The 288358-nt window shown below is 43.8% G+C and overlaps 2 protein-coding genes and 1 long non-coding RNA gene across 3 annotated transcripts in view; 1 reads left to right on the top strand and 2 right to left on the bottom strand.

The window, feature by feature from the left end:
* Positions 1–552: 552 nt before the first annotated feature.
* Positions 553–73729, bottom strand: ADIPOR1 (adiponectin receptor 1). The gene is made up of 8 exons (XM_088479425.1): positions 73571–73729; positions 61310–61529; positions 60818–60943; positions 37481–37652; positions 37136–37322; positions 35526–35713; positions 34742–34935; positions 553–3401 (listed from the first exon to the last, which is right to left on the bottom strand). The coding sequence occupies exons 2-8, from the start codon at positions 61445–61447 to the stop codon at positions 3273–3275; spliced, it is 1134 nt and encodes a 377-aa protein (XP_088335551.1). The 5' UTR covers positions 61448–61529; positions 73571–73729; the 3' UTR covers positions 553–3272.
* A 27340-nt stretch (positions 73730–101069) lies between these two features.
* On the bottom strand, positions 101070–209475 carry LOC148516895 (NADH-cytochrome b5 reductase 1-like). Its single transcript, XM_088479427.1, has 8 exons — positions 209365–209475; positions 206549–206621; positions 203136–203239; positions 192737–192866; positions 185466–185549; positions 127963–128048; positions 112150–112249; positions 101070–101242 (listed from the first exon to the last, which is right to left on the bottom strand). Exons 1-8 carry the CDS (start codon positions 209458–209460, stop codon positions 101070–101072), a joined length of 846 nt encoding a protein of 281 aa, XP_088335553.1. The 5' UTR covers positions 209461–209475.
* A 72710-nt stretch (positions 209476–282185) lies between these two features.
* The window catches only part of LOC148516896 (uncharacterized), a 40489-nt gene continuing 34316 nt past the window's right edge, over positions 282186–288358 (top strand). Inside the window, exon 1 of the long non-coding RNA XR_015879353.1 lies at positions 282186–282295. This is a non-coding gene — a long non-coding RNA (uncharacterized LOC148516896). The remainder of the gene's footprint in view (positions 282296–288358) is intronic.

The raw sequence follows: 288358 nt of genomic DNA on the forward strand, positions 1-288358 counted from the left end.
ACGGTAAGTTGTGCAAATAAGCAGAAATAGGGTTTCTGGGGAAATATATATTTTTTTTACTAGAACAAGGTTTTCTTTAGAACATCTGATGTTTTGGAATAAGTGGTTCAAAACAAATCCAGTTGGAATTATTATTGGCTGCCATTAATGTATACATGCTACAAAATCTAACACTATGTTGAAGGGCATTAGTGTTTAAAGAACAAAGTTAAAAAAGTGAGAGAGATACTTAGGTTACAGACAGTACAAGTTCATAGTGTGATTTGTTGAGCTTCCATAAATTAAACAAATCCAAAAACATGAGACCCTGCTCAGTATGAAAGTGTAAATTGCTGTGATTTGAAGCATTATCAAATCATTTAGTTATCTTGCATAATACAAATCGTATAATGGTACACGTAGTACATATTCTGTACAACATTCACATTTTGATTCGTAAAAGCTATAAACTGAAACAGTGCAACTTATTTTTTATAATTAAAATGTCATGTTAAAATCAAAAGCAATGTTTTCAGCAATTAAATAGTATATAAAAACATGACAAATTTAAACTTAATCAAGTACATTGGTCTCTTTATTTGAAAATATGACATCTCCCTACTGGGATTAAATATCTCCCATGACCCCTTACATATTAACACTGAGAAAAGGTAAAAAAAAAAAAAAAGTATGGAAGAAGAGTAAACAAAAACAAAAAAATCCATCTTTTGTACAAAATGAAATTAGAAAGCATTAAATTGATTGTAAAGAATGATTATTTACTGTTTGCATTTAAGTTCACAAAATGTCAAGAATTTCTCATTTTGGAGGAATGCTGGTGTAGTTTTGCTGCGGTATCTTATGTTTTAATACCAAGAGGTCTAAATTCTAAGATTAACAGCTGCTAAAAAATTCTTCATATGAACTGGGGGAATCTAGCAATTTTAAATTAGAAATAAAGCTTTTCAGAATACATTTAAAAATAAAATATTTAGAGGAGATCTATATTAGCAAGCTATTTTCGCACTAAAGCAGCATTCACTATTTTCCAAGAGAGCAAATGCATGAGCTTCATGCACTTTCCTCAAAGTTGAATGACACCAGAAATAATTACACGTTGTACGCGAAGGTGAACTGTACTTCGTTTGACGTAATTCAATTCAATTACTAATTCCTTATTATTCAGTGAAAGTTTGTTGCACATCCTTAGGCTGTTTTCATCAAAGCATTAGTTAATACGTGAAAAAAAAAATTAAAATGCATCAAAGCATGCTTTCTAGTGCACGAAGATGGACTTCATTCAGTTGAATTATGGGAAACATGCATGTCAACACATGAAAAGGATAGAAAATACTGTGTTAATAGCATTCAAATATTAGAATGCCACAGTGTGAACTACATCATGAAAAACTTTAGGAAAAAAACCCATTTGTAATGCACACCAAATCGTTCTGAAGGGGACCACACATGCAGTTCTGATTGGGTAGCAACAGTTATTGTACAAATTGTGTCTCCTTCCAGACCAAAATGAGTGAATCTTATTGGTTAGTAACATTCACTTAATTGAGGCCAATGAGAAGCAGAGAGATGGCAAAAGCAGTGTGATTCATCCACTCTGTGCAGCACCTGAATAGCTGTTGACAATTGTGCAAGATGACCAGATTGCACGGTGTGGCCACCTTCAGTAACGAACTGTTGGCAACAATGTATGCTGCAGAAAACTTATTGTTAGATTTCTTAATACAGTACTAAACTCTTCTTACTTCTGCTGGCCCTATATTTTTCTTCTTCAGATAGCATGTTGTCCACCAACAAAACGGTCTCCTTAGGTCACAGAGATTGGGCACCCTTGGGTGCCCCCCTACATTCATTTTTACTCATGGACACATATACCAAGTTAAAGTCACCCTTGCTTTCCACCTTTTGAAGGCCGCTAAATTGGCAGAACACATGTAATCATCATATCGCACAATACATTATGTCTACAGTTCTGAAAGAGGAGGAAAACTTGGGTATGTCAGGCAATGAATATACTTGAATTGAGGAAATAAACAAGCAAGTACACGTAAAAACTTGTGATGGCAGTATTTCTTGATAGAGAATGGATTATAGATTATTAAATAATAATGATGATGAGTAGAGCTATTTAAAATGGACATGTTTTATGCTGTGATATCAAGTGCATCTGATCGGGTTAATATCGTGACTGTGTACAGTATTACATATTGTAAAGAAGTGAATGTATTTACATTTTGTAAGTAGATTTGTAAAAATACAGAAATTTACCATGCTCTTTTGTGAGGTGCTTGACATACAGACATAAAGGAGGTGATGTTCCTTTGATTTCTTGATTTTGTCAACAAGAGACTAAACATTCTCTACAAAAGACTAATAAAATCCTTAGAACATTCTCAAGTGGGTTTCATTTCATTACTGGCCCAGAGACTGCTTAACTATAGGCTATGTAAGATGGCACCAATGACTTTTGCAGCAGAAAACATAGTAAGACACAATGTAAAAACAAAAAGATAATTAGTTTTCTTCTGTAATATGAAATCTAAATTAGCCCTGCATATTATTATTTTGATTACATTTGTTTTGTTAAGATGCTCTTCTTCTTTACTATGGTGGTGTTTATTAACACCTAAAGTAGCATCTGCAACTTATAACATCTTACTCTGCATAAGAAAAGATGAAGAGCACCATAACAAAACAATAAGCACATATTTTTTTTACCCTATGAAATAAATAGCAAACGCTTAATTATATTTCATTCCACACAACATTAAAATGTATAACAGACTGACCTCCATCAACCTTCCCGATATAAGACACACACATTATATATATATATATATTCTGACAGTGCTTTGCACATACTGCCCAGGCTCTTTAAGCCCAATGAACTTACTACTTCGACAGGATGCAATTTGTCAGAAAGTTCCGTTTACACCAGACTCCAGATCAATTTATAACAAATCACTGGAGTAATGAGGCAGAGACCTTGATATAAAACAGATGAATATAACTAATTTCCCTTCCTCTTATAACATAAGGCAATTAAAAAGGTTATGGTCAAATTACATCTTAGCTCATTTTAATCCTTTCACATCTTGTGCACGAAGAGCTCTTGTATTTCCTAAATGAAGAGGTAACAGTGACCATTGCCTTATAACAGAGGACTTCCGGGCATAATGTCTAAATACAACTGGGTAGCAAATCAGTTTAGTCCTCTAATACACCATCTTGTATATTGCCAGATGAAAAAGGGCAAGTCTAACTTTATCCAGACACTACAGTAGAGAATCATCTGTGCAACCACCCTCCAGCCCATAACGGAATTCTTGCAGGTTGGAAACGCCATAGAAGTGGATAAAAGCTGCTGCCACAACAAGGACGTGGAAGATCTGGTGGGATTGGAACTGGAACAAAAGAAAACAAAGAACAAGATCTTAATATCACAGAACAGAGCATAGTAGATTTTCAGAGACCGCAATGGAACATCTTGATTCAACCACATTTGTAATATACCTATGAAATTGTTCCAATAATAATATCAATAAATATATCCTAAAAGAATCTTTCTGCACAGCATTCAATAGCTTGCAAGTGTAGCAATACAAAGAGACATTGGTGAAACTAACATTATAATTATTTTTTTTTCAACAAAAAACTACGGTATGAGCTGAAGTAGTGGAGAGGAGGTCTTCTAAGGGTAAAAACGTATTCCTTCTAAGGCAGGGGTCAGAGAACTTTTTTACCTTTTACCCCAAAATATATTTAGATACGCTGATGTTACCCCCTTGATTTGAAAGGAAGGAAATAATATAGTAGTGCCCCCATATAATGCCCCTGTAGTAGTGCCCCCATAGCTTTGCCCCTGTAGTAGTGCCCCCATAGTTATGCCCCTGTAGTGCCGCTTGTACAAAAACCCAGAAAACCCACTTACCTTAATCCCCGCTCCTGCATCCGCCGCCGTCCTGTCCGCCCGGCTGCTCCTCGGAACTATGGGAGAGACGTCATGACGTCTCTCCCATAGTGCGCATGGAGAGAGCCGGAAGCTGGAGTTCAGAAGAGAAGCCCAGCCTCCGGCTAATGTGGCGCTGCAGGGAAGGAGCCGGGCGCCAGCCGGGAATAACATCTCAATGGGCGTCCGGCTTAGAGCCTCCCTGCGGCACAGCCGGGCATGCATATGAATCATTCTTTATTACAGAATGATTCATATGCATGCCCAGCTGTCCGTCCATTACCCCCAGGAATTAAATTTTTATCCCATGGGGGGTAATTTACCCCTGTTCCCCGACCACTGTTCTAAGGGTAAACATTTAGAAATAATTAAAATTAATGTGAATTTTTTTTTTATTATTTATTTATTTAATAGTTTCTTATATAGCGCAGCATATTCCGTTGCGCTTTACAATTGGAACATTAATAGAACAAAACTGGGTAATAACAGACAGATATATAGGTAGGAAGGCCCTGCTCGCAAGCTTACAATCTATAAAAATAACATAATAATAGACCAAAGAATAAAACTAATTGTATTACTTGTAATCCTATGTATATAGCATAGCTATTTGGGCATTGTACATTAGAGTGGCTTGAGGAGGCATCTAGAAAGTGCAATCAGGCACTGTCTCACCTGCAACCCTTTGACACAGTGGCCTCCACTCACCCACATCTCCAGGCCTACAGCAGACAAGGAGGTGGTGGATTGGTTTATTCCTTTCCCAACACTGTATATTAGAGATGTACAAACTGCTCCATCACTTAGGTTTACATGTTTTGAAGTATATCCTGTCTGGATTTCAAACCCTTCTCTATTTGTATTGCTATGATCTATGCTCCCCCTAGAACATTCAAAGCCCGATTCCCTCAGTTCCTATACTTTAACAGTTCCAACATTATGGGCGATTTCAACATCCCTCTTGATTATACACTTGCTTCTCGTGTTCCCAAACTACTCTCTAATCTTCTCTTTTAGCTTTCTCAGTGGACTAACTCTTCTACTTGTACATGTTTTTTTCTGGAATTTGCTTAGTTGTCAGTTTATTTTAACACTCCTTTGACTTGCTCTCACTATCACTTGCAAACTATCTTCCATAACCTTTGCACTCTGACTCTACCAGGCCTCCGCATACCTGCAAAATCTCAACTAATTGTAACCTACTTTTCACCACTCTGCATCAATTTCTCTCCCAAGTTTTAAATTTCCTTTTTCTGGCAGTCCAACATCTTAACCAACCCTAGCAGCAGCTCTTGATCAAGTGGCATCAGCTACTCATTCATCTCTGCGTCTACCACAATTTAAGCTTTGGTACATTAAGTAAATTATTCAGATCTATACTCTCTTGCAAAGTTCTGTGCCATATCCCAAGGCCCTCCAAGCTATTGGTGAGCCTTGTCTACACTCACCTCCTTTCCTCACAAACCCTCTATCGCCAGTTTTTTTTTGTTACAACACTCCACAGGGGCTGCAATGATATGATGGTCAATCATTGGTAAATCTAAAGGACATTACTTGCTTGTAATTCTCCTGAACCTCTTTGAGACTATAATCACTAAGGGGTCTATTTACTAAGCAGTGTTAGGAGACAGAGCGAAAAATGATAAGGTGCCAGCCAATCAGCTCCCAACTGTCATTTTTCAAACACAGCCTGTGAGATGGCAGTTGGGAGCTGATTGGCTGGCACTGTATCACTTTTCACCTCGTCTCCTAACACTGCTTAGTAAATAAACCTGTAAGTCTTTAAGACATTTCCTATATTGGTTCTCATCTTACTTATCAAACATTAGCGTTCATTCTCTACATCCACCTCCTCTCCACTTCTTCTATCAGTTGGTGCACTACAAGGATCAGTGCACTACAAGAGACAGGTATAGACATACAAACACACAAATGTTATAGCTCTTTTGCATTTTGTAATCGGGGAATGTGTCGGTATCCTTCAGTTAATGGCACAGTTGGCTGGTTTAAGCAAAATGCTTTTTTTATTTTTTTAAAAAGCCACTTTTTTTTATTATGCTGTGACAACACGCAAGGTGCCATGACTTCTTAACAAAAGCTAGGTCTTCTACGGTTCTCTAGTAAAACCACTTCACTTGGAAAACAAACTCCTATGGATCTCAGTACCATCTGTATGTGGATGATATCCAAATCTATCTATCCTCTTCAATTCCCCTAACATTTAAGTTGTCCCGCATTACTGAATTTTTGTCAATTCATCTTGGATGTCACCTCGGCTCCTCAAAATAAATCTTTCAAAAAATAAGAGAATATTCTCACCAGTCAACAGAAACTGCCTATCTGGTATCTCTATATTTATCAACAACATGAAAATGAAACTTTACACCTCAAGGTCACTGCCTAGATGTCATCCTTAACTCATAACTGTCCTTCTGTTCTTCACATCAAGTCTATATCTAAAACCTGCTACACACACCTAAGAAATATTTTCATAATTTGCCCCTCACAAAAGATTCTGAAAACTATTACTATTGCATGTCACTCCTTAAGAGTCTTATCCTAACCAAATCAATATTGAATGCAGATGCTAGATGAATTTTCCTTGCAAAACGTTGCTCTATTACTCTACTTTGTCAGTCCCTACATTGGTTGCATGTACTTTACCAGATCCAAAATAAAATACTTCTACTAACATATATGAAACCATTAAGACAACTGCACTCTTCCCTAGTCTCAAAATTAAAGTTCACACAAACTTACATTATATGTATTAACTCATATAGATTGCAAATCTGTATTATCAATTTAAATGATGTAAGAAATGAATATAAGTGCTGGAGGTAAAAGGCTACTATGTACTGTAAATTGATTAAAGACAAGAGACAGGTATAGACATACAAACACACAAATGTTATAGCTCTTTTGCATTTTGTAATCGGGGAATGTGTCGGTATCCTTCAGTTAATGGCACAGTTGGCTGGTTTAAGCCAAATGCTTTTTCTATTTTTTAAAAAAGCCACTTTTTTTAATTATGCTGTGACAACACGCAAGGTGCCATGACTTCTTAACAAAAGCCTAATATAAGGGAATCCCCCTGGCATTATTCCACATTCTTGTTGCTTGTGGTCTTCATTTGAGTAGCTGTACCAATACAGTAAGTTGACACACAAAAGAGAAATGGGTAATTCCATGCCAAATAATCACAAAAAAAGTAACTTTTCAACGCGACCATCTCAAATTTTCATGAAATTTGGTAGGATAGTAGACAGCATAAAGTAACTTTCATATGTCAAATTTTAGCCCTCAGTGATACATGGTGTTCATGCTTCAGGTTGGCAAACATGACAAATATTGTAAAATGTATGCTTGCAAGGTCAACTAAAACGAATCATAACTTTGCTTCTAATTGTGGTAGAACTTTCATGTTGGTCTTGTTTTGAAGCTAAGGGACCAGAGTTTTCATAAAAAATAGTTTTATATTTAAATATTGACTTCTACATTTCAAGGTCACATGATGTGACCTTTGACCTTGAATATCTAAAAAGTGTATATTTATGTACATAAAGTATGTTATACACTTAAATACAATCTTTCTTTGGTATAAGTTTCATTTTGGGAAGCCTTTGGGAACAGGAGGAAAAAAATAAAATAAAAATAATAATTACGGCAGTTCAACCCTTTTTGTACTAACCATGTAACTGGCAAGTTCAGACTTGTCTTGTAGTGTCTCTCTCTGTGTTCTAGGGATGGCCATCGGTGGTTTTCCATCGATTGTCACCATCGATGGCACCGTCAGGATAACCATCGACTGTACAACAACAATCTATGGTGAACCATCAATAGTTTGCACCACTTGATGGTCACCGCTGCTGTGTGTATGGCAAGCTGCAGGCTAATAAAAACACAGGGGGCGGGGCTTGGCGGATAGCCAAGGGGCGCGGCTAAGTTCTGTGTCATGAGTAGAAAAAAAACCATGGCCCAATTGATGCATACTGCGCATGCATCGCAGTGTGCGAACCGGCCACTGCGATCGGGATTGCACAGCGGCTACGCAGACCCATTGCAGAGTGATTGACAGGAAGTGCCGTTTGTGGGTGGTGACGTGGGGGGTGGTGACTGAACGCAGGCATGCCAGTGTGATTGAATGTCGCTGCAGAGGCGTGCATAAATTATCCACTGCGATAGCTTATGCAGCCTGAGGACTGATAGCGTGCGTGGAAGTTAGCAATTTCTGAGTAAGGTCAGGGCTTGTGCAAATGTGTGTGAGGCTGCGATGGTACTCTATTGTACTGAAGGTTTTGCAGTATTGCCAAACATTGTAAGGTGAGATTGTGATCACAATGAATTAGCATACTATCACAGTTGAACTGCGTGTGTAATCGCTATTGCATTAGCAGTTGCCTTCCTTGCTGAATCAGGCCCTAAGACAGTTTACCTAATACAGTTTATCAGTGAATAGTGGTAGTTTGATAAAGAGCGTGACAAATGGATAAAAAGTACATTAAGACTCAGTGCTGCAACCCATTTCATATTAAAGGAAACAGCAGCAGTAGAAAACAATTATCAGGCACAGGTTCCTCAGCCGGAATATGGAATATATGCTCTCTTATAACTTTTGCAATGTTTACAGCTTTCTTTTTGCAAGTTTTCTTCTTTCATTCTTTTCCTCTTGATATGTGATGCTCCCACACTGCTTCAACATTTTATTGACTGCAAAGCTGATACAGTCCTGCATGTTGCCACTTCTGTATCACTTTCTTCATCAATTGATGTGCTTGGTCCTTTCTCAGCAGTTATCACAAATCATTTGATCACTTTTGACACATGGCAGTATTTTAATCATCCATGGTAGCATCTTCCTCAATTGTTTTCATCTGCTGCTATGTCCTTTAATATCAAATGGGTTGTAGCGCTGAGCCCTAATGTACTACTTAAACATTTGTCATGCTTTAGGTCAAACTACTACTTTTCACTGATACACTGTATTAGATAAACCAGAGGTTCCCAAACGCGGTCCTCAAAGCACCCCTAAAGTTTGGGTTTTAGAGATATCCATGGTTGAGCACAGGTGGTTAAATCAAAATAACTGAGGCACTAATTAAGTCACCTGTGGTCAAGCATGGCAATCCTTAAAACCTGGACTGTTAGGGTGCCCTGAGGACTGTGTCTGGGAACCTTGGAGATAAACTGTCTTAGTCCCTTGTATCATACATGCCTACTCTCTTGAAATGGCTGGAAACCTCACGAAACAGGATGGTGCTCTTGTACCCCGGAAAAGCAGGCAAGTCTCCCGGCCGGCTGACCACCTCCCGCCCCGGACACCCTTGCAGCTCCCACCCAAACCCCTGCACACGCTGAATCGCATCCCCATGGCCCCACCCCCTGCTTCACAATGTCAGTCATTTCAGCATTGTGTAACGGTGGCGGGCCAAAATAACGCAATCACATAGTCACGCCCCCCCGTTCCGCTTCTAATGCCGGGTAATATTATTATTATTACCACCACCAGTTATTTATATAGCGCACACATATTCCGCAGCGCTTTACAGAGAATAGTTGGCCATTCACATCAGTCCCTGCCCCAGTGGAGCTTACAATCTATGTTCCCTATCACATGCTCACACACATACACATTAGGGTTAAATTTATGTTTTGGAGCCAATTAACCTACCAGTATATTTTTGGAGTGTGGGAGGAAACCGGAGTACCCTGAGGAAACCCACGCAAGCACAAGGAGAATATACAAACTCCACACAATTAGGCCCGTGGTGGGAATCAAACCCACGACCTCAGTGCTGTGAGGCAGTAACTCTAACCATTAAACCATCTGTGCTGTAATATCCCTAGCCTCGCCCCCTATGCTGACCTGGCTACCACCTCAAGGAGGCAAGCATGTCTTGTATAACTTAGTTTTCAAAGCAGAAGCTGCAGCCAGGCTGAGTGGTGCAAATAATTGATGGAAAAACCACCGATGGCCATCCCTAGAACACAGAGAGACACACTATGGGGTAAATTTACTAAGAAACGAGTTTGTTCGAGTTTTTCCGTTTTTAAACTCACTTTGCTTCACCAACATTCGGGTGAGTTTTCCCTTTAACAACTCGCAAATTTAATAAAAAGCGAGTTTAGGTGAAAGTGAGTTTTTCGATGGTGAAGCAGTTCGAGTTTTTTCCTCCAAATTGCGAGTTTAGAGTATGGATGAGTGGGTTTGGATTTCTGAAATCCGAACCCCCCCCCATACCGAGCTGGATCAGAGTCAGGTTCGAGTTTTCCCGCCTGACTCGGGTCTGAAATCGAGGCAAAACGTTATCATCCCGCTGTCGGATTCTCGCGGCTTTTGGATTCTATAAAAGGTCCCCGCGTCTGCGCCATTTTTCACTCTGGCTGTGGACAGTGAAGAGGGAGGGTGGGAGTTGTGCTGCGGTTGTCGTCCATAGGGGCTGTCTGGGCTGTGTTGTGCAGTGTCCCATAAAGGCTGTAGTTCTAAAGGGGTGCTGTAGTGTTGTCCAGGGGGTGCTCTGTCCATCAGGGGTGCTCCCCCTCAATTGCAAAAAAAATATGAGATATGGTAAGAACTTACCCTTGTTATCTCTATTTCTACGAAGTCCATAGGGTTCCACAGGATACCTTGGGGTATAGGTGTGACGTCAGTCGCAGGGCACCAAAGAGTTAAGCTTTCAGCCTCCCAGGATGCACTAGGTCCCCCTCCTATACCCCGCCCCCGAGCCAAGGCACCTCAGTTAGTTACCAAGCCATAGGCCGGAGGAGGAGAAGGAAGAGAGAGAACAAAGATCTGGACACATACAAGAATCACATTCTCACCAGAGGGAGACGGAAAACCGGTGACCAGAGCAAAGCCCATCTGCAGCACAGGTGCGACAGGGCGGGAGTCCTGTGGAACCCTATGGACTTCGTAGAAATAGAGATAACAAGGGTAAGTTCTTACCATATCTCATATTTTCTACTTCAGGGTCCATAGGGTATCCACAGGATACCTTGGGGATGTCCCAAAGCAGTATCCTTTAAGGGTGGGGACGCTCCTGTGCAGAAAGGAGAATCCGCCGCCCGAAGGAAGCATCCTGAGAGGCGAAGGTGCCAAACCTGTAATACCTCACGAAGGTATGGACAGAAGACCACGTAGCAGCCTTGCAGATCTGAACTGCCGAGGCACCACGTCGAGCTGCCCACGAAGGACCCACAGACCTAGTGGAATGAGCCTTCAGAGAAGGAGGGACCGGTAGGCCTTCATGAAGATAAGCTTCAGAAATAGCCATACGGATCCAGGCTGCCAAAGTTTGCTTTGAAGCAGGCCAACCCTTTTTACGGAAGCCAAAGAGGACAAACAAAGCGTCCGACTTCCTAAACGAAGAAGTGCGGTCAACATAAGTCCTTAAGGCCCGCACAACATCCAAAGAGGCCTCACCCACGGAAAGACCCGGTGAGTTAAAGGCCGGAACAACTATTTCCTCGTTAATATGAAACTGGGAAACAACTTTGGGAAGAAACTCGGGCCGAGTGCGGAGCACTGCCCTGTTCCCATAAAAAACCAAGAAAGGGGGTCTACAAGAAAGAGCCCCTAACTCAGAAACACGTCTGGCCGAAGCAATGGCCAGAAGGAAAACAGTCTTAGCTGTTAGCCATTTAAGATCCACTGAGCCCAGTGGTTCAAACGGCGGTCCTTGGAGAGCCCTCAGGACCACAGCCAAATCCCAAGGCGCCACAGGTGGAACAAAGGGCGGCTGAATGCGGAGAACACCCTGCATAAAGGTGCGCACATCCGGGATTGTAGCAATCCTACGGTGAAACCAGACAGATAGGGCCGAAACCTGTACCTTCAAAGAAGCAAGGCGAAGCCCATGATCTAGTCCCGCTTGCAGGAAGGCGAGAATCCGAGACAGACGAAACTCCCGCGGTGCATAACCTCTCGGTCGACACCACTGGAAGAACGTATGCCACACGCGATGGTATATCCTCGCGGAAGACGGTTTCCGAGCTCGTAACATGGTACGCACCACAGAGCTGGAAAACCCCCGGGACCTCAGCATGGCCGTCTCAACAGCCACGCCATCAAAGACAGCCGAGTTAGGTCCGGGTGAAGGCAAGGACCCTGAGACAGAAGGTCCGGTCGTAGCGGCAACCGCAGAGGAATGTCCACGGACAGACCCTGAAGGTCTGAGAACCAGTGCCGTCTGGGCCACGCGGGAGCTATCAACAGGAGCGTCCCTCCTTCCTGTTTGAATTTCCGGATTACCCGTGGAAGAAGGGAGACCGGAGGGAACAGGTATGCGAACCGGAACGTCCACCGGACGGACAGAGCATCCACCAGAGACGCCCCTTCGTCTCTTGTGCGAGACCCGTACACCGGCAACTTGTTGTTGTGCCGGGACGCCATGAGGTCGATTTCTGGAAGACCCCACCTGTCCACCAGTAGTTGAAAAACGTCCGGGTGCAGGGACCATTCCCCCGGATGAACGTCCTGGCGACTTAGAAAGTCCGCCTCCCAATTGAGCACTCCCGGGATGAAAACCGCTGATATGGCCGGAAGATTGCGCTCCGCCCAAACCAGGATCCGAGAGACCTCTACGAGAGCCGCCCGACTGCGAGTTCCTCCTTGCCTGTTTATGTAGGCCACGGTGGTAGCGTTGTCCGACTGGACCTGCACCGGGCGACCCTGGAGAAACCGCTGTGCCTGCTGGAGAGCATTGAAGACCGCACGGAGTTCCAAGATATTTATTGGAAGCTCCGCTTCTGTCGGCGTCCACCTGCCCTGGAACAAGTGTGGACCCGAAACTGCTCCCCAGCCCCGAAGACTGGCGTCCGTTGTCAACAGGACCCAATTTGGAACCCAGAACGGACGTCCCTTGTTGAGGTGGGTCGTCTGTAACCACCACGTAAGGGACAGGCGAACCTCCTGGGTGAGCACAATCGTCTGGGACTTCAGAGACTGAGTCAGCCCGTTCCACTTGGACAGGATCAGGTGCTGCAGAGGTCTGGAGTGAAACTGGGCGTATTCCACCATGTCGAACACCGACACCATGGAGCCCAGTAACCTCATCGCCGAGTGTAAGGACACCCGGCGGCTGAGCAGACAACTGCGCACCCTTGACTGTAAAGCAGAGATCTTGTCCTCCGTCACGAAGATCCTTTGCTGTCCCGAGTCCAATAAGGCTCCAAGATGCAGAATCCTCCGAGACGGGATTAGAGTGGACTTCTGCCAGTTGATTAGCCAGCCGTGCCGTTGCAGCAGTGCAATGGTCAGGTCCAAGTGGCGTAACAGGAGCTCTGGAGATCCTGCCACCAATAACAGGTCGTCCAAATACGGCAACATGCGGACTCCCTGCAGCCGCAGAGAAGCCGCCATGACCGCCATCACCTTGGTGAAAACACGTGGTGCTGTTGCCAGGCCAAAAGGTAACGCCCGAAACTGGAAGTGGTCGCTGCTGATTGCAAACCTGAGGAACTGTTGATGGCGCCAAAGAATAGGGACATGCAGGTAAGCGTCCTGTATGTCCAATGACACCAAGTAGTCCCCAGGTTCCAGCGCCAGAATGATGGACCGTAGGGTCTCCATCCGAAACTTCGGGACCCGCAAAGACTTGTTGAGTGCTTTGAGGTTGAGAATCGGACGATATGACCCATTGGGTTTCTGTACCAAAAATAGATTTGAATAGAAACCCTGGCCCCTCTGGGAGAATGGAACCGCCACTATAACTCCAGCCTGGAGCATAGTGTGCAATACCTTCCGCAGCTCCGTAGCCTTGTTCCGGTCTGATGGGAGACCCGTGGTGAAGAAGCGAGCCGGGGGTCTGTGCCGGAAGGAGAGGGCGTATCCGTGGGAAACCACCTCCAGAACCCAAGTGTCTGTCGTAGTAGTCGACCAACACTGGGCGAACTGTAGCAGGCGGCCTCCCACCCTGGGATCCCCCAAAGGGAGGCCCGGACCGTCAGGCCGCAGGCTTGCCATCTGGCTTGGGGGCCGGACGTCTGGTACTCCATGCCTGCTTCCGGGGCTTGACCGATTTCTTAGGGCCAGCCTGTCGAGGAAACGACTGTGGTTTGGGCCTGCCCTGGGCCCTAGATGACCGAAAGGACGATGGTCCCGAACCAGAAGGAGCAGCGGCCGACGGGAGACAGGCAGATTTGGCTGCCGCCAGCGTGGCCACAATCTTATCCAGATCCGGACCGAAGAGAACTTCTCCGGTAAACGGCAACGCTTCCAGACCTTTCTTGGAATCTGCGTCCGCCTTCCAGGATCGCAGCCACAAGGTGCGACGAGCAGCTACCGCTGCTGAAGAAATTCTAGACACCAGAGTACTAATGTCTAGAGCCGCCTCGTTGATGTAGGTGGCCGAATCACGGAGATTGCCAATCAACTCCGCCTGATCGGCCGGACAGTCGGATTCAAAAGAAGCCTCTAATGAATCCGCCCAGCGCTCCATCGCTCTGGCAACCCAGCAAATGGCCATAGCCGGCCGTGCTGCCCCCCCTGCAAGGGAATAAGCGGACTTCAGGCAGATTTCTACCTTGCGGTCCGTAGCATCCTTAAGGGAGGACATGGATGGCATCGGCAATGTGGCACTACGGACAAGACGGGTCACGTGAGAATCCACCTGTGGAGGGGATTCCCACTTCGCAAAATAATTATCCGCGAACGGATAAGCCACCGCCAGGCGTCTCTGCGGCTGGTATCTTTTGCCAGGTTGTTTCCACGCCTCCTCTAAATGGTCCACCAACTGACCCGAAAGAGGAAAGACTGTGGCATCGCCCTTCACATCTTTGAAAAAGGCATACTTAGATTTAGCCGCTGGGGGAACTTCGTCCTCAATCACCAAGGCTGTGCGGACCGCCCGAATAAGTCCAGGAATATATACTTTGGACTTAGCATCAGCGTCCTTAGTATGGAGAGGTTCCTGATCGTAAGGATCTAGAATCTCCCCATCATCAGACGTCCCTTCGTCATCCTCATAAGGAGCGGACAGAGACGCCACCGGCCTTTTATGAGACCGCATCACAGACTCCCCTTGCAACACATCCGACAAGTGCTGTACAGAACTCGTCAGGGAGTTAACCCACGCTGGCTCCTGAGAACCCGGGAGCGGGGAAATAGGGAGACTGTGGGGTACCACCAATTGTCGTGGGAACCCCTGCATGGGTGACGACACCACAGACTGCTGGGACAAACCCATCGGAGTAAACGCGGGCTGCGGAGCTAACTGGCCCACTAAAGCTGTTAACGCCTGAGCGAAACAAGCCCAGGGCGGCTCCTGTACCGGTGCTGTAACCGTAATAGGCCGCGCCATGGACAAACACTGCCGGCAAAGGCCCTCCGCGCTACCCTCCCCCTCCGCTAACGGTACTTTGCACGTGGTACACTGTAGCCTGAGGGGAAAATCACTTTCAGACATGATGGCACCACGTATGTGACCTCTCTCACCAATTAAGTATTAAATAGGCGAGAGACCACCCTGCAGCACCGCACCGCACCGCAAGGGCTTTAGCAGAAAGAACAGGGACAGTAATAAAGCTGACAGTTTAGAGAGAAAAGATTACAGGCAGCAGCGCTAGCACAGTCACATACAATGCAGAAAAATAACAATTCCTGCACTAACAGCGCTGATCACTCAACTACACAGACACAGGGCCTGGTAGGACACAGCGCTGCATACACAGACCTGACCACAGCGGAGGAGAGGTATGCGGGGGGACCCAGACCACGATGCTTCCTTCCAGCAGCGTTCACCATGCGTTCTGGAGAAGATGGCCGCCGAGGAGCAGAGAGGAGGCTGGCCTGGGGGAGGAGCGCTGCCACAGGACCAGTCGGCAGCATGCAGAGAGGGCTGTGTGCAGCGGGGGAGGCGCCGGCTGTGAGACAGGGAAGGCGCGCTCCCCTGGCATGCATTTAACCCCTGGGACGCCGCAGCGCTACCGCTCTGCTGCGGTCCGCTGTCCCAGGGGGTAGTGGAAGCGCAGGTTGGTCGCCTGGCTCCACGCTGCAGCCAGTCCCCAGGGAGCCCCCTGCCTGGGGACTTAGGACCATGTGATCAGCGGGGACCCACCGCGGGACCCCGCTGCTTACCTCTGTCCCCCTTGAATCCGGCCATGGTCCGGAGCATCTGGGGTCACCGCTAGCTGTGACCCCAGACGCCCACCAGCATCCCCGGATCAGTACCGGCGTTCTGGTACCGGCGGGGTGTAGGGAAGACAGCATGGACGTCAGGACTGACTGTCCATGCTGTTCATCCAGTTGTGCAGCCACAGCTGCATGAAGAATAAGCTTCAGGGGCTCTTCTAGCCCCCACTCCAACAGGTGCACCCGACTCCGGCCGGGCACCAAACTAAACTGAGGTGCCTTGGCTCGGGGGCGGGGTATAGGAGGGGGACCTAGTGCATCCTGGGAGGCTGAAAGCTTAACTCTTTGGTGCCCTGCGACTGACGTCACACCTATACCCCAAGGTATCCTGTGGATACCCTATGGACCCTGAAGTAGAAAACAATTTTTTTTTCCTGTTTGTGTGTGCTGTAGCCGCATGTGCATCAACAAAGTAGCAGCGCCAAGTGTGCGCCTGCGTCATAAGTAAAGGGCCGACTGGCTCGTCTGTTGAAGGGTGGTGTAACCCCCAAAGTGCGCTTCAAAAAAAATAAAAAAATATAGATTTTTCTGTGTTTGTGAATTGTGTGCACTGAAGCCGCACGTGCATCAACAAAGTAGCGCCAAGCGTGCGCCTGTGTCATAAGTAAAGGGCCGGCTGGCTCGTCTGTTGAAGGGTGGTGTAACCCCCAAAGAAAAAAAAAATCTTTTTCTGTATTTGTGTGCACCTTAGCCACACGTATATCAATATCACATAAATGGAGGACAAAAATTTTCAGATAAAAATAAAATAGGGAGAGTTCAAGAACCACTTCCTCCAAGTGCTGAGGCTGCTGCCACTAGTCATGACATAGACGATAAAATGCCATCAACGTCGTCTGTCAAGCCCGATGCCCAATGTCATAGTAGAGGGCATATAAAATCCCAAATGACAAAGTTCATGAAAATGACCTTAAAAAATAAATTTAAATCGTCTGAAGAGAAACGTAAACTTGCCAATATGGCATTTACGACACGGTGTGGCAAGGAATGGCTAAAGTCCTCCCCTATGTTCATGACTAGTGGTTCAGCTTCACATGACTATGGAAGCCATCCTCCCGCTAGTAAAATTAAACGAGTTAAGCTGGCAAAAGCACAGAAAAGAACTGTGCGTTCTAATTCTAAGATATCACAAATCCCTATAGAGAGTCCAAGAGTTGCGATGCCTGACCTTCCCAACACTAGACGGGAAGAGGTGGCTCCTTCCACCATTTGCACGCCCTCTGCAAGTGCTGGAAGGAGCACCCACAGTCCACTTGGTGATATTCAAATTGAAGATGTCACTGTTGAAGTACAACAGGATGAGGATATTGGTGTAACTGGCGCTGAGGAGGAAGTTGATGAGGAGGATTCTGATGGTGAGGTGGCTTGTTTAAATCAGGCTCCGGGGGAGACAGTTGTTGTCCGTGGGATGAAAAATCCCATCACGGTCATGCTTGGGCAGAAGACCAAACATTCCACCTCTTTGGTCTGGAAGTATTTCTATCCAAATCCGGACAACTGTCTTGCCATATGTAAAGGTGGAATACATAGGGGTATGGACGTTAACCACCTAGGAACATCCTCCCTTATACGTCACCTGCAGCGCGTTCATAAAAAGTTACTGTCAAGTTCAGAAACTGTGGCTAAAACCGTAAGCAGTCCAGGGACACCTAAATCCCTTTGTTCTGTTGTATCCAAGCGCCTGCAAACCACACCGTCAACTCCCTCCTTGTCAATTTCCTCCTCAGTCAGGATCGGAAGTAGTCCTGCAGGCCATGTCACTGGCATGACTGACTCTCCTATACGGGATTCCTCCGGAGGATCCTGCATTGCTACGCCTACTGCTGCCACTGCTGCTGGGAGTCGTTCATCAACCCAGAGAGGAAGTAGGAACACAACTACTTCTTTTACTAAGCAATTGACCCTCCAACAGTCCTTAGTGAGGAGGATGAAGTACGACAGCAGTCATCCTGTTGAAAAGCGGATAACTGAGGCCTTGACAGCTATGTTGGTGTTAGACGTGCGTCCAGTATCCGCCATTAGTGCAGTGGGATTTAGACAATTGATGGAGGTAGTGTGTCCACAGTACCAAATCCCATCTCGATTCCACTTCACTAGGCAGGAGATATCGAGAATGTACAGAGACGTCAGAAAAGTGTCCTCAGTGTTCTAAAAAATGCGGTTGTACCCAATTTCCACTTAACCACGGACATGTGGACAAGTGGAACAGGACTATATGACTGTGACAGCCCACTGGGTAGATGTATCGCCTTACGCAGCGTCACCAGTAGCAGTATCTCAGAAACGCCAGCTCGTTGTGTATCACTGGTTTCAGTAAGAGGCACACCGCCGACAACCTCTTAGAGAAACTGAGGGAAATCATTGCCCAATGGCTTACCCCACTTACAGGGGTATCCAATTTGGAGCGAAAAGTCCATGCTGGACTTTTCACTCCACATCGCTGATTTTCCTGGGATAAAGTATCGGGCGCGCGCCCGCTTTATCCCCGTATTCAATTAAAAAGCTACGAAAACGGGAGCCGGCGAAATAGGATCGGCGAAAAAAAAATGGGATTTACCTGGAATAAATTGTAAAGCTGTCAAAATATGGGGGATCACTATGGGTACCCCCGTTTTAGCCTGCAAATGAAAGTCGGGGTTTTAAATAGCCGCGGCAGGTTTTTTTTCCCCGACATTGAAGAAGTGATGCAGAAGAGCACTTAGGTTATTTTTCTCGTTTTTTTAAGTGGTCCCATCAAATTTGGGGTACATGAAAATGGGTACTAGCATATTTTTAGGTCCCTAAAGTAATTTTTTAAAAATTCTGTAAAAAGGCACCTGCCGCTAATAGCCTATTCTAGAAAACACCTGCCGAATACTTGCAGAATAGCCCTGAACCTATTTCCCTATTTTTAAACACTTTTTTCTATTTTTTTTTTGTTCACCCCAATTTTTTATTATTTTTTTTGGGGTGTCCCTTATTTTTTTTTACTTTTTTTGACAGTTTATTTTTAAATGACATTCCCAGGGTTGCAGGCTATTTTTTTTAAACCTAAACCCCAATTCTGCACTTTTTTTTCGCCACCTATTCAGTGGTGAAAAGTCTTGGAAATTGAATACGGGGATAATTAAAATCGGCGAAAATGACTTCATCGGCGATAATTTTTCATTGATTCCGAAACTTTTGCTCCAAATTGAATACCCCTGTTAGACTCTCCTAGGAATTTGTGATATCTGACAACGCCATCAATATTGTGCGGGCATTACATCTGGGCAAATTCCAGCATGTCCCATGTTTTGCTCACATAATAAATTTGGTGGTGCAGAATTTTCTGAAAAATGACAAGGACGTGCAGGAGACTCTTTGGGTGGCCCGAAATATTTCTGGCCACTTTCGCCATTCAGCGACTGCGTGCCGAAGACTGGAGCGTCAGCAAACACTCTTGAACCTGCCCTGCCATCACCTTAAGCAGGAGGTTGTGACACGTTGGAACCCAACCCTCTATGTGCTTCAGAGGATGGAGGGGCAGCAAAAGGCCATTCAAGCCTATACATCCACCTATGACATAGGCAAAGGAAGGGGTATGCACCTGACTCAAGCGCAGTGGAGAATGATATCCGTGTTGTGCAAGGTTCTCTAGCCCTTCAAACTTGCCACACGTGAAGTCAGTTCAGACATTGCCAGCTTGTGTCAGGTCATTCCCCTCATCAGGCTTTTGCAGAAGCAGCTGGAGAAAGTGAAGGAGGAGCTAAGACAAGGAGATTCCGCTTGGTATGTGGGCCTTGTGGATGAAGCCCTTCATTTCGCTTTGCCAGGATTCGAGGGTGGTCAATCTGTTGAAATCAGACCACTACATTTTGGCCACCGTGCTCGATCCTAGGTTTAAAGCCTACGTGGTGTCTGTCTTTCCTGGCGGACACAAGCCTGCAGAGGTGCAAAGACCTGCTGGTGAAACACTGTCAGCTGAAGCGGAACGTGACACGTCAACAGCTCCTTCTTCATTTTCTCCCGCAACTGGGGCTGCCAGGAAACAACTTAGGTATCATAAGCAACCCGCTGGCGGTGATGCAGGGCAGACAGGAACAAGTTTGGACATCTGGTCCGGACTGAAGGACCTGCCAACAATTTCTGACATGTCTACTGTCACTGCATATGATACTGTCACCATTGCCAGAATGGTGGAGAATTACATCGGTGACAGCATCCAAGTAGGCATGTCAGACAGTCCGTAGCCTGTACTGGCAGGAAAAAGAGGCAATTTTGTAGGACCCTGTACAAACTGGCTCTATTTTACCTAAGTTTCCCCCCCTGCAGTGTGTACTCCGAAAGAGTTTTTAGTGCAGCCGGGAACCTTGTCAGCAAAAGGCGTAGGAGGTTGCTTCCACAAAATGTGGAGAAGATGATGTTCATCAAAATGATTTATCAAGTCTTCCAGGAAGGCCAACCTCCAGAAAGTACAGAGGGACTGGTGGTAGTGGATTCCAGCGGGGACGAATTAATACTCTGTGAGGATGAGGACAACACTGAAGAGGGTGAGGAATCGGTGGATGAGGACAACATCTTGCCTCCGTAGAGCCAGTTTGTGCAGGGACAGATTAATTGCCAGCTATTTTTGTGGGGGCCCAAACGAACCAATCATTTCAGCCACAGTCGTGTGGCAGACCCTGGCGCTGAAATGATTGATTTGTTAAAGTGTGCATGTCCTGTTTATACAACATAAGGGTGGGTGGGAGGGCCCAAGGACAATTCCATCTTGCACCTCTTTTTTTTCTTTGCAGTATATACTCTTTGGGGCCTAGTTTTTCAAACTGTCATCCTTTCTGCCACTGCAGTGCCACTCCTAAATGGGCCACGTGTTTGTGCCGTCCACTTGTGTCGCTTAGCATAGTCATCCAGCTACCTCGGTGCAGCCTTTTTTCCTAAAAACAATATTGTGAGGTGTTCAGAATACGGCACATTCTACACGGTCAGTGTGAACTTCGTGGGCTGCCCACGAAGGTCACACTGACCGTGTAGAATGTGCCGTAACTAAGTCTGGCACCACGCAACTGGCCTGAGTGTATGCCTGTGAAATTGCCACACAAAGCCATCTTGTGAGAGTCTGTTTATTGGTTGGCCAGCCGCGCTTATGACAGCCATACAGCACAAAGAGAGAATCGGACTTCCTCAAGCTGTTGATGCGATCCACATAAATACGTAGCACACAAACAACATCCAGAGAAGCCTCACCTACAGAGAGACCTTAAGTCTGAAAAGCTGGGACCACAATTTCTTCATTTATATGAAAACATGATACTACTTTAGGAAGGTATATATTCCGGATGGAATATCAAAAAGGGGGAGCGGACAGAAAGCTGCCAAATCAGAGACCCTACGGGCCGAGGCGATAGAAAGAAGAAAAAAATAAGAGTTATGGTATAACATACCTTTGTTAACTCTTTTTCTTCGAGGTCCATGGGGTCCACAGCCATTACGGTGGGTATGAATCCCGGTCACCAAACAGTTAATACAAACGAGCTCTCTGCTCCCAGGATGCACCGGGTTTCCTCCTCATATACCCCACCTCCTGCCTCAGGTAGCCAGTTCGTTACCAAGCTCAAGCAGGCAGAGACAAACAAAGGGTAAAAAAGAAAAGACCCATACTTACGAGTCCAGACTCTCGATAAGAAACTACGGAAAACCTCCCCCAGAACTACAGGTGCGTCTGGGTGGGTGTCCTGTGGACCCCATGGACCTCAAAGAAAAAAAGGAGTTAACAAAGGTATGTTATACCATAACTCTTATTTTCTTCTTCGGGGTCCATGGGGTCCACAGCCATTAAGTTGGGGATATCCCAAGGCACTAACCCAACGGGCGGGGATGCTCCTGACTCTCGTAAGAGAGGAGAATCCTACGCCCGAAGGAGGCATCCTGAGAGGCAAAAGTATCAAAGGCATAAAATTTGACAAAGGTATGGATGGAAGACCATGTGGCTGCTTTACATAATTGCTCAGCATGAAGCACCTCGGCGGGCCGCCCATGATGGACCTACCGCCCTAGTAGAATGCGCCGTCACTGAATCCGGCACAGGCATACTAGCCTGTGTATAAGCCAATGAAATTGCCATGCGAATCCACCTGGCCAGTGTCTGTTTATTGGCTGGCCAGCCACGCTTATGACAACCATAAAGCACAAAAAGTGAATCGGACTTCCTCCATTTGCTTGTGCGTTTAACATAAATTCTCAACGCAAGGACCACATCCAGGGAAGCCTCACCTTCTGAGAGACTTGTGCCCTGAAATGCTGGAACTACTATTTCTTCATTAATATGAAATTTAGACACCACTTTCGGAAGGTAACCCTCCCTAGTACGTAGTACTGCTCTATCTTGATGAAATATCAAGAACGGCTCCCGGAAGGAAAGCGCAGCTAAATCCGACACTCTACGTGCAGATGCCATAGCAAGGAGGAATACAGTCTTTGCTGTTAGCCACTTGATGTCTATTGAATTTAAAGGCTCGAACGGAGGAGCCTGCAAAATCTTCAGAACTAGAGTCAAGTCCCACGGAACAACCGGGGAAACGAAGGGAGGCTGAATCCTCAACACCCCCTGAAAAAAGGTCTTTATATCCGGTCTCAGAGCAATTTTATGTTGGAACCAGACTGAAAGAGCTGACACCTGTACCCTTAGAGGCCAGGCGTAGCCCTTTTTCCAGACCGCTTTGAAGAAAATCCAGCACTCTGGATATCAGGAATTTATGTGGATCATACCCTTTCAGTTCACACCACTGAAAGAAAGTATGCCAAACCCTATAATATATACGGGCTGAGGATGGTTTCCGTGCCTTCAGCATCGTCCGTATAACAGACTCGGAAAACCCCTTTTCCCTCAAGACGGAGGCCTCAAGAGCCATGCCGTCAAAGATAGCCGATGAAGATCCGGGTACCGGCAGGGACCCTGTAGCAACAGATCCGGTCTCAATGGCAGAGGCCATGGAGTGTCTATGGAGAGAGACCGTAGATCTGTGAACCAGTGCCGTCTCGGCCACGCCGGAGCTATTAATATGACGGTGCTGCCCTCTTGTTTGATCTTTCTGACCACTCTGGGCAGAAGAGCAAACGGGGGAAACAGATATACCAGCTTGTAACGCCACTTTACTGTCAGTGTGTCTACAAACTCGGCTCTCGGATCTCTTGTCCAGGATCCGTACCTGGGAACCTTGTTGTTCCTTCTTGATGCCATCAGAAGACCCCACCTGTCCACAAGGTTCCGAAAAACCTGTGGATGTAGGGCCCATTCCCCTGCATTTATCTCTTGCCGACTGAGAAAATCGGCCTCCCAATTCAGGATTCCTGGAATGAACACGGCAGATATCGTGGGCAGATGAGTCTCTGCCCATACCAGGATTCTTGATACCTCTGCAAAGTCGACCCGACTCCTCGTGCCCCCTTGATGATTTAGGTAGGCGACCGCGGTGCGATTGTCCGACTGTATCTGCACCGACCTGCCCTTTAAGATTTCCTGAGCCTGCACTAAAGCTTGGAATATAGCTCTTAGTTCCAGGATATTTATCGGTAGCCAGCTTTCTGTCACTGACCACTTTCCTTGGAAAGTGTGTGACCCCGTCATCGCCCCCCAACCTTGAAGACTGGCGTCGGTTTGGACTAATGTCCAATCCGACACCCAAAAGGGGCGACCCTGCCTGAGATGCTTTGTCTGCAACCACCAGGTCAGGGACAACCGTACCTCTGGAGAGAGATGCAGCAGCTGGGACCTGATCGTGCGATGATCCTTGTTCAAGCGAGACAGAATGAATTGCTGCAGTGGTCTGGAGTGGAACTGAGCGTATTCCACCATCCTGAAGGTGGCCACCATCGACCCCAGGACCTGCATGGCTACTAGAACGGATATTTGCCTGTTGCAAAGCAATCTGCATATTCGTGATCTTCTCCTCCGGCAGATATATTCTCTGCACCACGGAGTCCAATCTCGCTCCCAAATGACACATCTGTTGTACCGGACAGGGTGACGACTTTTGCCAGTTTATGATCCAGCCGTGACTGTACAGACATGATACTGTCAGCCTCAAATGATCCTGTAACTGCTGTGGGGACTGCCCCAGCAACAGGAGGTCGTCCAAGTAGGCAAAATCCTGACGCCTTGGCGCCTGAGGCATGCCATCATCACTGCCATCACCTTGGTGAATACCCGAGGGGCTGTGGACAGGCCAAATGGCAGGGCCTGGAACTGAAAATGTTCCTCCCCTACCGCAAAACGAAGACATTTTTGATGAGCCTGTGTGATTGGGATGTGAAGGTAGGCATCTTGTATGTCTAGGGACACCATATAGTCCCCCTGTTCCATTGCCAACACAATCGATAGCAATGTTTCCATCCTGAACCCGGGGGCTCGAACAAATTTGTTGAGCTCTCTCAGATTTAGAATAGGCCGGTATGACCCATTCGGTTTCAGAACCAAGAACAGATTGGAGTAAAACCCCTCCTCGGAACTGGTTCTCTGGCACCGGAATCACTACTTCTGATGCTAGTAAGGCAAGAATAGCCTTCTGAAGGGCCAAAGCTCTTTCTGAACCCACCTGCGGGTTTACACAAAAGAACCTTTGAGGAGGAGTCCTCCAAAACGTCAGGGCGTACCCTCGGGAAACAACTCCCCGAACCCAGGCATCCTCCGTCGTGAGGTGCCAGGGCTCTGAGAACCGAAGCAGTCGGCCCCCCACCCTGGGCTTTTCTTTCTTTTTTCTATCCCCCAGGGGGAGGCCCATCCCATCAGGCCACTGGTTTATCCTGGACCCTAGATCCTGGACGTTTGTTCTGCCAGGGCTTCCTGGGTCCTGCCTTTCTTGGTGGAAATCTCGCTTAGGGCTGACCTTTGGCCTTGCCCTGCGGCCGAAACCCCCGAAAGGACGCCCCCCTCAATTTAGACGAGGTTGCTGATGGTAAACCTGCCGTCTTTGAGGCTGCCATGAAGGATACAATTTTGTCCAGTTCTGGACCAAAGAGCACACCTGTGAATGGAAGGAATTCTAGGGCCTTTTTGGACCCGACATCTGCCCTCCAATCTTTCAACCAGAGGATCCTACGTGCCACCACGGACTCTGAAACTTTAGAGGAAAGGATCCCTGCATCCAAGGCGGCATCACCCAAATAAGAGGCCCCTTCTCTAATAAAGGAGATCATATCCAGTTGCTCCTTAGAGGCATCTGGTAAAGACTCCGTTAGAGTTTTGGCCCACTCCTCAATAGCTCTTGCTACCCAGGCAGTGGCCATAGCTGGGCGGGTGGCCGTTCCTGCCAGCGAAAAAATTGATTTGAGACAAGACTCCAGTCTCCTATCCGTGGTTTCCTTCAGCGAAACTGCTGGGATTAGCAAAGTGGTACGTTTAATCAGCTGTGCCACATGCGCATCAACTGATGGTGGATTCTCCCACTTAGCACAGTCCTCTGCTGGAAAAGGATATAGAAGCGCCATTCTTTTAGAAGAATAGCTTATCTTATCCGGACGGACCCAGGCTTCCTCCATAAGTTCTGATAAATGTTCAGACTTTGGAAATTCTGCCTTAACCACTTTTTGGCGCTTGAACAGGGGGGCTTTCCTAAGTGGAAGATCCCCTTCCTTGATATTTAACACCGATTTTACAGCCCTTATCAGAAAAGGGACATCGGCTACTGGGAAATGATAATCACCCTCCTCGGAGCTAGACTCCTGCGAAAAGTCCTGTGCCTGTTCCTCCTTGGAGGAGGCACTCGAGTACTCATCCATGTAAGGCGGTACATGGCGCCTAGATTTAGGCTGCTTTGGCTTGACAGCCTGAGGCTGAAAAACCCCCGAGGATGGTGCCATAACCTTACCAGCACCAGGGTCCATCCAAGGCGGTAACATCATGGGCATAGGATGCATCTGCTGAGGCAAACCCCAAACCGGTGGTACCGAGGCAGCCAGCCGTTCCGCCACCTGAGCCATAACCTGAGAAAATGATGCCCAAGGAGGCTCAGGGCCTGAAACAGGCAAACTTAATTGGTGTGGTGGCTGTCTGAAACAGTTCCCACAAAGCCCATTTTGTAGAAAGTCCTGTGGGGACAAACCTGCCTTGCAGGCTACAGAGGATATCAGCAACAGGGCTCCCGCCACCTGACCCTCAGACTCCTTAGACATAACACTATGCCATTGGTTCTGAGTGTATATGTGCTGCTTTCTACTCTCAACCCACACACCTGTAGCAAGGGAAGCGGAGAGACAGTGACCGTATACAGGAATTACAGTTCTTTTACAGAAGAAACAGTATCCATAAACAACAATCACATGTCATGCATAAATACTCTGAGAGCCATATGCATATAAGCTCTCACTACCATAATCAGCCTCAGCTTAGGTAGGATACAGCCCTGTAAAAATCTAGACCAGCAGTAGGCAAGGTATACAGGGAGACTGCCCAGCGTCCCTCTTGTAGGAGCAGCGTTCAGAAAGCAACTGACATACACTCTGGCTGCCCTATATGGAGGCTGGGAGGAACAATCCACAATAAACTGTGCCAGAGGACTGAACTAGCGTGTGGATTGGGGGAGGGGCCGCCGGGGAACCGTACCTCCCCTATGCTGCTTGGACCTGCCCGGTAAACTGACCTGGCCGCCGCCACAAACCCCGGCTAGTCAGGAACATCAAATCCCGGCGGTCTAGGCTAGGAGAACAAGCCGTATGCCTCCTGACTGCAGCGCGCCTCCGGCCAGTCTCACCGCCGGAGGCCGGACCGCCACGTGGTCCCGGCGTCAGCGGCCACCGCGACCACCTGCTTACCTGCCATTCCCTTGATCCGGTTGCGGTCCAGGGCCAGAAAGCCCCTGCCGAATCCCCTGCCGAGGCTAGCGGTGCGGCGCCGGAGGAGGTAGTTGCAGCGCGTGGCCGGTGCGCCTCCAATCAGGCCGCGAGGCTGCTTCCAGGACAGCTCAGACCACCGCTGAGATAGAGAGTAAAACGTTCTTTTTTTTTTTTTGTACTCGTCTGCAGGACTGCTCCAGCAGTCCCACTGTCTATGTGGTGAACACACCAAACAGGAAGAACTGGCTACCTGAGGCAGGAGGTGGGGTATATGAGGAGGAAACCTGGGGCATCCTGGGAGCAGAGAGCTCGTTTGTATTAACTGTTTGGTGACCGGGATTCATACTCAACGTAATGGCTGTGGACCCCATGGACCCCAAAGAAGAAAACTGTCTTTGCTGTCAACCACTTAAGGTCTACTGATTTCAAGGGTTCAAAAGGGGGAGCCTGTAAAGCCCTGAGAACTAATGTCAAATCCCACGGGGCTACCAGGGGAACAATAGGCGGCTGAACCCTTAGAACACCCTGAAAAAATGTCCTTACATCAGGCAGCGGGGCAATCCTGCGCTGAAACCAGACCGAAAGAGCAGAAATCTGAACTCTCAGGGATGCCAGACTGAGACCCCGCTCTAAACCCGTCTGAAGAAAGGAAAGCATTCGAGAGACCCTAAACACCTTAGGGTCATATCTTCTTAGTTCACACCACTGAAAGAATGAGTGCCAAACCCTATAATAAATGTGGGCAGAGGAAGGTTTTTCGTGCCCTCAACATTGTCTGTATTACAGAATCAGACAACCCCTTTGACTTTAGGACGGAGGCCTCAAGAGCCATGCAGTCAAAGACAGACTAGGAAGATTCGGGTACAAGCAGGGACCCTGTACTAACAGTTCCTGCCTTAGAGGAAGAGGCCACACAGTGTCTATGGAGAGACTCTGTAGATCGGAAAACCAATGGCGTCTGGGCCAGGCGGGAGCTATCAGTATCACCATACTGCTTTCCTGCTTGACCTTCCTGATGACCATGGGAAGAAGAGCCAGAAAAAGATACAATAGACTGAAATTCCACCTTACTATAAAGTGTGTCTACGAATTCGGCCAACGGATCCCTGGTCCTGGACCCATACCTGGGCAACCGGTGGTTGTGCCTTGAGGCCATGAGGTCTATTTCTGGAAGACCCCATTTGTCCACCAGGCTCTGGAATACCTGTGGATGAAGAGCCCACTCTCCCGTGTTGATATCCTGCCGACTCAGGAAGTCCGCTTCCAAATTTAGGACCCCTGGTATGAACACGGCTGATATTTCTGGAAGGTGACACTCTGCCCAGACAAGAATCTTTGATACCTCTGCCATGGGCCCGCGACTCCGAGTGCCACCCTGGTGACATTGTCGGATTGTACTTGTACAGGTCTGCCCTGCAGTATTCCCTGAGCCTGCAGCAATGCTCTGAATACCGCTGTCAGTTCTAGGATATTTATGGACAGAAGACTCTCTGCCCTTGTCCATCTTCTTGAAAAGTGTGCTGACCTGTCACCGCCCCCCAGCCGTGAAGACTGGCATCGGTCGTGAGGTGTCCAATCTGGAATCCAAAATGGGCGACCCTGGTTGAGATGGCTTGTCTGCAACCACCACGACAGGGACAACCGCACCTCTGATGAGAAATGGATCATCTGAGAGCTTATTGATGGGTACTCCCCATTCCAGAGTAAGAGGATCAACTGCTGCAATGGTCGGGAGTGAAACTGGGCATGTTCCACCATGCTGAAGGTGGACACCATTGACCCCAGCACCAGCATTGCTGACTGTACAGACACCTGCCTGTTGTGAAGCAATTTGCGTATCCGCAACTGCAGGGCCGCAATCTTGTCCTCCTGCAGATATATTCCCTGTGCCAAGGAGTCCAGGCATGCCCCCACAAGTACCATCTGTTGCACTGGCAGAAGTGACTACTTCTTCCAATTTATGATCCAACCATGCCTGTGTAGACAGGAAACTGTCAACCCGAGATGATACTGCAACTCCTGTGGAGAATGCCCTAATAACAGGTGATCGTCTGACGCCCTGGCACCTGAGACATGCTATCATTACTGCTATCGCCTTGATAAACCAAACGGCAGTGCCTGGAGCTGGAAGTGATCCTACCCCACAGCAAACCGCAGAAACTACTGGTGGGATGGCGCAATTGGTATATGCAGATAAGCATCCTGGATATCTAGGGATTCCATGAAGTCCCCCGGTTCCATTGCCAACACAATTGATCCCAGTGTCTCCATACGAAAACTGGGCACCTGAATAAATGTGTTGAGTCCAATTACGTTTAAGATAGGCCGGTAGGACCCATTCGGTTTCTGAATCAGGAATAGGTTGGAATAATACCCCTTCCGTAACTGATTCCTTGGTACCTGGATTATCACGCCTGCCATTGACAGGGATTGTATAGCCTGCTGGAGTGCCAAGGCTTTTACTGAACCCACTGGCTGGGTTATGCAAAAGAACCTCCGGGGGTGACTTCTCCAGAATGTCAGTGCGTATCCTTGGGAGACCACTTCCCGAACCCAGGCATTTGTTGTCGTGAGATGCCAGGTGTCTGAAAACTGAAGAAGTCAGCCACCTACCCTAGGATCCCCCAGGGGGAGGCCCACCCCATCAGGCCACCGGCTTATCCTGGGACCTGGAAGCCGGACGTTTATTCTGCCGGGGTTTTTTAGATAGTGGTTTTCTGCTAGAGCTGGCTCTAGCTGAGGACTGACCTCTAACTTTCCCCTGCGGCCAAAAGGACAACCCTTTTGGTCTAGGAGCAGATGCTGAGGGTAGACCAGCCGTTTTAGAGGCTGCCACCATAGCCGCAATTTTGTCCAGCTCTGTGCCAAATAGAATGCCTCCCGCAAATGGAAAGGGATTCTAAGGCCTTCTTAGACCTTGAATCCACCTTCCAATCCCTTAACCACAGGGCACCACAACAGAGACAGCCAAGGTTCTAGAGGATAAATCCCGGCATGCCTCTCCCAAATAGGATGAAGCCTCCTTGACATAGGAGACAATCTCCAGCTGCTCTTTAGACATTTCTGGCAGGGATTCTGCCAAAGTCTTCATCCATTCTACGATGGCTTTAGCAACCCAAGCTGTAGCTGGGCGAGGGGCTGCACTTGAGAGTGAGAAGACTGCCTTAAGACAGGCTTCCAGCCTCCTATCCGTTGATTTTTTAAAAGAAGATGCAGACGGTATGGGCAATGTGGCACTCCTCACCAGATGCGCGTCCACCGATGGCGGAACTTCCCATTTAGTACACTGTTCGAAGGAAAAGTGTATAAAGCATCAACCTTTCTAGTAAGATGGAACTTTTTATTCCATGCTTCCCCCAAAAGCTCCGACAAGTGTTCCGATTTTGGAAACTCAGCCTTCATCACTCTGTGGCGCTTAAACACAGGTGCCTTTCTTTGCAGTGGTTCTTCCTCATCTATGCTTATCACAGCTTTGACTGCCCTAATTAAAAAAGGGACATCTGCAACTGGAAAATGATCCCCTTCCTCCCCCGAAAGAGAGTCCTGAGAAACATGCGCCTCCTCACCCTCATCAGAGGACGTATCGGAGTCTGTGGCTTGGCCTACATGTGAGGATGAACGCCCTCTGGTCTTTGGCTGCATGCCCTTATAAGAGCATATGCATTCTAAGCTCCTAGTCCACTACGAACAGCCTGAGGCCTAGTAGCATATAGAGCTCTGTATGACCAGTCACCGTGGAAGAGGCATACAGTGAGACTGACCGAACCTCCTGAGTGTACAGCCACCGAAAGCACCTGAGAGTGGTCTCTGGCGGACTCATCTAGTGGGAGGCTGGGAGGAGCAACCCAGACGTGGGAACCTAGAAGGGCCGGAGTGAGGGTTGGGGGAGGTGCCGCCGGGGAGAGCGAACCTCCCCTATGCTGTGTGGATCCACCCGGCTAACTGACATGGCCGCCGCCATTAGCTCCCCCCCCCGGCTGTCAGAAAACATTAAGTCCCGGTGGTCTAGTGTGGGACTACCCCGACTCCTCACTACAGCAGTCCCCCGGCCAGTCTCCATTGCCGGAGGAAGGTCCGCCACGTGGCTCTGGCGTCAGCGGCCACCGCAACCACACTTACCTGCATCCCCATGCATCCCGGTTGCAGTCCAGGGCCTTCTGCCCCTACCGAAATCACTTGCATTACAACAGTGTCGCGGCGCCGGCGGGGGTAGATGGAGCAGGCGACCCGCGCGTCTCCCATCAGACGCTCAGCTGATACACAGCACCCGCCACCTGCTCAAATGGAACAAAAAAAAACCCTTGTCTCTGGGACGGCACCAGCAGTCCCACTGTCAGTGCAGTGCCTTCTCGCACTAAATAGAACAACTGACTACATGTAGCCAGGGGCGGGGTATATGTGGGGAGGACCCAGGGCATCCTGGGAGCTGAGAGCTTATTTTAACTCTTTGGTGCCTGGATACATCCACATACCCCAACGTAATAGCTGTGGACCCCGGAACTACACATACCAGTAAACCTCCCCCGCATGCTGGTATTTGGAGAACCACAAATACCAGCATACGGGGAATTCGGGCCCGCTGACACTTGTAGTTCCACAACTAAAGCAATATGTAAATAAACACAACATACACCGTGAAAGTATAATTTTATTATAACATAAATGCACACTCACTATCGCACACTCACCTAGTATCCGAAGTATTCCATAGGGGCACCTGTAAAAAAAAATACATACTCACCTCTCCTATGCGTAGTTCACGTCCTCTTCTCCAAGTAAGTATCCAAAGGGTTAAAATAAAAACACGAGTGTACCCAAATCCAAGCAGACTGAGTAAAGGTGTGTGTGTACACATACCTTTACTCCGCGCAAATGACCGCGCAACACGTGTGCCCAGTCATTGAAGGAGCCGCCAGCCAATCAGCGGGCATCTCCGTCGGAGCAGCTCGCTGATTGGCTGAATGTGGTCAGCATGTCTCCCCATAGACTTCAATGGTGAGAAATCTCCATTGAAGTCTATGCTGGGACCCGCTACATTGTATCATTGATGTAACCGCAAGGTTAATTGTGTTTAACCTTGTGGTTACATGAATGATACAATGTTGGTTGTGGTTCTCCAAATACCAGCATGCGGGGGAGGCTTGCTGGTATGTGTAGTTCCACAACTAAACACAATATTTAACCATTGATTTTACACTACACACTAACACCATCAACCCGGTGGGGGCCTTAGGGTGCCGGGGATAGCCCCGACTATCAGCCTAGGACAGGGGTGCCCTGGAGAGGGGTACCCGTTTAATGGAGGGGTCCTCAACTTCCCAGGGATTCCTGGAATGGGCTGACTAGCGGTCAGGGCTGATGCTGCGGCTTGGGGGGGGGCGGTGAAAGGGTTTCCCTGGCTGTGGCATCAGTCCCACACTAGAAAGGCTCTGGAGCTGGTTTTAAATATACGGGGGACCTCACGCCATTATTTTTCTCCATATATTTAAAACCAGGTCTGGCCCTGCTGCCTGGATCTGGTTCTTAAATTATGTTGGAACTCTATTCATATTGTTCCCCATAATTTGGCTGGCAAGTCTGGGGCTGGTTATGCTTTAGGGGGGGGGGGGTCCCTATGTAATTTTTTTTTTAATAAAAACACTTTATATTAGGTATACAGGCAGAAACATACACAAATCACACTGATCTATGTATATTACTGGCAAACTCGCAGCTCAGGAGGTGGTCTATTTGAAGCTGGCATTTCACAGTGAGTTTGCTACAATCTCACACGAGATTGGAATCTCGATTCTTAGTAAATTTGTGAGCTGCTTCTTTTTCATCTAAAGTACTTCCTATTCTGGCCGATGGTGAGTTTTTTTCGAGTTTGCAAACTCACATGAGTTTTAACAGTGAAAAAAAAAGGACTCACTTCCAAACTCACTCGAGTTTGTCTTTAGTAAATTTGCGAGATGAAAAAAATTGCAAAACTCACACAAACTCGACTCTTAGTAAATTTACCCCTATAAGACAAGTCTGAAGTGAACTTGCCAGTTGCATGGTTAGTGCAAGAATGGTTGAACTGCAGTACTTAATATTTTTTTACTCCTGTTCCCAAAATGAAACGTATACCAAAGAGAGATTGCATGTAAGTGTATAACATACTATATGTATAAAAAATATTAGCTTCAAGACAAGACCAACATGAAAGTTCTACCAAAATTAGAAGCAAAGTTATGATTCGTTTTAGTTGACCATGCAAGCATAAATTTAGCATTTTTGTCATGTTTGCAACTCTGTAGCATGAACACCATGTATCACTGAGGGCTAAAATTTGTCATATGAAAGCTACTTTATGCAGTCTATCATCCTATCATATTTCTTGGTTTGGAGGTGCCCTGCCCCCAGATGTGTACCCCAAAGTGTTAGGGACTTGCCCCGACAAGAGGTGACCTGGACGGTGGTGGGCGGGCCCATATTTTTGGCCAAATATATGCTAACAACCTATTATATGATATTCAATTGTAATATATACTTGAGTCTTAGTACCCCTCTGATCTGGTCTACCCTCCCTATTTGGGTCATTCCATGCCAAATCATCACAGCTTCCAACCTGGCCGTCTCAGATTTTCAAGAAATGTGATAGGATGATAGACGGCATAAAGTAAAATTTTAGCCCTCAGTGATACACGGTGTTCATGCTACAGGGTTGCAAACATGACAAAAAATAGTTCATAGTTTAATCTCCAGCATGTTAATTTAAATTCAAAAGTTTCAGTCCTACTAAGATGAGTGGAAGGAAGAAATACTTAATCTGGCTCTATTTTGATGAAATAAAAAAATCCAAATAACTTTGTTATAAAGCGTTAAAACGTGGTTGATCAAGGTTTGTAATACATAGCAATATTTCACAGTATTACTATAATAAGCAGGATTACATTTTTTTTCATTAGAACATTAATGTAAAAAAAAAAAAAAAAAACAGATTTAAACCTGTCCCCCCCGCCCCCTCCCCAATCCTGGTTAATAGTATGCATGTGCTTACCCAATCCATGTCCTAAGAAGTGTCCGAACAGAATGCTGCCCACTGTTTTCTCCCTCCTTAGTCAGCTGAATAGGGGCTTATATCAGAGGTAACGGTGATTCCCGAAGAGCGTTGGATTATTCAGTGTAATACCGGGGGATTAGTGTAAGGTGGCCACAGAATAGTTAGAAATTATCCAACGTGTTACATCTGGACACGTCTTCAGACAAAACGCGTTGAACAAATTCTGACCCCTTTGCGCCCACCGTACACTGCCAGCCTCTGACACAAGCCCCTGATCAGTTGGCTAAGGAGGGAAAAAACAACGAGCCGTACACTTCTAGTGACAACGAGAGGGTAAGCACATATTTGCCATTAACTCAAGTGTACTGATTCATTACTTTACCACCAACCATCAGAAAAATGTCTGGCCAGGCTGTATTTATTACTGCCTACTTCCTATAGCAGCACAGGTAAATTGGGACAATGCTAAAAATAAATAAATAAAAAATATGGAGCCCTTCGCCGTCCATTAATAAAGCAGTGATAAAAATGTACCATTTCCTTTTACTGGCACTTTTTATTACTGCAGTATTACTACATTTCCAGTACACTGTCCATCCACTGGTAAAGATCAAATCTCAAATGAATTGATGCAGTCTGTACAAAAGAACATTCTAAAACAATTGCTTTATTTACAAGCAATTCATGAACTGATGACTGTAGAGATAGTAACAGAAAAGCTATAAATAATATATTTTTCCTGTTTATTATTATTTTTTTTTTTATTACAAATCTTTCCATCATTCTTCAGACTTTGTGTTTAATAAAAAATGGAATTTATAATTGAATTTGGTAACCTCATACATACCCAGATATCAAACTTGCCAGGAAAGAAACGCTCAGGAATGCGTGCCGCATACAGACCAGCTCCTGTTATATACATAACGGCCATAAGGAAGAACCAGCCCATCTGACCCACTGTAGTTGCTTTAACAAAGCCCTCTGCAATAGTGAAATGGAGAGTCGGGACAATTCCACTCAGACCCAGGCCTAGGAACACTCCTAGAATGACAAGAAAAACAGTTTGCTGTCCTAGATACAAACATATTTTTAGAAGTACATGTATTATGTACCAAAAACCCTAAAGAGACTTTTCACAAGACAGAGAGAGCGGTCTTTTAGATGCCAACCGAAGCAGTGTTTATCAGCTATCACAAAAATAGGTTAATACTTTTTTTATTTTTATTACTATTGAAAAATATATTCTTAATATTAAATATGCTACTGGCAGAGGTTTTCTCATTTGTAACAGCAGTTAGCATAAGACCAGGCTAGCCAATTTTCAAAGTGAAGCATGACATCAAGATTTTTTGGAGGGCAAATAGAGACAACTTCAAGTAAGATACATTTGCTCTCCATTATTAGTGAGGTTAGTCATACTTTAAATTGGAACATTTTTTCTTCATTAATTGGGTTGCCTTTCAGATGTAATGGACTAAAAGAGAGGTCAGTCTTTTTTTAAGCTCAAGAAATAACGCTCTTATATTATGGGGTTAACGTCATTGTGTATAGCACATTACGGTCTCTGTCAACGCTAAATTTCCATATTGGCACATTATCTGTGGAAATGTTCCGTTTGGTACCAAACTTACCTGCTCGTGTTGGTCTATGCTTTGGTGTGGCAAAGCGGTCCCACTGTGCTACAACAATTGCAGTGATGCCCAGTACACAGACTATGGACAGATATATGAGACGTGGCTGAGGAGAGCAGTAGAATGAGTAATACAGCCAGGGCACAAAGCTTCCCATGATCAGCAAGGCGATACCAGAGTAATCTAACCTGGAAATAACAAAACTGATAAATGTATCTGTATAGTAAATGAGGATCAACCCTCAAATGGCCTCCAAAACAATAGATTTAACTAAAGCAAGGGACACAAATCTGTAATTACATAGCAGGTATTTGGATGCAAGATAAATGTTACAAGCCTTAACAGCAAGTCTGACAATGCACTGGGACAGAGTGACCAGGTTTTTAACTAGCTTTTGGAAAAGTTAGGAGTAAGGCTGGAACAGTCACAATGCAATTTTGTCTGGAGGTTTCCATCGATCAAACTGCTGAGCTTGTTGTTTTTAAGTGTACCCCTTATATATGTGGAGCCAAAAATAGACACGAGTTTTGCAGATCACTGGTTCATAAGAGGGTCAGCCTAATTCCTTACCTTGCAGTCATGAAGTAAGAACTATATAGCTCTTTGATCTAGAGGAAGGAGGGAGACCATATAGTACAGTACCTGCTCCTCTGATCTAATGTGCTGTTAATATTGCATCATCCTATGTGAGAAGGTTACATAATGTGGAAGTGGACATATTGGATAAAAATGATGTTCACCTGGAGGTGTCTAGAGAATTGGTTAATGCTAAAACCTGAAGCTCATCGCTGTGTTCGGTGAGGCAGATGCAGCTTTATTGAAGAAGCATATTGCTTAACATAACTTATATATTACAAAACAAACAAACACAGAGTAAAAAAAAAAAAAACTTAACTAGTATTGATGCTACACAACACCCTAACATACAACCTGTTGCCAGTTCCTTGCTCAGATGGGACATACAATTTGGAATGGCCAACTGAACTTAGGGCCTGATTCAGCTTCAGACGGAATTGCAAAGATGCTCACAAGCAGCGTTGCATTTCCTTCTGTGCAGATATGGTAATTCAGCAGGAGGCAATACGTATCAGAGCTGCGTTATCCAACGTAGCATCAGATAATCTGCGGAACATCGGCCAGCTAAGGTGACCACTGGGATCACGCAGCCGGCCACCACAGATTAAAGGAATAAGCCAGGAATCCTCTGTCAGCCCACAGAGATCCTGGCCTCTTCCCTCCCCCCAAACGGCGGTGACACTCCTACGATTCGGGAAACGGAGGGCATCGCCGCCACCCTATCCGCCCACAAACAGCAGCAGACTATCAATCACTGACACTGCTGCCAGTCTCTGTGCAGGATCGTAAAACTGGTGACAAGTTCTTTAAGTCTGTGTTATTGCAGTGTGATGTGAAATATGCTCAAGACAAATATTACAAGCAAGATTCTAGAAACCTTTAGTAAATATTAATTTATACCACCTGGTAGAAGGTACAATTAAAAATAAAATAAATAAATGAAAATGCATATTAACATTTTTGGTATGCAAAAAATTCAATTACAATTTAAGTATTTCACTTATTACAGTAAATTTATTTATAAAAATACTTACTTTGAGAATGTGCGGGACACTTTCTCCGAGTGACAGTACACAGTGTGGAAGAGCCAGGAGAAGCTGAGACACAGTACAGCCCCCAGAAAGAACATTCCAAACACCACCTTCTCTTGTAAGGGAGCCATAAAGTACATGTTGGGTCTAAGCATAGTCAGAACTCCCAGGAAAAGGAACAGAACAAAACCTGGGTGTAGACATGGAATAGTTAAAAAATAGACAAAGAGAAAGGGAATGCAAAGCAAAGAGAAAGTCAAAAAGGAAATGAATGCAAAAGTGTAAAATGTGCTTAATAGCCCAATTCTGTTTCTATTAATCCATCATGACTATTATCCTCTCTTTTACCTAGTAAGTGAGTCCATATGTTTCCCGTCTCAGTGTGTATTCGGAAGATGCTCCTGAAGCAGGCTCGGAATGATGGCATTGGTGGACGATGTCCATGTAGAAGATAATCATTGTCCTTAAGCCAATCAGGCAGTACATCATATGGAATGACTCTCCATCGACCTTCCCACATCTTAAAGCGAAAAAACAAACAAACAAAAAAGACTCACATCAATAAAGTAGAGTTGGACTTGCTTGCCGTAACCTACAGGATCTTCGTTTTGATTGGTGGAGTAAAATTGCTCCTCTTCACATTTCTTTCCAAATAGTAATACTGCATTATATCATATTATATAATCACACACCATATTATATCTCCCTTCAGCTGTAAATATAGACTGCATGACGAGACAACATAACACAGCACCCTATAGCCAGATCATTTGCAAACCTATGAAAACCCATTTGGTCTGTGATTCTGTAATCATTAAGCTTTATTAACTACAATAAATTGATTATATATACACACACACACACACACACATATATATATATATATATATATATATATATATATATATATAGTAAGGCACGGCCACACTCGCATCAGCAATTACTTGAAATGTCCTGGGGTGTCACCCATGACGTCCACATAGGAAGTCCAAAAACATAGAAAAAATGAGGGGCACTCACCAGTGTTGCACGTATAAAAAATATCACATTTTATTCTTCACATAGTCCATAGGTAAGTAGATCTCAACGTTTCGGTCCCATCCGGACCATTTTCAAGAGATACAACAATGCAGCATCCACAGCAATATCCAACCAGTCCTTATGGGATCCAATGGTCCGGATGGGACCGAAACGTTGAGATCTACTTACCTATGGACTATGTGAGGAATAAAATGTTATATTTTTTATACGTGCAATACTGGTGAGTGCCCCTCATTCTTTATAATATATATATATGTGTGTAAATGTGTTTGTGTGTGTGTATGTATGTGTATATATATATACATACACATATATACACACACACAAACACATTTACACACACACAAATACAGCCACTCACACATATGCATAGATATACAGTGACTTGCAACAGTATGCAACACCCTAAAATGTTGACAACTTTGTCTGTGTTACAAATGACACACGGATTGTTCCAAACACTATTTTTATTGCGAACCATTAGGCAACACAACAGAAAACATTACATTTTCCACAGATTGGGGCGGGGGAATCTAATGCCGAAATCTCCCCCATTATGTGTAAAGTGACTGTGTACAGTGGAAAATGATTGTGTACAGTGATCGCAAAATACGGGCTACAGGAAGCTGGGGATCCAGTATTTAATACTGATCGGGGTCTGCCAATGGCCACGGCGTCTCCCCAGCCAATCGCCGTGCGGCGGCGCCTCCCAAGCCAAACGCCCCCGCCGCCTTAGTCCTGACACCTCCTCTTTCTCGCCAGCACGCTCTCCAGGCTCTGCACTCCGCAATGCATCCATTCCCGGCAGTGCTACCCGGGGAGAGTAACAAAAAAAAAAGGTGGGGAAGTCACCACAGATTGGGTAGCAGCAGAGAGGAGTGCGGTTCCCGCAGGCTGGGCAGGAGGCAGAGCATCAGAAGTTGAGGCAGATGGAGCAGGTCCATGATGAAGGATGGCAGCATCACATGCATAGAAGTCCGGTGGCGATTTCGCTGCAGCAGCTGTGTCAGTGGTGCTGGGATGCTTTTGCAGCATGTACTCCTTCAACCAGCTGAGCTCTCTGCACGCAGGAGGTGGGAAGGTGGACACTGCACGGGGCATAAGGGAGCTGCAGGTGGACAACAGTGACCCAGCCAAAGGCTCGCAGCAGAAGCAAAGGCGGTAACCACTGCCCCAGGTGCTATCTCTCCTGATCCCCTCCCTACCCCCAGCACTACCCCCTGTATTGCCTACCAGTCCTTGCCCCCCAGTACTGCCCTAGCTGCTATCTACCCTTATCCCCTCCTTACACCCAGTACTGCCTGTCCCTAACCTCTTTCTTGCCCCCAGTACTACCCTAGCTGCTATCTAACCTTACCCCCTCAATACACCCAGTACTGCCTGCCCCTAACCTTTCTTGCCCCCAGTACTGCCCTAGCTGCTATCTAACCTTACCCCCTCAATACACCCAGTACTGCCTGCCCCTAACCTCTTTCTTGCCCCCAGTACTGCCCTAGCTGCTATCTAACCTTACCCCCTCAATACACCCAGCACTGCCTGCCCCTAACCTCTTTCTTGCCCCCAGTACTGCCCAGCTATCATGACCACCTCCCTACCCCCAAGCACTGTCCCCAACACCCTCCTTGTCCCCCAGTAATTCCCTAGCTATCTACTCTTACCCCCTCCCTACGCCCAGCATTGCCTGCCCCTAAGCCCCCCTTGACCCCATAGTACTGTGCCAGCCGCTATCTACCCTTGCTCCGCCTCCCTACCACCAGTTCTGCCTGCCCCTAAACCCCCCCCAGTACTGCGCCAGCTGCTATCTACCCATGCCCCCTTCCTACCCCCAGCACTGCCTGCCCAGTCTCCTTCTTTCCCCCCAGCACTGTTGCAATTGCTGTCTGCCCTCACCCCCCATAATAAGTGATGGGACCCAGAAACAGTGGATTAGGACCCTAATTTTTCAAAATGAGAGGTCCCTGGGTCCCATAATTTTTCCAGTTTTTAAATTGGTATATAGACAGGCTTCTGCTGACTAGGGAGGTCATGGACAAAGTGCACTAGGCTGAAAGTTTGACCTTTGCCTAAAGATTATCTTATTGTGGAATACAAATCTGCTATTTTTCAAAGAAGATTGGATGAGTTACAAAATGTGTACATAAATTAGAGTCCTGCCAAGAGTAAAAGAGAGGCCTTATGCCCTGGCCACTCTACCATACCCCTAAAGGGATAAAAAGGTTGCTTAAGAGTGCCAGCCTCATACTGCTAAGAATCCTGCTTACCAGGCTGAAAGCTCCTTACTTCCAATAAGTACTGTCAAGAAGAGAAGGGAGAAAAGACCTTGTACTCCGGTCATGGGGCAAATAACTAAATTTGCCCCAGTGATCTTTTGTATTAGGGCTGGGTGAGTTGAGGTGCCTTTTCCACGCCATTACAACAGCAACTTGCTGCATGGCGGCTAAGTCAATTGACCTCTGGAGATGGAGACTTGAACACAGGGCCTGATTCAGCTTTGGGAAAAGAGTGAGAAAGCGCACGTAACTGTGAACCAAGATGAACCATGTTGCAATGCAAAGGGTGCAAATACAGACATTTTATTTTGCATGCAGGGTAAATACTGGCTGATTTTGCATGTAGCCCACAAATACGGCATAGCTTTATTTTTACACTGCAATTTAGATGTCAGTTTGGACACATCCCTCCCAAATCTAAATCTATCTGCACATTTTAAATCTGCCCCACCTGCAGTACAGCATGGTTTCACCAAGATGATCAGTTATGTGCTGGTTCTCACTCTATTCCCAAAGCTGAATTAGCCCACAGTTCCCAAGGGATGTAAAGGTTTAAAAGCAGGTTTCCACTCTTCTACCAGCCTCTGTCTTCAATAGTAATAGTGATCCTGGGCCAGAAACAGCTCCAGCAGTAACAATTTTGGGAACCAAACACTAATTGGAATTCTCATCATCCTGGAAATGATACAAGTGTCCCAATGTTTGCTGGCCATGCCTTATTAATGAGATCTTGCAGAGCCCAATGTATTCTGCATTTACACGGAAGGTCATTAAAAAGGGAATCCTGGAGAGAGAAATTAGCTGATATTTCATCAACCCCTTGTTAAATATGCTTGAAGAATAGATGTATGTTGTGAGAGTAAAATGACCTGCACTCTTCCTTTATTTCCCCTTACTCACTGCCAAGTGACCATTCAAGAGCCACAAGAAAGCCCAGGTAGGACGAGTTCGCACATAATCTATATCCATATTAATCAGTAACCTGGCTCTCTTTAGTTCCAGAGCAGCATATCAATCCCACATTGGAGCATAACGGTGCTTTCGGGAAATTAACTCTGCAAACTGGGGTGATGAATATAGTGCCTGATTCAGATTTGGGAATAAGGAAAGAAACAAGTAACTGTGCATCTTGGTAAAACCATGCTGCACTGCAGGTGGGTCAGATGTAAAATGTGCAGAGAGATTTAGATTTGGGAGGGGTGTGTCCAAACTGACATCTAAATTGCAGAGTAAATATAAAGCTGCCCAGCATTTGTGGGCTACATGCAAAAGCAGCCAGTACTTACCCTGCATGCAAAACAAATGTATGTATTTGCAACCCTTGCATTGCAACATGGTTTGTTCAGGTACACAGTTACTTGCAAATTCTTACTCTAATCCTAACTCTGAATCAGGCCCATAGTCCGCACAGAAAGATCCTGAGACAAAAGCTTGTCACACGATCCATATACAGAATGAGTCTAGCTGCTTATGAAGTACCTAGGTGTTAAAGCCGTGGTTCACTATGATACCAAAGATACCTTAGGGTTCAGGATCATGCAGACATATCAACAGTTTGATACAATGGCATCTTTATTATATGTCACTGCAGCAATACATTACACCAAAATCACATTAAATGGTAGTTTACACAATGGCCAGATTAATCACTACAACCCCAGTTCATGTCTTACGAACACAGCGTTCCTGGAAGGAGACAATATTTCACACTCCAGTGTTCGGACAGATAGGACTACTCTCTCCAAAATACAAATGAGAAAAGAATCTCCGCAATGTTCTGCAGAAGCCTTGTCCACATTGTAGAAACTGTAATAAGCAACAACCCCAAACCCCAGCCCTCCTCCTCTGGATCAACAAACTATTTCTCCCAAGAACAATTCTCTATTCTCATTTGAATTCCCACGTTATTACATGCCTGCCCTGAACTGATGCCTTATTATCATCTACCCTGCACGTTGCCCCTCTTTGCTAGCTACCCCCTCTGGTGTAGGGGCTATTGAGTCTACCTGCTCTCTTGGTGGAACAACAGTAACCAACCAATGTTAATAAAGGTGAGTGTGTATAGCAATAAAGCAGGGGTCAGGGAACTTTTTTAACTTTTACCCCAAAATATATTTAGATACGCCGATGTTACCCCCTTGATTTGAAAGGAAGGAAATCCTATAGTAGTGCCCCCATAGTTATGCCCCTGTAGCAGTGCCCCATAGTTATGCCCCTGTAGCAGTGCCCACATAGTTATGCCCCTGTAGTGTCGCTTGTACAAAAAAAACCACTTACCTTAATCCCCACTCCTGCTTCCGCCGCCGTCCTGTCCGCCCGGCTGCTCCTCATAACTATGGGAGAGACGTCATGACGCCTCTCCCATAGTGCGCATGGAGAGAGTCAGAAGCTGGAGTTCAGCCTCCAGCTAACGCGGCGCTGCAGGGAAGGAGCCGGGCGCCCGTCGGTAATAACATCTCAGCGGGCGTCCGGCTTAGAGCCTCCCGGCAGCGCCACGCTGTAGGTCACTGACGCCGGGTGCAGCGGGAGCGCTGCTGCACCCGGCGCCAGCGACCTCCATTCCTGGGGGTAATGGACGGACAGCCGGGCATGCAATGATTCATATGCATGCCCGGCTGTCCGTCCATTACCCCCAGCAATTTCAGTTTTACCCCAAATGGGATAATTTACCCCTGTTCCCCAACCACTGCAATAAAGTGTCCCTCTTCATGTTAAACCATTCCATGCTTTGTGTCCAGCTGATTAGAGCTTCGAAAAAATATTCTATCATATGTGCAAGTCGGCATTCGGTCTTCAGGTCTACAGTAAAAATGTAGACAAAGTTTAGGTCGCCCGAGTCTGAAGATCAACACACCAAGGGTCGACACACCAAAGGTCGACTAGTAAGAAGGTCGACACACAAATAGCCTTTTTTTTTATTTTTATGGTTAGGCACTTACCGAAGGGAGGGTTAGGCACTAGAAGGGACGGTGAGGGTCAGGTACCTACCCCGATGGTTAAGGTTAGGCACCTAGGGGAGGGTTAGGGTGAAGATTAGGGCTAGAAAAAAAACCCATGTGTCGACCATTTCTGTGTCTACCTAACGACCATCTTACTAGTCAACCTTTAGTATGTCGGCCTTCAGACCCTGTCGACCTATTGCCTGTCTAACTTGTATTGTCTACCTTTTTATTGTAGACCTAGTGATCCACACCCATGTAAATACTTTTCCTGTCAGAATTATGGATAAATCACCAGGCCACATTTAAGTATTACCATAAACAGGTTAATAGCACACACAAGTCATCACCATCACCACTAGCAGAGAGCGCGCATCTTACCCCCCCTACCCCCATACGTATTCAGTGCGGGAAAGGTACTCCCACACAAAAGTGCAGCACCCCGAAACCACAACACACCACCCCTTGGTCAATAAGAGCGCAGTTCTACCACCCATCTTCATAGGTTAATAGCACAGAAATTATACAGACAATATGCAGACTAGAGAATGAGCGGTTCAGTTTTAGCTTGGATCATCCCTCCAAGTTTGGATCTCAGAACAAGGCAAATGTAATCAATCAAAGCCATCTGTGCAGAAGGGGGCGGAGCAGTTGAAGTGACTCAACAAATGCTGGATCCAATTATCCACTGGTATATACAAATAACCAGTATTATATCAAACACCTGATCACAGACTGGTCCACACAACTGTACTATACAATCCCTTTCACAAGTACAATGTCAATACAGATTTTAACATTCATTGAAAGCGGGAACCGTGACACTGGTACCTATAAATCCCCATTGTTCATAATGCATTCCTACTCTTACTGATTTAAAAAAACAGATGGAGACCATACAAAACACAGTCCACCTGTCTTGGATGGTGGAAATAGACACATCCAATATCCCATGTATATGCATGAAGATACATATAGACGAAATAGTTTACTTAAGGTGCGTACACACGGACAGATATATTGTTACAATATGAACGATAATAAAAATGAAAAAAATATCGTTGAATGTTCAGTGAACGACCAACGATGCCCGTTCCCGCATGAACGATAACTATATCTATGATCGTCCATACATGCAGGCCAATATTGTCAACTTTGCATGTTCAGAGATGTGGCAGAATGACTCACTGAAAGACATCTTTGAAAGAGATCTTTCATGTCGTTGGTGGTACAGATCGTCCCGTGTGTATGCACCTTTAGTCTCATCTGCATATGGAATTGCAGAACAAATTAAATATATGGAGGGGGATGTAGTTATATGACAATCCCGACGCCGGAACGCCGGCTAAGGAGTTATGACAGGCGTCAAGATACCGACGCCGGAATACAGAACGCCACGGGCCAGATCAAGGTAAGTACGACCACCCATCCTGGGGGGGGGGTTAAGGGGTTAAGGCGACTTAGTGTTAGGCACCCTCCCATGGGGGTTAGGATTAGGCATTAACGGGGGGTGGTTGGGGTTAGGCACTAGGGGGGGGAAGGTTAGGGTTAGGCACCCCTAAAGGTGGGTTGGAGTACTTACCTCAGCCTGTCGGTCTCTCCTTGTCGGGATTTGAACCGTTGGCTAAACAGCCGGCGGTAATACAATTCCATTCCTATGCAGGAATTAATTTATAAGGCCAGGGTATGTTGCATTCTGATTAATGGGACATTGTCCCCATCCCAGTGCCCTGGAGAACATCACAAGAGCTCGAAAAATATCAGTTCCAAACTAGTGTTTGATAAACTAATGACTGTACTTACTTGTCCTTTACACTGCTTTTCTTTCCTATTACTGGCTCTGAGAGTACGGAGAAGGAAAGAAATAACAAGTAAAAGAAAACTGGTGCTCTTTTAAAGGGATGCAGTGTGGCAAAAACAAAAGAAAAAAAAAAAAGCAGTGCCACAGTGTTCTACCTTGTTATAGGTCTCAATCTGTTTATGCTGTGACCTGGAAGTGATGCTCTGCAAGTGCCAACACTGCACGAGGAGAAGTACCAAGAAGCCAGGCCTCGTGTCTGCTACTTTCCACAAATAACCACCTCAACGTGAACTGTTGCGGGAGTGTTGCGGAGGCCTTATTATGGCAAGCTTATCCAGGAAGATGGGTAAGCCAACATTATAATGAGAGCTATGATAAGAACTTACCTTTGTTAACTCTCTTTCTTCGAAGTCCATAGGGAGACCTTGGGGTATAGCTGGATCTGGATCCCGAGCACCACGCAGTTAAAAGCTTTGCTCCCAGGATGCACTGGAACCATCCTCCTCTATACCCCACCCCCGAGCCACAGGCACTCAGTTGAGTAGAGGAAAAAAAAAAGAGCGAAGGAAGACTGGAACACTCGAGAATCACACTCACAGAAAAGGAGACGGAAAACCGGTGACCGGTGACCAGTACTAGAGCTCATATGAAGCCAGGTGCGGCAGAGCGGGTGCCCTGTGGACCCTATGAACTTCGAAGAATGAGTTCTTACCATAACTCTCATTTTTTTCTTCAGGGTCCATAGGCTCAACAGGGAGACCTTGGGGATGTCCCAAAGCAGTCCTTTTAAGGGTGGGGACGCTCCTGTGCTGAGAGGAGAAAGCGGCGCCCAAAGGAAGCATCCTGAGAGGCGAAGATGTCAAATGCATAGAACCTCAGAAAGGTCTGCATGGAAGACCACGTGGCCGCCTTACAGAGCTGCACAGCCGAGGCACCATGGCGAGCTGCCCACAGACAGAGTAGAATGAGCTATAACAGAAGCCGGAACAGGCAGGCCTGCCCGTGTGTAAGCCTCTGAATAGTGATACGAAGTCATCTAACCAATGTTTGTTTGTTGACTGGCCATCCCTTCTTGTGAAAAACAAAGAGCACAAATAAGGAGTCCGATTTCCGAAGGGAACTGGTACGGTCCACATAAATAGGGAGAGCACGGACCACATCAAATGAGGCCTCACCTGCTGCGAGGTCTGGTGACTGAAAGGCCGGTACAATAATTTCCTGATTAAAATGGAAATTAGGAACCACCTTAGGGAAAAACGACAGGAGAGCGCCCCCAATTCTGAAAACCCTCCTGGCAGATGCAAGTGCCAGAAGAAAGAGTATTAGTCGTTAACCACTTAAGCTTCACCGCATCTAGTGGTTCAATAGGAGGGCCCTGGAGGGCCTGAAGAACTACCGCCAAATCCCAAGGCGCCACTGGGGTGACAAAGGGAGGTTGAATCCGGAGAACTCCCTGGAAAAAGGTGCGGATATCTGGGAGCGAAGCTATCCTTCGTTGCAATCACACAGACAGTGCACTTTAAACGAGGCCAGACGTAGTCCGAGGTCCAAACCAGATTGAAGGAATGCTAATATTCTGGAAATACTAAACACTTGAGGGTCGTAATCCCTAGTGCGACACCACTGAAAATATGTATGCCACACTCTGTGGTAGATCCTGAAACACCTGCAACTTGTGACAAAAGGCCATGAGGTCCACTAGGAGTTGAAACACCTCTTGGTGAAGAGACCATTTCCCTGGGTGCACGTCGTGACGGCTGAGGAAGTCTGCTTCCCAATTGAGGACTCCCGGAATGAACACTAATGAGATGGCCGGGAAGTGACACTCTGCCCAAGTCAGGATGCGTGACACTTCTGTCATTGCTGCCGGACGCAGAGTGCCTCCTTGATGGTTGATGTAAGCCAACGTGGTGGCATTGTCGGACTGAACCTGCACGGCTTTTCCATGAAGAACGTGTCTTGGCATGCTGAGGGCCCTGTACACAGCCCGAAGTTACAATATGTTGATTGGAAGGATTGCTTTGTCCCCTGTCCACCGGCCCCGAAACGAGCGCGGGACGGTCACCGCGCTCAACCCCGGAGACTGGTGGCCATTGTCAGAAGTACCCAGTCCAGGATCCAAAAGGGACGTCCCTTGGTGAGATGTAGCCACCAAGACAGAGACAGGCACCCCTCCGGAGAAAGCACCAGCGTCTGAGTCCTGATCCGGTGGGGTAATCCGTTACACTTGGATAGTATTAGCCCCTGCAGGGGCCTTGAATGGAACTGGGCATATTAAACCATGTTGAATGTGGACACCATGGATCCTAGAACCTGCATTGCTGAGTGTACAGACACCCGATGAGTGTGCAGGCAACTGCGTACCTGAAGTTGCAGAGAGGAGATCTTTTCCAGAGTTAGAAAAATCCTCTGCTGATGAGAATCCAGAAAGGTTGTCAAATTAATCATCCTCTGTGAGGGAATGAGGGAGGACTTTTTCCATTTGATCAGCCACCCGTGTACTTGTAGACAAGCGATCGTCAGGTGCAAGTGTTGCTGAAGTACGTCTGAAGAGCCTGCCAACAACAGGAGGTCGTCTGGGTACGGCAGGATTCGGATACCCTGACTCCGTAGGTGGGCTGCCATGACAGCCATAGTTTTGGTAAATAACCTTGGAGCCGAGGAAAGGCCAAAGGGCAGTGCTCGAAACTGGAAGTGTTGTTGCGGTATAGCAAACTGCAGATAATTCTGGTGGGAAGGCGTTATGGGGACATGTAGGTATGCATCCTGAATGTCCAGTGATACCATGTAATCCCCAGGTTCCATAGCCAGTATGATGGATCGTAAAGTTTCCATCCTGAACCTGGCCACCCTGAGGAACTTGTTCAGAGATTTGGGGTTGAGGATAGGTCGATGAGACCCATTCGCCTTTTGAACCAGAAACAAGAGTAGGAGTAGTAACCAGTCCAGCGCTGAGATAGTGGAACTGGAACAGTAACCCCTGCTTTCAGCAGGGGCACTATGGCTTCCTAAATCTGCAAGTCCTTGGTCTTGTCTAGAGGAGGGCTCGTGCAGAAAAACTGGTGGGGAGGTCTTTGACGACATGAAAGGGAATACCCCTGAGAGACCACATCTTTTACCCTAGTATCCTTGGTGGTGTGACACCAGTACTGGGCGAACTGAAGAAGTCGGCCTCCCACACTGGGATCCCCCAGAGGGAGGCCTGTCCCATCATACTGAGGGGTTATCCTCTGACTTGGAAGTAGGGCGTCTGGCGCTCCAGGATGTTTCTTAGGCTTGGAGGTCGACTTGGCCACTATTTGTCTAGGGAAAGATTGTCCTTTGGGCTTTCCTTGAGAACGAAAGGACCGAAAGGAAGAGGTTCTAGCCTTTGAAGGCACAGATGCAGATGGCAGAAAAGCTGACTTACATTTTGCCAGAGTGTCCACAAGTTTGTCCAAGACTGGGCCAAACAATATCTCCCCATTAAAAGGCAAGGCCTCCAGGCCCTTTTTGGAATCAGCATCCGCCCTCCATGAGCGTAACCACAAGGAGCAGCGAGCAGACTCTGGAGGTCTGTAAGCTGGCATCCAAAGCAGCCTCACCAACATAGGCGGATGCATCCCTCATGTGGCCTACTAGAGACCTTTGAGCCTTGGGGACACCTCGGGAAAGGAGTCCTCCAGCACATTTGCCCAGCTCTCAATGGCCTTGGCCACCCAAGAGATAGCCATGGACAGGGGCCACAGCTCTCTCTCTCGTAAATCGATTTCAGGCACGTCTCCACCTCCCTGTCTGTAGAATCCTTCAGAGAAGATATGGAAGCATAGGCAGAGTAGCACTCTTAATCAGGCGAGTAACATGAGAATCTACCGCAGGTGGTGATAAGGAAATATATAGACTTACAGAATTGGAAAAAAAGACACAGACATTCAGCGCTAGCATAAGTCACATACAATGCAGATAGAAATTACCTACTGCAACTTGGCACTACAATCAACTTACCAGATTCAGTGTCTGGGAAGGCTATAGTGCTGTATACACTAACCCCAGGAGAGAGGTATACAGGGGGACTGGTCCGCACGCTTGTCCAGCGAGATCTGCGATGCACCAGAGAAAATGGCCGCCGGAAACCTCAGAAGGGGCAGAGGGGAGCAGCTCCGCAATGCCACACCTTAGCGGAAAGGCACGCTGAGGTGAGGAGCCGCTAAATAGGGAAGGCTGCCTCCCCTGGCCAGCAATTAACCCCCGGGACGCTGGTTCCCGCTACCAGCTTCAAGTCCCTGGTTGTCTAGTGGACACTCAGGGTATGGGGAGCCTGCTACCACTGCCAGCACCTCCGGTCTGTCCATAGTAACCGGAGTTAAAGACTGCTTAAAACGTGGATCACTGCAAGCGGTGATCCGCTCTTACCTGTCCCCGTAGATCCGGCAGCAGTCCAGGGAGTCCGGCTAGCACAGACTCCGGGGTCCCGCCGAGATCCCCAGATCTGTTCTGGCATCGCGGCGCCAGCGGGGTAACAGAGCGGCAGCGCAGACGTCCTATGGACAGTCTGCTGCTGCCCGCTCTGAAGAGTAAAAGTAAATAAAACCATCAACTCATAAAATAAAATATATTTGGGGCTGCTAATCAGCCCCCCTGCGCAAATAGTGACCCGACTAAGGCCAGGCACCAACTAGAACTGAGGTGCCTGTGGCTCGGGGGCGGGGTATAGAGGAGGATAGTTCCAGTGAATCCTGGTAGCAAAGCTTTTTTTAACTGCGTGGTTCCCGGGATCCAAATCCAGCTATACCCCAAGGTCTCCCAGTGGAGTCTATGGACCCTGAAGAAGAAAATAAAATATCAAAGAACCGACAACACTACTGAAACAGTGCTAGCTAAGCTGAAAGAAAAATACACCAGGGGAAGGAGTCACACAATATATACTAATGCTCAAAAGCTTGGAATCACTAAAAAGTTTCATGGATTTTGAAAGAATTTACACTTTTTTTTTTCTTTTTCTTATCAAGGTACCATTAAATTGAGCTGAAAGTATACTAAATATGTCTTAACTCATTATTTTTATTTCATATAGCTGTTCTATTCATCAAACTTAACATTCAGCAAAGAATCCTCCACTTGCAGCAATTACAGACATAGACATTCTAGTTGTCAGTTTTCTGGGGAAACTTCTGTAGTGCTTTGTAGTGGTGCGACCTGCTTGTCGGATGTTTTTCTCTGATCTTATGATCAAGTTCTTCCCACAACAGCTCAATTGGGTTGAGATCTGGAAATTGTGCCTGCCAAGTACTTCATCTCCATACTTCTTCATCAAATAGTTTTTCCATACCTTAGGAGTAAACAAATGATCGTCCTGCTACAAGTGGAAATTAGCTCTAATCAAGCGCTGACCAGATGGCATGACATATTTATGTAGATGTATGTGGTTGTGACTGTTAGTCATAACATTCAGTCATGTTTACCCCTTTTTTTTGTATGTGGTAACCATTATACAGACTGTATTTCAACTATACTGATTTTGCATCAATGTTGTGTTATCTTTATGTATTCAGTATGATACATCATGCCTCCATTGAAAAATAAATAAATAATTAAAAAAAAAAAAGTTCTGGTTCATTCTTCCCTACACTCTGGGTAAACCTCCCACCTTACCAGCACCAGTGGCATAGCCATGGCAGGTTTCAGCAGTTCCAGCAGTTGAAAACCAGCACCTATGGCGGTCCCAGCAACCAGGGCAGTAACTAGTCGCAACGCAAGGGGTGCTGTCCGGTGACAGACTGTGAATTTTCCATTTTAAACTCACTTGAGGAGCGTCTGGTAGCAAGTCCCTCTTCTGCACGCTAGATAAAGGATCAAAGATCCGTTTCTGACATTCTCATTCCTTGTTTGGCTGCATCACAGGCATTTCTTCTCTGGTCGCTTCCCTACTGTCTCATCTCCTATCTGCCCATCTCTTCTCCTCCGCTGACCTTGTGCTCAGCCAGTGTTGTTGCTGCATGGTAATGTGCATAAATGACTGTGAATGCAGTGCCCGAAACCCTAAACTGGACTCATGCAGCAAGTGAAACCATGTGCGACTATAGATTGGCTTTCTCACAGTAATACAGAGAAATACGAGGAATGTACTGGATTACAACAGAAAATAATGTGTAAAAAGCATATTAAGGGCTCTATTGAAAAGGAATGGAGAAAGAGGCATGTAAATTGTTACCACTTTTCTTAGCAGTTCACTAGTAAAATTTTGTTGTAGGTAAATATTTTGTAAAGGTCTGGGCTTGTGAGGAGAAAAGAAGCCTACAGCAGGGCTTTTTTTGTCGTCTTTCACAAGTGCCGAAAGATGGCATAATATTTATCTTGCCCACTGCGCATACACATGCACCATAGGGTGCAGCAGGAAACCTAATATTCATGTGCATGTGAGAGCCAGAGGGTGTGATTGGAGCTGAGGGCACTGTGAGAGAACACAAATAACAGTCTATTACCGCTTTTCTCCAGTCCGGAAAGACAACGCTATCTTCATATGGTGCTATGTTTTTTACAACAGTTGTTTATTGCATAATTATTGTTTCTTCTTTATACTGCGCAAGTACCTGGACCATATTGTTAGCCATGGGGCTGGCACTTCCACACAGCGAAAAGCAAAACAGAGGAGATCTGGCAGTTTCTCCAATGTTTCTGGTATTTCTAAATAGTAGGAGCCGTCTGATGGGCCTTATGGGATACACCTTGGGAGCCTAGGTATCCTTGTTCGCTCTCCCTCATGTCAAAAGCTGGCTATTCCACTGACCAGCACTGAAATAGACCCACGCACTTAAGCTCGGTACACACTGATATTGGGCGATCAATTGATCGGCTATTATATCTGGTGCCCATCGGCCATTGTGTACCAGCGATATGTCTGTGAATGACGTAGTTCACAGACATATCGCGTTGGCTGTGCTGCATAGCCGATGGACAGATATATCCATCGACAAGTGTGTACAGTCGATTAGAGATCGCCCGTACACATGCAGCGACAGCCACGGGGATGGACAAGTTTCTTTTCTCTCTTTGCTCAGACGACTAAGGAGTTAACCCATTCATGTAAGGATGCTATGGTGTAAAAATAAAATTACAGTGTCGATGTTTCCCCAAAGTTAGTTTCTGATCACTTGTCCTGTTGCTGAATAGCCTGCAATACATTACCGTGTTTATGTCCAAAATATGTTTGTTGTTTTTATTACTACATTTGTGCAGTGAATTATTTAGTTAGCAATAACTTTCATCTGGATAAGTCAGAAAGTAACTAAAGACATTCTGTGTCAGATCTTAAAATAAACCTTATTTTCAAAAGTTAATGTAAACTTGATTTTAGTCTGTGGTTATTTTTTGACTAACCCTTTCACCTCTATACAGATGTGTCCTTACACCTTTGCTGCAGTTGCACCAAAAAGACCCTCTCGGCGTACCAGGCCCTGCGAGACTCTTCTAACGCTGAGCATCTTTTTTTGCCGAAAATGTGCCTAAGTTGCAATGTGATGCGACTAGGACGCACCAGCAGACTGTGCGATCAATTTTATATGTGACACTTGTATATCTGTGTGCGACTGGAGTCGCTGAATCTGTATACGTAGTGCTACAATGTAGCAGCCGCAGCTTTTTTCATTCCAGGTTCCATTGTGCTTTATAATCAGAGATATACAATTGTCGCATATCAAATATAGGGGTTTATTTATCAAGCAGTGAAAAACTTAGTGAAGCGGACCAGTGGAGAAGTTGCCCATGGCAACTAGTCCGCTCCTACCTATTATTTATAGACTGTACTTAATAAATGTTACTTCAAAGCTGATTGGTTGACATGGGCAACTTCTCCACAGGTCTGCTTCGCTAAGTTTTTCACTGCTTGATAAATTAACTCCATAATCAGCACAGTCAGCTGTTCTGTCCTAGTCACATCGCATTGCAACTTAAGACACAAAAAAAGACACCCGACGCTAGCAGAGTTGCATGGGACCTGGTGGCTCACTTACGCCAAAAGTCGCGTCGCATTGCATATGGAGCCAAGATGTATGAGGACACATCTGTATGTCATATACAGTGCCTTGCAAAAGTATTCACCCCCCTTTGCATTTTTCATGTTTTGTTGCCTCACAACCTGGAATTAAAATGGATTGTTTGAAGGTGTGCATCATTTCATTCACAGAACATGCCTACAACTGTGAAGTTGTGTGTTTTTTATATTGTGAATCAAACAACATTTAGGACAACATTACAGAAAACTCCAGCGTGCATAACTATTCACCACACTAAAATCAGTACTTTGTCGAGCCACCTTTTGCGCCAATTACAACTGCAAGTCGCTGTGGATAAGTCTCTATGAGCTTGCCACATCTTGCCCCTGGGATTTTTGCCCATTCCTCAAGGCAAAACTGCTCCAGCTCCTTCATGTTGGATGGTTTCCGCTTGTGAACAGCAATCTTCAAGTCTGACCACAGATTCTCAATTGGATTGAGATTTGGGCTTTGTATAGGCCATCCCAACACATTTAAATGTTTCCAGTTAAACCACTCGAGTGTTGCTTTAGCAGTACACTACCGTTCAAAAGTTTGGGGTCACTTAGAAATGTCCTTATTTATGAAAGAAAAGCACTGTTTTTTTCAATGAAGATAACATTAAATTAATCAGAAATACACTCTATACATTGTTAATGTGGTAAATGACTATATGTTTTTAAAGGAATACCTACATAGGTGTATAGAGGCCCATTTCCAGCAACCATCACTCCAGTGTTCTAATGGTACATTGTGTTTGCTAAGCGCGTTAGAAGACTAATGGATTATTAGAAAACCCTTGTGCAATTATGTTAGAACAGCTGAAAACGGGTTTGCTCGTTATAGAAGCTATAAAACTGGCCTTCCTTTTGAGCTAGTTGAGTATGTGGAGCATCACATTTGTGGGTTCGATTAGACTCTCCAAATGGCCAGAAAGAGAACTTTCAAGTGAAACTCGACAGTCTATTCTTGTTCTTAGAAATGAAGGCTATTCCATTTGAGAAATTGCCATGAAACTGAACATTTCCTACAACGGTGTGTACTACTCCCTTCAGAGAACAGCACAAACAGGCTCTAACCAGAGTAGAAAGAGAAGTGGGAGGCCCGATGCACAACTGTGCAAGAAGACAAGTACATTAGAGTCTCTAGTTTGAGAAATAGACGCCTCACAAGTCCTCAACTGGCAGCTTCATTAAATGGTACCCGCAAAACGCCAGTGTCAACGTCTACAGTGAAGAGGTGACTCCGGTATGCTGGCCTTCTAGGCAGATTGGCAAAGAAAAAGCCATATCTGAGACTGGCCAATAAAAGGAAAAGATTCATATGGGCAAAAGAACACAAATATTGGACAGAGGAAGATTGGAAAAAAGTGTTACGAATCGAAGTTGAGGTGTTTGGATCACACAGAAGAACATTTGTGAGACACAGAACAAGTGAAAAGATGCTGGAAGAGTGCCTGACGCCATCTGTCAAGCATGGTGGAGGTAATGAGATGGTCTGGGGCTGCTTTGGTGCTGGTAAAGAGGGAGATTTGTACAAGGTAAAAGGGATTTTGAATAAGGAAGGCTATCACTCCATTTTGCAATGCCATGCCATACCATACCCTGTGGACAGCGCTTGATTGGAGCCAATTTCCTCCTCCAACAGGACAATGACCCAAAGCACACCTCCAAATTATACAAGAACTATTTAAGGAAGAAGCAGGCAGCTGGTATTCTGCCTGTAATGGGGTGGCCAGCGCAGTCACCAGATCTCAATCCCATTGAGCTGTTGTGGGAGCAGCTTGACCGTATGGTACGCAAGAAGTGCCCATCAAGCAAAACCAACTTGTGGGAGGCGCTTCAGGAAGCGTGGGGTGAAATTTCTTCAGATTACCTCAACAAATTAACAGCTAGAATGCCAAAGGTCTGCAATGCTGTAATTGCTGCAAAAGGAGCATTCTTTGACATAAGAAAAGTTTGAAGGACAATGTGACAAAAAGGTAAAAAGCCAAGTGGGTGAATACTTTTGCAAGGCACTGTATACCAAGGTGGGTACTTTCATGACAAACCAACTTCTGTAAAGAAAATAGTACTTGCTGTCATGATTTAAGTAACTACTTCAGAAAATGGAATTTTGGTACCTACCGGTAAATCCTTTTCTCTGATTCCACAGGGGACACTGGAGGTTGCTTACGCTGGGGTATAGAGGCGTGGATAGCTGGAGCTGGCACTTTAAATAATTTAGAAGTGTGAAGCTCCTCCCCCTCTATGCCCCACCAGCCCTCAGTTTAGAAAATGAAGACCGAGATGAGATGGAGAACAAGCGGAGTAAAAGGGAGAGAAGAACACACAATGAAAACATACAACATACGGAACAAACCAAACAGGCAGGTTAAGAGCGCAGAGGTGGGCGTCCAGTGTCCCCTGTGGAATCAGAGAAAAGGATTTACCGGTAGGTACCAAAATCCATTTTCTCTTTCATCCACTAGGGGACAATGGAGGTTGCTTACGCTGGGGACGTCCCAAAGTTTTCCCCACGGGTGGGAGCGCTCTGCAGAACCTGTATAACAAGACGGCCAAAACGAGATGCTGAAGCAGCAAACTTATCAAATCTTTAAAAAAGATTTTCAAACATGTGAACAGAAGACCAAGTGGCCGCACTGCATAATTGTGACGTGGAGGCTCCCCTACCGGCCGCCCACGACGCACCCACAGAACGTGTGGCATGAGCCGAGAAGGACGAAGGATGCTAACGTCCAGCACTGATGAATAGTCAACCTATCCAACGTGCCAACGTCTGCTTAGAGTTGCCCAACACCTCCGAACAGCATCATAGGACAAAAAGCGACTGACTTACGGAGGGACGCTGTCCTTACAACATAAATGTGGAGAGCACTAACCACCCCCAAGGTATAAGAATCACCCGAGTTCTCCACCAACGACGGAACCACAATAAGCTGGTTGATATGGGAACTGACACAACCCTGGGAAGGAAGGCGGCTACCGTCCAGAGTTCCACCCTAACAGCATGAAACACAAGGTAAGGTGGCTTATAGGACAGAGCACCCAAGTCCGGAACTCTACGAGCCGAAGCTAGAGCCAGAAGGATGACCATCTCCCAGGACAAGTACTTAAGATCAACCGCTTCCAAATGTTCGAACAAGGGCGACTCAAGAAACAGAAGCACTAAGTTCAAATCCCAAGGAGCTACCGGATGTACAAAAGGAGGCTGCACACGCAAGACCCCCTGAAGAACCGTCTGCACCTCAGGAATGAGAGGCAATTAGCGTTGAAAGAAAATGGAAAGGGCAAAGACCTGCATCTTTAAAGTGCCAAGGCGAAAGCCATAATCCAATCCAGTCAGGACCAAAAATCCTAGATGGAAAACCCCGACATACGAGAACGCCAGATTCGATGATAATGCGCAGCCGAAACTGGCTTCCTGACGCGCAGCATGGTAGGAATAACAGAGTCTGGGATACCTCTACGTCTTAAGATATCGTTACAAGAGCCACCCCGTTAAACTGAGCTGCGCTAAGTTGGGGTGGACGAAAAGACCCTGCTGAAGAAGATCCGGCCGCAGAGGAAGGGCCCATGGGTCGTCTACCAATAGGGACCGAAGGTTCGAGAACCAACTTCTCCGAGGCCAGCCTGGAGCCACTAGACTGAAAGAGGCAGACTCGTGTTGTATTCTCTTGAGAAGACTATCAAGAAAAGGAATCGGAGGAAAAAAGGTAAACGAAGTCGTGGATCCATGGCACTGTCAGAGCGTCGACTGCCTCTGCCTGCGGATCCAGAGTTCTTGACACATATACTGGGAGCTGATGATTTAATCATGACTCCATGAGGTCCACCTGAGGACACCCCCCCCCCCGCGATGAATCAGTGCATAAAACACGTCTGAAGAAGTTTCCATTCCCTGGGATGGATGTCCTGGCGACTTAGGTAATCTACTTCCCAGTTGTCCACACCCGGGATGAATACAGATGACAGGATTACTGACTGATTTTCGGCCCACGGGAGAATCTGAGTTACTTCTCGCATGGCTATGCGACTTCAAGTCCCGCCCTGTCGGTTGATTTAAGTGACAGTCATCGCGTTGTCGGACTGAATTCTTACCGGACGAAACTTTAGAAACTCTGTTGCTTCTATAAGAGCATTGTAAATCGTTCTGAGTTCCAACAAATTTATGGGTCACTTTTGTTCCAGAGGGACCAACTACCCTGAAAGTGATACTTGAGGACTACTGCTCTCCATTCTCGAAGGCTGGCATCCGTTATTACGATAGTCCAATCCCGCCCTCCGAATCTTCGGGCCGCCAAAAGATTGTTGTATTGCGTCTACCAGAGGAGAGCCCCTCTGGTGACCAGGTTCAGACAGATCTGTGATGCAGAAGCAGATGAGATCCTGAGTCTTGTGACAGGAGGTCCGGTTGAAACACTCTGGAGTGGAACCGTCCAAACTGTAGTGCCTGGAAAGCAGCTACCATTTTTATTTTTTTTCCCCCCAAGAGACGCAGACAAAGAAGTAGGGACACCTTCTTCGGTCTGAGGACCAACTGAACTAACAACCGGATATCCCGGGTTTTGTCTATCAGAAGAGAAAAACCCTCTGATGCCGTATCCAAGATCATGCCCAGAAACAGGAGCTTCTGGGATGGATAGGGATGTGATTTCTTGAAGTTGATTATCCAACCGTGTTGGATTAAATTGTGATATGTCAGTAAGGTATGGTCTGAGAGAAGGGTTACCGATGAAGCCTTTAGTAATAGGTCGTCCAAATAAGGGAATATGTTCACTCCCAATGACCGAAGGAAAGCAATCATGACTGACATGAGTTTGTATAAATGCAGGGAGCCGAGGATAACCTGAACGGTAATGCTCGAGATAGGTAGTGATTCTGCAGTATAGCAAACTGCAGGAAAGCTTGATGCAGTTCCCAAATGGGAACATGGAGATAGGCATCCTTGATATCCAGGGATAAAAAGGAATTCCCCTGGTCTCACCCCTGACGGACTGCAGAGATTCCAATTCTGGAGCGATACATCCTCAGATACAGGTTTAAGGACCTGAGGTTTAAAATGGGTCTGACCGAACCAACTGGTTTGTGCACCACAAACATGTTAGAGTAGAAAAAAAAAACTCCATACCTCGTTGATGCTCCAGAACCAGAAGTAGAGATGACACTATTAGAGCCTGGATAGCCTCTTGTAGAACCCTGGCCTTGTCTGTAGGTAGTGAAGAGCCGAGGTGGATGGGGGACTCTGAAGTCTATTTGGTACCCCAGGTAAATTAGTCTGCCAATCCACGGTTTGAAATTTCTGCAAGCGGACTCCCACCGCAGCAGACCACAGGTGGGGCGGAAGACAGTCATGCCACCTGTTTTTCAGCTGGTTAAGGCTCCTGCAACAGTGTGTGGGCGACCTCTACCTCTGGCGCCTCTAGCTTGCGTGGGAGCACCTCTGGCTCTACCATGAAATTAAGGTGTAAGCTCTTCTGGGAGCCGGAGCAGTAGATGGGAGGAAAGAAGACTTACCCCCCGAGGCCAGGGATATCCAATTCCAGGCCAAAAGCATGTCACCAGTAAATGGTAAACCCTCCACCGCACGCTTGGACTCTGCGTCCGCTTGCCAAGCGCGCAACCAGAGAGGTCTGTGGCCCGAAATAGCATACGCAGATATCTCTAATTGAGCCCCCCGCTGCTTCTTAGTGTTGTCTCCCACTTACTATTCGAAGGGTCCTTTAACACTGTAATTCCCTGCACTGGAAGTGCTGTTCTTAGAGAGATGGGAGACAGACGCATCTACAGGAGGAGGTCTTTCCAACATGGATGATGCAAAAGGATGGCTTGACGGAACGTGGAATTTGGAACCGCTGTGAAAACGGAAAAACAGCCGAGCTCTTAGGTTGTTCTGAAATAATTCACACTCCTGGGATGCAGGAAACATAATTAAGGACATTTCTGACCGATATAAAATTAGAGATTCCACCCCGGCAGAGGCGGACTCTAACTCTTGAGGGGTACCGCCCCCCCCCTTCGGTATCCTCCGTGGCGATGAGTTCTTCTTCCGACTGGAGAGCAGTCGTTAAGAGTACGCTCTTGTGTCATCGTTGATAGGAAGTGGAGGGTGCAGACACCGCTGTACCCATAACCTGTACCAGGGTGTTTGGTTAACCCAGCCACCCAGGGAGGCTGAGCCTCAGCTAACAATGACCTTACATCTGACGTAACTCCTACCATGTCAGCGGCCCATGGAGGAGCCGATGAGTCAGTAATAGTCATATGAGGAACCATTGTTATACAAGCATCACATAACATGGACCCAGTAGCATGCGGCTTGGTCTGTACAGCTTTTGAGAAGCCTTGGTTCTGCTGGACATGGTACACACAGTCACCCAGCTTAAACAGAAAATACACAGAAATGACAAAGAAGGCTGGTTTGGGACACAGAGGAGAAGGTACCCCCTTCCCACAGATCAGATTCCCCTGCTCTTACACCCCAGTTACTTACTCTTTACCAGGGTTGTAGTCAGGTGATGTAAATGTCCTGCAGCACAGGGATGGCAGCAGAGGAATCCAGCCTTCTGTTTTCAGTGTAAATCACCTACAGTCCTTTGCACAGGATCCTGTAGTGGAAGCAGGAGCCATGACAGCTGCACATTACCTCTATGAGGGAGAGGTGCAGGTTGAGTGAAAAACGGCATACACGCTGTTCATAACAGCTCTCTGCCGTGCCTTTACAGAGAGAGAGAGCCCGCGCTATATAAGCTCCGCCGCTGCTTCAAGTCCCCAGGGCTCAAAAATGGCTTTTAGCTCCGTTAAACGGAGGAGCCAACACTTTTACAGTGCCCCCTGCTCCCGCAGTAAAGCTCTCAGCGGGGGGAGGAGAGCGGCCGCGGAAAGTGCGTGTGGGAGCAGCGACAGTGTTTGCCGTCTCCCACGTGTAATACCGCCGGCATACAGCGCCCCGCTGCCGCAGTGAAGGTCCTATGCTGCAGCCACTTACACGCGGCGCCCCCTTTACCAGTGGGGGCTGAATAGATATCAGCGCTGTAGCGCTAAGTACCTGGGTAGTGGACTGTTTAATAGCATTAGCCTGCTAAGTCACTTGGACTTAGCTAGAACCGCGATGTAGCGCAAGGTGGGGGGGGGGGGAGCAGCGGGGAATGCGCAGCCACATACTCACTGCGTTCCCCGGAGGGCTCTCTCAGCTTCAGCACTCTCTTCTTTCTCTTGTTGGAGAGGTGCTGTGGCGATAAGGAGCTGTCAGTGCACTCCTTCCTGCTTCTAACAAGTCAGGGCGCCGGGTACCCGGACCCCACCTTTAGAGAGGTGGCGAAGGGTACCCATCAAGTGTACAAGATGTAAAGAAAAAAATAAATCTAAATAAAAGATAAGTGTGTTGCTGGAACACAGCAGATTGTGACCAGCTCCATAGGGCACATTTTCTAAACTGAGGGCTGGTGGGGCATAGAGGGGGAGGAGCTTCACACTTCTAAATTATTTAAAGTGCCAGCTCCAGCTATCCACGCCTCTATACCCCAGCGTAAGCAACCTCCAGTGTCCCCTAGTGGATGAAAGAGAAAGAGTGATACGTGCAGTTATGAAGCAATGAAACAACAATGCAGAATGCAGACTGCTCACCTTATATACAAATTCTTCCATTTTCTCCATTGCATGATGTGCCTGTAGCGGTAGCGTCAGTATCCGGACCTCTTCCTCCTCCTCCTCTTCTTCCTGGCACCCCTTTGCTGCTTGGCTTTCATTTCCCTACAGCAGAAGCAGAGATACTGTATCATTTCATTACATGCTCTTGACAACTACAGTATGTTTCATACATATTTATCATGTACTTATAAAGCAAGAATGCTATATTATTTAGGTATATCTGTAAAAATAGTTTAATATGTTCTCCCTCGGTCTAGCTAAACAGAGAGATAATTCACATAAATATACTATTGTATAATTATACAAATAGATGTATGAAGAAACAAGGCAAGCTTTTTATCAACCAGAAAAAATAATAATGTCAGCTTCATAAGACTGCACAAAACATCACACACACACTTGTTAAGAAACCAAGTAAAATGTTGTCCCATATTCAGGTAAAATATACCAAAGCAACCTTATACTTACACAGCTTAAGGTTTGGCCCATTCTCTCTCTTCCTCCTTCTAGGAGTGGCCCCAGCTCTGTTAGCTCTAAATCCTCTGCATCTCCTCTGCCATTGCTGGGCAAACCACCCTCCTGACCTGAAGCTTTGCAAGTGGCCATAAGGCCTGTGTGTGGAGGGGTGGGGGGAGAAGATGGCTGTTTGGTAATTGGCTTCCCTGTGCTCTCCGGTAATAGATTTAACCTAAGGACATAAAACCAAATTAGCAGTGATTTTACTGTGATGTACATTAATGTCACTATAGGACTTACTACTTCAAACATAAAAGGCAATATTCATTGGCCACAAAGTTCATTTTTTACGAGGATTAAGTCTTAAGGTGCATACACACACACAACGATTTTTTGAACGATATAACTATAACAACGTCGTTATCGTTCAAAATCGTTCCGTTTCTGAGTTATAACGATGAACGATTATCGTTCATGCGCGTTCCCGTTTGTAGTTCATTCTGACTGACCAACTGAACGATTTTCATTAAGGGAAATTACAAATTTCGTTTGTAGTTCAAAAAATCGTTCATTACACTTTCAAAAAATCTGACAGAAAATCATTCATAACATTTTTGGTAACAATGTATGTATGCAGCTTTAATGTTCATTATATGGATAGCATGGTGTGTATTCATTATTAGTAGCATTATCTGCATATTGTAGAAGCAATTAATATAATACCCCCTATAAACAATGAGAGAAACAGCAGTTGGATGATACTTGGCTCCTGGTCAATCACTGCAGGTGATCAGTTAAACCTAGCACTGTAGAAGGCTAGTGAAGGCATTTTGGTAATTTCACGTGATTCACGTTACATTTCATGTTAATATTTAGAAGTTTAAATGCACCACACACAAAAATTAATCTGAAACTCAACATTTTAAAAATATGACAATAATATATGGGGTAGGCAGTCACAATTAATGCTTCGAAGCAGAAAAAAAATTTACACTTATTTATGGTTTATATGCGTGACTCATGTTACAACAGAATGGACATAGGAACTGAGGGGACTTGTATATTTATTAAACTTGCTCTGCTAATTAGTTTTACAATATGATTGTTATATTGCACACTTATAAGACCCTAAACTTTTGATTGACACACAAACAAAAAGCAATGTTAGAATCAATTTTGACATGTGAATTATGTTACATTCCTGTCCCCAGTCAAAGGGCTCTGATACAAAGTACTCAAACCTGTAGAATCCATGTGAATTAATCAATGAAAACCTGTTTATCTTCCTGATTAACTGTGAAGCTATATAAAATATTTAATCTGGTGATGATGGCCATTTCCAGTTGCTGCCAGCTTGCTTCACTATGCTCATTAAGGGCCTGATTCAGCAAGGAATGCAATTCTGCGTATACGCGCACACTGCAGTTGCTAATAACAGCGGTGCTATATAAATGTGTGCATTCACATTGCGTACGCAGCCTGACATAAGGACGCCCACTTCCCCTTACATCCGTTTAGTAGGGCAACATAGCAAAGCAATCGGTAACATCGGACCCATGCACAGTTAAGGAAGCCCAGACCACACTCAGGAATTGCTTACTTATGCGCACGCTATGAGTCCTCAGGCTGTGTCTGGTAGCGCAGTGGCTAATTTATGCACACCCATGCAACAGCGTTGAATCGGACAGGCACGCCTGCGTTCGCCCGAACACCCCCGTTACCACCCACAAATGGCACTTCCTGTCAATCACTCTGTAAACAGTCTGCGTACACAGTTCTGACTGGAGCGTCTGGCCAGCTGGACTAGAGTTCTCTTGTGTTCTTTGCTGAATCAAGACCAAAGTATTCACCATCTCTGATGTCCTTGATCTCACCTAGGTAACTCTTTCCATCATATGGAACATGAAACCAGTTACCAACCTTTACTACATAATCTAGTGTTCCCGCTAGACAGCAGACATGGCACTCCCGAAAAATGGACGTGGCAGGCCTGGGAGAGGGCGTGTCCTTGCCCAATTAGTCACACTTGGGGTCGTGCTGGGATTCCCCCAAGCTTTCCACTCACTGTGAATAGTAGCCGTGTGCATGCGCACAGCATCTGTTCACCGGCAGCGTTCGGTATCCGCAAGTTTTCCCACTAGCAGGACACTGTGGCCTGCAGGTGGGAAAGACACAGGGCAGGCTGCTTTAGCGGGGCGCAGCTAGGGCAGGGCACATTTTGTTACTTTAAAAATCGGGCATGGCACGGCTCCCCGCTAAAACAGCCTAGCAGGAACACTAATCAACTGAAGTTACTGTGACAGTAGAAGAAATTAAGTCTACAGACTTCATCAGTAGAAAGAAATGTAGTTGAAAATGTCTTGGCATCTGTTGTGATACAATTTAATTTTCATGTATTGTGTCCTATATTTCATGGAATTACCTATTTACAATTTTGCACATAAACACAAATCAGGCAGTTGACCACTGCATGATTAAGCTGCTCAAATGAGCAGAACCAGAAACTCGACCTAAGTGATGAACGATTGGATCACTGTCCAATTTAGCAGGATATGTGGTTACCCAAATTGGTTAGCAGCAATGGTAAATGACAGGTTGCTAGTGGGCCCAAATAGTATGATAGACTGATTACTTCATACACCTATAGATCATAGCCAAAGCGCTCGCTCTGAATCAGGGCCGTCCCTCCTACCTTTTGGAGCGGCCTCCACAGCTATAGCGAGCGGCCAAAATGATGGTCGCGATGGTCAAGACCATCGCGACCATCGGGCTTGCGACGAGACCCTTGCGGTAGGGTCTCGCTGCCGCAAGCCCTGGAATGCTTTTGGCTCTTTCAGAACCAAAAGCACTCCCACTGACATCACTAGTGATATCAGTGGGGCCGGCCCCAGACGGTAGGTGTTCCCATGGGAACGCCTCCATCTGGGCAGCCACGCCCCCAGCACGCCCATCAAAGGGGGCGTGCTGTCAATCACCATCGACAGCACACCCCCTTTGGTGCGAGACCCATAACGACGGCTTGGCCGTCGTTAATCGGGTCTCGCGCATGCGCACGACGGAGCCGCCTCTGTCGTGCGCATGCGCACTTGGGCAACATCGACCCGCTTGCGAGCGCTCAGCGCTCGCGAGCGGGTCTGAATCAGGCCCTGTGTTCTGTAGCATTCTCAATGATCTAGCTGAATCTAGCTCCCTGTTGAAAGCTCAGCTGTTACAATATGTTAGAGCTCATTTAGATAAATGTCTTATGCTGGGTATACACTAGACCACAGGTTCTCAAACTCGGTCCTCAGGACCCCAAACAGTGCATGTTTTCCAGGTCTCCTCACAGAATCACAAGTGAAATAATTAGCTCCATCTGTGGATTTTTTAAAATGTCAGTGAGTAATGAATACAACTGTGCACCTGCTAGGTGACCTGGAAAACATGGCCTGTGTGGGGTCCTGGCAAGTGTGTATGCACTTGCCGATGCCGGGTCCCACCACACACGACATCGGCACTGGGTACACATCGCTAAGTGTGTACCCAACCTTACACGAGATTGCTCACAGATTGTTCCAAACAAAATACACGAGCAAACCCTTCTGAAATCATTGATGCAACGCATCCTCAGTACACAGAGATAGTAGTCTAGTCCAGAGATTCTCAAACTCGGTCCTCAGGACCCCACACAGTTCACATTTTCCAGGTCACCCAGCAGGTGCACAGGTGTATTCATTACTCTCTGACACATTTTAAAAGATCCACAGGTGGAACTAATTATTTCACTTTTGATTATGTGAGACCTGGAAAATATGCAGTGTTGGGGGTCCTGAGGACCGAGTTTGAGAACCTGTGGTCTAGTCCATATTAAGAGCAAAATGCTGGATGAACCTAGCTCATGTCCATGTGAGCAAGAGGCATATGCAAGCAGTCACTAGCAACAAATGTTTCTGAAAGATAAAAGCGCACTGTAGTGCACTTAAGTGGGTACATATGTTTGCATTGTCCGATGGGTGAATGTTGGTGTTCCTTGCCATGAATAACCTTGGTTTGCACTAAGGATCTGATTCAGAGTTGTATGCTATTGCCCAATAGTTGCTTCTATGGATGGAGCTACTGCACAATATTCAAATACTGCAGGAGGTGTCTTGTGTAAATAGCAGCTGCATCTGAGGACGCAGCATCGGATCACTCTGTGTGACCATCGGTCATCTGAGTAACCTTCGGGTTACTCAGGGTAACCGGTGGTTTCATGCAGCTGAAGCCAGTGAAGCTGCGTACAAGGACGCAGCCACTGGCTTCGGCACGCCCAGAAAATGGGGCAGACACCCCCGTTTTTTTGGTCGCTGACTGACGGCCCCCCTAAACGCCCACATTTTGTCAATTAGGCTGCAGCGACTGTGCACTGTGAGCAAGCTTGCAGAAGATGTCTGCACATGCAAAGTACAGATCCTGCGCATGTGCACAACTTCTTCTAACATCAGAGTTGTATGTAAACAATTGGTTTGAATCAGGCTCTAAGTGCAAAGTTGAGATTTTGTGGGATGGGATTATTTAAATATGCTAGAGAGCACATTTAGAAACAATTTTCTAGTATTAGATATACAGTCATTTTGTCTATACAAAAGAGCTTGACTCCAGATGGTCAGAGGTGCCATGAATTATACCACTGGCCGTATTTTGTACTTTTCAGTTTTCTTGCTGTACTTTGAGCAATTTAATAACAAAATGAGTCAAACATACAAAATGGAAACACGTACATTGCACGCGGAAAGTATTCACAGTGCTTCACTTTTTCCACATTTTGTTACAGCCTTATTCCAAAATGGAATAAATTCATTTTTGTCCTCAAAATTCTACACACAATACCCCATAATGATAACGTGTAAAAAGTTTTTTTTTAAGATTTTTGCAAATTTAATTAAATAAAAAAAACTAAGAAATCACATGTACATAAGTATTCACAGCCTTTGCTCAATACTTTGTTGATGCACCTTTGGCAGCAATTACAGCCTCAAGTCTTTTTGAATATGATGCCACAAGCTTGGCACACCTATCTTTGGGCAGTTTCGCCCATTCCTCTTTGCAGCACCTCTCAAGCTCCATCAGGTTGGATGGGAAGCGTCGGTGCACAGCCATTTTCAGATCTCTCCAGAGATGTTCAATCGGATTCAAGCTGCATATAATTTTAATCAGCAGAAGCTGTTTGTGCTAGTTATTTGCATCATTGTGCAAATAAGACGCATTTGAAGGTAAAAAGACGCTCGGTGCTACTGAGTCACGCCATGGCGCGAGTAGAAAAGCTGTGTAACGTGCCAGGAGGCTAGATGTATGTGGACCCATCTGTAGAAGCAGATTTTTTTTTACAGACCTTTTTTCAAAGGCTGGAAAATGGGTGTGCTCCATAATAATGTGCTTGGTAAACTATTAAGAGCACTTTTACAAAACTCAAGGTAAAAAAAAAAAAAAAAAGTGTAGGTCTGGTTTTCTGTGCTTTAGCATTGAAGACACAAAAGCTGAAAATATTTTTAATGTTGATAAATAGGTTAAGATACATACTGTACAAATGTAGATGTTTAGTCAATTCAATAGTAAATATACATTGCCTAATGTACATTAAACTAGTGTTCCTAAACTCATGTCCTCCAGATGTCTAATTATTTTAAGAATCTCTGCCTCCCCATCAGCCAATGGTTACATTAGGTGCTTCTAAACAACCATATAATAATGAACTGTTTTATTCACACAGCTGTAAAATACAAAAACAAATCTAAAACACTACTTGTCTCTGAACAACTGTACCGCCCAAACACAAATGACTTACCTATTTTATATACCAGTCTTGATCAAATATCTATTTATACAAAACAATGATGGTTGCAAGAACAGAATCACTTTTATTTACTCACAATACAAAGGTTTTATATTACAAATAGATAATACAGTCAATTGAAGAAAGCTGTCTTAATTATGCCAAGAAGACCTTTAAACTAATAAGGCAGACAAATCAGGACTAACTGGAAAAATAACAGAAACGTTAAATCAATAATTTAAAAATAAAATAAAAAATATATATAAAGTATACACTCTTTCCAACTATTGCCTTGTCACGCCATAGATTTGCGACCTTCTCAGAAAATGATAATAATTACTATGTGTTGTGGTGGAAAAAAAAAAAGTAAATTTAGTAGTCATGTCGTGGTTACCCAGATGAGCTTTCTGTGACATGGTCACATCCCAAGCGACTGTGACTGCCTCCTCCATCCCCTGGCATTTTAAGAAGAAATTTTTCTGTACATGTGCAGAACTGACTTACTCCTGCTCGTCCGACCCCTTCCTGTGATGTAGTTGGCTCTGACCGCCAACATCACATGCCGAATTTGCGCCTGGGAATGGCAAATCAACGGCATTCTGGAGACAATGTGCTGGTAACACAAGAAATTTCAGTTCTCATCTAAGCACTATTATGCTGATCTCTACAAATTGAGATCAGCTGTAGCAGTGCGGTGGATGAGGTCATAATCCCGACCACTGAGATTACGGCGCTCAACACGGCGGCGCCGGAATCCTGAAGGTAAGTAGCGGGGTTAGGGTGAGAGCCAAAGGGGGGAGGGTAAGGTTTAGGGTGCGGGGAGGGGGAGGTTAGAATTAGGCATCAGGGAGGGAGGGTTAAGGTAGGAAGAAGGGGAGGGTTAGGATACCGACAGAGTCAGTATCCTAACCCTGTTGGTATGCCGGCGTCGAGAGTCTGACCGCCGGGATCCCGTGCGCCCATACCCAATCCGCTGGGGGAATGATCAGTATGTTCAGTAGTTACAGATGTGTCCTAATACATCCTTCCTACAGTTGTACTAAACAGCCTCTCTTGGCACGCCAGGTCCCATGTGACTGTTAGCGCAATGTGGTGCGATTAGGATGCACCAAAAAACTGTGCTGATTAATTCCATATTTGACACTTTTATACCTGAGTGCGACTGAGTCTGAATCTGTATACAAAACACTATGATGCAGCGACGATTTTTCCACGCCAAGTTATGTTGTTGTTCGCATACAAACTCAGTTGCACACAGATATAGAACTGTTGCGTATCATATGAATCAACACAGTCACATCGGCGAAGACACATTATCGGGGGGGGAAAAAGATGCCTGGCGCTAGCACAGTCACGCAGGACCTGGCGGCTCACTCATGCCACATGGTGTTTTGAGGCTAGCTGTATGGGTACACATTTGTACTTCTGACACACTCCATTGTGATTAATGCCACTTGAGTGCGCACCGTAGAGCAGCCAATCACTGCCAGCAGTGATTGGTTGGGGAGATGCTACCGGCGGTGACTGGCTGCTGCGGCGCACACACAGCATCCATTTACTGGCAGTCGCTATCATACACAGCTCCAGATAAAGCGGACTCATAACCAATTAGAGCAGGTTTCATTGGCAGCCGCTAACACATACAGCTCCTGACACAGCGAATTCACAGTCTGCATCATTTATTTCACCCGACCGGGATCAACTGTGGAGCAGACAGCAGGTGCTTTCAGTGAGGGTTCTATTATTCACAGAGTGATGAACGTTTCGGGGTTATAACTATGGTGTGCCGCAGACACACTTACAGTAATAAAACAACTTGGAGTGACCTGTTTGATGTTTCTCATTAATAAACCCATTGGTCTATCCTGTTTTATACATAGATTATGACCCTTATTAAATCCTACTCTGCCCTCCCACCCGTTACCCATGTCTGTACCCCTTCTGCTCTCCTGTGTACTCTGCCCTCCCACCTCTGTGCCCCGTTCCCATCTCCCCATGTTTGTACCACTACTGCTCTCCTGTCCCTCCTCTTACCTTCTCTCCATGTCTGTATTCCTTCTGCTCTTCTGTGTATTCTCTCCCCTCCCACCCACGCTCTTCTTACCATGTCATTCTCAGTGCAAAATATGTGCTATATCGCGTTTTTACGCGCTATATGCAGTGGGGCATAACTTGCGATGGGACCCAGAGACTGTGGCGTAGGATAGCGTTCCTGCTAGGCTGTTTTAGCGGGGTGCGGCGCCCTGCCCTCCTTCATGCCGTCTTCACCCGTGGGTCGAAGTGTCCCGCGGGTGGAGAAATGTGCGGTGACCCGGTCACCGCCGGAGAATAGACGCCGGGCGCATGCGCCCGGCATCTATTCTCACTGTCTGCAGCGCTTGGGGGCTGCCCGGCGTGTCTGCAAGTGCCGGGCACGCCCCCAAGTATGACGAAAAGGGGACGCGTCTTATAGACATGCCCCCTTTTCATGGCCACAACCCTTTTTCGGGCGCGCGCACTAAGTTGCCCTTTCTAGCTCCGGCACCCTGCCTGCCGCCGGAGCTGAAGAGAACACTATAGGACCTCAATTTTTGTAAAGTGAGGGGTCCCTGGGACCCACATTTTTTTCATTCACAGTGATCACTGGTGCTAGACAACCCCTAGGCCAAAGGTTATCAAACATAGTCCTCAAGGCACCTTAACAGTCCAGTTTAGAGGCTATCCATGCTTGACCACAGATGACTTGATTAGTACCTCAATCAATTTAACCACCTGTGCTCAAACATGGATATCTCTAAAACCTGAACTGTTAGCTTGCCTTGAGGACAGCGACTGGGAACCTCTGGTCTAGGCATACATATTACGTCACTAAAATTGTTAAATACATTTTTAAAAAGATGTTCTTGACTTAAATAATAATAACAACATTTAAAAAAATTATAACAGTTTTGAAAAAAAGAATCCACAGTTAAGTGGTTAAAAGGATGATTTTGATTAACAAAAAAATAAAAAAAAAAGATAGGCAAATCTAAGGGCTATTACTCTCTACTCATGCTCCTTAACCTTTCCACTGCCTTTGACCGTGGACCACTCTCTCCTTCCTGCAAGACATTCACTCTTTTGGTCTGCACAGCACTGCCCTCTCCTGAATGTCCTCCTACCTCTGACTGCTTTTTCTCTATATCTTCTCACGACTCCAACTCTGCCCCTCTTGAGCTACCTTTTTGTGTCCATCATTGATCTGTCCTTGGCCCACTGCTATTCTCCCTTTATACCATCTCTTTTGGCTTCCAGTATTAACCTTAAAATATTGAAGACTGAGCTTATTGCCTTCCCACTCTACCTAGTCTCTCACCTCCCTCATTTTCACTTTCTATTCATAAGATCACCATCTGTTCTAGTCTGAAAGTCTGCTGATTATTAATTATCCTCAACTCTGGTCGCCTCTTCAAAGCCCACATTTAGGCTCTATCCCTCTCTTGCAGCTTCCACCTTCAGAATATATACATGACCATTTCTCACCCTGAAGACAATTTAGAACCTCATCCACTCACTGGTCATCTCTCAACTGGACTATTGCAACTTCCTCTTATCTGGCCACCATGACTCCAGTCTTGCTCCACTTCAGTCCATCCTCAACGTTGCTACTCGGCTCATCTTCCTCTCCAACCAAACTGTTGCTGCTTCTTCTCTTCGCCAAGGCATAAACTGACTCTTTTCCCTTACAGAAACCAATTCAAACACCTCACACATCTATAAAAGCCCTCGCCTAATCCCCTCCCCACTACATTTGTAATTTCATCTCCCTCCACACTCCATTTGTCCCACTTTATTCCGCCAACCATTGCTGCTTTTCTTACCCAACTGATTACCCACATCTCAGTCCCACCTCCAGATTTTGCCCGTGCTACTCCCCACCACTGAAACACTTTCTCTATCTTTATAAAGACTTTTCACCTCTCTGCAAAACTTCAAACAGGCTATCAAAACCCACTTCTTTATTTGATTGCGACCAAAAACGCCAATCCGCAGATATCGATGATCGTCAATCTGTCTAGGAATCAGGGAAAATCAACATGTTAAAATCCCTAACTGGCCGATTTCGACCATGTTCGGGGCAGAGTCAAGATTTTCTAACATGTTGGATATCTCCCTCCCCTGTCAGAATGGGGAATTGCCCCAATACAAGCTAGATGTATTGGCCCCGTGTTCCTCACACTGACTAACCCCTCAGTGTCACCCATGTTTGTCTTGTTACGTATTGGAAACTAAACGTTTAATACCAGCAAGGCTTCAGTTCCTGCACGTGATATTATTTTCAAGTTGGTGAAAAGTCATTTCATTTAAAATTGTTAGTTTTGACTATAAATCTTTGTTTCAATTTTACAAAAATGAATAAAAGTATAAACATGTAATTAATCCTTTCAGTTTAGAAATAAATTAAATGCTGCATTTAAAACTTTCAAGAATTGTGCACTACTTACCATTACATAAAGTAAGTCAAATACGTAGATCTACTAAACAGCAGGTTTTCAAAGCTGCCGATTATTCCACTGCTGGATTTAAAACGGTAATAGCAATAAATGCAAAACATGCCTAATACAGCATTTAGCAATATTGGTGTTTTAAATTCTTTGGTCAAAGTTGCTGTTTAGTAAACATACCCAATGTTTCTACACACATGGGGAACTAAAAAAATAAATAAATAAGGGATCCGTATTGTGTGCCTGATTTAGAGCCACATGCAAAATGGCTGCGTCTGCAGACGCTTTGCATGCTTGAAAATAACCGAAAGTATTCGGAGCTGGCTACTCTGCTCCTAAACATTTTCTTGTGAGAGCAGCCATCATCACCATCCGCATCAGGTATATCCCTGGGCAAAAGATCATTCAGAAACTGCCACATCATTGTGTACACTCACCTCCGAATATCCCGCAATTCTGTCTACACACCCACGTCTGGAGATCCAGCTGACTATGAATAGCCCCGCAGATCTGCAAAGGTGCAAACTATTGCCTTGACGACCTCAGATGTAAGCACAGTGCAAAAAAATTGCAACTGCAGAAGCTTTGACTCCGGCCCTATACATTACGACTAGTTGAATTGTTCCGTTGGGCGCCATCTAGTGGCTGCCGGAGCGCAACATACTTGAATTCCATATAATATATATATGTATATACACACACAAATGTACAAAGTAAACGTACGAAAGAATTAAAAAAATAAATAAAATTGTATTAAATAACTAAGACAATATATTACTAAAAGTTAAGTGCCATGTATGTGCTTGTTATGTAAAATGTATACATATTTATATGCAGGGCTGCACATGGGTTTTATACAGGATGTGTACTGGATGCCGGTGCTTGGGATCCCGATGAGAATTCCAATGCCGGCATCCCGACCAGGTTAGAATGCTGATACCCTCAGTTAAGTAAGCCTAACCCAACCCCTAACCCTCCCCGCAGCCTAAACCTAACCTCCCCCTAACCCACCCCCAGGTGCAGGGGGGAGAAAAGTCCAGCCCGCGGGCCAAATAAGGCCTGCAAAATCATTTGATCTGGCCCTTCCAAGGCAGCTGCAGGCAGGACTCAAAACGATAAAGCTAGGAGCTTTTTTCTGCCAGCCTCATCTGGCTAGCAGAGTGGCTAGAATGGCACCCTGCAGCCAGAACCTATGCAACAGTAATGTCTGGAGCGTCCGAAGGATGCTTCAGACAGTCATACCGCTGCCCTTACATGATGTAATCACTGGCGATTGTGCCCGCCATGCGACATCACGTGGAAGGGGCATGGCCGGCACCAGACGCGCAAATTATTTTAGAAATATCAAATGTCCCTTGGCAGAAAAAAGGTTCCCCACCCCTGCCCTAGTACCTAACCCCAATACTTACCTTCGGGATTCCGGCGATCGGGATGCCGATATTCTGACAAGTGTCAGGATTCCAGCGTCCGCATTCTGACTGCCTAAATCCCAGCAGTTGGCAATCTGACCGCATCCCGATTTAGAAGTACTTACATTAAATTACTGATTTTAACGGTTAATCAAGTATGAAATAAGAACGAGTATCCTGCTTAGAGATCTTACAATCTAAAGTCTTTATACAAACATACATCTCCTTTCCCTCATACTTATAAATTTCAACATGCAGAAATGCATACAGGATGCTTTTAAAGGGTACATTTTCCACCCAAATGTAAACCACATTTACACATAATGTCATCATTTAAAAGCCACGATGTCATCCTTCATTTCCAAAATAATATATGCACGATGGATAAATGAAAACAGTCAGCAGCATAATATCATGCAAAGGCCCCGAGCAGGTCAGGTACCAGCCGCATACAGGGCGCAGACACACAGGGACAGACTAACAGCAGCAGCCCCACTCCTCTAACACACAGACCGCGTCTAAGGCATGCACTTGTCTGTCAGGCAGACACGGCAGCAGCCGTCACACCACACAATATGTAATAGATATTTAACAGACATATTTAGTTTACCTTAAGCTACTACGAAATTTCTCCGGAACACAACCACTGCCTAGGAAATGACAACATGATAATCGCAACGTCCGGCGTAAGACAGGAGGCGTCGCCCTCTCTACGCTTATGGGCTACAGCAGCTGCAGCAGACGCGTGGGGACGTAGTGCACACTGTGCCTTCCCTCTGTGCCAGGACACGCTTCCTGTATGCATATCACATAGCAGAGGCAATCTATGATGCTTTGCGCTATTACACAGTAAGATACTGCTGTACATGGAAGAAAAACATTGGGCTTATATGTAACATATAGGGGCATATTCCATTTGGGGCCGTATTCAATAAGTTTCGCACCCGCGATACTATTTCGCCTGCTGGACTTTTTGCCTATATCTTGTGTTTTGCAGGTGAAAAAGTATCGCGCGCAGCCCCGCTTATCCCCGTATTCAATTTGAATGGATGCGAAAACGGGACCCGGCGAAACTTAAACAGGTGAAATGTCCTGTTTGGGGAAATCAGCCTGACACCCCCCAAAAGATGCACTGACGTGGGGGATCACTATGGGTACCCCCGAATAGGCCTGCAGAAGGTATTTGGGGTACTTAAATGTTCTCAATAGGTTGTGATTAGTGTATTTGCATAAGTGGTGAAGAATAGCATTTAGCATTTTTTTTTTTTGGTGAAAATAACTACTCCCAGCAAATTTGGGGTACCTGAAAATGGGGGTTAGCATATTTAAAAGTTGCTAAAGTGAAGTTTTAAAAATCGTGAAAAATCCACCTGCAATTAAAACAACACATGGGGCGTACTTAGGGAACCCCCTGAGTCTATTTCGCTAGTTTAGAACTTGTCCCCCAACTTTGGTTTTTATTCGCCCCCAAAACGAAAGTACTTTTTTGGGGTGTCCTAAGGTACTTTTTAGATTTTTTTTTTTTTTTTTACACAGAATACCTTTGGGGGCCTGTCCAAGGGGTGCAGGGTGGTTTTTGGAAGTCTACACCCCAAAACCCCAATTCTGCACTTTGTACGCCACTTATTCATTGGTGATACTTTATCGCAGAGTCTAATGCATTTACTTTTCGCACCGATAAATTGAATACGGGGATACAGAGCATTTTCAACAAGCAGGTAAAACACCCATTTTATCTTTCAAATGCATAACTTTCCTGGGCTTGTTACTAAACACCCCAGGCTCCTTACAGAATACATGGCCCATTTTAAAACACCCTAAATTTAAAGGGGGAATAATGAAAATAAGGTTACACTGCAATTAATTTTTTCAGTTTATATAGACCACTTTATCATGAATTGTATTGTGCTCATAATTAGTTTGATTTACCTGATTCCTAGATAACATATCAAATATATTTATTTACATCTTTAAAAAGCAATATATTATATTATGATCTGGGCTGATTTCTTTAACCACTGAATCATCCATTTCTATACTATGTCACTATTTTAATATTTTTGTTATGATAAATGTCAATAACAAATCAAACATACACCTTTAAATAATAAATTAGTAAAGATTAGAATATATATTTTTTTAGGATTTGGCTCCATAGCACCCCAATATATTATTATTATAATTTATTTATATGGCGCCACAAGTTTTCCGCAGCGCCTTACAAAGTACATAAACAAATAGGTGACCAGTGACTTACAGTACAATACAATACAATGCAACATAAGGATATGGATAATATACATTGCTACATTAGTGACCATAACACCCACATAAGCAGCAGAGCATAAACAACAAGTGTTAGGTGCCCTAGTGGGGAGTAAGAAGTAGATGAAAGTAAAGTAGGGAGAAGCACAAGAGGATAGAGGGCCCTGCTCATGAGAGTTACATTCTAAAAGGGAGGGGCAGACAAACAGGTGTGACACAGATGGGGCAGATGGGGAGGAAGGAACATGTAGCAAGTTAGGATGAGAGCTGGAAGGCTTTAATGAAGTAGTGGGTCTTGAGAGCCCGTTTGAATGATTGTAGAGAGGTGGAGAGTCTGATGGGGAGAGGGAGAGAGTTCCAAATGTGGGCAGCAGCATCGGCAAAATCTTGGAGGCGGGAGTGGGAGGAAGTAATCAGTTGGTATAAAAGGCAGCGTGCATTAGTTGAGCGAAGAGGGCGGACAGGAGAATGAAGGGAGATGAGATCAGAGATGTAAATGGGAGAAGATTGGGTGAGGTCTTTGTAAGCGAGTGTGAGAACCTTGAATTGGGTTCTGAAAGGGAAGGGGAGCCAGTGGAGGGCTTGTAGGAGAGGGGAGGCAGATGTAGAGCATTTGGAGAGGAAGATGAGCCGAGCAGCAGCATTAAGGACAGACTGGAGAGGAGAGAGATGGGATATGGGGAAGCCAGGTAAGAGGAGGTTACAGTAGTCCAATTTGGAGATGACCAGCGAGTGTATGAAGGTTTTAGTAGCATCCTGGGTGAGATAAGGTCTGATCTTGGAAATATTTTTGAGATGGAAACAACAGGACTGCGAGAGGTTCTGGATATGTAGTATGAAGGAGAGGGGTGAGTCCAGGATAACTCCCAAGACAGCACACTATGGGGCTAGATGAGATAGTTGTGTCATCAATTGATAAAGAAATAATGGGAAGTGAGGTTATGTGGGAGGTTGGGAAGATGATCAGCTCAGTCTTGGACATGTTAAGTTTAAGAAATTGCTGGGACATCGAGGAAGAGATAGCAGAGATACAGTTGGAGATACCAGTCAGTAGAGAGGGGGAGAGATCAGGGGAGGAAAGGTAATCTGAGTGTCTTCAGCATATAGATGACAATGGAGGTCAAAAGAGCTAATGAGTTCACCTAGAGAGGACGTATAGAGGGAGAATGGGACAGGTCCAAGAACAGAACCTTGGGGAACACCTACTGTAAGAGGCTGTGGGGGGGAAGAGGAGTTATGAGAGGAAACAGAAGGATCATTCAGAGAGGTAGTAGAACAGCCAGGAGAGGGCAGTGTCACGTAGACCAAGGGAGTGAAGGATTTGCAGCAGGAGAGGGTGGTCCACAGTATCAAAAGCAGCAAAGAGGTCAAGGACAATGAGCAGAAAGTAGTGGCCCTTGGATTTGGCAGGAGGTCGTTGGTTACTTTTGTGAGGGCAGTTTCAGTGGAGTGGAGAGAACGGAAGCCAGACTGAAAAGGGTCAAGGAGGGAGTGGGAGGAAAGAAAAGTGGTAAGGTGGTTGTAGTCAATCCACTCAAGGAGTTTGGAGGCAAAAGGGAGGAGAGAGATGCTTCGGTAGTTAGAGAGAAGGTTAGGCTCAAGGGTAGGTTTTTTAAAAATGGGGGAGACAAGGGCATGCTTGAATGCAGAAGGGAGGAGAGATTAAGGAGGTGGGCAAGATGGGAACAGGCAGAAGGAGAGAGGTAGCAGAGGAGGCGGGAAGGGGATAGGGTCAGGAGGGGAGATGGAAGGGGGGGGACCAGATGTGGGCCATGACTTCCTCTCCAGATACAGGGTAGAAGGATGTCAGAGTCGGTAAAATGGATGGGGAGTGGTGATCCGGGAAAGGAGGAGGTGGAGAGCTGGGGGACTGGTTGTATGATGTCCTGACGTATGGAATCAATTTTTGATATAAAAGTAAGTAGCAGAGTCAAGGGCAGAGAGCGAGGAGGGGAGATGAGAAGAGGGTGGGCAGAGGAGGGAGTTGAAGGTGGTGAAGAGATGCTGGAGATTTGTGGACTGGGAGGAGATGAGGTTCTTGAAATATGACTTTTTAGAGAGAGAAAGGGCAGCACTGTAGGATGAGAGCATACATTTGAAATGGAGAAAATCTGCCTTAGAGCATGATCTTCTCCACTGTCGCTCGGCAGTTCGTGAACACTTTTGCAGGTATCTGGTGCATTTGGAGTGCCAAGGTTGAGGTGTGGATCTGCGAGGGTGAGTAGTGATCGCCAGAGCAACAAAGTCAAGTGCAGAAGTAAGGGAGGCATTGTATAGGGAAGCAGCTTGTTCAGGACAGGAGAGAGAGAGTATAGGGGAGAGACGTGAGTCAAGCAGGGAAGGAAAGGAAACGGTGTTGATAGCCTCAATGTTACGCTTAGTAATGGTAGCTTTAGGAGGTAGAGGAGGGGAAGGAGAGATGGATAGTTTGAAAAAAGAGAAGGTGATGGTCAGATACGGGGAATGGGGAATTGGAGTAATCAGAAATATCACAACAGTGATTGAAGACCAGATCAAGCGAATGCCCACTCACATGGGAGGGTGAGGAGCTTCATTGTGAGAGGCCAAATGAAGATGTGAAGGTGAGGAGTTTGGAGGCAGAGGATTCTGTGGGGATAACAATTGGAATATTGAAGTCACCTAGGATAATAGAGGGAAGGTCTGAGGAGGGAAAGGAAGCCAGGAAGCAAAGTTGTCAAGGAACTTGGAGGGAGGGCCAGGGGGACAGTAAATGACAGCTACTCTGAGGTGTACTGGTTGAAAGAGGCGTATAGCATGAACTTCAAATGTAGTGAATGTAAGGGATGGTTCTGAGGGTATGAGTTGGTATGAGTAACCGGGGCATAGAAGGATACCAACACCACCACCACCATCCCCAGGCCAGGGGATGTTGGAGAAGGTGAGCCCCCCAGAGGAGAGAGTTGCAGGAGAAGTGGTGTCAGAGGGTAAAATCCAGGTTTCAATAATGGCTAGGAGATTCAGGGAGTTGGAGATGAAAAGGTCATGGGTGGGGACCAGTTTATTACAGACTGATCTGGCATTCCAGAGGGCACAGGATAGAGGTACACAGTTTGTGGGAGAGATGTGAATGATATTATCAGGGTTGCTGTAGCATGGAGGTGAAATTAATTTGGGGGATCGAGATGAATAGAGTGTAGTGATCGTGCGGGCTCCAGTGCTAGCAGGGGAACATGTAGGAGGTGGGCAGGGAGGGGTAATAATGAGATGTGGATGGAGATGGGAAGATGTTACAGGGAGAGGAGATTAGGAGTAGAGATTAGCAGTGGGGTAGTAGGACCCTGGTGGGGTGTAAGAGAATGAAATTGGAGTAATGGGAGAAGAGGGGTCAGAAGTCTGACAGAGGAGGGGAGATAAGGGGAGGAGACCAGGGGGAAAGGATAAAGGTGGAAGCAAGGGACAAAACCAAAGATTACGTAGACACTGAGTGAAGGGAGGAGTTGAAGAAAACATGGTCATGTTCAGGTTGATGTAAATGTGGGAAGGAAAGGTTGAAAGTAGGAATGAAGAAAAAATGTAGGAGAAAAAGCAGATTTCCAGAAATGGAAGTAAAACTACAGTGAGGGAAAAAGTGTCTGCACAACAAATGTTTATTGAGCTTAATAAAACTGGAGATTTGATGGGAGCAGAAACTGAATATTAAAGTAGACAGTGGTAGTAGCTAGATGATGTTAGACTAGCAAAAGAGCCAAGTTAAAGAGACATTATTAGAGAATATAGAATCCTTTCCCTGTAAGCACTGAGCAGCAATGCAAGGAAGAAGACACTTGCTCATTAATAAGCCTTCTGGTCAAGCATGCTCCAGGAAACTGAGAAGCTACAAACACAATGAGACACCTGCTTGCATTTCTCCTTAACACTATAGTGCAGTGGTTCCCAAAGTAGGTGCCATGGGTTGATGGTCCAGTACTACCGTGTTTCCCCGATAATAAGACAGTGTTGGTTCCAAAAAACACCATAGGGCTTATTTTCGGGTAGGTCTTATTTTAACTAACATTGACAGCAGTGCCCCTTATGCAAGCCCCCCTGTAGCAGTGCCCCTTATGCAGGCCCCCTGTAGCAGTGCCCCTTATGCAGGCCCCCCCTGTAGCAGTGCCCCTTATGCAGGCCCCCCTGTAGCAGTGCCCCTTATGCAGGCCCCCCTGTAGCAGTGCCCCTTATGCAGGCCCCCCCAGTAGCAGTGCCCCTTATGTACGGTACTTACCTGAGTCGCCGCCGTCCGGGATGTCCCTCTCACTTGCGCGCTGACTGGATCTAACATGATCCAGCAGGCGCGGCCGCACAGGATCCTCAGCGCGCGGGTGACGTCATGACATTACCCGCGCACTGCATGACTGGGAACGCTGGTCTCTGCAGCGTTTCCAGCTCAAAAAGAGATTAAGGTAGGTCTTATTTTCGGGGTAGGGCTTATTTTAGACCGGGCTACAAAAGTAAGGGTAGGGCTTATTTTCAGGGTAGGTCTTATTATCGGGGAAACACGGTAGATGAAATTATGGTCACTGTGATAGGCAAAACCAGTGGCGGTGGCTGCCAAACGTAAAATACTGTATGCAGACGAACAGAGCGCAGTCCTCCTCTCTCTTTTTCTCACAGCCTACTTCTCTTGCAGCCCAGCTACACTGTACACCTCCTCTTTCGGCTCCACACGCCACTTCTCCATACCACATTGAACCTGTTGGCTGCTTCAATGCAAATTGTCTCAGCCTATGCTGAAGACTCCCCTTGCAACCCTTGCTTCCATAACTGCATTGAGAATTTGTACAGATGTGTACTCACACATCTAGCCTCCTTGCACGTTAAACATCCTTTCTAGGCGCGCTGTGGCGTGACTCAGCAACGCCAAGCGTCTTTTCATGCAACTTTTTACCTTCAAATGTGTCTAATTCATACAGCGATGCGAGCACAAGCAGCTTCTGCTGTTTAAAATTATATGCAGCATTCCCAGGGTCAGATTGGGAATTTAAAGTGGCCCTGGAAAAAAGGCCCAAAGTGGCCCTATGTGTGCGTGCCCAAAAAAAGTGGACGTAGGGGTGTGGCCTTATGTGAAATGCCCACAAGCCACTCCCCATTTCTGGCATGCTGGGGGCATGCCCACCGCTACAAGTGCTAATGGATATTCCCCCAGTTCCTCTCTGCAGTGAATAAGCACAGCAATCAAGTGAATGAGTTTTTCTTACCTACATGATTCCTCTACAACAGTGGTCCTCTGAAGAAATTGATCCTCCCTGGGCAGGCTGTATTCACTATTCATGCAGGTGAATCACATGGTCTGGAAGCCGTCTGTTTGTGTCGCAATAAAGCCAATGTCATCATCATGCAACAGAGGTTCAACCAGAAAATACATAATGTGACCGCCCCCACATATCCCAACTATAGTGTAGTGCAGAGTGATCTTACCCTGTCCAACGGCCTACTAAGATTCCAGCTCGGTTTCAGTAAGGTTGAGGCATAAAAGTATACTGGCTTGTATTTGAACAACAAAAGTGAATTTATTCACTAGATTACAATCTCCCTAAGGAACCAATTAACACAATGAAATAGCAGGTCAACAATTAAAGATACAGTACAATACACCCATGCAACTCATTACAGTAAATGTACACACAGGTCCCAGGGTAATTTTATTAGTCTGGAACACTGGATCGACTTTGCTCTCACCTTGAATGTGTTGAGGAAAGAGTTAGTGAATATTCGCCACACAACTTTTTCCTACAACACAGTAGCTGCAAAAGTAACACATGAAATCAATGTCCCTTTTGTGCACAGTCAATTATCCAATATTACTGCATGCAAGTAATTATCTTAGGATTGCGCAATGTGGTAAACGGTGCCCGAGTTTTTAGTTATAGTTACTAACGTTTGAACTTAGTAATAGTGCAAACTGTGAAATAGTCTCCTTTACTTTACTTACAGTGATAAGGTCACTGTGTCCTGACGCTTATTTAGTATTAGGGGTAACTTCAATTACAGATATTGCTGAAACTGAAGTCTATGGAGTTCTTGAAAAGGTTATTCACAAACTCTTTCCTAACTCTGCAGAGGGATTATTTATGTTGCGGTTACCTTATAATAGTTAACTAGATGCGATTATGATCAGCCATTTATGCATGCAGTTTATCTGATGTGATCTAGCTAGCCAGATAGGAACTTATCCTATAACCTGTATAATAAAGTCTCACAAATGATCTGGACCGCTGAACTGACTTCACTGTAGCTACAGGGGGTGATTACAGTCACTGAGACGGTTGTGTATTCCTCACTGTATAGTTCTAGACTTCCAGCAACTGATTATTTTCTAGCTCCTGCTCTCTATTTTTCCTGTGAGAGATTTTAGAGAAAAGGCTCAGCCTAATATAACTGATGCTGACAGGTTGAAGAAACTAAACTTAGGAGTCACTGTATATTTTTCATCTGAGTCTAATTCTCTCCCTAATGACAGGGCAAGTTCTAGCTGTACTAGTGTCTCTGGCACTGTACTAAAGTGCTTGGGTTGTAGGGATTTGTGATTGTGCTGAGGTGCAAGGATTTGCAGCTGACAGACCTGCTCCTCGGTTTGTTCCTTTTAGTACTTTGGACAGCGCTCTCTGTCTCACAACCCTCCCGGCTGTCAGTCACACTGAAGAGGGCAGGATTCTGGGTTGTCCCTATGATGCTGCTTCATGCCAGGCTCCGGACAGCTTCCTCACAGCTGCAGTCCCAGCGTTCACCTCACCACCGTGACGGCTTCCCTCCAAACGCGCTGGTAAGTCCCATCTCTCACTCCCCTCAGGCAGCTCCTACCCAGAGGCCCCCTCGGGTGCTCCCTTTATAGCAGGGGTCGCGTGCCGGACCGTTCCAGCCACTGGCCACCAATGTTTTCTGTATAGGGAAAGATTTCCCCTCTGCAGCAGCAGTTAACTTGATCTTGGCCGCGCGCCCACCTGCCAGTACAGTCCAGGGGGCAGGCTACTCCAATTACCCCTCTGTGATGGGGTAGTACTGTATATGAACTGCATAAGACAATTCTGTACATATATCGATTAACATTTTCTTAAACTAAGCGGTGTAAATATATGAATTGGCAAATAGAGCAACATACATATATATTTTCAATTACAAGCCCCTATACCATTAATGTTACTTGCAACAAAGCAAGTATTGAGATAAATTTAACACATACATATATTAAAGGGGATAGCAACCCTACAGGGGTACACAATAGTAACAGAAGTTTTGGGGCAGGGCAAAATGTGAGTTTCACTTATCAAGCAATTTTAAATATATTTGCTACCATTTGTATCAGTAATATGGTTTCATTAGAATTTTTGCCTTACTGAATATTACTGTCCTTCAGTCTTTTCTTCTAATAGTACCAGTGGTCCTACCATCATATTTGTGTGTTTCCAGCCAATCCCCCCTATGTGCTTCTCCAGCAGTATCCCCTGCGCCTCTCCAGCGCCATCCCCCTGCTTCTCCCCAGTGCCATCATCCTGCGTCTGCCCTGCGCCATCATCCTGCTTCTCCCCAGTGCCATCCTCCTGCCCTAGCACATAATAGCCCCCTCCCCAGATAGATCATCTCCCCTTAGCACTAAATAATTCCCCTCCCCCACAGACAGAAATCCATCTCCCCCTATCAGCCAGTGCAGCTTTGCAGGCAGCCTGTCAGGCTTTAAAAAAAATGTCCTGCATGCTGCAAAACATTTTTTTAAAGACAGACAGACCGGGTGCAGAAGGTGGTGACAGAGCCGGATTAAGACCCGACAGGGCCAAAGGTAAGATACATATTCGGGGCCTTCTATTAACGTGAAGACAGGAAATACATAGGGCAGTGTCAACACTGCATACATGGAAGCTAGGTTCCCGGCACCAGTATGCCGACAATATAAAAATGCGACTTTAACTATTTTAACGGTGTCAGTCACTACTATTTATTTATTATTTATTAACAGTTTCTTATATAGAAAGTGAGTGGCGCCCCTGTGCGACCGCACTTGTTGAACACCCCTAGAGCCAGCCCTGACAGTGTGTCCTTGCCCCCCCCCCTCTCCGCTGGGTCTTGCTGCACCTGCTGGCCATATGTACACAATGCGGGGGGGGGGCAGGGAGATGTACCGAACCTGTGCTGCTGCTGAACTTAACTTGCCTTTTCTACTAGTCCCGGAGCCTCTCATCTTCTAACAATATCAGCAGGACTCGGCACTGCTAACAGGTGGTCGGCAGGCCTTGAACGGGTGACTTGCTAAGGGGGATGGGGCCACAGCTGACAAGTGCTCCACACACCAATTGGCCCACCGGGAATCTTCCCGCTGTAGGTAACGGCCAATCCGCCTCTGAGCATGCCTATATTCTGTGAGCGACTGCGAGTGTATCTGCATGGAATGGCTTATATGTATGTCCTAGGTTCCTGTCATATGTGTTCTGAAACCCCCAGGAGAAGTCTGTTTGGGAAAGACAGACTAGAAATGTCGGCTTTAGAGAAAATCCGTTGGGTCCTGGGGGTGTGGATGTGAGGAGAGGGAGGGCTCCATCCACAGGCCACTCCAGGTTTTGGGCCTTTCAGCCTGGTAACAGGCTCTTTAGGGCTTGCAGCTGGAAATGGCTAATATAAGCTGGGTTTGTTTGGGGCTTAGGGTCTCACACCTGGGAGAACAGGCAGACTGGCCTATTCAGAGACACTTGGTTACTTTCCTTATAAGTACTGTGCACGTGTTTTGTTGATGGTGAGGGCAATAGACCCTACCATTATTATAGAGAGGGAATCTGCTGTGTAGCTAGTGCCCAGCCGGGCTAGGACTTATGTTTTGTTTATGTTTACATTCATTTGGCACAATAAAGACTGGTGCCGACCAGTTTGTATGAGAACCCCAGACTTGTATCCTGTTTCTACGGCTGCTGTGTGTGTAAAGAGGGAGTCCATCTACCCCAGGTGAGGGACCCCTACTCTGACACTGTCACACACTGTAACATAGCATTTTGCATGTAGATACATCCACAGAGGCACAGAAAGCAGGCATGCTGCATATCTTATTAATCAGCAGAAACTGATTTTGCTACCTATTCACACCATTGTGCGAATAATACTTATTTGAAGGTAAAAAGTTGCACGAAAAAGCGCTCTATGCTACCGAGCCACACGGGGCTCCCTCGTTATGTGTAGCGCGACTTGTAGCGCACGGAGGATACATGTATGTGTACACATCTGTAGTGTTAATTGTTTACTGTAGTGTGCTGGCTACTGTACTGTTCTGTTTTTACCTTGAACTGTCTGATTGTTTGCCCTATGTACACTTGTGGCACCTTATAAATAAAGTGTAATAAACCTGTCCCTCACCACATAACTGAACCAAGGATGACAGCTTAGCACAATTTTCTTAATTTAGTAATTTTTGCTGAATTTCGCAATAAATATATTTTGCCCTAGGGGTGTTATGTAAAAAATGTGGATACTCTAGAAAACCACTTCATTAGTGCGTACTTCACCCATTGTTTTTTTATAAGTGCAGTGTAGTGTGGACATAGGGGCCTATGTGTCAAAGCTGGGAGAGAGATAAAATTGTGAGTGATAAAGTACTAACCAATCAGCTTCCATTTTACATTTTGCAGGCAGTGTTTAAAAAATGATAGTTAGGAGCTGATTGGTTGCTACTTACAATGTTATCTCTCTTCCAGCTTTGATACATAGGCCCCATAATTTGATCAGATAGTGAAGTAGGAGTCTCCCACCTATTGAGGAGCAGCCCATAGTGAAGTTAGTCAGTATGCACTTTTTTCCTTCACCAAGCAGTGCATCAAATCACATCTTGGTTCTGCACCCTCATAGTTCTCTGCAGCATGCAGTGAGCAAAAGGAAGTATTCTGTCAGTTCACGTATAGTAAATAAAGGTAGGTGATCTCTTCCTGGTGCTTCTATATAGATGTAGAAAACCAATATTATTTGGCATAAAGGCCCTGATTCAGAGCCGCTCGCTCTGAATCAGGGCCGTCCCTGCTCCTTTTTGGAGCGGCCTCCTGACCGCTCGCATAGCTGTGGGTGACCACCCACAGCTATAGCGAGCGGCCAAAATGATGGTCGCGATGGTCAAGACCATCGCGACCATCGGGCTTGCGACGAGACCCTTGCGGTAGGGTCTCGCTGCCGCAAGCCCTGGAGTGCTTTTGGCTCTATCAGAACCAAAAGCACTCCCACTGACATCACTGGTGTCAGTGGGGCCGGGCCCAGACGGTAGGCGTTCCCATGGGAACGCCTCCGTCTGGGCAGCCACGCCCACCAAAGGGGCGTGCTGTCAATCACCATCGACAGCACGCCCCCTTTGGTGCGAGACCCATAACGACGGCTTGGCCGTCGTTATTCGGGTCTTGCGCATGCGCACGATGGAGCCGCCTCCGTTGTGCGCATGCGCACTTGGGCAACATCGACACAATTGTATATGTTGCAGTCCAAGATATATAGTCCTTCAATGGTCCGCTTTTAAATCTGGTGTCCACAAGAGAAAAGAGCAGTAGAAAAAAGCTTAGTGCAATATAAATATTTAAACACCTTCAAAAGTGCTCCTAAAAACTAGACTGTGAGAATTCCCTCTGTGCCATCAGATGCAGTAGTTAAACAGTTTGAGGTGTAGAATTCATCTTATAGTCAAATGCTTACTAGAAATTAGAAAATATCAGGCACTTCAAAAAATTAGTTTTTTCCTAGATGACACTCCTATGAGGGGAACGATATTCCAATTTTTCTCCAAAATGGCTTATAAACGATAATACCAGAAAAAAAAAGATAAACAGTATATAGAGCAAATTAACATTTTAAAATTTATTTGGGTCATATAAAACATGAATATAATCTTCTGTTCTGCCTAAATAGTGCCTATCGGATATAGATGTAATTCAGGCCCTTAAAAACAGCTTTTCTTACTAGATGGAAAACAGCCCAGGCTGGCAGGAGCAACTGGAGTGCCACACTTGAGATGACCAGGATAACACAGCTAAGAGGCACCGTCATGCCAACATGTTTCAACCCTCTGTGTCCTTCTCAAAGAATTTTCTGACAATTCTTTTTCTACCAGGTCTGCTGTATGTGTGTAGATCTGAGCTCTCAATCATCACACTGGACCAGAGAAAGCAGAGAGCAGCTGCCAGCAAGAAGAGATAGGAACCTTAATATGAGAAAGGTTATGAAGTAGGTACAGAGATTAAGGAAGCAACATATTTGCAGCAAGTTTGCTGCCAAATTTAAAGCTGCAATTAGTTATAAGGCAAAGCAAGCAATTTAAACACAGAAAGCTAAATTTTTTAGACTATTTATTTATTACCAGTTATTTATATAGCGCACACATATTCCGCAGCGCTTTACAGAGAATATTTGGCCATTCACATCTGTCCTGCCCCAGTGGAGCTTACAATCTCTATTCCCTACCACATGCTCACACACATACACACTTATGGTCAATTTTGAGGGGAGCCAATTAACCTGCCAGTATATTTTTGGAGTGTGGGAGGAAACTGGAGTACCCGGAGGAACCCCACGCAAGCACAGGGAGAATATACAAACTCCACACAGTTAGGGCCAGGGTAGGAATTGAACCCATGACCTTATTGCTGTGAGGCAGTAACGCTAACCATTACACCGTCTGTGCTGCCCATATCTCTATTAACAGTACAAAACAAACTAAAACAATGATTCAGAGATGGATGATATTTTTGCCGCGATCAGATGGATGTGCAAGTGGATGGTGTAACTTCATCGGTGGTTCCAAAAACACCACCAGGGCCGGACTGGCCATCGGGCACTTCTGGCAAATGTCAGAAGGGCCGATGGTCAAATGGGCATGTCCGGCTGAGCGCACGCTTACCCGGCACTGCAGCACCGCCTCCTGGGTGGCGCCATGTTTGTTTACTATGTGCCACGGCCATAATGATGTCATGACGCGGCGCGTCATGACATCATCTTGTGGCCGGCGGCTGTGTGTGAGTAACATTGGGGCAATCTGGGCGAGCGAGCGGCCACACGCTATTCAGCCAGCTCCCGTAAGCTGGCAACGTGCAGGGCTGCCCGGTGATATGTGCGGCCGCGTCATGACGTAGTGACGTCTTTACTCGGCCGCGTAATGATGTCATGACGTGGCCAGGTATGAGGATGCGCAGCGGGGGTGGGGCCCTTGGGTGATCTGGCTGGATGCCATTCTAACAGCTCCTGTGGTTATGAAAATGAAAAGCCTACTGCGGGCTGGGGCGGAAGTTAAGCAAAGCCTTCTTCAGAGACACCTGATGGATGCTATCTGCAGACACCGGCGCCGTACATTTAATGTACTAGTAATTTTAAAATATTATCCAGACCTGGTCTTATGTCTTAACAACACTGGAAATTGTTCATTTATATTTGCTCATTATACCTGATTGTGTTATTATTTTCAATTCACTTATGTTTTAGATCCTTCCTCTTATTGCTTTCTTCTCTCTGAAGATTATTTAGAAAAATGGAACATGTACATTTCAGGCAGATATAACTGCACTCCTATTTATATAAATTAACCCATTGTTATAGTGAAAATAGATTTGCTGGCCAAGAGGGTGGTCTCTGCAGGGGTGCAATATGTTCTCATGTTCTATGGGAGAAGCTGGAAGGGTAGGGGTTGTTTCTGGCTGAGTGCCGGCTGGGCATACAAATATGCATTATCTTGGTAATACAAGACTATTTAAGTAATCGGTATGCCTCCTGTCAAAATACCGACAGCGTCATCCCGATGGTTGGTATCCCAACAGGAGTTGGGTAAGTATACTTACCCTTCTCCCCCTAAAACCTCCCTTCTTGTACCCTAACCCTCCCCACCCCACACCCTAACCCTCCTCGTTAGTGCCTAAACCTAAGTTTCCCCCCTTTCTTGCCTAAACCTAACCCTCCCCTATTAGTACCTATCCCCCCAGAGGTTCCTAAACCTAACCACCTCCCCCCTCTAGTGCCTAAACCTAACCTCCCCCTCCCCGCACCCTAATCCTAACCCTCCCAGGTGCCTAACCCTACCCCTAGTGCCTAAGCCTAACTCCGCACCCTAACCCTCCCCTAACTGGAGATACTTACCTTCTTGATGCTAGCGGTGGGGATACTGCTGTTGGGATTTAGGCGCCGGTATTTAGACTGTCGGCATCCCACACGCCAGGATGCCAACTACATCCCATATGGATCATTGTGCCTTAAACCAAATGCAGGGAAATGGCAGTGATAATCCCATTTAAATTTATATATCTGATTTATTTTTTTTCTTTATATAACAGCTACATTATGGGGGTAAAGTGCAATCCGGGAGATTACTACTAGGGATGTGCGCCGGACTATTTTTGCCGGATTTGGTTCTAATTCGTGGTCTGGATTTGGATTTGCCAAACTGCGGTGACTAGCTTTGGATTTGGATGTGGATTTTTTACAAAAATTTACAAAAAAAGCTAAAATCACATAAATGGGGCTTTTTTCTTCCTAGAGTATTATTAACCTCAATAACATTAATTTACAGTCATTTTAGACCACCTCACAGCTTATAATATTGTTTTCGCCATTATTGGCAAAAGGCTGCAGTGAGCTGACTAGTTACTAAGCGACAGAGCAGCAGCACAGACACCACGGAGTCACAGTGCTTTTATTTTATACACAGAGGGCTAAGGCCCACAAAGTCATGGTGCTTGTATACACAGAGGGCTAAGGCCCATGGAGTCATTGTGCTTGTATACACAGTCGGCTTATGTCCAGTCACCAAGCCTGTATACACACAGTGGGCTTATGCCCAGTAAAGTCATGGAGCTTGTATACACACAGTGGGCTTATGCCCTATCACGGAGCTTGTATACACACAGTGGGCTTATGCCCAGTAAAGTCACGGAGCTTATATACACACAGTGGGCTTATGCCCTTTCACGGAGCATGTATACACACTGTGGGCTTATGCCCAGTAACGTCACGGAGCTTGTATACACACTGTGGGCTTATGCCCAGTCACTGAGCTTGTATACAGTTACACACAGTAGGCTAATGCCCAGTCACGGAGCTTATATACACACACAGTGGGTTTAGGCTTAATCACTCAGTACCGGAGCTTGTATACACACTGTGGGCTTAAGACCAGTAAGGCCACGGAGCTTGTATACACACTGTGGGCTTATGCCTTTTCACGGAGCCTGTATACACACAGTGGGCTAATGCCCAGTCACTGAGCTTGTATACACACAGTGGGCTTATGCCCAGTAAGGTCAGAGCTTGTATACACACTGTGGGCTTATGCCCTGTCACGGAGCTTGTATACACACAGTGGGCTTATGCCCAGTAAAGTCACGGAGCTTGTATACACACAGTGGGCTTATGCCCTTTCACGGAGCTTGTATATACTATGATAGGATCACTGGTAAAGTGGTCTGTGGCAGGTACATTTGTCCCAGATTCCTGTCTTTTGTGTTTTAAACCCCCAGGAGAAAGTCTGCAGTGTAGCAGGCTTGAGTTTCGGCTTTTTGAAAAGCCGGTTTGGGACCTGGGGGTTGTGGGTGAGAGGAGAGGGAGGGCTCCACCCACGGCCACTCCAGGTTTTGGTTCTCGCAGCCTGGTAACAGGATTGTTAGTTTTCCACCTGAGAGTGGCCAATATAAGCCTAGTTTGTTTAGGGCTGATTGTCTCACCTGAGAGAGCAGACAGGGAGTTTGCTCAGAGACACTTGGAAAACCTATCTGTGAGTACTGTGCTGTGCTTTGTTGCTGGCGAGGGCATTAGGCCCTGCCAGGTTCTGGTAGTGAGGGAACTACCTGTGAAGTTAGTGCCCCGACAGGGCTAGGATTTACGTTTATGTTTTCTTTGTGTTATTTCTGACATTGTACAATAAAGACTGGCGCTGACCAGCTTGTACTTGCATCCAGACTGGTGTGCTGCTTCCCTGCTGCTGTGTGTGTGTGTAAGGAAGGAGTCCTCTACCCAGGAGAGGGACCCCCTAACCTAACTGTGTCACAATATGGTGGAGAATGCAGGCACCCACACACACTGAAGTTGCAGCAAGAGGAAAACTTTCCGTTTAAAAATTAAAGGGACAGACACCCAATTTGTGAGTGTGGAAATAACGCTGTGTCCTTGGAGTCCCATAGAGGAGGCGTCAGCCAATGCTCAGAGAGGCAAGGTTCAGCTTCCAACCTACACCCCAGGACAAAATGGAGGACGTTATTAAGGCCTTGCTCCAAGCTACAGCAGCTCAGCAGGAATCTACCAGAGCTCAGCAGGAGACGAACAAACTTCAGCAGGAATCTACCTGGGCTCAGCAGGAATCCACCAGGGTGCAACTGTTGGCCTTGGAGACAGCCAAGAGGCAACAACAGGTCGCCATCGAGGAAACCCACCAGGCCTTAGCGGAAAACAGCCAGGCCATAAAAGAGGTGGTACAGCACCTGGTCGCCCAGCCCAGAGATGTTAATACGGGTCCTCCCACCACCACTCACTCCGTACGAGCCATTCACTTCCTCCAAAAGATGACTTTGGGTGATGATGTGGAGGCCTATCTCACCGCATTTGAAAGAACGGCCGAAAGGGAGAGTTGGCCCAAGGAGCAGTGGGCAAGTCTGGTGGCACCTTTTTTGTCTGGGGAGCCACAAAAGGCCTATTTCGACTTATGCCTGGCTGATGCCAAGGACTATAAAAAACTAAAACAGGAGATCCTAACTCGCTTGGGAGTCACCACCTTTGTTCGTGCCCAACGGGTCCACCGCTGGGAGTTCCATAAGGACAAGCCTCCACGTTCACAGATGCATGACCTCGTCCATCTGTCCTCAAAGTGGCTACAGCCTGAGACGCTGATGGGACCACAGATCGTGGAAAGGGTCGTGATGGACCGGTACCTGCGATCATTACCTGTGACTCTGAGCAAGTGGGTGAGCCATGCAGACCCTAAGTCCGTGGACCAGTTGGTCGAGCTGGTGGAGAGGTACGTGGCGGCTGAGGAGCTGATGAGTATGCCCCACCGATCCCCGATGGCGCACTGGCGAACTCCCAGAGACACTGGTAAGACTGTTCCAGGGGAGAAGGGTGCTGGGCGGTGGAATGTACCTAAGACTGAGGGTGTAGAACCTGGAGACAGGCCTGCCAGGCCGGGAAGGTTCTTGCCCCGTAAACGACTAGACATTAATATGACTCAGTGTTTCCGATGTGGTGGCTTCGGCCATATTGCCGCTAATTGTGCACTTACAACTGAACCTATTCAATGTGATACTGCTCATGTCTACTGCAGGGGTTCTTTCTTTGCACAGATAGCCTGTACGGCTGACTGGCAGGCTGAGACTGATAAGCACATGTGTGTACTCACTGTAGATGGCAACCGAGTAGAGGCATTGTTAGACTCTGGTAGCTTGGTGACACTTATAAAAGCTGAGCTGGTGAACCCCTTGAGGCATACAGGGAAAACTGTTGGTGTGACCTGCATACATGGGGATACTCGATATTATGTTATGGCCGAGGTGAACATCGAGACACCATGTGGCTCTGCTATAGTTTCTGTGGGTTTGGTGCATGGTCTGGTGTACGATGCAATATTGGGGAGAGACTTTGCTCACTTCTGGAAGTTGTGGGAAAGCCGTTTTGTTCCAGAGGTGAACAACCCCGATCCATTTGAGAAGGTTGTCGATGTAGTGGAGGAGGGAGTTTCTTCTGAGTCAGAGTTAGTCCCTTTTTCTACTATGATTGGCGAACTAGAGAATGCGGAACGTGATGGTGGCCCGCCAACTGATGTGCCTCCCATTGAGGTGGGAAGTGTTGTTGGGCCAGGTGATCGTCTGCCTGATTTAGAGGTCAGAAGAGAGGTCTTTGCCGTGGAGCAGTTGAATGACCCTACTTTGGTAAAAGCCAGGGAGAATGTAAAAGTAGTTGATGGTAAACCCATAGACCCTGATAGCCCTTTGTCCTATCCCCACATGGCAATGTGTCAGGATTTGTTATATCAGGTGACTAAGAAGGGGGAAGATGTTGTGGAACAACTAATAGTTCCCAAAGCCTACAGAAGAACAGTGTTGGATCTGGCCCATGGTCATATAACGGCAGGCCATCTAGGGGTAGAGAAAACCACTGAGCGAATAATGCAGAGGTTTTTCTGGCCCGGGCTTCATAAAGAGGTATCTGACTTTTGCGCATCCTGCCCTCAGTGTCAGTATCATGCTCCCAGGCCACATTTTAAGGGTCCACTAGTTCCATTGCCTATCATAGAGGTGCCGTTTGAAAGAATAGCGATGGATTTGGTTGGACCCTTAATGAAGTCTGCCAGGGGACACCAGTATATTCTGGTCATAATGGATTACGCTACCAGGTACTCGGAAGCGATCCCGTTGCGCAATACGTCAACCAAGACCATTGCCAGAGAGCTAGTTCATGTCTTTAGCAGGCTGGGTATACCTAAGGAGATACTAACTGACCAGGGTACACCGTTTATGTCCAAAGTCATGAAAGAGTTATGCCGCCTGTTCAAAATCGAACAGTTAAGAACTTTGGTTTATCACCCCCAAACTGATGGGCTGGTCGACGTTAAAACACATGCTTAGGAAAGTGGTCGACAAGGATGGTAGGGATTGGGACTACTTATTGCTGTATTTATTGTTGGCCATAAGAGAAGTTCCCCAGTCCTCCACCGGGTTTTCACCCTTCGACTTGTTGTATGGGAGACACCCAAGGGGGTTACTAGACATTGCCAAAGAGACATGGGAGGGGCAGTCTAGTCCTTACAAAACGGTGATTGAGTATGTTTCTCAAATGCAGGAGAGAATTGCTGTGGTAGTGCCGATAGTGAGAGAGCACCTGGAACAGGCTCAACAGGCACAGCAGAGGGTATACAACCGCAATGCTCGGTTACGCAGCTTTGCTCCTGGGGACAGAGTGTTAGTATTGGTTCCCACTGTGGAAAATAAACTTTTGGCTAAATGGCAAGGGCCCTTTGAAATCTTAGAAAGAGTGGGGCAGGTCAATTACAAAGTTTACCAGCCGGGGAAAAGAAAGCCGGAACAGATATACCATATAAATCTGTTAAAGCCCTGGAAAGATAGAACGGTACTGTCGGCCGTCCGAGACCCTCCAGTAAGTCCAGGGCCCTTAGTTCCCGAAGTGACAGTGGCAAAAACCCTGTCGGCAATTCAACAACAAGAGGTCAAGGAGTTTCTGATTAGAAATAGGGTGCTGTTCTCTGACGTACCTGGGAAAACCTCCGTCATTAAACATGACATCATCACTGACCCAGGGGTTAAAGTTAATCTAAAGCCCTATAGGTTACCAGAAGCACAAAGAGAATCGGTGTCGAAAGAAATTAAAAATATGCTAGAGTTAGGGGTTATTGAAGAATCACATAGTGAATGGTCAAGTCCCATTGAGTTGATTCCAAAGCCCGACGGGAGTGTGCGTTTCTGCAATGACTTCCGAAAGTTGAACAGCGTTTCAAAATTCGATGCCTACCCGATGCCAAGAGTGGATGAACTGATTGAGAGACTAGGGACGGCAAGGTATTTAACCACTCTTGACCTAACCAAAGGGTATTGGCAAGTACCGTTAACCGAGAGCGCCAAACAAAAGACAGCTTTTTCAGCGCCATCTTGTTTCAGTACAAGATGTTGCCCTTCGGGCTACATGGGGCATCGGCTACCTTCCAAAGAATGATGGACAGGATTCTAAGGCCCCATAGACGGTATGCGGCTGCTTATCTGGATGACGTGGTCGTTCATAGTCCTGATTGGCAGTCTCACTTACCCAGGGTACAAGCAGTGTTGGACTCCATCTATAAGGCAGGTTTGACAGCCAACCCAAAAAAGTGTTGTCTAGGCATGGAGGAAGTAAAATATCTGGGATACACCATTGGCAAAGGCCTATAAAGCCTCAGCTCAATAAAGTTGATGCCATACAAAACTGGCCACGGCCTCTGAATAAGAAGCAGGTGAGAGCCTTCTTGGGAATTACGGGGTACTACAGGAGGTTTATACCCAACTTTGCCACCATGACAGTCCCACTGACTGACCTGACCAAAGGCAAACAAAAAGTCATGGTAGAATGGAGTCCTGAGGCAGAGAAAGCTTTTCAGGAGTTGAAAGTAGCGTTGTGTTCCCAACCAGTCCTGATGACTCCTAATTTTGAAAGGGAATTCATAGTACAAACCGATGCATCAGAAGTAGGTATAGGAGCGGTCCTGTCCCAGAACAAGGAGGGTGAGGAACACCCTATTTTCTATCTTAGCAGAAAGTTGAATGTACATGAGAGAAACTATGCCACAGTGGAGAAGGAGGCGTTGGCCATAAAGTGGGCGTTAGAGGCTCTCAGGTACTACTTGGTCGGAAGAAAGTTCAAATTGATCACTGACCATGCCCCTCTGAAGTGGATGTCTGAAAATAAGGACAGTAATGCGAGAATTACAAGATGGTTCTTGGCGTTACAAACTTTTAAATTTTCAGTGGAGCACAGGCCAGGAAGCCAGCTGGCCAATGCTGACGCATTGTCAGGCGTTCATTGTTTGGGGGCTTCAGTTGTTCCGCCCCACAGGTCGAAACAAAGGGGGGGATATGTGCTAGGATCACTGGTAAAGTGGTCTGTGGCAGGTACATTTGTCCCAGATTCCTGTCTTTTGTGTTTTAAACCCCCAGGAGAAAGTCTGCAGTGTAGCAGGCTTGAGTTTCGGGTTTTTTGAAAAGCCGGTTTGGGACCTGGGGGTTGTGGGTGAGAGGAGAGGGAGGGCTCCACCCATGGCCACTCCAGGTTTTGGTTCTCGCAGCCTGGTAACAGGATTGTTAGTTTTCCACCTGAGAGTGGCCAATATAAGCCTAGTTTGTTTAGGGCTGATTGTCTCACCTGGGAGAGCAGACAGGGAGTTTGCTCAGAGACACTTGGAAAACCTATCTGTGAGTACTGTGCTGTACTTTGTTGCTGGCGAGGGCATTAGGCCCTGCCAGGTTCTTGTAGTGAGGGAACTACCTGTGAAGTTAGTGCCCCGACAGGGCTAGGATTTACGTTTATGTTTTCTTTGTGTTATTTCTGACATTGTACAATAAAGACTGGCGCCGACCAGCTTGTACTTGCATCCAGACTGGTGTGCTGCTTCCCTGCTGCTGTGTGTGTGTGTAAGGAAGGAGTCCTCTACCCAGGAGAGGGACCCCCTAACCTAACTTTGTCACAATACACAGTGGGCTAATGCCCAGTCACGAAGCTTGTATGCACACACAGTGGGTTTAGGCTTATGCCCAATCAGTAACGAAGCTTGTTTACAATAATTGTATATAAATTTGTTTGTAAAGCAAATAGCAGGAATAAATAGATAACTTGGGCAGGGCCGAAACTAAGATATCTGTCACCCGGTGCAAGGTAGCAATTTTGCGCCCCCTTCCTTCCCATACAAAGATTTTGTCCTTGCTCCTCCATAAGGCAGTGCACTACTCAGACATCACAATAATGCCCATTACACATTATGCCACACACTGTAATGCCTATTATCAAAGTGCCACTTACATATTTGCCCGACACCATTGTATGCCCCACAGTAAGGCTTCTAATTACTTTAAAATTACCTGCTCTTTGCCAGGGGGTTTCATGCTTGTTGCCAGGGGGATTCATGCTCATTGCCATGGGGTTACATGCTCGTTGCCAGGGGGTTTATGCTCATTGCCAGGGGGCTTATGCTCATTGCCAGGGGGTTCATGCTCATTGCCAGGGGATTTCATGCTCGTTGCCAGGGGGTTTCATGCTCATTGCCAGGGGGTTTCATGGGAGAAGACGCAGCTTTCAGCATCTTCTCCCGGCACTTGCACTGGCCTAACAGGCACTAGCATCTGTCTCCTCCTTGGCGATGGCCATTTTTGGATAGCCATTTTCTGACTCTCCATCCCCCAAGCCACCGTGAGTCATCCCTTTTTCACCCCCTGCATTCCGGCACCCAGTGCACGTGCACCTCTAGCCCCCCCCCTAGTTGCAGCCCTGACTTGGGTAAATTATTATTTTTTTTGTATTTTTTTGATAATGTGATACATAACCTAACACTGAGGCAGAGCTAGATTAAGACTTTTGGGGGCCTGGGGCACCTAAAACAGGGTAGTCTAAAATTAATCTGACTGAAGACCGCCTCAAAACCCCAATTATTCAGATGAATATTGGACTAATAAAATAATAAAACAAGGCAACAATCATAAAGCAGAAAGGTGCTCTACATATGCCCCTTTACAATTGATGCAGAGAAACCAGGAGGTGATTGCCAAGGTTACCAGGTGGTTCTTGGTGCTACAACCTTATCGGTTTACGGTAAAGCATAGGCTTGGGATTTTACACAAAAATGCAGACACACTGTCCCGGAAATTTGCGCTCCTCGCAAGATCCATGTCACCTGACTTGTCAATACTAGGGGGAGGGATATGTGACAATGGGGGCAGTATGCTGCAGAAAAATCAGGGGTATTTAGCTGTTAAGCTAAAAGACATGCATTTAGAGGACAGAAAATGTGTTTTACCTGTTTGAGTGATCCAGTTGCTCAATGTAATTAGCCAAACAGAGCAGTTGTGAAGAACTCCCTTAAAGGCGGGTATTCACTAATAGATATATAAACGAGAGCACAATTACGACATTCCAGTCGTGCTCTCGTTTGTTATCTAGTGATGTGCCTAGACTGAACGTTCACTCGTTCAGTCCAAGCACATCCCTCCATCCCCACACATGCTGAACCTGATGAGATCGTCAGGTTGACCAGCATGTACAGGCGAGGTCGGGTGACGGAAGCGACCAGCGGGCACTCGCATCGCTGGTCGCTTCCGACCAAAACATGCCCGATGCATGCACGATTTACAAGCGATTGCACGATTATCGTGCAATCACTTGTTAAAATCGCCTAATGGATACCCCCCTTAAGAAGGCAAGGTGGGAGTGTTGTTTGCCTGTCAATCTTGGAGGGGAGGAGGAGTGAGTGTAAGCTTTAAAAGACAACCTACATAAACCCATGCATCTAGCAGCACCAGTATCCCTGAGGAAGAGCATGATTGCTCAAAATGCATAGGACCTACTGAATGCTGCCAATAACTGTTTAGAGGCATTTATCTGTGTGACCGATGCTGGACAAGCTGGCCAGTGGCTAGAGAAAACGTTCTGTATTAGTTAGTGATTGGGCCAATTGGAAAGTCACTGTGTGAAACTGAGAGCACCAAAAATAGGACCATGGCCTCATGGGGAAGGGCCAGGGAAGAGATAGGGGATGCCAGGAGATGCTGGGGAAAAAAGAAGAGGAAGCTACAAGTGAGAACTATAATAAACCCGAAAATTTACCTGCCCGAACAGCGCCCCCTGCCCTGCGGTGCCCTGTGCTCTGGCACAGGTCGCACCACCCTAGTTACGGCCCTGCATTTGAGCATGAACTATGTAATGCTGACTGGTCTATGGTCATCCTTACCACAAGATTCTTGGAAGCAGACACTTTTACATTTCTTGATTTGTTTGTGTGGTGTTCTTAGATTTATTTATTTACTTATTTATTAACAGTAGTTTTAATAGTGCCATCATATTCTGTTGTGTTTTACAATTGGAAGCAAACAGTAATAAAACAAGAATAAGTAATAACAGACAAAGGTAACAGGGTCCTGCTTGCAAGCTTACAGTCTATAGGCAAAATAGGCATTCATACACATGGATAAGTGCTACCATTTAAATATTGGTCTAGCCAGGACAAGTTTCACAATATTTGGTCCCTATGGTATAGGATCAACAATGCGACCCTTCCTGGTCTCTCTTAATTACTTATTCTCTACCCTGGTGTTATGGTGCATACACACGGTCAGATTTGTCAGATGTGTCAGTTGAACGATTTTACAAAAGATTTGAACAATTTCTGATTGCATAAAAATGAATGGAATCATCCAAGTCTGACTGCAAACACATCAGATGTCAGATATCGTTATCTGACCATCGGGAACGCGCATCGTTCATCGTTCAAACATGTCAGATATGTCAGATTTTCCTTCAGGATTGAGCGATTTTTTAAATCGTTATCGTACAGATCTGAAGAAAAATCTGGCCGTGTGTATGCACCATTAGTCTTACATCTTTTCCATCAGCTGCCCCCCTCCCCTCTTTTTTTAATTTTTTTTCTCCCTTTTCCCGGCTCGCTTCTCTTCGCCTCCAACTCTTTTCCCACCCTCAATCCTCCATGCCCTGAATTTTTGTCCATTAACGTTTTTCTGACAGCTTTTGTAGCTCTCTTATTGATTTTTTAAATATATTTACATGATCAAAGTAACAATTTGATTACATTTTTACGATACCTGGAGTTTTTGGCTCCCACAACCAATATCCTGATACTTTATAGTATTAATGACTGCTTCTACTGTAGGCTTTGAGTTCATTGCACCTCATCTATTTTCATATATTCTGTCTATTGCTCTTTTGTTTTAGTACTTACTGTTTGTTTCTTTAGTGTTTTATTCTTTCTTTATTTCCGTTCCCTGTTCCCAAGCTCTCTTTATGCCGTGTTACTTTGGTCTACTTTAAAAAATGTGACTAAAACTAAAAATATAATAAGGAGTTAAAATATAACTAAACAAATGGAAAGAAAAGAAAAAAAAGAGATTTGAAGAATTTTATATGTACTTTTTTGTCACAAGCTGTAACATTTGTTTGTTTCCTTTTCCGCCCTTTGTTGACTCAGGCTGTGTACGTTTGTTCTTGTTTTATATTTCTGTATCTCACTTTTATAAAGATCTTAAATATTGGTATAGCCAGGTTGCAGAAGTTCTTGGTGAGTTTTTTGATCCTTTCACACAGAAATGTTGGCCTAGGGTATTGGGGATGTGCAAGTGAAGAAAGAGAAAATATGTAAAGTTATGTGTGGACTTTATAGAGGGGATGTAATTGGGTAGGATAGCTGATGGAGGTTATGTGGGTGATTCTGGACTTTGATAAGATTGTGAGTTTTCAGAGAACACTTAAAGGTTGGAGACTAGAGCAGTCTTATTGTGTGTGGGAGGGCATTCCACAGATTGGGTGAAGGCTGAAAAAAATTCTTGTATGTGTGAATGGGAGCAGGTAATGAGTGTGGGTGAGAGACGCAGATCTTGTGCGTAGCCAAGACGTCGAGATGGAAGATAATTTTAAATTGGTAAAAAGATGTATATGGGTGTAGTTTGGTTAATAGCCTTATGTGTAAGTAGAAGTATTTTATATTTCATTTAGTCAAATACAGGTAACCATGTAGGTACTGACATTGCGCAGCAGCAGACAATGAACGTTTTGCGAGTAAAATCAGCATTGTAGGTGCATTTAAAATGGATTGTTGGGGTAAAAGTCTGTTTTGGGGAAGACCAGTAAGGAGACTATTGCAATAATCAATGTGGTAGATAATAAGTGCACAAATAAGAGTTTTTGTAGTGTCTATACTGGCATATTATGGATATGGTTTTAGTGGTATGCAATGGAATTTGAAAAATGATTTTGCGGGGATCGGAGTTCAGAGTCAAGGATGACACCTAGGCAGCGAGCTTGAAGGGTAGGGTAGATTGGCGAGTTATCAACAGAAATAGAGATATCAGGTTAGAAGCTACTAATGGCCGGTAGAAATATTATTAGTTTTGTTTTAGAAAGATTAAGCTTAAGGTGGCAAGATGGCATTCAACATGAAATAGCAAAAAGACATTCAGTAACGTGGTTCAACATAGATAGTGACAAATCTGGAGAGGATGTGTGCATTTGAGTATCATTCACATACAGATGATACTGAAATCTGAAACGGCTGGCAAGTTTGCCGAGAGGCATGGTATAAATTGAGAAAAACAGGGGACCTAAGACTGAGTCTTGTGGTACTGCAACTGATAGAGTAAGTAAAGAGAAGGTAGATTCAGAGAAACGTACACTGAAAGAGCGATTTGATAAGTAGGATGAGAACCAGGATAGAATTGTGTCCTGAAGACCTAGAGATTGTAGTGTTTATATGAGAAGAGAGTGGTCAACAGTGTCAAATGCAGCAGAGAGATTCAGAAGAATAATAGACTTAGCAGTGGTCTCTGGAGTGTTGGAAATGAAATCCTGACTGACGTGGGACCAATAAATCTTTCTAGTCAGTGTGTGAGATGGGTATAGGCAAGTCTCTCAAGTAGCTTGGAGGGGCATGGCAGCCGAGACGAGACATGGGATAGTAATTTGAGAGAGTTAGGGTCTTTTTTCCGACCTCGGAATCACTAATTTCCCATAAGTTCGGGTGTGTTTCCAGTAAACCGAACCCGCACATCTCTAACAAGAATTACTGTGCAACTGTAGATCCATGGCCCTGTGTTTATATAATAGTTTCCACTAGTGAGACAAGGCAGTGTAATTAGTATACACTGAGCATAAGTCCATTCATTGGGCTTAAAAATATACATTTCTGCTCTGTAAGTGTGTACCCAAATGCGTCCATATTTAGATTTTGGTATATCTTTAATTTGGGAGCAGAACAGTTACGGCAAGTGTACATTATACATGTAAGTGTAAGTAGCACATACCTTAGCAATGTGACCCTATTAGACTTGGATGCATCTCCAGATACACTACTTAGGTGGCATAATGTGACTATATTATATCAGTAAATCATAAATGTATGTAGTTTTGAGATTTTACAGTATATGTTAAATGTCTTTTGGAAATTACAGTATATCTCATAAGGAACGGCATTGAATGTCTGTTAATGATGCTAAGTCAGAGACCCCTTTTGTGATTGATGATTCTAACATACATATTTTATATGCAATATCACCTACTTATCCTCTAAGAGGAGAAAACAGAAGACATCCAGCTGGACAGAGTTGCAGTAACTGGTTATGCAATGACAAGGTCAAAATAAAAATGAATATATAAAACAATATGTACAGTACTTAGTAAACAAAATACATATGTTCTTCATATCCTAAAAAATCCAGACTGGGTTTACAAGCCAGTGTTATCATAGCAGGAGGACCGCAGAGTAAAATGAGTATATCATCAGCAGGAGAAGGTAGATGTGCTTGGATCATCTTCGAATCAATATATCCTTGGCTGTATTCCCATTCTAAGCACCAGCAAAGAAACAGAGAAATGTTAGTAAACCAATAATTAGCAGAGGATTCCAAGCCCTGCTTGGCACTTTATATTTTTATCAAAATTAATATTCTATGGTTATCTATTGATTATAGCATGTCAAGTAAACTCATACTTACTGTCCTGACAGCCAAAGGATAACTTTTACCTTGCAGAGAACTCCACATGTTACTGTATGCCTTGCAGAATAACAAGGTGGGTTACCCACTGTATTTGTATGAAATAACCCATGTACAAACTTGCATATATACACATCATGCATTTATACGTGGGTACGTGCTTAATATACAGTATATCTGCCGTTGATATATACTGGAGTTATCAGCATTCTTTTGCGAATGCGTCCAAAATTCAAGCCTTATGGAGCATTTTCAGTTCATTTCAATTGACCATTTTTTAAAATAGGTTTTCCATTATGTATGCTGCATTCAGAAATCCCATGAAAATTAATGGACTATTGAAATATATGGGAGGATCAGACAGAGTGGCCGCCAGCTACAAATTCCATCTAAATCGGTGGGTCAGTGAGCATTAAGTTTCCCTGTTAGAGTGAAAATCAGCCCCAGGCTTGGCAGCCTGGATTAGTTCCCTTCTATTATCAGAGAAACCTGTAGCGTGGTGTCCTCCTGTCATAGTGTAACTATCAGGGTGTATATGAAAAGCCAGGGATCAATAAAATGTACCAATCTTTATTAAATATGCAAACACAAGAACTGATTAAGGTTGGAGTCCTTTGACGGGAGAGCTATATCAGAAAGAAGAAGCAGGTATGCTGTAGGAAAGCCTCTAAGACACAAAGGATACATGAGTACTAAGTAGGGATGTGCAGGCTCGGATAGGTTCGAGTTTGCACGTGGAGTTCGGATTTTTCCCTCCAAAAAAACGGAACTCAGAACGAGGCAAAACGTCATCTTACATGGACGAACATCATCATTCCTGGTCTTTTGTCCAGGAATGATGATGTTCGTCCATGTAAGATGACGTTTTGCCTCGTTCTGAGTTCCGTTTTTTTGGAGGGAAAAATCCGAACTCCACGTGCAAACTCGAACCTATCCGAGCCTGCACATCCCTAGTACTAAGGGGCTGATTCAGAGTCGCACGCTGTTGTGACCAGTTTAACGTCTTTTGCCATAGTCGCATCTTCGACTTTATGCTAATGCTAATATAAGCCCTTCTCCCAGTGTTCAAGCGTGTCTGAATGTGCAAGGACTGGGACACCAACTTGGTGACGCAACAATCCTGCTTGGTGCATCTTTAGATGCAGCCATCCTTGGCACAATCAAAACCTCCACCAGCCTTATGCTAGGTGCAGATTCTCAGTTAGAATATGGCCTCCAAAGCAAGCATCTGCGTCAACCAGGTATGTGACAAGCCCGTAAGACAGTGCATCTCCGTGCTTCTGAATAGTCACTGTAAAGGAATGCCCACCACATTTCCAATACATCTCTGAGGCCATTTGTCTTAATCGCTACTGCGCCTCTGTGTGACTTTTAGCGACTTTAATGCATATGATGCATATGCAGTTGGAAAACATCAACCATTTGTGCGAATATCGGCATTGTGTGTGACTCAGAATCAGGCCATAAGTCTTACAGACACAAAAACCATATGCAAATACTTGCAAACTTATAACAAAAGTTGGGATGGCTAATAGGCGGCCCTACATCAATCTTTTGGATTGATGCAGGATTGTAATGTCTGCATTTAATGCAGAAGATGATTGGTAAATTAAAATTGATCTTCTCTAAAAGCCTGATTCAGCAGAGGATGGAATTGCTAAGCCGCACACAGCAGCTTTATAATTCCGCCCTTGCTAAAATGCAAATGCAGCAGGAGGTGTCACTGTACGAAAAGTGGGACTGTCCCACTGAAATTGGGACTGTTGGAAGGTATGTTTATCCCCCCCTCAGCATAGCATTGAGTGAGGACACATCTGTATGACTTGATGTCTGATTATCCATCAACAGGGAAGAAGATGGCATAGGCTCTAAATCTTCTGCATATCCAGCATCGTTCTTGAAATCTTAAAAAGAAGGTAGCAGAGACGTTAAGTGGAGCAACAGCTGCTGCAGGCGAAGCAGAGCAAAAAAGTGGAAAGCGGAAACCCTGAAATCCCCAACCATGGAAAAAAATTACCCTGCAATAGAAACTACAGCAGCAGCATTGCCTCCAGCAGGACATGAAATAGTGCAAAGGAGCGATAACACTTGCCATTGATGACATGATCCACAACAGAACAACTGGATCAAAAGGGGGAGTTATGGATCCACAAGTAGCAGCTGAGCTGCTGTACCGCCTTGCATAGCAACCCAAGCAGCACTAGCAGGCATGTGACTGATACCCCTACTTGACCTTCCCATTGCTTTATTTGTTCTAGGAGCAAAGCTTGTAAAATAAATAAAGAGGGGATGACCCCTGCCTTGTAGCTGCAGAGTGTACAGGCTGGGCAATCACAGAGGGATTAGCCACCAGAATACAAAATTACACTAGCAGGATCAATTACAGCAGTGTAACCTGATAAGGATGAGCAACCTGTGATAATTCCCTACTGGTACTGGGTAGTCCCTTTGCAGTACCTGCACCTCAGTAGCAATGCCCCTGCACTATTTTGCAAGCCGACTATGCCCTCCCCCCCCCCCTGATCCTAGGAGTGGACCTTCTAAGATTGTGGGAAATCAATAGACAAAAGGAGGCTGATTGAGTGTGTGGCTTGTAATGTGCTTGTCACATCCAAAAAGTGAGCAAAGTGGCAGTCTCCCATGAAAAATGGGTATGCATCTTTTTCTTAGTTATGTTAATTATGTTCAAGTTATATTAAGTGACTAATATTAAATTATTTGCTCAAACACACTAGATAACCTTAAAAAGGTAAATCAATAGAATTTTACCTGCAGTCCAGTTGTCATGCCTTCAGCATCATTTACAATTGTTATATGTATTTAATTCCAGTTTAAGCTCCACCTAGTGGTCAGACTGATATCAGCCAGGTTTGGACTTTGTAGGTTTCCTTAGCTCAACATTGCCTACCCCCGATCGCCCCCTCCTGCTTCTCATACCCGGGCTTCTCCCGGGAAGTCTTGGTAAAAGTGGTGAAGAATGTCATAAAGCATTGTTTTTTGGAGCAAATTAGTAGCCCCATCAAATTTGGGGTGCTTCTAAATGGGTACTAGCATATTTTAATGTCTCTAAAGTGAAGTTTTTTGAAAAAGTTAAATTCCTCCGTCATACAAGCACCAGCAATCCCAAAACAACTTGGCCCCTTCTTAGAGCACCCGCTGAAGCTTGTTTCGTTTTTTAAGCTGTCCTCCCACGCGTTTTTGTGGTGTTCCTGTTTTTCTTTTGTTTTGGGGGGGTGTGTGAATTGTCCTTTGGGGGGTGTACCAAAGGTTCTGAGTGGTTTCCCAACATCTGCACCCTAAAATATAGATTTTACACTTTTTTTCACCCACTATTCTGTGGAGAAAAGTATCGCCAATTTCAGTGCATTGATTTTTCGCATAGGCGAAAGCGGACTGGAATAAAATATGGAGATACATTTTCAGGCAAAATTTTCGACAAAAACCATGCGAAAACAGCTTTTCACTCCGAATTGAATACGGCCCTAAGATTAAAATAAATATGCACAATTAAAACAGTATTATGGTGCATACACACAGTACGATTGTCAAAGATAATGATTTCGATGAACGATCTCCCTGGTGTGCTGGATGATCGATAACGGCCAACATCCCTATAGTAACCTTGGTTGATATCGACCAGGTTGGCCTGCATGCACGAGTGATGAACGATATCATTATCGTCCATACGTGCCTGCGCATCGCAGGTTGTTGGTGGGTTGGGAGGGGCCAAAACATGCACGATATGAACGATAACGATATGATCGATATCGTTATCGTTCATATCGAGCATTTCAATCATCCCTTGTGTACGCACCATTAGTTGCATCAGAAAGATTAAGAACATGTTTAAACTAGGGGTGAGCGGGTTCGGATTTCTGAAATCCGAACCCCCCCGAGCCCCCCCGATCCGAGTCCGATCCGAGTCAGGCTCGACTTTTCCCGCCTGACTCGGATCTGAAATCGAGGCAAAACGTCATCATCCCGCCTTCCGAGTCTCGCGGGTTTTGGATCCTATATAAGGTACCCGCGTCGGCGCCATTTTCTCACTCGGCTGTGGACAGTGAAGAGGGAGGGTGGGAGTTAGGGCTGTGTAGTGTAGTGTAGTGTAGTGTAGTGTAGTGCTGCTGTTGTCCACTACTTCAAAGTCCATAGGGGCTGGCTGTGTTGTGCTGTGCTGCTGTTGTTAATAGGGGCTGTGTCCACTACTTCAAAGTCCATAGGGGCTGGCTGGACTGTGTTGTGCAGTCAGTTCTCCATAGGGGCTGTGTCCACTCCAAAGTCCTGTGCAGTGTCCCAGTCCTAAAGGAGTGCTGTAGTGTTGTCCAGGGGGTGCTCTGTCCATCAGGGGTGCTCCCCCCAAGTGCTAAAAAAATAATATATTTTCTGTGTTTGTGAATTGTGTGCGCAGTAGCCGCACGTGCATCAACAAAGTAGTGCCAAGCGTGCGCCTGTGTCATAAGTAAAGGGCCGGCTGGCTTGACCGTTAAAGGGTGCTGTAACCCCCGAAAGTACACTCCAGTCCAAACCAAAAAAAAATTATTTTCTGTGTTTGTGAATTGTGTGCGCAGTAGCCGCACGTGCATCAACAAAGTAGTGCCAAGCGTGCGCCTGTGTCATAAGTAAAGGGCCGGCTGGCTTGACCGTTAAGGGTGCTGTAACCCCCGAAAGTACACTCCAGTCCAAACCAAAAAAAAAATTATTTTCTGTGTTTGTGAATTGTGTGCGCAGTAGCCGCACGTGCATCAACAAAGTAGTGCCAAGCGTGCGCCTGTGTCATAAGTAAAGGGCCGGCTGGCTTGACCGTTAAGGGTGCTGTAACCCCCGAAAGTACACTCCAGTCCAAACCAAAAAAAAAATTATTTTCTGTGTTTGTGAATTGTGTGCGCAGTAGCCGCACGTGCATCAACAAAGTAGTGCCAAGCGTGCACCTGTGTCATAAGTAAAGGGCCGGCTGGCTTGACCGTTAAGGGTGCTGTAACCCCCGAAAGTACACTCCAGTCCAAACCAAAAAAAAAATTATTTTCTGTGTTTGTGAATTGTGTGCGCAGTAGCCGCACGTGCATCAACAAAGTAGTGCCAAGCGTGCGCCTGTGTCTTAAGTAAAGGGCCGGCTGGCTTGACCGTTAAAGGGTGCTGTAACCCCCAAAGTACACTCCAGTCCAAACCAAAAAAAAAATTATTTTCTGTGTTTGTGAATTGTGTGCGCAGTAGCCGCACGTGCATCAACAAAGTAGTGCCAAGCGTGCACCTGTGTCATAAGTAAAGGGCCGGCTGGCTTGACCGTTAAGGGTGCTGTAACCCCCGAAAGTACACTCCAGTCCAAACCATAAAAAAAATTATTTTCTGTGTTTGTGAATTGTGTGCGCAGTAGCCGCACGTGCATCAACAAAGTAGTGCCAAGCGTGCGCCTGTGTCATAAGTAAAGGGCCGGCTGGCTTGACCGTTAAAGGGTGCTGTAACCCCCAAAGTACACTCCAGTCCAAACCAAAAAAAAAATTATTTTCTGTGTTTGTGAATTGTGTGCGCAGTAGCCGCACGTGCATCAACAAAGTAGTGCCAAGCGTGCGCCTGTGTCATAAGTAAAGGGCCGGCTGGCTTGACCGTTAAAGGGTGCTGTAACCCCCGAAAGTACACTCCAGTCCAAACCAAAAAAAAATTATTTTCTGTGTTTGTGAATTGTGTGCGCAGTAGCCGCACGTGCATCAACAAAGTAGTGCCAAGCGTGCGCCTGTGTCATAAGTAAAGGGCCGGCTGGCTTGACCGTTAAAGGGTGCTGTAACCCCCGAAAGTACACTCCAGTCCAAACCAAAAAAAAATTATTTTCTGTGTTTGTGAATTGTGTGCGCAGTAGCCGCACGTGCATCAACAAAGTAGTGCCAAGCGTGCGCCTGTGTCATAAGTTGAGGGCCGGCTGGCTTGACCGTTAAAGGGTGCTGTAACCCCCGAAAGTACACTCCAGTCCAAACCAAAAAAAAATTATTTTCTGTGTTTGTGAATTGTGTGCGCAGTAGCCGCACGTGCATCAACAAAGTAGTGCCAAGCGTGTGCCTGTGTAATAAGTAAAGGGCCGGCTGGCTTGACCGTTAAAGGGTGCTGTAACCCCCGAAAGTACACTCCAGTCCAAACCAAAAAAAAATTATTTTCTGTGTTTGTGAATTGTGTGCGCAGTAGCCGCACGTGCATCAACAAAGTAGTGCCAAGCGTGTGCCTGTGTAATAAGTAAAGGGCCGGCTGGCTTGACCGTTAAAGGGTGCTGTAACCCCCGAAAGTACACTCCAGTCCAAACCAAAAAAAAATTATTTTCTGTGTTTGTGAATTGTGTGCGCAGTAGCCGCACGTGCATCAACAAAGTAGTGCCAAGCGTGTGCCTGTGTAATAAGTAAAGGGCCGGCTGGCTTGACCGTTAAAGGGTGCTGTAACCCCCGAAAGTACACTCCAGTCCAAACCAAAAAAAAATTATTTTCTGTGTTTGTGAATTGTGTGCGCAGTAGCCGCACGTGCATCAACAAAGTAGTGCCAAGCGTGTGCCTGTGTAATAAGTAAAGGGCCGGCTGGCTTGACCGTTAAAGGGTGCTGTAACCCCCGAAAGTACACTCCAGTCCAAACCAAAAAAAAATTATTTTCTGTGTTTGTGAATTGTGTGCGCAGTAGCCGCACGTGCATCAACAAAGTAGTGCCAAGCGTGCGCCTGTGTCATAAGTAAAGGGCCGGCTGGCTTGACCGTTAAAGGGTGCTGTAACCCACAAAGTACACTCCAGTCCAAACCAAAAAAAAAATTATTTTCTGTGTTTAGCCGCACGTATATATCAAATCGATATAACATAAATGGAGGACCAAACTTTCTCCGATAAAAATAAAATAGAGAAAGATCAAGAACCACTTCCTCCTAGTGCTGAAGCTGCTGCCACTAGTCATGACATAGACGATAACATGCCATCAACGTCGTCTGCCAAGGCCGATGCCCAATGTCATAGTAGAGGGCACATACAATCCCAAATGGCAAAGTTCAGGAAAATGACCTTGAAAAAGACATTTAAATCAGCTGAAGAGAAACGTAAACTTGCCAATATGCCATTTACGACACGGAGTGGCAAGGAACGGCTAAGGTCGATCCCTAGTATGTTCATGACTAGTGGTTCAGCTTCACATGACGATGGAAGCCCTCCTCCCACTAAAAAAATCAAAAGAGTTAAGCTGGCAAAAGCACAGCGAAGAACTGTGCTTTCTAAGAAGATATCACAAATCCCCAAGGAGAGTCCAAGTGTGGTGGTGGTTGCGATGCCTGACCTTCCCAGCACTGGACGGGAAGAGGTGGCTCTTTCCACCATTTGCACGCCCCCTGCAAGTGCTGAAAGGAGCACCCACAGTCCACTTGCTGATATGCAAATTGAAGATGTCACTGTTGAAGTACAACAGGATGAGGATACTGGTGTAGCTGGCGCTGAGGAGGAAGTTGGCGAGGAGGATTCTGATGGTGATGTGGTTTGTTTAAATCAGGTTCCGGGGGAGACAGTTGTTGTCCGTGGGATGAAAAAGCCCATCACGGTCATGCCTGGGCAGAAGACCAAACATTCCACCTCTTTGGTCTGGCAATATTTCTATCCAAATCCGGACAACAACTGTCTTGCCATATGTACCATATGTAAAGGTGAAATAAGTAGGGGTAGGGACGTCAACCACCTAGGAACATCCTCCCTTATACGGCACCTGCAGCGCGTTCATAAAAAGTTACTGTCAAGTTCAGAAACTTTGGCTAAGACCGTAAGCAGTCCAGGGACACCTAAATCCCTTTGTTCTGTTGTATCCAAGCGCCTGCAAACCACACCGTCAACTCCCTCCTCGTCAATTTCCTCCTTAGTCAGGATCGGAAGTAGTCCTGCAGGCCATGTCACTGGCATGACTGACTCTCCTATCCGGGATTCCTCTGGAGGATCCTGCATTGCTACGCCTACTGCTGCCGCTGCTGCTGTTGCTGCTGCTGGGAGTCGTTCATCATCCCAGAGAGGAAGTAGGAACACCACTACTTTTACTAAACAATTGACCCTCCAACAGTCCTTAGCGAGGAGGATGAAGTACGACAGCAGTCATCCTGAAGCAAAATGTATAACTGAGGCCTTGACTGCTATGTTGGTGTTAGACGTGCGTCCGGTATCCGCCATTAGTGCAGTGGGATTTAGACAATTGATGGAGGTAGTGTGTCCCCGGTTCCAAATCCCGTCTAGATTCCACTTCACTAGGCAGGCGATACCGAGACTGTACAGAAACGTCAGAAAAAGTGTCCTCAGTGTCCTGAAAAATGCCGTTGTACACAATGTCCACTTAACCACGGACATGTGGACAAGTGGAACAGGGCAGACTAAGGACTATATGACTGTGACAGCCCACTGGGTAGATGTATCACCTTACGCAGCAACAGCAGCAGCGTCACCAGTAGCAGCATCTCAGAAATGCCAGCTCATTACAAGGCAGGCTACGCTGTGTATCACCGGTTTCAGTAAGAGGCACACCGCCGACAACCTCTTAGAGAAACTGAGGGAAATCATCGCCCAGTGGCTTACCCCACTTAGACTCTCCTGGGGATTTGTGATATCTGACAACGCCACCAATATTGTGCGGGCATTACATCTGGGCAAATTCCAGCATGTCCCATGTTTTGCTCACACAATAAACTTGGTGGTGCAGAATTTTCTGAAAAGCGACAGGGGCGTGCAGGAGACGCTTTGGGTGGCCCGAAAAATTTCTGGCCACTTTCGCCATTCAGCGACTGCGTGCCGAAGACTGGAGCGCCAGCAAACACTCTTGAACCTGCCCCGCCATCACCTGAAGCAAGAGGTTGTGACGCGGTGGAACTCAACCCTCTATATGCTTCAGAGGATGGAGGAGCAGCAAAAGGCCATACAAGCCTATACATCCACCTATGACATAGGCAAAGGAGGGGGTATGCACCTGACTCAAGCGCAGTGGAGAATGATTTCCGTGTTGTGCAAGGTTCTCCAGCCCTTCGAACTTGCCACACGTGAAGTCAGTTCAGACACTGCCAGCTTGAGTCAGGTCATTCCCCTCATCAGGCTTTTGCAGAAGCAGCTGGAGAAAGTGAAGGAGGAGCTAAGACGGAGCGATTCCGCTCGGCATGTGGGACTTGTGGATGAAGCCCTTCATTCGCTTTGCCAGGATTCCAGGGTGGTCAATCTGTTGAAATCAGACCACTACGTTTTGGCCACCATGCTCGATCCTAGGTTTAAAGCCTATGTGGTGTCTCTCTTTCCGGCCGACACAAGCCTGCAGAGGTGCAAAGACCTGCTGGTGAACACACTGTCAGCTGAAGCGGAACGTGACACGTCAACGGCTCCTTCTTCATTTTCTCCTGCAACTGGGGCTGCCAGGAAAAAACTTAGGTATCCTAAGCAACCCGCTGGCGGTGATGCAGGGCAGGCAGGACCAAGTTTGGACATCTGGTCCGGACTGAAGGACCTGGCAACAATTTCTGACATGTCTACTGTCACTGCATATGATACTGTCACCATTGACAGAATGGTGGAGGATTACATCGGTGACAGCATCCAAGTAGGCATGGCATACAGTCCATACCTGTACTGGCAGGAAAAAGAGGCAATTTGGAGGCCCCTGTACAAACTGGCTCTATTTTACCTGAGTTGCCCCCCCTCCAGTGTGTACTCCGAAAGAGTGTTTAGTGCAGCCGGGAACCTTGTCAGCGAAAGGCGTAGGAGGTTGCTTCCACAGAATGTGGAGAAGATGATGTTCATCAAAATGAATTATCAGCTCTTCCAGGGAGACCAGCCTCCAGAAGGTACAGAGGGACCTGTGGTGGTGGATTCAAGTGGGGACGAGTTAATACTTTGTGAGGATGAGGATGTACACACTGAAGAGGGTGAGGAATCGGTGGATGAGGAGGATGAGGATGACATCTTGCCTCCATAGAGCCAGTTTGTGCAGGGACACATTAATTGCCAGCTTGTTTTGTGGGGGCCCAAACGAACCAATCATTTCAGCCACAGTTGTGTGGCAGACCCTGGCGCTGAAATGATTGGTTTGTTAAAGTGTGCATGTCCTGTTTATACAACATAAGGGTGGGTGGGAGGGCCCAAGGACAATTCCATCTTGCACCTCTTTTTTTTCTTTGCATTATGTACAGTTTGGGGCCTAGTTTTTCAAACTGCCATCCTGTCTGCCACTGCAGTTTCACGCCTAGATGGGTCACGTGTTTGTGCCGCCCACTCGTGTCGCTTAGCATAGTCATCCAGCTACCTCGGTGCAACGTTTTGGACATAAAAACACTATTGTGAGGTGTGAGGTGTTCAGAATAGACTGGAAATGAGTGGAAATTAAGGTTATTGAGGTTACTAATAGCATAGGAGCAGAAAAACCTACAAATTCTGTGATTTTAGCTGTTTTTATGCTTTTTTAAAAAAAAATACAGATCCAAAACACAAAACCCAGAACCCAAAACACGGAAGGGTGGTTTTGGCAAAACCAATCCAGATCCAAAACACGAAGAAAGATCCAGATCCAAAACCAAAACACAAAACACGAAAAGTGGCCGGTGCACACCCCTAGTTTAAACCTACAAAGAAATTAATATAGTAATCAGGAAAAAATTACACCTTGTAGAAATTTTCGCCCTAATGATTATTAATTAACAGTAATTGTATACAAAAGGTTTAGGTTATTTTTGCTTCTTGTTTACACCTATTTGGATGAGACCTTTGCTGTGCATATCCTGTTGTAATCATTTGCTTACCTTCTGGAGAATTATCCACAGTATACCAGAGCTGGAACTGTTCTGAATGGGTCATCTTTAACTTCTCAAGCTCATCACGCAGGAGAATGTCATGTTCTGACTGAAAAGAGATATACATAGTTTGTTCACCTCTTATTTCACCTATTTTTTTTATCACAGATATATTTCATTTTATTTAAAATTGGCACTGCTAAATAGCCCATGAAATATTTTTTTTGCATCATTTATATAATGAAGGTGTAGTTATACTGTACTAAACATGTATTGCTATGTAGCTAACTCATATTTGCCTACTCTCCCGGAAGTTGCGAGAGGTTTCCCGAGTGGCCGGATCTCCCGCATCCCGCCCACTTCCTAGTGAAATGGGCAGAATGGAGGAGATAAAAATGGGAATTGCCAGTTTGTTTGGAGGGGACAGGGATGAAATGAAATGGAAGCGTGGGACCTAATGACATCAGTGCCTGGTCCCACCCCCCGAAGTAGCAAGCTGTATCTCCTCTACGGGCTTCTCCTGGAGTAGGTAAGTATGAGTTAACTAGATAACCACTGTCAGTTATGACGCAATTTTTTGGGAACAGCTGCACATTTAAGGAGGAATTCAATTGTTTTTTGAGGCGGCAATAATTAATGGGTACCCATTAATTATTGTGCTTGTCACTCCCAAAGTACCTTAGCTACATAAAGCAGCTAGACAGGTCTAAGTCCTGGTTAGGGCGCCCAAACGAACATTTACCACGACCATATTGGTGCCCAAACCACGGGCTTTTCGCACATTTCTGCTCACCACCACAGGAGGCTACGAGCAGAAATGTCATCGACGGCAGCTCTCGTGACCAAACGGAGCAACATTTCAATTGCTTTGTTGGGCGCACATTAGTTAAGGTGCCAAAAAAATATTTAATTCCCCCCCTAAGAATGGATTTCAGAGTCATATATAGTCACAATAAATAGACAATATTCCTGATTATATAATTAGCAGTTGGGCATTTTACTGAGAGGTGTCCAAATGGACAGAAGTATTCAAAACTGTACTCTGTATGGCCTGAGCATGAGCAATTCCAAGCAGAATTGTTATAACAAGGATAACATGCTGTAATGGAAATTAGACACAATATTTTTCAAGATTTAACCATTTCCAAAGCAACAAATATCCCCATTTCACATCTGACGCTACCTAAGCAAACCTAGGCTGATGCACAGGGCTACAAGGTTTAAGCTTTACTTGCCAACATTTATTTTCTTGCTGTTTTTTGCTTTGCTCCCAACTCAGAATCAGACGCTATAAATTAAGCTCACTTAAAACATTGAGTATATTATTTGTAAACGCGGCCCTAAAGGCTCCCCAACAGTTCAGGTTTTAGAGATATCCATGGTTGAGCACAGGTTACTTAATTAGTACCTCCGGCAATTTTATTTAACCACCTGTGCTCAACCATGGATATCTCTAAAGCTGAACTGTTGGGGAGCCTTAAGGACCGCGTTTAGGAACTTCTGATCTAGACCACAGCAATCTAGGGCCTGATTCTTAGTTGGATAGAGCGGATAGAGCGGTGATGTCAGGCACAGTGGAGCAATGTTTTTCATGTGAGTCACTCCACACATGCGTCCCAATTGTTAACGCACAGAGCCGCAGTATAGATTTAGACACATGTTATGACCATTATTTCAGAATCTGAAGACACTCAAAGTGAGCATCTCCATCCTTGCACATTCAAATGCATGGTACATACACTAGGAAAGGGCTTTGTAGTGGCATTAGCATAAAGTTGCAGGTGCAATTGCCGCAAAAAATGCAAACATTGGTGAAATACGGGTGAATATCGTCAGAATTATATAGCAATGAATTAAGAATCGCTGATAACAGAATATAGATGCAGTATTTCTTTTATCAGTAGCTTTTTAGTCTTTTTCATAGTCTTTTTCATATATAAGCAAATGACTGTCTACTTTGGCACTTTTTTGATTTGGTCACATTCTAACATCAGTATTTTTTTATGCAGTATTCACACTAATGAAACCTTTTTTATTTTTTTTAAGAAGGCTTTACATTTTCAGAGAATAGCATTAGCTTGCCTATTCCTAACGACATATCAAATAATATCTACCCAAACTGGGCAAAAAAGTGATACTGAAATTGTAAAAAACATATACTAAAAACAAATGTGTATTTTCTTGGTATCATCAAGAATGGGGACTGGTAAGTACAATGTACTCCAGTGCTGAGGATAAGTGGAGCTCATCCTTAGCACTTTTGAGGTGATATGTTTTTTCCTTGTTGTTTATGTGTTTTTTGTGGGGGGTTGACTGTACTGCTAACTGGTCAGGCAATTAACCACATGTAGCTGATGTGAATAATTAAGTACTTCTGCCAATTGGATTCTGGTTCCTGGGATTAATATTTAAATATACCAGTAGGATAGCTATATACTCTCTTTATTTCTCCTCCCTCGAAAGTCCACTCTATCTACTTTAATAGCCAATTCAACTTTGTGTTGCAGTCATCTATCACTTCATGGTTCAACCACCCACTTTGTAGATAAATTTGACACCTGGCTCCCTCACATCCACTTTTCTGTGCTTACCTCTCTTATGCTGGGTGATTTCAATAACCCACTGGACAATCTCATGAAAGTTGCTGTTTCTAAACTGCTCTCTCTCTCTCTCTCACCTAATCCAAAAAAACCCTTCCTACTCCAGTGGTGAATCACCTGTCCTAGGCTTCTCCCACCATTTTGATATTTCTGATTTTTAATAACTTATGTTCTTTCACTCTTAGTACCATCTGTTCTCCTTTGGCGTTTACTTTCTACCTTCACACATCCAAGGTTACACTCATGAAGTACAACCTTGTTTCTCTTGATCACTTCTCAATGGACAGCATCTTTTCTAATTCATCTCCTGCCTTGACCAAGGCGCCACACTTTAGAATTCTACCCATCCTTCGCTCTTAACTATGCTTACTGGTCCTCACTCTCAAAGTCTATCAATCTGCACCCCAACCTTTGCCTTAAAACTTACTTGCTAACTTCCTAATTACTACTGCAGAGCTGAACAGTACTGGAGCAAATTACCATTTACCATTCTGCCTTTGACTTGACTTTCACCTTGGCTTTGTCATGTCCATGCAGCAGTTAGAGAGCCATGATCTGCAATCTCCCAGCAGCAAAGTCCATACCAGCTTGCAGATGGTTCCCGGTGAAGACCCTTCTTGCCAGTAAGACACATGACACCTGCTTAGTCTATGCTGCTGTTTCTCTTCTTTTTTCTCTCCTTTCATACAGTATCTGCCTCCACCCTCTGCAACCTGCTCCACTAGCACCCAATCCCCCTCAAGATCCAGTTCAAACTCCTCCCCATCACATTTAAAGCTGTAAACTACTCCCCCTGCTTCCATAACCTTACCTCTGGCCTCCCACATTGCTCCTCATTCAAATTCCACCTCACCTCCACTTTTTCATAAGCAAATAACTTAAGGCTAGCTCAGGGAGGATAGAAACCTCCTGTGGAGCAGAAGGTTTCACGGTTACACTTGCCACCTAGTTGTACCCACCTCCTCTGGAACTCACTCACTTGTCTAGACAGAATCTCTGCTAGGCTCCCCAGCTTTAAATTAACCCTTAAAATGCATCATTCTATTACATTTTACCAGCACTCCCCATAACTTTCCTCTGATCTCATTTACCCATCCACCATGATTCCTTCCCAGTTCCTTATAGTACAGTATGTAAGCTCTAACTGGCAGAGCCCTCCTCCCTCTTGTTCTCCCCTTAATAGTATTAATTTCACCAGTGCTCTGCTCTCTTGTCAGTGACCCTGGCACTGTTTGCGTTCCCATATGTTGACCATATGTTGTTTACAGGTTCATTGAGTATTGATATGACTAATTGCCATCCAGCATGCATGAATAACCACCACTTGTTGCTTTAAGTTGCAGTGATTTGCCATCCATTGCTCATGTTAATTGTCTGTGCTGTTACAGTAATACTTTTACCTACAGTATGTACCTATGCTCTGGTTACCTGCTGTGTTTTGTACTTATGCTTGTTTACTCTGTTGTTTTGCAATGTTTCTATGCGTGCCCTTCGGTATGGCATTGCAGACACTTTTGTGGTGCCTTATAAATAAAAGATAATTATAATAATAATATCCATATCTTTGAAAATCATGACAAATTATGAATCACTACAGATAGATTATTCATAATGAGCTAGATGACTGCACTGCTTTGCGATTGCTTCAAATAGCAATACCACTACTTACTTGGAGGACAGTCCATGTCTGCTTAATCCTAGAACTGTCTGTTCCTGAAACAAAAGATGGGCTGCCCATCACTTGTCCTGTGGATTTCCACAAAAGTAGAGTTTCCCAAACTCCGCCATTACAGTCCAGGTTTTAAGACTATTCATGCTTGAGCACAGGTGACTTAATTAGTACCTCAGTCAATTTGATTTAACCATCTGGACTCAATCATGGATATCCTTAAAACCTGGACTGTAATGGCGGAGTTTGGGAATCTGCAATAATGGAATTGTTGATCATTTCATGTGATTGATTACTTGGAAGAACTCTCCACCCCAGCCTGCTCCCCACCGCTGCATCCGTACTACAGCCTGCCCCCCACCACTGCATCTCCTTACCCCAGCCTGCTCCCCACTGCTGCATCTGTACTACAGCCTGCCCCCCACCACTGCATCTCCTCACCCCAGCCTGCTCCCAGTTTACTTTCAACCTTGACACTCATCCAAGGTTACTCTCATCAAGTACAACCTTGTTTCTCTTGATCACTCCTCAATGGACAGCATCTTCTCTAATTCATCTCCTGCCTTGACCAAGGGGCCACATTTTAGAATTCTACCCATCCTCCCCAGCCTGCTCCCCATCACTGCATTCTCACCCAAGCCTGCCCCCCACTACTGCATCCCAACCCCAGCCTGCTCCCCACCACTGCATCCTCACTACAAACAGGTGGATAACACTTACATCTCTATACGTAGCTCACAGGTCCATCTGCATACCTGTACTGAACTTTGCCTACTCTTCGGTTGTAAGAGTAGAAGCTATTGAAATGCATACTGCACCTTTTATACTTGCATATGCATAGTTGCGGAGCATATGCAGTGAAAAACACAAGATACTATCTGCAAATAAGCATACGTTCAACTCAGCATCAACTACGTAGTCTGGCTAACAAGCTGGTTGGCTATATAGCTATATAGGCTATATAGCATACACATTGGGGCTTTAAGAATGACAGACATGCTTTAACCTTTCTCATAATCCTCAAGAAAAATGCATGCAGGTTCTTTGCATTAAAATACATGGTCAATTACTTCAGATGTGACTCATTATTGATCATTCCATTTAGAATTTGCAGGAAGGCATTGGTTTGCCTATTGCTACCTGGAATGCATTTTAGTAATACATTGTTTCACCCAGCATTGGCCCTATAAAAATCAAAGCTAAAATGGGCATGATTCCGTCTTGTTTGAGTGTGGCCATTCCATGTTGGGGCCTGTGAGGACATAACTGTAACCTAGCTGGCCCTTTGTATGGAAGATGATTGGGAGGGAGGCGGCATAGGCCCCTAAAGTAAGGACCGCTCTGCCTAAATAAGTTCATATAGGAAGTACGATACTAATGTATTATTTGCATTTTTAATAATTTTATCATTTTCCCATCCTGTTTCTGAAATGCAAATACTCCCTTTTTATATTAAGCAATGCAATTTAGGGGTCTATTTATCAGCAAATATTAGCGTGATAGCCCCTGTTTCAAGGGCTACCTGAATATATTAAGTATCCTCTCTATATATTTGGGTAGGGCTGTAGCAGATTTTGTAGCTATCTGCTGCAGTCCTCTTAGTTTTTGTGTCATTTTTAATGTTTTTACAGTGTGTGTGTACGTGCATATGTGTGTGTGTCCTTATACTAGCAATGTAGCAAAGCCCTTAAAATAATACTACATTTCACTGGTGAGACATTTCTTGAAGATTGGCTGGTGCAATTGTTTTCATGGCAATTTTCTGTAGAACAGGACCATCATCTTTCTTCCAGACCCCCACCTCCTGGAACCCCATCAATGACATTCATAGCTTGTCTTCTTTACAACAAAGAGAGGTATGATACTAGTTCAACTTCATGGTCCCGACAAGTTAGACAAACATTTGGTGTCCGTTTATATTGACTTTTCTCTCAATGTTCAAAAAAGTTGTTTCTTCAAGTTAAACAGAAACTTTGTAATCAACAATTTCAGTACACCATGTTTTTCTCATCTCTGGTGGTGGCAGATAGGACTACCCTCTTCTTTAAATACTTTGGGCTAAGCTGAGACATGGCTGGAGAGGTATCTGAGGCCACATCACTGATGTATCTACTGCTGGCCTTTTTCTTGGTTCTTGTTGACTTTACTTAGGGTGCATACACACCAGGACGATATCGGCACGATTAAGGTAATTGGAATGATGAATCGTGTAAATCGCACAATTGCGCGCTCCCACTGGTCGTATGCGACGTCTTATGATTGTCTGTGCTGCACAGACAATCATAAGATAACGCATACGCTAAGGTGCTGATCGCACAGTGTGTACGGACAACCGGACGATCAGACGATTTGTTGTCCAATTAATGCAATCTTGACGTCTTCATTTCCTCCCACAATTCTCTGCCTTCCCTGCATGGTGTCCGCTCACTGGAGGCCTGAAGACGCGATTTCTGTATTGTGCAGCCGGTGCAGCTCATACAACTGGTATGTGTGTGTGTGATTGATGCATGTATGTGTGTGCCTGTGTGGGACTGTATGTATGTATTGTGTGTCTGCATGAGTGTGTGTGATTGATGCATGTATGTGTGTGCCTGCGTGGGACTGTATGTATGTATGTGTGTGTGTCTGCATGAGTGTGTGAGTGATACATTACATGCATGTGTGTGTGATTGATGCATGCAGGGCCGCAACTAGGGGGGGGGCTAGAGGTGCACGTGCACCGGGTGGGTATTGCGGGGGGGTGAAAAATCTGACTCGGCCATCTAAAAATGGCCGCCGCCAAAGAGGAGACAAATGCTAGAGGTCCTTACTGGACCTCTAGTGTCTGTCTCCTCCTTGGCGGTGGCCATTTTTGGATGGCCGTTTTCAGCAGATTCCATTCGGACTAGCCATCCGCATGGACTCTGCTGAAAACGGCCATTGAAAAATGGCCACCGCCAAAGAAGAGACAGATGCTAGAGGTCCTACTGGACCTCTAGTGTCTGTTAGCAGAGCGCAATGCACACAGCGTTCCCGGAAGTGCCGGGAACGCTGGCGCTGCAGGGAGAGGATGCCAAGAGCTGCATCTTCTCCCTTCAAACCCCCCTGGAAACGAGCATAAACCCCATGGCAACGAGCATGTAACTCCTGGCAACGAGCATGAAACCCCTGGCAACGAGCATGGAACCCCTGGCAACGAGCATGGAACCCCTGGTAACAAGCATGAAATCCCCTGACAACAAGCATGAAACCCCCTGGCAATGAGCATAAACCCCATGGCAACGAGCATAAACCCCATGGCAACGAGCATAAACCCCTGGCAACGAGCATGAAACCCCTTGGCAACGAGCATGTAACCCCTGGTAACAAGCATAAATACCCTGACAATAAGCATGAAACCCCCTGGCAACAAGCATGTAACCCCTGGCAATGGGCATGAAACCCCATGGCAACGAGCATGAAACCCCATGGCAACGAGCATGTAACCCCTGGCAACGAGCATAAACCCCCTGGCAACGAGCATAAACCCCCTGGCAACGAGCAGGTAATTTTAAAGTAATTAGAAGCATTACTGGGGGCATAAAATGGTGTCGGGCAAATATGTAAGTGGCACTTTGGTAATAGGCATTGCAGTGTGTGGCATAATGTGTAATGGGCATTATGATGTGTGGAATAATGTAAGTCACTATACCAGGGATGTCTGAGTAGTGCACTGCCTTATCGAGGAGCAAGGACAAAATCCAGGTACGGGAAGGGAGGGGGCGCAAAATTGCTGCCTTGCACTGGGTGACAGATATCCTAGTTTCGGCCCTAATGCATGTATGTGTGTGCCTGCGTGGGACTGTATGTATGTATGTGTGTGTAGTTTTTAATTTTTTTTTAATCCCTTATTTAAAGGTCCAAATGTCTTTGGAGAAAGATGTCTTTGGAGAAAGATGCTGATTTTGTCAAAGAATTTATTCAAAGGTATTGTGACAATGAATGCCTTTGGAAAATACGGTCCAAAGATTACTGTAATAAAGAGAAGTGAGCCAGTGCTATTCAGAGTTTGATAGCCATTTCCAAGCCGTACCATAGTGAAGCAGATCCCAAATGGGTAAAACAGAAAATTCTAAATTTTAAAACCGTTTTCTTAAAAGAACACAAAAAAAGTTTAACAACAAAAAGATCTGGGGCTGGTACTGATGACATCTATATACCTACATTATGGTATTTTAATTTGATGAAATTTACCCTGGATCAAGGGGAACAAAGAACATCGCTCAACTCAATTGACCTGATAGAAAGGGACGAGGAAGAGGATTTGGAAAATAGCGGCATGGAGATGGTAAGTAAAAAAACTGGGAAACAGGAATACAACATTTTATTTGCAAAAAAAAGTTGTACATTTATATTTCAATAATAAACTCCTCTTGCCATTGCACAGCCCCCACACCATTGAAGTATGTCATGTAGTCCTCCCGTGTCTGCTTTGCATGAACATTGAGTGTTTGCAGACTTGAAAGTCCCAGTGATGTCCACCTGTCCTCCACTTCTGGTTGATCCAATTGATCAGGTATAAATGTTCTATTGGGCCTTTCCTGTTGGCATTTAGCGCGTAGTAGGTTGTGCAACACACAGCATGCCATGACAACCCAGTCGATCTTGTCGACCCTCAAATTAATTGGACCATGGAAAATGCTGAATTTATTGCTTAGAATTCCAAATGCACTCTCAACAATGCGGCAAGCTCTTGATAGTCTATAATTATAAATTTGCCTCTCTTTGGTAAGTGCCCTTTGGGGGTATGGTTTCATAACATTCTCGTGGAGACTGAATGCCTCATCAGCCACAAATACAAATGGTACTCCATGTTTATTTTGTTCACACGAGGGTATGTTTAAAATATTTGACATTAGTTTTTCATAAAATGATGTCTACTGAAAGGAGCCACCGTCAGAACAACGACCATTCTTACCAATGTCGACATAAATAAACTGATAACTAGCATTGACCACAGCCATCAGTACAATGCTAAAGAAGCCTTTATAGTTATAAAAATAAGAGCCGCTGTTGGGAGGTGGTGTTATTCTGATGTGCTTGCCATCAATGGCTCCTCCACAACTGGGGAAATTCCAGCGTGCATCAAATTCTTCCCCAATAGCTTTCCACTCCTCCATAGATGTGGGTAACTGTAATAAAAAATATAGATATCAATGATTTTAATTAATTACAAGTCAATTTCATGCCATATATGTAAACAAATAATCATGTAATATTTAATTTTCCTTTCCAGCCATCTGCTTTATCGACACCACCTGAGGATGCCTTGGAGTTGTCACAAGAAAGTGGGGTGTCAAGCGTCAATGTAGAAAGTGACACAGTCAGAATGGTGGAGCCTATACCACCACGGCGACGAAAGAAGGTTGCTCAGACTGAATCTTCACAGCAGCACGACAACGTGCAGATAACACGTGAAGTGCTGACAGCAGCAAAAAATGTTCTTCAAAACCCCCTTGATGAGTGGGATGCTTTTGGAACATCAATGGCCTTTAAAATGCGTCGCTTGACAGATGATCAGCGTTCCCACGCAGAGCGCATTATTTTTGATGTTTTTAGGATCGGGTTAGCTGGTCAATTAACGCAAAATTCAAACCTACAAGCACGGCCTGAGCATACATTTATGCCACTGTTGCCTCAGCCACAATCACATCCCCCCAAACCCATTTTTCAGTCACACCACAATTATGGTGGAGAGAGCAGCAATACACATAGGGCCTCTACTCCCTTACATTGCGCTGTTTATAATGGTATGCTATATGGGTCACAGGATGACATCATGGTCAGTCCAATTTTCAGCATATGTGATTTTCTTTCAGCTTTACAGCCCCATGCTGTTTTTCCCTGTTTAACGGTTTTGTTTATATAATGTCGGGGCAAATGCTGGTTCACTTAATTTTTGCCTTCCCAATTGTTGTGCTGAGGCAGGCAAGTTATTTATATTGCTTTAATTTTTTTATATTGTTATTTGGATATATAAGTATGTTTATACTATGTGGGACATAATGTCCTTTATTTACATTTTTCTAAATTAAAAAATGTGGAGCACTTCGGAGCGCAAAGGTTAAAACGATTATGCTGCATTGTTACACATATTGCAGAGTTTGAAATAAATGTATAAAAAACAGCAAAAAAATGGTCCTTATTTTTACTTACCTTGAGGTATTGCTGTTTCAACACATGTATGATGGCTTTACACGTCTCTGGGATGATAATCCCTAAAGCTTGCGGAGATATTAGCGATCCAAACTTTAGATCCTGCAAGGACCTGCCTGTAGCCAGGAAACGTAGGGTTACCACCAGTCTCTCCTCAGCAGTGATGGCCTTGCAGAACTTGGTGTCTTGCTTCTCAATATATGGAGTGACCATAGCAAGCAGCTCGTCAAAGGTGTCATCATCCATCCTCATAAAATTCCTGAAGTCATCGGGATTGTTCTCCCGAATTTCAGAGAGCAAAGGCATATGAGACATGGAGTCTCTCTGCAGCAACCACTCCTTGGTCCAGCAGGCCCTCTCCACTCTCCTCCTCTTGCGAGCCTTCTGGATATCAGGGAGTGATGCCACAATAACAGCATAGGCAGCCACAGCTTGATAGCGATAACTATCCATACTTTATGCACCAAATAATCACTTTGTAGAACAAAGTAGAGCAGTAAACAATGAAGAGCTTTCAGCAGGATAACCTAACCTCAGCAAATACAGAGCAATACTGCAAAGCTAAAATGGCGTTTTTCCTATTTCCTTTTTTACAGGACAGCCCACTGTACACTGTACAGCCCATTATTCTAATTTCCAGGGATCCTGTGGACGGTTGTTCTAGTGTGTATGGTAGCAACGATAAATCGCATTCGATTTGACGATTCAACAAATCGTCAAATCTTATGCGAAATTGGATAGTGTGTACGCTCAATTTAGGAAGTTCTGCCTTCAAGGGAAATTGGATAGGAAATCGGAACGATTACAAATCGTTCAGGTGTGTACCCTGCCTAAGCCTCAACTGCTTTTCTTAGTTACTGTGTTATATTGTATTTTGTTTAATTCTGTGATTTTATGGTGTGTTGTTGTTTTTTTCTATGTAATGTTATTTGGGGAATTTTGTTTCTATTGTGATCACAACTCCATTTCCTATAAGAGGGCCTTGCTAGTAAAAGCTTAAGTTTATTTGCCTTTCACCTTTATGGTTTATGTGTCTGCTGACATCGCATGGGTGAAGTGGTAGTGTTGCGGCTTGTACTGTTGCTGCTGCGTTGTCCTGGGCTGTTAGCAGTCATCTGTTCATCTACAGATGTGTCCACATAAATCTATCCTCAATACATCATGCAGCATGACATGCCTGGTTTGAGTGATCCGCCAGGTCCAGTGCAAGTCTGCTTGAGTTGGGTGTCTTTTTTTTTTTAATGAAAATGCATCTTAGGGGTATATTTACTAAACTGCGGGTTTTAGAACTGGAGTTGTTGCCTATTGCAAACAATCAGGTTCTATTTATCATTTATCTAGCACCTTCTAGGAGATAATAACTAGAATCTGGTTGCTATGGGCAACATCTCCACTTCTAAAAAACTGCACATTAGTAAATATACCCCTTAGTAGCAATACAAGGTGATTAGGATGCACCAGGAGAGTGTGCTGATTAATTTGATATGTGACACTCTTATATCTGTGTGCGACTGAATCTGTTTATGAAGCACAACGGAACTTAGCATACAAAAAAGCCACTGTGTCATAGGACTTCGTATGCTGATTCAGAGATTCAGTCGCTCACAGATATACAAGTGTCATATGTCACATTAATCAGCACAGTCTCCTGGTGCATCCTAATTGCATTGCGACTTAGACACATTTGACTGAACTCTGTAATGTCGGATGCCTCACATGAATGAGCTGAGGGCACTGGTGGTGCCTTTGATGCCACCAATGCTTTTGATTCTGTTAAGTGGGTGGTACCTTTGGAAAGTCTTGCAAAAGTTTGGTTTGGGCCCCCGTTTCACTGCTTGGGTTCATCTCTTCTACTTCCAGCGGCCCGGGTGTCCATAAATCGTTATGTTACTTCCCCTTTCACTCTGGGTCAAGGCATTCGACAGGACTGCCCATACTCTCCAGTGCTGCATTGGCCATTGAGTCTTTGGCATGTCTGACCACTGTAGATCCTGGTATTCGGGACATTCAAGCTGGTAGTATTGTTGACATAATAGCCCTTATTTTGGATGAAATGCTTCTGTTTCTGGTCAATGCACAAGGCTCGATGGAGTGACTTATGCGGGCTATTGAGGAATTTGGTGTGTTCTTGGGACTCATGATCAATTGATCTAAATCTAATATATTCTCCCACCTGACTCCCCTGTCCTTCACTGCCCTTTGCATTGGACCCTCTCCTTTAGATACTTTGGTGTCCATCTTTACCATCCCCGTAGATTTAGTGGCCCGTAATGTTATGCCTGAAACTATTTATTTGAAATATACATGTTTGTAAAGAACTTCTGCTCACCATTACGGGTCATATTAAGTTGTTTAAAATGGTTAACCAGCCTAAATACTTTCCTCTCCTATTTTGATCCCTAGGAGAAAAAAAATCTGCCATTGATTCTATCCTTTCTATGGGGTAACAAGAGACCGAGTATTGCATTACATGCTTTTAAAAATCTAAATTTTCTGTGGCCTTGCCCTTTCTAATTTGAAACTTTACTACATGGCTTCTCAACTAGCGCATATGGTTCATTGGCTGGACAATTGTTCTGAATTGACCTTGAAGGGGTTCCTTGTAGGGCAGCTGGGGTCTCCCTTATCTTCATGTCAGGTCTTGCTCTCTATATGCCTGGCAGGTGGTCAAGCTCCATTGTTGCATAAAGTCTTAGAGGGGTATTCAATATGAAAGGTTAACTTCCCTGGCGAAGTTAATGTTTCATATCGGAGTTTTTTTCTGCATAAAGGTATGGTGCGCGCTCCCGCTTATCCCCGTATTCAATATCAAATTAACGAAAACGGGAAACTCCGAAGTTGGATTTGCGTAAAGTTAGAAAATTTTCCTTAAAATAATTGTAAGACCCCCCTAAAGTTGTAAAAACATGGGGGAACACTATGGATACCCACGTTTTAGCCTTTAATTGAAAGTCGGAGATTTAAATAGCCGCAGCAGGTGCTTTTTTCCCGACATTGAAGAAGTGATGCAGAAGAGCACTTAGGTTATTTTTTTCATTTTTTTAAGTGGTCCCATCAAATTTGGGGTACATAAAAATGGGTACTAGCATAGTTTGATGTTCCTAAAGTAAGTTTTTAAAAATTCTGTATTTGTGCACCTGCCGCTATAATTCTATTCTAGAAAACACCTGCCGCATCCTTGCAGAATAGCCCTGAACCTATTTCCCTATTGTTTAACAATTTTTTCCCAGTTCCCAGTTTTTTTTTTGCACCCCAATTTTTAAATACATTTTTTGGGGTGTCCCTATTTTTTTTTAAAACTTTTTTTGACACAGTTCTTTTTTAAATGTCAATCTCAGGGGTGCAGGATATTTTTTTTAAGCCTGCACCCCTAAACCCCAATTCTGTACTTTTTTTCGACACCTATTCAATGGTGAAAAGTTATCACCGTTTTTTATCAAAGACTTTTCAAAACTGCGATAAGTCTTTGAAATTGAATACGGTGTAAAACTAAAACAAGTGATATTAACGCAAAAACGTAAAAAAGTGCGATATTACCGCAAAAAACGATGTTATCGCACCCATATTGAATACCCCTATTAGTGGTTTGGCATTTTGCTCATGATTTATTTGGGGGAGAGGGTCAGCAGCTGAATGTTCCCCTCTAGTTCTATAGCAATTTTTATAAGCTGGGCATGCTCGGCTCAGAGAACTTTTTGCTTTCCTATGGTGTCTATAAACTTTTCAAAATGGTGTTTTAAATTCTTTTGAGCAATTACGATAGGGCATTTGGTCTTCCTCACTCTGCCTTCTATAGATATCTCCAGTTCTCCCACTTTGTACATGCCCAGTTCATTAATGGCCCTCGCCTGGTGTCTCCTTTATCTCTTAAGACTACACTTCTTAAACTGCCCCTTAGAAAAGTGATTTCTTATCTTTATTGTGACCTTAATTCCTGTTATATGATGGATTATCTAGTTTCCTTTAAGTATAAGTGGGAGGTTGATTTAGGTCCTCTCTAGGATAACCACTAGATTCAGATCCTGTGATCTCTCAGGTAAATATCCCTGTGTGTCCAATTTCAATAGATTAATTATTTTATTCTTCGTATATCCTACTGCACCCTTGCTACTCTTGCCAGGATAAGTGCTCATGCTTCCACTAATTGCTCTAAATGCCAGGCTCTGGGGTGTGATTTTTGGCATTTGCTTTGGACCTGCCCTGGGGTTCAACATTTTTGGCTAAGGTTTGGTGTGATATCAGATGTACTGTCCCAGTATTGCCACCTGCTTGCACATGGCTTTGCCTATATGGGTTAGATGTTGAAGAGGTTTTTTTTTTAACACCACTATTTCATACTTGCCTACCTTGAAAGTTCTCTTCCTGAGAGAAGCCCGGGTAAGAGAAGCAGGAGGGTGGCAATGGGGGCAGGGCCTGATGAGTTGCGTCATTAAGCCCGCCCCCTCATGGTAAAATTGCCGCGTTTGGCTAGAATTTAAATAGGGCCCAGGCCAAATGACGTGATTCATGCAGAATTGCGTCATTAAGCCCCGCTCCCTACAAGGAGACCCGCGATCGGTGCAGAAATTCTCCTCATTCTGCCCACTTCACTAGGAAGTGGGCAGAATGCGGGAGAAACGCCTACCCTTCCGGGTGTGTGGGGGGGGTTACCTGAAAAATCGGGAGCCTCCCGTGAAAACCAGGAGGGTAGGCATGTATGCACTATTTATAGATATGTCATGGGCCTGTACACCCTTAGTAAGGTTGTTATTGCCCAATCCTGGTATGCTACAGCTCCTGATATTTATAAATGATGGGCACTTGTTAATGACACTATAGATCATGAGTTTTATGTGCATAACAGTAGGAATACTTTACAGAAATGTCATAAACTTTGGGATAGATGGTCTCAGTCCCCACTGGGTCTCTGGAGGTCTACTCACAGGACTCCCCTGTAGTTGTAGTATCCTTATTCTTTTTTTCTCTTTTGTTTGATTTGATACCCCCACATGCTGTGTTTGTGCTTACCAGTTTATTGTGTTTTATATTTATAATTACTGTGTTCCTTGTACTGTTTGGGCTGGCACATTTCTTTGCAATTCCTGTGCTTGTTGTAATTTATGATCTTACTGTGTACTCTGTCGGCATATATAATACTTTGTCCTTTTTTGTTTTGTTTTTTTACTCTTTTGTTACTTGTTTTCTTTCTTTTTTTGTTACTCTTTTATAAAAACAATAAAAACTTTTTTTTTGTTTAAAGTATAGCTGCATAGAAAGTATACAAATAAGACTTAGGTAATAATCCAATTTACTCTCTTGGAGATTATATAGTATATTTTGAGAGCTGAATGAGTTTGTGAGAGCGTTAGAGATAGTATAGTAACTGATGTTCACACTCACCTTATTGGCAAATAGTAAGAAACATTTTGTTTCATCTTCTGAGTCTTTTAGTATGGTTTTGATTACCTGTAGCATTGGGGTCAGACCTGAGAAAACAAAGTCTGAAAGTTAATACATATACCATTTTGAAGTGATGTGTATTCAATATTTACAAAGAGCTCTCCATGCACATCACATAACACCCAGGATTTTACCATTGCATCTGCACTCTCTACCCGGCATGTCCGGAGGTCCATACCTACTATCTGCTCTTATAAAATGCCTTTAAGAACTAAGGGCCTGATTCAGAGATGGACACTAATCCCATTGTGACGGCGATTCCATATGAAACAAACTTGTGAAAATATGCTAATGACTCAGCCGCTGTCTCCTACACTGAGACACCCATCGCCGGCATCTGATATCCACTGCTCATGGACAAAACCAGGAACATTTGGAAATGTTGCTCTCCTAAGAAGCCAGGACCTCTGCAGCTGCAAACTAATTCACAGAGCCTCTAGAGCAAGCCCAGAAAACAGTCCCGACACGCTGGCATCTTTCTAACCACCCTGCATTACCTCCCCAAATGCTGACTACCTGTCACTCACTTTGTGAAGAATTCCTCTCTGTGACTACCATCTCTATCCAGTGAGGCGTGTGCAAAGTGCAGTTTTGAGGCATGCGCAGTGGCAATAAAATCATTCTACTGCGTCCAACATCTACATTGTGTCCATCTCTGAATAAGGCCTAGGCGTGTAGGGAGGTGGAAAAATCTCAGAGATGCATTTATTCAAAATTGTAAATGGCAGATCAAAATCTCCTACCAGTCCTCTCATTAAACTTTTATATTTTTCCCCTTAAATGTTAATTTCTTCTAACTTAAATAAATCATCAATGAGGGCACTAATGTGTGCTAATTCAATGTGAATGTAAGGAAGGGTGTTTATAGGGAAGAGGAAAAGGTTCAACACTTTCAAAATATTGGGTTTGATCCTGTGTAGCATGGCCTACTCCCATGCATTCTGGGAAATCTTACAGTTAGAAGATATTTTCAATGTACAGTATACAGAATTGCTGTTTTTATTATTCTGTTTTAAAAGCATAAAACTTAAGCATAACTGACTGTACTTACATACAACTGCACAATACACAGATATGTCAGCACATATGTAACATTTACTGTTAGATTCATATTGTTTCTTCTGTATTCATAGTTCTACATGCAATCAAGCTATTTTTTTTGGAAGTATGAATATTAATGGGTATTAGAGATGTGCAACGACCCTGGTTGTCACGACCAGGGTTTCTCGGCATGGTGGTCGACGGGTAATACCTGTGAGGTCACTGTGGTGGGGGTGCCTGGCGGTGGCGCTGGTGCTTGGCGAGGGGCATTCGCTGTGTGTGGGTTCTGTGCGGGCACATTGTCACTCTGGCTGATGAGGCCTGGCGGTGCTTCCGTTACGCTCGGCATGGGCGCCGCCATCTTGCCTCCGGCCATGTGATACAGTTGTTCAATCCTGGTGGGTCATGTGCTCTTTCCAGCCAGTCATGGCGTGTCACTTGGTATTTAGGAAGGTCCAGAGCCTTCCTTCTTTGCCAGTGCAACGTGTTTCTCAGCAGCAGCTGAGAAGGAGTATCTGAGCTCGTTACCTGCCTCCTTGGAAACGCTACCTAGCCTGTTTACCTAGCCTGCTCCAACCGCTGGACTTTCCCTGCACCCTCCATTTACCTTCCCCCTGCCTGAGTACCTGAGTTTGCTGTAACCTTGCACCTTGCCTCCACTTATACTCTGCTGGACTCACTTTAGCCTGCAAATTCACGTCAGCCTGCAAATTCACTTCAGCCTGCAATTCATTTCAGCCTCACCACAACTGCATACTGGACTGTTCCTGCCTGTCACTATCTGGACATTCTCCCATTTGCTTCACTACAGTTCTCAAGTGCACTTCAGTGCTATACCTGGACTATTTCTTTTGCCATATCCATGTCTACTAAGTCACTCATTAAAAGTTCCACATTTTCATTTAAATCTGCTTCTGTGTCTGCTCCTGTCACCACCCCAGGTCCACAACAAACCAGAACCTCACACTGGTGTTTTGGTTCTACTTTGTTTTTGTTTTACCAAAAATTGCCCTCACGTGTTTTTTATTCCATATTTTTTGTTTCAAAAATGTATAAAAGCAACTAAAATTACATAATGTGGGCTTGTTTTTGTCCCTACAGTATTATTAACCTCAAAAACTTCAATCATGGCACATCTAGGAAACAGAGTGTCACTGCAGTGGCAGACAGGATGGCAGTTTAATATAAACTATATGATACTATGGAATGTTTTCATTAATCAAGAACTAGATCAGAGGCCCAAGGGCAGTACTGGGAAATGGATTTGGAGTATGTAGTGGAAGAGGGATTGATTGAGTAAATGATTGATTGATTAATCATTATTTTATTATTGCTATAAAAAACAAATCATAGAAGTACAAAATGATATTAAAAAAAATGCAACCACAATGGATAAAAGTGGTGCATTGATTGATTTATTGAATAATTATCTTATACTAACAAATATTGGAAGGCTGACCTGCTAGCCATACTACCCCCTCCCCCTTAATTGGGTAACACACCACTGTAGTACATTTATGAGGTGCACCAGAGAGTTTGAGAATGAGAGATAATGCCATGGCCGGATTAACAAGGGGGCGACAGGGGCGGTCGTCCCTGGGCCCCCACACATGAAGGGCCCCCACACCCCATTGGGGTTAAAATGGGCCAGAGGAGACAGAACCAGTTCCGCCTCCTCCGGCAAGCTAACCCCCGGCACCGCAGGGAGGCTCCATTTGCCAGGTGCCCGCTGAGATTGTAACCAGCTGGCGCCCAGCTCCTCCCCCACAGCAGTAGCCGGAGACTGGAGCTCACTCGTGAGCTCCGGCTTCAGGCTCATGTAGTGCACTATGGGAGAGATGTCATGACGTCTCTCCCATGGTGTAGAGGAGCAGCCGAGCAGATTGGACGGCAGCGCACGCAGGAGCGGGGCTTAAGGTAAGTATTAGCTTTTTTTCTTTTTTTTGTGCAAGTGGCTTTTCTTCTGGGGCATTACTCGGGGGAGGGCATTACTACTGAGGACATTACTCGGGGGGGTGGGTATAACTACTGGTTGCATTACTCGGGGGGGGGGGCATTACTCAGGGGGCACTACTGAGCATTACTTTTGGGGCACAAATACAGGGGCATTAGTACCGGGGGCATTTATACAGAGAGTACTGCTATAGGGGGCATTACTACTGGGGCCAATAACCGAGGGCATGACTACTGGGGCATTACTACAGGGGTATTACTACTGGGTGCATTTATACAGGGGGCATTACTATTGTGCACACACAGTGGGCATGACTACTGGGGGCATTACTATTGGGGCACAACTACAGAGGTATTACTACTGGGGGCATTTACAGTATACAGGGGGCATTATTATTGGGGACACTACCACAGGGGGCACCACTCCTGGGGGCACTACTACTACTGTTTCCCCCGGCCACACAAGAAGGAGCCACCACTGCTCTTTTAGTACATTGGTTTTTATGAAATAAGTGTCACTGCAACCTTATCAACATTTTATTTATTTATTGCCAGTTATTTATGTAGCGCACACATATTCTGCAGCACTTTACACAGAATATTTAGCCATTCACATTAGTCCCTGCTCCAATGTAGCTTACAATCTATATTCCCTACAACATGCAAACACCTATACACACTAACGTACATTTTTTTGGAGAACCATCAGGGCTGGATTATAGGGTGGGTGACGGGTGGTCGTCCTGGGGCCCCCACACATAGGGGACCCCCACTCTGTCCTCGGCACCATCACCAAGCTGAAATGTTTTTTATTTTATTTTTTAACGAAGCCGCAGCCCCGCGATTAAGCCCCGTCCCCTGCATTGGTTCCGCCTACCTATTCTGCTGCTGGTCTGCTGCCACTGAAGTAAGCAGCAGTAATGTATATATCCAATATATATATGTACATAATGTATGTATCTGTGTATGTGTATATATATAGATATATATATATATATATATATATCTATATAAAATATATAGACACACAACAGGCAGGCAGCCCGATGTATTCTTGCTGTGTGTGTGTATATGTATGTATTTATATATATATATATGTGTGTGTTAAAATATATACATACATATACACATATGTGTATATATATATATGAATGTGTGTATGTAAAAGTTTGTGTGTGTATATATATATCGAAATATGAGAAAGGGCGCTAATAATATATAATCTGAAAAATTAATTAATCTCAGTCTATTTTTGGTGAGTCAATCTTTTAGTAGAGGAGGATACGTTGATGACCCAGATATCGTGTTTGTCCTCTCTGAAAAAGTATAATTCCACGCTGTAACTTCTGTCTGGAAGAAATTTTTTCCGTGGATGACCTTTTGCTAAAATGAACCCTCGCACCAAGGGAAGAACACCCAAAATATAATAAATCAACCATTCATATGAACATGAGTATATTTATTCCAATAGAAATTCTTTTCTAAAAAATTTTTTTACAGGATATTCATCATTACATCAACAATGAAACACAGTTTTTTGTTTAACAAATATTTTTTATATATAAAAAAGGGGTTTCCCCACCTTTATACCTCTTTGGTTCACCAATTTTGGGGACCCAAACACAAACGTGCCCAAAAAACAGTACCCAACGCGTTTCGCCCTAAAAAGGGCTTCCTCAGGGGTAGTTTTAACACTATATTGTAATAATAAAAATGGGTGTTAGACATAATAGTGCGAGGTAACTATAATAGATTTAAATAATTTCTAAAAGCGAACATACCATAGGTATAATGCCTCACCAAACAGGTAAATGCTCTGAGATCCAGACTCCCAATATTCTAGAATTCAAGACCTTTAAAAGGTCTATACAGAGCCTATAATTTAATAAAAACAGTTTCTCAGGCCTGTATTAATTGAAAGGACAGTACAATTTTGTCTAATTTATCAGATACTCACAAAAAGGACTAGTTTCTCTGGATAGAAGATACTAATTTTTGATAGTATATCTATGGGACCATATATTCACCAGATAGATACCTAAAGATAAGCCAGTAATGAATTGTGAGCAACTTTTTTTCTTGTAGGGTAATATAGATATCATTATTCCCTTGTGATCATTTAGTGAAAACATATGAATAACTTTTCTCTTATATATTAACAGGCAATATGAATAACGTTGTTCTCTTATATTTACTTAATGAAGAATATATAGATATACAAAGAACTCTTTCTCCACTCAAATAGTGTATGTGACATTACTCGCTTTGTATATTCCCAGTATATAGTTTATAATTAGGTGATTACAACCCTTACCCCAAAATGGGTTATATATATATCGTTAGTCTAAGTTGTAAGTGCATTGTCTACAAACGTTCACAACATGGTTAGATATAAGCATTTAAAGATCAGTATTTCCAACATTTATAACATAATATACAACATACATACAATTATCATAATCGCAAACATTGTGAAGGAGCAACTGTGGCCTTACCTGGACCTGTGAATTCAGTCCTGACAGTGGTTTTTGATCACATGGTGGATATAGTGCAAGACTTCCTATTTATTCACCTGGACTTAATGACCTCACTTCCTCCAGTGATTAATTCCCAGTGACATTAAATCTAATAAGGTGCTTTATTACCTATAATGAGTGATGTTATTTTAAGTTCCTTACCTTAGTTATCATGTGCGCTATATGTTTTCTCTTATTAGATTACTTATTTCAATACTATAAAGTTTATATTAGCCTAATTTGGTATGTTTACCCATCAGGCCTTCCGTGCGTGTCAGCCGCTTTTTTATGATTGGCGGCGTGTGTTCCAAGGGGGCTGTTCACGTGGCCACTAGTCTATGATCATGTTCTCTTGGCACTTGATCACGTGAACACTGCTCCGTGATCAGGTGGTCTATCTCGTGTGTTTAACGCTACTGCGTCATAGAGCTTAGTCACGTGATCGCTATCAGGTAGTCCGCGATCAGGTGATCCATCTTATGTGTTTAGCATGCTGCTGCATCATAGAGCTAAAAAGCTCTACATGAATTATAGGGGAAAGATAGAAATTCTCCGTCTGCGGCCATTTTGTGTATGATATAATCATCTTAAGATAATCAAATTCCCCAAGGCTTTATATTAACTATTAATTTTAAAAAAAGTATTTTCTTCAATATTGATACATACAGAAAAATTCTCTGTTGAATCATTATTAAATTAATCTATTATTGAAAAACTGAATCTTATAACGGCGGCCATTTTGTTGGAGATATTATTATTGTTATTATTGCAACGTGTGTCATGAAAAACATATTTTCATAACACACACTATATATGCATATATGCTTCTTTTTATATACTATTGATCTTATCTAAAGGGAAGAACCATATAGCATTATTATTAGATTAGGTCCTAATAAATGAGCTAATAAAAAATAGTGATTATTTAAATATATAAAGATAAAAATCTCTTTATAATATTCCTATATGACTTAATATTAACTTTATTTCATACCAAAAATTAAATGATCCTCATTGTGTCTCTATTACATATCCTATGTGTTAATATTAGTGCTTCACAATTCATTCATTAGTGCCTTTTGATTCTTCACAATGCTTATTGATTTTACAATATTTACACCATTTAAATCCAAAAAATATTTTACATAACCATATTTCATATTTTAACATTAATATATTATATAGTAACAATACTCAGAGTTAGGTATCATTTAATTATTAATTTTTAATTTTTAATTTGACAAGGGTCTGTTGTTCTCCTCATCATGACACCATTAGTGTATTTTTCTCAACCTCAGCGAGTGTCTGAATTGTTCTAGCCTATTTTTTGAAAACATTGTGTTTCCAAACTAATGGTTATTATATTTTTTATTTATTTATTTATTGTTCAGATAAACGCAACCACATCAATATTTTCGTTTAGACCCTTGGGGTACAATGCATCTAGAGTGTATATCCAAAAGGATTCCCTTCTGGATAACACTAATTCTCTACTTCCTCCTCTTATGTTTGCCCGGACGTGTTCTAGGGCTGTAAAAGTTAAACCTTTTGTGTTTGAATGATGCATAGGTAAACTATGTGTTAGAACCTTATTACGGATATTCCGCAAATGCTCTTGAATGTGGATTTTTAGAGGTCTTTTTGTTTTTCCCACGTATAGTTTCCCACAACTACATGTAATTTTATATATTACAAATATGGTCTCACAAGTAATGACATCTCTGATGGTATATTTTGGATTAGTATTAGTTGTATTACAGGAATTTTTCTCCATAAATTTACAACATATACATTTTCCACATGGGAAACATCCTGTTCTTTTTGTAAGGAAATTGTTATCTTTATCCCTTTCTTTTTCTACTTTTTTTAGTCTACTTGGTGCTATTAGGATATTTTTAATTTTGTGGTTCTCTCTATTATACTGGGTAATAAAGGGTCTAGCTTGTAGCTTTGTTTCTTTATTTTGATCTTTTTTTTCCCGTAAGAGAGTGAAAAAAAGATCAAAATAAAGAAACAAAGCTACAAGCTAGACCCTTTATTACCCATAAAAATATCCTCAAACGCCATTGGACTATATTATTAAAAGACCCTATATTAGGTCCTGTACTTCCTCCAGAACCAAAAATATGAAAAGTCTAATAGCACCAAGTAGACTAAAAAAAGTAGAAAAAGAAACGGATAAAGATAACAATTTCCTTACATAAAAAACAGGATATTTGCGGAATATCCGTAATAAGGTTCTAACACATAGTTTACCTAGACATTATAAAGAAATGCATCATTCAAACACAAAAGGTTTAACTTTTACAGCCCTAGAACACGTCCGGGCAAACATAAGAGGAGGAAGTAGAGAATTAGTGTTATCCAGAAGGGAATCCTTTTGGATATACACTCTAGATGCATTGTACCCCAAGGGTCTAAATGAAAATATTGATGTGGTTGCGTTTATCTGAACAATAAATAAATAAATAAAAAATATAATAACTATTAGTTTGGAAACACACTGTTTTCAAAAAATAGGCTAGAACAATTCAGACACTCGCTGAGGTTGAGAAAAATACACTAACGGTGTCATGATGAGGAGAACAACAGACCCTTGTCAAATTAAAAATTAATAATTAAATGATACCTAACTCTGAGTATTGTTACTATATAATATATTAATGTTAAAATATGAAATATGGTTATGTAAAATATTTTTTGGATTCAAATGGTGTAAATATTGTAAAATCCATAAGCATTGTGAAGAATCAAAAGGCACTAACAAATGAATTGTGAAGCACTAATATTAACACATAGGATATGTAATAGAGACACAATGAGGATCATTTAATTTTTGGTATGAAATAAAGTTAATATTAAGTCATATAGGAATATTATAAAGAGATTTTTATCTTTATATATTTAAATAATCACTATTTTTTTATTAGCTCATTTATTAGGACCTAATCTAATAATAATGCTATATGGTTCTTCCCTTTAGATAAGATCAATAGTATATAAAAAGAAGCATATATGCATATATAGTGTGTGTTATGAAAATATGTTTTTCATGACACACGTTGCAATAATAACAATAATAATATCTCCAACAAAATGGCCGCCGTTATAAGATTCAGTTTTTCAATAATAGATTAATTTAATAATGATGCAACAGAGAATTTTTCTGTATGTATCAATATTGAAGAAAATACTTTTTTTTAAATTAATAGTTAATATAAAGCCTTGGGGAATTTGATTATCTTAAGATGATTATATCATACACAAAATGGCCGCAGACGGAGAATTTCTATCTTTCCCCTATAATTCATGTAGAGCTTTTTAGCTCTATGATGCAGCAGCGTGCTAAACACATAAGATGGATCACCTGATTGCGGACTACCTGATAGCGATCACGTGACTAAGCTCTATGACGTAGTAGCGTTAAACACACGAGATAGACCACCTGATCATGGAGCAGTGTTCACGTGATCAAGTGCCAAGAGAACATGATCATAGACTAGCGGCCACGTGATCAGCCCCCTTGGAACACACGCCGCCAATCATAAAAAAGCGGCTGACACGCTCGGAAGGCCTGATGGGTAAACATACCAAATTAGGCTAATATAAACTTTATAGTATTGAAATAAGTAATCTAATAAGGGAAAACATATAGCGCACATGATAACTAAGGTAAGGAACTTAAAATAACATCACTCATTATAGGTAATAAAGCACCTTATTAGATTTAATGTCACTGGGAATTAATCTCCCGCGACATGGACAAAGCACACAGTAACAAAGATACCTCTCATTCGAGTGACAATCTTAATCAGGGTGAAAGACAAGCACTTAAGGTGATAAATCAATGGGACAATGTAATTATCAAACCCTCAGATAAAGGGGGTAACATAGTCCTTTGGCCAAAGGATATGCATTTAAAGGAAGCATATAGGCAATTATATGATAAAACCTGCTATAAACAAATGATTTTCAATCCCACAGAACTATATAATTTACTATATCATAAACTTGTCAATGATGTTTTCACAAAAGGCGTCATTACCAAACAAGAACACGCCTTTTTAATTGTGGACAAACCTAAAACACCCACTTTTTACATGCTACCCAAAGTGCATAAAAACATTCACAACCCTCCAGGACGACCAATTGTCTCGGGAATTGGGGGACTATCTGAACAAGCCAGTATCTTTTTAGACCAACACTTACGACATCACGTCGATACCTTACCATCCTATGTCCAAGATACTAGGGATGTCCTCAAAAAGATACATGATGTACAACTTGAAGAAAACCAATTATTGGTCACTTTAGATGTGGAATCTTTGTACACGAGTATCCAACATGACATCGGCATCTCAGCAATTCGATATTTCCTACAGATGGAGGGGATGGACGAGTTTAAAAAGTTCTTACTGGATTTATTGGAGTTCATCCTTTACAAAAATTTCTTTACATTTGATGACAAATTCTTCCTCCAAATCCGAGGAACGGCGATGGATGCAGCATGTGCACCGACATATGCCAACCTGTTCCTCGGTTGGTGGGAGAGGGAAATTGTCTTCAAAGAGTCGAATGAACGATTTACCAGCCATATAACCACCTGGCTAAGATATATTGATGATATCTTTATGATATGGCAGGGAGATGTGAACGACCTACTTACCTTTATCCAGGAGTTGAACAAAAACTCAATAAATTTGAAACTTACATATACCTTTAGCAGAGATAATGCTACCTTTCTTGATCTTCACCTCTTTACTAATGAGAATGGATACCTACAAACAGAACTATTCAGAAAAGAAACAGCTACGAATAGTCTTCTTCATTGCAATAGTGCTCACTTTCCGCCTACTATCAAAAACTTACCTAAGGGTGAGTTTCTGAGACTCAGAAGAAATTGCACAATTGATGAGACCTTTCTGCGCAAAAGTCAAGATCTTTCTGAACGCCTCCTAAGCAGAGGTTATAGTAGGAAAATGATTAAGAGTGCCCAATACCAGGCTCTCAAAACGGATAGACAGACCCTGATCTTCTCCAACAACAAATCTAGTGAAACAAAAAACCAAGTACGTTTCATTACAAATTACTGTAATGAGTGGCGAGAATTGCAGGAAATCGTCACACGACATTGGCATGTCTTACTCATGGATGATGATCTGAGAAATTCTCTGGAGAGTAAACCCACCTTTAGCTGGCGAAGATCCCCAAATCTCAGGGATAGACTGGTAAAGAGCCATTTTGTAGGAAATCCCAGAAGGCAGATGAAATTAAAAGGTACTTACCCATGTGGTAAGTGTAAAGCCTGTGGCTATATCACCAAAAAAGATAACGTTATCGATAGATATGGCCAGACTATCATGCTAACACAATTTATCAACTGTGATGCTATGGGGGTTATATACTGCTTGGAGTGCAGTTGCAACCTTAGGTACATAGGCATGACAAGTCGCATCTTTAAACAGAGAATCTTAGAACACGTGGGGAATATCAAAAATGCAAGAAGCGACCTCACTAAAATGAAGAAACTGACATCTGTCGCCAGACACTTCTTAAAATACCACAATGGAACAACACAAGATCTGAAAGCCTTTGGGCTAGAACATATTAGATTGGGCATAAGAGGTGGAAACCTGACAAAAATATTACTACAGAGGGAAAGCAACTGGACCTTTAGACTCAATACTGTGAGCCCTAATGGACTCAATGAAATGATCAACTACAGTATCTTTCTCTGAGAGGTCTTTTTTCATTAAAACTTATGTCATGTCTGACTAATTTTTATATGCAAGCAGCAATGGACGATCATTGGAAGCTTAACTCCAACACAGACATCATTTTAGTATTTTAGTGACCAATTCTTAAACTTGATATTTCACATATTTCTTAATATATATATTTTTATATATTTTTTTACATTTTTTTACACTTTTTTCTCTCCCACCATCTCCACATACACTTATTCTCTATGTATAAATACATATCTCAGCATTATTATTGAATACTCATTACCCCACACTGTTTTCATTTGGCTTCTCATTTGTTTATCTTAGCCATGTTCTCATCACTTTGATGTTTCATCAATTTTATAACCTTAATTCCTGATTACTCTATACATCCAACATATCCTTTTGGTATTTACCTTATACTTCATGTCAACTTATGTCAAGGTATTTCTGCACACAATCTGTATTCACATTTGTATACACTTTTCTAGAATATATCACTGTCGTCACATCACCATTCATATTCATATATTTATTAATTATTTATTATCTACTCATTATTATTATTATTATTATTGTTATTATTGTTGTTATTATTATTATTATTATTGTTAATATTTTTATATATTTTTTTATTATCTTTATATTTATATATTTTTTATTTTATTTTTTTTATATATATATATATTTTTTTTATATTTATATTTTTATATTTATTTTGGTATCATTCTCTTTATTCTAATCACTTTATACACACTTATTTATATCTACTATTTATATATCTGTATGTTTGGTATTAGCATTTTTGCATAACTATTTTTGCTGCAAGACAGACACTTCAGCTACTAGTCAGGTTTTCCACCTTAGCCTGTTAGCCTGATCATTATGAGCTTCATCTAACCCAAACACTCCCCCCTCCTATGACTCACTCCCTCCTGTTGCTGTGGACCAATAGAGGGACCAATAGTGTGGACCAATAGAGGGAGTTAACACTTGGACCTATTGACAAGGGTATTGCATCTGCAACACACAGCAGCTGCTCTTCCATTGGTCATAATGCAGGTTAAAGATCACCTGTGTATCACAGTCCACATGCATCTGACTGAGGAAGTGACATTTTCTTTATTCTAATCACTTTATACACACTTATTTATATCTACTATTTATATATCTGTATGTTTGGTATTAGCATTTTTGCATAACTATTTTTGCTGCAAGACAGACACTTCAGCTACTAGTCAGATTTTCCACCTTAGCCTGTTAGCCTGATCATTATGAGCTTCATCTAACCCAAACACTCCCCCCTCCTATGACTCACTCCCTCCTGTTGCTGTAGACCAATAGAGGGAGTTAACACTTGGACCTATTGACAAGGGTATTGCATCTGCAACACACAGCAGCTGCTCTCCCATTGGTCATAACGCAGGTAAAAGATCACCTGTGTATCACAGTCCACATGCATCTGACTGAGGAAGTGACATTTTCTTTATTCTAATCACTTTATACACACTTATTTATATCTACTATTTATATATCTGTATGGTTGGTATTAGCATTTTTGCATAACTAGTTTTGCTGCAAGACAGACACTTTAGCTACTAGTCAGGTTTTCCACCTTAGCCTGTTAGCCTGATCATTATGAGCTTCATCTAACCCAAACACTCCCCCCTCCTATGACTCACTCCCTCCTGTTGCTGTGGACCAATAGAGGGAGTTAACACTTGGACCTATTGACAAGGGTATTGCATCTGCAACACACAACACCTGCTCTCCCATTGGTCACAACGCAGGTTAAAGATCACCTGTGTATCACAGTCCACATGCATCTGACTGAGGAAGCGACAGTGAAACGCGCGTCTCAGACCCGCGAATCCGGCTGTGTACAGGCGGGATTCGTCATGGCAGCATACTGACAGGCTCTTCTAGTGGCAGATTTTCTATACTACACACCGGCTCCCTGGAGGTGAGCGCTCAGGTACTTTTCATACTACACTTTCTTTAGCGCACTGAGTGGCTTTATTTAACAGAGACAAGTTTGTGACCCTGCAATACCTTTAGGGCAACAGAGCTCCACTTGTCCTGTACTAGCCATAGTGCAGCTACCCTCATACTCTTTCTTCCTATCACTGCATATGCGATCTGGGTTTCCCACCACTCACCACTACCTTTGGTATATGACTGGCAGCAGCACAGATCGCAAACCTATGCTGTGTTATTTCATTACGATAACTATTGTCTCTATGAGTACTCTCATTGGGGTGCGCCTATTAGAGGTTCCTGCAATGTTTACACCAGGACCTTCTTTTTAACGCAGTCCAACAGCAGATACTCATTGTACTTATTCCCTACCCTGGGAGTACCTTTATAGTACGCTCACATGCCATTCAATGGTTATACAATGGCATGCAGCAGCTGCTATTTTGTAAACTCCACATAAAGGAGTAGCTTTACTTTTTCCTATAACCTTACTGTCTACAAGTACCTGGGTGGCATCACAGACGACCTACGTGTGATCTGCCTCTCATTACAACCTGTGATTTACTTATATTCATTTTGATATTTGCAGGATCAGCTATTATTTCATCTGACCCCCTTATCATTGTATTTCTCTGATTACTGTTCAGTGTTATTGTGCTGTGATATCTCATGTAACCTATATTGAATATTGTATGGTTATTATCACATTCTTTTCTAGAAGATTTGCTTGTATGCTTCTGCCGTAATTCTGATTAGCCATTGTGCTATGACGACATTATGAGGTCATTGAACTAGTATATGTTTTATATAGGTCTCAATATTGTATGAGACAGAGAATTATAGACCTATTTGTAATATTTCACTTAGCTTCACATAATTGTGATAAGTATTGTATTATATGTTGTCTTATGTTCTATGTATGTTCGTGTTCTGCTTGTGATAATTAATAGCTGTTATTCCAACAGTAATGCCAATAAGTAACAGGCTCAGACTTGTTTTTGGTATTTTAAAATATATCTAATAAAAGTTATTTTTTATATATTATTCTTATTATAACGTTTACATTCGAGTGCCCCCAACAAGAGAGTTTTCTTCTTCTTCCCCATACTACGTTTATCTATACTCTCATGGGGAGCACCTCCACACTTTATAATATTTTTGCTTGACACCTATACTAGGGTTTGATATTTATAATTGTGGATTTTCATTATTCTTTTGACTAATTATATCCAATATAATATATCCTGTGCTCAAACTATATCCCCCTATTCCCCCCTTCCCTGGTCATTTATAGTATTGAAATAAGTAATCTAATAAGGGAAAACATATAGCGCACATGATAACTAAGGTAAGGAACTTAAAATAACATCACTCATTATAGGTAATAAAGCACCTTATTAGATTTAATGTCACTGGGAATTAATCACTGGAGGAAGTGAGGTCATTAAGTCCAGGTGAATAAATAGGAAGTCTTGCACTATATCCACCATGTGCTCAAAACCACTGTCAGGACTGAATTCACAGGTCCAGGTAAGGCCACAGTTGCTCCTTCACAATGTTTGCGATTATGATAATTGTATGTATGTTGTATATTATGTTATAAATGTTGGAAATACTGATCTTTAAATGCTTATATCTAACCATGTTGTGAACGTTTGTAGAGAATGCACTTACAACTTAGACTAACGATTTATATATAACCCATTTTGGGGTAAGGGTTGTAATCACCTAATTATAAACTATATACTGGGAATATACAAAGCGAGTAATGTCACATACACTATTTGAGTGGAGAAAGAGTTCTTTGTATATCTATATATTCTTCATTAAGTAAATATAAGAGAACAACGTTATTCATATTGCCTGTTAATATATAAGATAAAAGTTATTCATATGTTTTCACTAAATGATCACAAGGGAATAATGATATCTATATTACCCTACAAGAAAAAAAGTTGCTCACAAATCGTTACTGGCTTATCTTTAGGTATCTATCTGGTGAATATATGGTCCCATAGATATACTATCAAAAATTAGTATCTTCTTATCCAGAGAAACTAGTCCTTTTTGTGAGTATCTGATAAATTAGACAAAATTGTACTGTACTTTCAATTAATACAGGCCTGAGAAACTGTTTTTATTAAATTATAGGCTCTGTATTGACCTTTTAAGGTCTTGAATTCTAGAATATTGGGAGTCTGGATCTCAGAGCATTTACCTGTTTGGTGAGGCATTATACCTATGGTATGTTCGCTTTTAGAAATTATTTAAATCTATTATAGTTACCTCGCACTATTATGTCTAACACCCATTTTTATTATTACAATATAGTGTTAAAGCTACCCCTGAGGAAACCCTTTTTAGGGCGAAACGCGTTGGGTACTGTTTTTTGGGCACGTTTGTGTTTGGGTCCCCAAAATTGATGAACCAAAGAGTATAAAGGTGGGGAAACCCATTTTTTATATATAAAAAATATTTGTTAAACAAAATACTGTGTTTCATTGTTGATGTAATGATGAATATCCTGTAAAAAAATTTTTTAGAAAAAGATTTTATATTGGAATAAATATACTCATGTTCATATGAATGGTTGATTTATTATATTTTGGGTGTTCTTCCCTTGGTGCGAGGGTTCATTTTTAGCAAAAGGTCATCCACGGAAAAAATTTCTTCCAGACAGAAGTTACAGCGTGGAATTATACTTTTTCAGAGAGGACAATCACGATATCTGGGTCATCAGCGTATCCTCCTCTACTAAAAGATTGAATCACCAAAAATAGACTGAGATTAATTAATTTTTTCAGATTATATATTATTAGCGCCCTTTCTCATATTTTCGGTGTGTCTTTTTTTAATCCTTCTAACAGGGGATTTTGTGAAGGGAGCAGCTTGTAAACATATCTAAATACTGATATTGAAACACTTGTATCTAATTTCCATACATTGCATTGTTAAAGCGCAAGTTGAAGGTATTGTCTCTGTATATATATATATATATATATATATATATATACATACACACATACATACTGTACATGATAAACATTTACCGATAGGGTCCCCCACACATTTGTTGCCCAGGGGCCCCCACAGTCCTTAATCTGGCCCTGGGAGCCATTTAACCTACCAGTATATTTTTGCACAAAATACAGCTGTTTGTTTCACATGGTTAAGCCGTTAAATGGTTAACAGGTGATAATTACTATATCCCTTGTGCAATATCTATATTGTGGCTTGTGATTGGCTCTTTGTAGATTTTGGACATGGTTGTAAACATATTGAGATGTTGATGGCAGTACGTAACCAGCTATATCATTAGCTTGGTATGGTGAGTCATGGTTAGGATATGCACATGTGCAGAAGGCACTGCAAATGCACAGAGCAGGGTTGGCACTGACCATCGGTGGTCGATATCCACCCCTAGATAAAAGGCTGTACGAAACAGCTCCAGTGCTCTGGCAAGAGAGAGGGGGTACCTCAGTGAAATCTTGTAGTAGATGGTATCGCATACTAGTATTCTTTTGAAGTAGTTTTTCTGTAAAAAAGTGTACCTGTCAGTTTAAGACAATGGGCTCTATTTACTACAATCCGCATATTGAATGCAGATTGTAGTGTGATATTACAGAGTGAATTCGAGTGAATTCTACAAATCCCTTACAGGGACAGAGCTTTCGATAAAGCTCTGTCCCTGCAAATCCCCTTCGGAGCCTTATCACGGTATTTTCGCAAAAAATACCATGATCAATTGCCCGCGCATGCACCGACCGATCGCCGCTGCTACCCCATGGCGCTAAGCCACGCCCCCGGCGCTAAGCCCTGCCCCCGCAATCACGGACCCCCCCGCGACCCCCCCCTCCCTTAATACAACTTACCTGCATGCTCCGGGCGTCCGGTGATGTTCTCCATTCCTCCGGTTAGGTGATCTCCCATACTGCACTGAGGCCCAATCACCTGATGACCGGGCCGCAGTGCACTATGGGAGACCAGCTGACCAAAGGGGAGTCATCACCGGACCCCCGATCACCGGTCCCAGGAGTCAAATAAGTAAATTTTTTTTTTTCAATTTTTTTTTTCAATTTTTACAGTAATCAGCTTGCGGTCTGTTTAGACCACACAGCTGATCACAGGGACCGACTCCCGGCTCTGCTCTCCCCATTAGAGCAGGGCAGGAGGCCGGTAACCGGGGGAGACCTTGGATAACGCCACCTCCAGGTGGCGTTATTATCACAGGGCTTTCCCCGGTATTTTTTCACATTTTATTTTTAGTAACTCTGGTCTGATCACATTTCCCATTACAATTATGGGAAATGCGATCTGCTTTACTAAAAATAAGTGATACTTAGGGGTTGGAGTAGAATTTTACGAATTCTACTCCAATTGCCCTGTAATAACTATAGGTGATACTAAAATAATGTGAAAAGGGTGTGAAAACACCCTTTTTCACATTATTTTAGTAAAAATAATGTTGATAAATAGAGCCCAATAAGCCTGATGCAGAGCTAGGAGCAAATCCAAAAAAGTGTAAAAAAAAGAGGATCAATTTGCACCATGGCAGAACCGTGTTGCACTGCAGATGGACTAACTGTAAAAACATGCAGATAGATGTAAAGTGGTGGATGTGTCCTAACTTAATTGTTAATTTCAGTGTAATCTATGTGATCGCATAGTGTGTTCGCCCGATCTTGTGTGCCAAAGAGTCCTTTATCGCATTGTCCCATCGCTTCATCATACATCACATCGTGCAGTGTGTATGGATGGTGTGGTGTATCATTCCATCGCATTGTCCCATTGACTGGGTACACAATCGCTTAGTGTGTACTCAGCTTTAAAACAAAGCTGACCAGTATTTGTTCACTACATGCAAAGCAGCCAATATTTTCTCTTCATGTAAAAAAGTAAATATATTTGCACCTCTCTAACTCCACCAGACCAGGGGGTAAATTTACTAAAGTTCTATTTATTTTTTTGTGTGATTTGACATCCGATTTTCATTCGATCTTGCATTTGGATATTTACTAAAGGCAAAATCGAATGTAAAACCGAATTTTACTCAAATCCCACTCAAAATCGAACATCGTAAAAATATTGGTACTTTTACATAGACCAACACACAAATTATTTACCTTATCTTTACCTTATTTATTATTATTCGATTTGAAATTGAACACAAACTCGAACTTCAAATCCCCAAATGAATAGACCTGCTTCATGCTTTCGATTTTAGCATGAGCAGGTCGGATTGAGATAGATGCATGTATCTTACTGTAAAATGCTTAGAAAGAGTTAAATAAAGAAAAAAATTACGTGGGGTTCCCCCCTAAAACAGAACCCTGTACTTCGCACAACCAGCACTGGGCTCTGATCCTGTCCTGGTTCTGGAATTACAGGGAAAAAAATGCGTAGGGTTCCCCTGTAATCTCCAGAACCAGCACCAGAGCCTGTCTAGCGGGGGGCTGATGCCACAGCTAGGGGAGTCCTTTCACCGGGCCCCCCAGCCGAAGCATCAACCCTGACCGCTAGTCAGCCCAGGCCAGGGATCCCTGGAGAGTTGGAAACCCCCCCAATATAGGGGTCACCCTCTCCAGGGCACCCTTGGCCTAGACTGATAGCCACCCCTGGATGGTGGGTGGCGGGTTGATAGTGTAGGTGTAGTGTAAAAAAATAAGAGTTTAAACATTGTCTTTACAGTAGAACTGCAGGTCCCAGCAAGCCTCCCCCGCATGTTGGAGAACCACAAGTAAATAAACGCAATACACACACACTGTGAGAGTAAAGTTTTAACACATATCTGAGCGTTCATTGGTTGAGAGAGATCAACATCCGCCTCTCTCAGCCAATAACCGTCTCCCTCCATTGAAGTCAATGGTGGGAACCGCAGAATAAACTTTAGTTACCCTGCGCCCCTCCATTGACTTCAATGGAGGGAGCCATTAATTGGCTGAGAGAGTCAGCCAATGAATGCTCAGATATGACTCTACAAAGGGTAGAGCTGCATCTGAGCTCTCCATTCGGAGGTAGCAACCATTGTGGTTGTTGCCTAGTACGTGGTTCGTGTTCATTCATATTATTTTACGAAGACCATGGATGCCTACAGGGAGAAGGGGACCACTCCAGGTAATGTAGGTATGTGTGAATGTGTATGTATGTATTAAAACTTTACTATCACGGTGTGTGTGTATTGTGTTTATTTAAACATTTCTTTACAGGTGAACTACAGGTACCAGCGGGCCCTTAATGCCCCGCATGCTGGTACTTGTGGTTCTCCATGTACCAGCATGCGGGGGAGGCTTGCTGGGACCTGCAGTTCTACTGTAAAGACAATGTTTGTACTCTTATTTTTTTACACTACACCTACACTATCAACCTGCCACCCACAGCAAGGGGGTGGCAGGTTGATAGCTATCGGCCTAAGCCAGGGGTGCCCTGGTGAGGGGGACCCCTTTATTGGGGGGGTCCCCAACTCCCCAGAGAGCCCTGGCCTGGGCTGACTAGCGTTCAGGGCTGATGCTTTGGCTGGGGGGTCTGGTGAAAGGGCTCCCCTGGCTGTGGCATCAGTCGCCCTGCTAGAAAGGGTCTGGTGCTGGTTCTGGAGACTACAGGGGAACCCTATGTATTTTTTCCCCTATAATTCCAGAACCAGGACAGGATCAGAGACCAGTGCTGGTTGTGCTAAGTACAGGGGGAACCCTATGCAATTTTTTCCCTGTACTTACACAACCAGGACTGGCTATGAAAAGTACGGGACTGGTTCTGTTTTAGGGGGGACCCCCACGTAATTTTTTACAATTTTTTAACTCTTTCTAAGCTTTTTACAGTAATATACATGTATGCATCTCGCTGATGTATGCATGTATCTGTGTGAAAACGAACTGCTCATGCTGAAAATGAAAGCATGAAGCAGTTCTATGCAGTTGGGGCTTTGAAGTTCGTTTTGAAGTGGGATTTGCTGTTTGAGTTGTACATGAATATGCCAAATCGAACAGCAAATTACTGTTCCAAACCGAACCAAATTGAGTTGATTTAGAAAATGCATCTAAAATCCAATTTTAGTAAATGTGGGATTTGTAGAGGGATTTGTACTTTCGATTTGATGCAATTTGAGGTGAGCTAAATCGAACATCAAAACGAAAGTAAAATCAAACTTTGATAAATATACCCCCGGGCCTAGTGGAGAATTTTTAATTGGCAAGAAAACCTATTGCAACTACATTAGAGGATTCCAGAAACTAGCTACAACTTATGCCATTGTGGTTAAGTGTTCATTTCACATGATCATTTATTATAACAATATCCAGAACTTTGGTGGTGATTGTGAGTCAGACGCTTCTCAAACAGATGCATCTCCCTATTTAGGAGATGTGTATGCATGCATTGGAAAGGATAAAGGCAAATTTCAATTAGTCACATGAAGGTATAAAGCATGTTAAAAATTCCAATTAGAATATCTATGAGATTCACACAACAAACATCATATCTGCACAAACAAAAAGTGTGAACAAGAACTGCCATGGTGTAAATGCAAATAACTAATAAGCAGTCTCCTGAAATCAGGTTCAATTGTTCAGAAACTGATAAGGAGACTGAGAACCTGATTCAGAGCCGGATGCTCTGACCAGAGCGCTCGCTCTGAATCAGGGCCGTCCTATTTAAATGTGGAGCGGCCTTTTGGACGCTCGCATAGCTGTGGGTTACCATCGGGCTTGCGATGAGACCCTGCGGTAGGGTCTCGTGGCCGCAAGCCCTGGAGTGATTTTGGCTCTATCAGAGCCAAAATCACTCCCACTGACATCACTAGTGATGTCAGTGGGGCCGGACCCAGACGGTAGGCGTCACCATCGACAGCACGCCCCCTTTGGTGCAAGACCCGGAGCGACAGCTTGACTGTCGCTGTCCGGGTCTCGCGCATGCGCACGACGGAGCTCCCTCTGTCATGCGCATGCACATTGGGGTAACATCGACCTGCTTGCGAGAGTTCTGCGCTCGCGAGCGGGTCTGAATGAGACCCTGAGTGCCTAATTCAGCATGTGCAGAACGGGTCTGCGAGCTCGCACGTAAACTGTCAGCAGACTGTCAGTGGTTGACAGTCTGTTGCCGTTTGGGGGTGGTGATGCCCTCAGTTTCCCGAAACGGAGGCATGTTGCCGCTGTTGCGGTGGAGGGAAGAAGCCAGGATCTCCGTCGGCTGAGAGCGATTTTCTGGCCTCTTCCTCTAAACTGCGGCGGCCAGCTGCGGGAACCCATGGGTCACCTCAGCCGGCCGGTGGTACGCAGATTACCCGATGCTGCGTTGGACAACGCAGCTCGAATGAGTAATACACAGAAGGCGTGATGCCTCCTGCTGCATTACCATATCTGCAAGGATTGCAATTGCAAAACTGCCACGCTTTGCAATTACGTTCCATGCAATTGCAAAACTGCCACGCTTTGCAATTACGTTCCATGCAAAATAAGGCCCTAAGCTTCAATGGACAACATATGAAACGTTAATTAAAATTTATTGGACCTTATTAAAATAAAAATATAGACTAAGCTTTACAATTTTATTACCCTCAAAAAACATAACACACATTGGGTCTGATTCACTAGGGATCGCAATATAGCGTACGCACGCAGTTCAACTGCGATGCCAAGCCAATTCACTAAGATCGTAATGCAAACTCAGCACTACATAAGGACACCCACTTTACCATACACACATCCGTAATACTTAGCAGAGTAGCGAAACCATCGGTACAATTGAGTAACATCGCAGTCTCACGCACACTTACACAAGCCCTGACCTTACTCAGAAATTGCTAACAGTCACACATGCTATGAGATCTCACACTCCGAATGGCATCACAGTGGGCAGTTTATGCACGAACGCACTGGCACACCTGCGTTTACCCGACTAACCCCCAGTCACCACACACAAACGGCACTTCCTGTCAATCACTCTGCGCTGGGTCTACGTAGCCTCTGCGATTGCAGTCCCGATCGCAGTAGCCGTTCGCGCACGTGCACTGTGATGCATGCGCAGAACGCAACAATCGTCCGATTGCATGCGTATTAGCAACTGTGATTCAAGCTGAATCAGGCCCATAGTTACAGAGAATGAATGAAAACTACCTACCAAATGATAACTTGTTACAGTGGTGCAAATGACAAATATATTTTGTAACGCTTACCAACCAATTAGAGATATTGGGACTTATTCTGAGTTGGGAGTACAGTAAAAAAGAGCAGGTTACTGCATCTTGGCAAACCCATTCTGCACTGTAGGTGGGGCAGATGTAAATTGTGCAGAGAAATCTACACTTGGGAAGGGTGTGTCCAAACTCCAATCTAAATTGCGGTAAAAAAATAATACTGTCCAGCATTTGTGGGGTGCATGCAAACGCAGCCATTGTTTACCCTAAAATAAAAAAAATGTATTTGCATTGCAACATGGTTTGTTACTTGCGCTTTTTTTGCTTTACTTTCAACTCAGAATCAGGTTCTATTATAGCAGTGATCTGTAAAATGAAAATTAAAATAATGAAAGTTATAAAAACTTACTACATTCTGTGAGGTTTCTTCACCATGTTAAATTCTGTAATGGCGATTTATTAACATAGTGTAAAATGCAAAGGTGCATTAACCAATTTAATTGAATCCGAGATACAATGTGGTCAACCAAATATAAGTTAAATTAATAAAAGCAAATGTCTGATTATTTGCTGTGAGTTATTTCACTCTGCACAATTTTAGTAAATAACCATGAATGTAAAATAATCTATTAAATAAGCTCCAGAATGTTGGAGAGCTAGTTGTAGCTGTTGTAACACAGATCTAAACAAAAGTCAAAATAGTTATTTATAATGTACAAATACAGTAAATTGTACATTTTCACAGTATAGTCTGATAGGCCATTTCATATATAGGGCCTGATTCCGAGATTTACGCAATTCCGATATTTACACAGTGTAATTGCGCATGCACAAATGGCGCACTGTAGTGCGATCACGATTACACAGAAGATTATCTCGCAAAGTGAGACAGGTAGTCAGCATCTGGGGAGGTAACAAGGGGGGGTGTGGCTAGACAAAAGCAGGCTGACTCGAGGAGAGCTCCCATGTTGCGAAGGTGATTGCAATGATCGTTTAGACTCAATTTATGGGCGTGCATAAATTAGCCGTTGCAATCTCCTTCGCAGCATGAGAGCCCTCTGCGTGTCAGAGTAGTCACAGTGTTTGAGACAGGCAGTGGCGTAACTATAAATTTTGCTCCCCCCTGCCAAAAAAAATTCTGACGCCCCCCCCATGCAGGGCCCCAGGTAGTGGTCCCCCTATGCAGTGCCCCTTACATAATGCCCTCAGTAGTAGACCCACTTATATAGTTCCCCAGTCCTAACCCCCCAGCAGTGCCCCCAGTAGTAGTCCCTCCCAGCAGAGCCTCCAGTAGTAGTCCTCCCCCAGCAATGCCCCCAGTAGTAGTCCCCCACCAGTAATCCTCACCTATGCATTGCCCCCAGCAGTAATCCCCACCTATGCAGTGCCCTCAGTTGTGGTCCCACCAGTGCAATGCCCCCAGTAGTGGTCCCACCAGTGCAGTGCCCCCAGTAGTAGCCCCCCCAGCAATGCCTTCAGTAGTAGTCCCCCCCAGAAATGCCTCCAGTAGTAGTCCCCCCACAGTAACACCCCCAGTAATAGCCCCCCCAGCAGTGCCCCCAGTAGTAGTCCCACCCCAGCAGTCCCACCCAGAAGTGCCCCCAGTAGTAGACCCCGCAGCAGTGCCCCTAGTATTAATCCCCCTCTATGCAGTGTCCCCCAGTAGTGGTCCCACCAGTGTGCAGTGCTCCTAGTAGTATTCCCAGCAGTGCCCTTAGTAGTAGTCCCCCCCAGCAGTGCCCTTAGTAGTAGTCCCCCCCAGCAGTGCCCTTAGTGGTAGTCCTCCCTCCCAGCACTGCCCTTAGTAGTAGTAGTCCCCCCAGCAGTACCCTTAGTAGTAGTCCTCCCCCCCAGCACTGCCCTTAGTAGTAGTAGTAGTCCCCCCTAGTGCCCTTAGTGGTAGTAGTCCATCCTCCCCCCCAGCAGTGCCCTTAGTGGTAGTAGTCCCCCCCCAGTGCCCTTAGCAGTAGTCTCCCCCCCAGTGCCCTTAGTAGTAGTCCATCCTCCCCCCCAGCAGTGCCCTTAGTGGTAGTCCCCCCAGCAGTGCCCCCCGCCAGGCCAGAAACACACACACACACAAAGAAAATAAAACTCCGCTTACCTTGATCCCCACTCCAGCATGCTCCTCCGTGCAGCGTCCTCCCGGGCTGGCCCGCTCTGCATGATGGGAGAAACGTCATGACGTCCGTCCCATCACACACTGCAGGAGCCGGAAGCCCGGCTCCCGCAGTGGGCGCAGCAGCCGATGAGAGTCTGACAGACTCTCATCGGCTGCTAAAACAAACACACAGCTGCCGACGCCGGCGGCTGTGTGTTTGTTGCTAGTAATGTAGTGCGGACGGCACTTATGTGCCGTCCACACTACCGCCCTGCCTGGGTGACTAACAGATGCTAGAGGTCCAGTAGGATCTCTAGCATATGTCTCCTCCTAGGCGGCGGCCATTTTGGGAGGGCTGTTTTCTGCAGATTTCATGCGGACGGCCTGTCCGCATGGAATCTGCAGGCAGCCTCCTCGCCCAACAAGCCTCCATGCCCCCAAGCCACCGCGGGGGCTGCGGGGGCTGTTGTTACGCCACTGGAGACAGGTCAGCCTTGACTTGTATGCTGCGTGGCTGCCCGATCTGTTTCAATGTTACCAATGTTTATGCTGTTGTACGTCGTCGGACGGATATGAGAAGGAAGCAGTAGGCGTCCCTATACTCAGCTAAGCTTTGGATGGCATTAGCATATTTCAGCTACTACGATCTGTAAGAGATTACAGTTGTGAATGGAATTAGCGTAAATCTCGGAATCAGAAAGGCAAAACACTACAGGGATTGTCAAAAGCACTAGTAGTGGACCTTGCTTAACTGGCAGCAAAGACATTTCATTTATGATAGTGTTGAAACTTGCCCACTCCCATGTGCATGTGAGCAATCTTGGGCAGAATAAAACACAACCATGTTCTTTGAATGTTCTTTTATACAGAGGCACATGCAGTGATTATGCATTTCTACAACTCCTGTCCTAAACCTTCTGGCATGACAGAGAACATTTCCTAAACCTTTGCTCCAAACATCACTCAATCCGCTACCTGTAGTAGAAATGAATTTTCAGCACATGTTGATGCAACTGTAAAATTAGTTAGTGGCAGTGATCTGTTTTAGTGGATATTGTAGTCTATGCCACTCATTATCTGGAGGTAGTGCCTTTAAGGATATGGCTTTACACATTGTCACAAAAGTTAGTTCTTTTGTTTGTATCCTTGTGGGTAGCCACAACCATACATAACTATATTTAAAAGTAGGGATGAGCGGGTTCGGTTCCCTGAGAACCGAACCCACCTGAACTTCGGGGATCCGGGGCGATCCGAGCCCAAGCTCCCAAACCTCGAGATCTGCTGTCGGATCTCGAGGTTTTGCCTCGAGCGGCCATTTTAAAAAAAATGCCTTTGCCTTTAATGGGCAAAGTGCTGATTGGCTGACAGAGCCGTCTGTCACGGCTCTCAGCCAATCAGCATTATGGTGCTCATTTGCATGTAGCACGGACTCGTGAGATCCGTGCTACATGCATCTGTGTGACTGACAGTGACACAGAGCACAGATGGGTCAGTGAGACCCATCTGTGCTGCTGTGTATTTCAATGACACAGATGCACGCACGGACCAGGAGATCCGTGCTACTTGCATCTGTGTCATTGACACAGAGGACTGACGGGTCCGTGAGACCCGTCTGTGCTGCTGTGGTAAAAAAAAAAAAAAAAACCTGTGTAAAAAAAGAAAATAATGGCGTGCCCCCCCCCCAAAAAAGAGCAACCAGCCCCGGGCATTAGTGACCCAGTGCTGGGTGTGCTTAAATACAGGGGACAAACGACGTAGGGGTCCCCTGTACTTAAGCACAACCAGCACCGGGCTAGTCAGAACCAGCGCTGGTTGCCAAAATACGGGGGACAAACGACGTAGGGGGTCCCCCGTATTCTGCGCAACCAGCTCTGGGCTCTGATCCGGTCCTGGTTCTGGAAATACAGGGGAAAAAAATTAGTAGGGTTCCCCTGTATGTTCCAGAACCAGCACTGGACTTTTTCCAGCGGGGGGCTGATGCCACAGCCAGGGGAGCCCTTTCACCGGGCCCCCCAGCCGCAGCATCAGCCCTGACCGCTGGTCAGCCCAGGCTGGGGATCCCTGGAGAGCTGGGGACCCCCCCAATAAAGGGGTCACCCTCTCCAGGGCACCCCAGACCCAGGCTGATAGCCCGGGGCTATCCCCGCCACCCCTGGTGGCGGTGGGTGGCGGGTTGATTGTGTGGTGTGGTGTAAATAAAGAATATCAAACATTGTCTTTACAAGTAGAACTGCAAGTCCCAGCAAGCCTGCCCCGCATGCTGGTACTTGGAGAACCACAAGTACCAGCATGCAGGGCATTAAGGGCCCACTAGTACCTGTAGTTCACCTGTAAAAATTGTTTTAAAAAAAACACAGGACACACACACCGTGACAGTATAAGTTTATTAAACATACACACACACACACACACACACACACACACACACACACACGTACACATACTCACCTATGTAACCTGTAGCATCGGTCCACTTGTCCGGTAAAGTATCCATAGGGGACCTGTGAAAAAAAACATACTCACCATCTCCTATGCGAGGTTCTGTCCTCTTTGTTCCAAAGTAGGCATCCCCAGACTTGGCAAAAAAAAAAAACGAAAACGCGATCCACGAACTTAGTACCGTTCTATAGAACGGTACTTCCCGAATGAGAGCTTAGCGGCGGGGTATCACCATGGAAACTTTAATAACCTTGCGGCTCCCACCATTGACTACAATGGAGGGAGCCGTTCATTGGCTGAGAGACGGGAGATGACCTCTCTCAGCCAATGAATGCTTAGCAGCGGGGTTTCCATGGTGATACCCCGCCGCTAAGCTCTCATTCGGGAAGTACCGTTCTATAGAACGGTACTAAGTTCGTGGATCGAGTTTTCGTTTTTTTTTTTTGCCAAGTCCGGGGATGCTTACTTTGGAACGAAGAGGACAGAACCTCGCATAGGAGATGGTGAGTATGTTTTTTTTCACAGGTCCCCTATGGATACTTTACCGGACAAGTGGACCGATGCTACAGGTTACATAGGTGAGTATGTGTACATGTTTGTGTGTGTGTGTATGTATGTTTAATAAACTTATACTGTCACGGTGTGTGTGTCCTGTGTTTTTTTAAACATTTTTTTTACAGGTGAACTACAGGTACTAGTGGGCCCTTAATGCCCTGCATGCTGGTACTTGTGGTTCTCCAAGTACCAGCATGCGGGGCAGGCTAGCTGGGACTTGCAGTTCTACTTGTAAAGACAATGTTTGATATTCTTTATTTACACCACACCACACAATCAACCCGCCACCCATCGCCACCAGGGGTGGTGGGGATAGCCCCGGGCTATCAGCCTGGGCCTGGGGTGCCCTGGAGAGGGTGACCCCTTTATTGGGGGGGTCCCCAGCTCTCCAGGGATCCCCGGCCTGGGCTGACTAGCGGTCAGGGCTGATGCTGCGGCTGGGGGGCCCGGTGAAAGGGCTCCCCTGGCTGTGGCATCAGCCCCCCGCTAGAAAAAGTCCAGTGCTGGTTCTGGAACATACAGGGGAACCCTACTAATTTTTTTCCCCTGTATTTCCAGAACCAGGACCGGATCAGAGCCCAGAGCTGGTTGCGCAGAATACGGGGGACCCCTACGTCGTTTGTCCCCCGTATTTTGGCAACCAGCGCTGGTTCTGACTAGCCCGGTGCTGGTTGTGCTTAAGTACAGGGGACCCCTACGTCGCTTGTCCCCTGTATTTAAGCACACCCAGCACTGGGTTAATAATGCCCGGGCTGGTTGCTCTTTTTTGGGGGGGTGCACGCCATTTTTTTCTTTTTTTACACAGGTTTTTTTTTTTTTTTTTTTACCACTGCAGCACAGACGGGTCTCACGGACCTGTCATTGCTCTGTGCCAATCACACAGATGCATGTAGCATGGATCTACCGGGTTCGTGCTACATGCAAATGGGCACCATAACGCTGATTGGCTTCCTGTCTGCCACTGCAGTGCCACTCCTAGATGGGCCACGTGTTTGTGCCGCCCACTTGTGTTGCTTAGCATAGTCATCCAGCTACCTTGGTGCAACCTTTTGGCCTAAAAACAATATTGTGAGGTGTGAGGTGTTCAGAATAGAGTGGAAATGAGTGGAAATTAATGTTATTGGGGTTATTAATAGCGTAGGAACAAAAAAAGGCCCATTTTATGTGATTTTAGCGTTTTTTTTAATTTTTTAAGAAAAAATCCATATCCAAAACACAAAACCCAGAACCCAAAACACGGAAGGGTGGTTTTGGCAAAACCAATCCAGATCCAAAACACGAAGAAAGATCCAGATCCAAAACCAAAACACAAAACACGAAAAGTGGCCGGTGCACACCCCTATTTAAAAGTAGCCTGGTACTTGTAGAATGTTTTACTGCACACTAAAAAAAATAGGAATAGGAGAAACTTTTGACTTATTTGCACTTCAGTCCCATTGAGTTATTGCATGTGAGATGAACAATAGAGAAAAAGAGCAGACACCCTATGAAATTAAGTTTGCTCTAAAAGTTCAGCAAAGTTTAAAGGATTCCAGTAGCAGCAAACCTATAATAGAGAGGCAATATCTAATTTTAATTTGGGAACCTAATATTAGTTTTAGTTCCCACATGGCAAACATTTTGCACACTGGCAGTAAACATACAAAATCACAATGGGCCTGATTCAAAGATGCACGCAATGCCCATCTCGCTGCTGCAACTCTGTAATGCAGGAGACTTGAAAAAATATGCTAATGACTAAACCGCTGCCTTGTGCATAGAGACACCCACCTCCGGCGTCTCACATCCGGCACTTATATACAAAAGCAAAAACATCATAAATATATAAGTTGTATATTGAACTTCTGAGCTAGCCTATGCTATCTAAGAATGAGTGTCCCACCAAGCCACACTACTATTAGCTGGTGTTGAAGGGACAGTGGTAAGATGCATGTCTCTCTGTTGAGCAAGATCAGCATGGTGAGAAGGAACCACAATGTATATTTCACTCTCCTATATTATAAAGTAAATCTGAAATTACCAAAAAGGAGAGAGAGAGACAAAATTATAGATTTAAGCTGGGTACACATTGTGCCGACACAGCGATCGATCAGGTAAGCTATACAGACTTACAGATTGGCAGCTCAATGTGTGTTCTGTGTCATCACAACTGTGCAGGAATTTGAATTTCCCCGCCCAGTTGAGCTGTCAGTCCCAGCGGTCCCTGCAGCAAGTGTACAGGTGGTCAGTCAACCGCCCGTACACACAGCCAGTTGCGCCAATATATCTGCAGATATATCGACCATCTGTTGTGCTGCAGAGCAGATGCGATATGTCTAAGAATGATGTAATTCAGACATATCAGGGATACACACTTGCCAACATGCTTGCGATATATATCGCCCAGGGTATACCTAGCTTTAGATACAATTGTGGAGTGTGAGTCAATAGTCATGTCAAATTGTGCTGGTTCCAAGGGCAGATATGACCATCACTGTGCTGCAGAATGATGCAGCTGCATCAGTTATTACCCCATATGACTGCAAATGCCAGTTTTAGGGGTAGCCGTGCTGTGCACGGATAATATGTCTAAGACTGAGCTGATCATCTTCCTACCCTCCCTCATAACCTCAATTCCCACAATTATCAATTGATGGCACAACTATCTCCTCAGCCGCAAAGTGCGCTGTCTTGGAGTTATCCTGGACTCTTCCCTTTCCTTCAAACAACACATTCAGCACCTCTCACAGTACTGCCGTTTCCATTTATAAAATATTTCCAAGATCAGACCCCTTCTCATCTAGGATGCTACTAAAACTCTTATCCACTCACTTGTCATCTCCAGATTGGAGTACTGTAACCTCCTCCTACAGTATCTGGCATTCCTTACTCCCACCTCCAATCCAATCTGTCCTCGATGGTGCTGCTCGGCTCATCTTCCTCTCCAAATGTTTTACATCTGCCTCCCCTCTCCTTCAAGCCTTCCACTGGCTCCCTTTCCCATTCAAAGCCCAGTTCATGGTTCTTACACTCACTCACTTACAAAGCCCTCACACATTCCTCTCCTATTTATATCTCCCTTCACACTCCCATCTTCCCTCTTCACTCAACAAATGCACTTTACCTCTCCTGCCAACTGATTACTTCCCACCTCCAAGATTTTGACCGTGCTACTCGCTACATCTGGAACTCTCTCCCTATTCCCATCAGACTCTCCACCTCTCTACAAATCTTCAAACGGGCTCTCAAGACCAACTACTTCATCAAGTCTTCCAGCTCTCAACGTTACCCGCTGCTACTTGCTCCTTCCCTGTCTACCCCATCTGTGTCACACCTTTTTGCCCCACCCCTTTAGAATGTAAGCTCACATGAGCATGGCCCTCTACCCTCTTGTGCTCCATACTTATACTGTCATCTAATCCTCACTCGGGCACCTAACACCTGGTAGCTTACGGCCTGTTGCTTATTTGAGTGTTATGATCACTAATTGAATTGTATTATACTGTAAGTCACTTGTTTGTTCACTTATTTGTCTATGTACTTTGTAAGGTGCTGCAGAACACTTGTTGTGCCATGTAAGTAAAGGATAATAATAATGGTGGCACTTGTAGTTCTCAATGCACCCAATGCCACCAGGGATGGAGGGAAAAGCCCCAGGCTTCATCCCAACCCTGCGGTATCCTGTATCCATTTTTGGGGTCCCCTCTTTCAGAGATATCCCTGGGCTGGGTTGAGTAGTTTGGGGCTGGGTAATGCTTTGGCAGGGGGCTAAATCTTGGCTAAAGTTCAGGAAACTTTGTGGGTTACCTGTCAGTCTCCAAGGAAGTGCTGTATATAAAGCTGCTTCTGCATCTGGTGGATCGGGAATTCAGATTTTTTATTTTTTTTTGCCAAGCCCCAGGATGCTTCTTGGACCAACCAGTACCAGGCAGTAGGTAAGTATGTAGTGTGAATGCGGGTGAGTGAATGTGTAATAAAGTATTAAACCTTCAGTGTCCATGTCATGTCTTTTTTTATATTTTCTTCACAGTGGGGGTACAGGTGCCAGCGGCCTGCTGGCACTTATGGCTCTACAGATGCAGCATAGTAGGCTTGCTAGGACTTGTAGTCCCACTGTGAAGAACAATATCAGTACTATATTTACTGATACTCATGCCCACACCGCCACCACCAGCATTGCAGGTTAGAGTGGTTGATCCTCCGAAGATGGGACCCCCTTTTTATTTTTGGGGTCCCCACTTTTTGAGGATTGCCAGCCCTGGGCTGTCCAGTTTGGGGCTGGAGAATGCTTTGTTGGTTATAGAAAAATAGGGGAAATCCCACATCGGTTTTTACACTGATTTTTCCAGTACCAGAATGGGCTCAGAGGTCCATGGCTGGTTATGCATTTGTGGAGTGGAGGACCCCACACTGTTATTTTTTCAAATTTTTTAACAATTAAACATATAGCACACAGAAGTCTGCAAAGATCACACTGATCTGTGCAATGCTTCTGCACACAACGCTGCTCACAGGCAGGTTCATTCATTTCAGCCAAATGATCAGTAGATTTTGAGTTTAGTAGTATATTTAAACATAAAATCATTGGGAAGGAGGCATTAAGATAAAAATATATTTATCAAAACAAACAACTATCACTTTAAAGTTTGGTGTGGGATTTTTCGTTGTGTTGATACTGTTACATACTGTACCTGACATGACAACATTGCTCACTGAAAGTATATGTCTCACCCAAGATCTTTCCAAACTACTCCCTTACTGCCACCAAAAATAGAACTTGTTGACAGGTATAAAGTTGCATAATACATTTCAGAAAGACAGGTTTGTAATATATGTGTTGTATATGCAATGTTTGTGAGTAATTGATCTGCTTATGGTATATTTGTACACACTTTGAAACATTATTTTTTTCTATACCACAGTTTTTTATGCTACTCAAATGTAAACAAAACTTTGGGGTAAATTTACAAATGGTCAATTTTGGTGTTTTCGGTAATTTTTTCCTCTGTTTTGCAATCTGACTATTAACTAAAGCTAAAATCAATGGAAAAAACAACCAAATCACCGACTTTAGAACATTGGACTAACTATTGATTATTTTACATATACAAGTATACAAACCACAGATTTCGCAAAACGACCAAACACTGGGCCTGATTCATTACAGATCGCTGTTGTGATCGCAGCTGCGATTACACACAGTCTCACTGTGAAGATATGCTAATGATTGCAATCACAATGCCATCGCAGGCTAACATAAGGACACCCACTTTACCTTACACAGATCCATAATACTTAGCAAGTCTGCGAAAAAATCGGTAACGTCGAGTACAATTGCAGCCTCATGTACACTTGCACAAGCTCTGACCTTATTCAGGAATTGCTATCCTCATCGCATGCAGTGAAAGCCCAAGCTGCGTATGGCATCACAGTTGCTAATTTATGCATGCCCCTTCAACAGCGTTCAAACGCACTGGCGCGCCTGCTTTTCTACGACCCCCCACCGTCACCACCCCCAAGCGGTAACTTCCTGTCAATCACTCTGCAATGGGTCTGCGCGCACGCGCACAGCGATGCTTCCACAGAACACAACAATCGCCCAATTGCATACGTAATCACACTTGTGATCAGCAATTAATAAGGCCCACTGATCATAAAGCAATGGCAAACCCTTCCAGACAATAGACCTGCCTTTGACAGGGTGAAGCACTGTGTAGGTTTAATTTACTTAAAATGTTTATAAATGGTTAGAATCAGAGAAAATAGGGGGGCAAAATGGCATAGGTCTTCCTCTATTTTTCAATAACCAGCATTAGGCTGAACTAGTTTAGAGCAGACGCTAAAGTAGGAGGACACACAGCGTGACATAATGGCATGAATGTTAAGTTCACCCCTTAGTGGTTTCCTTACAGTTGCTTTTCGGCTCCTGCTGTAAATGAAATGCACATATGCTCCTCAATACCTTTGTTGGGTCACCTCCGGCACCACTGGCATTGATTAAGACAGATGTCGGTAAGCAAACAAACAAGTTGATACATACTTGCCCACTTTTTTCCCTCCATCCCGGAAGAAGCCCGGGGAGGAGAAGCAGGTGGGTTTGCGAAGGGGAGGGGGTGCCCTGACGGTTTCCATCAGTAAATGATGCAATTCATGAAGAATCACATCATTAAGCCCGCCCCTTACACGGGGACCCTCGATCACCGTGGAAATTATCCCCATTCTGCCCACTTCACTGGGAAGTGGACAGAATGTGGGAGAAATGCCCACTCTACCGGGGGTGCAGGGGGGTTACCCGAAAAATTGTGAGCCTCCCGCGACTTCTGGGAGAGTAGGCATGTATGGTTTAATAACATCTGCAACACATAGCGCTGCCACAGGCAGCGTGAAAAAGATACATATAGCTAGCGCAGGCAGCAGAGAAAATTAAATTGTACATATCAAGAATCGGTATGTATATGAATTTTCTCTGCTTTTAGGGTATTTCACCCCTTTTTTCCTGATAGTACATAGACCCCTAAGTCTAAAAGCAAATGAAGCTTGCACAGATCATAGTTATATGTGCAGATTGGTGGTGGGCTTGCTGGTATAGGGGTTTTAATCCATCCAATGGGTAACGACATCAGATTTTAAATGGCCATCAAAACACATAGATCTTTAGTATATTTACCCCTTAGGGTAATCATTATTTAGCATCTTCTAGAAGATAATAGCTAGAATCTGATTGGTTGCTATGGGCAACATCTCCACTTCTAAAAACTCGCACTTTAGTAAATATTCCCCTCAGCCTCCATTTGAAATGGTGCAAATAAGTTAAGCATCTATCAATTTCCATGAAGGATTCTATTTATAATAAGGAGACCTCCTTAATTAAGAAGTGTCCGTGCTTCCCCAAACAAAGCATGGAATAGCCAATTTAAGAAGAATTGTGGTGGTACATGTAGTGCTGAAATTCACTTATCAGAATTATCATCTCAGAGTGATAATGGAAGACGGTAAAGGAGTTAAAATATTTTATAATTTTTTTCCTGAAATTAGGACCAATAAAAATATTAGAAATGTGCGGTTCGGTTCTGGGTTACGAGATGAAAAAATCTGGGGCTCTGCTCTTCCCGCCATGTTCAGATCTCAAAACAAGGCAAAACGTCATCTTCCTGGTGTCGGATCTTATGTGTCTTGGATTGTATTGTATGATAAAGTCCCTCCTTTGTGATCACACTGGAGACTAGAGGGAGAGGGTGTGAGGACTGGGCTGCAGTACTGGATAAACACCAATAAGTGGAGTGGACAGGAAATTCCTATATAGGAGCAACTTATTCCAGTATATAGGTGCACTTTCTGCAGTTTTCTGTGTGGTTTGCACGCATTCCCCACAACTTGTGATATAGTCGGGGTAGGGGGTCCCTCTCCTGGGGTAGATGGACAGCTCCTTACACACAGCTGCCAGGAAACAGCACTCCAGTCGTGGATTTTTGTACAAGCTGGTCGGTGCCAGTTTTTATTGTGCAATATCAAAAATCAAAGAAACAAAACATAAAATAAACCCTAGCCTGGCTGGGCACTAACGAGACAGTAAGTTCCCTCACTAACAGAACACTAAATAAATCTCCATCCACAGTACCTTCTGGTTTGTAGCCAACAGTGTCTCAGAGCAAGCTAACCTGCAGGCCTGCTCTCTCAGGTATGAGACACTCAGCCCTAACTAAACCCAGCATAAATCAGTCATTTCCAGGTGCGAGCTCTAATGAGCCTGCTACCAGGCTGAAAGGCCCAACACCTGGAGTGGCCTGTGGATGGAACCCTCCCTCTCTTCTCACATCTACACCCCCAGGAGCCATTCCGGCTTTTCACAGAAGCCGACATTTCTAGTCTGCTTTGTTCAACAGACTTCTCCTGGGGGTTTTAAAAGACATAAGACAGGAATCTGGGACAGATATAGAAGCCATTCCACACTTCTCCAGTGCTTTTATCACATATCCCCCCCCTTTATTTCAACCTGTGGGGCGGAACAACTGCAGCCCCCAAACAATGGACACATGACAACGCATCTGCATTGGCCAGCTGGCTTCCTGGCCTGTGTTCTACTGTAAATTTAAAGGTTTGTAATGCCAAGAACCACCTCGTTATTCTTGCATTGCTGTCTTTGTTTTCTGACATCCACTTCAAAGGGGCATGGTCAGTGATCAATCTGCACGTCCTTCCCACCAAGTTGTACCTGAGAGTTTCTAACGCCCACTTTACGGCCAACGCTTCTTTCACGACCATAGCATAGTTTCTCTCATGTACATTTAATTTCTGGCTCAAGAAAAAAAATTGGGTGTTCTTCACCCTCTTTGCTTTGGGACAGGATCGCTCCTATGCCTACATCTGACGCATCAGCTTGTACAACAAACTATCTGTCAAAATCAGGGGTCATCAGAACTGGTTGGGTACATAATGCTATTTTTAACTCCTGGAAAGCCTTCTCTGCTTCAGGACTCCATTCCACCATGACTTTCTGTTTGCCTTTGGTAAGGTCAGTCATTGGGACGGCAATGGTGGCAAAATTGGGTATAAACCTCCTATAATACCCAGTGATCCCTAAGAAGGCTCTCACCTGCTTCTTATTCAGGGGTTGTGGCCAATTTTGTATTGCCTTAATCTTATTGAGCTGTGGCTTTATCAAACCTCTGCCAATGGTGTACCCAAGATACTTTACTTCTTCCATCCCTAGACAACACTTTTTTGGGTTGACTGTCAAACCTGCCTTATAGATGGAGTCCAACACTGCTTGTACTCTGGGCGAGTGAGACTGCCAATCAGGACTATGAATGACCACATCATCTAGATAAGCAGCAGCATACTGTCTATGGGGCCTTCATCTTTTGAAAGGTAGCTGGTGCCCCATGTAACCCAAAGGGCAACATCTTGTATTGAAACAACTCCTCTGGTGCAGAAAGCTGTCTTTTCTTAGGCGTTCTCAGTTAACGGCACTTGCCAATACCCTTTGGTTAAGTCAAGAGTAGTTAAATATCTGTCTGTCCCCAGCCTTTCAATTAGTTCATCCACCCTAGGCATAGGGTAGGCATCGAGTTTTGACACACTGTTCAATTTCTGGAAGTGATTGCAGAATCGCATACTCCCGTCAGGCTTTGGAATGAGCACAATGGGACTTGACCACTCGCTATGCAATTCTTCAAATACACCCAATTCCAACATTTTTTAAATTTCTTTAGATACTGATTCTCTTTGGGCTTCTGGTAACCTATAGGGCTTAATCTTAACCCCTGGGTCAGTGATTATGTCATGTTTAATGACTGTGGTTTTCCCCGGTATATCTCAAAATAAAACCCTATTTCTGATAAGAAATTCCTTAACTTCCTGCTGTTGAACTGCCGACAGGGTTGTAGCTACTGTCACTTCGGGAACCAAGGGCCCTGGGTTTACTGGAGGGGCAGGGACGGCTGACAGAGCTGCTCTATCCTTCCAGGGTTTTATAAGATTTACATGGTATATCTGTTCTGGCTTTCTTTTCCCAGGCTGGTAAACTTTAGAATTAACCTCCCCCACTTTTTCTAGAATTTCAAAGGGTCCTTGCCACTTAGCCAGAAGTTTATTTTCTACTGTGGGGACCAACGCCAACACTCTGTCCCCAGGAGCAAAGATGCGTAACTGAGCATTGCGGTTGTACACCCTCTGCTGTGCCTGTTGGGCCGTGCCAAGTGCTCTCTCACTATCGGCACCACAGCAGCAATTCTTTCCTGCATTTGGGAAACATGCTCAATAACAGTTCTATACGGACTGGACTGCCACTCCCATATCTCTTTGGCAATGTCTAGTAATCCCCTTGGGTGTCTCCCATACAACAAATCGAAAGATGAAAACCTGGTGGAGGATTGGGGAACCTCTCTTATGGCCAACAACAAATAAGGCAATAAGTAATCCCAATCTCTACCATCTTTGTCCACTACTTTTCTAAGCATGTGTTTTAAAGTTTTGTTAAACCTCTCCACTAACCCATTGGTTTGGGGGTGATACACAGAAATTCTTAACTGATCAATTTTAAACAGGCGGCATAACTCTTTCATGATTTTTGACATAAATGGGGTACCTTGGTCAGTCAGTATTTTCTTAGGTATTCCCAACCTGCTAAAGACATGGACTAATTCTCTAGTAATGGTCTTTGTTAACTTATTGCGCAATGGTATCGCTTCCAGGTACCTGGTAGCGTAATCCATTATCACCAGATTATATTGATGACCCTGGGCAAACTTCATTACCGGTCCAACCAAATCCATAGCTATTCTTTCAAATGGAACCTCAATAATAGGTAATGGGACAAGTGGACTTTTAAAATGCGGCTTTGGTGCATGATATTGACATTCGGGCAGGATGCACAATAGCCAGAAACCTCTTTATGGACCTGGGCCTGGGCCAGAAAAACCTCTGTAAAATTTGCTCAGTGGTTTTTTTCTACCCCTAGGTGACCTGCAGTTATGTGACCATGAGCCAGGTCTAACAATGTTCTTCTATATGCCTTTGGAACTATTAACTGTTCCACAACATCTTCCCTTTTCTTAGTCACCTAATACAAAAAATCCTGGTGTACACATGCCATGTGAGGATATGACAACTGACTATCAGGGTCTATGGATTTACCATCAATCACTTTTACATTTTCCCTGGCTTTTACCAGAGTAGGGTCATTTAACTGCTCCATGGCAAAGATCTCTTTTCTGACTTCAAGATCAGGCAGATGATCAACTGGCTCCATAACACTTCCCATCTCAGTAGGAGGCACATCACTTGGTGAGCCACCATCATTCTCAGCACTCTCTGGTTCGCTAATCATGCTAGAGAAGGGGAACACCTCAGACTGAAGAAACTCCCTCTGCTACTGCATCAGTAACCTCCTCAGATGGGTCAGGGTTATTTACTTCTGTAACAAATCGGCTTTCCCACAACTTCCAGAAGTGAGCAAAGTCTCTCCCCAATATTGCATCATACATCAAGCCATGCACCAAACCCACAGAGACTATCGCGGAACCACATTGTGTTTCTATGTACACCTCTGCAGTAACATAATAGCGAGTATCCCCATGTATGCAGGTCACACCAACCAACCAACCACACCAGTTTTTTCCTTATGCTTCAAGGGGTTCACCAGTTCAGCTTTCACAAGCATAACCAGGCTACCAGAATCTAACAGAGCCTCTACTTGGTTGCCTTCTACAGTAACTATACACATTTTCTTATCTGTCTCAGCATGTCGGTCAGCAGTACAGACTGGCTGTGCAAAGAAAGACATTCTGCGATTGATGTAAGCAGTATCACATTGCATAAGTTCAGAGGTGAGTGAACAGCAATATGGCCCAAACCACCACATCGGAAACATTGAATCATAATATTATCAAGTCTGTTACGGGGTAGGAACCTTCCTGGCCTGGTTGGCCTATCTCCAGGTTTCAAACCCACAGTCTTAAGTACATTCCATCGCCCAGCACCCTTCTCCCCTGGAACAATCTTACCAGTGATCACGGGAGATCGCCGTTGTGGAATCGGGGCTCGGTGGGGCACACTCAACAGTTCCTCAGCCGCCACATACCTCTCCACCAGTTCAACCAATTGGTCTGCTGTGTTAGGTTCTGCATTGCTCACCCACTTGCGCAGAGTTGCAGGTAGAGACCACAGATATCAATCCATAATGACCCTTTCCATGATCTGTGGTCCCGTTAGAGTCTCTGGCTGCAGCCATTTTGTGGTAAGATGAATGAAGTCATGCATTTGCGAGCATGGAGGCTTGTCTGTTTGGAACTCCCAGCGGTGGACTCGTTGGGCATGAACAAATACTGTGACTCCCAATCGAGTTAAGATTTCATGTGTCAATTTAACATAGTCTTTTGCATTAGCCAGGCACAAGTCATAGTATGCTTTCTGTGGTTCTCCAGATAGGAAGAGTGCCACAAGACTTGCCCACTGCTCTTTAGGCCAACTCACTCTTTCTGTAGTTCTTTCAAAGGCTATAAGATACGCTACCACATCATCATTCTGGGTCATCTTTTGCAGGAAGTGACTGGCCCATACGGTGTGAGTGTGAGTTGGAAGAGTAGGGGAAGCATCTCCAGACCGGACTACTAGCTGTTGTACCACCTCTCTTAAGGCTTGACAGGTTTCCTCTATGTGACTTGTTGTTTCCTCTGGGTGGTCTCCAAGGCCAATAATTGCACATTGGTGGATTCCTGCTGAGCTCTGGTGGATTCCTGCTGAGCTCTGGTGGATTCCTGCTGAGCTCTGGTAGTTTCCTGCTGAGCTCTGGTAGTTTCCTGCTGAGCTCTCGTAGCTTCTTGCTGAGCCCTGGTAGCTTCCTGCAGAACTTTGTTAGCTTGGAGCAAGGCATTAACAATGTCCTCCATGTTGTCTTTAGGTGTAGGTTGGAAGTGGAATTTTGCTTCTCTAGGCATCTACCAATGACACCTTTGTGGATTCCAACAAACATAGGTTGACATCCAAACAACAAATTGGTGTCTGTCTCTTTAAATTTTCAATGTAAAACTTTTCCTCTTGCTGCAGTTTTCTGTGTGGTTTGCCCACTTTCCCCACAACTTGTGATATAGTCGGGGTAGGGGGTCCCTCTCCTGGGGTAGATGGACACCTCCTTACACACAGCAGCCACGAAACAGCACACCAGTCCAGGGATTTTGTGCAAGCTGGTCGGAACCAGTTTTATTGTGCAATATAAACAGCAAAATAAACAAAACATGAAAATAAATCCTAGCCCGTCTGGGCACTAACTAGACAGGTTATTCCCTCTCTACAAATGGCAGGGCCTACTGCCTTACCACAAATACAAACACAGCACTTCCAAATAACACAGTGTCTCTGAACAAACCTCAGTGTCTGTTCTCCCCCAGGGTATGTGAGACACTCAACCAAAACCTTAACACAGCTAAATGAACCACTTGCAGTTGCAACTACTAATCGGTCTGCTCTCAGACTGAAAGGCCCAACACCTGAAATGGCCTGTGGATGGAGCCCTCCCTCTCTTCTCACAGCCACACCCCCAGGACCCTTTATCTGGATTTTAGCAAAAGCTGACACTTCTGGTCTGTTTGGCATAACACTCTTTTCCTGTTTTTTTTTTTAACACAGATGAAAGGAATCTGGGACACACATATATGCCATCCCAGACTTCTCCAGTGTTTCTATCACAATATATATATATATATATATATATATTAGGGATGTGCAGGCTCGGTTCTACTCGGTTCCGTTCGTTTTTTTTAACCGAATCTTATTGGCTATCCAAAACTCATGACAGCTGATACCCAATAAGATTCGGTAAAAAAATCCGAACGGAACCGAGTAGAACCGAGCCTGCACATCCCTAATATATATACAGTTCCAATGGCGGCACTCAGCGGTCTGATTTTCCGGCGATAAAGAAAAAGCACACCAGTGCTGTTAGGCAACATTCGGGCTTTAATAGCCCATCGTCAGGCTATAAAACATACTTACGTATATATATATATTAGGAATACAGTTGAGATCCCAAGGCCAGCATCGCATCCCGACGGTAAGTATTGGGGTTAGGGGGAGGGTTAAGAGTAGGGTTAGGCACTAGGGGGAGCATTAGGGTTAGGGGTAAAGTTAGGATACTTATCGACAGGTGTCAGTTTCCTACCCTGTCAGAATGCCGCCGTTGGGATTCAGACTGCCGGGACCCTGAGTACCAGCATCCCATCCCATACCCTACCCGTACTGTGGGCTGGCTGCAGGACTATAAGGCACAAAAAAAAGCAATAGGAGTGGACTGCAGCACTGTTTTTGCACTGTTTGTTGCCGACTGGGGCATTTTTTTATAAAAATTAAAAAAACTTTTAACATCATTATACTAGGAGTGCTGTGAGGCAGTTTATTGCATGTACAGGTACTGTTAAAAAATGTAATATAGGGGGGCGTGGCTTGCATGCGGAATGGTGAGGATGCGCTACTACAGCTGAAGCCGGGGACTAAAGTTTGGGATCGGACCCTGCAGGCCTCCACCAGAAGTTCCGGAAGGCACCTAACCTGCCTGTACTGCTGCCGCTGTGAGGGGACTGGCTCTCAACCTAGTTGGGTTACAGTACCTGACTCCCCCCAAACCGTCACCTCCGCTTTCAGGTACTTCTTCACCACTGCTGCACCCACAGCCGCCATCTTTGCTTTCAGCTCCCGGCTCCCCTGTTCTTCACAATACTCCTCGTGGGGTCTCATACCGTATAGTGGGGTGGTGAGCGATCTGATGACTGGTCTAAGGTCTCTGCTTTGCCTCTAACTCACCCCTATTTCTAACTCACCCCTATTAATGGTGGCCACTACTGTGAGGCACAGTATTATAACAGGCACCATCCTGCACTACCCTCCCTGATGTAAGGAGCCTTTATACGAATACTGCACCTTTACTACTGCTGCTTTACTGTTGAGCACTATTATTTGGAGTAGTTATCTCTAACCAGAATGCACTGAATCATCAGCAGCCTCTTGGGTATACATTGTTATTTTGGAATTCAAATTACTAGCTCTGCTGGCGCTTTATATATTTTATAGCATATCTATCACCGTAATGTAGATATACTCCTACATTGGCTTCTCATTTTCTGTTGCATCGCTGACCCCCAGTGGATCTTCTACGCTAATACAGAGACTATGTGAACTGAAATACATTATGTCTGCATGTTAAAGCTGGCTCTGACGCCCCCTCTACCCCAACTAAAAATGTTGCTTTAATTGCTTCGTTTTAATGTAACCACTATTTGAGGTCCTACCACTATCTCTATTTACACAAGAACTTTTCAAATTGTATCTCCTTTCCATCATTTCACTATGGCTCCGAAAAAAATGAAGGCATCCAAATCTGCTCCACCTGTCCATTTCTTTGGTACTTCTGCTAATTCCAGTAAAGGTCAACTTCAACAGTTATCACCTGAAACCGCTACAATTTCTAATACTTCATCTAAGGACCAGTACTCTATTCCTAAGAATGACTTTTACTAATTCTTACAAATACATCACTGGGTGTTATCCAATACCTCTCAGACACAACCTCTCTCTTCTCCTCCCCATATATATTGTCTATACTTAACTCTCCATGTCCCCATCAGAAGATAAAAAGCTTTTAAGACAAACTAAGTGGGAGGCAGAAACTTTTCTAACAGATGAGGATTGGATTTTGGTATTCTCAAATATCTTTAAAATGTACAAATGTCTGAAACACACTGAAATGTTTAAATTAATACACAGTATTTACCATACTCCAGATAAATTACACAAATATGGCCTTTCACCTCTAAATTCTGGTGGAGAAATTGTGGATCTGAAGGCACACTTGTACATATTTTCTGGTCTTGCCCTATAATTAGTTTCCTTTGGACAGATGTTTTATTCAGATATTAATTACTCAGATCACTTCTGAGGTTTTACCTCAACTTCCAAAAATTGCTCTGTTACATTATTTTCCTCTATCAGTACAAACACTTAACAAATATGTTATTGGACATATTTTTATAGCTACAAGAGTGGCCTTAGCACAATATTTTAAAAGATCTGATCCTCCTCTTCTATCAAAAATAAGGTCTACTGTCCAGAGGAGTTTTGAAATGGAAAAATTTGGGTTTAAATATTCCACTTCTACTACATCCCCACTGATTTAATGGCGTCCATGGTCTGATTTTCGACTACTGTTCTCTTTACTTAATTTCTCCTGGTAACATTTTAATTTTTTTCCTGTTGAGCAAATGTTTATTTTTGCATAAATTTAAATGTGTTTTAGTAGGTATGTGCACTTATACCTTTTAGTACTTTCATCTCTTTTTTTCCCCCTCCCCTATTGCTTTTCCTCTCCCTTCCATTACTTGTATACTCTTTTAATTTTATATATATTTTTTTGTTTTGTATTTTAAATTGTACGGCAGATTGTGGAACTATTTTGTTATATATTTATGTTTACTGTAATGTCTGATCTGTAATGTTAAATTTTCTCTTAAATAATAATAAAAACTAATTGAGTTAAAAAAATGTAATATAAAACTTGTGTGTTAAAAAATATATAATTATTAGGGTACAACCCAGTTTATACTAGGGGCACTGTGAGGCAGTTTGTTGTGTATTAAGAGCATTCAGTCACAGTTAAACATTTTTACAATAAAACTTTTATGTTAAAAGGTCATTGCTACCCTTATACTAGTAGCACTGTTAGGCAGTTTCTTGTGTGTTAAGGCACAGTTAAAAATGTTTACAATATAACGTGTATTAAAATATTAAGGTGCTGTGAGTCGATATGGATCAGTAGATAGTAGAGCATGAGCACAAACTCAGTACTAGTGCTATGGCTGCTGCCAGCAGTCATGATAGTACTTCAATATCTACTAACATGGTCCAGCGGAAATAAAGGGCATCTGAAATCTAAACAATATTTCACAATCTGAAAGAAAACATCACATCTAATAATAAAGAAAATAATTACTGCTGAAATACTTAAAATTGGCAGCATTCCATACACCACATGCAGTGGCAAGGAAAGGCTCAGGACATGGCCTTTCTCTGCAAGTGGTCCTGCTACTAATGATTCATGCACTAGAATGCCCATTGTGAAAGCTGGGGCCAAATTCAGTCAGGCATCTTCTGAAACCTCACAGTCTACATGTGTCACATTTAAAACAGGCAAATCAGTTCACCAAAACAAAATTAAGGCTGATGAACAAACTGTTAACAAACTTCACAAATATGTGGGGATGAGCAGCAGTAGACGTAAAGATGGTGACTTAGAATTTGAGGATGCTACAGTGGAAGTGGAAATGGATGAGGGGGATATTTGTGCATCGGACACTAATGAGGATGACGAGGATGTTGTTTGTGTAATAGTAAGTCACCCACTAGTGGCAACAGTTCTTGGTCATTGTCATGCCTGGGCATAAGGCCAAAAAGCCACCTCTTTTGTGTGGAATTATTTTTACCCATATCCTGATATTGGTCAAGCCATCTGTACTGCTTGTGAAGCGAAAGTAAGTAGAGGTAGGGACGTTAACCATCTTCGAAGCTCCTCCAGGTTACTTCATTTGCAGCAAGTTCATACAAATTATTTGAGAATATTTAAAAAATCCTGTAAAACAATAACAACTGCAAGCAGTCCAGCATTAGCTGCCAGCAGCATGGATAGATCCCAGCACATGCAATCTCCACCGCCAACACCTTCATCATCAATCACCTCGTTAATGATTGGAGGTAGTTCTCCTGCATCCAATTTGTGAAAGCTAACTGACTCCTCCCCTATCCAAAATTCCCCAGAAAAATTCTTGTGCGCTAGGGCTGCTGCTGGGGGTGAATCTTTATCCCAGAAAGGGAGCATGAAAAGTAGTTTCAAACATCAATTGACTGTGAAACAATCATTTGCAAGAGGAATAAAGTATGAAAGCAGTCATCCAGTTGCACAGCGCATCACTGAATGTTAGCATTATATCTGTGTCCAATAGCCACCATCAATGCATGTGGTTTTAAACAGTTAATTGAGGTCTGTGTCCCCTCTTACAAAATTCCATCTCAAGAACAGCTATTCCTTGCCTGTACCAGGACGTTAATAAAACTAGTTATTGGGCTAGAAAATGCCATTGTACACACTATCCACTTAACCACAGATATATGGACAAACGGAACTGGTCAAATGATATACAGTATTGCATGACTGTGACAGCCCACTGTGTGGGTGTACCACCTTCACTAGCAGTGCTATCTAACACACAATGCCAGCTCATTCACAAGCAGGCTTCTCTCTGTTTCACTAAAAGTGTCAACCTGTTACAAAAACTCAGATATATCATGACATACTGGTGTCAACTTGTTAGAAAAACTCAGAGATATAGCAAAATGGCTTTCCCTGCTAGGACTCTGCTTAGGATTTATCATTTCCCATAACTCATGTAACATTGTGAGAGCATTACAACTGGGTGAATTTGAACACATCCCAAATTTTGCCCACGCAATAAACTTGGTGGTTCAAAATATTTTAAAAAATGAAAGGGGTGTGCAGGAGATGCGGTCTGTGACCAGGAACATATCTGGACATTTATGGCATTCAGCAACCACATGTAGAAGATTGCAGTATTTGCAAGAACAATTCAATTTGCCATGCCACCAACAGAAGCAAGAGGTAGTGACCAGGTAGAATTCCACCTTTTATGTGATTTAGCGAATGGAGGCACAGCAACAAGCCATCCAAACCTACACAAGAAGCCATGACATTGGGAGAGGAGGGGTAATGTACCTTAGTCCAGCACACTGGAGAATACTGTCTGTTTTAAGCAAGCTACTGAAACCCTTTGAATTGGTAACTAATGAAGTGAGTTCAGACACTGCAGCTTGAGTCAGGTGATTTCCTTAATAAATAAAACTACTGACAAAGCAGCTAAAGAAACTGAAAGAGGAGATGAAACATAGTGATTCTGCTAAGTATTGTGAACTTGTAGATCCACTTCCTTAGTCGCTTCACTAGGACCAAAGGGTTGTCAAGAACTTGCAATTAGATCACTACATTTTGGCAACCATGCTTGACCTTAGGTATTAGTCGTACATAATGTCTTTCTTTCCAACTGACGCAGATCTTAAGAGATGCAAGTTGTCAGCTGAAATGGCACATGACATGATGACGTCTTCTGCTTCTGTTTCTCCTGCTACTGCCAGGAAAAAATGTACTTTTTCAAGAGAACTGCTGGGGGTGAGGATGATAAGTCAACTCAGTGCACCAAAGTGAAACACCATTTTGACGTCTGGTCAGGCTTAAAAGTATTACCCACAATTATTGACACATTTACCATGATTCAATCTGGTACACTAAACATCATTAGGATGGAGGATTATTTTAATAACAATGTACAAATTAGCATGTCACTCAGTCAATTTTATTACTGGATAGAAAAAAAAGATAATTTAGAGCCCCTTGTACAATATAGCTTTGTTGTAAACTGCCCACTGTACCCTATTGTAAGCTGCCCACCCTCCAGGATAGTGGTAACCTTGTTAGCGATTGGTGTTGAAGGCTACTTCCTCAAAATATGGAAACACTCATGTTCATAAAAATTAACTACAGGAAGACCTTAGCTGTCACAAAGTACAGAGACTTCTGTAATGGTGAATTCCAATTGGGATAAGCTAATATTGTGTGATGATGATGTTAACACTAATATGGATGAGGATGATAATGATGTTATCTTGTCACTGTAGAGATCATTAACAAGACTGTTAGCTGCCTTAAGCCTATTGGTAGCTTGTTTTGTGGTGGCCCAAACAAACCAAGCACTTCAGCCACAAAAGTGGCATCCCTGTCACTGAAGTGCTTGGTTTGTTAACTGTGCATGTCCTTTTAATATACAACATATAAGGCCCAAGGAAAATTCAATCTTGCACCACTTTTCTTTTCATTATTAACTGGATTTTTTGGAGGCATTGGTGATGGTCTTTTTTGCACAGACAAACTATTTTATTGGTTATTGCTATACTACATTAGTAATTTGCAACAAATTTTTAACCAGAATTAATGTGGTGTCTCAAAAAAAAAATAATGTAAGGTATTATAAAACATATTTACTTTAACATTATTGAGTAATATGAACATGGTAAGATTAATTGTATTCTTTTATGGCCTTTTCTCAGTTGCTGCAAAACAATCAATGTATCAATCAATCAATAAAAATCAATCAATCTTTTACCTCTCTTCCACTACATAGTCAGACATACTCCCGACATACTCCACCTCCATTTCCATGTACAATGCAGCATCGGATAATCTGCGAGAACATCGGCCGGCTATGTGACCCATAGGGTCATGCAAGCCTGCCACCGCAGATGAGAGAAAGAGGCTAGGAAATCTCCATCAGCCTACAAAGATCCTGGCCTCTTCCCTTGCCCCCAACAGACATGTGCAGTACGAGTCAGGCACCTGTGCAGATTCCCGACCATCGAGAAATGTGCATTCACTGCTGAATCAGGCCCTTTGTGTAAAATGGTGAAGTAAAAGAAGAGCTCAATGATTGTACAGGGCCCCATGTAGAACTGGACACATTTTACACAAAAAACACAGATATAAAGTGATTGACCCTGAGTCATATGCAATGCCAATGTTCACGTAGTTGGGGTGACCTTTTGCAACTATGCATTGTGATAACTTCTGAAAACTCATATGGTGCATACAGTACACAGTTTATGCACAAAGACTATGTTGCAATCGGGACAAATGGTATCAGAAATGTTGTGGAAAATGATGAGTGTTCCTGGAAGGTGGCTAGAAATGAATGCATAAAATGTCCATTCAGTAGCATGTTATGAGAGTGTCGCAGGCATGTCCATTCAAGCGGCAGCGGCATTCCTGTCCTCAGGCATAGGATCACATACTCAAATGGAGAAATTGCACGTACCATAGGGCTGGTGTAAGTTTCGATGGTGCGACCAATGGCGAGGAATAAGTATGCACCAATCAGTATTAAAGCGTGCATGGGTGCTAAAAGTGGGTGTATCAGTCTTTCCACAATCGGCGTACAAATGTACACAGTTGAAAAAAATCGCTTAACTACGAGAACATCTGCATTGTGTGCGATTCAGGTCCTTTATGTCTGTGTTTTTGTGTAAAATGTGTCCAATTCTACATGAGGCCCTGTACAATCATTTCTTTTACTTCACCATTCCACACACAAAATTTAGCAATTTGTTATTCGTACGCAATCCGAACACAACATAGTTCACGTATTTCATTATTTGCAACTGCGCATGAGTGAAAAATGTGAAAATGTCCTACGGTACATGCGTTACCGAGAGTGAATGCACAAAGGGACAGACTGTATCAGAAGTGAGGCAAAAAAGTGATGAGCTGTGACTGGAAGGTGGTTATAAATGCACACAAAAATGGTTGTTCAGTAGGCATGCTATGGGAGTGTCCCAGGCATGTCAATGCAAGTGGAAGGCATAGGAGACCATACTCAGGTAGAGAAACTGCACCTGCCATAGGGCTAGTGCAAGTTTGGATGGAGCAACCGACAGTGGCATATAATGATGTTCCAATCAGTATTACAGCATACATGCATGTTTACAGTGGGCACCTCACACCTTGCACAGCCCAGCGAACATATGTGCACAAGGTAAGGAGTTTATAGCAACATTTGCATAAAATCATAGACAGGCGACTGCCACTAGATGCTGCTGCGTGTGCTTTTGTCTGTACTCAGAATCAGCCCTTAATATTAAATGATACAGGTGGAAGGACAACATTTCATGGACAAATGTGGAGTGAGGTGAATATCTAGCTGAACAGCTTTTAAATTCCATATGCAGTGGGCTTGCCAAAATATGCTAATGACTTAGCTGATGTCTTGTGCACTGAGATACCCATGTCTGTGCCCACCACTTATGTGCAAAAGAAGAAACATCGGTTGAACTTCTGAATGGTTCGCAAAGACGCACTAGAGCAAGCCCAGAAAATGGTCCCGACATATCTACGTTTTTCAAACCACCCCCCATTACCTCACCCAAATGCTGACTACCTACTGTATCACTCACTTTGTGAATAAATATCACATATCATCTGGTGTATCCTATATACAAATTTTCTTTGATAGTTATGCCTGCTGAGGACTTGCATTTGCGCTATCGACTAAATATCCATAATTCCTAATACAGTGAGAGCCCTACATTCTGTTTCAAATGGTACTGAAAGGTAAGATTTAGGGGGAGAATCATGCTAGAAATTTAAGAGAAATGACTGCATGTTTCTTAGGGTTTTAAGTACAAAACCTTTCAACGTGAGTTAAATTCTTTAATTTAATCAGGGATTTAATTAACACTTTCATCTGTATGTAGCCCCATTACTCTCCTGACCCATAGTGTCTCCTTCTGGGAGTGACCTGAGCCTGCATGATGCAAAAATAGGTGAAGCAAGTGACGAGACAGACCTGGAGGGAAATGGAGGAGCAGAGCCTTCGAAAGGGACTGGTTTGGTACCAAACGAAGGCGGAAGAGTAAACAAAGCAGAGCCAGGAGGCTGACTGGGCATTTCAGGTCAGTCCTGCATGGGCGTGTGGCTGCCAGAACAACCACTTAAGAGCTGAGAGACAGGGAAGTGACTCCTTGTTGCAGCTGGAAAGTGGGCTGCAGTGAGAGGTGTGAGGAACATTAGCTGTGCACAGAGCGGTGTGGAGCTGACGTTGACCCCTTGGGAGAGCCAGGCCAGTATCCACAAAGTTAGGCATTTTTAAGCTAGCCTGAACCAAGAGGGAGACTCTGAGTCTGAGTGAAAGTCATAGAGGGTATCTTCAAGCAAGAAATCGGTGACTACAGTATATCCTGTGTTTGAGTTCAGCATAGATAAATGACATTCTCAAATTTGCATACAGTATACATTGTGATTTACCATTGCGAATTGTGGACAGTATAAGAGGAATTATTATCGATTGCCAAGTATTTTCTCTAAAGACAGAAGTCTTTATCATTATATTGTACAGCAAAGTAAGAAAGATTATCAAGATTACTTGTGTTAGAGCTCAAACGTGCTAGACAGAGGCATCACCGGGTCTGGTGACACCCGGGGGGCACTCCATATCCCCCTCATGTGACGGAGCCACGTGCACCCCCAAAAAGGGGCAGGGCCTAACATAAAGGGGCGTGGCCTCACGGAAAATCCCTCCGGGGGCTTGCCCAGCATCACCGGTGATGCTGGGCTGCCCCCTGAGGCTAGTGCCTGCATTGTCTGCTCCTCCTCTGTGATAAGAGCCAAGTGCTGCAGGAGAATGTCACACTGCAGCATCTGGCTCCTGTCACTGGGGAGGAGCTGGCATTTTGGTGTCACCCCCTCTGAGGATGGCCCACACCCCCATAGTGGCACCACTGGTGCTAGATATAGTTCTGAGAGACATTATTTCACAAAAGCCTGCATTTACTATCCATCATTGCATACGCAACTCCCATGATACCCACCGACAGATCAAAAAAGGTTACTTGACTTTTCTCATATATTTAATTCTGCATATCTGTGAGTGCAAATGTGTATGTGACGGTGTTTATCATTGTGTCTTGGTGTTCTTTGTGAGATAAAGAGGCTTGGGCTGATTTGTTGGAGCACAGTTCAAATAATTAACATGTTTCTAGTAGTCTTTTCCTGTAGAAATTGTATTGTGGTTGATGGTGTTAAAGGATCTAATTAGAGTGGAGCGTATTGAAATATCTGTGATATTTCTTCGATCTTGTATTTTTGTCTATATTCTTTCATATTTTACCTTCTATATGTGCATTATCCTTATTTGTAATTCTATGCCATCTATCAGTTTAATTGATGATCCATGTTCATAAGTTCATATTTTGTTTTCTTTAACAATAGTTTCAATTGGTAGTGGTTTCTAATATTGTTATAAAAGCAACCAATCAGCTTCTAAATGTTATTTCATAGCCTGTGCTAGATTAATGACAGAAGCTGATTGGCTGCTTTGTGAAACTTTTCCACTTTATCACTCTCAAAGGTTTGCTACTTCTCCCCCCATATATTAGAAGGGACAATGGTTGCCTTTGTCTAAGGCCATTACTCAGGTTGGACAAAGGTGAACTAAGTTAATTGGTCAAGGCTATTATAGTAAAGTGTTTAGATATCTCATAAATATTTGCTGCAAAATCTAACATTTCTCAAAGTTTTAATTATGAATGAATGGGATTGCCTGTTACTCTAAGTGGTGACTTAACCACTTGCCTGGTACGGTCGTATTAGATACGACCGCACCAGGCTGGGCTTTCCCTGACACGGTCGTATCTGATACAACCAGTCAGAAATGGCCACTAGGCGGCTATGGGAAGCTAATCTTCCCACTGCTGCCTATATCAGAGGGACCTTCTGGTCCCACTACACCCGCGGCTCCCCCTCCTGTGTTTCCTGATCACTGCTGGCCACAGTGATCGGGCACCGTCGGCAGCCCTCCTCCCATAGAAGCAGCAGTGCTGCTGCTGTTACCCGATCACTGTGGCCAGCAGTGATCGGGCAGCCATCCACCCCCTTCAGTAAAAGGCAGTAGCGGCGGCTCTGGTAGCCGCCGCTGCTATCTATCCGGGCCGCCAGCGGGACACCCTCCCGCTGCGGCTCCGGAACTACAGTGATCACATAGTGACCACTGTGTGGGTGAAGGAGCAGCGGCGGCGGCTCTGGTTGCCGCCGCCGCTGCTCTGTATCCGGGCCGCCAGCGGGAGACGGAGCGCTGCGGCTCCGGCTCTACAGTGATCACCACTGTGTAGGAGCGCAGCAGCTCTGGTAGCCGCCGCCGCTGCTCTGTATCTGGGCCGCCAGCGGGAGATGCTCCCGCTGTGGCTCCGGCTCTACAGTGTAAGAGCGCAGCAGCAGCGGCTCTGGTAGCCGCGACTGCTGCCATGTTCCCCCGGCCTCAGCTCCGCCTCCCCATCCCCATGTGCCCGATCACTGCTGGCCACAGTGATCGGGCAATAAATAATAAAACAATTCTAATATTATATATATGTATATGTATATATATATATATATATATAGATATATATATATATATATAAATATATATATGTATATATACGTATGTATATATATATATATATATATACACATACACACGTATGTATATATGTATATATATATATACGTATGTATATACTTATATATACGTATGTATATATATATATATATATATATATACGTATGTGTATATATATATATATGTGTATATGTATATATATGTATATATATATATATGTGTGTGTGTGTATATATATATATATGTACACGTATGTGGAAATATATAGGTATATATATATATGTATGTATATATATATATATACACACATATATATACTGTGTGTATATATATATATATATATATAAATATATATATATGTATATATATATATAATGTTTGATATATACATATATATATATATATATATAATATATATATATCGATCGATGGATATCGCAGAGCCTCTGATTAGGGTTGGCAACTGACCATCGATGGTTTGCAAACCATCGATGGTCTGACTGAAACAAGTGGTTTGCCATTGTGGGTGGCCATCAATGTTGCACCATCGATGGCAAACCTCCATCGATGTTTAGGAAACATCGGCAGTTGTGGTGTGCACAGATCTCCTCGACCAATCGCAAAACAATTGATGGCTTCTAACGATGGTTGAACCATCGATGGTACAGCCGTCAATGGCCTTCACTACAGTATAATATAAAAATTGCTATTTTTATGGTATACTGTGTTTTAAAAAAAAAATTTTTTTCAAATAAAATAGCGATGGATAAGTTTAAAATTATGTTCGTGACCTAATTCAATCATAAAAGAAACCGTCAATTTTGGAGCGGTTTTGGAAAAAGAATTTGTCAGTTAAGTGGTTAAGAAGATAAGGTTTATTGTTCTCTTAAAGTAAATTTACTAAGATGGGAGTTCTATTAAGAAGTGATGTTGCCCATAGCAACTAATCAGATTCCAGGTATTATCTTCTAGAAGGTGCTAGATAAATGAGAAGTAGAATCTGATTGGTTGCTATGGGCAATATCACTTCTTAAATAGAACTCCCATCTTAGTAAATTTACCCCTTAGTGTTAACAAAGATTAGTTTAGTGGGGAAAAGCCTACAGTGCTTGCTCCAGATCAATCAATTGAGTCATGCGGTTATGCAATCTGAGGTTCTACTCTATTTTTACAGTATTTAGGAATGTTAAGAGGGGGTTCCAGATTTACCCTCTGCAGGGGCCTGCAATTGCAGGGAAAATGTAACCACACCCGCTGCAATGCCTCTATCATCCCTCCCAAAGCATGCACCACCACAATGTTTACAATGAGTTGGCATTCCTTGCACCTACTAGCGGCCATATACCCTCATTCATGATCGAAGCTAGTTTATAGAGCTCACCTGCAGTTAAATAACGACTTAACAAAGCAGCCAGCGCATACTTGCCAACATTTTTTGAGCCCCTCCCAGGAGTGTCCCAATGCGACGGTGAAGGAAGGACATGGTGCCTGGTGAATGCGTCATCGTGGTCTCGTGTGGTGCTATTCATAGCCACGATTTACATAATTTTAAAGAAGAGGCATGTCTATGTATCATTGGGACACCACCTCCCGCTGTTCATAGCCGCAATTTGCTCCATTTTACTGCGATTGGTGGTGCAAAGATGACAAGATTCAATGAGGACAGCATCATCCAACCCCAGGGCCACCCACTTCAGTCTGGAAACTGGTAGGCCCCCTTTTCTGAGAGAATTGGCCAAGTACGGGTCAGTTCTTATTTTACCTTTTGGAATTTTTTTCACCTTCAATCAAGAAACAGTATACAATAACACATTTAAAAAAGATACATGCTCAGTACAATTACATCAGCAGTCTTTGCAAGAATGACATTATTTATTTATTTATTAAAAGTTTCTTATATAGCGCAGCATATTCCATTGCACTTTACAATTTCAAACAACATTAATAGAACAAGACTGGGTTGTTAGAGATAGACATAAAGGTAAGAGGGCCCTGCTCACAAGCTGAAATATATTCTGTTACCTGTTGCAGCAGGGGCATATTAAGAGAAGAGTGGGCCCGTATGCAGTCTCCCCATCCGGGACCCCCTCCTCTCTCTCCCGTGGCTATCAGCACGTTGAGCGCAGCGCCGCAGCAGTGGACTCTGGGCACTAGAGTCTACTGCGCATGCGCAAAACGCGGGGAAAATGGCAACGATTTGTACAGTGCTGATACCGCCGACTCCGGAGAGGTAAGTATTAAAAAGATGGGTGCAGGGTGTGTGGTGTAAGCCCCCCTGGACCCAGGGTCCCGTGTGCCCCGCACACCTTGCATCCATTATAGATACGCCCCTTTGTTGCAGAGTAAAGATCAGTGGCAAGGATTTCTAGAGGGGGGTTTCCAAATGCTTGATTTTAGAGTGAGTGTGGCCAGTCCATGAAGATTGTAGAATTTGCACTTAACCAGCTTTAATATGCATCATACGATCACAGTAAGCCATTAAATGCGGCAGTATGGCCATCCTGCCTGAGCTGAATGCTTTTATTTTAGATGTGGGCACCATTCCAGAGTATTAGAGCAAGTCTGGGAGTCTGGAAGCAGCAGAATAACCTAGCACTGCCCTGGACATATACAGTCAGGTCCATAAATATTGGGACATTGACAGAATTTTCATATTTTGGCCTCTATTCACCACCACAATGGCTTTGAAATGAAACAAACAAGATGTGATTTAACTGCAGACTTTCAGATTTAATTTGAGGGTAATTACATCCAAATCAGGTGAACGGTGTAGGAATTACAACGGTTTCTATATGTGCCTCCCACTTTTTAAGGGGCCAAAAGTAATGGGACAAACTAAACAATCCTAAATCTATCTTTCACTTTTTAATACTTTGTTGCAAATCCTTTGCAGGCAATTACATCCTGAAGTCTGGAACGCATAGACATCACCAGGGATGGGTTTCATCCCTGGTGATGCTCTGCCAGGCCTCTACTGCAAATGTCTTCAGTTCCTACTTGTTCTTGGGGCATTTTCCCTTCAGTATTGTCTTCATCAAGTGAAATGCATGCTCAATCGGATTCAGGTCAGGGGATTGACTTGGCCATTGCATAACATTCCACTTTTTAGCCTTCAAAAACTCTTTGGTTGCTTTTGCAGTATGCTTCGGGTCATTGTCCATCTGCACTGTGAAGCGCCGTCCAATGAGTTCCGAAGCATTTGACTGAATATGAGCATATAATATTGCCCGAAACACTAATTCATTCTGCTGCTCTTGTCAGCAGTCACATCATCAATAAATACAAGGGAACCAGTTCCATTGGCAGCCATACATGCCCACGCCATGACACTACCACCACCATGCTTCACTGATGAGGTGGTATGTTTTGGATCATGAGCAGTTCCTTTCCTTCTCCGTACTCTTCTCTTTCCATCACTCTGTACAAGTTGATCTTTGTCTCATCTGTCCATAGGATGTTGTTCCAAAACTGTAATGGCTTTTTTAGATTTTGTTTGGCAAACTCTAATCTGGTCTTCCTATTTTTGTGGCTCACCAATGATTTGCATCTTGTGGTGAACCCTCTATATTCACTCTTGTGAAGTTTTCTCTTGATTGTTGACTTTGACACATATACATCTACCTCCTGGAGAGTGTTCTTGATTTGGCCAACTGTTGTGAAGGGGTTTTTCTTCACCAGGGAAATAATTCTTTTGTCATCCACCACAGTTGTTTTCCGTGGTCTTCCGGGTCTTTTGGTGTTGCTGAGCTCTCCGGTGCATTCTTTCTTTTTAAGAATGTTTCAAACAGTTGATTTGGCCACACCTAATGTTTTTGCTATCTCTCTGATGGGTTTGTTTTGATTTTTCAACCTAATGATGGCTTGCTTCACTGATAGTGACAGCTCTTTGGATCTCATATTGAGAGTCGACAGCAACTGATTCCAAATGCAAATGTCACACCTAGAATCAACTCCAGACCTTTTACCTGCTTAACTGATAATGAAATAACGAGGGAATAGCCCATACCTGTCCATGAAATAGCTTTTGAGTTGATAGTCCCATTACTTTTGGCCCCTTAAAAAGTGGGAGGCACATATTGAAACCGTTGTAATTCCTACACCGTTCACCCGATTTGGATGTAATTACCCTCAAATTAAATCTGAAACTCTGCAGTTAAAGTACATCTTGTTTGTTTCATTTCAAAACCATTGTGGTGGTGAATAGAGGCCAAAATCTGAAAATCTTGTCAATGTCCCAATATTTATGGACCTGACTGTATGTACATATTGGGCTCTAGAGCAGCAACTCCCTAACAGTGAATGTTTTCCAGATCTCCTAGTTGATGCACAGGTTATTTATTACTGGCTGTTACATGTTAAAAGATCCACAGGTAGTGCTAATTATTTAATTTGTGATACCGAGAATAACATGCAGCACTTGTAAAATGCTATTATATTACTATTTCTATTGTGGTCATGGTGTGGGCTGGGGAAGGGGGTTTCCAGGCAGACGGAAACCCCCTCTGCGTTTGCCTATGAAGATGATGCTTACTGATGGTGCTACAATGTGTGGAAGTAGTGGAATTATGCTGTGTCTGTTTACTGTCATTTTCCACAACAAGTTGGTGCCTCAAAAAGTCCACAATTTTTGTTATTAGAAATAAAGACATTCTGGGCCTTTTGAATATCACAAAGTGATAGAATCGTATGCATGGTGTGATACTTTTTATGGGCATTTTGTGGAAAGCAGGCGTATTCAAACATGCACTGCCGCTCACACAGGAGGCTATACTCAGACTGAGAGACTGCACCTGCCACAGGGTGTGTCTTAAAATTCCACTGTACTAAGATGCTGCAAGTGTGCGCCTCAATTGTTTGACCATTGGACGTGTCATTAGTATAAAGATACATGCATCTGTGGCAAAAGATGATGCTGCGGCCATTCCTGGGTCCACCTCAGAATCAGGCCCTAGATTTTGACATAGCATAATTCTAGTGCCAGGGCCAGATTAAGGCTTGCGGGGGCCCCAGGGCAGCTAAATTGTGAGGGCCCTCTTCAAGCCACACAGAGCCTAAACCTCCCCAGCCAAATGGAACCTACAGCTATATTCCCGCCACTGATTACTTACCATCTTGACCTCCCAGCAAAGTTGCTCACTAGTCCCCTCATCAGCATCACGGATGTGATGTGTCATGTCATGTGACGCTGATGAGGGGACTCGGGAGTCGCTCTGCACTGTATTCAGCAGTACTGACTGTGCTGCTGCATACAGTCAGTGTTGCTGGGACAGCTGAGCCTCCATCCGGGAACAGGTGCTACTGGACACCTGTTCTTGGCAAGGTCACACCTACCCTGTGTGTGAGCCCTAGGGCAACTGCCCCTGTAACTCCTCCCTTAATCAGGCCCTGGATCGTGCTGAAATGACCCAATAATTACTTTTGAAAATCCACAATATCTTTACTCAGTTGTTTGAGTAAGTATGATTTAATTTATCATTTATCTCATATGTACATGTATCTTACCTGTTCCTCCTGCTATCATTCCCACCTGCCGGACACATTTTCTCATGGCTGGGGATCTCTTATTTGGTTGAATAGAAAACTGACCTAATAAAATAAGATCAACAAAATCAAACACTATTTTAAAAATGTTAATTGAATTTTGTGTTTCAAGCAGTTTTCACTATACTTTAAACTTCACCTTGAATAAAACCAAAATATGTATAATTTACGCTACCCATCACATTTTATAACACCCCCATCATTCCAGTTTTTATTGAAATTTATGAATGCTAATGTCTCAATGTATTCAATTATTTTGATTAACAAATTTTGATCAAAATTTTTTACTCATAAAAGTGGCCGCTTTTTACAGTTATAACCAATGAAAGCATGTACTCTACAATGGAGATATTGTTCAGTACGTTCTTCCTAACACTGGGCCTAATTCATATACCCAATGTTTTCATTTCTGTACATGCGCAGAAGTCGCATTAAGAATGTCCTGATCTGATTCTGCGATGTCGCTCATAGTGGCCCAATGGTAAAGCTTGATTGACATGCTGCTAGAGTTTGGGGCAGCGATGGGGTGTTGACAGGAAGTGTTACAGAAAACAGGGACATGTCAGCCCAGTTTTCTGGGTGTGCTAAAGCCAGTGACCTCATCTGTCACGAACAGCTGGTCCCCCTATACCTCAATCCGAAACCGCTGGTTGTGGTTGATTGTCACGTCAGCACATACAGTAAATAGCACCCTTCAACTGACACCATCAGGGAATTAGAAGAAGTAGTCCTTAGACTCTACTCTAGACAATTATTAAGTTTCAAATAATAAATTCACACGTATATATGTATGTAACATAGCAATTTTACAGGCGTATTGGTACTTGGAAAGAACATCAGAAAACACACTAATATTAAGGGTTTTAATCTGAGTACAAAATTACTCCAGTGCGCCAAATAGAAAAAATTATCAAAGAAAGGACACAGATTAATATGCAAAATAAATTGAAGAAATGGAAAGGAATAAAAACAGAACAATTCACTGTCTTACAGTATAAAAAATAAGGCAGTAATATATTTTTATTGAAAGTCTCTTTTAAACAATTTTCATCGATTTAAAATAGCGGAAAATTGTTCAAAATCGATCAACATCAATGTTGTGTATCTGGGGCTAAGTCACACATTTACTAACAGGCAATTTTTTTTATTTTTTTTAAGTATTACTTAATGTGTGATTTAGCCCCCACCCTCTTGTTAACTCTCTCAAGGGTCTATTTACTAAGCAGTGTTAGAAGACAGAGTGAAAAGTGATAAGAAAGTGATAAGGTGCCAGCCAATCAGCTCCCACTGTAATTTTTCAAACACAGCCTGTGAGATGACAGTTGGGAGCTGATTGGCTGGCACCTTATCACTATCTTATCACTTTTCACTCTATCTCCTAACACTGCTTAGTAAATAGACCCCTCAGTGACAAATGTTAATGAATTCTGTGACTCACACACATTCTTCTGTAAGGATGACACAGGGCAATTTTTTCAAATTTTTGCAGAGCTACCCAAAGTGTCCCACAGCTGTCCGCACAAGAGATAGGATGCAGCTATATCAAAATACCACAAATCTTGTTAATCTGGACATAGATGGCTATCTGCTCTCTTTCTCGCCTGGCCAGCTTCAATGGGCTCTGTGGTTGTAAACCTCATTCTATCCACCAGTCCCTCTACAGTACAGACCCAGGTCAGTTACAGGGTAGCGTACCTGCCATCCTTTTTGATACATGTCCCAGGTCCATTTACACAATCAACACACATAGGTAAATAGAACATAGTTGCTTTACACATACAAAGTTCATAGAATATAATTTCTGGTGTTTACTTCTGGGCCTAACCGGACATTCTGAGTAAACTTTCTCAGATGTCCAATGGTCACGCAGTTGATCTGATTCTGCATCTTCAGACACAGCAGCAGCAAATCACAGAAGCCAGCAGTGGGTGGCTTTTAATTTAGGACACTTCCTGCAACTTTTACATATTATAATACTGTCACAAGCTGCCGCACTGCGAATACTGTGCAAGGCAAACTCCGGGCGAACGTTCGCTGAATCTCTGCCTACCTCCTGTCCATCATTCTGGGATTAGTCCGGATTTTCTCCTACATCTATATCCTGCTAGTGCGAATGCTGCTCCGATGCCGATAGAGTTTTTGTGTTTCTGGTTCTGGCATTGTCTCCAGTCATTCAGTCATGCTCCAGTACTCCTGTCCACTGTGTATTGTTATTCTGCCATTTGTGTCATCCAGGCGGCACAGTTTGCATATCATCTACCTGCCGTTTGTGTCATCTAGACAGCACGGTCCGCATATCTGTCCTTTGCCATTCGTGTCATCCAGGCGGCATAGGCAGTACTCCTTGTCAAGAGTACATAGCCCAGCGTGCGCTGCTTGTGTCAACCCGGCGGCACAGGCTGCACTACAGTGTCAGCTGCTGGTGTCAACCCGGCGGCACAGGCCGCATTACTGCATCAGCTGCTTGTGTCAACCCGACAACACATGCCGCACTACAGCGTCAGCTGCTTGTGTTAACTCAGCGGCAGAGGCCGCACTACAGCTTCAGCTGCTTGTCACAACCTGGTGGCACAGGCCGCACTACAGTGTCCTCAGTACGCAATCTTGGGTACCAACTCCAGTGTCTTCATTACAGCACTTATCTTCATCTACAACATCGTGCCAAGTTACTTCATCCCTCAAGGGTGCTGCATGGCCCAAAGGCCGCTTCACATCCTATGGCCCACCGGCCACAGCAAGCCAAGGCATACCAGCCCTCAAGGCTGATGCACGGCCCAAAGGCTGCTTCATATTGTACGGCCCACCAGCCACAGCTACCCAAGGCATACCAGCCCTCAAGGCTGCTGCATGACCCAAAGGCCACTTTATATCCTTCGGCCCACCAGCCACAGCAATCCAAGGCATACCAGCCCTCAAGGCTACTGCACGGCCCAAAGGCCGCTTCATATCCTATGGCCCACCGGCCACTGCTAGCCAAGGCATACCAGCCCTCAAAGCTGCTGCACGGCCCACAGGCCGCATCTCATCTTATGGCCCACAGGCCCATCAAGCCAAGTTACTTTAGCTCTCAAAGCTACTTCATGGCTGCATCTAGCCAAGACGTAACAGCCCCCAAGGCTGTTGTAGGACTATACCCTAAAGAGTCATGCCCATGAAATACAGCCACTGCGTACAACAATGCAGGGGTGGTGCTGTGTCCATCACTGAGTCAGGCACACTGTTGCAGAAGATCTCACAAGTGTTACACTTGTAAGTTGCTTTACTTTCACGCTTCTGTCCAGTTCACACCAAACCAGCTTTATGGTATTTATGTCTGTAGACTGTGTTGACGATTCTGTGATTAGAAACCTACTGTCATGTTCTTTAGCACTAAGGTAGTGCTGACATAGCCTGGTGGTTTTGGGGCATTGCCTTGCTATAGGGGTATTGCCTTTTCCAACTAAACCGGTTGGCACTGCATGGTGCTGCATAATGTTGTGGTAGCCCATTTGGTTCAAGTTTGTCTGGATCCAATGAAAGAGCCCCATACCATCATGCTTCCTCATCCATGTTTGACAGTTGGTGTCACAGGAACTTATTTGATAAGCTTCTTGGTGTGCTTTACCCAAAATTTAAAAGGGCAATGCTTTTATTAGCAAAGCATGGGGTGTTTTGCTATTGTAAGCATTGTCCTTTTAAGTTTTGGGCTTAAACAAACTGTAAAGCATCACTTTTTCATGCCATTGCTTAGTAAATACACTGCAGTTGACCTTCTAACCCTGTTGACTTTTTAACCCTGTCAACCTATTGACTATCAAACTTCTGGTGTCAACCTACTGACTGTCTAACTTCTTAATGTGGACATATAAATCCACACCCTCTTCAAACACAGTATAAGTAAATAAGCTATGCTAGATGCATAGTGAAAAACAATGAACACCAGAGCCTCCTGGAGAAATGTAAATGATTACAGAGCTGAGCACCAGCAACTTCATCAAATTATTTTAAATAAAAGATGAGTCCCAAGGTAACAGTTATCATTGCAATTATGTTAGGTGGTATACTCCAAAGAGGTGATTATTGTACAAAACGGGTTGGATATGGGAAACCGGCATCTGGATTTTGACCGCTGGGACCTCGATGCGATTAGGATATAGACACCTGTCGGTAGGTATCCTAACCCTTCCCACACCCTGAACCTATCCTATGCCCTAGTACTTAGCCCTCCCTAGTGCCTACCTCTAACCTCCATGTTCCCCCTTTATTTACCTTCCAGTGCTGGCATCCCATGTGCCGGGATTGTGACTACATCTCGTACAAAACAACCTATCATTCATTTATAAGATTGTAAAGTAACATTTAGGATCATACATAGAATTGAAAAAAATCCAGCCAAGTGTCAGGACTGGGGATTCAGACTGCTCTATACTTGCTCACTGATGGTACGGGAGGTTTGCAATAAAGATAGTTGTATATAAGTCCTCCTCATAGATGGAATAAGCAGCACGGCAATATATATGGGTGTTATCAGATAGCAAGGACTGAGAGTAGAATTTATGGTAGATACTGGATTGGAACCGGATTGGATCCTGACTTAAGGATACACTGGTTTTAAAGTGAGACCAGACTTGGAGAATACACTTGTACTGTAGTGAGACTTGAAGAATATACTGGAGTTGACATGGAATCAGACTTGAAGAATATACTGGAGCCGGAGTAGTCAGAGAGATTAGCACAACTAGCATGGGATCTACAGTAGAAGCAGAGCATTTGTCAGCGACAAAGTTCAGACACTGAATGCTGTGAGAATCGAGACTTTATACCCTGTGCATCTCGGGATTGGCTGTTGCCGTCAGGTGGCCGCCAACCTGGATACCCATTGGAGAATTAGCGGTCAGCTGACAAGAATCAACATGGCGGCGCCCAATGTCCGGGGCTTGTGGGAATGCTGCCGGAACTCCGAGCCCCCTGAGACTACCAGCAAACTGAAGATTCTCCAGAGACACACCTAGCCGCTCGTGATGTCAGTAGTGAGCTTCCTGCTCTATTAGAGCAGGAAGCTCACTGGGGCTTGCGGCAGACAAGACCCTATCACAAGGGTCTCGTCACAAGCCCAATGGTTGCGACCATCACGACCAGAACCTGGGTGCTCGCAAAAGCTGTGGGAGGTCTCCCACAGCTTAGCAAGCGGCCAGGAGGCCGGCTAAAAAATTAAAAGTGGCCGCCCTCATTCAGAGCAAGCTCTCGCTTTTTGCGAGCGGCTCTGAATTAGGTCCTAAGTACCAACACAGTGACACAGCTATCCCAGACCAATAATCACCAATTACTATCCTTTGTAGGTAAAATTGCAGAGGAAAGTTACAGATGTGTCCTCATACACCTAGCCTCAGTACGCCATGTGCAGCGAGACGCCTGGCATGAGTGAGCCACCATGTCCCATGTAACTCTGCTTGCACTGAGCATCTTTTTTGCCTCTTTTCAGTCAAAAATGCATCTTAGTCGCAATGTAATGTGACTGTCGCACCAGGAGTAAACACTGATTGATGTGAAACAATTGCATTTCAGTGTGTGACTGAGCCTGTAAATGAAGCACAATGGAACTTGGCATATATTTAATGTTCTGGCCGCTGCATTGCAGCACATCGTATACAGATTTATATTTTGTTGCACACAGATATACAGGTGTCACATATTAATCAGCACAGTCTCCAACTGAGTTACACATTTGGCGTGCCAAGAGGGACTATTTACCTCGACTTGAGCAACAGTGTATGAGGACACATCTGTATGTACAGTATGTCTTCAAGACTCCAGTGGCATGGTAAGGTCTTCTAAGCATATAACGTGATCATGCTCTCACTTGCCCATTATTCAGACTGTGATGCACTATATATGAGGGAATACTGCTCAAAATCAATTCTTCAAAGAACTAAAAGCAGAATTCTATTTACCACTTAAGACAGGGCCGCAACTAGGGTGTGGGGGGGTGGGCTGGAGATGCACGTGCACTGGGTGTGCCGTTGCACCCGCCGCCAGTGTCCTCCAGACTGGCACCGCAGGATGCTTCAAGCTGGACGCCCGCTGAGATTTTATTACCAGCTGGTGCCTGGCTCCTTCCCTGCAGCGCTGAGGTAGCCGGAGGCTGGAGTTCTCTCCTGAACTCCAGCTTCCAGCTCTCCCCACGGGCACTATAGGAGAGATGTCAGGAGATCTCTCCCATAGTTCCAAGGTGGGGTTTAAGGAAAGTATTGTTTTTTTTTTGTGTAACCGGCACTACAGGGGCATTACAATGGGGGCACTACCAGAGGGGCATTACTATGGGGGCATTACTATATGGGCACTACTACAGGGGCATTACTATGGGGGCATTGCCATATGGGCACTACTACAGGGGCATTACTATGGGGGCATTACTACATGGGCACTACTACATGGGCATTACCTCAGGGGGCATTACTGTAGGTGCACTGCTGAAGGGGGCATTACTATAGGGGCACTGCTGAAGGGGGCATTACTATGGGGGAATTATCAGGGGGGCCCCCAAAATTACTGTCTTGCCCAGGGTGACAAAAATCCTAGTTTCGGCCCTGCTTAAGAAAATGGAGGGCTGAAGAAGCCCAAGAGTTCATAAGCACACAGGTTGTGGATGAGGTATGGCATATATGGGGTATCCGCAGGTTTGTTTAACTGAGTTGCTGTTTTGGAAACATGCCTTGCTAACTGCCTGCCCTTTCTATTCTGATGTATTTTGTGGTCATCTCTAGCTTCTAAGGTCACAACTGGTGTTTTCCAACCGATGCCCTTAGCCCCTTTTGCAAATTTTGGGAATTTATGCCTGCCCCCACCTTGCTGTCATGCTGCCCAATCTGGGGGCCCACGTGTATGTGAGTGCACCTGGAAATGGTATCCATTCCACTGTTGATGTGTGTGCCTAACTAGTTTTCCCTTTTCGGTGTGTGTGGGTCCTCAGCCAGTACATAAGACTCAGCTATGCTGAGCAGCAAAAAGAACTAACATTAGATTGATATCCTTACAGTGTCCTCAAAATAACTGAAAGAGAAATACCATTGTATTAACCTATATTGGCTCTAATTACAAAGTACATGCTCTCTGTCTTTCTCTTAAATATGAGAGCCCCAGAATAGGCCTCTATACATTAGTTAACAAAGCTAGAACTTATTTTCCCCAATAAATAGTTCAATGAATTATTTCGTTTTTACATACAAATGTCATATAGTGTAAAAATACGATACCTTTTCCTTCATATACAAGAAGCCCTTTGGGTCCTTGGAATTCAATGGTATCTCCTACAGAGAGACTGTCCAGGTACTGAGACATTTTGCCACCTTCTGGAAAGTCTGGATATTGGTCTTTAAAATAAATCTTTAAAACAGGAAGAACATGCTGGATATGTTAATCCATATCTACTTGCGACATACTGCATTACTCAAATGTAAATTATACAGATATTTGAAGTAGCAGTTGATTTCCATGACCATACAAGGGCACAGCCAGTGATGTTATTGAGAATGCTCAACTGATATGTTTTTAATAGTTTAATATATATTTTATTGACTACTAAAAATCCACTTTCTACATTAAACAATTTTAAATATCCCCATCATTTAGAGGTACTAATGTAAAGTGAATACAGACTCCCATAATTTTTCTTGCCCCATTAAAAAACTGAATGGTAGGGTGAGTATCCCTTAGCCGAAATGCTTAGTGACATAAGTTTTGGTTTTCAGTTTTTTGTTCCCCCGGATAATGGCACAATTTGCATATACATAATAAGATATATTGGGGATAGGACCGAAGTCTAAACTCGAACTTTATTTGTTTCACATACACTTTATTCATATAGCCTGAAGGTAATTTTATACAATATTATTAAGAATTTTATGCATGAAACTAAGGGGTAAATTTACTAAGTTTCATGTTGGACCCAATTTGTGGCTCTTCCCCGCAATCCTGGAGTGGTAGGTACGGGGGTAATAATGTGTTAAATAGTATTAAACTATTGTATTTTACAGTGGAAGTACAGCTGCCAGCATACCTGCCCTTTGGCACTTGTGGAACTACAAGTGCAAGCAGGTGGCATCAGTGATCATTTAACATCGTTATTTGGACTCATTGCTTTCCTGAGCAAATTAAACTTTTCCCTTCAAAAATGCAGAAATTTGTAGCTCCTCTATTGAAAATTAAGTAAAATGTTATATACTCTAAATGCCCCCCTTACTTGTACATAAAAAAAAATAGTGGTGCAATCCCTGCGTTCCTCTGCTAGGATATATGTATGAAAGAGTAGCTTATATGATTTAACCCATAAATTAATGGGTTAAATTACGTGTTACTGAGAATAAACATGAGATTAAAGACCTGATTCTGAGTCGCAGTCAGAAGCACATACAGCAGCATTTATTGGCGGTCGTCCATGTGCGTCATTATGCAAATGCCTCTATGAACTCCTTCCCTTGTGTACATCCATGCAACCAAATCTAAAAGAACTGAGACGTCTAGATTTAGCATCCGTACATGCTGTGATACTGCTTAGTATGTCATTATATTGTATGTCACTATCGTTCGCATCATAAAACTTGCACCAGTCCTATGGCAGGTGCAATTTCTTTATTTATTAGAGGGGCAAGCGCTCTCTAGATTGTGGTTTCGTTAACTCAGCTGCTGGATCTATATAGGGTACCCTGTCCCTATTTCTTGGAGATTGATAAAGAGGTTAGAAGATCCGCGCTAGTTGTGTGTGCAGTGTGTGTATTGATTATGATTGTGGATATAAATGTAGACCCCACAAAGTGTTAATTTACTTTATTAAACTGATAGGACGGATGGTGTTAATTTTTGGAGTCACAGTGCTCCTTATGCAGTTAATTGCACTTTAATGGATTACTAGATTATTGTTCTTGGATTGCTCCAAGGTTGAATAATACCCTGACCGGGATTTTGTCTTTAAATCAGACGTACCCTAACCGGGTGAATTAATAAGGTTTATGGATTCCCTGACCGGGTAAAAGTATATACGGGTCAGCTGTGGTCCAGTTAACTACTGTTACTGCTTAAAATTAGATATAGGATGAAGAAAAATTATTCCAAATAGGAAGTGTGGGGATATGGTGTTGCTGGGGGCTTGTATTTGCGTAGTCGCTGTTCATTCATTCAAAATTACAGCTTTGATTTTGTTATCTACGTTCAGACCTCGGGGTTTGAATGTCTTTAGGGTGAAAATCCATTTGAGTTCATTGCGATTAAGTGTCTTCTCAAAGTCTCCTCCCCTCCAGTTCCTTTCAATCAAGTCGATCCCTATGAATTTCATACCCTGTGGGTTCTGGTTATGTTTCTCCTTAAAGTGAAATGAGAGGTTGTGTGTATCTAGCCCTTTTCTAATGTTGCGTCTGTGTTCTGATATTCTCACTTTAAGTGTACGGATAGTTCGGCCTACATATTGCAGACCACATGGGCATTGGATGAGATATATTACCCCTGTATTATTACAACTTATGTGGTGTTTGATCTTATACGTTAGACTGGTGGATGCGGATTGGAATTGCTCTACCTTCTTGGTGGTAACTGCACTGCTCTTGCAATTCGAGCAGGTGCCACAGTAATAGAATCCTTCCTTCAGGGTGCTTTGGTGTAATGTAGTCTGGATGGATCTGTTTCCTGTTCGTGTATGGTTTTTTACTAGTTTTTGTTTAAGGTCTTGAGCTTTTCTATATATCATTCTAGGGTGATCTGGTAGGATATCTGCTAGGGTTTCATCCTCCATTAATACGTGCCAATGTTTGTTCAGTATCTTCCTTAGTTTATTTGTGTCTTTATTGTACTTGGTGATGAAAGCTGTTTTAAACTGCGTATTGTCTCCTTTGTCTCTCTCCTTGTATTGGAGTAGTTGGCTTCTATCCTTTTCCCTCACTGTCTGGTGTGCTTCATCCACCAGTTTACTGTTATACTGTTTGTCTAAGAATTCCTCTCTCATCCTCTGACTTTGGGTATCATAATTCTCTAATGTGGTGCAATTCCTTTTTATCCTAGTGAATTGGCCCATGGGTATGCTTTGGAGCCAGTTCGGGTGGTGCCCACTGCTAGAAAGGATGTAGCTGTTTACATCTATAGGTTTGAGATAGGTTTTGGTGTATAACTGGTTGTTTTCGATGTATATGGAGATGTCCAAGAAATTGACCTGTACCTTACTGTAGTTTGTCGTGAATTTAAGATTAAAATTGTTATTATTGATGTGCTCTAGAAACTTTTTTAAGTCCTGTTCTTCCCCTTTCCATATGAAAATGACGTCGTCAATGAACCTCCTCCAGAGGACTAGGTTTGTGCCAAAATCATGCCCAGACCAGATGTTGCGGTCCTCCCATTGTCTCATAAATAGATTGGCATAGCTTGGCACAAACCTAGTCCCCATTGCAGTACCTGTCACTTGGCGGAAGTATTCTCCTCCAAACCAAAAATAGTTGTGTTTCAATATGAATCTTATGGATTGTATGATAAATTGGGCTTGTTGTTGTTGCATTGTGTCATCTTGCACCAAATAGTTATGTATTGCTTCCATACCTTGTTCATGGTCTATGACTGTGTACAAGGACGTCACGTCACTAGTACACAGCCATAGATCATTCTCCCACTGTACCTGTTCAAGTGTTCTTAATATATCAGTGGTGTCCCTTATATATGATTTATGTTTCTTCACGTGAGGTTGCAAGAAGGTGTCTACATATCTTGACAAATTGGGGGTTATTGAGTCTATCCCCGAAATTATGGGGCAACCTGGAGGGTGTGTAGTGTCTTTGTGCACTTTTGGCAAGTAATAGAACACCGGTATCACCGGGTGTTGAATATCTAGATACTCGTGTTCTTTTTTATTTAGGATCCCTTGTTGTAAGCCTTCTTCTAGTAAACGTCTTAGGGTTTTTTGGTATGTTGCTGTGGGGTCTTTTGGCAACCTTTCATACGTAGTGTTGTCCCCTAACATTCTGTTGGATTCTGCATTATAGTCTGTGGTATTGAGTATGACTATGTTCCCCCCTTTGTCCGCTGGCTTAATTATGATATTCTTATTCTGACTTAATTCCTCCAGTGCTACCCTCTCGACTATGCAAATACAAGCCTGCAGAATATACAATTAACACCAATTACCACAGACTATGACCCAGAAAATCAAAATCAAAATAGATAATAAAAATATGTAATTTGAATAAAGTAACAAATAAATAGTTTTTTTCACCACATACAAGTTAAGGGTAGTTAAATCCAAAATGGGTTAAGCACTAAGAAGATTGTCTTATTAAATAGACTACTGATCAGATCACAGAAATTAAGAGACTGGCAAAACAGAGTCTTTTTTTCCCTTAACCAGTATGGCTTTATTAAACAGACTACTGATCAGATCACAGGAAATAAGAGACTGGCAAAGTAGAGTCTTTTTCCCTCAACCAACATGGCCACCATTGTAACACAGTCAGGGATTCCGGATGTGAGAACTATGGTACAATACCACAACAAAGATGGCGCCAGGACATTCAATCCCTATAAATAGACACCACTAACAAGAAGAAGTTTATTCAACTCCCTGAGGAAGGCCAAGCGGCCGATACGCATCGGAGCCTATACACCACATAACCAGGAAACCCCTATCACCCTCGCAAGTCTCCTCGCCCCAGCGAGTCGAGCGACCGGCTCCAGGAGCGTGAAAACCAAGGTCCGCGCAATCTCGCGAGAGCGCGGCACCTCGGAAGGAACGCGACGGACCGGTGAGCAGGATAACATCCAGTCTCCTCGCTCCGGCGAGTGGAGCGACCGGATCCCGAAGCGTGAGGACGAGGGACCGCGCAATCTAGCGAGAGCGCGGGACTTTGGAGGAACGCAACGGACCGGTGAGTACAACCATCCAGAGCATAGCAGACAGAGGGACGCCGGCGAGGACGCCGAGGACAGAAGACCATCCTTTCGCTTACCAGGAGGTGAGCGCTACACTGGGTAAGTTGTGCACCTGGCAGGACACGGGATGCTGCTCCATCAGACACAGCCCCCAGCAACACCATATCCCCACACTTCCTATTTGGAATAATTTTTCTTCATCCTATATCTAATTTTAAGCAGTAACAGTAGTTAACTGGACCACAGCTGACCCGTATATACTTTTACCTGGTCAGGGAATCCATAAACCTTATTAATTCACCCGGTTAGGGTACGTCTGATTTAAAGACAAAATCCCGGTCAGGGTATTATTCAACCTTGGAACAATCCAAGAACAATAATCTAGTAATCCATTAAAGTGCAATTAACTGCATAAGGAGCACTGTGACTCCAAAAATTAACACCATCCGTCCTATCAGTTTAATAAAGTAAATTAACACTTTGTGGGGTCTACATTTATATCCACAATCATAATCAATACACACACTGCACACACAACTAGCGCGGATCTTCTAACCTCTTTATCAGGTGCAATTTCTTTGTCTGACTAGTGTCTCCTATGCCTGGGCCTGTGTATCGACACGCGAAAGACACTCCCATAACACACCCGTAGAATGGACTATTTTGCATTAATTTCTAGCCACTGCTCTGGAACACCCATGACTTTACCACAACATTTCTGAGACCATCTGTCTCAATCACAGCAGTGCCTATGCGCGTACAATCTATGTAACACATGCACCATAGGACTTTTAAGAAATGTTCGCACAAGTTTAGTTGCAAAAACATTGCGTGCCGATTGCGCCGGGGCCCGCTGTGGTGCAGGGGCCCATGGCCGCCTGCATCCAGCAGTGCCGCTGCCCGCCTACCTGGTCGGAACCCATTAACTAAATGACGTCACGTGCGCTGTGTCATAAAAAGGGGCCGGGCTGCTGGAGTAAGAGGATCGAGAGGAGCCGCAGAGGAGAAATAAGGTAAGTTGCGGTGGCATGGAGGGGGTAAAAGAGGCTGACATACACATGCTGGGGAGGGAAACAGGCTGACACACACGCTGGGGGGGGGAGAGGCTGACACACGCTGGGGCTGGGGGTAAGAGGCTGACACGCTGGGGGGGGAAGAGGCTGACAAGCTGGGGCTGGGGGTAAGAGGCTGACAAGTTGGGGCTGGGGGGTAAAGGCTGACACACGCTGTGGGGGGGGGAGAGGCTGACAAGCTGGGGCTGGGGTGGGAAAGAGGCTGACACACGCTGTGGGGGGGTGGAAGAGGCTGACAAGCTGGGGCTGGGGGGGAAAGAGGCTGACACACGCTGTGGGGGAGGGAAAGAGGCTGACACGCTGTGGGGGGGAAAGAGGCTGACACACGCTGTGGGGGGGAAAAGAGGCTGACACGCTGTGGGGGGAATGAGGCTGACACACACTGTGGGGGGGAAAGAGGCTGACACACACTGTGGGGGGGAAAGAGGCTGACACACTGGGGTTAGGACACACACTGGCAGGAGAACGAGGCTGACACACTGGGGCTGGACAGACTGGATTTATTGACCGGGGGAGCAGTGAGGGGTGGTGAAAAAACAAGGCTGGGCAGCAGGACAGACACTGTATTTAGTTACTGGGGGCGGTGAATAAATGTTGGGGTGCCAGGAATTGGCGGGGTGGGGGGGGGGCCAAAGCATATTCTTGCACCTGGGCCACCACTCTCTAGTTCCGCCACTGGCTGTGTGAACTGAGACCCGAAGCTATTTTTACTGCATATGGGATCACAGTCGTAGACTGAGACATGCCCTGAAGTGGTCGCAACACGTCTGCATTTGAGTCACCACCCCTTTATTGCTGCCCACAAATGTTCTCTGACTGTCAATCACTTTGTGATTAAATCCTCATTGTGAGTGACAACAGTAATGAAATCTGACGCATGCACAGATCACGATAATTGCTCAACTGCCTAATCATCGACATCGTATCCATCTCTGAATCAGGACCTGTGTATGGCTCTGGATGGGGCCCTAAGTATTACTCTTCTCCTTTGTGTCCCAAAATCTGCTGAGTTTTGCTCTGCAACATTTTTTTTTAAAGCAGAGTTGATTTGTATTTAATAAACAATTATTACAAAAAAGAAGCACTGTGGCTATATGTATATTAGTACATAGAACCATTGGGGCTGATTCTGAGTCTCACACAAGTCTCAATGCACGTGGATCTCAGATTTCAGCATACTGAACAGGTGGCAAATAAATAAATTGGCTTCTGTGCATGCACCAGATCAGGTATCTGCACATGGACTGAGATTACTCGTGCGTAAGGACTAATCCGTAAGCTGACGGACCACACTACTGCAGACAGAGATGGAACCTCTCTTTTAGCTGGATCTTTTGCTTCCAGTATGGGGCTGGTTTGACTCCAGACACCAATGATGACGGCAGCAGCAGCAATGCAAGAAGCCTGTCCCGGCTTCCACATGCAGGCACATGTATGTTTACTATACAAAGTCGAATTCTCATGTTACCATAATGTAGTAAGTAGGCATCCGCAGCCAGTGGCGTTGAGAGGGGGGGGGTGTGGGTACTAATTACCCGGGCCCGGGCTTGCTGGAGGGCCCGGCGTGGGCCTGGGTCGGCACCACTCCCCCCCTCTTACATCACAGCAGCCCAGCACATGCTGCTAAGAAGCAGCCACAGCAGGCTACTATGCCTGTGGGGGGAGCGATCAAGCCAATCGTGCCCCCCACTGGTATTCGATGGGCTGAGGGGGCTCACTGCGCCCCCTTCACGAGTTTTAACATAAGGGGGTGTGGCCACACCTCCCATGGTTAGGCCACGCCCCTCTTTACTTGGGCTCTTGGCAGGCCTGTCCTCAGCCAGGCAGAAAAGTGTCCGCAGATGCTTTCAACTCACAATCAGCCCCATTGTCTGTATCATGTCCTGAAGTTCTCTACAACTTGTGAAATGTAGTAGACTACTAGTTGTTTGCACAGGTATGTGTACAGTACTTGTGTTCTAAAGACAAATATAGCTTTCATGTATCTACTGAAAACTGGTCCCTTCACTTTCATTTATATTGTAATTAAATCATAAAAGTAAGAGGTGGTTGTGTCCAAAGTGGAAGCAGACAGTATTATAGTGTCTAAAGATGCTCACAGTCAGTGTCTCAGCACTTGCACAGTCAGACACACACTTGTACACCAGGGGAAGGGCTGATACTAGTATTAGCATAAAGTCACAGATGCAACTAAGGCAAAAAACACTAAACCAGTGGCCGCAGCATGCGACTCTGAATCGGCGCCTTTCATCGCATAAAGAATATTCACAAACAGACCTAAACATGAGGTTTATTATGAGACTTAATTGTCATCTTTATCTATAAAAGTTAGTACATTATTATTAATTATTACATTAAGTATTTATTTATTAACAGTTTCTTATATAGCGCAACATATTCCGTTGCGCTTTACAATTGGAAACATTAATAGAACATACGCACTGTCTATATGCACTGTTTGCACACATATAGGCTCATTCTGAGTTGGGAGCAAAGCAAAAAAAAGCAAATAATGTTGCACCTGGACAAGCATTTTTGTTTTTGCATGGTGGATAAATACGGCCTGCTATTGAATGTAGCCCTCAAATGCTGGACAGTTTTACAGTATTTCTACACTGCAATTTAGATTTAAGCTCAGACACACCCCTCTTATATCTAAAGCTGGGTACACACTAGATGATGTGTGTACCCAGCGACGGCAGATACGACTGGATGATATATCGGGCGGTCCGTACAAATTGCATGATCTGGTGTATAACCGCCCGATGTGTCATTCCCCCGCCGCATCCAGAAGCATGGTGTCTCTCACTGCAGGCCAACCTAAAGATGCAATGAATGACACAAAGGAGCGTGCAATAGTGCGTACTCACTGGACAATGTGGACGATTTGTTGTTCTGTTTTGTCAGAAATTGGCAAATCTTCCAATATATAGTCTAATGTATACCCAGGTTAGGGAACATAGGGCCTGATTCAGCAAGAATCGCAACTGCGATTACGCACGTAATCGGGCGATTGTTGCATAGTGCGCAGGCATACGCACCGCAGTGCTTGTGCGCGAACACTCCACTGTGATCGGGTCTGCAGAGGCTACACAGACCCATCGCAGAGTGATTGACAGGAAATACCTTTGGGTTGGTGATGGCAAAACGCAGGCGTGCCAGTTGCAGGGGCGTGCATAAATTAGCCACTGTGATGCCATATGAAGCTTGTGTACTCACTGCGTGTGATGAGGTTAGCAATTCATGAGTAAGGTCAGAGCTTGTGCAAGTGTGCATGAGGCTGCAATTGTACTCAGTGTTACCGATGGTTTCACAGTCTTGCTACAGGTACTATTACAGATGTGTGTAGGGTAAGGTGCGAGTCCTTATGTTGTGCAGCATAGCGATCGCAGAGGATTAGCATATCTTCGCAGTGAGACTGCGTGCGTAATCGCAATCGTAGGTGCTATCCGTACTGAAGCAGGGCCATATCCAATTGCAAGTGAAGTTTTGAAAAACCTGGAGGCTTTTTTTTCTCAGCCCCCAAGCAGGTGCAAAGTCAGGGAAAATCACTGTTTCAAGTTAAAAAATGTTCATCAGAACCCCTTGGATCCCCCCCATAACTAATTAGGCAATTGAAAGTTTTCAAGAAGCTTAATGAGTCCAATTATAACATGTCATTGTTTGTATTCAAAATAAAAAAATGTCCTCAAATTACCACAAATTTTTTCGTTGGTTTACACACCTCAAATTTAGTTAAACTATTTATTTAAATTAAATATAATTGTTTTTTATTATGTTTTTTTGAACAGGCCTAAAATTTTTTGGGATTTTTCATTTTACTCATTTGCAATTAAGTGAAAAAAGTTAGATTTTTTTATCATATTGTTACTTTTAAAAAAAGCAAAAATCAGCCATTTGCAGCATATTTAATTATCAAAATATTTTTCTTTGGGACAGTAATAAACTGATTACTGTTACCCATTTTTTTTGGGTGGGGTGGAGGGGTGATACAAAGCATTTTTTAAATTACACATGGGTTTTTGTGGAAAAAAATTACCATGGCCATCTTGTTTTATATGGATACCATGGGTATCAGGAGCATACATCATACTTACAGACTTTCTGGCTGTCCCCTCCGAGAGGGGACAGGCAGATCGGTGCAGCAGGGGGTGTGGTGGCAGAGTAAGTGGATGGTGTGGGGGCATGGTGGCACAATTGCGTAATCGATTCTGATCAGTCAATTGCACATTCACTTCTGAAGCTACTGTAATTATTTTGATTATTTTTTGCATTGTTTTAGAAAGTTTTTTTCTTAATTTGTATCTGATGAGAGTTCTACTTGTTGTATTCAAGAGTTTTACAGTATGTTTACTTATTTAAATCTGTTAGTGACTGTGTATTTTTGTTATCAAAACAAATGTTTGATAGCAAAAACATGGATATAAGTGTATCTGATGTATGTATGTATGTATGTATTTATGTATGTATGTATGTATGTATGTATGTATGATATCCATCTCGCCCAGACGCTACTGGTGCAGATCTGCATTCATATTGCCATTATATAACTTTGCAAGAGCACTTAAGTAAGGTTTTCTGATATCCATTTGGATGTAAATGCCTTTAAACTCAGCATTAGCCCCAAATTATTTACAGGACTTCTTATATTAAAGTGACCTGTAATTACATGTGACATTACCTTTACTATCAGATCAACATAGCCCTTATCATCACAAGAAATGGGTGTGTACGGTCTAACCACAAGATTGTCATTGACTCTAGCTGAAAGGTAGACATAGTTACCTAAAAAGAGAAAGGTACATTTAGCAGAAGTTATAAAGATATTACCAATTTAAAATTTGTAGCTTGGTCTCTTGATTTTTAGCCCCAAAATACATTTAAAACAATAAATAAGTATTGTACCCCAAACATTAAGAACGGCAGCTGCTAAATGTTATCTTCAATAATGATTGCATGTCTGTGAGTTTGTAACATTTATAACAGCCTGTCACTGTAAGACCAACTTGTTTGGTCACAATATGGAGATTATCTAAGCTTAGAATATCAAATAGCAAATGATTTTCATCTGTAACTCTTTTAAAATGTAATTGTGTAATTGAGATAATAGTTGAGAAGCTATTCAGTAAGAAACAGGCATGTTTTATTTTAGATGTGTTGTATGCTTTATTTCTTTCTTTAAATTTTTGGGGAAATTGACTAGTTGTGTACCAGCCCTTTAAAAAAATGGGTTTGTAAATCCCTTATAAAGCTTCATGCCAAAGTACATTACATTACAGCTACATCTCATCTATTCTATTCTATAAGGTGTGGAGTTAAATTTCCTGGATTCAAGGAAATCTGGGGCTTGGTGATTGGTTCCCCCACCCCTGAGGAGGCAGCCACCAGATGCATTTGGTATATCCGAACAGTGGGTATGGAAGGACGATATCAAATGTGAAGTGTGAACCTCAGTGGAAGATTCCCATTAACATTTTTCCAGCTCACAACTTTTCCATTTTACAAGATAGTAAATAGTCCATGGGAAAGTCCTGAATCTAGATGGTCCTCCATGACATGATGTACTTTAAATGCTCAACCGCTCAACCGTACATGGAGGTAAAGATAGTGTCATGCCCCTTTGACTAAAGCAATAATAAAGTCCATTGAGATGGAAACCATGGCCCTTAAAGAAATCATTAGACAAAACATTGTCTGCAAGTGTTGGACACAAGTAAGACAAGAGCCACATACTGCTGAACATTTTGTTTCATAGAGGGCCACCAGCAGTGTGCAGCTGGATTTGTTCAAGTGTTTTATGATCCCCCAAATCTTTTACTGCATGACATTGTAAATGAATGTATCTTGTAATGTATGTAACTTTGTAATGTATCTTTTTGGAGGGCAGAAATTGGATTACAAATCTGGATGTATAAATTAAGCAAACATTTAGTAGTGTACCTTTTTTAAGAGCATAGACATTCAACATCCCTCACCTGTGGCCATTTTTTCTCAATGTTTTAAAGTTCTGTGTGGCAGCTTCAAATTGTTAGGAGAGGGCATCACCCTTTCCATTTCTAGAACCAGATTGATAAATAACATGAAAGTTGAAGTTGGCAATGAACATCCAGGTTGTCTAGAGATTTAGATCTTAATAATCAATGGTTAACTTTAATATCATAGCTGCATTCTACTGGCAGAAGAGAAAAAGGCACAGGGTCGTAGGATCAATTTGTCTTCTCTTTGATGAGACAGGATTGCACCATGGACATATCTGATGAATCTGCTACCAAAATGAATGGTTGCTGTGGATCGTGATATATCATGATGTATGATAAGGTGAAAGCCATTTTAAATTTAATGAAGGCTTCCTGGGTTTCTGATTTTCATTGGAAGGATGTGAAACCAGCCAACAGCAGAAATGATGATGTCCTGAAGAGGTTATGGAAGATAAAGTTATGTGTAATGAGTAGATGTAAAGCTCACTGTTTTATTAGTCCAATACAAACAGAGTACATTGAAAGCTATGACATAGCTAAGGCAATTAGAAAATATGGAGAGCTGACCAGAGCCAGACGGAGCTATTACTAATGGCAACTATAAGTTTGGACCAAAAGTGAAGAGAGTTTCATTGGCAGTTTTCGAAGAACATGGAAATTCCTTTTGCTGAAGGGATTAGATTAGATATTGCACGAATACTTCAAAGTAGAGCTAACTAGACCTGATACTTTATAGGTTTTGTCCAGTATAGAGACATAACATTTGGTTTTAGCTGCAGCAAAAATCAGATTACAAAATTTTAAATGGGAGAGGGCATTAGATTAAGCAGAAAGGATCCCTTATTAATAGCTGAAAGCTCATGTCACCCTGACCTTCTGAATATATTGTAAAGAACACTCACCTGTAGGAAATGATTGGCGATTCCGCAATACATCATAACATCATCTGCAACTCTCTATGGGGTAGATGTACTAAGCCTTGGAGAAAGATAAAGTGGAGAGAGATAAAGTACCAACCAATCAGCTCCTAACTGTCAATTTACAGCTGTGTTGACAGAAGCTAATTGGTTAGTACTTTATCTTTCTCCACTTTATCTCTCTCTAAAGCTGGGTACACACTTTTCGATGTGTACCCAGCCCGATGATTCATGTGGTGGGATCTGGCAGGGGTACTGGCATCAGCAAAGTGCATCCACACTTGTCAACGCTGGCAGTGACAGAGAAACATCGGGGGCCATGCTGCCGAATGCATGCAGGTCTGACGGGCGATGTCACTGACGATGCACGAGAGAGCGCATCGTCAGCGACACAGCGGGTACTCACTGGCCGATGTGCCTGATATGATGTGATGTCCGATCTGCCAGATTGGACAACATATCGTCTGGTGTGTACCTGGCATAAGGTGTGTACCTGGCATAAGGCTTAGTACATCTCCCCTTATATCAGAAATAGCACCCCAAACACCAGTTTATTATTCTAACAGATTATTTTTCATGCATTCTTTGGAGGGTGAAATACTGTATGATGATGTGTGTCAAAGCAAATGGCATATGGATGATGTTGATCTCATTGTTTCCTGCGCTTCGCTGTGATAGAACTTCAATGGTAATATTTCTTTGTACTAATTTGTCAAAGTTTTCTGGTGGGTTCAGTCACAACAATTCATTTTTAATATTTTTAATATCATCTTCATATGGCAAAAACACTGATGAAGCTGGTAATGTCAAGCTGCTGCATTCCATTCAGTCCACCCAACAACAAAATGTGGTCACTTAATCAATCACTAAATAATTATGTAAATGGTAAATCTGGCAGCAGAGCAGCAACCTATAGAGGCTGCATTTGCGGATGAAAATGGAGGGACAGCAGCAGATATTGGTAATATATGCTGTGATCCCTAAATAGCACATCTGGAGGATACTTAATATTTCCCACAAATATGTAATGATAAATATGCTCCAAAGGATGAAGGGAATGTTAACTATTTACTTGTTGTAGTTAAGCATGCCAGACATGTGCTAATTACCATCCAACTATATGACTATATTAATCCAGTATGTGTTTCATAACAAATGTCAAATGATCTATGAATGAGTGAAACATATCACATTCTCACCCGGTGGAAGTCCAAGGGTATCATTTGCAGCTGGAAGAGCAAAGCGAAATCTTCGTGTATTGTGATTTATAACCTGTGATACAAATGATAATCAGTCCACATACAATGTATTCTTGAATATATTGCCACACCAAAGATACAATATAATAATCTAATTATCAGTGTATGGGTAGGTTCCTGGAGAGGTTTGACAATATAATATACAGACCAGAGTTACTCTGTTGTTCTTCTGAGAAAAGAAATTCTTGGCCAACATGGCTATAGTTGTATATCTGGTGGTGCTCCTCTGAGCTTAATCGTATACTATGTGTAACAAAGAAAAATAAACTCTCTGTGGGGGCACTCTTCACTGAAAGTTAAAATTTCACTTTTAATATTATCAGAATAAAATAACAGCACAAGATCATCTTCAAAAACTAATCAAAACTTGAAACATAACAAATGTAATTCATGCAATTGTCAATGGGGCTCATTCAGCATTGCACTCCCAATTATCGGTGGAAGACCCATGTGCAAGACCCATTCTGTGAGTGAGTAGAATGGGTCCTTTGTAATCTCATGCAGCCCCTTCTATGGCTTTGTCTGATTGGCAGGCAGAGGCATTTTAGGGGCGTGTGGGGGCGACCAGCGTTCCGGGAAATAGGGGCGTTTCTACCCCATTTTCTGAAAGTGGCAATGCCAGGTACTGCGTCATTGGATGCAGTTTCCTGGCTTCGCAAGCCAGCCAGCCTGAGTATTCTGAGGCTTACCCAGCTGGCTGGCGGCCCAGTGCTGTCCTCCACCGCGACTTGGTCGCAGTGCTGGGAATCACAAATTCAGCAGGGGGTGACTTACACCTCCTGCATTTGCATATTAGCAATGACGGAATTGCAAAGCTGCCTGCATGCAGCTTTGCAATTCCGTCCGAAGCTGAATCACCCCTAATGTATGCAAAATTCATACAAAAAACTTTTGCACAGAGAGACATTTTGAAAGTTTATGGTAAAGAGTACCATGATATGGGTGAAATAGAGCAGATATGTTGTATCTAGAATGTATCTAGAAAGCATATTACATGTTTGCAGGACCATCTCAGGCTTGGCAAAAAGCTAAAGATGGATTGGATTAATCTTTTAGATTAATGGTATGATCTAGAGACCCCAGAAGCATTGTGAGGTGCCTTGTCATTCTGCAATATTCTTGCTCCTCAATTCTATTATAGAAGTATCAGGGTGTGGTGCAGCACAAACAATGCAACCCATGGTCATCAGCTTCATCGTCTGATCTTATGTACAGCATGTAAGATCAGTCAATGCTGATGATGATCCCATGCAGCGCTATATGGGGGAGGGCTGCATATCGAGTGGTCAGGCACCGGAGCGTGTATGGACCACCTGATATGTCGGCAGCCGGGTTGTGTGTCGGATCGCTGGGTACACGTATTGTTTAGTGTGTACCCAACTGTAGAAATTGCTATCCTCGTTGCACGCAGTAAGTACTCAAGCTGCATATGCAATCGCACTGGCTAATTTATGCACGCCCATGCAATGGCGTTCAAACGGACAGACATGCCTGCATTTCTCTGACCACTCCCCCGTAACCACCCCCAAACACTCACTGCCTGTCAATCACTCTGTGATGGCTCTCCATGGTCTGTGTGATAATGCGATCACAGTTGTGCCTTTGCGCACTGCGATGCATTCGCAGTGCTCAACAATCGACCGTCTGCGTATGCTATAGCAATAGTGATCCTTAATGATCTGGCTCTATGTTTTATGAAACCTATACATACATGTTCCCTTTGTGGATATCCACTATATATTACACTGAGGATTGAAGTATTACATAATACAGTATAATGTTTAAAAAGGAAATTAATGAACTTCTTTATAACCAAGGTAACATGTGAACTATGTAACCAGATACATCTTCGCTTGTTTGATATGTTTGTTAAACAACAGTTACTTTACTGTTTAACACATCAATTTTTTTGTTTGTAGTGACATTTTGTAACAAAGAGAGCTTTATTTTGGTAGCATTTTATTTGTAATAGTATATGTAAATTATAAGAAAATAGTTAAAAAACAAAACATTTTTTTATGATTTTATTTCTTAAACAATTAATGCACCACTAGACTATCCTTGAATGTGTTCCTCAATTTCTATAATTCGGGGAGAGTTAAAGAGGCAACAAATATGTTTGTATTTTTATAAATGTATTTGAAGTTTGTACATTTAATTTTATTATTTCATTATTGTATACAGTATGTGCTTCATAAGGGTAGAATAGACCATGGGGGACATAAAATAAAGTAAAATCTAATAGCTATACCAGGAATAGTTACAGCTGCATCATTTTTTTTTTAAATTTACTATGAGAATTATTCTGCATCTAAGAACCTCTTCCCCTGCACAGGGCCCCCTGTCACTCGTGATCTATTGAAAAATTATTCCAATTAAATAAGTACCGCACTAGAGAATGTATAATATGCTTATAAATTGGATAAGAATGTACAAAAATAAACAGTAGTGGGAGATTAATGCAATGGTATAACATTCACAATGCTTTGTTGGGGACATTTAAAAGTTGGTAATTTGTAGGCAAGAATACAATGGGCTGTTTTCTTAATTAACTTGTCATGTTATACAAAAGTGAAGCCAAGTAAAGATTAAACCTATTTTGTTTAAACGCAATTGAAAAAAGGCAGGGCTGAAAGATGAAACGTCACTATTGCCACCTGCAGTCGCATAGAGCCTCAGAGACTGAATTACAGATAGCAAAGCACTCTGTGGAAAATGAACAGTCTCAGAAATGCCTCTACAGTAAAACTACTTACTGACTTTCGAATGAGTCGTAATCTATATTTTTTGCTTGGATCTTGCAAAACCACACATTTCCGTTTTTTGCTGATGATATAATTTCCAGCGGCCATGCCAAATACAGTTAATAGGACCATGCCAATGGCAAGGAATGCCCCCTTGATCTGAAAAAAGCCACAAGACACAAGTTCATTTAGCACTAATGTAATATTGAAAATATAGTAAACTGCATTAGAAGGTAACTGAAATGTAAGGTGATTTGAACATTGTGTAGTACAATTTATTATAATTATTCACTGCCACACCTATCCTAAGGAATAAAGAAAAGGTTATTTCCTATAATAAAAAGTGGTGCATGATAGAATTGACCTTGGGACCTCCCACCCACCCTCATGTTGTATACTAGCTGGGATACCTGGCATTGCCCGGGATGAAGACTGGACCCTGAAGTACACCTGCAGCCTTTATTTGTTTACATTGTCCTTCCCTATAACCCCATCCCTTTGATCCTGAGAAGGACCCCACTGTTTGCTAACATACAAACAGTGGCGTAACCAACAAGGATGCATGGGGTGTGGCTGCTATGGTGCCCGAGCTGCCTCTGTGGCCCACTACTCTCCCTGCACCCAGTTATGCACACAAGGTGAGCCGGTCCAGTCAGGGCCACCGAGGGGGGCCTGGGTGGCAGCGGTGTGTATTTGGTGCAGGCCTGCCAGCTGATTACAGCTGGTGCACCGGCAGACAGACATGGAGAGACAGCACCGTTGTTTGCGAGGCAGTCAAAACTCACAGACCAGAAGCCAATCAAAGGTGGTGGCTCCTGATTGGCTGCAAGTCTGCAGGCTCCCATTGATTCAAATTGTTCCACCGCTGTCTGTCCATGTCTGCCGCTGTCTGTCCATGTGCACCAGCTGTAATTAGCTGGTGGCCCAGTGCCAAATCCATACCTGCTTGCTACTGATGGCACACAGGGGCAGGCGAGAGGCTGCTAGAGGGACACAGGTAGATGAATTGCTGGGGGGGCATAATATGTAAGGGGCATTACTATGTGGCATAATGTTATAAGGGGCATGTGGTATAATGTTATAAGGGCACTACTACTATGTGGCATAATCTGAAAAGAGCATTACTGTCAGGATCAATGTGTAAGGGGCCTTACTGTGTGGCATAATGTATAAGGGACACTACTACTTTATGGCATAATGTTTATAAGGGGTTCTACTGTGTGGCATAACCTGAATGGGCTCTGTGTGGCATAACATGAATGGGCTCTGTGTGTGGCAAATGTATGTTTTTTTACCTCTGTGAGGTCCTTTTAAGATCTTGCTATATGGCCCGAAAGTTCTAGTTATGCCCTTGCATGCAAACACAGAGGGCTGACTAATATATATGGTCACTTTAAAAACTAGCTCTAGATTTAATATGAACTTGCATGAGTCATAAAGTTTGACACTTGCTCAGACTATGAGGTTAAAAGGATACTTTTGTAGCTTTCACACAGGTTTTTGGCAGACTGCCAATTTCCTCTTGAGCCAGTCCCAGAACCTGTGTGATTTAAGAGTGTCCAATTTTTAGGGATTGTGTGACAGTGTGTGGCCCTTACAAGGCAGAAACCTAATCCTGGTCAAACTACACCACCCTGCCCAATTTGCTGGAGCTAGTTCCAAAACTTTGGCCGTGCATAAAGGATGAACAGACAGACAGACATGCTTTCTCACTTATTATATAGATTAAAAAAGACATGCACAGTTTAACAAACCAAGCACTTCAGTGACAGAGACTACCACAGTTGTGGATGAAGTGCTTCATTTGTTTGGACCCCCACAAAACCAAGCTACCAATGGACTTAAGGCAGCTAACAGTGTTATTAATCATTGTTACAGGTGGAAGATGTCATTATCATTGTCATCATCACCCTCATCACTGTTAAAATCATTATCACACAATATTAGTGCATCCCCAATGGAATCCATTATTACATAAGTCTCTGTACTTTGTTATAATTGGCGGCAAAGGCATTACTCATATAATTTGTAGCTCATAAGTAAATCAAAACTAGTTTGTACAAAGGGGTCCAATTATGTTTTTTTCCTCCCAGTATTCAAGGGGACTTTGTGACATGCTAATTTGTTCATTATCATTAATGTATTTCTCCACCATTCTGTTGATGTTTACTGTATCAGATAGAGTCACAGTAGAGGTGTCAATAACTGTGGGTAATTCTTTGGTGTCTGACCAGATGTCATAATGTTTCACTCTGGTATGCTGAGTTGACTCATCTTCATCACCAGTGGGTCAGTTTTTTCCTGGCAGCAGCATTTGCAGTAGAAACTGAAGCAGGAGCTGTTGTCATTTCATGTGCCACTTAAGATGACAACTTGCTTGCAAGGAGCTTTTAGCATCTCTTAAGATCTGTGTCAGTTGGAAAGAAAATACAATACATATGACTTAAACCTAGAAGTAAGAATGATTGCCAAAATGTACTGATCCATTTGCATGATGTTGCAAACTCTTGGTCCTGGCAAAGCAAACAAATAATTTGATTTACAAGTCCAAAATACTTAGTGAAATCGCTTAGTTTCATCTACTCCTTCATATTGTTTTGCTGCTTTTCCAGTATTTCAATTAAGGTTATGACCTGGCTCAGACAGGCAGTGTCTGAACTCATTTCTTTGGTTACAATTTCAAATGGTTTCAGTAGCTTGCATAAAATTGAGAGTATTCTCCACTGTGCTGGACTAAGGTAACATTCCACCCTATCCCTATATAATGGCTTAATATATAGGCTTAGATGGCTTGTTGTTGTTCTTCCAGTTGCTGAAGAATATACAGGGTGAAATTCCACCTGGTTACTACCTCTTGCTACAGTTAGTGGCATGGCAAATGGAAATGTTCTTGCAGCTGCTGTAATCTACTGCATGTGGTTGCTGAATTAAAAAATGGGCAGAAATTTTACAGGTCATAGCTATCATCTCCTGCACTATGCTGTAATTTTTTAGGAAATTTGGAACCACCAAGTTTATTGTGTGCGCAAAACATGGTACGTGTTGAAATTCACCCACTCATAATGCTTGTACAATGTTACTTGAGTTATCAGTAATGACAAATCTTGAGGGAAGTCTTAGCAGGGTAAACCATTTTGCTATCACATCCCTACGTTTTTCAAACATATTGGCACTAGTATGCGTTTTAGTTAGACCAGTCATACAGAGAGTAGCCTGTCTTTGAATGAGCTGGTGTTGTGTGTTAGATACTGTTGCTGCTGAAGGCAATACATCCACATAGTGGGCTGTCACAGTCATGTAATCTTTAGCAGGGCCGAAACTAGGATGTCTGTCACCTGGTGCAAGGCAGTAATTTTGCGCCCCCTCCTTTCCCGTACCTGGATTTTGTCCTTGCACCTCCATAAGGCAGTGCACTAGTCAGACGTCCCTGGTATAGTGACTTACATTATTCCACATGCCATAATGCCCATTACATATTATGCCACACACTGTAAAGCCCATTACCAAAGTGCCACTTACATATTTGCCCGAAACCATTTTATGCCCCACAGTAAGGCTTCTAATTACTTTAAAATGACCTGCTCATTGTCAGGGGTGTTATGCTCATTACCATGGGTTTCATGCTTGTTGCCAGGGGGTTTCATGCTCGTTGCCAGGGGGTTTCATGCTCATTGCCAGGGGGTTTATGCTCATTGCCAGGGAGTTCCATGCTCATTGCCAGGAGGTTTCTGCTCATTGCCATGGGGTTTCATGCTCATTGCCAGGGGGTTTCATGCTCATTGCCAGGGGGTTACATGCTCATTGCCAGGAGGTTTCATGTTCATTGCCAGGGGGTTACATGCTCATTGCCAGGGGGTTTTATGCTAATTGCCAAGGGGTTTCTGCTCATTGCCAGGGGGTTACATGCTCATTGCCAGGGGTTTCACAGGAGAAGATGCAGCTTTCTGCATCTTCTCCTGGCAGCACCAGCGCTCCTGGTACTTCTGGGAACGCTATGTGCATTGCGTTGGCCTAACAGACACTAGAGGTAGAGTAGGACTTCTAGCATCTGTCTCTTCCTTGGCGGTGGCCATTTTTGGAGAGCTGTTTCAGCAGAGCCCATGCGGATGGCTAGTCCACATGGAATCTGCAGCCCCCAAGTCACTGTGCACTACAAGACTGCGTGGGGTGTGCAGGGGCTAAGTCAGCCCTTTTTCACCCCCTACATTCTGGCATGTGCACCTCTAGAACCCCCTAGTTACGGCCCTGTCTTTAATTTGAATAGTACTGCTTGTCCACATATCTGTAGTTTAGTGGATAGTCAGTACAATGGCATTTTCTAGATATAACGGGATGGCAGTTATCATACTTGGTTTCTCTTGCAAATGATTGATACACAATAAATTGTTGTTTAAAAACTACTAGTCTTCTTGGTCCTCTTATGTGATTAAAATTCAACCCAAGCAGCAGCAGTCCTAGTGATCAATGATTTTTTTATGTGAATTGTGGATTGCATTTGGGGAGTCAGTTTGCCACTGCAAATTGGATGCAGGACTACCTCCAATGGTTTATGAGGAGTCTGATGATGAAGGTGTTAGTGGTGGAGATTGCACGTGCTGGGATCTTTCCATGCTTCTGGCAGCTAATGCTGGACTGCTTGTTACTATTTTACATGGTTTTCCAGATTTTGCAAAATTATTTGCATGGACCCTGCTGCAAATAATGGAGCAGGGAGGAGGTGCCTTTGGCCTCACAAAAATGCCTTGCCAAATATTGTCAGGAATTTGTGTAAAAATTATTTTACACAGAAAAGGTGGCTTTTTTTGGTCTTATGCCTAAGCATAACAATTTTCTTCTTCTCATCATTGGCAAAAACTGCTGGCACTGGTTGCTTGACACAAACTACATAATACTCCTGAACTTTATCAGCTTGATCTTGTCCAACACATTCATTTTCAACATCCTTATTTTTGTCAGCATCACAAATATCTTCCTCATCCTGTTACACTTCCACAGTAGCATCCTCAATGTATATGTCATCATCATCATCATTACTTTTACAACTACTTATCCTCACATTTGCTAAGGGTGCAGAAATGGTGGAAGGAGGCTTCTCTAAGATTACTGTGTCAGAAATGTCAGATACCCATACAGCACTCGGGACACCCTTAGATTCTTCACAGGGCTCTGTGAAGTTTGCAAACACACAGTTTGTTCATTAGGCTTAGTTTTTTATTTTGGCATCGATTTGCCTATTTTAAGGGTGACACATCTAGATCCCCAGCAAGAATGTGTTGCATGTGAGGTTACAGAAGATGCCTGACTGTGTTTGGCTGTGGCTTTCACAATAGGTATTCTTGTGCATGAATCAGCAGTAGCAGGAAAGGCCAGGGTGTGAACCTTTTCCTTGCAACTGCATGTGGTGTATGACATGTTGGCAATTTTTTTTGCCAGTAACTTTTCCCTTCATACTGTATTTAGAGGCGTTGTCTTCTTTAGGATTGTGAAATACTGTTTAGATTTGAGGTACTCTTTCTTAAATCTTCTTTCCCCTTGACCTCCTTAAATAGATGTTATAGAAGTAATATGACTGCCAACATCTAGTACTAGGTTGCTCCTGCTCTTCTCTTGACTAATTCATGTTACATTAGATTATATTTTTTACACCAAGGGCTAAAAATTAAAAGGCCTTGTTTTAACTGAATTATAATAAAAGCCATGGCATTTTTTTTTGTTTTTTTTAACAAAAAAATGCCTTCTTTCTATTTATTTATTTTTTGAGTGCAACTATCAGGAAAACATCTACATACCTACTAAACACAGTAATATATGCAGCCTTTAGGAAACACACACTTACGAAAAAATTCTGTTTTTATTAATTATAATAAAATAATTGAAAATATATTTTTTTAACAATTGTAAAAAAAGATCTTATTTTATTGCAATCATTATTTTTTAACTAGCTGTTGCCAATGGCTTTGCCCACGATGAAGTCGATTCTGCCAACACTTTTTTATTTGAGGTGTTATAGTTGTATTGCTTTGCATGAGGGCCCTGTCACAGGAGTAGCCAACGTGACCAGCAGTGCTATACAGAGTGGTGGCAGTGCCTGCTCACACCACTCACACCAATGCCCAGTGCAACCTGTGACCAAGAGTCTTCAAAATGAATCATGTTGGACATCTTGACATTATTAAAATGAAATCTTTGGCTAGTAGTTTTGTTTGGTGACCAGTACTTGACCAAAAGCTGGTTCTATTGACTGAGGAATGATCTGGGTGCCAACAAGTATAAGCTATGCCTAAACAGCACCACTACACATAGGAATAGCCTACTACCCTATGGCAATGATTGCACATAACCATTACCTTCCTATTTATAAGGTCTACCTTTCTGGTGGTCATTCTCCATTGTCCAAAGTATTTACCATGGCTTCCAAAACTTCTTTCCACATCACATAGGTGTTGACAAACCTTTTTGCCACAAAAGGAGTACAAGAGCAACTGGTCAGTTCACAACTAAAGGAGTTTCAGATATTCTTGAAGAGAAATTATATTTAACAGATTACATCTGTCCAATATCAAATGGCTATAAGGTGTTTGGCAGTGGAGAAGCCGAGAGTTAAGTAATCTACTGCTGGGATCAGGGCTTGGAGAGTGCAGGGGGAGGGATTGTAATAACATCAGTATTTGAGCCATCTTTTATCAACACCAATTGGTTAAAAAATATACCCCCGGATTAATCTTTGATGACTACTGAGCCTGGCCTATGCTTATTGGGTTACTTATTGGACTCACTACCTGCTCTATCACTATATTTCCCATTTAGCATGACAGAGGCTATATTCTTATATGTAGAGATAAGACATAGTTGTGTTTTGGTTTTGCAAGAGAGAATGAAAACCAGACTGAAATGGGTCAAGCAGGGAGTGGGAGGAAAGAAAGGTGGTAACGCAGTTGTATTCAATCTGCTCAAGGAGTTTGAAGGCAAAGGGGAGAAGAGAGGGGGTGGTAATTAGAGAGAGTGTGAGGATCAAGGGTGGGTCTTTTAATAGTGGGGGAGTCCATGACATGCTTGAATGCAGAGTGAACAGTTCCTGATGAGAGGAAGGGATTGAAGAGATTGGCAAAATGGGAACAGGCATTAGGAGAATGGGAAGGGATAGGATTAAGGGGGGTTGTGGATGGGGAGAAAGACCAGATTAGGGCCATGACTTAATCTCCAGATACTGGGGAGAATGAAGTCAGAGTTGACAAAATACATTGGAAGGATGGGGATAGGCAGGCTGGGGAAGAAGCGGAAGGGGTGGTGAAGGTCTGGTGTGATGTGATGTCCTGATGTATGGATTAAATTTCAGATGTAAAATATGTGGTGAAATCAAGGGCAGAGAATGAGGAGTGGGTGCAAGGAGTGGTTGGGAACAAAAGAGGGAATTGAAAGTGGCAAAGAGACAACAGGGGTTAAAAGGATAAGGAGGATATAAGGGTCTTGAAATAAGACTGTTTAGAGAAAGACCAAGCGATGAAGTGAGGATAAGGACTGTAGAGGCAGAGGCGTCAGTGAGGGCATCAAAAGGGATATTGAACTCACATAAGATGAGGGAGGGAAGGTCTGAAGAGAGGGAGTAGGGGAACCAGGAAGCAAAGTTGTCAAGGAGGGCTACATGAAGGTGAACAGATTGGAAGAGGTGAATAACATGAATCTCAAATGTATAGTATGAAAGGGATGGTTCTGAGGGTATTAGTTGTTAGGAGTAACCAGAAGATAGAAAGACCCCAACTCCACCACCATGGTGCCCCCTTTGGTGGTGGGTATGAGAGAACTTGAGGCCCCCAGAGGATAGTGCAGTTGGAGAAGTTGTGTCTAAGAGTGACACAGGATAATGTGATGACAAGAAAGTTTATTACAGGCAGATCTGTCACTCCAGAGGGCACAGGAGAGAGGGACTAAGTTAATGGGAGAGATGTGAATGAGATTATCTGGGTTGCTTTAGCATGGAGGTGAGATTGATTTGAAGGACTGAGAAAAAGACAGCGTAGGGATGGTATGGGTTCCTGAGAGGGGAAGGGAAGCTACAGATGGTGGGCAGGGAGGAAATTTAGTATGATGTGGGTGGGGGTGAGAAGAGGTAACAGGGAGTGAGCAGGGCTTAGCAGTATAATATCTCATTCCATCCTTCTCTAAAATGCACTGTGGCACACATTATATCATTTGATTGACTGTGCAGAATGGTCATTCAAACAATCTCATATGTTGTCCACAGGAGCATGCAATTGTGCATATATGCTATACAATGTAGATGATTTGTCATTCCAATACAGCAAATCCCTCCCGATATCATTCTAGCATATCCACTAGAGATGAGCGGGACTTGTTCTCAGGGAACATAGGAGATTTCACGGGGATCTGAGTCCAGCTAGAATTTTCCCACTGGACTTGGATCCCAAAATGAGGCAAAACTTATTCTTCCCATTGTTGGATCTCGCGTGTTTTGGCTCACATATAAAAGTCCCTTCCCATGTTCAGGGACCCTTTCAAGGGTCTGATTTTTCAGAGTGGGCAGTGCTCTTAGTGAAAAAGTTAGTTAGCTAGCCGCAGTTCATAGTTAATGTCCCTTCAAGTCTGTTTATAGGCAGGGGCACTGTGTGTGTGGAGAAGGGAGCATTTAATTGTGTGGTCCCTTCAAGTCTGTATAGGGAAAGCAAGGGCATAGTGTCTGGGTGGAGTGGAATAAGGGAGCCTGGTGTGTTCAAGGCAATGGGCACACTGTAAAAAAAAGAGAAAAAAAGAAAAAAGGCTGTGTTACCTTGTCTAATGGTCAGTGGGTCCAGTCCAGCCACTGCCGTAAAATTTGTGCAGTGCAATGGTGTTGTCTGTTGCACCCCCAAACAAGTTAAAATATTGCATTAATTTCTCCCACATCTAAAGCAGCCTGTAATCTTACTGTGTAGCCAATTTGAATTTCATATACTTGCAAATTCATAGCCGTATTCAATTAGCAGCGATAATATTGTCAGATTATCGCCAATTTTTGCATGATATTATCGCACCCGCGATAATCGGATTGACTGAAACAGGTGATTAGTTTTTTCATCATCTCAGAGTTGGTGAAAAAATGCAAAATTCATATTGTTGGGTAAAAATGTGGGTATTTCTTTCAGAACCCTTTGGACATCCCCCCTAATGATAAATTACCCCAAATGTTGTTTGTAATTTGGCCCAAAATTACCTGTCAATTTTTGGGTGAAAAAAAAAATTGTTGAAAATGGGTTTAATGTATTTCAGAGGGCTATATGGATGCAACAGATGTTTTAAACAGTGCACGTGGCTGCAGCAGGTCTTTACGTTAGCCATTTTTTGGGGTACAGACTAATTTTCCAGAATGACCTGACAATATTTGCAGCTAATTGAATACGGCTCTTAGTGTCTAGTGCTCCAAAATTCTCCTTAAGGTTAGTAGCTCTCTTAAAGATGACTTTTGGTTCCTCTCCAATATGTTTTGTTAATGTCTTGTCCAATTTGGGTATTGAAAAATTATTTTTAACAATATTTCTAATTTTCCAGGACCGAGAATTAAATTTAGAAATAAACTGAGGATTATCCTGTATGGCTTGCTTTTCAAATTGAACCAGGTCTTTATTTGGATTTAATAGAGAATGCCTTTCTTTAATTTGGACTATGGACAAAGAGGTCTCCAATAGCCCCATATGATAGCATTGTTTAAGAAAAGTCTTTGTTAATTCCTGATCTTGTGTCAGGAATTTGTAGCTATTCAGTACAATTGTATTTTAATCTATAGTATTGGCCTTTAAGAATGTTATTTATCCATGGTTTGTGATGAAAACTTCGATAATTTAAGTAACTATTACAGTCCACTTCCTTCCTAAATGTAGTGGTAGAAATTGTATTATTTTTAATATGTACTGCTCTATCCAGAAACTTAACATAAGACTCATGATAGGTACTTGTAAATTTTAAACCAAAGAGATATAGGCCCTCATTCAGACCCACTCGCGAGCGGCTGTCCGCTCGCAAGTGGGTCGATGGTCCGCACTGCGCATGCGCATGACGGAGGGAGCTCCGTCGTGCGCATGCGCGAGACCCGAAAACGAAGGACTTTCCTTCGCTCGGAGTGTCTCATCAAAGGGGGCGTGCTGTCAATGTTGACTGACAGCATGCCCCCTTTGGTGGGCGTGTCGGGGGCGTGCCTGCCAGACGGAGGCGTTCCCAAGGGAACGCCTACCGTCTGAAGCCGGCCCCACTGACATCACTAGTGATGTCAGTGGGAGTGATTTTGGCTCTGATAGAGCCAAAATCTCTCCTGGCCTTGCGGTTGAAAAACTCAACCGCAGGCTTTTGCTCGCAGTTTTGATGGTCGCGATGGTCAAGACCATCGCGACCATCATCCTGCACGCTCGTATATGCTGTGGGTGGTGACCCACAGCTATACGAGCGTCCAGGGGGACGCTCCATATTAATGGAGGTGGGCCCTGATTCAGAGCGAGCGCTCTGGTCAGAGCGCCTGGCTCTGAATCAGGGCCATTATTCAAATGATTAAGAAAGTCTCTTTTGGATTCCATACTCCCTTTCCAAATTATAAATATATTGTCAATTAATCTGCCATATAGCACCAAGTTCACCCCAAACGAACTTCCCCACACATATTCTTCAAAAAGTCCCATATATAAATTGGTGAAGCTTGGGGCTCATTTCATCTAGTTGAGAATTTGTGTTTATTTACTAATTTTCTTGTTATCTCAATAATTCCAAAGTGGTGTCATATGTCTTTGATATATTTTTACCATAACTATAAGTCTGAATAATATGCATTGATTGTTTATAAAGTATTTTGTTACATTATTTAAGTAATGCACAATGAGTATGATTGATTTTATTTATATCTAACACCAGAATCTAGATATGTGCTGTGACTGCAGGAGTTAATAGACCTCTAACACACCTGGTCAAGGGTGTGTTAATTAATGGGAACTCACCATTGGCTCAAAGCCCTATAAATACTAAGGGGTCTATTTACTAAGCAGTGTTAGGAGACAGAGTGAAAAGTGATGTCTGTGATAAGGTGCCAGCCAATCAGCTCCCAACTGCCATCTCACAGGCTGTGTTTGAAAAATGACAGTTGGGAGCTGATTGGCTTTCACCTTATCACAGACTTATCACTTTTCACTCTGTATCCTAACACTGCTTAGTAAATAGACCCCTAACTATGGGATCCCCAACCATACACATCATTTCCTTCTGAAATGCATCAAGAAACGGGAACCCTGTATGCTTGCTGTGCACCTAACTTATCCTTCAAATTGGCAACAATGGACCATTCTATTAGCGCACTCCCACACCGGATCAACCTTGTTTGACCAGCCCATCAGTGGAAACTAGGAGCAGTAATGACTTGGGGAGAGGACTTTATCCCCTCCGTATTAATTGAATCTAATGCTGCGTTACCCAGTAGGGGCTGTTAGTCAATAGCACGGGACTCTAATCAAGAGAGGTTTTAGTGACAGCGTTGTATTTGGATATTTGCCATTATATAAAGGATCTGCATCTGCACTTTTTCCAAAGTTTGGGCTATGAAAGGCGGACTACAGGGATGTAATGAATGTTATAAGGAGTTCATAAAAGGACTTACTTACATTGCATTTTAAAGATATCTCCAAGTCGGCGTTACCTACCTATATTGGAGGATTCATATAGTGATATTCAATATATACATGTTTTTCTGGTTTTATTGAATATGTGCATATATTATGTTTTGGATTGTGATTTTTACCCATAAAACTTATTTTTTTATATAATTTAAATTAATTTTGAAATATATTGTGCTTTTTGTCTTTTAAAACATTTTGGAGATCTATTCCCCTAATTAGACTTTTGGAAAAGTAGCATGAGAAACTGAAGGAGAAGCTGAAACTAACTATTTCTAAAAATGTGGAAATGATGATGTACATCGATCTGAACTACAAATTCCACAAGGAAGACTTTTACCGGCAATTATGTCAAGGTCCAGAGGCACCTGTATTGGTGGATTCCTGAGGGAATGATAATGGCAACGACATCCTGCCTCTGTAGAGCCAGTTTGTACATAGAGATCATTGCCAGCAATGTCAGCTGCCCATTGGTAGCTTGTTTTGTGGGGGCCCAAACAAATCAATCCCTTCAGCCACAAGTGGAAGTGATTGGTTTGTTAAACTGTGCATGTCCTATTTAATATATACAACATAAGGGTGGGTGGAAGGGCCGAAGGGCAATTCCATCTTGCACCTCTTTTCTTTGCAGTATGTGCTGTTTGGGACATTGCTGACATATTTTTAGTTTATTAAACTGACATCTTGTCTGCCACTGCAGTGCCACACTGAGCTACCTCAATTTTGAATCTGAGACTGGCAGGAAAATCCCAGCTGGGACTTGGATCCACCTCCTCCCTCATATATTTTCTTTGGAAATCAATCCTTCCTTTTCATGCCTTCCACTACATACATACTCTACCTCCCTTGGGTCTCTGATCTAGTACTTGATTAATTAAATGTTCTTGGGTTCTTTCTATGGGGTCATATAGTTTATTACAATGCCATCCTGTCTGCCACTGCAGTGTCATTCTGCCACTCTGTTTCCTAGATGTGCCATGTTGGAAGTTGAACTGACACAGCCACAGCAAAAAATGTCCAGAACTTTTTCTGGGCAAAGACAGCATCTCCTGCATGCACCTTTGTTTTCAAAAAAATTATGAACCACCAAAGAGCTCCACTGGGGCATGGACTGAAGTGAATGAGAATATAAAAGCCTCCCCTCTTTCCTCATAAATTTGCTTTGGAATCCAAAACTTAAATTAAATTTACTACGAATTAATCCTTCCTTTCCCTGCCTTTAACTACATACATACTCTTTCTCCCTCAGGCCTCTGATCTAGTTCTTGATTAATGAAAACATTCTTGGGTTCTTTCTATGGGGTCATATAGTTTATTACACTGCCATCCTGCCTGCCACTGCAGTGTCATTCTCTTTTCTAGATATGCCATGTTGGAAGTTGAACTGCCACGTGTTTGTGACACCCACTGCTATTGCTTAGCTTAGGCCGCTAGCTAGCTCAGTGCAACCTTTTGGCCTAAACTGGATGAAAACAATATTGTGAGCTGTGAGGTGGTCAAAATTGCCGGGAAATGACTGGAAATTAATGTTATTGAGGGTAATAATACTGTAGGGTCAAAAACAGGCCCACATTATTTGATTTTAGTTGGTTTTATAATTTAAAAAAAAAATACAGATCCAAAACCAAAACACGCGAGGGTCGCCATACATCTCTAGTACCCACCCTAAGTTCTACAAAATACTGGATCTACCATAGGAACTGTGTGTAAAGCCAAATGTTTTCAATCACAGCCTATTCATATCCATTTTATTAGCCACTTTCTAACACCATATTTCTACCACCGCCACATGAAAGGCATACTTTAATTCTCAAATAAGATTTATAAATATACTCATTTATAAATCTATATTAGTCTAGACTAGAACACAGAGGGTCTAAGCCTATTGCCAAAACCTTATTATCCTGAATATGGCAGAAACATAAAATATAATATGAAAATAAATCATATGCCTTCCATGATTATATAGCTTGCAACTTTTTTGAACACAAGTTTTACATTCTCTTGTCTTCAAAAATTCCTTACTACAAACTGACTCCTTTACATCTGTATTTTATACCTATGTCCAAATCTATGAACCCATTTAATATCTAACCCATAACCTACTTTATCATTTAATGCATTTAGTTTTCCTATCTTTTTCTCCTCATCTGCATGTACTTAGTTCCTCCACTTATTTCTACATGAAAAGAATAATATATTTTTAAACCTGACTTTAAACTTGAATAAACTATGGATAACATGCATCATCTTCAATGCTTGTGGCAAGATAATGTTATATTTCTTAGGCATGAATACTATGTTCCGCACCATTATATAAATTTATGGTTACAAATACAGATCTTTCTTTGTAACTTGATATGATATGCTGACAATTACAACATTAATTTCTACAAGCAGGTACATAATACTGATGAAATATAAAGAAAAATCACTTACCTGCAAAAGTCCCATAGTTTAGTGGTGATAAATCAGGCTTTCTGATAATTTCCAATTTTTCATGTATCAAATTGTATATAAATTATTTTAAACTGATGAAAGTGACAATGTGTTAGCAAGACATAGGGTTTCTCAGTGCAGGGTGATCAGCAATATGTGCATGATGTGGCAGTGTACAAGAATAGACTGTGTATGCCAGTTTTAATATGAAGATCTGATATAATAAATTCATACAGTGGATTTCTGCCAGTGTGCATGACTGTCTGGGATAGTTGATGCTCCTCCTATTAAAGACGCATAAAGTGCCTATATTTCATAAAGTATTTATGTATCTTTACCTACATTATGTACCTATTACTTTAAATTACTGGGGTATTTAAAAGTTTTCACATATCACACAAGAATTTTTTCTATTTTTTTATTGAATTTAAACTAAAATCCGTTTTGTTGCTTTTTGTTTTTATGATCATTTATGTGAATAATAAATTTTGATGCAGAGATAGTGCTCTCCTGATTTCTTTTTGCCAAAATGTTAACACACTAGAGGATTTGACTCTCCGAAAACCTAAAATTTAAGTTACAGCATTTGGAAATCATAAGAAACCAACTGAAGAAAATAAGTGTTTCAATAAAAGTCTATTATTTATCCTGCCACCGTCACAGGAACCATTAAATCACTGCTGAAAAAATGCTAAATTGCTTTCATTTATGAAAGCACGATAAGCTATGTTTTTCATGCTTGGCATAAAAGAGCTTTTTCCTTGGCTGCTGAATGAAAACTGTATATGTGACAAGTTTGTGACCAAGGTCACAGAAGTCCAAGCTATGGCAAAAGCAGATTGCTTGGGATATTGAAAATAAAGACCAGATTCAGAGTAGTATGCAAACCCAATGGTTTGTGTACAGCACGGATTGTGAGAGACCTGCGCAGACACAGGATCTGTACTGGGCGGGATGTGGTCAGGATGCCGGCGGATGAGATGCTAGATGTCAATATACCGACACCGATATACCAATCCCGAAGAGATGAAGATACCGACATCGGCATACTGACCGCCGGCATCCCGATGGTAAGTATGTGGGTTAGGTTTAGGATTAAGCTGGGTATGGGGGGGTTATTTTTAGGGACCTCCTGGGGTGGGTTAGGGTTAGGCACTGACCAGGGAGGGTTAGGCTGCAGGAGGAGGGATTAGGGTTAGGCACCACCAGGGGGGGGAGTTAGGGTTAGGCACCACCGAGGAGGGTTAGGGGGGGAGAGGGGGTCGGTTAGGCTACTTACCAACCTATGTCGGGATCCTGAACATTGGGATGCCGCTGTAGGTCTTCTGACCGGCGGCATCCCAACCGCAGGTCAGTCATATGTATTCCGTACTGCGTATGTGCATTTCACCTTCTGCAAGATCTCTTGCAGTGAAGATAAGCTACAGCTGCCTTTTTTATCTGTCCTTTGCCTTCTTTTTATATGCAAACATTGTTACAAAACATGTCAAAGGTTATTATTTTTTTTAACTTGTCATACATGCATACCCTCCCAGAACAAGCAGGAGGCACCTGAAAATTGCCTGGAAAAGTGGGCAAGTTTCCCGGAAGCTGATCATTCACTTCCTGATGCAAATTGTGTTGATGCGATTCATCATGGCTCCGCCCCCCACTTCACAATGCCAGTAATTGCGGCAATGTATAGCAGGGGTGGGTATATGATGGCGAAATAGAATTCATGCCCACAACCCACCAGCCTCCACAGCACAGCTTCCGGAGAGGGTAGCCAAAAGGTCAGCAAGTATGCCATCTGTCCATCACATCAGTATCAGTCACCTCTAAAAACACAGCAGCATGATCCAGCTGAGGAACTTATGTGTTGAGAACCTTGTCTCAGAAGACACTCCATTCCTGTAGGCGAAATAGAATTGGGTGAGAGTGTGGTACATTCCATACCACAAATGCAGCCACAATCAACTCCACAAACACCTGCAGAAACAGACCTCAAGGCATAAAGCAGATCATCCCTGCCTGAAGCAGATCCACAGAACCAAGCAAATCAGCCCTCAGGCCAATTCACAACCAAATGAAGCAGAAAATAAATCTGCAAATATGTGTGGCAGCTTGCAAGACTTCCAGAATCTTCAGTTCCAGTTTATGGTCTATCATAAGAAGCATTTCACAAACATAAAAAAATGCATAGGTGTATGAGTGCAAAATATGGCACAATAAACTGCATTACGTATTATTATTATTATTATTATTATTATTATTATCCATTATTTATATGGCACCACAAGTGTTCCACAGCGCCTTACAAAGTAAATAAATAAGTTAACAAGAAACCAGTGACTTACAGTACAATACATTGCAGGACAAGAACAAGGTTTATATACATTGCTGCATAAGCGATCATAACACTCAAATAAGCAACAGGGCATAAGCAACCAAGCGTTAGGTTCCCTAGTGGGGCGTGAGGAGTAGATGAAAGTATAAGTAAGGAGAAGCACAAGATGGTAGAAGGCCCTGTTCATGAGAACTTACAGTCTAATGGGGAGGGGCAGACAAATAGGTTTGACACAGATGGGGTAGACAGGGAGGAAGGAGCATTTAGCAGCAGGTTAGGATGACAGCTGGATGGCTTTGATGAAGTAGTGGGTCTTGAAAGTCTGTTTGAAGATTTTTAGAGGGGTGGAGAGTCTGATGGGAAGAGGGAAGGAGTTCTAGAGGTAGGCAGCAACAAGGGCAAAATCTTGGAGGCAGGAGTGGGAGGAAGTAATCAGTTGGCAGTAGAGTCAGTGTGCATTTGTTGAGCGAAGAGGGTGGACGGGACTGTGAAGGAAGATGAGTTTGGAGATGTAAATGGGAGTGGCATGGGTGAGGGCTTTGTAAGTGAGTGTAAGAACCTTGAATTGGGTTCTGAAGGGGGAAAGGCTTGTAGGAGAGGGGAGGCAGGTGTAGAACATTTGGAGAGGAAGATAAGGTGAGGAGCATCATTGAGGACAGATTAGACTAGAGAGAGGTGGGAGTCAGCGAGGCCACATAGGAGAAGGTTACAGTAGTCCAATCTGGAGATGGTGAGTGAGTGGATGTGGGTTTTAGTAGCTTCCTAGGTGAGAAAGGGTCTGATCTTGGAAATATTTTTGAGATGGAAATGGCAAGACTGTGAGAGGTGCTGAATTTTAAGTTTGAAGGAGAGTGAGGAGGCCAGGATAACTCCAAGACAGAACACTTTGGGGCTAGAGGAGATAGTTGTACTGTCAATTGATGAAGAAATTATGGGAAGTGGGGTTATTCAGGAGGCTGGGAAGATGATTAAGTTTAAGAAAATGCTGGGGCATCCAGGAAGATATAGCTGAGAGACAGTTGGAGATATGAGAAAGGGGGAGAGGTCAGAGGAGGAAAGGTAGTTCTGAGTATCATCAGTATAGATATGATATGGACAAAAGAGCTGATGAGTTCACCTAGAGGGAGAATAGGAGGTCCAAGAACAGAACCTTGGGGAACACCTATTTTAAGTAGAAGTAGTGGGAAAGAGAAGTCATGAGAGGAGACAGAAAATGAACATCCAGAGAGGTAGGAGGACAGCCAGGAGAGGGCAGTGTCATGTAGACCAAGTTTAGAGGGATTTGTTGAAGGAGAGAGTTGTCCACAGTGTCAAAAGCAGCAGAGAGGTCAAGAAGAATGAGCATAGAGTAATGGTCCTTGGATTTGGCAGCAAGAAGGTCATTGCTGACTTTCTTGAGGGCAGCTTCAGTGGATTGAATGGGAAGCCAGACTGAAATGGGAAAGGAGGGAGTGGGAGAAAAGAAAGGCAGTAAGATGGTGTAAACAATATGCTCAAGGAGTTTGGAGAGAAAAGGGTGGAGAGAAATATGTTGGTAGTTAGATAGAGTGTTAGGATCAAGGGTAGGTTTTTTAAGAATGAGGGAGACAAGAGCATGTTAAAATGCAGAAGGGACAGTGCCAAATGAGAAGGAAAGATTGATGAGGTGGGCAAGATGGGAACAGGCAGAATGAGAGAAGTAATGGAGATGAGAAAAGATATGGTCAAGAGGGGAGGTGGAGGGAGGACCAGATGAGGGTCATGACTTTCTCTCCAGATACAGGAGAGAAGGATGACAGAATTATTAAGATGAATGGGAAGGGGTGGTCTGGTAAAGGAGGAAGTGGAGTGCTGAGGGCCTAGTGGGATATGATGTCTTGATGTATGAAGTAAATTTTAGATGTAAAGTAGGTTTCAAGGGCAAAGAGCAAGGAGCGAAGGTGAGGGGGTAGGCAGAGGAGATAATTTAAGGTAGCAAAGACACTGGGGGTTTGAGGACTGGGAGGAGATGAGGTTCTTGAAATATGACTATTTAGAGAGGGAAAGGTCAGCACTCTAGGATGAGAAAATACATTTGAAATGGAGGAAGTCTCCCTTAATGCGTGATTTTCTCCATTGTCGCTCGGTGGTTCATGAACACTTTTGCAAGTATCTGGTGCATTTGGAATGCCAGGGTTGAGGTGCAGATCTGCAAGGGTGAATAGTGATTGTCAGATCAAGAGAGTCAAGAGCAGAAGTAAGGTAGGCATTGTATAGGGTGGTGGCTTTTTCAGGGCAGGAGAGAGGATAGGGGAGAGAAGTGAGTCAAGCATGGAGGAAAAAGTGTCGATAGCCTCAATGTTATGCTTAGTGATTGTGGCCTTAGGAAGTAGACTAGGGGAAGGAGAGAGGGATAAGTTAAAATAGAGAAAGTGATGGTCAGAGAGGGAGAATGGGGAACTGGGTTAATCAGAAATATCACAACATGAGTGAATATCGAGTAACTTAGGATAATGGAGTGAAAGTGAGTGAGCCAGGAAGCAAAGTTGTCAAAGAATTTGTAGGAAGGGCCAGTGGGACAATAAATGACAGCTAATCAAAGTTGTACTATTTAGAATAGCATATAGCATGAACCTCAAATGTAGAGAGGGCAAGGGATGGTTTTGAGAGTATGAGTTGGTAGGAGAAAATGGGTAATAGAAGGATCCCAACACAACCACCATGGTGACCCCTGGGCAGGGGGGTGTGAGAGAAGGAGAGGCCCCAGAGGAGTGAGCTGCAGAAGTGGTGTCAGTGGGTGAAATCCAGGTTTCAGTAATGGCTAGGAGGGAGTTGAAGTTGATGGAGGGAGTTGAAGTTGAAAAGGTTGTGGGTAGGGACCAGTTTTTTACAGACTGCTCTGGCATTCCAGAGGACACAGGATAGAGGGACAGTGTTTGTGGGAGAGATGTAAATTAGTTTATCAGGGTTGCTGTACTGATGAGGTGAGATTAATTTGGGGGACCAAGATGAATAGAGAGTAGCAATAGTTTAGGCTCCAGTGCTAGGGAGGGAAAGTGTAGGAGGTGGGTAGGGAGGGAGTTTAATGAGATGTGGATGGAGGTGGGGTAAAGTGACAGGGAGAGGTGGGTGGGAAGAGTTATTATCAGTGGGGTTACTAGGACCATGGTACAGTAGAAGAAAATGAAACAAGTAATTGGAGAGGAAGAGGAGGAAGGCAGACAGAAGAGATGAGATAAAGGGAGTAGGTGGAGGCAAAGGGGAAGGTTAAAGTTGGAAGCAGGGGACAGAATAGAGGATTAGGTGGAGATTGAGTAAAGGGGGAGTTGAAGAAAACACGGTCATGGTGTGGATGAGGTAAATAGGGAGTGGTAAACTGGAAGTAGGAATGAAGTATAAATGTGAAAAGTGCAGGAAATTTACAGAAATGCAAGTGAAAGTACAGTGTTGGAAAAGGTGTTTGCACAGTAACAAAAGTTGATTATTGAGTGGAATAAAAGTGGAGATATAATTTGTGCAGAAATTGAATAATAAAGTAGACTGTGTTAGTAGATAGATGATGTGAGGTTAGGCAAAAGAGCTAATGTAAAAAAAACATTATGGGCCAAATGTAATAGGGTGAGAGTTAGCAGTAAACTCTCACACTTTGTAAACTTGGCCAATGTTTTAGAGTCTGAGAATATGCAAACTCGCGTGTTTTTCAGGCTAAAAAAACTCACGATATAAACTCTCATTCAGGCCCGTATTCAATTTGAGCTGGCTTCGCCTGTTTTCCAGGCATTAAAGTATCGCGCGCGTGCCCGCGTATCCCCGTATTCAATTTGAAAGTAGGCGAAAACGGGACCCGGCGATACTTGGATCGGCGAAAACAAACGGGAATTTTTGGGAAATAATTGTAGGACCCCCCTAAAGATGTCCAGACCTCGGGGATCACTATGGGTACCCCCTTTTTTGCCTGCAGAAGAAAGTCGGGATTTTGAAATAGCCGCGGCTGGTGTTTTTTTTCCCGACATTGAAGAAGTGATGCAGAAGAGCATTTAGCTTTTATTTTTCTTTTTTAAAAGTGGTCCCATCATATTTGGGGTACATGAAAATGGGTACTAGCATATTTTTAAGTTCCTAAAGGTAATTTTATAAATTCTGCAAAAATACACCTGCCGCTACTCTGCGCAATAAAAAAAACACCTGCCACATACTTGGGGAACACAACAGTATTAATTTTGTTAGTTTTGTTTTTTGTTTGACAATTTTTTTTTTGTCTCCCCAAAATGTTATTTTTTTGGGGGGTGTCCCGATTTTTTTTTTTTTTACATTTTTTTTGCAACATTTCATTTTAAGGGGGCATTCCCAAAAGTACAGGCTAATTTTTATAAGCCTGCACCCCTAAACCCCAAATCTAAACTTTATTTCACTTGCTATAGTTAATTAAAAAATTATCCATTTTTTAAAGATGACCCTTGACCCCATTTACGCAAAAAAACGGGAATTTTCGGGAAATATGCATGGGACCCCCCCTAAAGATGTCCAGACATGGGGGATCACTATGGGTACCCCTGTTTTTGCCTGCGGCTATTAGAAACCCCGAATTCCTTCAGGAGATAAAAATGGGGGTACCCATAGTGATCCCCATGTCTACACATCTTTAGGGGGGTCCCTAGAATATTTCCCGAAAATTCCCGTTTTTTTTAACCTGTAAAGAAATTTGTAAAAATTTACAAAAAAAATGACATAAGGTCCCCCCCCAAAAGCCAAACCAGCCCCAGGCTTGCCAGCCAGTGGTGGTTTCTAAAAATACGGGGACCAAAATGTGTAGGGATCTACCATATTTTAGAAACCAACACCAGGCTGCAGGGACTAGTGCTGGTTTTAAATATAGGGGGCAAAAAAGACTTGGGGTACCCCCTATATTTAAGACCAGCACCAGACCCAACCAACCGGGGTGTAATGCCACAGTCAGCGGCTGCGCTGACTGTAGAGCGGCCGCTGATTGGCAGTCCCGAGAGCAAATCAGCGGCCGCGCTGACTGTAGAACGGCCGCTGATTGGCTCCGGCTACTGACAGTTGCCACGTGGGCGAGTCACACCACGTGGAGACTGTCAGTAGCTGGAGCCAATCAGCGGCCGCTCTACAGTCAGCGCGCCCGCTGATTGGCTCTGGGACTGCCAGCTCCGTGGATGTGGTAACACACATACTCATAGCTGTTGCGTGGATCGTGTAGTCGTCTTTTTTTTTTTGCCAAGTACGTGGATTACTGCGGAGACCAGCGCCAGGATATAGGTGAGTATGATTTTTTATTTGCAGGGCCATGTTTTTGGGATATTCTACGTGGAGAAGGGGACAGATTCATCTGGTATAGGTAAGTATGTGTGAATGGGTAGGTGTGTGTAATAAAGTTATTCTGTCATGGGGTGTGTGTTTTGTCTTTTTTTAACTATTTATTTTATGGTGAAATTACAGGTGCCGCATGTCTGCTGGCACTTGCAGTTCCACAAGTGCAAAATGGCAGGCATGCTGGCACTTGTAGTTCCACTGTAAAGTACAATAGTGTTACATTATTTGGCCCCCCTATTACCACCATACCCACCGCTCCAGGGGTATGGGGATGAGCCCCAGGCTTCAACATAAGCCTGTGGTTCTCGGGAGAGGGGGGACCCTTTTTTGGGGGGTCCCTGACTCCCCCGAGAACACCGGCTTGCGCTGACCGACTTGGGGTGTAATGCTTTTGACCTGGAGCCCCAGTGATTGGGTCTCCGGGCTGTGGCATTACACCCCGGTCGGTTGGGTCTGGTGCTGGTCTTAAATATAGGGGGTACCCCATGTCTTTTTTCCCCCCTATATTTAAAACCAGTACTAGTCCCTGCAGCCTGGTGTTGGTTTCTAAAATACGGTGGAACCCTACACATTTTGGTCCCCATATTTTTAGAATCCACCACTGGCTGGCAAGCCTGGGGCTGGTTTGGCTTTTGGGGGGGACCTTATGTAATTTTTTTGTAAATTTTTACTACTCTTTTTTACAGGTTAAAAAAAACGGGAATTTTCGGGAAATATTCTAGGGACCCCCCTAAAGATGTGTAGACATAGGGGATCACTATGGGTACCCCCATTTTAACTACTGAAGGAAGTCGGTGTTTCTAATAGCCGCGGCAGGTGCATAAATGCGGTTTTGAATAAGGTGATGCAGAAGAGCATTTAGAAGTTTTTTTTGGCCAAAACAACTATGGGCATCAAATTTGGGGTACTTAAAACTGGGGTTCAGCATATTTTAAATTTGCTAAAGTGACTTAAAAAACGTGAAAAAACCACCTGCCGCAAACACCTGCAATCAAAAAAATACTTGGGGCATACTTGGGGACCCCCCTAGAGTAAAGTTCGCTATTTTTTAAGTTTGTACTCCAACTTTTTTTTTTTTTGCCCCCTTTTCAAAGTAAATTTTTGGGGTGCCCTTAGTGTTTATTTTTTGACACAGATTACCTTTGGGGGACTGTCTGAAGGCTTCACGGGGTTTCCCGAAATGTTGCACCCCAAAACCCCAATTCTGCACTTTTTAACGCCTGCCATCCATAGGCGAACCTTTACCGCCTATTACATTGCATTGACTTAACGCCTAGGCTTTCAAATCGAATACGGAGGAAAACTAAAACAGGCGATAATGACGTCATCGGCGGTAAATTACAGCGAATCTGGACTTAACGCCTCAAATTGAATACTGCCCTCAGATGTTTTCCCATTTTGAAAATACAACTCGACCAATGTAATAGTGTGAGAGTTTACTGCTAAACTCTCACATTTTCTAAACTCTCACCCTTTTACATTTGGCACTATATCTAAGAGCAAAGAGGCAAACTGATATTTTGCTCAACTTTTGCAATGACTAAACAGGGAGTTCAGTGATGAATGTCCTAGTTATGCAGGCAGTAGGTGCTTGTAGTGAAGACATTTTTAACTCACATTTCTTGATCCAACATTGTCCAGATTTTGTTTAGATTTTTGTAAGTGTTAGAATGTTTCCTTCTGTTTCACTTTGGTTTAATGCTGATATAAAAACGAAATTAGGTATAAAATGTAAAGTGCACTTTTTAATTTATGCACCAATAGCCAAGGCATGCAGCCTAACAAATAGAGATGTGTGCCGACCTCCGTGTTTTGGTTTTGGATCTGTATCTCCTCTGGTTTTGGATCTGGATTAGTTTTTCCAAAACTGGCCTTGCGTGTTTTGTTTTTGGCTTTTGGTTTGGATCTGTATTTTTTCTAAAAAAAAATCATAAAAACAGCTAAAATCACATAACTAGGCCTGTTTTTGTTTCTACAGTATTATTAACCTCAATAACATTTATTTCCACTCGTTTCCAGTTAGTTTTGACCACCTCACAGCTCACTATATTGTTTTCATCCAGTTTAGGCCCAAAATTTGCACCAAGCTAGCTGGCTGACTAAGCTAAGCGGTAGCAGTGGGCGGCACAAACACGTGGCAGTTCAACTTCAAACATGGCACACCAGGAAACAAATGTTTTTATTATTCAATAGAGGCCTGAGGGAGTTGGAGTATGTATGTAGTTGAATTAGCAGCTCCACCATTTTGTGAGTAACAGCAATCTCATTCTGTGAGAGTTCTGAATCTGCAGTTAACCACAGGGTGTGATGGCATACCATATCTGTATTGCGCAAGGAACACGTCCATTAAGGCATAACCCTTAATGATCGTAATTTCATTGCTTTTTTTAGTTTGAGTGGCACAAATTCAGTAGGTTTTGTGAAATTTCAGATCATGTCTAAGAAGCTTTAATGGGACATGTAAAACCATAAGGTTTTTTGTCTATGGAATTTCATTGCTTTGTTATAATTTATTAACCATCAGGGTTTTGACGAGCAAACCAGGCCACCTGCAGGGCAGTAGGACAACAAATAAATACACTAACACGGGTTGAGGAGCAGACAAACAGCAGGAGGTGTTTTAAGGGTACAATGGGAGAAACGGCTTTGGGGGCAGGCTGCAGGTATGTGGGGCAATGGCAGCAGTGGGGGTGCGGAGCAGTGGCAGCAACAGGCATGCACAAAAGCATCAGTGGGCAACAGAGGGACTCACTGGTGCTGGGCATGCACCTGAGAAAATCAAGTCAATAAGACAGATGCATGGACGTATCAGTGAGATCCATCCATATATTGTTTTAAAAATTGAATGTGTAATATAAAAAAAAAATTACGTGCCTCCACAGCACAGCCAGTATCGGGCTTTGGAGCCCCAGTGCTGGTTGTGCTAAACACAGGGGAAAAACGACATAGGGGTTCACTGTATTGAGCACAACCAGTACAAGGCTAATCAGAGCCAGAATTGGTTGCCAAAATTGAGGGGACGAGTGACGTATGGGTCCTCTCGGAAAAAAAATTATTTTCCCATAGAGAAATTCCGATGGGGTATGGTGTTTAAAGGGCTACACCTTAAAAGCAATTGGAGGTATGGAGCTGAAATTTGGCATAGGCTGGTAGAACTGTTGCTTGGTGCTGCATACCAAATTTCAGGGAAAAAACATAAAAAATGAGGACTTGGTAGTAATTGAAATTTCCAACTGTCAATATATTCTGACACTCAATTAGGACCACTATTCTGCTGTTCTCTATGGGGGATTTTTGGGAAGGCATAACTCAGGGTAGGGGCAAATTTACACTTGGGTTTGTTTTATTAGGTAGCTATTGTTCCAGGATAGGTGCTTTTGGGGTTTAGGTATTTGAGAAAGTTATAGTTTTTAAACTATTACCTCACAAATCCACCATTAAGAGCTACAAAGTTTCAACTTGATGCGCAGCCTCAGTAGGAGCCACCATCAGGTGTACTCACTGTGGCTTCACTTGGGTCCACCAAGATGGCATATCAGTGCAGGCAGTAGCAGCGGTGGGCTCGGGGGAAGGAAGCAGCTGTAAGCTGCAGCCAGAACCCTGGAAATAGCAGGCGTTAGCTTCAGCTGGGATCCATGATGGGTATTAGCGGTGGTGGTGATGCAGGTGGTAGGACCTGGGGGAGGTAGCAGCATACTGATGCAGGCTCGGACCTGAACGATCTAACGATCTGTGATACCTGTATCTGTGTATAAATAAACACAGAAGCACGGACGGGATCAGTGAGACCCATCAGTGCTTCTGTGTTTAAAAATAAAACCTGGGTAAAAAAATAAATAAATGGTGCCCCCCCCAAAAGACCAACCAGCTCCCAGCTTTGGAGCCCCAGTACTGGTTGTGCTAAATACAGGGGGCAAATTACATAGGGGTCCCCCATATGAAGCACAACCAGCACCAGGTTTTTGAAAATACGGGGGACAAATGACATAGGGGTCACACGTATTAAGCGCAACCAGCACTGGGCTCTGAGCTGGTCCTGGTTCTGAAAATTTATGGGGAAACAATGAGCAGAGTCCACCTGTATTTACCAGAACTAGCACCGGACCCTTTCTAGTGGAAGGGTGATGACACAGCCAGGGGAGCCATTTCACCGGGCCCCCCAGCTGAAGCATCACCCCATACCACTAGTCAGCCCAGGCTGGGGATCCCTGAGGAAATTTGGCCCCCCCAATAAATGGGTCCTGTTCCTCAGGGCACCCCAGGCCCAGGTTCATAGCCGGGGGGTGTCCTCAGCACCCCTGGGCTGTGGGTGCTGGATTTTGTGTAGTGTGGTGCATATGAATATATACATATTGTCTTTTGCAGTAGTACTATAGGTCCCTGCAGGCATCCCCACACACTGGTACTTGGAGAACCGCAAGTTCCAGCAGGCGGTGCATTAATGGCCCGCTGGTACCTATAGTACCCCTGCAAAAGAAATATTAAAATAAAACAAAGAGACTTTGTTGTAATATTTTATTTTTCTGCTATTTCACCTGGGGGGGCGGCAGCCTTTAAGCTCTTTATGATGGCTGCCACTTCCCCCAGGACTTCCAAGGTGTCTTCACCTGGAGGGCGGTGGCCTTTAAGCTCTTTTGCCTGGCCGCCGCCCATCCAGGACTTCCCAGTGTCTTCTTGCTTCAGCTGGTCTTCTCTCCAGCTACAGTTTATATAAGCCAGCTGAGGGGGTGGATAGATGATGTCACGAGCCGTGATTGGCTCGCGGCGGCCCTCTTTATATTTAAAATATGGTGCTGAGGTGCCATTTTTGAAAAGGGCATGCTCGGTTCTCACCACCATTGAAGTTAATGGTGAGAACCACTCATTGGCTGAGAGGTGGAAGGCTCACCTCTCTCAGCCAATGAGCGGTCCGCATCGGGATTTCTGGACTGAAATCCTGCAGCGGAGCTGTCATTCGGGTAGTAGTGTCCTTAGAGGACACTGCTAATGTTCGTGGCTCGCGTAATTGCATTTTTTTTTAAAAGACCCTGGATTGCCTACTTTGGCACAAAGAGGACAGATCCACTCATAGGAGGAAGTGAGTATGGATTTTTTATTACAGGTACTCCATTGGATCATCTACTGGAGAAGAGTACAGATTGAATTCAGGGATACTAGGTAAGTATGTGAGATAGTGTTTGCTTGTGTGAGTACATGTGTGTGTGCATGTATGTTTTAATAAAATTTAACTTTTCTATGGTGTGTGTTCTGTGTTTTTTTAATATTGCTTTTGTTGTGGAACTACAGGTACCAGCAGGCCCGTAATGCCCCGCATACTGATACTTGTGGCTCTCCAAGTACCAGCATGCGGGGAGGCATGCTGGCAACTGTAGTTCCACAGCAAAAGCCAATATTTTAACTTTACATGCACCACACTTTGTAAAATTAACCCGGCATCCACCGCCCAGGGGTGCCGGGGAAAGCCCCGGGCCAGCCTGGGCCCGGGATGCCCAGGCTGGGATGCCCTGGAGAAGGGGACCCCTTTATTGGAGGGGGTGGGTCCCCAGCTCCCCAGGGATCCCCGGTCTGGGCTGACTAGCAGTCAGGGGTGATGCTTCGCCTGGGGGGCCCTGTGAAAGGGCTCCCCTGGCTGTGATATCACCCCCCCACTAGAAAGGGCCTGGTGCTGGTTGTGCTTCATACAGGGGACCCCTAAATTGTTTGTCCTCTGTATTTAGCACAACCAATACTGGGGCACCAAAGCCTGAAGCTGGGTGTTTTTTTTGGGGGGGGGCACACCATTTTTTTTACACAGGTTTTATTCTTAAGCACAGACGGGTCTCATTGATCCCGTCCGTGCTTCTGTGTTTGTTTTTTAAACACAGATGCAGGTATCATGGATCTTCCAGATCCGAGCCTGAATCTGTGTGCTGCTACCTCCCCCGGGTCCTAACGCCTGCTACACCGCCTCCCGCACTGCCGCTGCACCGCCGCCGCTAACGACCGCTACCATCCCTGGTTCCCGGCTGCAGCTAATGCCCGCTAGCCCCTCTACCCTGCAAATACTGTCTTCCTTCCCCCCGGTTCCGGCTCCCACTACCGCCACACAGTTCAGCCATCTTGGTGCCCCCAAGTGAAGCCACAGTGAATACACCTGCTGAAGGCTAATACTGAGGCTGCGCAAGGATTTGAAACTTCCTATATGTATAATGGCGGATTTTTGAGGTAATAGTTTAAAACCTGTAACTTCCTCAATTACCTGAACCCCAAAAGGCCCTATTCTGGAACAATAGCTACCTAATAAAACAAACCCCAAGTCTAAATTTACCCTGAGTTATGTCTTTCCAAAAATCCCCCATAGAGAACAGCAGAAAAGTTGTCCTAACTGAGAATGTCAGAAAAAAGTCACAGTTGGAGCTTTAGATTACTCCCAAATATAATTTTTTTATGTTTTTGCCCTGAGCGACAGTTCTACCCATCCGTGCCAAATTTCAGCCCGGTACCTCCAATAGCTTTTGAGGTGTAGCCCCTTAAACACCCTGCCCCCCCTTTGGAATTCTCTATGGAGATTTCCATTTTTTTTCTATTCAGCGTTAATATAAGGGCACAATTGTGCCCTTATTATTATATACATACATACACATACAAATCCCCAACAAGCAGGAGGCACTCCAGGACTTTTTCAATAACACAGAACTCAGCACAGCTTTGCTTAGCAACATTTCAGCTTAGTGGCTAAACTGTCGTCAGGCTTAAACAAAATGTTACAGATCTTACCTTATATACCATCACTAGAATCACCAGTGTAAGTGCTCTTAGCTGCTTGCTGTCAGCTCTGCCTCCCATGACTCCCGGTGCACAGCCATGCCTACTGATGACATTAGCGGGGACCTGGCTGGCCCATAGTAACATAGGTAACAATACAATCTCCAGTTAATGCTGTTAGGACCACGGGTGCATGGCGGCACCTAGTCCCACAGCAGGCAATGTATAATGCAAGCGTGCTCAGACAAGTGAAGACTAACTAGCACACAGACATCCAAAAAAATCCTGGATCCATAGATGTTACATACTGCAGAGTGACAACGCTAAAACAGGGTACATGTCAACAAATGCAGACATCTATACATACCTATAAGTATGTCTTCAACTCTGATTCAGCTGTTCAAAAAACATACTGGGAACTATGTGCATGTGATTACTATAGCTCTCATAGAGCATTCTGAAATAACGTGGGAAGAGTGTGAAAGAGCATGAATGTCATAATAAATTTGCATCATAAAAAATCTACTCCTACCAAAGATACTGTAGCACCTAAACCACAATCACATAATGGAGCAAAATGTATGGTATCCAGAGCAACCCGTGCTCACATGTAAAGGAAAAAAATTAGGCAACAGACACAGCATATTATACACAGCAATTAAGAGATAATGATTCATTGAGCCCAAAAGGGCAAACAGTGTTAAGGATAAAAATTCATGTTGCTTCCAGATGAAGGAGTGCCTTTGCCCTATCTCCTCCACTTACTAACGGGGAAACACAGTCTATAATCTTGTATCCATGGCAGAAATCTTTAAAGTGTTGGGCCACCGGTTGATCTTGATCCTTGCCATCTATGGCTACCCTGATGGCTGACCGGTGAAGAGCAATCTGGTCCATGAACTGCCGCATCGTTTTGCCAACGTACACAAAGCCACATGGGCACCTTATAATATAGACAACAAACCTGGATGTACACATCAAAATGTGTTTTATTTGGTATCTCTTTCCTGAATGTGGGTGTGCAAACAAATTGCCCACCTCAAGGTACAGTAGCTGCAGGTTGTGCAATTTATGCATTGGTAGCAACCTGGTTTATGGGTCATAAAGTGACCAGAAGTGGCACTACTTATCCCCGAGTTGTCAGTTTTGACAACCCAGTTCTTTATGTTCTTGGGGCGTTTGTAGCAGGGCATGATATTTGTCCCTGCTAATACCGGGAGATTAGGGTCTTCTGCACCTATATGCCACAGATCTTTTGCGGATTTGCTAATTTGAGGATTTAAAGAGTTGAATTGGTTGACCCAGGAGATGCTTTTTTCCCTACGCTCTTTTAGTCTATGGCACAGGGTTTCTTGTTGAGGGATCGATAACACTTTCTTTTTAATCTCCAACAGGTTCAAGGGACTGTACCCCCGAGCAATAAATTGTTGTATCATGTTGTCCATCTCTCTATTAGCTACCACAGGTTAATCTGTAATCCTGTATACAGGTAAGAGTTGTGAAAAGGGTAAACCCGATTTGAGAGAGCGTGGGTGATGGCTCTCAGCCCTCAAGATCTTGTTTCTATCTGTTGGTTCTTTAAAGATAGTCGTGTGTAGGTCCGTGTTATCTTTCATCACAAGTACATCCAGGTAACGTACTGTATATCTGTGCTGGATCAATGTTTCAAGTAAACTTTATGTGGCTGTCTTGTTGATTAATCACCTTATACCCTGTTCAAATGATGAACAGGTTGTCTATGTACCTGCAATAAAAATAGATCTGACTGGCGATCTCCTGATCTTGAAAAAATTATTTTTTTCCATTTCAAACATGAATATGTTTGTGAATGATGGAGCAACACAAGACCCCATAGCGCAGACCAGGAGTTGCAAGTAGTACTTGTTGTTGAATAGGAAGTAGTTCCTTTTTAGGGTTAGTTCCAAAAGTCTAATAAATAGTGGGATATCTGGTCCATGATATTTGCTGTTATTCATCAGACACCTGCGTGTTGCTTGCAATCCTGCGTCATGGGGGATATTTGTGTACAGACTTGACACATCAAGTGTACATAAGTAGCTGTTCTGGGGTATTGGTGAGATGCTGTATAATTTATTAATGAATGAGGTAGTATCTTTTAAAAAAGTAGGTACTGCCTGGACTGCTGGTTGCAGAAAATGGGAGATTTTGTAATATAAAGATCCCCTCACCAAGATAATGGGGTGACCTGGGAGTTTTGCTGTATTTTTGTGTATTTTGGGGATAGTATAGTGGACTGGAACCCAAGGCCAGTCTTCTTGTAGAGCTTTAAATATTGTGGAAGAAAGCAAGTTGTCTTCCACTGCTTGTTTGAGTACATCATCCAATTCAGTTTTTAACGGGTCTGTGGGAATCAGATGGCAATTCTCTGTAGGCAGTGATATCTGACTATTGCAACTATGCAATTCACCACAGGGGTGGCAGGGATAGTCCCGGGCTATCAGCCTAGGTTAGGGGTACCCAGGAGAGGGGGACCCCTTTATTGAAATGGTCCCCAACTCCCCAGGAATCCCTGTCCTGGGCTGACTAGCAGTCAGGGCTGATGCTGAGGCTGGGGGGCATGGTAATAGGGCTCCCCAGTGCCAGATTAAAATCCTCATGGGCCTGGAGCTGAATTTTATGAAGGGCCTATTGTGGGGGCGTAACTACTTATATGGGGGCGTGACCAGTGATGTGGGAGGGTGGGGGGTGTAAACAAAAAATGTGATCTGGATCCTGCAGTGCCATTGTTGGCCCAGTGTGGGTTAGCTTGGTAATTATTATGTTTGTATACACCCTGAAAAAAATGTTAATCTTGCGCCTGCCCCTTCCTATCTCATTCAAATATGCTTTTAATTGCCATTGTTTCAGACATGCCATTGTAATCAAATGTGCTCTCTCTATATATTTATAATATATATAAATATATACAGGTGCATAGTATATATATATATATATATATATATATATATATATATATATATAGAAAAAACAATGCCCTTCTTTTGCGCTTATGATGTGAAAATAAATGCTGCTCCTCAAGTTGAACCCCTGTTAGTGGGAACAAATAGATCAAAATACACAAAACAATACTAGAGGGAGCAAATACAAATACTGATATTCCTTTGTGGTATATGATGGTTGATACCAAATGGGGAATCCAGAAACAAGTTCTTTTAAAGGCAAATGTTCATATCCGGTTAAAGTATAGTCGAATATGATTGATAGTTGATTTCATAGACTCCAAAGAGCTTCTAGAAAAGACCCGCTCACCAAAAATCACCAAGAAATGGCCCAAAGGCCCACCATTAGATGTTGTAAACAATATATTTATTAAAAGTTTTTGTCATTTAGACATAATTTTTTTTTTAAAAAGCTTCCTTACATTATACATTTTTCCATTAACACAGCAAGGGAAGATGGCAATTGATATCCTGTTTCTCCCCTTTTTTAGGGTGAAGTTTCAAAAACACAGGTATTACCCCTTCTGGTCAATGGATTTACAACCCAACGCGTTTCGTCCGTTAGGACTTCATCAGGGGTATATGCATCTTAAATATAAATATAAACAAACATGGTGAAGGTGAGCTTAGAACAAAATGTGAGGCCTTAATAGACATAACAAATTGCCATACATACCAAATACAGAAAAACGTATATGGTCCAACAGAAAGCTGGCAAAATGTTGTCCCTAGGGTGGACCTATATATTAGATAATGATAACCATCATATAACATCATCTGAAGTAATAAAGTGTATATTTTCGATTAACAATTGGGTCTATAAACCTTTTATTACCCAATTCAATAGAGAAAGTCATCTCATTAGGAAGTCATTAGAACGACATTGGGGTATCCTTTTGAAGGATCCGATATTGGGCCCTCACTTGCCATCAAAACCCAACCTTATATTCAGGAGGGCGAACAATTTAAAAAGTATTCTGGCTCCCTAGTAGACTCAAATCAATGGGGCCCGAGTAAAGAAACAGGACCAGTCACTATGGAGGCAGGTGGTTTTTTGAATAAGAGAAATGGATGTTTCCCTTGCAACCGATGTATTTGTTGCAAATTTATGGAGAAGAAAAGTTTTAGTTGGGTATTTGAGGACAAAACAACATATTCCCTTAAAAATTTTTTTACTTGTAATACAGACTATGTTGTCTCTAAAATTATGTGTAGTTGTCTACTTAATTATGTAGGTAAGACAAAAAGATATGCAAAAATTCGTATACAGGAAAATATACGCAATATAAAAAATCAATTAAAAACACATAGTTTACCTCAACATTTTGTAGAAGTGCACAAGTCTAATGTTAAAGATTTATCATTTACCATCTCTAGAACATGTTAGGAGTGATCCTAGAGGGGGTAGTAGGGATCTCTTACTTTCCAAAAGGGAATCATTCTGGATCTACACTCTAAATTCTATGGTACTGTACCTAATGGCCTGAATGAGAGTATAGGTATTGTATCATTTTTATAAAGGGAGTACTGATTTTTTATAAAGTTTATTATCGGGTACACTATTCATATAACATTATTATTGTTAACCATACTATATTTGCAAGCTGGGGTTGATTTTTGTAAAACCTATAAATGTATTGGAAGATCTCTGATTTATTATAGCATATGTATAAAATATAGTTACTAATTCTGTATGACATTTATCATTAAGTGGGCTAAGCCCCATCGAAGGGAACATCATCTTATAATTAATTGGTTATATTGATTTATGCAAATTTTTTCAGTGGGTGGTTTATTAGTATTTGTTGGATTGTTAATGTCATTATATTTGGGTAGTATATCCCAAATTATGTTTTTGGGATAGTATATTTATGACATTGCCTGTTAGATAGATGCAAGCAAATATTATTATTATTTTATTATTTGTATTTTTTCAAATTTTTTTGAGTTATTTTGCTCCGGTCGCTAGGCGACAAATATAGAAGCTTCCGTTGCTAGGTTACTAAATTGGCCATGGGCGTTCTGTGAGGTGGAGCGTTATAGCTGTCGGGAGACCAATCTACATATAGGAGTTCCGTGAGGGGGCGTTTCATAGCCGCCGGGAAAATAAGATTGCGGGCACGCATTAAAGAATAGACCTCTGGAACGTAATCGCGTAAGCGCCGGATTATTATTCCATCATTAAGGCCTTTGGAGGCAGCACAATAGTATTGTTGTTAGACGTACTCGGAAGTATAAGTTCACATGACTGTTGACACGTATAGCTTGCAAGTCTGGCGATGACGATAAGGGTGCTGGAACGCAAGCATTTGAATCACTAGGCAACTGATCCGGAAGTCCCTGTACACGCTGAGACTAGTTAAAACACCAGCAATTAAGGTGTTTTTTCCAATTAAGAGATCCCCAATTGTCATCATGGTAATTAAGGATCGAATAGTTGTCCTTTCATTTATTAAAACTAAGGGAATTGAACCTTGGAAAATCACGTTTTTGCAGATTTTACCGATACTATAGGAAATTCCATACAGGAAGTGACATCATTCCCAGTTGGGTATATAAGGGAGACAGGGAAGCAGGTCTCATTATAGCTTGATCTTGTGATCAGAGCACATCTCAATTTGACAAGTAGCTTCCAAGGAGTTGTAAGTATATGGAGATCTTCCAGCACAATTTTGGGTTATTATTATTTTTTGTATTATGCAGTGTATTGAGTTCTATGCATTGAAATCAGTCTTAATACCAGTTTGTATTTTTTATGTGAAAGCCCTCGATTGGGATTTTTTCAGTTGGTAATATAATGGATATATAAGTCACTTAAAGTGATTTGATCACCATAATTGTTATTTGAAAATATACACCTCATTACTTCAGATGATGTTATATGATGGTTATCATTGTCTAATATATATGTCCACCCTAGGGACAACATTTCGCCAGCTTTCTGTTGGACCATATACGTTTTTCTGTATTTGGTATGTATGGCAATTTGTTATAAGTCTATTAAGGCCTCACATTTTGTTCTAAGCTCACCTTCACCATGTTTGTTTATATTTATATTTAAGATGCATATACCCCTGATGAAGTCCTAACGGACGAAACGCGTTGGGTTGTAAATCCATTAACCAGAAGGGGTAATACCTGTGTTTTTGAAACTTCACCCTAAAAAAAGGGGAGACAACAAGATATCAATTGCCATCTTCCCTTGCTGTGTTAATGGAAAAAATTATCATGTAAGGAAGCTTTTTTAAAAAAAAATTATGTCTAAATGACAAAAACTTTTATTACATATATTGTTTACAACATCTAATGGTGGGCCTTTGGGCCATTTCTTGGTGATTTTTGGTGAGCGGGTCTTTTCTAGAAGCTCTTTGGAGTCTATGAAATCGACTATCAATCATATTGCTATAACCGGATATGAACATTTGCCTTTAAAAGAACTTGTTTCTGGATTCCCCATTTGGTATCAACCATCATATACCACAAAGGAATATCAGTGTTTGTATTTGCGCCCTCTAGTATTGTTTTATATATATATATATATATATATATATATACAGTGCCGGCTTCTGACACGTTCTGTCAGTGTGGCTGCACAGGGTCGCCGGGTCCGGCCGGTGATAATCCCCGCCCTCCACCCACCTTTGGCACGTATTATAATAAGGTGAGGGGGAGGACACTTAGAAGGAGCGGGCGGGGAGGAAAGACGGAATGGCGCTGGGTGCAAAGACACCTAGCGTCGGCACTGTATATACATTATATATATATATATATATATTCACACACAGTATATATATATATATGTATATGTATATATAGATATACACTGTGTGTACAGTACAGATGGTGTAATGGTTAGCGTTACTGCCTCACAGCACTGAGGTCATGGGTTCGATTTCCACCACGGCCCTACCTGTGTGGAGTTTGTATATTCTCCCTATGCTTGCGTGGGGTTCCTCTGGGTGCTCCGGTTACCTCCCACACTCCGAAAATATACTGGCAGGTTAATTGGCTCCCAACACAAATTAACCCTATTGTGTATGTGTGTGTGCATGTGAGAGGTAATGTAGATTGTAAGCTTCACTGGGGCAGGGACTGATGTGAATGGCCAAATACTCTTTGTGAAGCGCTGCAGAATATGTGTGCGCTATAAAAATAACTGGTAATAATAATATATATATATATATATGTATATATACACACACACACACATGCTGTATATTTACATATATATTATAAACTTCCCAAATGGTGTGGCACTCCTAGATATCACAGACATCATGATAACAACGGCCTAATTTTAATCGTGTGGCACTTTCATCAGTATAACGAAGAGATATACAGTGAAACGTTGCCATTTATGCCGTTGTCATTGTGATGTCTGTGATATCCAGGAGTGCTGCACCATTTGAGAAGTATATGCATTATTGACTGTGCAGGCACCCGGTACAATTATTATTATTATTATTTAGGGAGAGCCGGGCCATCTGAACTGATATATATATATATATATATATATATATATATATATATATATTTTTTTTTGTCATTATAGTTAATATTATGTATTGTTATACATATCTATATATAGATATACATAAATACGTATATACCAATATATATTAATATATTATATACTACATATATAGATATATACAGGTATATATATATATATATATACATACATACATATATATTCATATATATATATATATATCTATATATATATATAGTCAATATAAGCTGGCACTCCACAGTGTGATAAAGCTATTTGCCCTGGTGCCATCCGAAGGTATGGAAACCCAAAGTCTAGATACAAGCAAACAGCGGCACTCACAGGACTTTCAAAGAAAAGAGACTTCCTGGACACAGCAGTGTAGTTCAACGTTTTAAAAATCTGCCAAGACTGAAACATTGAACTACACTGCTGTGTCCAGGAGTCTCTTTTCTTTGAAAGTCCCGTGAGTGCTGCTGTTTGCTTGTTTATATATATATATAAATAAAAGTAGAAAAAAAAGTAGAAAAAAAGGGGGGGTAGCACTCACCAGTCTTCTTAAAAACATTTCTTTATTACATCTCAGTAAAAATTTTACAGCATATCAAAAAATTTTTTTACTGAGATGTAATAAAGAAATGTTTTTAAGAAGATTGGTGAGTGCTACCCCCCCCTTTTTTTCTACTTTTGCATGAAGAGGATTATTGTGATCCCATATGGGTGTGTCACCCCAGCAATTTATTATTGAAGACGAGAGTGTGGAACTATATATATATATATATATATATATATATACAGAGTATCTCTCTCTCTCTATACATACACATGAGTAAATATTATAATTATTTGTAGTATATATAAATATATAGTTATATATAATATAGTAACTAAGTCTGTGTACAATTCATACTGCTACATAGCAGCAACCAGGCAGCCCCATTATTAATCCGGCCTTGATGGGTGCAGATTGCTAAATTGGGAAATCCTAAAATCGGGCAACAAATCTTCAACCTGATTTAATGGTTGCATTCACTTTTTGATCATAATCTTCAAATGGGGAAGCACATACATTGGCGATTTATTGGGACAATCATCGCCAAACTGCCAAATTGTGACAATTCATCGCAAATGTATGGGGGCCTTTAGTTTCTCTGCATATTTTAAATCTCAGCCACCTGCACTCCTGCAGTGCAACATAATTTTGCCAAGGTTCAATATGTTGAATTAACACCAAAGTTTTGAAGTCTACAGATTGGAAAAAATTAGGGATGAGCGGGTTCGGATTTCTGAAATCCGAACCCCCCCGAGCCCCCCCAATCCGAGTCGTATCCGAGTCAGGCTCGACTTTTCCCGCTTGACTCGGATCTGAAATCAAGGCAAAAAGTCATCATCCCGCCTTCCAGATCTCGCGGGTTTTGGATTCTATAAAAGGTCCCCGCGTTGGCGCCATTTCTCATTCTGGCTGTGGACAGTGAAGAGGGAAGGTGGGAGCTAGGGCTGGCTGGGCTGTGTTGTGCTGCTATTGTCCATAGGGGCTGTGACCACTCAGTCCATAGGGGCCGACTGGGCTCTTTTGTGCTGCTGTTGTCTATAGGGACTGGCTGGGCTGTGTTGTGCTGCTCTCTAATAGGGGCTGGCTGGGCTGTGTTGTGCAGTCAGTTGTCCATAGGGGCTGTGTCCACTCCAAAGTCTATAGGGGCTGGCTGGACTGTGTTGTACAGTGTCCCATAAAGGCTGTAGTCCTAGAGGGGTGCTGTAGTGTTGTCCAGGGGGTGATCTGTGCATCAGGGGTGCTCCCCCAAAGTGCACTCCAAAAATTTTTTATTTTTTTTTGTGTTTGTGAATTGTGTGCGCAGTAGCTGCACGTGCATCAACAAAGTAACGCCAAGTGTGCGCCTGTGTCATAAGTAAAGGGCCGGCTGGCTTGACCGTTAAAGGGTGCTGTAACCCCCAAAGTGCACTCCAAACAAAATAAAAAATAATTTTCTGTGTTTGTGAATTGTGTGCACTGTGGCTGTACATGCATCAACAAAGGAGCAGCACCAAGCGTGCGCATGTGTCCCATAAGTAAAGGGCCAGCTGACTCATCTCTTAAAGGGTGATGTAACCCCCAAAGTGCACTCCAACAAAAATAAAAAATTATTTTCTGTTTGTGAATTGTGTGCACTGTACGTGTATCCTCAAAGCAGCAGCGCCAAGCGTGCATCTGTCTGTTAAAGGGTGGTGTAACCCCCAAAGTGCGCTCCACAAAAAATAAAAAATTCTTCTTTTTTTCTGTGTTTGTGTGTGAAATGTATGCGCAGTAGCCGTACCTGCATCCTCAAAGCAGCAGCGCCAAGCGTGCGTCTGTCTGTTAAAGGGTGGTGTAACCCCCAAAGTGCGCACCACAAAAAATAAAAAATTCTTCTTTTTTTCTGTTTGTGTGTGAAATGTATGCGCAGTAGCCGCACCTGCATCCTCAAAGCAGCAGCGCCAAGCGTGCGTCTGTCTGTTAAAGGGTGGTGTAACCCCCAAAGTGCGCTCCACAAAAAATAAAAAATTCTTCTTTTTTTCTGTGTTTGTGTGTGAAATGTATGCACAGTAGCTGCACCTGCATCCTCAAAGCAGCAGCGCCAAGCGTGCGTCTGTCTGTTAAAGGGTGGTGTAACCCCCAAAGTGCGCTCCAACAAAATAAAATAATCTTCTTTTTTTCTGTCTTTGTGAATTGTGTGGGCTGTAGCCACACCTGCATCCTCAAAGCAGCAGTGCCAAGTGTGCGTCTGTCTGTTAAAGGGTGGTGTAACCCCCAAAGTGCACTCCAACAAAAATAAAACATTTTCTTCTGTGTTTGTGAATTGTGTGCACTGTACGTGCATCAACAAAGGAGCAGCGCCAAGCATGCGCCTGTGTCCCATAAGTCTGTTAAAGGGTGGTGTAACCCCCAAAGTGCGCTCCACAAAAAATAAACAATTCTTTTTTTCTGTGTTTGTGTGCAAAATGTATGTGCAGTAGCCGCACGTGCATCAACACAGCAGCAGCGCCAATCGTGTGCCTGTGTCATAAGTCAAGGGCCGGTTTGGACATCTGGTCCAGACTGAAGGACGTGCCAACAATTTCTGACATGTCTACTGTCACTGCATATGATACTGTCACCACTGATAGAATGGTGGAGGATTACATTGGTGACAGCATCCAAGTAGGAATGTCAGACAGTCCATACCTATACTGGCAGGAAAAAGAGGCAATTTGGAGGCCCCTGTGCAAACTGGCTCTATTTTACCTGAGTTGCCCCCCTCCAGTGTGTACTCCGAAAGAGTGTTTAGTGCAGCCGGGAACCTTGTCAGCGAAAGGCGTAGGAGGTTGCTTCCACAAAATGTGGAGATGATGTTCATAAAAATGAATTATCAAGTTTTCCAGGGAGACCAGCCTCCAGAACATACAGAGGGACCTGTGGTGGTGGATTCCAGCGGGGACGAATTAATACTCTGTGAGGATGAGGATGTACACAACACTGAAGAGGGTGAGGAATCGGTGGATGAGCAGGATGAGGACGACATCTTGCCTCCGTAGAGCCAGTTTGTGAAACGAACCAATCATTTCAGCCACAGTCGTGTGGCAGACCCTGGCGCTGAAATGATTGGTTTGTTAAAGTGTGCATGTCCTGTTTATACAACATAAGGATGGGTGGGAGGGCCCAAGGACAATTCCATCTTGCACCTCTTTTTTTCTTTGTATTATGTACTGTTTGGGGCCTAGTTTTTCAAACTGCCATCCTGTCTGCCACTGCAGTGTCACTCCTAGATGGGCCACGTGTTTGTGCCGCCCACTCGTGTTGCTTAGCATAGTCATCCACCTACCTCGGTGCAACCTTTTGGACATAAAAACCTTATTGTGAGGTGTGAGGTGTTCAGAATAGACTGGAAATGAGTGGAAATTAAGGTTATTGAGGTTAATAATAGCATAGGAGCAGAAAAACCCACACATTCTGTGATTTTAGCTGTTTTTATGCTTTTTAAAAAAATAATACAGATCCAAAACACAAAACCCAGAACGCAAAACACAGAAGAGTGGTTTTGGCAAAACCAATCCAAATCCAAAACACGAAGAAAGATCCAGATGAAAAAATGCAAGAACTCAATGTAAAAGCCTGTTCTTTTCATATTTGTGAACCAATTTTTGTCTGGTTCTTTTTACCTGAGCACAGGTTCACGCAATAGAATAGGTGGATCAGGGTGTGACAAGGAGAATGCATTCTATATCCTCAAATGACTCAGGTTTTGCACCACGAGATATTGTAATGATCTTTAAGGGTTAGAGAGTGCACAATTTTTCTTTGATTACTATTTTAATTATTGCATTGGCAAGAACAGAGGAGACTACTGGTGCCTGGAATTATCCTTCTAGAACACAATTATGATTTAAATATGAACAAAAGCAAAATAAACTTTTCTTTGCAGGGCAATGTGATTCGTATGGGTAAATGTAAAAGGATCTGAATAATTTTGTGAGTTTGTGCTTGCCAAGTCTCGCTGCGAAAGTGTTGCGAGTTTGTTCCAAAACTGTCAGCATGTAGCTATTTATAAGGTGGCTACTTTACTTGCATGCGACAACATGCGGGTTTGCTGCTGTCCGAATGCACAAAAAAACTCACAAATCAAAATGATAGTTTTATAAGATATACATTGATTTATTGCTTCTAACCCTTAACAACCTTGTATAGCTTACTTAACTTAAACTAATAAATATTGACACAGACGACAAGAGCTTGGCTAAAAGGTTACAGCTTTTATTTATAATTAATTAACCTAAACTGGGTGGCAAAGAGACGCTGCAGGCTCAGTTCTAACTTTTACTTTGCTCAAATACTCGGGGAATGACTGACACGTCCCCCCTCTAGACGCACTAATGCTACGAGGGTCCCACTTCCCTCCTGGGTCAATCCGAGATGCTTCCGTACAAAAAGCGCCTGGGTCCCCCCGTGCGGAGCAGGACAAATTCGCCAGGTCATCGAGGGCAACTGCCCCCACAACGTATCTTAACGCCACATAAAGCCACTGAGCTGCAGCGTACTCCCGCCAAAGCCAGACTCCAAAGGAAACTGGCCCGCCACCCAACACGACCTAGCCCAGAACAAGAACTTAATAAGCAAAATGAATCCAAGTCATCAAGATGCCCTCAATCAGGATTGAAAAATACAGAGTTAAATCGCCAACTAAAAGCTATGACTCACAACCAAGCCACCCAGTGACACCACATAACAGGCCTCTGACCCATTCACCTTCTTCCTTGTCCTGTCTAATGCACTATGCTTATACACCACTCTCCAAGTCAAACTATGCACCATACAGCTCACACATCCTCTAATTTGGCCTTAAACCCAACAAAACTTCTCACCATGATCGATCACGCCTCACCTTTCCGCTGTCGCACATCGTTGGTCCTGACAGGAAACACCTCCTAGTCAGGCACATCCTATTTAGTCACAGAGGACACAAGAAAATCAGTCACGAAACTCTACACCAAAACCGCGCACATCATTCACAACCCAAACTGTCAACTGCTACAATCCCAGTGAGCAACAAAGTTCCGTACCATGAGTATCACACCAAACCCAACCATACCGACACAACTTTAAGAAAACACATAGCAACTAAATAGCAGGGATGCATAAGAGGGAAAACAAGTAACCTGAGTGAAGGGGAAAAACTAAAAAACCTACCCATGAACCAAATTGGGCTGGATCAAGGCTCCCGGGAGGAAAAATTTAAAAATCCCTTCACCACCCCCCAATTGGTGAATGCTAGTCGTTGAACAATTGGTTGGTAAACAACGTTTCAGGTTGGCGCCAGGTGCGCAACTAGCTCTAGTCGCAACTGGTACATGTCCCATTGGCAGCCGTTTGCACACCCTAAACTCTGCAGGAAATGCCCCCGCAATCGCTGCGCCAATTTGAAGAAAATGAGTACTATTAGCTGAAGCATAGAAACTACCCCAATCAAAACTTTGCCCAAAAACAGCAGAGAACTAAAATGTGGTACGCAGGGTAAGATTGGCCTGTAAACCAACCTCGTATTCTAATTGAACTGTAGTATGCAGGATAAGATTGGAATGTAAACCATCCTTGTGTTCAACTAGCAGGGCGCCACATCTATAATGCACCGCAAGGCGTACCGGGCAAATTAACCTCTGGATGTTGAGAAAAGGAAACTATCCACCCCCACCTGTATGACCTCAACTGCCCAATGAAAAATTTCAAAGCACCACTGATCTCCTGAAAACAATATCTTGAAACAAAATCCCTGAAGAAACTAAACACTCCAAAATTGCAGCTGAAAAGTTAAAATGTTAAAGCGAGGCCTAACACCCGTCAGAAGCCACCTGACCCGTAACCACAAGCAACAAATCAAAAACTGCACATCAAAAGGCCGCCGGGAGCCGAAGCGAACGGGGAATCCAATTCACCCAACATGTAATAACTGACTGGGTATGTACACGAATACCTTTAAGCTTACAATAGATGAGATCCCCGTTGGCACCGCCACTGCAGAGGCTTTGGATCCGTTCTGCCACGAATGGTTCCAAAATAAGAAGTAAGGCAAATATTGAAAAACTCACCCTCCGTAGATGGTTTAGCCCTAAGCTCGCCAAAATTGCCAGGCAGACAGTTACATCTGTGGTATCATTGGGACGAGAGACCGAAGTGCAATTTGCATGTCGAAATATAATATTCTGTACCTAAACACACAAAACTAAATGACAAAGCAAAAGCAAAAGGAACGAGTTTCGGTTGTAGATGGCATGAGCTACATCCAATTCTGTACATTAGAAAATAATTAATCCTCAGTCGCACTGACCAGCCTATATAGCCATGAAAATTGGGAACAGTTCCAACAGCAACATTACTCATAACACCTGCATCGTAATAAACTACGCAGAAAAACTTCCCTCCAACCTAAAGCCCAAAAAACCTGGCCGGCCAGCCGAATTGGTAAAAAACTGCAGCAACAATTGCCACTGAAGTACAAAATTAGTTCACCGATAAATTGAACCAGAAACCTGACCCAACAACGAAGAGCTCGCTCAAACTGCATAAACCTATAAACAAGCCGCATTAAAGCAAACAACTTACAAACCCAGTCATTTCATTTTTTTTTTATATATACAGGGGTATTCAATATGGGAGCGATAACATTGTTTTTGCTTTAATATCGGAGGTATGACGTCATTATCGCAGGTTTTACTTTTACACCATATTCAATTTCAAAGACTTATCGAAGTTTTGAAAAGTCTTTGATAAAAAACGGGGATAACTTTTCACCATTGAATAGGTGTCGAAAAAAAGTGCAGAATTGGGGTTTAGGGGTGCAGGCTTAAAAAAAATAGCCTGCACCCCTGCAAATGACATTTTAAAAAGAACTGTGTCAAAAAAAGTTTATAAAAAAAAATAGGGACACCCCAAAAAAATGAATTTAAAAATTGGGGTGAAAAAAAAAATTGGAAAAAAATTGTATAACAATAGGGAAATAGGTTCAGGGCTATTCTGCAAGTATGCGGCAGGTGTTTTGAAGAATAGAATTATAGCGGCAGGTGCACAAATGCAGAATTTTTTAAAACTTACTTTAGGGACATAAAAATATGCTAGTACCCATTTTCATGTACCCCAAATTTGATGGGACCACTTAAAAAAACGAAAAAAATAACCTAAGTGCTCTTCTGCATCACTTCTTCAATGTCGGAAAAAAAACACCTGCTGCGGCTATTTAAATCCCCGATTTTCAATTAAAGGCTAAAACGGGGGTACCCATAGTGATCCCCCATGTTTTTACAACTCTAGGGGGGTCTTACAATTTTTTTAAGGAAAAATTCGTAACTTTACGCAAATCCAACTTCGGAGTTTCCCGTTTTCGTTAATTTTATATTGAATACGGGGATAAGCGGGAGCGCGCCCGATACTTTAACGCAGGTAAAACTCCGATATGAAACGTTAACTTCGACAGTGAAGTTAACGTTTCATATTGAATACCCCTCATAGTGTTTCCACTGAGACTCAAAACCTTAAATGTCTAGAGTGATATACGGTACATTTCCCACTAAGCTACAAAACCTACCAAAACCTGCTATCGTGACTATCTCAATCTCCAACAGACAAAACGGACACAAAACCTACAATCATATCAAGTGCAACTGGAACCCCCAAAACACGGAAAAGGTGACTGTGCCAAAAGAGGAGGTCCAAACAGACGTCACTCCTTCCCGCACCCATGAAGAGAAATCAGTCCAGACGATGTGCTACACCGACCTGGTAAGTGCCGGCCTGAATATACGAAAGTAAGAAAAATTGGATTTCTCAATCCAGGTGCCAGAAACTGCACCGCCCGAAGGCAAACAAACATTTGCTAATTCACCTGAACACCACTGAAACTCCATGCATTGCCCGGTCTACGAGTGCAAGACAACAAGACCCAGAATAAACGTAACTAGAAAGTCAACATAACAAGACTGTGAACTAAAACCAAAAACTCATAAAATGTGGAAACTGCTATGAGGAACCTACGGGGATGGTAGAATAACGGAACTACACAATGTATAGGATCCTACCATGTATAGGATGCATGCTGCACTAACCGAAACTAACCCACAACCTGCGTGGGGACCATCCCACCAGAGAGATAGAGATACTGCAAGGGGAGGGAACAAGGACAAAACACCTCCATCCGCCCCAGCAACACCCCTGCCCCAATTTGGTCGGCAAACCACAGTAATAAATCCCGACAGAATGCAAACTCCGGAGTGTCCTGTCAAGGAAAGGCTATACCAATGTCCAACGCAAACGAATGAAGAAACCCTAACAACCACAGCCATAAACTACCTACCAAGCTAGCTATAACCACATAGAAAAGTCTAACTAGCTCCCTTGGAGCTAACCCCTGAGTCGGGAGGTAAACCCTCCTATACACGTAGGCTATACCTGGACAGGAGTTACGCCCGCAGGTGCGTCATGAGGGCAAACGACAGCCCAACCTACAAAACATAGGGGATTATAACTGGTGAAACAAATGCCTTATAAACCAGTATTACCCACGATTCGAAGAGGTAATGCGAGGCAGCCCCGTGACCAAGGAGGGTCGACGCTGCTGCGTGACCTATAAACAAATTGAAACACCTATTGCACCCAAAAAGCATAACCGCCCCCATACCAAATTTCTGGACTAGAGAAAACATGTAACCAAAACACAGATGTATAATAAATCCACCTATGCTCCGCACTCTGGGGGTCATTCAGACCCACTCGCGAGCGGCAGTACGCTCACAAGTGGGTCGATGGTCCCCACTGCGCATGCGCACGACAGAGGGAGCTCCGTCGTGCGCATGCGCGAGACCCAGCGAGCGAAGGACTTTCCATCACTCCGGGTCTCGCACCAAAGGGGGCGTGCTGTCGATGTTGATTGACAGCACGCCCCCTTTGGTGGGCGTGCCTGCCAGACGGAGGCGTTCCCATGGGAACGCCTACCGTCTGAAGCCGGCCCCACTGACATCACTAGTGATGTCAGTGGGAGTGATTTTGTCTCTGATAGAGCCAAAATCACTACTGGCCTTGCGGCTGGGAAACCCGACCGCAGGGTTTCCTTCGCAAGTCCGATGGTAATGATGGTCAAGACCATCGCGACCATCTTTTTGCATGCTCGTATATGCTGTGGGTGGTGACCCACAGCTATACGAGCGTCCAGGAGGACACTCCATATTAATGGAGGAGGGCCCTGATTCAGAGCGAGCGCTCTGGTCAGAGCGTCCGGCTCTGAATCAGGCCCTCTGTCCGCCAAATAGCCCATGGCAAAGAGGAGCATGACCCAATTTATTATATTCACAAAAATTGCGACACTCGCCTATGTCGTCTGATTCCACCCTATGACATCCCTAATTTGAACAAGAAAAATCAGCAAATTTACTTCTGCGGATCCTTATTCGCTGCAGCGCAAATCGCACAGCAACAGCTGAATTGACACAATGTACAGTACCCTTGTTTCCTAACCCCTATAACTGCGTCATAAGCCTAGATTAATAACTAAGCGCACCTGGAATCCTATAACAGCTTCTATAATCTCTATTTTGCAATGAGAATGAACAGTTTAAAATATAAGAAGCGCTGGTCCAAAATAAAATAGATATATAACTGTGATTGCTTGGGAAACAATAAATTCTTAATATATTGTGTATTTTTTTTATCTGCAAGACCATTCAAACAAAAATAAATAATAATAAATAAGGTAAAGTAATATAATGTAAGAAAGCAAAATAGAGATTATAGAAGCTGCTATAGGATTCCAGGTGCTCTTTGTTATTACTCTCTGTTTATTTTTCAGTGTATACTAGTTATACACGATTAATTCAGCTGCACCCTCACCATGTCAGATATCACGCACAAATATAGGAGCATAAACTCAGAAGAATTTTTTAACATAGATTTACAAGAAAATGACATACAAATAGAAGTTGGAAAAAGTTTCTGTGAAAAATTCCTACAATTTGAAAAACTATGCATAACTGAAACAAAACAATGGTGGGAAATAACGACTCTGAAAAGATATCTTGAGTTAAATCTGATACCAAGGGGTTTAAGAATCACAAAAAACCCCACTTTTATTCCAAAAAATGACACTTTTATGGATAATTGGAATAATATACTTATGAACTGCTCTAAAGCTCTGATAGAAATTATCATCAGAGACAGAGAACAGTCATTGAAAATTATACAGGAGAATATCAAAGAATTGGAAGAAGAGTTCCGCCCTTTGAAAAATATGGAAGACTATAAGCAACTTATCAACCTTACTAATAAGAAAATTGACGAATTAGAAGGTGACATTAAGGAGAGAAAAAGGAGAAAATTTGTAAGGGCTTTGGAAGAAAAAAGGGCTGAACCAGACAAAACAGGCTGAATACATGCCAAAAGGCCCACACAATATACACAAACCTCAATTGAAGAACAGACCCAAGAAATACAGACAGAGAAATCATCTGCTGCAAACCCCAACCCAAGTGCAGCCGCACAGATACTATCAACCCTATAGCCCAAGGAATTTTAATTACGGCTATGCGGCCAGTTCAATTAAAGTTCCTGATAGAACATATAATATCAACACAGCCAGAAAATCTTTCAACATCGGGAAGAAAGAAGCACAAAAGGAGAATGAGTTACTCTCTTACCAACTTAGACAGAGACTCACAGAAAGAAACAAAGAAGAAAAGAAAAATCCAACGGGATCATCAAAAAAGAGAACAAGATTTGAATCTGAAGAGGATTTTTTAGAATTTCAAGACGAAATAGAGGATCCACATCCGTCAACACCACAAATCAAGAAAAAGAAAAGCTACCCACAAGAAGAGGGAAGAGGGGAGGAAAACGACTGAGCAAAAAAAACAACTACAATACCAACTCTATTCTGGGGGAAGGCATATTTAACCTAAGCTCCACCACACTCAATGAAGGGGAATTGAGCCTATTAAGTAAAGGCTTGAAATTTGCACCACAATCAAAACCTAATAAATTCGAAAATGTACATAGACCTGCATAAATTTATACGCAAGGTCTGCTTAAAAAAGTACTTTGCAAAGGAACCGATCTTAAGGAATGAAGCATCAGCCCTAAGCAGTACGGATCAAGATTTCAAACACACGCATTTTAAGCCGCAAAGTCATTTTACCCCTTACCATGTGAAAGGAGCAGGTCTGGAAACATTCCAGAAACTGGTGGAGAAGGATATTGACATGTTACCTGAAAAATCTAAAATTAAAATGAATTTAACAAAAAAAGAGAAAGAAGCCTTGGAAGAATTAAGAACCACTAAGGATATCACAATTAAACCAGCAGATAAAGGCGGTGGCCTGGTCATTATGAACACTGCAGACTATAAACTTGAAACGGCTAGACTTCTTATGGACACAGAAACATACCAAAAACTAGAAATGGATCTGACAGAGAGATATAAGAAAGAACTTACAGAACTTTTAAATGAAGGTCTACATTTAAGTATACTTACCAGAAATGAATATACCTATCTCAACACAACAGAACACAGAATACCAGTCTTCTATCAAATCCCGAAGATTCATAAGGACAAAAGAAACCCCCCGGGACGCCCAATAGTATCAGACATAGGATCTATCACATCCAATTTATCGGGATATGTGGACTGTTATTTTCAACCAATTGTAGCTGTACAGAAGAGTTTTATAAAGGATACAACAGCAACGCTACAGAGACTTGCAGCGGTCAAGTGGAAAGACTCTTTTATACTTGTCACCTGTGATTTCAAATCACTTTATACATGCATTAGGCATGCGGATGGATGTGCCCATACTTACCATTACCTGTGCAATCAATCAGACATTCCAAACAGTCAAGCTAATTTTATTATGAGCTGCATAGAATTTATTCTAGAACATAATTATTTCTGGTACGAGGGCAATTACTACAAACAACAGACTGGGACTGCAATGGGCAGTCGATTCGCACCAAGTTATGCGAACTTGTTTGTATCTAAATGGGAAGATGACTACATCTGGGAGAATAACCCCTATGGAACAAATATACACATGTGGACAAGGTATATAGACGATGTGCTATTAATTTGGGACGGAAGCCAAGAAGACCTGCAAAAGTTCTTGACGTACATTAACTCGAACAATTTCAACTTGGAGTTCACATCATCATTCAGTAAACATAGCGTTAATTTTCTGGATCTTGAAATATATATAGAAAACAACAAGATTGAAACAAGAACTATCATAAAAGAAGTGGATTGCAACAATTATTTATTGGCGTCAAGTAATCACCATCCTGAATGGATTAGGAATATACCTGGGGATCAATTCCAAAGAATAAGAAGGAACTGTTCCAAGGACTCAGACTTCATAGTACAAAGTAGTAAATTGAAGGAGAAATTTGTGGATAGAAGCTACAACAGAGAACTACTAGAAAGCAGTCTAAAAGCAACATACAAAAAGAATAGAAATGACCTCATTAAATACAAGAAACCAGAAGAAGACAAGACACCACAGGTTGCCTTCATCACAAAGTATAACAGTAACACCAAGTTACTAGAGAATATACTGACAAAACACTGGCATATTCTCAAGACAGACCCACTCTTAACAGAGATCATCCCAGCAAAACCAGAAATGATCTACAGAAGAGCAAACACCCTGAAAACATCATTAATCTCAAGCTATATTCCATTGCCAGGACCAAGTGGCAACAAAAGTAACAAGGGATTTTATTACTGTAACAATTGCAGAGGATGCAGCACAATGAATACAGTATCAACCAAAGCAGTTACAAATTTTTTGTCACAGGTCACCGATAAAGAATATACAGTGAAACAGAATCTAACATGCAACACCGAGGGAGTTATATATTTATTACAATGCGACTGTGGATTACAGTATGTGGGACGCACAAAAAGAAAACTGAAGATGAGAATTTATGAACATATTAACAATATTAGAAAAGGCACATAGTGTCTCGGACCATTTCCACATAAAACATAATAATGACCCAAAAGGATTAAAATTTATGGCAATACAAAAAGTGGATCAAGATTGGAGAGGAGGAAACTATCTACATCGTATGTCAAAAAAAGAAACCCAGTGGATCTATGAGCTCAAAACCCTGCACCCAGGGGGCCTCAATATAGATTTTGAACTGAGTTCTTTTTTGACGGATAGAAAATAATTTTTTGTTTTCATTTTGTCCTGACACCACAGACAAAGTTCATTTTATAATTGTCTGCAAACCATTCTTTTATTCTTTTATTATTTATTCATTTATATTTATTTACATTTATCATTTATTATTATTATTTTTTTATTTAATTACTATTTTATTATTTTTTTATTTTTTTATTTATTTATCTATTAATTTATACATTTAATCATTTTAATTATTTTTTACAACATGATCGCACAAGTTTTTAACCCTATAGCAGTATTTATTACTTGCAGAAGGTGATTTTAAAGTATTTCTAATAAAATGTAGAACCCTAATGAAGTAATTAATCATCACAGGTGCAACAGCACCTATTAGCCAATCATCAGAGACCCCAGAGTACTAATGGGAACAGTGACTGGCAGACCAGCTTCCTTGATAAAGTCCGTCACGTGGACAAAACGCGTTGGAGCTTTTTTATCAAACACCAACACAGCATTTGACATTCCCCCACTCTGGCCAGCTAACCAGCAAGGGGACTGAAGGAAAAAGCGGACGGCAGTGAGCCGGAGCAAGCGGCAAGCAACCAACACCGCATCCAGTACGGGACAGAGCACAAGTGTTCCTCCAACATTGAGCGCCGAAGTCACCACCGGCTTTGGAGGCGCGTGCAGCGAGCTGAACCCCGTGTCTCAGGGAAAGGTAGGGACAGAAACCCGCAGCACTGCAGTATAGCAGTGGGCACCCATCCGACCCTTAAAGAGCATAAACATCATTGCGATCATTTTGTTCATTTCCACTATACATTATTTTAATTTTATTTTATTTCATTTTCAGTTTGATTTTGTCTTTCATACATTATATTACTTTCCCTTATTTATTATTATTTCTTTTTGTTTGAATGGTCTTGCAGATAAAAAAAATACACAATATATTAAGAATTTATTGTTTCCCAAGCAATCACAGTTATATATCTATTTTATTTTGGACCAGCGCTTCTTATATTTTAAACTGCGTCATAAGCCTCCCTGTAATTATCGCCTAAACCCCCTGTCTAACCGCTGCACAACCCTCCTGTCAATCTTACGTGGGCGAGCAAACGGTAGATGAGAAACAAAAATGGAGTCATAACAAAATTTGTGACACAATCATACTCGCCAGCACCAGGTGGACCCAGAACCTCCTCTACAATGCTTCTGCGAGGCACCATCTTCGATGTTTTAACGCGGCGGAACCGCCATGTCGACCGACATAACCGTGTCAAAACGCACAGGATCACTAGCCACTGCACTTTAACAGTAGCTGTATGAACTACCGCATCATCTTGAGGAGCCAACAGAGCCAGGCCGACCTGTAACTGAAGGAGAAAGGTGAGCAGGAGAAGGGGGTGTACAAGCATGGGGGGGGGACAGGTGTGAAGACAGGGAGGGTGCATGGGACCAACAAGGGTGGAAAGATAAAGGATAGAGAGGAAGATGGGGTACAGGAAGAAGAGATATAGAAGAGAGGCGGGGAGCCATACTAGGAAAATATTATAAGGAGGCATGGATGAAGGTGCACAGAAAGATAGCCAGAGGAAGGAGGGGCAGCGGATAATAAGAAAGATTGTGGGGGGGTAAAACAAGGGAAACAATGAACCTACGGCTGGGGTGGGGCAATGAGGGAGCAGTAAAAAGATGAAAGGAGGTGTGGGGGAGAGGAGGTAGAATGGCAGGGACTGGCCGTGGGCAGCTGTGGACTGAAGCTACAAGGTCAGCTGGGAAAAAAAAATAAATTAAAGATAGATGCTGGGCTGAGATCCCACTACAAAGGTGGGACTCAAAATGGCTGCCATGGGAAATGGCCGCCGGGCCTAAAGCGCGGGCAGGGGAAATGTATGGCTGCTGTCTGAAACAAAGGGGGTCCCCCCAAGCGCGGAGGCCCCGGTGCAGGAGGGTGGGGTGTACAGAGCCACACTCATGGCGGGGTGGGCCGGAAAACTGGTGGGAGGCGCGGGAGCGGTGACCCCCGACGGTGAAGTGGAAGCTGGAGGGCAGACAGGAATGCCAGCAGGAGGCGCGGAGATGAGAGCTCCCGCTAGCATAGAGGGCTCTAGCGCCGCCGGGGACTGGGCACCAGTGGGAGACGAGGGGGGTGCTCACCCCCACCGGTGGGGAAGGTGAAATGGGGACCGGGGGGCAGTAACTGGCACTCAGGAGGGCCCGCTAGTGCCAAGAGTGCCTGTGCTGCCGGGGCTGGGAACCGGCAGGAGGCGTGGGAGCGCATACCCCCACAGGAGGGGTGGAGGAATAGGGGGGTAGGGGGGAGGACAAAGGAGCGCCATCGGGAGGTGCGAAAGCATGAGCTCCCACTGGCGTAGTGAAGTGCTAGTCTGCTGCGGGATGAGCTGGAGACCTACAGCCGCGGGGAAGCCACAAGCAAGTGGATGTGGAGGGGGGGGGGGTGCCTAGTGCCGGGGCTGAGAGGTGATATGTGATAGATAAGCCCAAATGCAGAGGGGGGGGCAGAATGGAATGAACGGGTTATATAAGGAAAGAAGGAAAGGAGGGGGGGGCAGGACAGCATGAAAAGGGTATAAATGTAAAAGAGAGACACCAGTGGGAATATATACAAGTGGGGGAATGCAAGGATAAAACTGGAATGGAAAGGTAGTGGGAATACACAGAAAAAGGGAAAAACTACTCAGCCTAATACTGTTTCAAAGATCCAGGAACCAAGAGGCTGTCTATGTTCACACAAGCCAATATATACTGATCATCTGACCACTCCATCAAGCAATATCATTAGCTCACCCAACCAGCTGACCAGACAGCCTTATAATCTGCCCAGCAACAAGGCTGTCATCAACATTCATACAGCAAAAAACATAGTATTCTTAGTTATTCTCACGCTTAACCAGCCTTCGCATACTATTATGTGCGGCATGTTACCTTTGAAACCAATTTAGGCATGTGTCTGGAAAATTCACCCAAATTTAACTTTATTGGACCTATATAAGTATCACTTCAGCGTTTTTTTCTTTGGTTTTGGGAAGGAACCAGGTGTAGGAGAGTGTAGTTGAGGACCAGAGTAGCGTTTGGAGTGTGATTAGTTGTGATATTGTTTTCTTAGTGTGTTTTCAGTGTACCCTTACTGTCTCAGCCAGCTCCCAGGGAGAAGGCCGCCTTTTTCTGAATCCAATGTGAAATTGCTGTATTCGGTGATAGCAGTTTCACATTGGACATCTTGGATTTTTAGTTGGAGCCAGCTGAGATGCAGAGAAGAGATGCTGTGGTATGCCTAAGGGGTGTATGGATGCACATCCTGCACACCCCATGAACATGCCTATGAACTAGACTTCATCTAGCCATTAGTGCTAAGTGATTTTTCTGTGACCCTGCACTTGTGCATACCCTGCAAACTTTGAGACATCAGCTTCTGACATCTAAAACACTTCTTGACTGCTCTTTTGTCTTCTCTGTTCTTTGGACTTCTGTGTACCAACATGGCTTATTATTGAATCACATTTAACTGAAAATAACCTTGTCTGCTACTTCCACTGTTGGGTACCAAATGCTGGGTTTGTCTCTGGATTATGCTCTTGTCTAATCCCCCTGTTACAAGCCGCTGCTTCGTCTTGTTTAACAACAGTGCTCCGGTCAGTCCTCTCAGACCTGTTGCTAGGATACTGGGACGCCGGGCTGCTATTTCGTGAGGTCCTCCTACCTGGCTGCTCCGTCATCTTTGCCCTCTCCTGATTGGAGCTCTCTACTTTTTTACCTCTGCTGAATCCCTGCTCGGATGCCGGGTATAGCGTATGTTACGTGGCTTCCAGTTCCGTGTGTGGAGATCATTCTCTTGGTTTATCCAGTGCCTTCTGTCAGTGTGTTTTTCCTTCAGTTACAGTCGTACTGTGGCGTCTGAGTGGACTTTGATTATTTTCCTTCACGGTAGTCACAGCCGCACTGCATTGTTAAAGTGGACTGTTCTTTACCAACTTTACAGCCATCTCAGCCACATTGTTGGACTTTATTTTTAATAATTTTGTGCCTTAAACAAAGTTTGTGTACATTGAACCATCAAAAAGCAAAGGTTTCACTATCTCAGTCATGCTAAAAATATTCTGTATTTCGGAATATTCCGTATTTCGGAATATTTGGATATGGGCGACTCAACCTGTATTAATTTTGCATTTTACTGCTGTCCCAGCCGCACTGCCTGCGTCTGAGTGGACTTTCAGTTACCTATCTTACAGCAGTTTGAGCTGCACGTCTGCGTCTGATTGGACTTGCGTTATCACTTCACGGCTGACTAGGCCGCACCATAGCCAAGTATACATCAGCCCTCCAGGCTGCAACTTGGCTACAAGGCCAAATCCTAGCCAAGTATACATCAGCCCTCAAGGCTGCAACTCCTTAACATCCCCCTGCTACTATTGCCTTTCATGTACCAGACCATTCTGCTCGTCACTGGTTTTCCTTTTGCATTACCCATGTCTGCTGATTCCAGCTAGCTGTGTTCCAACCAGTGTAGGCTCCAGAGGTGGGACTGCAGCACCAACTGTCAGTGAGTCCCAGTTAGTGATGTTTGCCAATGTTTGGGCCAGGTGGCAGTCGACGCACACTCGTCGGGACACTCTGTTGAAATGAAGGCAATGGTAGTGTGGTAGCGGCCTCGGGAAAACCCAGACTAGGGGAAGGTCCAGACATGTCCTTGCAAGTCAGCATGCATGAGTGACCTTGTTGCAAGCATTGTATACAGATATATCGGACCATCCACCAAACTTTTTAGACAGACCTCATATATATATATATACACACAGTAATATGAGTTGTATATGTTGCTCCAGGGACACCTACTGTAATATATGCAGTTATTATTACAGTAGGTGTTGCTAGATCACATTATATTATGTATATATTTATATATACATGGGAGAGAGGGACAAAGAGATAGACAGGAGGAAAGGGGGAAAAATAGGGCGAGACGGGAAGAAAGGGAGATGAACAGAGGTGGATGGGAAGAAAGGGGAATGGACAGAGGGAAATAGGAAAAAATGGGGACGGACAAAGGGGACGGGAGGAAATGGGGGAAGAACATGATGAGACAGAAGGAAAAAGGGAATAACGGAAAAAACTGAAGGTGGAGGATCAGACAAGAAAATAAATACCTACATAAAAGCTAGTGACTTGGTGAATATATATATATATATATATATATATATATAAACACATAGTATTATGTGTGGGTCCTGTTGTCTTCATAAGCAGAAGACCAATGTACACAGTAATCACCCCATGGAATTTAGTTGGGGGGTGAAATCAGTCAGGGCAGGGCAGGGGGGGGGTGACACTGGCTATAGCAGCATAGTGTAGGGGAGGTTGATTGGATGGAGTTGCCAGGATAAGCGCATGCTACTCGGGGGAGATGGCCACGCTGCGGGGGGGGGTGTAGGCTGCTGGTGGGGGGTTGATATCACTGTGACAATGGAGGAGCACTACTTACTGGTCATAGCTACAGAGGAGGTTGATTGGACTGGGTTGCCTAGGTCAGCACATGCTGCCAGAGGGAGCTGGCTGCACTGCAGGGTAGAGGCTGCTATCACTGTGACTGGGGAGTTACTGGCCATAGCTGTAGGGGAGGTTGCTTGGACTGAACTGCAGAGATCAGCACATGCTGCTGGGGGGGGGAGCTGGCTACACTGTGGGGGGGAGGGGAAGGCTACAGCAGCGCTGGTGACAGGGGAGATTGGTTGGTGGGGGCCGTCTAGATAAGCACACGCCGCGGGAAGGAAGTAGGTGTTACACTGCAGGGGGAGGGGTTGGAGGAGACTGGCTGCACTCGCTGTAACTGCAGCAGCTCACGCTGCACACATCACGGGGGTGGAACTGATTGAGGTGAGGAGCTGGAAAAGGAGCCACGCTGCAGTGTTGCTGCTATATTGCCAGTGTGTCTAGCAGCAACACAGTGCTGCAGGTTCTCTCCAGGGCCAGATTTCGGGGGGCCCGGTCACGGTCCCCTTGGCACCCAACAGGCCCTAGGCGGACACCTAGGTTGCCTAATGGTAAATCCAGCCCAGATTGAGACTAATATATTATTTGTGAAAATTCTGCACTTGTGGACTTCAGTGAAGATAAGGAGAGTGACCCTGTTATTTGTATAATGATGATTTACAAGGGGCTGCAATTACTTAACTTTCTGGAGACGGACTTTGCAAAGTGGCAAACACCTTAATGCATAGCAGTTCAAGAATACCTACAGTGCATAATAGCTACTAAGTAATTATTAAAGCTTTAGTGCAAAGCATAAGGACTAATGAGAGACAACCGGGTCTCGGATAGAAGTACCATCTCTTCTAGTGTAAACGCAGGACTATCAAAACATTGGGCTCTATTTATTAACATTATTTTTACTAAAATAAAGTGAAAAAGGGGGTTTTTCATTATTATTACTTTAGTATCACCTATAGTTATTAAAGGGCAATTGGAGTAAAATTCGTAAAATTCTACTCCAACCCGTAAGTATCACTTATTTTTAGTAAAGCAGATCGCATTTCCCATAATTGTAACTAGAGTTACTAAAAATAAATTGTAAATAAATATCGGGGAAAGCCCTGTGATAATAACGCCACCGGGAGGTGGTGTTATCCAGGGTCTCCCCCGGTTACCGGACTCCTACTCTGCCCTAACGGAGCCAGTAATCAGCTGTGTGGTCTAAACAGACCGCAAGCTGATTACTGTAAAAAAAAAAAGAGAAAAAAATTGTCAAAATTTTTTTTTACTTACCTGACTCCAGGGACCAGTGATCGGGCCTCCGGTGATGTTCTCCCTCCGGTCAGCTGGTCTCCCATTGTGCACTGTGGCCCGGTCATCAGGTGATTGGGTCCCAGTGCAGTATGGGAGATCACGTGATCGGAGGCATGGAGAACATCACCAGAGGCCCGGAGCATGCAGGTAAGTGTAATTAAGGGAGAGGGGAGGTGGCAGGGGGGGAGGGGGGTCTAAGGGAGTGGGGAGGTCGCAGGGGGGAGGGGGGCTCACAGGGGGTCCGCGATCGCTGGGGGTGGGGCTTAGCGCCGGGGGGGGGCGACGGTCGGTCGGCACATGCGTGGGCACTTTGTTATGGTATTTTTGGCAAAAATACCGTGACTAGTGTGCGGAGGGGATTCGCAGGGACAGAGCTTTATCTCAAGCTCTGTTCCTGCAAGGGATTTGTAGTAAATCCCTGTGATATTGCCTGAATTCGCAATGCAAATTCACTCATTAATATCACTCTACAATCTGCATTCAATATGCGGATTGTAGTAAATAGAGCCCATTGACTTAAAGGTCCACGTATTAATATTCATTACTTTTATAAGTAATGTGGTTCAGTTAAACTCAATGCCTACTATATGTATTTTACTGAGTATTCAAAGGTTTATGTTTATGGGAATATAATTATTGCAATCAATTGAGTATATTCAGGTCTAGGTAAAGTGGTAAAAGTTTGCTCATATATATCTGTATCTATGCTTATATAAACTATAAATAAACTATAGACGTTAAAAATATAATTAATAGTGTGTCATTTATCTGGAGGAATGGTGAGAGCTGTCATGTGACATGGGAACCTGAGAAAACAAAAGAGCAGGTTAGTTACTATAATACTATATTATAGGAAACAGTATATTTACACAGAGAGTTTTAAATAGGCTTTCCCAGCCTTAATACTACACACTATCCGAACGACTACATAATAGAGTTTTCCCAAGTAGGCCCAGACTACTACCAAAACTTGGGTGGAGGCACTGATAAAAGGATGCACGCCACTTAGTGGGAGGTTAAGTGGAGTTAGTAACCTACTGTAAGTTCCCTTTATAGAGTAAAAGGAGGGGTGGGGTTACACCATTTTTTAATGTTGCGCTAGTCGCATTCCAACGTCAATACCACTAACATTCTAATACAGTACCCATACATATTATACCTCATTTTATTTTTGGGGGGTTCAGAACAATTTGTATTTTCAGAAACTACAATTAGCCTTTCTGTACATTCTATCAAGCCAAATAAAATTTATTTAAAATGGTGAAAAAGTGATTTTTTTTTTTTTATTGAAATTTTAAGAAAGTGAACCAAAAGCAAACATGATTTAATTCCACCTTATAAACACCACAAAGAAATAGCTTGCGGTTTTTGTTTCGCTAATAATTCAAATTTCCAAAATAGCAAAAAGCAGGATTCTATGAGCAGGTTTTGAACTTTTGACAAGAAAACTAAATTTTCACTTTAAATGAAAATGCCTTTTTTTTTTAAATCTTTGCTGTCTCGATTCAAACACTTACTACTGTATGTGTTGGAATAATATGGTAGCCCAAAAAAGCCTACTATTTTCTAAACTAGCTCTACTGCAATTTTTTTTTATTTAACATAAGATGAGATTTAGATCCCCCCACTGAAGAAAATTTAATTTTTTTGTGTACTTTTTCAGTCACAGGACCTGATTCAGACCCGCTTGCTAAGGGCCGATTGCTCGCTCTGAGCGATCTTCCCTCATCTGCGTATACATATAATTCAGAGTGCGCGTGCGCAAGCCATTCATTGCGATCTGCTTTTGGTAGCTCGTAAGTCACTATCAGGTCGCTGCTTGGAGTGACAGATAGTGCCGTTTGTGGGTGGTAACAGGGGAAGGTGCTTGTGAACGGGGGAGTGGTGTTGCGAACGCAGGCGTGTCTGTCCACCAAAACGGCGTTTAAAGGGCATGCAGAATTAGCAAAGTAGCGTCATTGTACATGTCACCTGCATGTATTTCAGCCCGCACTGATCGCTGTGCTTGCGGCAGGTTAAAGCAACCCCAAGGGCTGCGAGCAGCTCCGATGGCTCACGATGGTCCAGATGAATCATACATTTCCCGGAGATGACGTGTGTTGCGAGTGGCAAGGGGGCGTCTTCAGACATTTGCGGGTGCACTTTGCCGTAGCTCACTAACACACAGTGGGCATCCTTACACGACGCAGTGTGAGCGCTTAATTTACATATCCGGCCCCTTTCTGCAAGCGAGTGATCGCATCTTGCGAGCGGGTCTGAATCAGGCCCATTGTCTGCTAATCGCCCCTCAATTGTACCCTCATGTGTGTCTGGGCCAATATGGCAGATATATGGCACATTGTTTTGTTTTATTTGCTATATTCATTTTGTATTGTTTACTTGATGATTTTAGTACTCGTTTAAATTGTTTAGAAAGAGAAAAAGAGCAGAAATCTTTCCCTTTTTTTAATAAAGACTATATGGTTCAAAAAGATCCCTCTGTCACACACAACACTGAGGTTCCTCCGCCATACAGAGCATTGAGATCCCTTTATTAAATAGAATACTGAGATCCCTCTGTCACCTAGAGCAATGATATCTTCATCATATAGAGCACTGAGATCCCTCAGACACATAGGGCACTGAGATCTCTCCGCCACACAGAGTACTGAGATCCTTCCGTTACTTAGATAGGGCACTAAAATTCCATTGCCATATAGAACACTGAGATCCCTCTGTCATATAGAGCACTAAGATCCTATTGTCACACAAAATACTGAGATCCCCTGATCACATACAGAACAATGACATCCATTCCCTCCATCCAGTGGCGGAACTAGAGAGTGGTGGGCCCAGGTGCAAGAATATGCTTTGGGGCCCCTTATGCAGTGCCCCGAGTAGTTGTCCCCCTATGCAGTGCCCCCAGTACTGCCCCTTATACAGTGCCCCCAGTAATGCCCCATATGAAGTGCCCCCAGTAGTAGTCCACCCTATGCATTGCCCCCAGTAGTAGCCCCCCTAAGCAGTGCCCCAGTAGTGGTCCCCCTTATGCAGTACCCCCAGTAGTGGTCCCCCCTATGCATTGCTCCCAGTAGTGCCCCTCATACGTTGCCTCCAGTAGTGCCCCATATACAGTGCCCCCAGTAGTGGTACCCCTATGCATTGCCCCCAGTAGTAGCCCCTATGCAGTGCCCCAGTAGTGGTCCCCCTTATGCAGTGCCCCCAGTAGTGGTCCCCCCTATGCATTGCTCCCAGTAGTGCCCCTCATACAGTGCCCCCAGTAGTGGTCCCCCTATGTAGTGCCCCCAGCAGTACCCCTTATACAGAGCCCCCAGTCAGTGCTGCCAACAGGGGGGGACTGCCGGGACTGGAGTCACGGGCCAAAACAATCAGACAGTGAGGGAAAGGCCCGCCCGCCGCCCGCTTGTCACCCGCTCCTACACCTTCCCTCTTTGATGGGCCCCTCAGTTGTCTGCCATGCTGCAACAGACACAGGCTGTCTCTCACTGCCTGATCTGATTCAAATACTGAATGCCTGGCTACGGAGCTCCGTTCGGGCAGCATTTAGCAAATATGAGCATGTGCATAAGCAGGGCTGTAGCAAGGACGCTCCAGCCCAGCTTCTCTGCCTGCCTAATTAGCTGCCTTCAGGTTCCTGGCGACTTACATATACATGAGTGGCCGCGCCGGCACCTAGCTGTCCCTGCTGGCCTCCCTCCTCCATCAATGATGACAGCACCGCACCACCTTGGGACCCAAGAAGAGATGAGCCGAACCCAGACCACCCATTAGTCTAAGTGCTGAAATCATTAAATACAATATTTTATTTAAGGAGTGGAGTGAGGGGGGATAATCTAATTAAATATATTTTATATTGGGAAGGGGTGAGAGAAGCATTAAATATATAAGGGGTGAGGGTGAAGTGTTGTCCGGATGGGGAAGAGGTCATATCATAATATATATATATATATATATATATACACATAATATTTTGACTGGAACTCACAGGAACATATGCCTAGGTGTTAAACACCTTAATAAATCACGCTATAAGCGGCTCCTTTACCCTGATATTTTATATTTGTTGTCGGAGCCATTTGTAGCGTGATTTATTGATGTAAATAAGTCCTAAGATTGCTGCCTGTTCTGATATATATTGTATATTGACAGGATTAATAACCCTGCAGTTGCCTGGTTCAATGAGGGAGTTTCCCTTCCCCTCCACAGACCCCGCCCCTCAGCAGACTCGACCACCATTAGGGCTGCTTCCTGAAATTTCCCAAGGGAGGGCCCTGCCTATTATTTCAGTCCCGGGCCCCACAATTTCTGATGACAGCCCTGCCCCCAGTAGTGACCCCCCCTACATTTATAAGACAAACGCACACACAAAAAAAAAAAACACACCTGAATCCCCGTTCCTGCACCCGCTGCTGTCAGTTCCTCTGTCCTCCCACTCTGCATGATGGGAGAGACATCATGATGTCTCTCCCATCACCCACTGCCGGAGGCAGAGCTCATAAGTTAGCTCCAGCCCGGCTTCCTCCGTGGACGCTGCAGCTAATGACAGTCTGTCTGACTCTGGCGGCGGTGTGTAAGTTACTGTGTAGTGCGGACCACTCTCACTGCGGTCCCCACTACACTTAAATACTGTGGGGCACCACAGTGGGCCCCGGTGCAAGGCACCACAGTGGGCCCCGGTGCAAGGCACCGACGGCACCGCCGCTAGATCCTCCACTGCCTTCATCGCATAAAGTATGGAAATTTCCATCACACGCAGCACTGACATGTATGGAAGTTTGCTTGAACTGAGTACAGAGGTAGTAATTGGGTAGAATAGTTATAGGTATTGATTGTTGAATAGTTACACCTTCTTTTTTTATTATTTTTTATTTGTGCTTTATTGTATTGTTATATGAACAAATTGCATTTGCACTAATTTTTTGCTGTGTTGCTCAATTTGTTTATTTTATTTGATTACATTAGTATTTGTTTAAATTGTTTAGAAAAAAAAATCAATAAAGAATACATGATTGAAAAAAAAATGTGTGCCCCTTAATTTTTTGAAGCCAGGATGCTGGGGTTGGAGAGATAGAGAGACTTAAAGGGCAAAATTTACTAAGCGGCGGGTTCTAAACCCCAGCAGTTTGATGGCGGTTTGACGGCGGGTTCTAAACCCAGGGGTTTCTAAATTACAGCCCTGTTCTATTCTGTACTAAAATGTGTTTTGACAGCGGTTTTGGCCTTAGTAAATCTGTGGATAGCAAAAAAACGCTGCCAAAACCGCAACCAAACCACCGGGGTTTAGAACCCGCCACTTAATAAATCTTGCCCAAAGTCTCTAACCCCAGGATTTTTCATTCAACTTTTTTTTTTTGTGTCAAACACCAATGATAATTACAGATTTCTGTACAAATTTTAATATTAGACCATACAAAATTGTAGTGGTAAGCAAAGACCCACAGTACCGTGAATCTCTACCACATTGCTAACACTGACACAGCAGCATGATATGATAAAATAAAAAAGCAGTAACCTAAAATTCTAAGAAATAATAATTAGAAGTTATTAGAAGTTATAAAACTGATAGTGAGTTAGATACTTCAACCTTATAAATTCAGATATGTATACAAGGGCTGATTGAAAAGTAATGAGACTGCCTCTGTTTTTCAGTCCAATAGGTAGACATGGCAACATAGCGTTATTGTGAACCTGTGGTTCGACTGCCGTAGTCATCTTTGTTTGCTCACAGCAAGTGAAAGATATTTTTACATTTCGGCATGGCGGATGAGAAAGACGTGTCTGTGAGATTATATCAGAGATGTGAGATTGAATTTTGTGTTAAACTTGGAAAAAGTGGAAATGAAACTCATGAAATGTTATGGCAAGCATACAGTGGAGAAACATTTAGCCGTGCTGCAATATTTCAGTGGTGGAAGCACTTCAAAGAAGGTAATACGTGAGTGATTGATGAAGCGCGTTCTGGGACCCCATCCACCACAGTTACAGATGTCAACATTGCCATAGCAATGCCAAGAAGTTGCAAAATGACAGAAGGATAACTTTATGTGAACTTTTGGCTTCACTTGTCATCTCATTCGAATGGGTCCAGCATATTGTGACAAAGGAACTTAAAATGCATCACGTGTGTGCCAGGTACCCAGAAATCTCACAGAAGAGTTGAATCATGCAAGAACACCGTTCAAATGTCGGAGAGGATACCCAATTTCCTGACATCGATTGTGATGTGTATCACAATGATCTGGAATCCAAAAAACAGTCTAGTGTATGGAAACACTAGAATTCGTCTCCGCCCAAAATATTCTGTGCGACTTCTCTGGCATGTAAAGTCATGCTTCTGCTGTTCTTTGATGTGCACTGTATGATCCTACAGCACTGGGTTCCCTGTGGACAGAACATTAATGGTGACTACTATGCAAACATCCTGAAAACCCATTTGCATGTAGCCATGAGGAGGAAAGACCACATTTGCTGAAGAAACAGTGGTTTTTGATCCAACACAATGCCCGACCAAATGTTTCTGCTATAGCATTGGCAGCACTAACTGATTTTAATTGGACAGCACTGGAACACCCTCCATATAGCCCAGACTTTGCGCCTTGTAAATTCTGGGCATTCCCTACCCTGAATATTCTGATGAAGTGGAAAATGCCACAGCTGCAACACTAAAAGTGATGTCACAAAACAGTCGACTGCACTTCTTTGAATCAGTGTTGAAACGCTGCAAACAGTGTATTGAATGTGAAGGACGCTACTTTGAAAAAAAAAAATGTTCAGATCCTGTGGAGTCATCTGATTCTGAATAAAAAATCAGTCTCGTTACTTTTCAATCAGCCATCGTAGTTATCTCTATATTAAAATAATGCATAAACTAAACATGCTCATCAGATGCTGCAGGAGAAATACTAAAACTGCTGAACTCCCAATCAGCTAATGGGTGTGCCCTGTGTCAGCCACACTGTACATATAGTAAAGTAACAATAACTTATGCTAAAATAACAACTCTGACAGGTTTAATTGGATTAAAATAAAGGCCGGCATTTATTTAACTTATTTAATTAAGGGGATAATATTTTAAAGAAAAATATATGGTGGTGAAAAAAAGATGACTAACATAGCAAACCCTTACCATGCTCAAAGAAACTAACAAACATAAACGGCAAAGGTAGGCCGCCCAGGTGATGAAACAAACAGAATAATGGATACCCAACTAACCATCCCGTAAGGGAGATGATGCTGCCCCTGTGTTGTATATATAGAACTTAACTTGCACCTACTCTACTACTCAACAGAACTTTCCCACCAAAGTAAAGTTCTGGCTACACAACAATTGCACTGCCACCTTAAAACCTAAATCTCAGAACAAATCACCAAGAAAAAGTATTAAACCATCGGCACTTCATATGCACCCCATCCACCTTATAAATATACTTGTAACAAAAATGCATTAAAGGATGCTCAACCACACCTTGGGTCTGAAGAAATTTAGAAACGGTCCAGCTTACCTTCTTCTGGCCCTCATCTATAGCTACAGCACTGCAAATGCCAAACCAAACCAGCTGAGGAACCATAAAGGACTAGAAAAACTTACACCATGGCCAGGCCACAAGAAGAAGAAGTTCATAATCACACACAATAGAGAACTGCAGTCCCAAGGTCTACCTCTTTCCCAAGTCATTACCACCTAAATGCACCATGAGCATCTAAGGAACAGCATAATGGGCCAAAGTCTCCAACAATTGCACCAGCAAGCCATCCCACAACATCCCCCTGTAGCCTAACCAATGCACCCTACCAGATACGGAAAAAAGGTCTATTGAGAAAAAAAATAAAAACCTCTCAATGCCACTCCCCCAACCTCCCCTGTCGAAATCAGCCAGTCAAGGAGCTCCAAGTAGGAAATGCAAGGAAGGGGGGAAGCAGTCGGGAAGCCGATGGACGGAATCCCGACCGTCGGCTTCCTGACTGTCTAATCCCAGCAAGGATTAAAAATGACAGGCGTCGAAATCCCGATGCCAGTCATTTTCCCTATGCCAGGATCCCAACACCCAGCTTACCGATCAAAGGTAAGCCGGGCGCCGGGAGTGGACAGCCGTGGGGGGGGAGGGTTAGGTTTAGGGTTCCCGGGGGGGACTTAGGGTTAGGCACCCCCCCGGGAGGTTAGGTTTAGACTAGGGTAAGGGAGGGTTAGGGTTAGGCACCCCTTGGGGGGAGGTTAGGGTTAGGCACCCCCCCGGGGGACTTAGGTGTAGGTGGTGGGGAAGGGGTGGTTAGGCTTAGGCACTTAGAGGGGGGATTAGGGTTAGGCACTTGGGGGGGAGGTTAGGGTTAGGCACCCCTAAGGGAGGGTTAGGGGGTAGAATAGGTTAGTCAATACTTACCTTTCGACGATCGGGATTTTCACTGCTGCCGGGATGCCGCTCTTGGAAACCGCCAGCCATACTGTAACCAGGAAGGGAATAAACAAACACATGTACAATAAGACATAATAGACAGGAAAAGAGGAAAGAAATGACAAAAAAAACAAACCAACTCTGAAACCCAAAAAGCCCTTTGAAAGGTCATAGCAAACGCCATTTTAAACAACTGCTCTTTATAAGATGAGGAAGTCACTTCCACAAATAACGTCAGCAGCATAGGAAGCATATGATGTTAATGGGACGCTGCCTGTCCACTGGTACAGACGCTGCCCTGGCTCATCCCTGCAAGGTCTTTTCATATTAAGAAAGCTCTTGGTGAAGTTAGGAAAGCCTAGAAATATTATATACCTGTGAATGACCAAGATACTGCCGCCCTAGATCAACATAAAGTCACCAAATAGCAAATAACATCAAGCGATGCTCGCTCTTATCTGCATGACTCCTATTCCAAGAGAAGGCCTCCCATACATGCCATGCTATATCATAAGCTAGCAACGTGCCAGGGGCAAGCGACTGCCCAGATAACCCCTCCCCCATCCTTGTGGTTTAATCCACTTTCAGCATAGTCTGCCCTCAATTCTTCTGCTTAAATAGTTCATCTAAGCAAGTACTTAGATTTTTGTACATTCTGTCCAGTTGTAAAAATAATGTTATTTTTCTGGCATGTGTGTAGGTTGGGGGGGCGGGGGGGTGATACTGTTGTATCAGTAAAGCAGTCTACTTTTTGGACAATCAGCACAGTACACATTGATCACACTCTGGCCCTCATTCAGAGGCGGTCGCAAGAAGCAATTGCTCTCTCTGAATGAGGGCAGGCGCTTCTTTTTTTTGTGCGGCCTCCTGGGTTACCACCCACAGCTTAGCGACCGACCAGGGTGATGGTCACGATGGTCAAAACCATCGTGACCATCGGGGCTTGCGACGAGACCCTAAGGTTGGGTCTCGACAACCGCAAGCCCAAGGGAGCTTCCTGCTCTGATAGAGCAGGAAACTCCCCACTGACCTCACTGCTGAAGTCAGTGCGGCCGCCCACAAAACTGTAGGCGTTCCTTAAGGCACGCCTCCGTTTGTGAAACCAACCCCCCTGCCCCGCCTACAAAATGGGCCGAGCTGTCGATCAACATCGACAGCCGGCCCTTTTGTAGTGAGCTCCAGAGCGAGAGAGTTTCTCTCTTACTCCGGGGCTTGCGCACGCGCATCGACCCAGTTACAAGCGCTCAGCACTTGTGACTGGGTCTGATTGAGGTCCTCTGTCTCTATCTCTTTCTTATCTTCTCATATCTGGGGTGAAATGTAACAGCCTGCATTTTTTGGGAGCTGGCACGATTCCAGCTACAGATGTAGCCACGCTCATCTATTATTATTATTATTATTACCAGTTATTTATATAGCGCACACATATTCCGAAACGCTTTACAGAGAATATCTTACCATTCACATCAGTCCCTGCCCCAGTGGAGCTTACAATCTATATTCCCTACCACATACACACTAGAGTCAATTTTGTGGGGAGCCAATTAACCTACCAGTATATTTTTGGAGTGTGGGAGGAAATCGGAGTACCCGGAGGAAACCCACGCAAGCATAGGGAGAATATACAAACTCCACACAGTTAGGGTCGTAGTGGGAATCAAACCCATGACCTCAGTGCTGTGAGGCAGTAATGCTAACCATTACACCATCTATGCCGCGATGCGAGCACATAGTGGCATGGATTGCGTGACTAGTGTGCCTGCGTCTATGGCATGCATGTGCGTATGCACGCACATGTTCTAGACTACAATGGGAAGAAAGCTGGCCGCACCTAGTCGCTGCCTGGCGAACGCTGTGCTATGCCATGATGCATGAGCCCGTGTGCACACATTGCGGAAACGATGTATGCGGCTACATCTGTAAATAGACAATAGATTTAAAGCATCAATTAGTTTAAAGGTAAAACCACCCTATTTCTACGTTTATACTATTTGTGCTTTAAGGGCAGGATGTATCACAACCATTTTGCGGAAGAACCTCTCATTGACTATGATGTAATGTCCTGGACCAAAATTTACTTTCCATAAGAAAAGTTTTATTTTAAAGTCCCTTTTGAGTGCCTTCTTTTCTAAATTGAATATATAGTATATGTATATATAATATACACAGTTGAGTCACATTATTATGACCACCCCGTACATTCGATGTCGGCAGCATGTAGCCAGTGAAGTACAGTATGTCACGTGCCATGCGCTGGCTTGATAAGGTGTGCGATAGGCCGTCTGAACACATTTCACTCTTTGCTGTCATGGGTGAAAGGGGCGATTTATCAGAGTTGCAAAAAGGGATGATTATTGGCTTTCAGGCCAAGAGTGGCAGTATTTCTGAAAAAGTGCAGTTTGTGAGCTGTTCACATGCTGCTGTGGTGAGGGTGTATCATGACTGGACAAATGGTACCATTGCGAAAACTGCGGCGCACCACATGCCATTGATGTGAGAGGTGAACGTCGGCTACAAAGGTGAATGAGGGCCGACCGACACGCTGCAGTGGAGTAGCTCACCATCAAAATCAACCTGGGGGCCACCAAATGTGTGTCTAAAATGACAGTTCAGCGAACCCTGCTGCATATGGGGCTCCGAAGCAAACATAAGGTGACTGCACCTATGCTAACGGAGGTGCATTGGCGGAAAAGGCTTCAATTTTCACTCCTGTATCGGAATTGGACCTCCGCTGATTGGCGAAGGGTTGCCTATTCCGTTGAGTCATGTTTTCTGCTTCATCGAAAGGATGGACATGGAGCGTCAGGTGAGAAACATCTGAGAACAAACATCCTGCAACCATTGCTGGAAGAACACAAGCTGGTGGTGGCAACTCATCCATGTGGAAGGCACCCTCAACCGATTTGGTTATGAATCCATCCTTGCAGAGCACGTACACCCATACATGCTGACTGTCTTCCCTGTGGCGGATGGGATCTTCCAGCAAGGCAATGAGACATGTCACATGGCTAGGAATGTCCGACAGTGCTTAGACGAGCACGACCAAGACTTCCAAGTACTTCCATGGCCCCCTAATTCCCAGGACTTGAACCCAATTGAGCATCTGTGGGAACACCTCGATCGATGTGTTCGCTCTATAGATACTCCACAACGCACCCTCCAGCAGCTGTGGGATGCACTGCAGTCTGCATGGCTCCAGATTCCTGTGTCAACCTACAGTACTAGCACCTTACTGAGTCACTCCCAACCCATATAGCTGCTGTCCATGATGCACAGGGTGGTTACTCTGGCTATTAGCCGGTGGTCATAATAATGTGAATTGACAGTGTATATTTATGTATATATATAATATGTATATAATTGTTTTTCTATAGCTCCACCGCCAGCAGCTCCATCCACAGTTCCTAAACCTATTTTTCCAGAAAAATACCCCATAAGTAAGAAGAAGGACCACAGCAGATTTCAGAGATACTGTATCTGCTGTGTTACCATGGCAAAGGATTATATGGGGCTATGATTTTATTGCATGCGTCATAAACCCGGAAGTCTTTTCATCGCCCGAACTACTCTACCGTATATCAAGCTGTCCCGTTGGTTAACTGTATCTGCATACAAAACAAACAAAAAATAAAATCCCAGTATGCAGGTGAATAGGGGCGGGATGTATCTCAATCTAACTGCGATAAATGATACATCCCACCCTAGAATTAATGACAATCTCACCGGAATCTCTCCTGCAAATTGCAGGACATTACATTTGGACCCCAGTCTTCCTTACCCTCCCTACGGTACCTACTCTATTTTACCCTGTCTCACCCTGTATCTGTCTTATGCTGTCTGTCTCTCACTTTTGCCACTTAAACACCCACAATTTATATTGCAAAATGGCAATTGAGAGTGGCAAGGATCAGTTTATATGTTATCCAAAACATGCAAGACATGTGATTTTTGGGAAACTTATATTTTGCCTTGTTGTGTGATCTGATTTTGGGTAAGGGTCTGAGTTTGATAAGGTTTCCTAAAATCATATGAATATGAACCCCTCATATCTCTCTCTCTCTCTATATATATAAACTAGACAAAGAGATAATTCCACCAGTGACAATCTTATGCTGGCCCCAGACCACCAGTGTTTTATTTGTAGAAATGTGCACAGACCCCTGTGTTTTGGTTGTGGCAAAACCACTCTTCATTGTTATGATCTTTGCAAAACCACCTTCAAGTGTTTTGGTTCAAATTCGGTTTTGGATTTCTTTAAGATTTATAAAAAGCAAAAACAGATAAAATCATGTAATTTGGACACGCAATCCAAAACAGAGATTCATTTTTTAAATCCGAGTTTCGATCTTACAACAGACCCAAACTGGGACTCAGTTCTATTCGGAACCCCAAAAGTAATCTAAGTTGGGCTATGATTCGCCTCGGAACCCCTAAGTTCAAGTGTGTTAGTTTTTCAGGAAAACCGAACCGCACATCTCTAATCATTTGTGATCTTCAGTAAGGGGAAGTTGGTACAAATTAGGCTCTACCCCAAGTTGACTAAACAATGCTTTATTGTGGCTAAACCACTTCCATTTCAAAACAATCTATGCTCCTTTTTGAAACACCCAATCTCATTACTAAAAAATCAGGACTGTTGGCAGATATTACAGATAGATTATATAGAAGAACATTCTGATGCGGATGGTAATGAACACCCTGCTTTGGAGCAAGTAAATGTGAGCACATACACTCAAGGATCAGATTAAGGGTGAACATATGCAATCTAGAGGCATTCTATGGATACAGGGCCAGATTCAGCAGGGGACGCTATGCCGATATTTACGCAGATCGAGTGATTATTTCCCATTGTGCATGTGTGTAATTCGCACTACGCAGGAGTAACGATTGCTTTGTGATTATGTATACACAGATGATCCATTCGCAAAGTAAGTGTCATGTGGTCAGCGTTTGGGGGGAGGTAACAGGGGGTTGGTTAGGCAAATGCAGGTGTGTCTGACCATTTAAACAGCGTTTCATGGGCATGCACAAATTAGCCATTGCGATTGCATTCGCAGCATGAGAGCTCTCTGCGTGCAAGGAGAGCTGCAGTGTTTGCGGCTGGTCAAAATTGCCCTACATGCTGTGTGACTGCTTGATGTGCGTCAATGGTGCTGATGTTTACGCAGGAGTCCCACATTGGACAGATATGAGAAAGCAGCAGTGGGCATCTTTATGCCAGCTGTGCTTTGGCAGGCATTAGCATATTTTCGCAGCTGCATTCCGTGAGAAATCGCAGCTGCGATCATATTAGTGTCCTCTGCTGAATCAGGCCCACAGTAAGATTTTCAGGTACAATTGAACTCTTTTGACCTTGGGATGTTTTTGGTGTGCTACTCTCTCCACCATCCCAGGGCCTTATCTCCAACTAGCTTCAAGTTTCATCTATACTACCATTAATTAATATTATTATGGATTGTGCCTTAACTTACAGCAGCAAATATAGAAGTATTGTAAAGATATTCCTGCAAATTTTAGCCTACAAGAGATAGACCATGAGGATACAACATCACTAGGTAACAGATGAGCTATGGGTTAATCTGTATATCCAAAGACTAACAGTCTCAGATGCATGGATCATACATTATAATTAAATTCTATTTTTGCCTTTTTGGTATATGCACTGTAAATCAACTAGAATCTGTCTTCATCAATATGCACAGTTTCAGCTGTGAAACGGAATATCTCAGTCAAGTCCTGATTTTCATAGCGAGATACAGATATATACAGTGGTTAAAGAAAAATACGGTACGCTACTGAACTTGGAGTGTCGCGGTCATGTCATCTGGTGTCAAGGCTGGCATATGGGTGTGACTGTGTATGTATATGTGTGTGCTTGTATTATGTGATTGATTGATTGAATGTATGTACAGTATGTGTAAATGTGTGTGACTGTATATATGTGTGTAACTGTATGCATAGCATGTATGTGTATATGTGTGTGTATTTGTGTATATATGTGAGACTGTATGTATGCATACCCCTCTAAATGCACAATTTTGTCAGGACAGTCCTGTTTTATGGGAACTGTACTGCCGTCACACCTGTGGTCAGTCCAGCTGTTTGGGGAGCACTGCATGCCCGCAGCATGATAAAAAACAGGGGTGTGACACATGGCCATGCCGCTTTTTGTGGACATGTCAAAAGGCATGATGTCCACATCCCCAATGTTGCTCTTCAGGGCCCCCTGGGTAAATCCTGGAGGTGCTAAAGAGCAACATTTGGATTTAGGCCCCCAAATCCTTAATCCAGGTCTGCATGGTTACTGCAACTGTTTCTGCCATGTGCATTTCTGTGTACACATATGTGATTTTATTCTCTTACTCCATTTAACTAAGGGTTCACAAGTGGATGGTCTATATAGGTCTTCTGAGGTGGATACCCAGAGATAAATGTACTTACTTTGTTCTTGTCAACTTGTGAAAAAATATCTTATATTTAAGCTCAAAACATCAAGTGAATGCAAGGAAAAATGCTTGCATAATGTAGAAAGGACTTGGCACAGAACCAAACTTCTCTATGACTTCTTCCATTATAAATTCATGTTAAGATCATGTAACTCAGCTCTCACATTACATGGCCCTTATCAGATACCACTCCTTAAAACACAATATTCCCTACAACAAAAATACCTTCTCTCATTACCCTCCCTTTGATGAAAGTGCAGGAGGCTTATACATTTTGGGAATATCCCTGCTAGACCTGAAATACAATTTAAAATATAGACATGCACTGGTTCCTCTTTGAAGGACACTGTGATTCGTGACTACTTCAAAAGAAAAAATCACCATCCACCAGACTAATTGCAGATCAGTCCTAATATCTCCAGGGAAAAGAGAAGAAAAGAACTCTCATCTTTTTGGGGGCACACTTAGTAATTAATGTAAAATCTAACTTTTATTAAATTATGTTTAAAAATAATAAGTCAATACTGAGACAAACAACATGAAAATAGACAGATATAAAAATTTATAGGCGCTAATACAGCAAATATTGATAAAGTATTCAAGTCTCAATATTTAATGATTAAAACAGCAGTCTTAACAGTCTATATACACAGGAAATGATTGTATATAAGGCATTTTAGAAAAATTATAAGTCAATTCGTGAGTAATTTGTATATCACTAAACATACTAGTGCTTGATGCTAGTGTATATTGTACCAGCATCCCCTGCAGCCAGCATAGAATAAAATAAACACATTGTACTGGTTTATCTGCTTTTCTTTACCCATATAATGTGTTTATTTTAGATAGATTGACCTGGCTGATACTGGATTAATACTGTAGATATATAATAAAACACTCTTCTTACTGTAACTGGAATGCTGGAGTGGTAGAACTTTGCAATGTATTGACCAGGCTGAAACTGGGTTGTCACTGTAGTCCAAAGCCAGGAGCACTCAGATGGTAGCAGGACCGGATGCAGACAAAACACCGGAATGGGTAGTAGGTGATGATACCAGGAAAGGCATCAAATGGAGCAGGAACCAGGAACACTCACCATGTAGTGAGAATGGTACACACAGGCAAGTTGTAGGTTCGGGTAACTGGAACAGGTAGGTATTCTCTGTGCAACTAGTGGGATAGCTGGTTTAGGCATACACAGAACCAGATGCTGACCAGACACCAGAATGGATAGTGGATGCTGATACCAGGAGCAGCATCAATGGTGCAGGAACCAGGAACACTCACCATGCAATGAGAATGGTAAACACAGGCGATTTGCAGGTTTGGATAGCTAGAACAGGTTGAGATTTTCTGTGCTGCCAGTAGAATAGCTGCCACAGGTGTAGATCACTTGCAGGAATCCATAAAGCAGAAGGAAGCAAAACTGCACAAACTGGATACATGTAACAGACAACAGGAGCTCAGTATAGCTCACTCAGTAGGAACTGAGGTTAGACATTGTACTGGCAATTAGGTAGAGTCAGCAGCTGAGATATATACCCCTGGGTTACCTGGGATAAGCTGAGCAGAGACAGGGGATACGGTGAGGCTCAGGCTATCACTTGATTTGCTGTTGCAAACAGGTGATCAGGACTTGTCACTGCAGTACTCTGTAGCAGACTTAGATCTTCCTTGAGGCCTAGCAGGCCGAGAAACACTGAAGCCTGTGCATCTGGGATGTGATAGAGAACGCTGGCAGAATCGGTAAGTGACCTGGCGGCAGGGGAAACAGACCCGGGTTGTGACAAGTAACTAATGATGTTAGCATACATCTATGGAAGGGGATCTATCCACTACCACCTGTGCAGGCCCAGGGCAAGGCGAGTCTTCAGATCTCAGATGGCCCTGGATTCCCTCTCAGATCAGGCGGTAGTAAAAATGTTGTGTTTGAAATAGGGGTGAGCGGGTTCGGATTTCTGAAATCCGAACCCCCCCGAGCCCCCCCGATCCGAGTCCGATCCGAGTCAGGCTCGACTTTTCCCGCCTGACTCGGATCTGACATCGAGGCAAAACGTCATCATCCCGCCTTCCGAGTCTCACGGGTTTTGGATCCTATATAAGGTACCCGCGTCGGCGCCATTTTCTCACTCGGCTGTGGACAGTGAAGAGGGAGGGTGGGAGTTAGTGCTGTGTAGTGTAGTGTAGTGTAGTGCTGCTGTTGTCCACTACTTCAAAGTCCATAGGGGCTGGCTGTGTTGTGCTGTGCTGCTGTTGTTAATAGGGGCTGTGTCCACTACTTCAAAGTCCATAGGGGCTGGCTGGACTGTGTTGTGCAGTCAGTTCCAAAGTCCTGTGCAGTGTCCCAGTCCTAAAGGGGTGCTGTAGTGTTGTCCAGGGGGTGCTCTGTCCATCAGGGGTGCTCCCCCCAAGTGCTAAAAAAATAATATATTTTCTGTGTTTGTGAATTGTGTGCGCAGTAGCCGCATGTGCATCAACAAAGTAGTGCCAAGCGTGCGCCTGTGTCATAAGTAAAGGGCCGGCTGGCTTGACCGTTAAGGGTGCTGTAACCCCCGAAAGTACACTCCAGTCCAAACCAAAAAAAAAATTATTTTCTGTGTTTGTGAATTGTGTGCGCAGTAGCCGCACGTGCATCAACAAAGTAGTGCCAAGCGTGCGCCTGTGTCATAAGTAAAGGGCCGGCTGGCTTGACCGTTAAGGGTGCTGTAACCCCCGAAAGTACACTCCAGTCCAAACCTAAAAAAAAATTATTTTCTGTGTTTGTGAATTGTGTGCGCAGTAGCCGCACGTGCATCAACAAAGTAGTGCCAAGCGTGCGCCTGTGTCATAAGTAAAGGGCCGGCTGGCTTGACCGTTAAAGGGTGCTGTAACCCCCGAAAGTACACTCCAGTCCAAACCAAAAAAAAATTATTTTCTGTGTTTGTTAATTGTGTGCGCAGTAGCCGCACGTGCATCAACAAAGTAGTGCCAAGCGTGCGCCTGTGTCATAAGTAAAGGGCCGGCTGGCTTGACCGTTAAGGGTGCTGTAACCCCCGAAAGTACACTCCAGTCCAAACCTAAAAAAAAATTATTTTCTGTGTTTGTGAATTGTGTGCGCAGTAGCCGCACGTGCATCAACAAAGTAGTGCCAAGAGTGCCCCTGTGTCATAAGTAAAGGGCCGGCTGGCTTGACCGTTAAAGGGTGCTGTAACCCCCGAAAGTACACTCCAGTCCAAACCAAAAAAAAATTATTTTCTGTGTTTGTGAATTGTGTGCGCAGTAGCCGCACGTGCATCAACAAAGTAGTGCCAAGCGTGCGCCTGTGTCATAAGTAAAGGGCCGGCTGGCTTGACCGTTAAAGGGTGCTGTAACCCCTGAAAGTACACTCCAGTCCAAACCAAAAAAAAATTATTTTCTGTGTTTGTGAATTGTGTGCGCAGTAGCCGCACGTGCATCAACAAAGTAGTGTCAAGCGTTCGCCTGTGTCATAAGTAAAGGGCCGGCTGGCTTGACCGTTAAGGGTGCTGTAACCCCCGAAAGTACACTCCAGTCCAAACCAAAAAAAAAATTATTTTCTGTGTTTGTGAATTGTGTGCGCAGTAGCCGCACGTGCATCAACAAAGTAGTGCCAAGCGTGCGCCTGTGTCATAAGTAAAGGGCCGGCTGGCTTGACCGTTAAGGGTGCTGTAACCCCCAAAAGTACACTCCAGTCCAAACCAATAAAAAAATTATTTTCTGTGTTTGTGAATTGTGTGCGCAGTAGCCGCACGTGCATCAACAAAGTAGTGCCAAGCGTGCGCCTGTGTCATAAGTAAAGGGCCGGCTGGCTTGACCGTTAAGGGTGCTGTAACCCCCGAAAGTACACTCCAGTCCAAACCTAAAAAAAAATTATTTTCTGTGTTTGTGAATTGTGTGCGCAGTAGCCGCACGTGCATCAACAAAGTAGTGCCAAGCGTGCGCCTGTGTCATAAGTAAAGGGCCGGCTGGCTTGACCGTTAAAGGGTGCTGTAACCCCCGAAAGTACACTCCAGTCCAAACCAAAAAAAAATTATTTTCTGTGGTTGTGAATTGTGTGCGCAGTAGCCGCACGTGCATCAACAAAGTAGTGCCAAGCGTGCGCCTGTGTCATAAGTAAAGGGCCGGCTGGCTTGACCGTTAAGGGTGCTGTAACCCCCGAAAGTACACTCCAGTCCAAACCTAAAAAAAAATTATTTTCTGTGTTTGTGAATTGTGTGCGCAGTAGCCGCACGTGCATCAACAAAGTAGTGCCAAGAGTGCGCCTGTGTCATAAGTAAAGGGCCGGCTGGCTTGACCGTTAAAGGGTGCTGTAACCCCCGAAAGTACACTCCAGTCCAAACCAAAAAAAAATTATTTTCTGTGTTTGTGAATTGTGTGCGCAGTAGCCGCACGTGCATCAACAAAGTAGTGCCAAGCGTGCGCCTGTGTCATAAGTAAAGGGCCGGCTGGCTTGACCGTTAAAGGGTGCTGTAACCCCTGAAAGTACACTCCAGTCCAAACCAAAAAAAAATTATTTTCTGTGTTTGTGAATTGTGTGCGCAGTAGCCGCACGTGCATCAACAAAGTAGTGCCAAGCGTGCGCCTGTGTCATAAGTAAAGGGCCGGCTGGCTTGACCGTTAAGGGTGCTGTAACTCCCGAAAGTACACTCCAGTCCAAACCAAAAAAAAAATTATTTTCTGTGTTTGTGAATTGTGTGCGCAGTAGCCGCACGTGCATCAACAAAGTAGTGCCAAGCGTGCGCCTGTGTCATAAGTAAAGGGCCGGCTGGCTTGACCGTTAAGGGTGCTGTAACCCCCGAAAGTACACTCCAGTCCAAACCAAAAAAAAAATTATTTTCTGTGTTTGTGAATTGTGTGCGCAGTAGCCGCACGTGCATCAACAAAGTAGTGCCAAGCGTGCGCCTGTGTCATAAGTAAAGGGCCGGCTGGCTTGACCGTTAAGGGTGCTGTAACCCCCGAAAGTACACTCCAGTCCAAACCTAAAAAAAAATTATTTTCTGTGTTTGTGAATTGTGTGCGCAGTAGCCGCACGTGCATCAACAAAGTAGTGCCAAGCGTGCGCCTGTGTCATAAGTAAAGGGCCGGCTGGCTTGACCGTTAAAGGGTGCTGTAACCCCCGAAAGTACACTCCAGTCCAAACCAAAAAAAAATTATTTTCTGTGTTTGTGAATTGTGTGCGCAGTAGCCGCACGTGCATCAACAAAGTAGTGCCAAGCGTGCGCCTGTGTCATAAGTAAAGGGCCGGCTGGCTTGACCGTTAAAGGGTGCTGTAACCCCCAAAGTACACTCCAGTCCAAACCAAAAAAAAATTATTTTCTGTGTTTGTGAATTGTGTGCGCAGTAGCCGCACGTGCATCAACAAAGTAGTGCCAAGAGTGCGCCTGTGTCATAAGTAAAGGGCCGGCTGGCTTGACCGTTAAAGGGTGCTGTAACCCACAAAGTACACTCCAGTCCGAACCAAAAAAAAATTTATTTTCTGTGTTTAGCCGCACGTATATATCAAATCGATATAACATAAATGGAGGACCAAACTTTCTCCGATAAAAATAAAATAGAGAAAGATCAAGAACCACTTCCTCCTAGTGCTGAAGCTGCTGCCACTAGTCATGACATAGACGATAACATGCCATCAACGTCGTCTGCCAAGGCCGATGCCCAATGTCATAGTAGAGGGCACATACAATCCCAAATGGCAAAGTTCAGGAAAATGACCTTGAAAAAGACATTTAAATCAGCTGAAGAGAAACGTAAACTTGCCAATATGCCATTTACGACACGGAGTGGCAAGGAACGGCTAAGGTCGATCCCTAGTATGTTCATGACTAGTGGTTCAGCTTCACATGACGATGGAAGCACTCCTCCCACTAAAAAAATCAAAAGAGTTAAGCTGGCAAAAGCACAGCGAAGAACTGTGCTTTCTAAGAAGATATCACAAATCCCCAAAGAGAGTCCAAGTGTGGTGGTGGTTGCGATGCCTGACCTTCCCAGCACTGGACGGGAAGAGGTGGCTCTTTCCACCATTTGCACGCCCCCTGCAAGTGCTGAAAGGAGCACCCACAGTCCACTTGCTGATATGCAAATTGAAGATGTCACTGTTGAAGTACAACAGGATGAGGATACTGGTGTAGCTGGCGCTGAGGAGGAAGTTGGCGAGGAGGATTCTGATGGTGATGTGGTTTGTTTAAATCAGGCTCCGGGGGAGACAGTTGTTGTCCGTGGGATGAAAAAGCCCATCACGGTCATGCCTGGGCAGAAGACCAAACATTCCACCTCTTTGGTCTGGCAATATTTCTATCCAAATCCGGACAACAACTGTCTTGCCATATGTACCATATGTAAAGGTGAAATAAGTAGGGGTAGGGACGTCAACCACCTAGGAACATCCTCCCTTATACGGCACCTGCAGCGCGTTCATAAAAAGTTACTGTCAAGTTCAGAAACTTTGGCTCAGACCGTAAGCAGTCCAGGGACACCTAAATCCCGTTGTCCTGTTGTATCCAAGCGCCTGCAAACCACACCGTCAACTCCCTCCTCGTCAATTTCCTCCTTAGTCAGGATCGGAAGTAGTCCTGCAGGCCATATCACTGGCATGACTGACTCTCCTATCCGGGATTCCTCCGGAGGATCCTGCATTGCTACGCCTACTGCTGCCGCTGCTGCTGTTGCTGCTGCTGCTGGGAGTCGTTCATCATCCCAGAGAGGAAGTAGGAACACCACTACTTTTACTAAACAATTGACCCTCCAACAGTCCTTAGCGAGGAGGATGAAGTACGACAGCAGTCATCCTGAAGCAAAACGTATAACTGAGGCCTTGACTGCTATGTTGGTGTTAGACGTGCGTCCGGTATCCGCCATTAGTGCAGTGGGATTTAGACAATTGATGGAGGTAGTGTGTCCCCGGTTCCAAATCCCGTCTAGATTCCACTTCACTAGGCAGGCGATACCGAGACTGTACAGAAACGTCAGAAAAAGTGTCCTCAGTGTCCTGAAAAATGCCGTTGTACACAATGTCCACTTAACCACGGACATGTGGACAAGTGGAACAGGGCAGACTAAGGACTATATGACTGTGACAGCCCACTGGGTAGATGTATCACCTTACGCAGCAACAGCAGCAGCGTCACCAGTAGCAGCATCTCAGAAACGCCAGCTCGTTACAAGGCAGGCTACGCTGTGTATCACCGGTTTCAGTAAGAGGCACACCGCCGACAACCTCTTAGAGAAACTGAGGGAAATCATCGCCCAGTGGCTTACCCCACTTAGACTCTCCTGGGGATTTGTGATATCTGACAACGCCACCAATATTGTGCGGGCATTACATCTGGGCAAATTCCAGCACGTCCCATGTTTTGCTCACACAATAAACTTGGTGGTGCAGAATTTTCTGAAAAGCGACAGGGGCGTGCAGGAGACGCTTTGGGTGGCCCGAAAAATTTCTGGCCACTTTCGCCATTCAGCGACTGCGTGCCGAAGACTGGAGCGCCAGCAAACACTCTTGAACCTGCCCCGCCATCACCTGAAGCAAGAGGTTGTGACGCGGTGGAACTCAACCCTCTATATGCTTCAGAGGATGGAGGAGCAGCAAAAGGCCATACAAGCCTATACATCCACCTATGACATAGGCAAAGGAGGGGGTATGCACCTGACTCAAGCGCAGTGGAGAATGATTTCCGTGTTGTGCAAGGTTCTTCAGCCCTTCGAACTTGCCACACGTGAAGTCAGTTCAGACACTGCCAGCTTGAGTCAGGTCATTCCCCTCATCAGGCTTTTGCAGAAGCAGCTGGAGAAAGTGAAGGAGGAGCTAAGACGGAG

The sequence above is a fragment of the Taudactylus pleione genome, unplaced genomic scaffold (genome assembly GCF_031769625.1).
Source record: "Taudactylus pleione unplaced genomic scaffold, aTauple2 ptg000232l, whole genome shotgun sequence".
NCBI lineage: Eukaryota > Metazoa > Chordata > Amphibia > Anura > Myobatrachidae > Taudactylus > Taudactylus pleione.

Excerpts from the sequence above, each read along its gene's own strand:
- ADIPOR1 (XM_088479425.1), bottom strand. The coding sequence starts at position 61,447 with ATGGCCACTTGCAAAGCTTCAGGTCAGGAGGGTGGTTTGCCCAGCAAT. Across the intron at positions 60,944-61,309 it reads TGGGCCAAACCTTAAGCTGT|GGAAATGAAAGCCAAGCAGC; the intron begins GTAAGTATAAGG and ends CTTCTGCTGTAG. Across the intron at positions 3,402-34,741 it reads CTGGCAAGTTTGATATCTGG|TTCCAATCCCACCAGATCTT; the intron begins GTATGTATGAGG and ends CTTTTGTTCCAG.
- LOC148516895 (XM_088479427.1), bottom strand. The coding sequence starts at position 209,460 with ATGGCCGCTGGAAATTATATCATCAGCAAAAAACGGAAATGTGTGGTT. Across the intron at positions 192,867-203,135 it reads ATGTTGATCTGATAGTAAAG|ATTTATTTTAAAGACCAATA; the intron begins GTAATGTCACAT and ends CCTGTTTTAAAG. Across the intron at positions 101,243-112,149 it reads TGTGGATAATTCTCCAGAAG|AATGGGAATACAGCCAAGGA; the intron begins GTAAGCAAATGA and ends GCTGGTGCTTAG.